Genomic DNA, 288358 nt, shown 5'->3' on the forward strand with positions numbered 1-288358 from the left:
AAATCATGGTGTCTTCTAGACTGATCAACATTCTCCTTATACTTCTAATTACTTTGTTCCAACCTCAACTTCGCTTCCTTATGCAAAGACTCCATAAAATTAGCAAATTCTTCTCCTACAACACTTTTCTTTTCTTCACTAGCAACATCTCTCAAATCTGATATACCTCTAGGATGCATTCTAATAACAATCTCAAAAGGTGTCTTCCCTGTACTCCTATTCACAAAATTATTATATGCAAATTCAGCTTGTGCCAATACTATCTCCCAATTACTTGGCTTATTCCCAACTAAACATCTCAGCAAATTACCCAGGCTTCTATTCACAACCTTTGTCTGTCCATCTGTCTATGAATGGAATGTAGAACTAAACTTCAACTCAGTACCCATCTTCTTCCACAAAGTCTTCCAAAAATAACCAACGAACTTACTATCTCTATCAGAAATAATACTTCTTGGTAATCCATGCAATCTCACAATCTCTTTAAAGAAAAGTTTAGCAACATGCTCAACATTTGATGTCTTCTTACATGGTATAAAATGAACCATCTTAGAAAATATGTCCACTACAACAAATATAGAATCATACCCCTTCACTATCTTAGGCAATCCAAGAACAAAATCCATACTGATATCACTCCAAGGTTTCTTAGGAATAGTAATAGGTGTATACAAACCAGTATTTTGACTTACTCCTTTTGCAATTTGACAAACTCCACAACTCTTTACAAATTTCTAAACATCCTTATACATTTGTGGCCAATAATACCTTTCTTTCAACAAACTCAATGTCTTATCAATTCCAAAATGTCCAGCTAATCCACCACTATGCTTTTCCTTAATCAGATTCAACCTCATAGAATTTCTAGGAATACACAACTGAATACCTTTGAACAACATACCTTTTTGAATGAAATACTCATCATACTTACTTATGTGATCTATCAGATTTGGTGCTCTGCACTCTCTCCACGCCTCAAAAAAATTAGGATCAACATCATAAAACTCTTTCATTTCATCAAAACCAAGAACTTCAACCTTCATTTTAGTCAACAAATAATGTCTTCTACTCAATGCATCAGTAACTCCACTCTTATGCTTAATAACAAATGTGGAACTTTGCAAGTAGTCAACCCACTTCATATGTCTCTGATTTAATTTATGTTAACTTCCCAAGTATTGTAAAGCTTTATGATCAGTATACAGTACAAACTCTTTAGGAATCAAATAATGTCTCCACTTCTTCAATGCTTGGACAATAGCATAAAACTCTTGATAATACACAGAATATTTCTTTTTAGCATCATTCAATTTTTCAGTAAATAAAGCAATGGGTTTACCTTCTTGACTTAATACAGCTCCTATTGCATTACCACTTGCATCACATTCAACTTGAAATACTTTGTTGAATTCAGGCAAAGCCAATATAGGTAATTCAGCAACCTTTTGTTTCAAAGTCTCAAAACCCTTATCAACTCCATGTGTCCACTTGAATTCCTTTTTATCTCCCCTCATTGTCTTAGCATAGCATATAAACTTTCTATAAAGACTAGCCAAACCATGAAATGATCTTACTTGACCCACATTCTCAAGTGTAGGCCATTCCAAAATTGCTTTAACCTTCCCTGGATCCATCTTCAACCCATCAGCTAAAATAAAAAATCCTAGATATACAATTTCCTCTTGCATGAAAGAACACTATTTTTAGATTAATTAGAAACTTTTCCTCTTTCAACCTCTATAATACTTGTCTAATATGCTCAAGATGTTCTTCCTTAGTCTTATTGAATATCAAAATATCATCCAAATAAACAATCATAAACCTACCTAAGAATATTTTTAGAACTTCATTCATCAACCTCATGAAAATACTAGGTGCATTAGTCAAACCAAAAGGCATAACCAACCATTCGTACAAACCATATTTTGTCTTGAAAGCAGTCTTCCATTCATCACCTTCTTTGATTCTGATATGATGATAGCCACTCTTCAAATCAATCTTGGTAAAATACTTTGCTCCACTCAAATAATCCATTATGTCATCCATCCTTGGCATAGGGAAACCTATATTTCACTATGATCTTGTTAATAGCTCTGGAATCAGTACACATTATCCATTCTCCATTCTTTTTAGGTGCCAATACAACAAGTACAACACATGGACTCAAGCTTTCTCTGATCAAACTTTTTTTCAGCAACTGATGCACTTGTTTGTTAAGTTCTTCATTCTTTGTAGGTGTCAATCTATATGGTGCTTTGTTTGGAAAACTAGCTCCAAGAATCAGATCCATACAATGACTTATACTTTTTACTGAAGGTAAACCATCAGGAATATCATCAGCAACAATATCTTTGTACTCAATAAGCAATTCTACAATTTCTTTTATCACTTTGTCATTACCAATTTCTGCTACTCGGTCATTACTACCAACACTTGGTCCTTTAGGAACTATGGAAAAACAAACTTGATTCTTCTTTACTTCCTTTTCAAATTGTTTTCCATTAACCATGCAAACTTTTATTGTAGTGCAACTAACCTCATCTAGACTTTCAATCAAAGGCAACAATATTTGCTTCTTCGCATTCACCCAAAGAGTATATTGATTCAATCTTCCATCATGTACAACATATCCATCATATTGCCAAGGTTAACCCAACAAAATATGACACCAATCCATGGGCATAATATCACACAAAATTTCATCAAAGTAATGTCCAATCTTGAACTTCATAAAGCATTGCTCACTTACCAATATCTTATGCTCATCTTTGATCTATGAAATATGATAAGGTTTGGGATGCTTCAGCCTCTACAATTGCAACTTTGTAACTAGCTCTTTTGATGCCAGATTTGTAGAACTTTCATTATCAATGATCACTTTGTAGCATTTTCCAGCCATCTTACATCTTGTCTTGAAAAGACTCCTCTTTAAAACAGGTTCCTCATCATTTCCCTTGTTATATAAGGTTCTTCTCACCATTAGATTTTCTCCAGCCTTAGGTCCACTGGTGAACCCTCATCATCTCCTTGAATCACAACATTTATGTTACCTTGCCCACTTTTAGAGGATCTACATTCAAAAGACCTATGTCCCTCTTTACCACATCTGAAACAATTACCATGAAATCCACCTCTAGAATAAGAATTACCTCTTCCTCGATAAGAATTAGTGCCTCCTCGATAAGAATTACCACTTTTCCATTTGGTCTTGCCTTTGTCATCATTCTTCCATTTAGATTTGCCTTTATCTTGTACAAAATTGTTAGATTTGCCACCTTCACCATAAGATCTACCTCTGCCTCTCTGGAATCTACCACCTCTACCTCTTTGTCTTTGTTCATGCTTCTTTGCTAAGATCTCCTCAACTTTCAAGGCTTATTGATATGCTTCTTCTACACTTTCCAACTTCACAAAATTTATTTCATCTTGTATTCCAGATCTCAATCCATTAAGGTACCTTGCAATTTTCTCAACATCATCATCCGCATGTCTAAATCCGATGTCCAACCTATAAAATTCCTTAGTATACTCTTTCACAGTCATGTCCTTTTGTTTCAAATTTTGCATCTTTCTCAGCAAGCTAACTTGGTAATTAGTAGGGAGGAATTTGTTCTTTACCTTATTCACCATCTTTGGCCAAGTTTTGATCTTCTCCTTTCCTCTCCTTTATCTATCAGTTTGCAAATGTTCCCACCATAGTGATGCATGAGCTTTCAACCTAGTGACTACAATATTCACCTTTCTATTATCAAGAGTTTTTTCATACTCAAAGAAATTCTCCATAACTGAGATCCAATCCAACACAACATTGGTGTTTAATTTTCCATCATAAGGAACAACTTCTACAATAGGCTTTAAATTTTCCCTAGACAACACTCACAACAATCTTTCCTCATCTTGATCTTCTTCAGGTTCTAGATTATGGTTTGGTGTTGTTGCTTCATCATCACTTAGATCATCAAGATGTGCTCCTCTCCTCTGGGTTGTCTCCATAGCATCTAATCTGGCTACAATTTGTCTAAACTAATCCAATATAGCATCATCAACATTTTTTCTACCATGAACCATCTTTACAAATTAGGTTCTTGCAAGATCATAACCCTTTGCAAGTTATAGGTCAAAACCACAGATCCGCAACCCTACAACCAAATCCGAATCAGGGTTCTACACGATCCAATCTCCACAAGGATGAACCTCAAGCTTTGATAAACTTTGCCCAACCAAGGTCCTAGTACAAACTACCTCACACTTTGACGATTTGCTTGCACACTCAGGAACAACGCGCTCTGATACCAATTGATGCAAGCAAGGGACGAATAACTAAGGCTATCCAAACTACCCTGCAAGAGTTAACCCAATAGAAGCAAACACAAGGAACAACAACCAAAGGAGGAAGAAGAGAGAAGTACTTTTATTGATTCATCAAAACATCTTCATACATGCCCATCTATAAGGCCTTCTGGGTTATGTCCAATTACAAATACATTCACATTCAAAGATCCAATTGCAAATTCACACTTTGAGTTCTACCCACACTTTTCCTACTCACCCCCTTTTCTCCTAAAGTCAAATCTAGACTTCTTTAAATACTAGCCAAAATGGCTTACAAAAGATTCTAGAACAAGGAAAGCCACAAGATGGCCCATAACGGATATTAACTACCTATACCAAAATTAAATGCAATCAAAGTAGGCCCAAATTGGAACTAGACACAGATAACTGGACAGATGAAGATTGGCACTCCGTATCCACACAAGCTTGGCATCCAAAGGAATCACTCGATAGCAACTATGAACTCGACATCCTCCAATGCTCGGCAACCAAAGGCACTTCACAACCAAAGCATTCACTCGGCATGTAAAGGATCCACTTGGCAACCAAAGGAACTTGGCAGCAACTAAGAAAGACTCGACATCTGAAGAGTTCACTTGGCAACCAAAAGAACTCGAAAACAACTAAGAACTCGACATACACTAGAAGAAAGAGCAAAAGTGTAGGATTGCAAGGAAACTCAGGATGCTTCTGCATCACACTCACTCTACTACCCCACAGATAAATTAATTTCTCTTTAAGGTCTCCTAGGATTAGACTATTGTCTATTAGAGGGTGCCCATCCCAGGAAACTTCCCAAAAAAGGGCTTCATCTCCCTTACCAACATCCCATGTAAGTATTTTCCCACAAGGTGATGACATTTAACCATGAAATTCTAGCTTTCTGATACTTTAGAAAGGGTCTTCATACTAGAAATTGAGATAGGGTCTTCTACCTTCAAGTATTTATTATACATAATCTTGGCCCATTTATGCTTTCTTTTCGTGTAGAGGCGCCATATTAATTTAGCCCCTAGACCTTCATTTTACCATTGTAAATTCTTAATTCCTAATCCTCCACATTCCTTAGGTTTGCAAATGTTGTTCCACTTTATGAAGGCCAGTTTTTTAGATTCCTTGCAATCATTCCATAATTTTTTTCTAAGTTTAGCCTCTAACTTATGAAGATGCTTGGGAAGAGGGAGGCAAGAGAGTAGATATGTAGGAATGGCCAACAACACCCAACTTATCTTGGTACTCTTATCGGCTTTCGTGAGCCACTTATCTTTCCAACAACCAATCCTGGCTTCCAATTTCTCCAGTATATTATACCAAACCTTACTAGACTTCACACCCTTCTCTAACTCAATGCCAAGGTACTTGCATGGGAAATAACCTATTTTATATCCCATAATGTGGCAGATTTGTTTTTCCACCTTAGGATCCATATTAATAAAATATATCTCTGATTTCGAAACATTCACTTTCTGGCTGGAAGCATTCATGTAACTCTCTATGATGGATTTTAAAGCAATTGCCTCTTTCACTATACTTTTGCTTGGTAGAATTGTGTCATCTGCATATTGTTGGTGAGTTATATTAGGGATATTCCTAGTGACAGTAGTACCTTTAATCTCCTATTTGTTATGAGCCCTAGTAATAATACCTTTAATCTTCCAAAGGCTTTAGCCATGATAATGTACAAAAATGGAGATAAGGGATCTCCTTGTCTTATACCCCTTGAAATATTAAAAAAAACCTTCAGGGGACTCATTAACAAGAACAAAATTTTTGGTAGAGGAGATGCATTTGAAGATAAGATTTATCCATTGATGGGAAAAATTGAATGCTTCTAGGGTTTTACAAAGGAATCACCAATCCACCATATCATAGGCTTTTTGAATGTCAAGCTTCATAAACATACATGCCTCTTTATTTTTTTGGGCCAAGTGAATAGTTTCTTGAATGGTAAGAATACCATCCAGAACATATCTACCAGAAATGAAATTTGTTTGTTCCTCAAAGATAATCTTTGGAAGGATTAGTTTTGGTCTGTTTGCTAGAATCTTTGAAAACAATTTATAAATGGTATTACAAAGCGCAATGGGCCTAAAGTCTCCCAAACTCTTAGGCTCTAAATTTTTGGGGATCAAAGTAAGAAAGGTATACTTAATTTCGAATAACAAGGATCCACCCTTCCTAGAGGCTTCAATTGCATTCTAGAGATCTATACCAATAATGTCCCGACATTTCTCATTAAAAAATGCCTAGGATCCATTTGGACCTGGTGATTTGTAAGGATTCATGTTAAAAACAACCGTTCTAACTTCTTCTAATGTTATTGGTTTATTCAATGCTTTATTGTCCTCTACTGTTACCAGTTTAGGGATCACTTCAAGCAAGTTGGTTTGAGCCTCTCTGTTTGACCCTTCATAATTATTTAATGTTTACTGAAAATGATCCACAAAAATTTCCGAAATATCATTTGGTTTATCAGTTGAGATACCCAATTGATTTCTAATACTTGATATTTTACTTTGGCTCTATTATAGAGGGTAGAGTTATGGAAAAAATTAGTTTTTCGATCTCCCTCTTCTAGCCACCTTTCTCAAGACTTTTGTCTCTAGAAAAATTCCTCTTTGGTTAGTATATCTTCTTGTTTTGCGAGCAATTCTTTTTCTAAAAGATAGCTATCATTATTCATTCCTTTCTTAATGATTTCTAAGTTTAATTCTTTTAATCTATCTTAGTTGTTCAGTTTTTCTTTAAAGATGTTGTTGAAGTGATCTTTACTCCATTTGAGAATCTCTTCTTTGAACGTCTTCATTTTATACACAAAAATAAACATCCTAGACCCTTCAAAAATACCTTGTGACCACCTTAATATTATCTAAAAGACCAGAATCTAAAAACCACATTTTTTCGCATTTAAAAGAGCTCCTAACAGGTTTGTGAGGCTTAGAAAATTTAGTTCTAACTAGGAAATGGTTGGAACCAGCAAATTGTAGAATCATGGATTTAATATTTAAATTATTAACATCTAGGTCTCCTTTAATGAAAAACCTATCTAATTTTTCTGCTATATATGTAAAATCCTTCCGCTTGTTATTCCATGTAAAATTTCCATTCTTAAATGGGATATCTATCATATTATGGAAGTCACACCATTTTAAAAAATCTTTAGAAGATTGAGGAATCTGTTGAGAACCTCCTATTTTTTCATTTAAGTTTAAAATAGTATTAAAATCTCCTCCTAGAAATATTAGATTATTCTGATGATTCTTCATGAATTGGCTGATTTCTTCCCATACTACTTTTTTCTCTATATTGCTAGTAGGACCATAAATGTTAATTAGAATAAACTTGAGGTTGGATTTCAAGCTTTTGACTGTACCACTAATCCAATTATTTTTCATACTTAAAATATCTAAGGTTACTTTTCTATGAATCCAAATAAAACCTAAACCCCCAGAAGCACCTACATATTCTTGCAAAGAAATATTCCAATTACCTAACTTCTTGCCTAATTTAATACCTTCTATCTTATTTACTTGTGTTTCCTGTAATAAAATAATTTCATATTCAAATAATTTTATATTTTGTTTTAGTAATCTTTTCTTACTAGGGGCATTTAAGCCCCTAGCATTCCATGTGGTGATCTTTATGGATCTTTGGGAAGGATCTTCACCTTTCCTCTGTTAAAAAGCTGATTGGTTTTTTGATGTTCGCGTGCCTGACCATCCACTTCTCTAAGTTCCTTGAGAGATTTTCTTCCTCTTCTGGGTTTTGTTCTACCAAAATTAGGGGATTTGACCCCTTCCTAGTTCATTATTATGCCCAACTATTATAGATTCTCTTGTGCACCTTTAACTATTTCTGTTTGATAGCTCTCCATAATCTCCTTTTCTTCATTAACCAACTCTTGTAGTATCAGTTTTGTTAAACTTTGGTGGTCCAAGGTAACTCTATCCTCATCCTCACATGACCTTTTGGCTACCAAGTCATCAGTGTCTTTGTTTGGCTTGTTTTCTTCTTCAAAAGATAAAAGGTCCCTTCTGAGATCTTCAAAAGAGTAATTATCTCCTCCCAACTGTAATACTTGCTGCAGAAGTTCTTCTTTCTATGAAATACTGCATTTGTCTTCATTTTTGAAGTCAAATACCTAGGTGAGTTCCTCTGAGAGCCTTTCTATATTTTTCTTATCATCCTCTTTTAAAGCTTCTACTTCAATGCCTTCATTCTCCTCCAGCTTCTTATTTAAAAAATCCTGGAAGTCTAGCATTGGGATATCTTTAGACCTATTTCTTTCTAAAATGCTTATTTTAAGATTGTCTTTGGGAGACTCTCTTTGGGGTGGGAGTCTGCCAGAATTTGGTTAACCGCTTCGGAGTCTTCTTGTCAAAATTTAAGATCACCAAAGATGGTTCTTCAGCCTACTGCCTTTGTGCCTTCAAATTGTCTTCAGTATGTTTAGTCTTACTGTTAACTGAGTCTCCTCCATGTATGGATGAGTATTACATAAATTTCATCAATATCTCTAAGTAAATTGTTTGTGCTCTTGTCACCCACCATGTTATTCTTTGATTCCAAATTCCTTTGTTCATTGATTGATTTCGTAGGACCTTTCCTTTCTTTAACTTTCTTTTCTTTCCTTCTAGATTTTTTGTTGTTAACTACTGTAATCTGTATTTTGGACTGCTTGTCTGATTTGGGGGACTTTTCTGAACTGTGGTTGCAATCTTTCTGCTCCACCATATCTAGTGAATGTAGTTTGTCTTTGCTCTTATCTGTGCTTATGGGTACTTCCAATTGGAGACTTCCTTTGTTGTTCTCTTGTGATATTAGAATTCTTTCCTTCTGATTTTCATTGATTCAAAGTGTTTGGCTATTGATATTTTCTCTTATAGCCTTATTTGACTTTTTAGCCAATTCATTGCTTAAGTGTCTTCTTGTGATTGCTAAAACATCTTCCTCGATTGAGCACTCCTCCTACTTCATTCTCTAATACCTTATTCTAATCACAGGGAAGGATGCATTAAGATTTGATGTAGCTTGTTGTATTTTGAAGGAAAATTTCCGCTCATCATCAAGCCTGATAATCTCTGTAACTTTGCCTTCATACCTTTGAAAGTTTAGTTTGTATACTAATCTATTGGTGATAATTTTGATTGGTTTGAGAATCATATTGTTTGCTTTACATTTGATTAAGAGTTTAATGTTATTACAACACTCAAAGGAGGCATCTAATCCAATCAAGTCTCCCATTGAGCGTCCTATCCTTTTGATAATACCTATTTGTTTTAACTCCGAGGGGATAGAGTTAATTGAAAACCAGGTAAGTATTAAAAATTCTAAGTTATCTTCATTACAATTAGGTATCCATTCAAAGAATTTAACTGCATGACCTTTGAAAAAACAATTAGAATTGTAAAGAAATTCTTTTTTCACAACCTCCTCACTACAATGAATATAAACTAATCTATCAATACAGTGAGATATACCTAACTGATAGCCATAGTAGTCCTCCAACTAGCCAATTAGATTATGCAACTCTACTTTAGGGCCATTCCAGAAAGCAAACAATCCGACCTCCTGGCATTTCTACCAACAATCTTTGCTTTCTTGGTTGCTTATAATTAAAACCTCATCTCTTTGCTCTTGTTATTTTTTATTTCAACCAATAAAAATCAATTATTTTTGAACATGATTATACAATTAATATTTTCTTAAGTATAGATGCATATTTCATACATTTATTTTATAAATTAAGAAAAAACAATTTAGAATGATTTCATTCACTAAAAACATTAAAACAATTTAGAATGATTTCATTCACTAAAAACATTGGGATCTTATACACGTGTCCCACACCTCTTTAAGATTTAAGATCATTTTTAAAGATATGACTAACATTTATGCATAGTGCCATAGTATTTTATTTTCTTTGCTTTTTATTATTATCATATAATAATCAAATAGTATTTTTAATATATTTGCTAATATAAAAATAATTTGTCATTTTTCTATTTTTTTAAAAGTTATTTTTTTTCCCCTTTTCTTATCCTATTTCTATTTCTAACTATTTCTTTAAAAAGTTTAAATTAATTATGAATAAAATTTTAATTTTGTTATAATTAAATTATTTATAACTTATAAGAAATATCTATTATTAATACACTTATATTTATTTAAAATTATAATAATAATATTTACATAGATTTATTATAAATGGAAATATATTTATATAAAATTAGGATTTAAATTATAATTGATATTTACGGTTATAATTAGATTAAGATTATTAATATTTAATTATATACAAACTAATATATTTAATTCTTATAATAATTGTAAGGTTTGAATCTAATGACACTTAGATTAACTGTTGTAAGAAAGCAATAAGCAGTTATCCAAACTTTGTAGTTAAGCACACTCGAGGTGGCGTAGTACTAGGATGGGTGACCTCTTGAGAAGTATCGGTGCTTCACCTTTATGAGCATCACCTAGATCTAATGAGTGCGAAGTATTCCATTTATTCTCATGAGAGAATGATACATGTGTGAATCACTATTCATGATATATGGGTCGATGAGTTTGACTCAAAAACCATTAGGTTTATTACATTAATTAGGTTAGTTTTTATGTTTAGATTAGATAAATAAAATCAATTCAATATATAGCTGCTGGGAAGTTATTCCCGTAAGTAGTTGTTGTAAGGGAAAATAAAACTATATAAAGATGCCCAGACATCAATGTAATTGATTCATTATTATTCAATATCATTATTCATATCATTCCAGTATAATATTTATATCTTTTCAATATCATTGTCAATTTCAATTATGTATGTTTCCGAATGTATCTAGAAAATCTAAATCAATAGTTTCTCTTTCATTTTATATTTTCAGTGTCACATTCTTTTGGGCCTGTTACAGTGGTATCAGAGCAGGTTAATCAATGGGGAGAAGAGTGCTTTTAATAGATTTTGGATGAACAGACCCTATTTATTGTGAATAAAATAGGAGGCTGGAGGAAATGGAGGTTGGAGGATTTTTATTATCTCGAGCTCGCTTCTCGCTTAGAGATGATTACTGCATGAGAAGCCACTATTTGTGTCCCTGAAGAAAAGAGGGGGCTTGGCTACATGATTGTCCTTCTATTGAGTGAGGGGGGGCAGGGTTTCAACAATGGCATTTGAGACACTTCAAGGAGATGTCGACTTTCAGAGGAAAGACGTCCAGACATATTAGTGGTGATTGTTTCTACGACACTTGAGGAGGTGTTAGACACACTCGGAGGAGATGTGGACTTTTGGAGGAAAGGCGTCTCATGTGCAACATAGAGGAGGCATCAGGCACACTCCATGGAGATGTGAAATTGTGGAGGAACTATGTCTCATTGTGTAAAGGAGGTGGAAACAATGTTATTGTGAGTTCAACTTCAAGATTTATAGTCTGAAGTTGGGATATGAGAGCAACTTCAGGATTAAGATTTGAAATATGAAGTTGCAGACTATTTACAAAGATTGGTGAAGGAGCTCAACTTCAGGATTAAGATTTGAAATCTGAAGTTGCAAACTACTTTTAAAGATTGCTAAAGGAGCTCAACTTCAAGATTAGGATTTGCAATCTGAAGTTGCAGACTACTTTCAAAGATGGAGCTTCATCAAAGTTTGTAATATTGATGAAGGCTTTTCAATTTTGTTAGATTAATGTAATAAGGGGGGTAATTTTGGACTTATTACATTAATTGGGTTAGGAATGTTGGACTTATTAAATTAATTAGGTTAGCAAGAATGATTGTTGAATTAATGTAATAAGGGGGGAATGTTAGGTTTATTACATTAATTAGGTTAGTTTTTGTGTTTAGATTAGATAAATAAAATCAGTTCAATATATAGTTGCTGAGAAGTTATTCTCGTAAGCAGTTGTTGTAAGGGAAAATAAAACTATATAAAGATGCCCAGATATCAATGTAATTGATTCATTATTATTCAATATCATTATTCATATCATTCCAGTATAATATTTATATCGTTTCAATATCATTGTCAGTTTCAATTATGTATGTTTCCGAATGTATCTAGAAAATCTAAATCAATAGTTTCTCTTTCATTTTATATTTTTAGTGTCACATTTTTTGGGCTTGTTACAAAAACTACATAGTTAAATCTTAATAGCAATATCACAATTTGACTTGTTGTGGAAAATATCTCCTACTTATCAAGTGATGAGCTTAAGGGTCTTTCTAATGAATGATTCGTAAATTAGGACACTTGGTGAAGGTTTTTCAAATGAGGTTGCAAGCAGAGTGTGTTTAACCATGGATGGAACTCAGTTGTTAAGTGCACTCGAGCTGGTACTAGGATGGGTGACCTCCCGGGAAGTCTAGGTGATATCAGCTCACAGGTGGATGGAACTTAGTTGTTAAGTGCACTTGAGCTGGTACTAGGATGGGTGACCTCCCGGGAAGTCTTGGTGCTTCACCTCTGTGAGCTGATATCACCTAGATCCAATGAGTGTTAAGTGTTCCATTTAGTCTCATGAGAGATGGATTCATGTGTGAATCAGTACTCATTATAAATGGGTCAATGAGTATGACTCAAAAACTACATAGTTAAATCCTAATAGTAATATCGCAATTTTTTGTTGTTGTTGGAAGGTTAAGGAACCCGATACGGCCCACACTTGCACTTCTTTAGCTTAGAACTAAGGACTGAGGGACATCCACGCTGTCAAAATCATCCAAGGCATGATCCTGAGCTTTGCACTCAGCAAGACGCTCTTTGTGAGCCAGTCAACTTTACCAATAGACCAAAGGCCTTTCAACACCAGTTAAAAAATTTGATTTCAGGAAAGTACTAAGAATGGCTGTAGATATGCTAGTTTAGTGAAGATTGGAGGTAGACGTGTAAGTCAAGATCGACGGGCGGGCTTATCAGAGTGAAGCATCCGTCATATACATCGCACTCACCACCGACCTTCGCGTTGTCCACGTGCAGGGAGATGGGATAGGTAGAAGCATCCATCACACATACAAAAAATAAGATGAAAAACGAATAAAATCTCCGCCAACCATCTCTTCATCCTTGTTCTCATTTCTTCGCGCCCTCCCATCTTCATTCCCGCCGGTCACTGATTCTGCGCCATATTTTTGTAAACAATGCCTTACTGCAAGGTGAGCAAATACCGACAAGACAAATTTAATGAAGGAATAGAGATTTTCTACGAGCAATACGGTCAGGGAAACATCAAGGTCCTCCTCATCATTGGTAATTATACTCATCCAATGTCACATAATTCTTTGTGTATTTATTTTTATTTTTATTGTTCTTCGAAAACTAGATTTAATGCATATGACTGCACGCAGTCCTCCGCAATGCCGTCCAGCATTCATGGGCTTTTAAATTAATAATGAATGGATTCTCGGTTCTTTGATCAGTAGTTTAAAGGAGAAAGGGCGTTTCGTTCGAATTTTTATACGCCCAGGCTTCCATATTGACCAATAACTTCGAAAACTGCCCGCATTGAAATCAAAGATTGCAGCTTCCACTTCATCCTAATTGACCTGAACCACATATTGATCATTTGGATTGGGACTTTTTTGTGTGTGTGGGTAATGTGTCCCCTTAGGTTAATTATTCTCGAGGGTCTTGATAATGAAGATGAGATAATCTTCGATTAATAAATTGTTGGAAGCCTACTCCTGTACCACATCTATCAGCCTGTTTTATCGCTGAGACATACCGCTTAATGTGGGGCTATGTTTGTCAGATTTGCAATCTGCAGCATTATTGCCATATGATACATGCTCATCATGCTCATCCCTGTGGTTAGTCCAGCAGATGAATACAATTCATGGCTTTCCGAGAATGATAAGCTTGCTGCTGGGACCAATTTACGAATCAGATTTATCATTATGGGAAGTGATCTAACAATGAATTAAATAGGAGATACATACTAGAGAATTGTTCAAATCACAAGCTTTCTCCCCTGAAATGATTTAAAGAAATTGCCAACTTGATGACGATTAGCATTTACTTTCAAATATTTGAGACTTAATTGAATTTTTTTTTGTTCATAATTTTATGTTTATTGGATAAGGAAACTTGTACAAGTCAACTCTTTCCTTGATTTTTAATACATAAAAAAATGTGAATTTGCAGGCCTGGCTGGTACACATGATTCTTGGGGTCCACAGATTAAAGGGCTAACTGGGGTTGACATTCTAAGCAAAGACGCATCTGACAACAATGATATTAGTGGAAATCAAAAGGAATATTCAAACAGACCCCTTATTCAGTATCCTCCAGAAATTCAGGATTTGTGGGTACATAACTTTGAAACAGTATACCCGGAGAATTCTATCCAGGTCTGCTCTTTTGATAACCGGGGTGTTGGGCAGAGCACTGTGCCCAAGCATAGATCTTATTATACGTAAGTTGTGTGCCATTTCTTTAAAGGCACTAGGAACTCAACTGTGAAACTAGACATAAAGTTAGGCATAAGAATATTAGTTAATTGTCATTTGCTTAAAGAGCAAAATGTTACCATTGCTGAAACCATATTTGACCTGCAGAATTGGGTTGTTTTCATGTTATTAAACTTATTATTCTAGCATTCTTTAACTCCAGTTCAAATGTCAAGACAATGAAATCTCCCAGGTTAGATAGTCATGTGTTCATACAGTTTAAGCTAAATATCCTTTTCTCTGTTCTCCAGCTACACATTCTAGAGGGTAGAATACATTTTAGTCATGGTATGCTATTTTAAAAGCCTGCTATCTTGGCTAGGTATCATAAGATGTTCTCTAAGGTTCTTGATGTCGATAACTTATTGCAAGATGGAGATACAAATATGATATTAATGACTATCAATTCAAGAGTTATTTTCCAGAAAGTAGAGGACACCGTTTTCTCAAAAAAGTAAAATTAAAGGAGATGACATAAAGATATTGTTCCTATTTCCAGAAAGTAGAGGACACCGCTTTCTCAAAAAAGTAAAGGAGATGACATAAAAATATTGTTCCTATTCCCACAATGCTCGAGTATTTCTGATGAAAGTAAAGTATTAGCTTTTCATAACTATATGCATTCATGTTTCTTGTGGGCAGAGCATTTTAATTTTAATGTTGAAGATAAGTTTTAGAGAGTGCAGTAGTGAACATGGACAATAAAGAAAATAAATGGGATTCAAGCAAGCTACCCTACTCCATTTATTACACTGATAGTCATTGTACTTCAATGATTATCTGTGTGCCTCTAAATTATCATCAATTTTCCCAGGTGTAGTGGCATGAGACTCAAACTCATAGGACAGGTCAGGGACCCATTGCTTCATTTGATGATGTGGAATCCATTGTACTTAATGAAGAAGTAATCAGAGTCTATATGGACTTGAAGAAGTGACGAGGAGGCCAATATGACATGCTAAGTAAAAATCATCAATGCCTTTCTGTTCCCAATGTTGTCTTCATAGAACATGAGGATCAGCACTCCTTTGAAGACTTCATAATGCTAAGATGATAATGCATACCAAGTTAAAAGACTATTGTTTCCAATTATACTAGTGGTGGCTTAGGACATGTGCTACAATACCTTGTCATTGAGTTTTCTTTGTCCAAGTAAAATCAATCGTTTGATTCTTAACTTCAAATTGATAAGGCATCATCTTTAAATCAATCAACTTTTATTGATTTGCTTGAATTATCTTTGAGATATTAATTGTCTATATGGGCTTTAGTAAAACTCTAATTCATTTAATGGGCTCCTAGATACATTTAATTCACACAAGGCTTGTCTTAGGCATGGCGGTAGAAATTGCAATTTCTTATCAATTGCCTAATTTGCCAAAATTTTCAACTTCAAAACAGTTATTTCCAAAAAATGCCAAGACCTTGGCTATATTTTGACATTTAAACTACCGAAAATTCAATTTTTTCAAACATTTACAACACCAAAAGTTGTAGAAAATGATAAATTTGCCAATTTTGATCCAAATTTTGACCCTTTTTTAGACATTAAAAGGGTGGCCAATCTTTTTTCCATAAATCCCAACCCTAAACCTTGTGTTTTTTTGTGATTTTTCCAGGTTATTAATTTTTTCCATTTTGGAAAACCTTATCCCCAACCAAATTTTCTATAGTTAAATCAGAATTTTTGAGAAAACTTTTCTTTTGGCTTGCTGATTTATTCTTAAGATTAATTTTTACTGCTATTTTTCTTATGAATCAAACAGTATGACACTATAGCAATTGAGAAAGAAACAAAATTCATCAACATCAAATCGATTTTAGGATTATAATTGAATTATATGGGTGCTTGTTTATTGGTTAAGTAGGATGAAATCCTGACTAAATCTGATTGAGAGTTAACTCTATTGATTGCAGGTGATTGATGGTTAACTCAGCATGAATTTGGTTAGCTTAGTCATCTAATTTCACATTGGGCTCAATTAGAGAGTGAACTAGGGTGCAAAGCTAGATGTTGACTAGGACTGACTTTTAATTTATCTACAAGAGTGGATATCATGACCTATCTTGTTATAAGCCCTGCAGCGGGTTTGCTCAAATCCAAAGGATTGTTTTATGGTCACACGAATCCTAGCTCTTTCCTTTTTGATAACTAGGCTCCTGATGTTGGCTAGGTGAGAGCATATGAAAACTAGAACTAGAATAAAGGAATTACTTAAAAGATACTGGAAGCTAGCCGGTCAAATTACGATATAAACAAAGTCATAGAGTTGGTCAATCAATAATGGCTGTGAAATGTAAATTTTGATCATGCCAAATTAGCTGAATGCATGTAGAATTGTGTCAGTACCAAAAGGGCAGACTAAATCACTCAATTCTGATACAATTGCCAAGATGGTAGAATGTATTAAAAATAAAGAGAGGATCTGGTAGATAACCAACCAAAGATTTATTATAATGAAGTACAAGGTTCTGTTAGTGAACCATCCAGGTTGTTCAATCGTTAAGCAATTATTGGTGGTAAGCCATTGAATATTACAATATTTGGAAGATTAGCAATTATTTCCTTTCAATATCTAAGTATCATGTCAAATAAGTATCCATAACTAAGCAAGGAGACATTTCATCATACACTTGGAAAACTAATTGAATGCAAGGCTCAGGAAGACGGAAAAATTAATAATAGTCTTTAAACTCAACTCTCTTGTGCATAAGATGCTTTAATATAACTGCTTGCAAACACAAACTTATGGTATAACTGAGCATAATGGTAAGGCCATAGAAATATTTCTACAACCATGATCAAGCAGTGGAATAATGATAAGGAGAAAAATTCCAGAGATAGTAGTTGGAAATTGAATAAGTTTCTGCAGTTTATGCTGATCCAAGCACTGAAACACTTAACAATGATACCTGTAACAATGGTACTCCATATACCAAGAGAGTACTACAGGTAGAAATTACGATATTTGAATGGTGTGACATACAGAAGTTGAATATAATTTTTTTGATAAAGCTCAAATTCTCTCCTCAAGCTCATGATCCTCACAAGAAGCTAACAACAGACTCAAAAATTATTGGCAAGTTCTGTTCATCTAGCCTTAAGGACTATGCAACAGTTTTGGCTTTAGGGACCCCTTTAATAGTCAACCAACTTGAAATGGTATGATAGTCTTTAGGAAAAGGGTTGACTGTTTTGTCTGATTCAGCAGCTTACAAGGCCCAAATATTATTTTTGCCTCTTGACAAGTAAAAACAGCTTCCTTTGTCTAAGCTGCAACCCTTTAGTGATGCAGATTAGACTTCCATCCTCTGCAAAATAATCTCTAAAAGGGCTTGCTCAGTTCCTGTATTTGAATTCCATAACCACACACAGCTGCTAAAAATAAACAAACACAAACATTTCTAATTGAAACAAGTGTAAATCTGAATCCATGCTCTTACTTTCTGATAGCATGAAAAAAACCAGCCTTAAGGAACAGTAACACAAAACTAAGAATTCGTTGTTATTAAAATCCCCATTTAGTATCTACAAAGCCAAGAAAAATCAAACTTTCTTGCCTTTGGATATTTCTTTGTTTCAAAAGGAGCCCAAAACTCTCCTCAAATAAAGAGAAAGGAAACCAAAAATAGGACCAATAAATAGACCAAGTTAACACACAAGTAACAGATGAAAAAGAAAACAACTGAAAGCAATGCAGGAGCCCCATCACTAGTCAGCTGTTACAAAGGACCTTTTCTATCTTGGGAGATACGGCAGGTTATAACTTCTATTATATAGTGCTGAAAAAGGGGGCATAAAATATTCAAAATTGTATCATTTTTTGCATCTGGTTATTTCAAAGGACCAGATCCTACTATCAAGGAGAAGTATACAGAATAAATCTATAGATTGATTACGATATGATTCGTGGCTTCAAGTCAGATATTTGTCCATGGATAGCAAGTATAACAGCAGAGGAATGTGTGTGGTACATATACCAACTGTTGTTTGATCCTAATGGATTCCATCTATATAGATGGTGGTCACATTAATTCCAAGACAAAGTTTTGTCGGTAATGCCTATAATTATCATTTCAATTCTATTAAATAAATGGAAGTTAATAAGCAAATTAGTTTAAAAAAATTATAATTAAACCAGAAAATTTTGCAAACTTAAAATAAAGGGGATTATTAACATATGCCTTTGGGGACAAGTGGGAGCCTCCAAGGTGGATTTAAATTGCTTGAGTTGTTTAAATAAGGGTTTGTTAGTATGTTCAAAATGAGCACCTTCAAGGAAACTTGTTCAGCAGTTTTCCAACTTATTGTGGTGCATCACTAAAAAACACTTACTTTAGTCTCCTATGTTGTTATGGCTAGCAATTATATTATCTTGGTGTTGTAAGCATTGAGATAAGGTGTCAACATGTGAGATTGCAGATCTTTGTGATGCCTGGTCAGTGAGAAATAATGTTCAAGAGAACTAGATTGTTAAATGTTTGGAGTTATGTCAAGATTTTTAATAATCTAAGAAAGTCAACAAGATATCCTTCTTTTGAAGACTTATGTACACCAGTTGATGCTGATTTTAAAGGATAGGTTTAGGAATGTCGAACACAGCATTGGAGTGTGTCTAACATCTGCCCTCGGCATTTGTGACATGTTTCAATAACATCTTGTAAGATCCTTAACGGGGAGGGTATTGATTTCCTAAATAGGTGCATCCTATGGGAGTAACAACCAGCTTAACTTGCCTCAAGTGCTAACAGAGTGAGGTTGCAGGTTCAGATCCCCTTGGATAAGGCTGGGGGGGGGGGAGATTGTTGGAATGTGTCTAGTGTCTCCCCTTGCGATTCACAACACATCTAATAACTTCCAATGAGATCCTTAACTAGGATGGTAGCGATTGACTAAATAAATAGGTGCATTTTTTGGGAGAAACAGCCAGCTCACCTCCCTTCGCACAGGCGCAGAGATCATGTTTGGATCCACAACAAATCAAATCCTATAGTGAGGTGTCAAACCTGAATTCAACTTTGCTAAGAAGCCAAAGTCCCAGTGGTCAACCATGGACGAGAAGTATATGAGTTGAAGGATTCAGGGCATGGTTTATAATTTGTGTTTCTGAGCTTAGAGTTCTGGGGTATCTAGTTCTCGTTAAAGGATTTTCCAATAGACACAGTTTTAGCTTGATATGATCTTTCCAATTTTCCATTATATAGTGAGTTAGACAAGAGGTGGTGGCTTATTATTAGTAAGTGGTTCTAGGATATTGTATGTAGCCTGTGTACTAAAGGGAAGCCTTATTTGTTAATGTCTGGTTTTGTAGTCAGACATATTTGTCTTTGGTATGTTATTTAGACATTTTCACATCTATCTAGGATGGTAAGATGTCAGATCACTGAAGACTCTTTAAGGGACAATAATAACATCGATTTTCACAGGTTTTGGCTTTAGCAACCATGGTTCGTGCTAAGTTATTGATACTTGGGAAATATATTTTTTTTGTGATGTGCATTCTATATTTTATGTGCAATCTAAAGTCATATTTCAATTTCAGATCTTTTAGGGGGTTAACATATGTCTGGCATCTGTGTAGCTAACAAGATTTAGAAGACAGTTTAATTACATATCCAACGATATTCAATGAATTGCAGAACAACTATTATGGCAAGGGATGCTTTGGCTTTATTAGATCATTTAGGATGGAAGAAGGCTCATGTCTTTGGTCATTCTATGGGTAAGCTGTGAGACAATCGATGCAATTTGTACAGTTTTCTTTATGGTAAATTTTTCAAAGCCATGTAGGTGTTATGATATTGGATAATGTATGATGAGATTTTTGAGAAGCTAGGAAAGAGAGTCTGTTCTTTGTTTAATAATGTTTGAGAGGCTTTGAGTTACATTTTTAACTTTTGTTGTTGCTTAAATATTTTTCTCTTGACCATATTGGTGGATTGTGCATCAAATGCTTGCTAGAGCAGGGGCTATGATAGCATGTAAATTGGCAGCGATTGAACCTGATAGAATTTCATCCTTGGCATTACTTAATGCAACTGGAGGAGGCTTTGAATGTTTTCCTAAGGTGATAATCAATAATCATGAAACTCCAAATGATAATTTTGTTGTAGGAGTGTATTCAGTTGGGACACCAAGAAATAAACCTAGAATTTGGTTACATTGTATTTGGATCGACAGAGTAATATCTCTGCCTCTATCTTTGATATGTTTTTTATTAGATTCCTTGATTCTACTAGGTCTAGATGGAACCATTCATCATGATAAACTTGGAATCTAGGTTATCAGTTTTTTGTACTTTGAGATATGCGATATATTTTATGATAACAGGGACAAAATTTCTTGTCAGGGGCATTAAAATCAACCAAGAAATGATAAATGAAATGAATTGCTTCCATACAATTATTAGATATTAATATATATATTTTAAAGGCAATTGAGCCTCGTTATGAGAGGAATCTATTGTGGAGAAAGCTTATTTTACTTTGTTATGTTCCTACGTTTATCATTTCCATTGTTTGTAGTTGCATTTTCTCTGAGATAATGGGAAACAAAATGAGATGCTAGCACAAACTATCACCGAATTTTTTTAATCAGAAACTGTAATTTGTATATTGCTCTAGAAAGATATTGATTATTGAAATCTTTATTTATCTTATCATTACAGATTGACCGCACCATGATATCCATAATATTACGTTTCTTGAAAGCAAGAACTCCAGAAGAAAGAGCCGATGTTGATTTAGATACTCACTATACAAAGGTAACATCTATACAATTGGGAGTGATTCAAATACAAGGTTTGGCAATCTTGATTTTATGATATTCGACATACTTTAATAAGTAGGAACTTGCGATGGCAAATAAAAATGATTGCACTTTTATTTGAAGCATTCTGAATATTGCAATTTTATTTATCTTTGTTGCTCAGTGATTGTAAATAGATATTAGCATTATCGGTATCTTTTGTGCTGAAGTGCAAAATATACGAAAGTTAAACCTGTTTTGTGCCCAGGCATGAAAGAAGAATGTTTTGTGATTAGAGTAAGGTCGTTGGTGATTCAAATCACAAATCTGAAATTAAAATTATATTTATGTCCATTCGTAACAGAAAGATAGTGTCAGTTCATGGGATTGATCAATCCTTAGTACAAGTAAGATAGCATCTATAGCATTCTCCCTAGATCACTTGCCAAACTACACGTGCATAATGGGCAACAATAAGTATAGAAATGAAAGTTTTCTAATGCAAAATTATTTTCATGCTTTAATGGCATATAAACAAATAATTGGAAATATGGGCCCTAGGATTGGAATGCCCTTAAAAGCAATCCACCTATAATGCTCTATCCACAATTTTATGTATTGTTATATTGGTTGCTAGAATTATTATGTTTTTTTTATAAAATTTTTATGCGTCGTATGTAACATTTGCCCCATCAGATCTAACATAAGTTCATTTTTTCCATTAGTCTCATTTGTGTAGTTCTAGTTTTCATTCTCTCCATCCATCTGTAATTACCCCATTTTTGAGTTGCATCAGAATTGACAGATTTAACCTATCATTGGTTCCTTGTAGGCTGATACTGGTGATTAGAGGACCTTGTAGATTCCGATTTATTTGGCTCTCGTGTGGCCAATTGTCAGTTTTGGCTTCGATTTGAGGGATTACTATTTATAGTAAGTCAACAAACAATTCCAATGAGCTCAGATGATGTGTATGAGTTATATGATGCTGTCAGATGTTACTTCTGATTTTTAGTTCAGGCTCCAAGATTCTCGGAGGTCTTTTTGGTCACCCAGTCAAGACCTTTCATCATCTTTTATTGTTGGGGTCACTCCTATGCTATTAGATTTTGGATTTTGGAGCTGTTAGGCCATTTTTCATAAGCTGGGTGCACCATTGGTTATAATTTAATTATATTTACTAGGGTTGCTATTTTAATTGAAATTGTTTAATGGGCATCTTAGTGTTATCGCTCATTGGAGTTAGGATGAGAAGTTTTAGATCACATGCACATGAAACAAGGACCTTGTGTCATTAATGAAAATGTCATTTTTGGAACAATGAGGGAGTTCAAATTAATGAAATGATTATTATTTGTCAATTTTTAAGTTATAACAAAGTTTGATGAGAAATGAAGCCTTTTAAGTGAAATATGTAAACATGAAGCCACTAGCCGTTTGGTGTGAAGGAAAAGCCATTTGAATTGAAATTTTATAAAAGCAAGCACTTGGAGATGGATATTCATTCTATGGCATTGTTTATTTTGTTAATTGAAGGGTTTGGTAACTAGTGAAGCTGAGAGAATTGTTAATTAGTCCAGCTTTTGCACTTAGAACTGGTCTCATAATACCAATGAATTCGGCTTGCAAATGCTGCTGAAAATCGAAGGAATTATTAAGGAGGAATTCTGAAATTGGATGCAGTTGGACATTGGGGTTTAATTTGCAAGAATCATTGCAATTAAGGCAGTGGTGAACATTGTTTTTGCAGATTGTGACTTGCAATAATGCTGGCGTGTGTGTTTGAAAAGGCTGTGATCATTTCTTAGGGCAGCATTAATCATTTTTGAACCTGCATTTTCTTTTTAGAGAGCTGAATACATATATATACTGACCAGTGTTTCAAATAAATGCCATTTCAAGGTGGCTTGGAGTTAGCATAGCTTATCAATGACAATAATCAGGCTCTCTGCATTAAGTGGGTGCATCATTAGTTGCATTGTAATTACTTGCAACAACGTATAGTCAATAAAGATGTTGAGTGCATTGTAATTGTTTCCTTGCAATTGTTTTAATTATTATGCATTTCTTCTTGAACAACAATCTGAAAAGCTAAAAAACAAAAAATTGCGAAAAACTTAAAAATACAAATAAAACAACAATTATCCAACAGGAGCCAGCAAGGCTCATTATGGTGGTATCAGTGAAGTTTTCTGCCATCTTGTGAGGTAGGAATTTATTATTATTATTTTGGTCCTAAAAGTTGAATAGCATGGTTATTTCAGGAAACAGTCATATGGCATAAGGAAAAACTCAGAGATGATTAAGAAAAAAAATAAAAGGATGGATGAATTGCTTTCAAATCTGGCAACCATAGGTAGTTGTGCACGGTATATGACCTTTTTGAAAGGGTTTGCATGACAAAACAAAAAGAAATAGAAACAAGAGGTCTCTATAGGTGGGACATCCAGAAATCTTTACAATGAACTTTCAGCAGTTAGTGACCAATCGGTACCTTATCCAGTGGAGATTAAATATCGGAGTTACATTAAGGAAAAGTGGGCACTCATAGTTCTAATTTTTATGACAACAGTCCTATGTTTGAGCCTATTGAGGGCGTTGATGACAGGGCAAGTGTGGAAGATGTTGTAGGTATCACGATGAGTTGTGACTTGCATGACGAGAGTGTTAGTTTTGAGGACTGCATAGAAAAAACAAGGTCTTCTACTTTTGATTTCTATGACAGCAATGACTTATATTTACAACAACATGTTATATCAAAGATTATATAGGTAGAGGATGTTGTTACTCCTGATTTGGGTACTTTTGATGTTATCTATAAGGATGACACATGCTGTGGTGAGTCTAGTGTGTCATATAAAACATTATTAAATGATTGAGAGATGTCACTGGTTGATCATAGGTACAAGGACTTGTAGTTACATGGGGAGTGGAAGCATGCGAGGAGATTGATATAGCAGTAGCTTCTACTTATTCAAACGAGTCATTTGTTGAGGTACCCAACAACAGTACCTTGGTTGTTGATGTGTGCAAGGGTGATAACATACATGTTGTTATGTGTTATGAGGTGAGTGATGCAGATACAGCGTCTTATTACACTGCAATTTGTGGTCTAGAGAGCTTACATGAGAGCCAGGGAATTTAGAGACACCTTTTGGCCGAACAATTGTGGGTGAGTGATAGTCAAATTACTACACCTATAGAGCATTATGATGTTGCCTATCAGAGGTGCTCTTGTGATAGATGAACATTGTAATAGAAGTCTTTCCCTTGTAGAGTTTAATGCCCTTCGAGAGGCAATCATTTTAATGAAACACAACTTTTACAGCTATTGGCCGATAGAGACTACCTTCCCGATAGAGACTACCTTCTCGAGTTGGGTTGCACTTGTTATGATGCCTTGTTGGGAAAGGAAGAGGAGGTAGTTGAGCTCACTCTTGAGCTTGAGGCAACTTCAGAGATATTGGAGAGCACCCAATTGGCTCTTTAGGATTTGCAGTGTTAGTTGGATGAGGTTACTGTGGAGTTGAGCAGAGTATAATGACAGTTGGTGATAACCATACATCTACGGATTTTGGTGATAGATGTGTTGGGGATGTCGCTACATCAAGCTCAGATATCGGTGTAAAAGAGGCAGTTGGGATTTGTACAGTGGATGAGTGCATCGGTCCATTGATAGGTGATGCAAGACAGCTTGTTGATAGCCATTATGATGTAGAGGTGGATTTGGTTGAGTTGTGTGATAGTTCACGACACCACTCCCTCTACTTCACTAGACACATGACGAGTATCAACTAGTTTGGAGGTCACTTGTGTTGATTTGTTTTCCTCTCTTGCAAGCAAATTAGTTACTTCATCTCATGTAGCTGATGGAAATAAATAGATGGTTGAGCCTCAAAGATAGATGGAGCAATTGAGGGTTTCAAGAGAAAAGGTTAATTCAACCTTGTCTTGTTTTGACTGCATAAATAAATATGTTGAATACCTACTTTAGAGAGCCGAGTTTAAGGAGAGGCAGTATGTTGTTGAGGTCGATACTCATATTAATGATTTGTATTGGAGGCACTTAAACCTAAGTATATCCTCTTGTTTATGTGGATAGGTTTGACAGGGCATCTACCCAATCAACTGTTCGGGGTGAGAGATTGGAGCCATCTTTTGATTCTTGAGTTGTCAATGATGAGCCATTGACAAAGGTCGATGCCTTTTAGCGTAACTACATAGTGAGGAGTGCGCATCATTTCCCTTTTGAACCATAGGTAGAGGATTTGATTACATGTTGGTTTTGGATTGGCTGCAGATTATACCACCCTTTATGGGATGGTACAATTGCTGCAAGTTTACAGGAGATTGCTTGTAGAATCAATACATCCATGGCGGTTTAGCAGAGGATGGATATCTTGGGTATGGTATGAACACTCGTGGCAGTTAGAGTTGGATTTCTTACTCACGGTTGATTGCTCGAGTGTACAGGGAGCTTTGGTCTATCTTGTGTTGATAGATATCCTTTCTTTTTGGTGATGGATGGATGCAAGCCTCTTATACTAGGATCTAGTTGGAGGCAGGTTTAGCAGTGCAGTGGGTCCTAGCGGATCACAACATGATGTTGGGATCTTGATAGCACAACTGAGGCCTTGGGTTATTTTCCTTGGCTGGCATGGGTTTAGGATTTGGGATCTTGGCATACTTTATTGAGCACTCTTCAGGCTGTTGTGGGATGCTTTACGTGCATCGAGATTAGGGTTTGATTAGATGCACAGTTCAGAGCGTAGAGTTTGTGCAAATGGCTTGTTGTCACTTTTATGAGGTGTGGTGCTTAGTAGTTGTGTTCGAGTGTGAGACATTTCTCAGTCTTCCTTTGGATTTCTAGTTTAGTGGAGTTTTCTTATAGTGGAGATTGCTTGGGAACAAGCAAAATCAGGGAGGGCAGACTATAATGTCCCCATTTGTGAGTTGCATTAGAGTTAATGGATTTAGCCTATCAATGGGTCCTTGAAAGCTGATGCTGGTGATTAGAGGACATTGTGGAGTAATATGGCTCTCTAGTGGCCAATTCTAAGTTTTGTTTCCAATCTGAGAAACTTATTGTTTATAGATAAGTCAGCAAATGGTTTCAATGAACTTAGATGATTTAGATAGTTATATGATGCTTTCAGATGCTACTTTTGACATTTGGTTTGGGCTCCAAAATTCTTGGAGGGAGTGTCCAGTTTTAGTAAGTCAACTAGTCAAGACCATTCATCATCTTTTATCATTGGGATCACTCTTGTGCTATCAGTTTTTTGATTTCTGTGCTGTTAGGTTATTTTTGCAAGTTGGTTACGCAATTGGTTATAATTAGTGTAACCTGGAGACTAAGCACCCCCCTCCCAAACCTTGAAGTACCTATCCCCGAGATGTCCCCGCACAGGGTACTTGAGTACCCAAGCATCCCCACCTCTGCCATTCTGCAACCATGCCGCCACAGGGATGTATACTTGAATTTCTATTTGATTTTTGATTTTTGAATGTTACTATTGGGTATGTAATACGTTACTATGTTGAATGTCAATGGCTCTAATTCATGTTGCAATTTTGCTATGTTCAAGTATTTTAATTTGGTATGTTCTAGTGAACTATGGAAACCCCATTTCATAACTAGCATTTCAAGTTCTATATGTATACTATACAACAGCCCTCTCTGGTCCGTCCTCCCCTTGCCGCTGTCCCCTTGCCGTACCCCCACCATCCTGAAAATGAGGCCCATTTTCCCTGCATCTTGGAAACTCGCCTTGGCGTCCTAGCGTCCCGAAGTACCCCCGTACTAGTGTAACACTGGTTATAATTTAATTATGTTTAATAGGGTTTCTATATTAGTTGAAATTGTTTAATAGAGACCTTAGTGTTATATAGCTCATTGGAATCAGGATGAGAAGTTTTAAATCATGGGCACATGAAACAAGGACCTTGTGTATTAGAATATCATTATATTAATGAAGCTGTCATTTTTGGAGCAATGGGGGAGTTTGAATTAATAAGGTGACTTTATGATTTGTCAACTTTTAAATTATAACATAAAGTTGCTTTATAAGCAATGAAGCTTTTTAAGTGAAAAGTGTAAACATGAAGCCACTAGCCATTTGGTGTGAAGGAAAAGCCGTTTGAATTGAAATATTATAAAAGAAGCTTTTGGAGATGGATATTCATTCTATGGCACTGTTTATTTTGTGCATTGAAGGGTTTGGTAAAAACTGAAGCTGAGAGAATTGTAAATTCTTCCAGCCTTTGAACTTTGAGTTGGTCTCATAGTACCAATGAATTGTTCCTCTAATTGCTGCTGAAAATTGAAGGAATTATCAAGGAGGAATTCTGAAATTGGTTGAAGTTTGACGTTGGGGTTTAGTTTGCAAGAATCACTGCAATTAAGGCAGTGCTTAACATTGTTTGTGCAGATCATGACTTGCAAGAATGCCAGCATGTGTGTTTGAGAAGGGTGCGATCATTTCTTATGGCAGTGTTAATAATTTTCTGAAACTGCATTTTCTTCTTAGAAAGCTGAATACATTTATACTGGCGAGAGTTTCAAATAATTGCCATTTCAAGGTGGCTGGTAGTTAGCAGAGCTTATCAATGGCAATAATCAGGTTTGCTGCATTAAGTGGATGCATCATTAGTTGGCATTGTAATTACTTGCAACAAGATATAGTCAATAAAGATGTTGATTGCATTGTAATTGTTTTAATTATTATGCATTTCTTCTTTCAAAAGTCTGAAAAGCAAAAAAAACATATATATCAAAAACAAAATATTGCAAAAAACTTTAAAAAACAAACAAAATGACTATTATCCAAGCAAAGGAGCCAGCAGGGCCCAATACACCCTGTCTCAAATTTTTAGGGAATCTCTGTCACTTTGTCCCTAGAAAACTGATGTTGAATTTTTCTAAGTTCTCTTTGATGATATTTATTGATTTCTAACTAAATTGTAGAGGAAGGACATCTCACAAGTTGGCAAGATCCAACATTGATACTGTTTGTAATATCCCACTTAGTTTTTAAAATTTTCTTAAATATAATATATCTAGGTTCACAATAATAGTCTGCATAAATAATTATAATTATGAAATTAGTCCAGAAATTGCAGTTTTAACAGTTTATTATCTAATTTCAGATATGATACTTATAATCTACTTCAAAGAATATTGAACTTATCCTTCATATCTACTTTAATTTGTACCAAATCTTTAGTGATCTATCTTCATAGGAATGTCTCAAAAATCTTCCTAAATAAAGGATTTAAATTCACCAACTCGGTAATAAAAACAAGTTTTTTTTGCCTTTTGTTTCTATTGGTATAAATCTATTTACACTTTACTTAAGTTTACTTAGGTTAATGCATTATTTTATTATTTATTTAGGTGAGACACTTAGGAGTTTGCGTACTCTTATGAGTTGTCATGTTGACAACACTGGAGTAAGCAACTCTAATTCAGCACATAGTGTCTACAACACTAGAGTTTGCATCATTAACTGAGTTGTCATGTAGACAACATAGTTATTCGCACTCCTAATTTAGCACATGGTGTCTACAACATATTTTTATGTGCTACACCTTTGTAGGCTTATCCTCACATCATCACACTTACTCCCATGCTTAATGGCGGATAACCCATATGTGGTGGACATGTGCCTGGTTGTATGACTTATTATGTTGCTGACTTCTATGCACTCTAGAAGCTTTCCAGAGGCCACAGGCACTCCTAGTGTACTTTCACATGGAATATTGAATGAATATTATATTGTCATTCAGATCATACTCTTTTTGGTCTATTGTTGTCCTTCTGTTTGAGTTCCTTGGTCTTGGGTGAATTTTCCCATAAGGCAAAATGTTACATGGTATTAGAGCTTGAGTAGATTCTCTTCACATAGTCATTCGAGACCGTTCATGCTTCAGCACCTTGGCCTGAATCCAGAGAATCAATAGAAATTGGGAGCGTCTAGAGCCAAATCGGACCTTGCCATTGCGTTCAAAATGTCGATTCTGTGAAAATCGGCAATAAAAGCTAAAGTTGATCGTGAGGCAATTTTTTTTTTGCAATATGGCACCCGAAGGCCCCGATTTGCAATTTGGGTATGGTCTTTTAATTGATCTGTTTATTTATTTCTAAGATTTGCAATTTTATTCTCTGCTATTTTTCTGCGATTTTGTGGAAATATTTGGAAATTTTTTCCGCCTAGCAGAGAATTTTTTTTTGCAGAACCTGATAGTGACACACTGACCTTGCAATTTGTGAGGAATATGCTGTGAGGAATATTTTGTTTTATTAGCAGCTTATTATATTTTTAGGCAAATTTTTTTAACAAATCCAGGCTGCTTCCTAAACATCTGGTGACCACACATACATTTTCCGGTAGATGGCTTAATCCATAACAATCGACCGAGCAACTTGAGAATCCGACGACTTTTTGTTATAAGTGTGCGGGCTCAATTATTTATTCCGCATTGCATGTAGTCTACCCACGAATGTGGGATTTTTATTAAAAATCCAGTTCTTGCTAAGTTGAATCTCCGGCGACGGAAGTTCTGCATGGGCACTGCTACCACAAAGACACGTGGCATCGGTTGATTGATCCGCTCGTCCACATGTCTTCCGCAGCTTTTGACACACAGCTGAATCACCGCCGCCCACCTCATCTGTAGCATACGTGGACATTGCACGTCAGAACGCCACCCTTTGCCACGGTGGACACCTAATTAGCACAGGTCTGCTACGTCCTCTGACACTTGCCTGCCGCGTTGTCATCCCAGTCAGCAATCCAACTTAGCAATCCACGTCAACCTTTGAATCGTACAACCAGTCAACAATTCCATATGCCAGGTCAGAAGACATGTGGATTTTTCATACAATTCTGTACACATCCGTATAGCTGACATCATCATGACATCATCCAAGGGTGGAGTTTTGCTGACGTCATCAAGTTCACGAGCTCAAATTTGATGACTGTTTGACGGTCATTTAGGGTTCAAAATTGAACTACTGCGAGGGCTGTATGACCGCTAAATTTAACCCCGTCTTTTGCTGATGCAACCCCTCTCTAGATTGATTTTTTATTTTGCAGTTCGACTTTGGGAGGCCATATCTCAGTCATCCAGACTCAAAATCAGGTGCGATTTTTTTGAAATTGAGTAGAATTTCCTAAACTTTTTAGTGGTGCAGTTTTTTTTGGTTTTGGTGCACGAATTTGTCAGAAATTGTGTCTTTTGGGGACTTTACCTGTCCAATCTTGCATTTTGCAACTTCAAATGCTCCGTACGGGCTCATCTGGACATGAATATAGGTTCCTTTTTTTTTTGAAAGTGCGTTATTTTTCGTCTAATTTTCAGATCCTGCAATCAGATTGCAAGGTTGTGTGGACATAAGTGTCACTTTCAGAATTAGGTCCTTTTCTGCATTGTAATACTTTAATATATCTTCAGAATTGTTGTATATTTGAGATACATTGTAATGTTTCAGTTTTGAACTCCATAAGGAGGTTGTAAAAGGCAAAATCAGAAGTCCACTAAGGCCAAAATTGGCAAGTGGCCATTGTAATCGCACTATATATAAAGTGCCCAAAGCATCTTTTTTGGGGGGGTTTCTTGATTTAGTGAAAAGGGGGGGTGTTCTTGGTGTTGTGTTCCTCTTTTTCTGCAGTTTTTTCTTTCTTTTCTGCATCATGGGAAATTTTAAGTTTCCAAAATTAACTCCACATAACTATGCTACATGGTTCATTAAAATGTGGTGTCATTTAATGCATAAAAGAGTTTCTCAATATGTAGATAGTACTCTTCCAAAATCAACAGGTGATCAAGTATCCGCCAGTGGTGATCAAGTATTTGCCAGTGAAATCATCAATTGACAAACAATGGATAGGAAAGCCTTAGGTGATATTTGTTTGGGGGTTGATGACAAGATCATATATCAGATCCATAAGTCTCATACATCCAAGGAAGCTTGGGATACCCTCCAAAACCTATATGGTAAAGTGTCTGAGGAAGATGTTTTCAAAATTGAAGATAAGCTTGTCTCCTTAGATCTTAAGTCATTTGATTCCATACAGGATTTCATCATTAAGGTGAATGAACTAAGGACAAAGCTTACTGATTGTGGGAGTCCTATTAAAGATGACAGATTGATCTATCTCATTCATAACAAGCTGCCATTTGAGTACTCCACATTTGTTTCTACTTATAACACCTCAAAGACTACATTAAGGTCTACCTATCAGAAAGTCTCTTTTGATGATTATGCTGATCTATTGGATAAAGAAGAAAAGAAGTTGAAATCAATGGGGATTCTCAATTCACCTAAGTCTAAGACATTGGTAGCAAATAATGAGGGTTCTCAAAATTCAGTTGGTCAATCTTCACATAAAGGAAAGGGCAAGAATAAGAAATGGAAGAATAACAAATCAGAGGATACAAAAAAGACAACACCACAATCAAATCAACAAGGCAAGTCTTCTTCGAATTCACATAAGAAGGGAGACAATAATAAGGACAAGAAAAAGTGTGCTTATTGCAAGAAATTGGGTCATGAAGAACATGAATGTTATCATAAAAAGATTGATGAGTTGATGACTATCATGAAGAAGCATAATGTTCCACTGCCTAATGCTTACAAGGAGAAAGGATCTTCTTCAGATTTAAAGGGCAAAGGGCAAGCACTCATGGGAAATTCAAATTCTTCAAAGGAATGGATTCTTGACTCAAGTGCCTCATATCATATGGGTTCTTCAAAGGAGGATTTTTCTTCAATGAAGCAATCAAAGGTACCGCACATCTTTGTGGGAGATGATACAAAAATGGAAGTTGAAGGAAAAGGAAATGTGGAAATGGAAAATGGAGAGTTTAAAGATGTTCTCTATGTTCCTAACCTAAGTTCTAATCTCCTCTCAATTTACCAAATCACTCACCTCGGAGATGGTCATAGAGTTGAGTTCCTTCTTGACTTAGTAAAGGTGCACAGTCTAAAAGATGATTTAGCGGTTGCAGTGGGGAAAGTTAATCATGAAAAAAGGTTGTATTCTTTCTCCCACTTTGTGCCCAAGTCTCCTCCACAAGCCTTGTTAACACAATCAAATTCACAAATGCAATTATGGCATGAATGGTATGGACATCTTACCTTTCGCTATTTACAACAACTTTGCTCACACAAAATGGTCAAAGGTCTACCTACAATCAACTTTTCCACAGGTGAATGTTCAATGGTTCAATGGATATGCATCTAGAGGAGAAGTTACATAAAGGGAAGTCTTTAAGAGCACCAATTGTTCTTTAGTTGGTTCACATGGTACTAGTAGGTCCTTTTGTAGTGACATTAGTCAGCCAGGGTCGCTGCATACTTTCATTGATGACTTTTCAAGGTATACTTGGGTCTACTTTCTTCATCACAAGAATGAAGCGTTGGACAAGTTTTTAGCCTTCAAGGAAAGCCATCAAGGTTCTAAGGATGGACAATGAAAGCAGATATGTGAACAAAATATTTAAAGACTCTTGCAAACTTGAGGGTGTTGATCTTCAGAATCCACCAACATTCATTCCGCACAAGACAGATGTTGCAGCACTGAGGATTCGAACTCTTAAGTCCATGGCACGTTGCATGATACAAGCCAAGTCTCTAGATCCATCACTTGAAGACGAAGCAATCGACAGTGCCAATCACATACTTAACAGGTCTCCTCATCCTGCCTTAGATGGCAAGACTCCTTTTGAGGTATGGTGTGGAAGAAAACGAATTGTGACACACTTCAGAGTCTTCAATTGTCCAGCATGGGCAAACATTTCTTCTAGGGGATGCAAGGCACCATCACCTTGGCCTTGTACTTTCATCAGATATGAAGACGATGTGAAGGCATACAGACTTATGGATCTTGAGACACATGAGATTTTTGTGGAGAAGGATGTATACTTGAGGAAAGTTCACATAGCTTATCCTCTAATCCTCTTCGCACATCATACATTGTGGAAACTGATAGTGACACCAGCAATAGTGCTTCAACAGATTTAGACACGTGGGGTTAATATTGATAGTTGCAGCGAGAGGTCACGACATCAGTATATTCCACATGCATATATTGCCACAGTGATAGGTCTAGCACATCAGGGTACACCAAGTCTTCCAACTCCAGCGTTAGAGGAGTCACACATAGCAAACTTGGAGGACATCATTGATGATATACATCTTCTCTTTGATGGAGAAGATCCTTCTTCAGTTGTTGCGAGGGCTCACTCTGACCCTCATGTCCATTCTCTACATGATCGATCCTCACAAGTTGATGTGATTGTGGATACTTATGTACAGCAGTTGCGGGAGGTCTCTTTATCATTCGAGGAGATAGTAGATTCTTTGGGACAGGTTCTACATTGATCCTTCATAGGGACAGTTGAATAGGTTTCAGAGGCATCAATGATCATCGGGATTCTTTCCACACACAGGGGAAGCATCTCACTTGTACCTATGGTATTATTTCTTCCAAAGGGGAGGAACACTATTCAACAGTCCTGGATCAGCTTCTACATTGGGGCGACTATCACTGATTGACACTCTTCATTGTGGGGGGGAGACTACCTTGTCTCTCTTCTTCTCTCTTGTGGGGGGGATCTTTTCGTTTTTTGGGATAGTGTTCTTCTCACATTTCTCTATTGTATATACTTGATGTATATCGTAATGGGGGGGGGGGGTCTTGATTACTCCATCCATCCATGCATCTAGTTTTTTCATCTCTCTTTTTGGGGGAGGGTTTTTCCCATGAGGTTTTCCCTCTTTCTCCGCTTTATGAGTGTTTGCATTTCATTATGTACATGGGTACCTAACATGGCCTAGTAGTTGGGACCCATCATGCATTGCATCCTAGATTTTGTGAACTTAAGCGCATTTCCCTAAGTTGCACTTAAGAGGGGGTGTTGGTGTAAATAAGTATTTACTATTTACACTTTACTTAAAGTTTACTTAGGTTAATACATTATTTTATTATTTATTTAGGTGAGACACTCAGGAGTTTGCATACTCTCATGAGTTGTCATGTTGACAATACTGGAGTAAGCAACTCTAATTCAGCACATCGTGTCTACAACACTGGAGTTTGCATCATTAACTGAGTTGTCATATAGACAACACAATTATTCACACTCCTAATTTAGCACATGGTGTCTACAACATATTTTTACGTGCAACACCTTTGTAGGCTTATCCTCACATCATCGCACTTGCTCCCGTGCTTGATGGAGGATAACCCATATTTGGTGGACATGTGCCTGGTTGTATGACTTATCATGTTGCTGACTTCTATGCACTCTAGAAGCTTTCCAGAGGCCTTTATATATGGACATTCCTAGTGTACTTTCACATGGAATATTGAATGAATATTATATTGTCATTCAGATCATACTCTCTTTGGTCTATTGCTGTGCTTGCATTTGAGTTCCTTGGTCTTGGGTGAATTCCGCCCTAAGGAAAATTCTTACAGTTTTTAAGCTAGAGGGTTTTGTCTTTGGAATTTTGAACCACAGTCTGCACTCCACAATGAGTAATAATTCAAATATAAATTTCTCCTTGCTTTTCTCTTATTAAATACCTTTCTTCTCTAATAGTCAGGACTCCACATGTCCTTTGATCTTCAATTATACTTCCCTTGGATAATTTAATTAGTTCTTCAGGTGGCAACCTTTTTACCTTGCAATGTCCATTTCTCGAAAAAAAGGCCATGATGAAAATTTGTTTTTATCTTATAGGCTGATTTTGTTTTGTAGTGGCTGTTTATAGCTGTGTCTCCTTTCAAACTTCCTTTAAATACTAAATACTTGAACATTGAGCATTGTATACTAAATTTTAAATTTTAAATACTAAATAAAATTTCAATTTGACAAATTGGAGATTTTTGTTATATCAAAAATATCATCAAGATGATGACAGTGGTCAACATGATATCAAAACAAGTGCAAAATGTCAAAATGTAGTGAAGGGAGACCTCTAATCACCCCCAAAGAAAAATTCCTCATTATTGGAACTACTGGACTCGTCACGGTCAAGCTTGCCAAACGAACACCAACTAGCCTTGCATCTGAAGCTACATCATTTGCATCGTCATCAATTTGTAATGGCTCCACTGGTTCTACATCCAATTGTGCTACTGGACTCTCTTTGTACACAAGTCTTGTGGTCAATGAGATACAAGACACTATTCGCAACCAATAGTTTCTTTGCTTTCCTAGAGGTAAGTTGTTCATTTTAAAAAAGTGGATTAAGCAATGACTAGACTAGTTCCTCTTTGCAGTTGAAGAACTACAAACCTGATTCAGGAGATGAATGGTTAGGGTGGTATAGTCTTTAAGTTCTATCTTTGCTGCATTCGAATAACCCCTAAGAGTGGGAAATTGTTGACTTAGTGTAAATTGTGTTAAAAATATTAGGATCATATCTATTCAACACACTTGAAGAACCTTGCCTTTGCATCATAATCTTAAATCAATGCACTTCTACCAGGCTTAGGCATGTATCACTTTTGATTCAATGCATATGCTGTCATATGCAAGGAAGTGTTAAACTCAAACCATTTGCGTTGAATGATTGGGAAAATGTGCTTATTGTAGAGTGCTAAAGTGGGGTACTTGTTATGGTAAATTGATGTTGTTGTTAAACAAAGGAGATGAAAGATCCTTATATAGATTTACAAAGACTATGTTTCTGTTATGAAACATTCTTGAACTAAAGACAAAAAAGACTACCTAATAAACTAAAGATTAACTAAGATGACTAGTAAAGAAACATTATAATATTCTAATACCCTCCCTTACTGGTCACTGTCTAACTGTTGTTTTTGGTTGCAAATTCTTCAAAACATTCTGCTACTGCTGAGACCCTTCCTTGATTTGCAAAATGTTAATGACCAAGAAGCCATAAAAGAAACAGAGAAGGGTGCCCCCTTCTTTAGAATGCTTTGCAAAAAGAGACGAGCCTGCCACTGACTCTACCACAGAGTTGAGTCTTCCTTAACCCTCCTAGAATCAACAAAACGTCTGACTAGAAATTATCACAAAACTCCAACCTGATGTTGGATAACGAAGCTTCTATTCCTTGGAGACAGAGAGAAACATTGAGAACATCTAGCATGATTTTGAGGAAAATTTGGTAAACCCTCCAAGCTTTGCAGATGAGTATGACGCCCCAAAAGAAATTGCAAGATACTATGATTTGAAGTTTACGAAACATCATTTTTGAGGACAAAAATCGACAAAACACCAACAAAAAACCAACACAAATTTTGAGGTGAAAAATTGACTAGAACCCAATATGATTTGAGGTGAGAAATCAATCAAAACCAAACAACATTTGAGACATGGATAATAGAATACAAAAATTCGTTTTTGGGGAAAACGCTAAAACCCAATAAATAATTTTTGAGGAAAAAATTATTTAACATGCATCAAAATTTATTCAAGGGATAAAATTATGAAAACCCATCAAAGAAACCTTCATGTGGCATAACATGAGACAATTTGCTCTCAAACTGAAAATTAACATCTTTTTGATGCCTTGAACAATCAGCTGCCCTAAGTATGGGCCCTCTGCACTTGTAACCATGATGTTGATGAGTGGACAATGCCTAATGCCCATCTACCCATCCATAACTCTCTTGCATCTTGACTCCACCCAAGAAAGTTGCCTTCGTCTTCTCCATCAGAACATTGATCTTGGAATAGTTCTTATCCAAGATCGCGGTACTCAATTTGTGGTCAATTGGTGGCACATATATTGGTCCTCCCCACATCACCACCAACATCATCTCCTAATAATGAGGAGATTGAGCTACATGCAATGGGATGCCATTGGCAAAAAAAGAACTTGCCAATGACATCATCTATGTCATCCTTGAGCTACACATTGAACACTTCATTTATGGGGTTACTTCGCATCTCGCGTTTCAACTTGCCGTCTCATGATTCAACCACAAACCTATGAATGGATGAAGGTCCCAACATTAATCATTTTCTCTGATGCAATGATAAGCACAAACATGTGGCTTTCTTTGTGACTGATGAATAGCCTAATCTTGTATTCTATGAGACAAAGTGGTAGATATTGGAATTACACCGACTCCAAGAACACCCCAAAGCTTGTTGAATTCAACTGTGTAATGGAAATTTCTAGATTTCCAAAAATTTACATAGATCTACTTGTTTTCCTCGAATAAAGAGGAATTGTGCATTAACTCTAGTAATAACACCAAACCATTCCAAACTACAAATGTTGCATCTTCGTGGAATAATTGGTGGAATCTAATATGATCATATTGTGGACGTGCCCTTCATATTTTGAGTAGTTAATGTTGTTGATTGATCTATTTGTTATGATTTTAATTGGCTTGAATTCATGCAAGTCTGGTTCCATATTAATTAGGAGCTTGATATCATTTGAGTTTTTATAATTAGCTTCAATACCTATCGATAGCCAAACCAATACGTTTTAATATTTGGATATGTATAAATTCTGCTGGTAATGTTTTTATTACTACCCTAGTAGGTATACATAATTCTTTAGCATTGTGTTTGCTAAAGTTTGGGGTCCATTTAATAAACCTTATACAATATCCTTTGTAAAAACAGACAAAGCTAGAAAGAAGTTGATCTCTAATTATTTTTTCTTTACAATGAATATATACTAATCGATTTGATAAGGAAGACATACTTACTTGTTCCGTGCAGAAGTCTTTCAACTATTTTGACAAATCTGGATTCATTGTTTCTAGACCATTCTAGTAAGGAAAAAGCCCCGTATCTTGACATTCAAACTATTTTCTCTCGCTATCCTTATCAGTAATAATGAGAACATTTTTCAGTATTTTTGTTGTTGGCTAGGGCTCACATTGAGTGGTCATTTACTCCTACAATTATTCTTTGAGGTTTGGGTTATCCTTTTAGCATACCAACATTTGGGGATTTTGTCCTAGTTGTTTCACTCAGTGTTACGGGACTCAGACTCGCCTTTGACTCGAAGAGTCAAAATTGGGCTCGGACTTGGACTCGGACTTGGTGACCGAACTTGGCTAGGACTCGACTAGGACTCAAAAAGTGAAAAAACCCATGAACTTCAAAGATTTTTAAGGATTTGAAGATTTTTTCATGCATCATTTAATCAATTAACATCAAATACACAATAATTGAGATAAATAGAAGCTACTTAACACTTATACACAATTTTGCATAGATCACATAAGTATAAAAGTGAATTTTTGAAGGAAAAAAATTGAATATAAAGTTATACATAATGTCACTATCAAATGTCTACAATATATGAAATCCATGGAATCAAAAGTTCAAAACATTTATCAAAATATCAGCTAGGGTGTAGAAGACTAAGGCTCATAGTAGCCTATGCCCTCCTATGATTACGCCTAAGATAAGTCATGGAAGACTCTAGAGCCATCGGGGGCATCCTCACCCTCATCCACACCCACATAATCTTTATCATTAGACTTGGATCCATCACTCCTAGCCTTAGGGTCATGCACTCGGTCTCCTTTTGCTGTAGCCTCTTCGATTGCCATCGCTACTGCCTCTACCTCCCAATCCACCTAATCAACCCCCTCCACGTCTTTATCACTGAAGATAAGATCAACAATCTTTGTGTTCCACTTTGCATGTGGATCAACAATCTCTAATACAATTGGTGATATATCCGTGCCCTGGATTTGTCTATGGAGAAGGTGAAGGTTGTAGTGAATAAACTACAAAGACAAGTTTATTCAATTTTTGCACAAACAATGGAAATGCAAGTATGTTTGTAGAAACCTCCTCCAATGCTTCCTGGGTATCCTCATCCTCATCCACACCCACATAATATTCATTATCAGACTTGAATCCATCACTCCTAGCCTCAGGGTCTTGCACTCAGTCTATTGGTTCCCAAAACCGGAGATTGGAAATCCAAGAGCTTGCCACTTCTCCGATAGGATTCCTCAATCAGTTATGGCCAACGAATGAGAATACTTCTCGATTTCCTTGCACTTCAGGCTCCGCTACACCTAGGCGGGTAGACCTTCTCCTCGAACCAGATCACTTGTTTCAAAGTTTTTCTAAAGCAGATTTAAGCTTTGCGAGTTCTTCGGCTGGCAAGGTTGTTGAACTCAATTAAACTGAAACCGAATGCTGAGTGTTTGAATTGATTGTTTTGTAAAATATTTGTAAGTAATGAATTTGATGCTTGTAGGAAGTTATAGGTTTTCTGACTTCAATAGTAAAAAGACTAGTGCCTCTACTCATCCAGGCAATAGAGTCAACTTCAGTGAATTTTCACGTACAACTTTAGAAAGTTCTTATGCACTTGAATTGTCAACAATTTAATAATCAAGATGTCGCAGACCAAACACTATGCAATCTTAAATTAGTCTAGATTGAATTTTAACTCCTCCAGTAGGGAGACACAGATATGGAAACAATTTGATATTTCACAATATCTATGATGATCACTTTGTCGACTTATCTAACATTTAAATTGTATACAAAATTCTAAAAAATAATTACAAAGGACGATTCATCTATAGTTTAAATCTCCATGCCATTTAGTAATAAACAAAAGACATTTTATTTTATTATAAAATTAAAATAATTGAATTTATATTATACAGTCATATTATAGCCCTTATTCTTCCATACAAGTAGATATAAAATACTCCTTGAGAATATGTTTTTCTTCAAATGTCCTATTTTTCAAATATCTTATTTATATGTTTGAATTTGAAAGTTGCATCTATTTAAAAGATAAAGACACACCTTTATAATTAATAGATCTTTTATAATTCCTATCAAACCTTTTAAAATGACACCTCTTCATAAATTTGATAAATTTAATGACCATAGTTTATTGTTTGAAATGAATTAACTTTATTCTTCATAGCACCCATGAGTTTCAAAGTTTAGTTTTGATTCTTGAGGGCTCACAAGGATCCACGGGTGACTTCCGACAGAGATCCTTCCAATATCGTGCAAACACACCATGTCGGAGAAACACCACGGTGTCTTCAATATGGAGATTGCATCTTGATTTATCCTTATTACTTGTCCCTGTCGTGCGGCAAACAACCATCCGTTCCTCTTCACCATTCCATAGATTGTCAAAACTCCAAATTTGCAACGCTTATTTCTGGATGTTTATGTTTCTTGGTGTCAGATGTGACTGCAAACATATCTAATTCCTATGAAGTTAGGCAATAGGACCATTACTTGAATGCGCTTGGTTTCATTTCCTCATGGTCTTAATGTCTTCAATCTATATATGGTTACGTGAGACAGTCCACATGATCCTTCTCTGACTTTCTTTTGTTCCTCTCCCGCCGTGGACTATCCCTTGTTTATATTGCCACGAAATTTGCACAGACCAATCAAGGAAACTTCAAGGTGTCGATTTTCCTCTTCTACAGTAAACAAGCCCAACCAAAACCTGTGAAGGACTTCCACATTCTTTTTGACCATTCGTATGATGAGAAATGACTTTTCACATCCATATTTTGGAAAGCGTTCACCAAATAGGATCATTCACAGAGATGACAATGTTCATTTTTCAAGGGCAAAAGGTTCATTGGATATTTATACTCTATCACAATTATTTTCAACATGTTGGTATTACACGATCTCTGCTTCATATCTGTCACTGATGCTGTATCAAGATTTCTGCCAGTACATATGAATTCATGTTATTCTCATCATATACTCTTTTGGCTCTTTCAAACTCAGAATTATCTTGTCACCTTTTATAAAGTAACTTTATGCTTTAGATGCTCAATGATACTAGGATAACATTGCCTTAATGTGTGCTGCTATTATAAGTTATAACACATAAACATAGTCAATCTGCTACCACGCATTGTTATCTTTTTATTCTTATAGATAAGGAAGTTGCCATTATTATTGGTTTTTCTTATACTCTCAACATCAACAACAATGTTTTATGAAAACTCCAACATCAAATCTCAAATGGAGGCTCAATTTTTTGCAAAAAATCAGAGCTCCATCAGTGGTTTTTGCTGAATAGAAGATCCCCATAGTCATGTATTTGATCAATTGCACAAACATCTTCTTGAATGCCCTTCTCTACACAGTCTGCTCCATACTTCAAATATTGTTTCTCTTCACAACAAGGCTTTGAGAATGGCTTATTTTCTAGAAGTACATTTTCTCTTTCACCAAGAGTTTGATCAGCTAGTATGCTTCGGAAGTTTTCAGCACCATGCTTCAATGCAATCTCTTCTTCACACATATCTGATTTTGTATCTCCTTTACATGTTTGAAACAACCCCTACTCATAGGATGAACTAGTACATGGCTCCTTTGCTAAATACACCTCCTCATTAATATCTCGAGTTTCATCGTCTTCAAAGCTGTCATCAGACCTTCTATCTTCATCATGGTGCTGATGGATTTGGCTGCATGGAAAGTCTTCCTCAAATAAAGGATTCAAGACCACAGAAATTCAGACCTATCTTCTATTACTTTTTCTTCGAACAATGGGTTCAAGAATATAGAGAATTCAGCCAAACTATCATGAGAGCTTTCCTCTGATCAGAAAATGTGTCATCAACAAGACTAATGTCTTCATCAACATTTTCTTCTAAAATTTCCTCTTGTTCATACACCATATGATGTTCTACTTCAACCTCACTATATGATTCCTCAGAATGATCATCTCTTTCATCAATACATCCTGAGTGTGCACCGATCCATCAACATGCTTACCTTGGTGGATTGAGAAAAAATTTGGACCATTTCTTTCAACATGTTTTTGAGATTCTAAAGCTAATAAGGCTGAAATTTCTTCCACACTTGAAGAATCATCTTCCTCACTTTCACATTTACTATCATCTGATATCATATAGGTATTATCATAATCGGATTCCTCCTCCAGATGTCCATAAGTTTCTTCTCCTTTCAAGTCTGGAACATCACTTGACCCATATGTTATTTCAGTCCTGCATTCATTCTCCTTTGCAGCCAATTAATTATCCATAAGCTTAAAAAAGATAAGAAACTGATGATCATATAAGAGGCCTAATTCACACATTCTGTTGAGAAGATCAAATGATGGAGGTTTGTATTCTGAAGGTATTTCTTGATAGGCATTAAACATCATCATGAAAAATTGTACTGCAGATTCTTCTTCTTGCTTTCTAAGTTAAAAAATGCATCCAAAAGAGATATATAACTCAGACTTTCATCCAATATTTGAAAGAGAAGTTTCAAATCAGGGTCATCTGGTGAGATTTCCAACTGACGAAATTTTCTTACAATTCCTTGTGTGGAGGCATGATGTCTGAAGGTACCTCCCGAAAAATATTTACCATCCTTATAAACAAGTGTGCCAATGTCTCGCCTTCATATCTTTCCAAATTGAAAAATGCATCTAAGGGGTGTATGTCTACTTCCTGTATGGTGTAAGATAAATATGCTTCCTGGTCATAGTACATATTCTCCATAGTACATGATCAAATTATTTCCTTCTAAGTCTTTTCCCTCATCAGAGCTACCAGTTGAAAATTGTATTGAATAGAGTCGCCACCTTTTTCGAGGAATGTATTGATTTCCCGGGTTCTTACTTCCAGTAGAGCATGTTTCTAAACAAACTGATATAACTACCTTCTGATTCTGGTCTTACAAAATCTGGAACTTTGGGTAACTGCACAACACTTGTTGCGAGCAACTCCCCCTAGTAGAGTTGTCAATCTGTTAGTGGACTCGGATGGGGCAAGTAAAAGTTGTCAAGATCTTTTGTAAATCAAAGTAGGTAAACTTCCAAAATATCTAATGGATAGTTCCCCAATAGAATCGCCAATCTATTGATTCCCAAAACTGTAGATTGGAAATCCAAGAGCCTGCCACTTCTTTGATAGGATTCCACAATCAGTTATGGCCAACAAATGGGAATACTTCTCGATTCCCATGCACTTTAGGCTCCACTATACCTAGGCAGGTAGACCTTCTTCTCGAACCTGATCACCTGGTTCAAAGTTTTTCTAAAGCGAATTAGCTTTGCAAGTTCTCTGGCTGGCAAGGTCCTTGAACTCAAGTAAAATGAAATTGAATGTTGAGTGTTTGAATTGAATGTTTTGTAAAATATTTGTAGATAATGGATTTGATGCTTGTAGGAAGGAAGTTATAGGTTTTTTGACTTCAATAATAAAAAGACCAGTGCCTCTGCTCATCCAGGCAATAGAGTCAACTTCAGTGAATTTTCACATACAACTTCATAAAGTTCTTATGCACTTGAACTGTCAACAATTTAATAATCAAGATGGGACGGACCAAATATTATGCAATCTTAAATTAGTCCAGATTGAATTTTAACTCCTCCGGTAGGGAGAGAAATTGGACACAGATACACAAACAATTTGATATTTCACAATATCTATGATGATCACATTTAAGATGCTAAATGACCATGTCCACTTATCTGACATTTAAATTGTATGCAAAATTCTTTACAAAGGACGATTCATCTATAGTTTAAATTTCCATGCCATTTAGTAATAAATAAAAGACATTTTATTTTATTATAAAAATAAAATAATTGAATTTATATTACAAAGTCATATTATAGCCTTTATTCCTCCATACAAGTAGATATAAAATACTCCTTGAGAATATGTTTTTCTTCGAATGTCCTATTTTCCAAATAAGAAGATATCTTATTTATATCTTTGAATTTAAAAGTTGCGCGTCTATTTAAAAGGAAAAGACACACCTTTATAATTAATAGATCTTTTATAATTCCTATCAAACCTTTTAAAATGACACCTCTTCATAAATTTGATAAATTTAATCAGCATAGTTTATTGTTTGAAATGAATTAGCTTTATTCTTCATAGCGCCCGTGAGTTTCAGAGTTTAGTTTTGATTCTTGAGGGCTCACAGGGATCCACGGGTGGCTTTTGGCAGAGATCTTTCCAATATTGTGCAAACACACCATGTCTAAGAAATGCCATGGTCTCTTCAATATGAAGATTGCATCTTGATCTATCCATCGTGCAGTAAACAACCACCCATTCCTTTTCATCATTCCACAGATTGTCAAAACTCCAAATTTGCAACGCTTATTTCTGGATGTTCTATGTTTCTTGGTGTTAGATGTGATTGCGAACATATCTAATTCCCGTGATGTTAGGCAATAGGACCATTACTTGAAGGTGCTTGGTTTCATTTCCGCATGGTCTTCATGTCTTCAATCTATATATGGTTATGCGAGACAGTCCACATGATCCTTCTTTGACTTTCTTTTGTTCCTCTCCTACCGTGGACTATAGATCCCTTGTTTATATTGCCACAAAATTTGCACAGACCAATCAAGGAAACTTCAAGGTGTCAATTTTCCTCTTCTACGATAAACAAGCCCAACCAAAACCTGTGAAGGATTTCCATATTCTTTTCAACCATTAGTATGATGAACAATGACTTTTCACATCTATATTCTGGAAAACATTCACCAAATAGGATCATTCACAGAGATGGCAATGTTCTTTTTTCAAGGGCAAAAGGTTCATTGGATATTTATACCCTATCACAATCATTTTCAACGTGTTGGTATCACACGATTTCTGCTTCATATCTGTCACTGATGCTGTATCAAGATTTCTGCCAATACATATGAATTCATGTTATTCTCATCATATACTCTTTTGGCTCTTTCAAAATCATAATTATCTTGTCACCTTTTATAAAGTAACTTTATGCTTTAGATGCTCAATGATACTAGGATATCATTGCCTTTATGTGTGCTGCTATTATAAGTTATAACACATACATAGTCAATCTGCTACCACACAATGTTATCTATTTATTCTTATAGGTAGGCAAGTTGTTATTATTATTGGTTTTTCTTATACTCTCAACATCAACAACAATGTTTTATGAAAAATCCAGCATCAAATCTCAAATGTTGGCTCAATTTTTTGCAAAAAATTAGAGCCCTATCATGGTCTCCTTGCACTGTAGCCTCCTTGATTGCTATCACTATTGCCTCTGCCTCCCAATCCACCTAATCAACCCACTCCATGTCTTCATCATTGAAGATTGCATCAACAATCTTTGTGTTCCACTTTGCATGTGGATCAACAATCTCTAATACAATCGGTGCCCCTGGATCTGTCTATGGAGAAGGCAAACGTTGTAGTCAACAAACTACAAAGACAAGATCATTCAATTTTTCATAAACAATGAAAATGCAAGTATGTTTGTAGAAGCCTCCTCCATTGCTTCCTTTGGCTCCCCTCAATACTCAAGTGCAAGCTACAAAGTTGCACAAACAATTAACAATCAAAATGGGAGAGCCAACCAGAGCCAACCGGTTTGCTAATTTCTCTCTCAAAACTCCAATACTCTTCTCTAACTCTTTTCTTTCTATCACAAGCATTAGCAAAGGATGGAATGACCTTTTTAGGTAAAATAGATGTTATAAACAAAACACAAATAATTCACTTAACCTTTTATTTTATTATTTTTTGCACTTTATGAGTCATGTTGCCAGAGAGAGTCTAGAGCTCAGGATTCTACAAGTCAAGAGAGTCCTTGGACTTGGCGAGTCCATGCTTGACTCTGTTGAGTACGAGTCCAGAGGCCATTTTCCTCGGAAATGTGGACTCTAGCTTGGACTTGCAAAGTCCCGTAACTATGGTTTCACTTACTTTGTTGTATGGTTGTTTTATATTAGTTTTTTGACCTTCATCTGACAATTTAGCATGTTGTCTGTGAGGTGAATTGTAAACGTTGCCCGCTTCACTCTTCTTTAGGGTTGCAAGGAATGACTCCTATTGCTCTTGAAAGGACCTTCTATTTGATATTTCTCTACTGCTACCTTCTGTTAAATCCTGATAACTTGATCATATTAATGTTCTGATTTTTTAGATTAGACAGATCTAAAATGCATGAAATTTACTTTATATATGGCCTCATGATATATATACATCTCCGTAGAGCAGATTGGCAATTTGCTAGGCATATTAATATGCCTTGTATTTGACTATTGTAGTTAATGAATAGTTAACTATTAGTTAATGCATAAAGAGCGCCAATTTATAGAGGAGTAAGTTGTTTCATGGAGGGCTGACCTAGAAGGGGTTGTGTGTTATGAAAAGACAAGACCTTTGGTTAATATATAACTAGGAGCAAGATTGTGGATAGAAGACACAATACAATCTTAAGTCTGCCCTTCTAGCAATCTGCTCCTTGGCGATTTAGTATAGAAGTAAAAGATAATTTCCAGAATTTATTGCAGACTTCCAGAACAATAACATTCAATCCATAATTGTAGTAGATTGATTTGTAGCAAGAATTTGCAGAAAACTTAACATGGCATCAGAGCCAAGTTGTCGAACCTACGCTCTGCAAATTGACAATCAGATTTGAAAATATCTAAGCAACATCAGTCTACCTTCAATGGCCAATGCAATTAGACCCGAAGACAAGTTTGATGGAAAAGAACACTTCGTTGCATGAAAATTCAGAAATATGATGACTCTTGAAGACAATGATGTAATTTAGTTTGTTGATAAGGAATCCAAGCAACTTGATGGTGATCCTCATAAAACTCTCTGGATAAAAGGAAATAGGAAAATCATGAATATCATATTACATGGAGTTAAAAATGAAATAGTACCTACGCTAATGAAACATCGGACTGCATTTAATATGATGAGTGCATTTTTAAATGCATATGAGGTTAACAATGCAACTAAAACCCTTGCATCAAAATCATATAAAAATAAGGAAGGGAGAATCTATGAATTCATACTTCCTAAGGGTGGCTACTGTAAGAGATGAACTTACAAGTATAGTAACCATAATTGAAGACAAAAAGCTATCATATATGGCTATAGATGGTTTACTGGATTCATGGGAAATATTCTCACAAGGAGTAAGTGCTAGAGACAAGCTCCCAGAGTTCAATAGACTTAAAGGAGACTGCCTTCAAGAAGAATCTAGGCAACTTAAGAAAGAATTGAAATCAAAAACTGGAGATGAAGAACTTCATGTTCTCAATACAATTTCCTACAAAGGAAAGAAGAAACACTCTAAGAACAAGAGGGACATATCTAAAGTCAAATGCTTTAAATGTGAGAAACTTGGAAATTATAAGTCAGACTGCTCTAAGAATACGAAACAAAAAGTAAATTTCATAGAGGTAACTAAGACGAAAGAAGACTATGATCCTGAAAATTATGCATTGTATTCAGTGCTATCAAATGAAGTATCAAGCAAAGCATGGGTAATTGATAGTGGATCATCTCGACACATTACAAGATACAAAGAAGTACTAGACTCAACATCGGAAGAAGTTAATGACGAAGTTAGCATAGGTGATAACTCCATTCATTCTGTCAAAGGAATTGGGAACTACACCTTGAAACTAAAGTCGGATATTTCTCGCATCTCAAAAGAGCTATGTACCAGGAATCAAGAGGAATCTAATCTCTGTTACAACACTTGAAGATGATGGATATAAGGTTGCATTCATGGACGGTAAAGTAATGACTTGGTCTAAGAACTCATTATTTAAGAAATCAAAGTTGATTGGTCAAAGAAAGGGTTACTTGTATGAATTAAATATAGAACCTATTGAAGCCTTATTCCATGAAGCTGCTGATATAAACAAAGTATGGCATAGAAGGTTAAGGAACCTAAACTTCAAAGCCTTATTGACCATGGAGAAGATGGTTACTAGTTTACCTAAATTAAATAAAGATCATTCAAGCATATGCAAAGGATGTACACTAGGTAAGAACACCAAAAGTCCATTTCAAAATAGCACTAGAAAAACTAACAATGTTTTAGAATTAGTTCACTTAGATTTATGTGAACCTATGCTTGTTCGTTCTCTCTTTATGGATGACTTCTCTAGGAAGACAAGGATTTACTTTTTGAAATGTAAAGAATCAGAAGAAATCTTTAAAAGATTTAAAGAATTCAAATTTAAAACTCTTAGGACTAGTAATGGAGGGGAATATACTTCAGATTTGTTTAAAGATTTTTGTAAAGAAGTAGGGATTAAGAGGGAGTGTACTGTTCCTTACAATCCTTAGCAAAATGGGGTAGTAGAAAGAAAGAATAGAACAATTGTGGAAGCTCCAAGAGCTATGCTACTTGACGAAAATTTAGGATTCTATCTTTGGGCAGAAGCCACATCTACTGCTGTCTATATTCAAAACAAATGCCCTCACTCCCACCTCGGAGACAAAACTCTTGAGGAAATCTTCTCTAATTTTAAATCAAATATCAGTTGTCTTAGAATATTTGGGTGTCTTGTTTGTAAATTCATATTCCTAAGGAGAAAAAGAACTAAACTTGAACATTCGTATTTTTGTTAGATGCAGTGAAACATCCAAAGCATATAGAATTTACATACCTGGTTAGAAAAACATTTAACTTAGTAGGGATGTAATTTTGAAGGAGATTAAGCATTCAAAAGAGCCCTAAGTTCTAAAGATCCTTCACATATACCTAGTTCTGAAGAAAATCATGAACCTGAGTTTTAGAGGGAGAACATTGAAGAAATTGAAGATGAAATTCAAAATCTTAATCTTGAGGAAACTCAAAATCCTAAGAAAAGACCACTTTGGGCCTCTAAGACTATAGAAGAAGCACAAGACTTCTCTGCACCAGAAGGAACCTTTAGAGAAAGCAAAAGACCCAAAAGATTCTCTAGCTATGCTGCAAACATGAGTGATTTATATAAATCAGAACCAACCAATGTTTCAAATGCTATGATAGAAGAATACCAATCCATCATTAAGAATGATGTTTGGAAATTGTTTCAAGGTCTGAGGGAAAATCTGTTGTTTCTTTTAAATGGATATCTAATATCAAGCATGCTACTATTAGTAGCATTGAAAAATATAAGGCCAAATTCGTAGCCCAAGGATTCTCTTAGAAGGAGGGAATTGATGATGAAGAAACCTTTGCTCCAGTTGCCAGATACACCTCTATAAGAGCAGTCCTACTATTGCAGCATCAAAGGGATGGAAAGTACACCAGATGGATGTGAAAACACCATTTCTGAATGGAAAGATTACTAAAGAGGTATATTTGGAACAACCTGAAGGATTTGAAACTCATGACCCTAAAGTTTTCGTTTTTAGGCTCAAAAAAGCTCTCTATGAGCTTAAATAGGCTCCAAGGGCGTGGTATGAAAGAATTGATAAGTATCTCACCAGTTTAGGATTCTCCAAGAATGAAGTTGATCCAAATCTCTATTATAGAGAAGGATAAAGATATGATAATTTTGTTACTATATTTTGATGATTTACTAATAGCAAGTGATGATCATCTTATAGATCAATGCAAGAAAGATCTAGTCAGAGAATTTGATATGAAAAATTTAGGACTCCTTCATTATTTCCTAGGACTGGAAGTATGGCAGAACTCTGACAACATCATACTTAATCAAGGAAAGTATACATTAGACATCTTGAAGAGATTTGTAATGTGGAACAGCAGACCTATGTCTTCTCCAATGGAAACTAATCTACACAAACTTAAGGAAGCAACAACAAAATCACCCTCCATAGGTTCTACTCTTTACAGACATATGATTGGGTCTCCTATGTACTTGGTAAATACAAGACTTGATATTTGCTATGTTGTTAATTCCTTAAGTTAGTTTATGTGTGAGCCAAAGGAGATTCACCTGGGTGCAGTCAAACACATTATGAGATACTTACAAGGCACTCTTAACCTTGGGCTCAAGTATGAGAAAGTTGACTTGGACTTAAATGGATATATAGACCCAAATTGGGTTGGAAGTGTTACTGATACGAAAGGCACTTCAGGATGCTGTTTCAGTTTAGGCTTAGCGATGATATCATGGATATGCAGAAAGCAGGCATTAGTAGCACAGAGTTCCACAAAAGCTGAATACATTGCAGTTGCAATGGCTTCTCGGGAAATAATTTGGCTTAGAAAGTTACTTGTGGGATTATTTGGTCAACCAATGAATCCCACTATCATTCATTGTGAACTTTTTGTGAATCCAACTTTCTGTGACAGATCCAAGCATATTGAAATTCCTTACTATTATGTAAGAGATATGGTAGACAGGAATACTATCAAGTTAAGATACATTTGTACTACAGATCAGACAACAGATATTCTTACCAAACCTCTCTCTCTCGAGTGAAGATAGATCACTTAAGAAAAAGACTTGGTATGGTTGAATTATAACTCTTTTGTATTCTTTGATAATTAATAAAATAATTGCGTTAAATTATTATTGTCAGGCTATTGACTATTACGGGCTTCACCATTTGTGTTTATTATCTAAAGAGGTGACAATCTTTGTGATAATAAATAGACATTATATGAGATGACGATCTCTGAGTTAATGCTCTATAACAATAGGGAACTACTGGCAGATCTAAATGAATTAAAGATCATATTATGTTATAGACATTTCTATGCCTATGAGTCACAATTTGGATAAAGGAAGAATTTAGTCACTCTTCGGATTTTATCCTGTGTACTGGCAAGTCTTGATTCAGGATCATATTGTGAAATAGGCTTGTCAGTGCCTATGAGTCACAGTTTGGATAAAGGAAGAATTTAATCATTCTTCGGATTTTATCCTGTGTATTGCATTACATGTAATACTGTTATCACAAGTATGAGTGATAATTCATATTACAGGTTTACTAATATGACAAAGTATCATGTGTACCATGATACTACATGCATGGAAGAATCAGATAGATATAGAGTACAAATCTATGCTTAACAATGTTGCTACATATATTTCTCTCATTTATATTATCAAGTATAGAGGGAGTGTTAAATCATGATAGCATGATCGTATTAATGTTCCGATTTTTCAGATTAGACAGATCCAAAATGCATGAAATTTCCTTTATATATGGCCTCACGATATATACATCTCCCCAGAATAGATCGGCGATTTGCTAGACATATTAATATGCCTTGCATTTGACTATTGTAGTTAATGAATAGTTAAGCCGATTTATGGAGGAGTAAGTTGTTTCATGGAGGGCCGACCTAGAAGGGGTTGTGTCTTATGAAAAGACAAGACCTTTGGTTAATATATAAGTAGAAGCAAGATTGTGGATAGAAGACACACAATACAATCTTAAGTCTGCTCTTCTAGCAATCTGCTCCTTGGTGATTTAGTACAAAAGTAAAAGATAATTTCCAGAATTTATTGCAGACTTTCAGAACAATAACATTCAGTCCAGAATTGTAGTAGATTGATTTACAGCAAGAATTTGCAGAAAACTTACACCTTCAATATTAGATCCTATTAAAACCCTATTTGATTTAGTGATATGGCTTGGATGCTGGTTGGCTTTAGCCTTAGGGTTGATGATAAATTTCTTATTGTAAATTTTTTCCTTGGTCACTGTGTTCCACTCTCCTCCAGTTTGTTTTCTTTCATGAAACAAATTAAGGTTCTTCTAGAATTGTACCTAATCCTTGTGGTCAATGTATTGTATCTTCCTTTGCCCCTTTGAATTTTGTGGAGGCTCAAAGGTGTGTAAAAAGCTGATCCTTCCTTGTGCGAGTATTTGGTTTTGGAAAAGTGTACTTTTTGTCTCTCAATGAGGTCCTTTCCTAGAGTTTGACACAGTCTACCACTATGATTATCATCTGGATATTGTTTCTTGCTTTTGTCCTTTCTTGCCAAAGATGTTTCCAAAGTATTTTGCAGGATGTCATATCTATTATATGTTGACACTGTATACTTTGTTTTTTCAAAGTATGAAGCCGAAAGGTTCACATTAGAGTAGGCTGATTGCAGAGCCATCTCGCTTTTCCCATTTTACTTTTATTATTTAAGGACAGGTCTGATTTGATTCCAAAGCCTTAAAAATCAAATTGGAAAAATTTCTTTATATCGTTGTTAGATGTACTATCTATATATAGTTGAATTAATATAGAAGGTTTCTTACTAATATGAACTTAAGATTAGATTTGCTGAGGTCCCCTACGAAATCACCTTAATTGATATTCTAAAGATTTTTAATTTAGGGGGCTGTAGAAATTTCTTGATTTCTAACTATTTATTTACCCTAGGTGTTTTAATGACCAATATTGATAATCGGAAATTATAAATTATTAACTTATATTATTTGCAGGTAATAATTAAAATAATTACTAAGTAGAACTAGGAAAAACACTTGATATCAAGAAAACTAAATAATTTGTACTAAGGAAAAGAATAGAGTTTATAGACACATATTGGATGATATGTGTCTGGTGTTAGCTATGTGGCAATGGGCCAACAAAGATTGACAGGAAGCTTGGGTTTGAGCGATGAACTTCAGATTGCAATGAAGGATTGTGAACTGCGCTGTATGTGCTTGGTGATTTGTCAAGATACTTACAAATTACTTATTGGCATTGAAAGTGATTTTTATGCGCAGGTAATTTGGATGTTGCAATTGCTTCTCCAATCTTTTTATTCTTTTGAATGCCTCAGGATTAATATGGAATCGATGACGATGATAGAATAATTCTTTGCTACTTAATTAATCTCCGTCCTTTCAAAATTGAAACACAATGTGCTCTGCACAAATTCAAAGTCCTAGATTTCTCTTGATTAATTAAATTTCTGGTTCTTCAAGATAAGATTTGTTGCTTCTTTGATAGATAGCTCGCACCTATGGAGATAGATCAATTCACTCCTAATATAGATAATAGAAGACAATATTCTTGGATGGATATGTAAATCTGATATCTTTTGCTTATTTTAGTAGTTGACTGGTGGATTATGAGCACAAGGTAAAGGTGTATACGTGTTGTGCAACACTATTCAACAGTCTGATACGTTAATCTTTGACAATGATATTTCTGCAATCAAAGAAGGAGAGTCTGCGATTTATTTACTTCTTATCTAGACTTATCTGATCTTTGCCTTAATTTAGCAAGTCGCTAGCATTCCTAGAAGATTGTGACTTGAGATGATATGCAATTAAAAGCAGTGCTAATTCCAGGCTATTTCTCTGTCAATATCGATGAGATTTGCTAGCCTTGGAGGTCTGTAATTCTATGATCAAGTTCTCTGCCAAAGTAGATAAAGTTTGCTCCCGATCCATAATATTTAGTTCATTTGTTTCTATTTTGAAACTTAGGTGTAAGCCATATATGTATTGTCATTTTGGAATAATTTTCAGGGCGAGATGATGATTCTATAAACTGATCCGTGATTTTTCAAAATGGAAAGAGAAGTCTTCAAAGTTTCTTGATCACCCTCTAGACTAAAATCCGGTGTTGTGATTTCAATTCTTACTAGTTCGTAATGAAATGTGATTGTTGCAGTCATCTGTTAGGTGTGTTGCCGCCTGAATGTTAGTTTGCAGATATCTGGGTATTCGATCTTCACTTTTCCTCGAGTACCAAGGCATAGAATTTATTCAGGTTGCTATATGTTGGTTTTTTGTTTCCTTGGACAAATGCAAGAACATCTGTAGATGTCAGATGGAAGTTAATTGAGGTGTAGAATTTATTTAGGTTGCTGTACGTAGGGGCTTTGCAACGGATTGAACTGCTCATCAGACTACTGTGCACAAGAGTTTTCTGGTAATTGGTCCATTTATGCTAGTTTCCCTGATCACATCAAACCAGGTGTATGCCTGAAAGTAAACAGTACAAAGTATATTGCATTATAGAATTATAATTGAGGGGTAGAATGAAGGTGATAGGTCTAGGATTTGAAAACCTTTATCTAGTTGAAATAGAGTTAAAACTGTGTAATTTCTGAGCTGGTTGACTTCTCTGAAAGGCAGCATGAAGCATCATACACTTGCTTGCGAGCATAGGCATGTGAGAAGGTTGACTGTCATCTGTAGAATACTGAGGTCTTTCTTTCAGTGTGTTTGGTGCCATTAAGAAGAGATTCCTGAGGTGTGAAGACCACTCTATCTGCAACGTGTCAGTGGAGGCAATTTTGGCAACATGACATGAATCTGGTTGAGTGATGGATGTTTTGAAGCATACTGAAGTAATCCGTTTGCTATGTGATCCTTAAGGTCAGAATGTAAATGATGTTTCATATGTTTTCCTGCACCAGAAGATTGTCCAATTAAGATATCTTTATTTATTATACTTGTCGAAGAATGGTCTCCATGAATTTAAATTATACAATACATTTGGTTCTATGTTAAGGATGATTAAATCAGTTCCAAACAAAACATTCCCTACACATGCATGTAAATTGTTTGTCATAATTGTTTCATGAAAGGAATGCAAAAAAATTTCAAAACAAAAATTTGGTGTGAGTTGTTACACAAGGTTGACAATACATTCTTCTTTGACTAATTGTACACTATATTGTGTAGTTTGATACATCCTAGAAGGATTCATTGAGCACGAAATACTGCTTGGCACTCTTAATTGACAATTTTGGGATACTTAAAGCTTGCTCTGTCAACGATGATTTCATATGAGGGAAGTGAGAAATCAGTGTGGTACTTTGATGGGGTACTTTGATTGTGACGCGAACAATCAACCGCCCTAAGTATGGGACCTCTGCACTTGTGACTGTGATGTTGATGAGTGGACAATGCCTAATGTCCATCTACCCATCCATAACTATGTTGCATCTAGACTCCACCCAAGAAAGATGCCTTTGTCTCCTTGATCAGAACATTGATCTTGGAATTGTTCTTATCCAAGATCGTGGTACTCAATTTTTGGTCACTTGGTGGCACATATGTTGGTCCTCCCACATCACCACCAATATCATCTCCTAATCATGAGGAGACTAAGCTACATTAAATGGGATGCCATTGGCAAAAAAGAACTTGCCAATGGCATCATCTATCTCATCCTTGAGCTATACATTGAACACTTCAGCTATGGGGTTACTTTGCATCTTGTGTTTCCCCTTGCCCTCTCATGATTCAACCACAAACCTGTGAATGGATGAAGGTCCTAACATTAATCATCCTCTCTGATGCAATGATGAACAAAAACATATGGCTTGCTCAGTGACTGATGAATAGCCTGAACTTGTATTCTATGAGACAAAGTAGTAGATAATGGAACTGTACTGATTCCAAGAATACCCCAAAGCTTGTTGAACTCAACTGTGTAATGGACATTTCTAAATTTCCAAAAATTTACACAGATCTACCTCTTTTCCTCGAATAGAGAGGAAGTGTGCACGAACTCTAGTAATAATGCAAAACCATTCCATACTACAAATGTTGCATCTTCATTTGCTTGTGTCACCACCTGTTGCCGTTGGGGTCATTATTCTTGTTGCAAACTATTTGAGATGATATTTGGGACTATAAGAATCCCTTGCAAACTTTGCCAAAAGCTGGGAGGGGGAATTTGTAGCAATTGGTGCACTTGCCATGGAAATAGTTTGGCCTTCCCTGTTAGTCCCATGCTCACCCTCCTCAACCTTATGCTCAGGTTGATATCTTGATTCACTTCCACCGCGATAATGAATGTCTATCTCGTTCTTACTCGTTTCATGATTATGAGAGCTCATTTTGACACTGCTTTTTTCACAAAATGAAATAAATTCAATAAGCACATAGTTTTACTTTTAACCCACTTTGAAAAAAAACTCAACAAATTTCAAAGTCAAAAACAAAATTTAGGACTTTTGAATCTCGAGGCAAAATGAAGAATGATTCTTCATTTCGTCCTGAAGATTCTAAATTAAGTTTGATTTATAAAATAAAACAAGAAAAAACAACAAAAACAAATGCAAACCAGAAAATAAAACAAACACTAACTCTACCTTGTGCTTGAAGACTTCAAGTTGTAGAATCTTCCTCCTTTTCTTCTTGCTTCCTGTCACTCCTCTTTCACTCACACTCACTCTTTTCACTTCTCCAATCACTCCTCTTCTTTTCACTGTTCTCTATTTGCTGTGGCAAACAATGAGAAATAAAATTGGGATTACTAGCTTGGATGGGCCTTGATGGGACACGCCATAAATTAGGGTCTGAATGGAAGCCTACAAACAAATAAAATCCTTTTTGGGCTGTCTGACACTGTGGAACATGCAGACGTTGAGGAGCTCACAAGAAATATTGAGAGTTGGCGCGGGGGGGTGGGGGGTGCGGCGGGGGTGGTGGGGTTGGGTTAGTTATTATTTTAAAACACTTTGAGAACAATTTGCAAAATGTGATCAAGAATAAAAGGAAGATAACCAACAAGACATGAACAAAATATTTCTTGTGGAAACCTTTTGGGTAAAGAACATGGGACATTGAATAGATTTCTTTAACATAAATGGGCACCAACCCAGATAACGAAAAGTTTACTGAGAGCACTAATTATCTGAAGAATACACCTTGCAAGATGAAGCATGCACACCACTTGAAAGTGGCACCAACCTCAAACTCTTCTACAAATAAAATTGTTCTGTACCTATCTAAACACCTATTGCAGAAGACCTTTGTAAGTTTACTATGGTATGAGCACCCTTTCATGTCTCAATATAGATTCGAGCTGGAAATATAAATGTTTGCATATCACTACAACCACGTCCAATCAGATGGAAAACTTCTACATATCAATTTGTCTAGTATTATGTGCACACAGATACTTTCAGATCTTTCAGATTTTTCTGAGATCTTAGATAATACAACACAGAAAAAATCTTCGGTATGGCTTGACATTCCTTTTCATGAAAATTTTGAATCCTCTCTATATACTTTCTTTCGCATGGCAATAGCCTCCGTAGAAAAACACAATACTCACGCAAACCACACATGCACCTTCACACACATGATTCTCTATTTTCAAATGCATTGAAAAGAACTGCTTTATATATATAATCATTACAGGATTCCATGTATTTAACCCCACGATGACCACCTGCAATTAAAACATGCCCAGTTCTGATTTTTAGGCCTGACTCCACCACACTGTTGTTTTCTTACGATGCTTACTCTCTTCAATAACACATCCAGCTCATATGTACTGCCTTTTCACTGTGTCCCCCCAATGAATATTTTCTATAAGCCATGCGAGCAAGAAAAGAATAACTCACACCACTCCTGTGCCAGCAACGCACACAATACCACTGGCCAGTTAAGGAAATGAATAGCCAACGCACTATAGCGTATATGCCCATCAGGTCATTTATTAAATTATTGGAATGTGGGGGGTCTGGGGCCAGAAACACGTTCTCTTGTTCCACTGATTTTATAGTATTGTTCTCCAAAAAAGGAGGAAAATATCTAAATATAATCAAACCCATTTGTGGATTGACTAATGATGATGTTAAATATTAAAAACATATGTAGACATGTTAACGTCCTATATCTGAATGTGATGATGGTTTGATATTTGTAATGATCTAATTGAATTATGCATTAACAATCCACCTTATGAAATTAAGTGCGAAAGGGATGTCTTTAAAAACTATGACATAGCTATTACGGAAGTAATTGGTAAAATACTTTCTTATTATTAACAAAGACCGAGAGTTTTATATATACAAAGGAATAAAACGATGTTTCCTTAGGAAACGATCGTAAAGAATAGAAATATTCTATCTTGGCTAAAAGAAAGCTAACAAATAAATACAACTAACTAAATATTAGAAACATTCTAATATTTACAATAGATTACAAATAGATTACCATTAACTAGTAATAGACGCTTATCTATTATTGTAATACCCTCCCTTAATGATTAATCTATATGCAACACCAAGCTGTCCTCTAAATTTGACAAACTTATCAGGACAAAGAGGCTTGGTGAGAATGTCTGTAGTCTGATCCGTGGTACGAACATACTGCAAATCTATTGTCTTGTCTTCAACCAAATGTCGTATGTAGTGACAGTGAACATCCACATGCTTCGTTCATTCATGGAAGATTGGATTTCTTGCTATCAGCAAACAAAATAGTCGGTCTTGCTGGTGACATTTGCATATCCCCAAGCATCAGATGAAGCCAAACAACTACACTACTTGCCTTGACTGTCCCTCTATATTCGACCTTTGTAGAGGAGAGAGAAATTGCCTGTTGCTTCTTATTGGTCCATGTGACGACCCCGTATCCCAAACTGAACACTTATCCAGAAGTTTACTTTTTATCGTCAACAGAGCCTACCCAATCTGAATCTGTGAACCCACGAAGTTTAGGATTAGAACTTCGAGACTAAAGAAATCCATAATCAGAAGTGCCCTTCGCATAACGAAGCACACGCTTTGCTGCCATCCAATGATCAACCTTGGGAGTTGTCATAAAGCATGAGATGTAGTTGACTACGAAGCTAATATCAGGCCTAGCAGCATAGAGTTATATGAGGTTGCCTACTAGTTGCCTATATGTAGTATCATCAACGGGAGGAGAATCAGACTTGGCTGATAACTTGAGACCTTTTTTCATGGGTGTAGATGCAGGCTTGCAATCCTGCATATAGAATTTTTCTAACAAAGCCCTGGCATATTTGGATTGAGAGATAAATATAGCAGAAGATTGTTTCCAAACTTCAACACCTAGGCAATAATGCATGAGCCCAAGGTCAGTCATATCAAAGAACTGGCATAGATTTTGCTTGATGTTATTCTTTAGTAGGCTCTGATGTTGAAATGTTGTGGCCTCTTTCCACTCTGGAATTCCTTTAGCCTCAGAATATGTTTGAGGTCCAAACACACTATGAATGTTAGCCATGAGAGAAAAGTTAACAGACACTGTAGGTTTGCTCTTTTTCCAAGCAGTTCTCTCCCATCAATGAGCTCATTATCACGAAGATCAGCAAGTGTCTTAGCCCACCACTTTGGCTGGAGAGGAGAACAACCAACATTAGTATTAGGAGATGCTTGGTGATCAGGTTCCTCATTAGAAGAATCTGGATCAAACTCACGTGAAGCATCAAAAAATCGAGGTGATCCTACAGGAGAAGCTAGAGGTGTATGTACAGGGATCGTTGGTATAGTTGGAGCTACACGAGCTACTGGAGCCCTCCCATTAGGTGGACGTAATGGAAGCTCGACTCACAAATCGTGAGCCTTCATAGGCTGGTCTGCTGGATCAGGAATAGGAAAAACAAGCATGAATGGTCCTCATTGCTTATCAAAGACTACCACACGATTGTACAGGAGACTAGATGTTTCAGTGTCAATCCAGCGGTAGGCTTTGTGAAGACTACTATATCCAATAAGCATTAGTTTTTGACTCTTGGCATCCAACTTGGTGCATGATGCATCAGGGATCCAAACAAAAAGCAAGGGAGCCAAAAACCTTCAAGTGAATGATTCTGGGCTTGTGAGCTAACCAAGCCTCTTCTAGAGTCTTACCTTTGATCACTACAGTGGGTGACCGGTTCAAAAGTGTTAACTGCTTTTGCCTGAAACTTTTTCGGAACATGTGTGTTCGAGCATGGATCAAGCCATTTTGGTGATTGTTTTGTTTCGACGTTTAACTGCACTGTTTTGTTGTGGTGTGTGGGGTGTGGTTAAGTGGCATTTGATGCCATGAGTATCTAAAAAGCTAGAGAATTGATTAGAACAAATTGCCCCCCCCCATTGCTTGTAGATTTTCTAGACTCTTTTTCAACTAAAGGTTTAAACTTCTGAAATACTGAAAATGCATCTGATTTCTTTTTATGAAAATACACCCACATTTCTCTATTGAAATCATCAACAAATGACAAGAATACCTGGACCCAAGAACAAGAGTGGCCAAAGGGCCGCAAATATCGGCATGAACAATCCGAAGTACTTGAGAAGCTCGCCATGAATTGCTACTGGTGAAAGGTGTGCAATGCTGCTTCCCAGCTTGGCATGCATCACACACTCCAAGCCGTGGAGTCTAAATCTCTAGCAAACTGAGGAAAATCTCTTCTTGAGCAAAAGCAAGGCAGAAAAATCGAGGTACCTAGAAAAAATCAGACGACACCTAGTTGAGCTCTCAAAAAAGCCACCCAAGAATCTGAAATTAGAAAATTTCGAGCTCAAAATTTAGGGTTTCGAAGAAAACCCTAGTTGGCAGCCATAGAGGCAAAAAGTTTAGGAAAAAATGCCAATTTTCTCGTAAAATCGTTGGGTTTTAAAAAAAAAAAGGTTGTGCATGGACCAAGTTGTAGAATAGGGCACAACCGACACCAAAGAAGGATGTAATAGGTGCATGATAGTGAAGAATGATTGCAGAAATAATGTTTTTAAAAACGGCTTAAAAAATGAGCTCCTGTAAATGCCCAATGATTTGACCATGACTCGCATTTGGAATCCTTTTAAATCACACAAAGAGGCATTGAAAATCAAAGACGAAATGATTGGAAATTGCGTTCAGTAGAAACTTTGGAATAGAGCAGAAAATTTCTCCTAGGATAAATGCAAATGTACAAAAACAGTTAGCCCTAAACCTAGCTCATGATTTACATTTAGATCTCTCCAAATAAAAAGCCCCAGTTTGAAGCAAAATATATCAGACAAATAATTTTGAAAAATAACTATTGATAATTTCCGAAAATAAATTATTACTTTTGAATTTAAAAAAAAAAACCTTTCTCTAATACCATATTATGAAAGTAATTGGTAAAATACTTGCTTATTATTAACAAAGACCGAGAGGTCTATATATACAAAAGAATGAAGCGATGTTTCCTTAGGAAACGATCATAAAGAATAGAAATATTCTATTCTAGCTAAAAGAAAGCTAAAGAAAGCTAATAGATAACTACAACTAACTAAATATTAGAAACATTATAATATTTACAATAGATTACAAATAGATTACCCTTAACTAATAATAGACGCTTATCTATTATTTTAATAATAGCAACATGTCATGTGAAATGTGTAATTTAAATTAAATTTGTCAATTGAAATTTAAATTTGACGACTTTAATCCATGGTTCATTTCCACGCTTTTAAGGATTGACTTGGATCATCAATCCCTGTAAATGACTCAAAGGGATAAGTGTTGATCAAGCTCATTTTTAAATTTCTCAAGATTGACTTGGGTTTTAGTGTCACATCCTTGTAACGATTCAAATGGATAGGTGTTGATCAATCTAGTGAGGCCAAAGCAATTTTGTCTTGCCTCTTGAAAAAAAGATAATGCACATTTCTTTGAATTTCTACATGTAACAATGGTTTATTTTTTGATGTCCCATGTGAATGAATATGATGATTCATTTATATTCATCATTTTAATAGAATGAGATAAATTTTATTATGATTTATAAAATTGGAAATGTATTAAATGAACATGATGTATCATCATGTTTATTTCATTGTCGTTGAAAAAAATTGACTTGGTTCATGCCTATATATTTGCATTAATGTTTCTTTCATTTGTTAATTCTAAATATTTATTACATACTCTTGATTATTATTTGAATTTTTATGGGAATAGCTATTTTTTTCCACTTACGGGAGGTAGTATTCTGCTTGTCACCAATCCTTATCCATGGTTACTTTCCTTCATTACATTTTATTAACATCTCTCAGATGGGTGAGAGGGTTATTATGTGGTGTAGAAGTGCATTTTATGAATATCTTTGTGACAGATGTAGATTTGAATGATCTGAACATCTCATCGATTAGATGGGTAAGAGGGTTATTATGTGGTGTAGAAGTGCATTTTATGAATGTCTTTGTGACAGATGTAGATTTGAATGATCTGGACATCTCATTGATTTCAGTGTGCAAACATGTGTTTCCAAGTTTCCTACTGAAATGGTTTTCATTATTCTCTTGCAATCATTCTGACTTAATATTTTATGTTTACTAGCAATAATTTGTTGCTCATTTATACGGTTTTTCGTTTACATGTAGGAGTTTCTTGAAGCTTATGTTGGAAATGTGAAAAGAAGGGAAATTTTATACCAGGTAACTCTTTTGGTTCCATATTAGCTAGTAAGATAAATTGTTGGTACTAATTACTTCAGTTATGGAGTCAAACAAATTGTTTTTGCATCTGTTGACTAAACAATGCTATCATCAGCAATATGGGCAGTGACATCTTTACTATTTGATTTAAATTGTTTCTGTTCCATTTTCTTTTTCAGCATTTATTCTTTCCTCCTCAGTGTGTGGTAGGCAATTGTGTTAAATCATTGGATTCTGCAATGCAGCTAATGCAATGTTTATTTTGTATTTGTGATCTCTGATGCACAATGATGGAAATTCTTAAGTGGCAGCCTGGAATTTACAAAAGAAAGCATTAAGAATTGTAACAAGCAAAAAATATTGATTTGACTGTGCATATCATTTCAAGTTTCCAGAAACATAAAACCATATACACTGGTAATTGTTAATTGGTTTCTTTTTAACCAACCCCATGTTTCATTCACACCATCCTAATCAATTATGAGAAATTATCCCATGCCTGGAAATAAGAGCCTACTTTTTGGTTAACAATTTTCATCAAAGATGAACTGAAGCACACACACCAATTAAATTGGACATAATCTTTAATTTCTGCATTGAGAAGTGGCTTTATGTTTCTTTTGATGTAGGAGATATAATTTTAATGTTGTGGCATTAACCTTAACAGATGATTTATCATTTATGTCCTGTCTAAAAATATGTATCTTTGACAGATGATTTATCATTTATGTTCTGTCTGAAAGTATGTATTTTTCTTTTAGAATATGTTATTTTCCTTTGCCAAAGGCACTTCTAGATTTTCCTATTAACGAAACATCCTTGTTTTAGTGTTACATTCATTGCTCCGGATGCCTCTTTCCCTAATATGCCGCAGACATCTATAGCTTTCCTAATGCCTCAGGGATAATTGGATGCATGTTGTACTTTCCCAATCCTGGGGTACAATACCCAGGGAACATTGATTCATATTTATCAGGGTAGTGTATTAATGTTGTGTGGGTAGCAGCGTATGCATTTCTTATCACCTTGATCTGTTCTTGAATCTTGCCCAATCTCTTTCATGCATTAAGTTGTTGGCTTCAAAATGAAAATATTCAATAAACTTTCGCTTTCCTATTTGAGTTGTCAGGATCAGTTTGTATTCTAATTGCAATAATGCTCTCTTGAGTTAATTGATTTCTGGGTTAAAGAATACGATGTGTTCTTTGTGTTTGAATTAGTTAATAATGTAAGTTCCATACTATATGTTAAAACCTAAAAATGATTTGTAATGGTCATACTAATGTGTTGAGTGTTAAATGGGCATGTTATTGGCCGGTCCCTAGCTGTTGATGACACACACTTACACCATCCATCATGTTTGAAGCCTACTGTAGGAAGCTTTATTTACATGCTTAATAATTGACTCCGATACTGTTTCAAGGGTTTAATTTGTTGATTTAGTTGAACAAAATGGTGTTTGGGTTTGTTTTGGGTTCATCCATATAAAAACATATAAAAATAGTAAATATCTACATATTTGTGGCCTAAATCAGAAATATCAAAGGCATATGCATATTTGATATTTCCGAAATATTTTGTGTTGAGAAATAGCTATCAACCTTATACAATAATGATAAAATTAATATAATATAATGATAAATCATAAATGAGCTCAAACCAGTTGGTTTCTCTTCTATAATATGTCCGATCACTTCTGGTATTTATACTGGAACCTTTGAATATGATAAGGAGTAATGTTGAAGTCTCAGTCACCTCCTGTGCAAATAGAAAAGCCACAGCCAGCCCATAATTGTGTTCCCATAGTGTCTTTGCAAATTCCTGATAGTGGGAATTATCTTTACCAAATGAAGAAGACCCTTGGAAGTTGTCATGGTTACAGTAACAGGATTCTATGCAAATGTGCAAACTATAGAGATGAAAGCCTGACCAAGCTTTCCCTGCAATAACAACAGTCAATTAGAAGATATCCAACAGTCACAATATCATTTCTCCATGAGGAATCAAATAAAGTTCCTTTGAATCAGGATTCAGTCTCTGTGACTATCCCAGTCTCTTCCTCTGGTAAAATCAATATACTTCCGAGATATATTAAATGTGAATAGCTGATCCCATCAATGATATACACAATGACATAGGCAAAGGAAGAATATATAATATGCAATAGATTCCATGCCTCCAAAATCCAGAGCTTCCAATAACTGATCGCCTCTGAATAAGAGAAGTCAACCTTCTGCGAATACTTTTTCCAAAAATGCATAAAAAGAGATGGATAACCTGTATGATGCTCCCATGGGCACATAGGACAGGGATTACACTGTTTGTTGAAAATGTTAGTTCTCAGGTACTCAGCCTGAGAACTCAATATTTGAGAAACTGTCAAATCAATGATAATGAAATAATATTCAAATCCTGATTAACTCCAATCCCAATAACATTATCACAATGTTATTTTTCCCTGTACAAGCAGTTACGTCGTTTATATCTTATAGTGTCTAAGGAATCAAATTGTAAAGCTACTTAATCATTTAACATCATGTTTATAGTTTCCTTCTCAAATCATTATATTAACTGATTAATTTTATCCCACTTTATAGCTTCAATTATTGAGAGGGAACATTATATTCTGCTGGTTGGTGTTGAGTTCCTCTTATTTGGGTATCATGTTTGTTTTCTTTTCTTTTATGAATGAAAGAACATTTGTAGCTGTGTGATGGAAGTTAATTGAGGTGTAGGATTTTTTTTTTTTTTTATAGGTACAAGGCCATGAGGCCCAAGATTGTGTTTACATTTAAAAAACCATCTCAATTGGGCCCCAAAGATCAGAGATGGATAGGTATCCTTAATGTATTTATAACATTGCTCTTGATCTGATGTGTTGATGCTGGCAACATGTCTTGGAGATCTATGCAAACTAGAGATCTACGCAGTTAATGCTGGCCAAAAAGTTAATCTAGATAAAAGCAAGGTGTTCTTCTTCAATACAGAGCTTGATATCTAGAGGAGGGTGCTTAATATCCTCGGATGCAATACGAACTTCCTTCCTAATACTTATCTGGGGCTCCCGTTGATTGTTAAAGAGGTAAGTAATCAATTTTGGAATACTATTCTTGAAAAGATACTGAAGAAGTTAATTGGGTGGAAGGGTAAACTCTTGAGTATTGTGGGGAAGCTCCAACTTCTGGCGTCCTCCCTTCAGGGAATCCTTGTTTACTTCCTCTCCTTGTTCAAAATCACTTAGGCTATGGCAGAGAAACAAGAGAGAATCCAAAGAAACTTGTCGTGGTCAAGGGGGGAGGAAAAGAACCGACTGAATCTGGTGAGTTGGGATACCGTGTGTAAAATTAAGAGGAAAGGAGGATTAGGAGTCAAAAAGATTGCTGACTTGAATAATGCTCTCCTTACTAAGGTCGGATGGAAACTGGCGAAGGATGAGGCTAGTTGGTGTAAGATCCTCAAAGCAAAGTAATTGGGGAATATGAAATATGTCTATAGTATCTAGGAGAATGATCTTCCTACAAGGTCCAAGATGTGGGTTAACATCATCAAAAATAGAAGTTTGCTTAGGGAAGGTGTGAGATGGCTGGTGGGAGAGGGTAGCCAAGTTAGATTCTGGGAGGATGCTTGGTTGGATTGTAAATCACTTGTACGTTTGAAATTTGGTGTCCTCAGAGATTTTCTCCAATCAATGATGGGAAATATGGTGAAGGATTACATTGGGGTTGGCAGGAGGTGGAGGAAGATACAATTGCCTTTGAGATATTTGGATGGGAGGAGCCTAGTGGAGGATCTTGAAGAGTTGCTTAAAGGATACAAAATTCCAGGGATGGCTCAGGAGAATACTTTCATATGGAAGGCAACTTCGTTAGAGGATTTCTTAGTTGGTTCAACTTATAGGATGATATTTGAGAAGGATATGACACCTAATTGTTGGCAGAAGATCTGGCTTAGTCAATTGATTCCAAAAAGTCAACATCTTCTGGTGGGTCACCATGCATGGGAAGATTCTAACTATTGACCAGCTTAGAAAAAGGGGCTTTCAATTACCTAATAGATACTATCTCTATAAAGAGGAGGAAGAAAGTATCCCCACCTTTTCCTGGATTGTAGCTTTTCAAAAAATATTTGGGGAAGGATTCTCCAGAAGTTGGAGATGGAGTGGGTTCTTATAGGGGGATAGAAAAATTTGTTGAGAATTGGCAAAGCCCGTTCCACCACCCTCTTCTTATCCAAATGTGGAACGTGATCCCCCCATGTTTGTTGGGGTACTTGGAAGGAGAGGAATAATAAGCTCTTCGGAAATGAAGAAAGAAGTGAGGAGATTGTAATTAGATTGATTGTCAAGCTGATAGTGGATATAATGCAGAATTGCAATTGGCAGAAATTGTTGTCACTCCCCATGCTGGGTGAATAGAGGATTGCCAGGAAATAGAATCTTGAGGAAGGATTCATGGAAATAGATAATTCAAAGCAGCTAGCAAGAGCAAGGACGAGATGGTGCCCCCCAAAGGATAGCTAGGTTAAACTAAACTTTGATGGAGCTGCGAGAGGGGATGGGTTGACAGGAGGGGGTTATGGTAAGGGATATCAATGGTAGAATGTTGTTGACCTATGCTGGTAATTTAAGAAAGGCTTTGAATAATGTTGCAGGAGCTATGACTCTCCTTTGGGGCTTGAAACTGATAATTGGTGTGGGATGGGAGAATGTGATTATTGAAGGAGACTCGAAGGTTATCATAGATATGATGAAAGGTAATATGCAAGCGGGTTGGGCGATCAAAAGGGTGATTGAAGAAGTGTGGCATTTATTAACGATTCTGAAGCGATATGACCTGCGAAATATTTACCGGGAGGGGAATGCGATGGCAAATGCGATGACGACGATGGGTCAGAGGATGCATGGCTTATGTTGTTGGAGAGAAATTGGGGCATTACCAATTTTGGTAATACCTTTGATGAATAAAGACAACCACTCATGATTGGGTCTACATGGAATGGTGACAACTCAGTGCTGAGTTGACTGATGGGGCTGAGTCATTGTAGATAGATGGCAAGAAGTTATGGAAAGTGTACTCCTAATAATAAAGACGTGAGGTTCAAGAGGGAAAGAAAATTGAAATATGATTCGAGTATATTTTTTATGATTTTTCTTATTACGAATTTGTAATGGACGCTGAGTAATAATTCAAATTTCAAATGACATTGGCTTCTCGTTGATGATGAGACAGAGCGGAATAGGGGAAGTGGCAGTTGGCACATGGTCACAGGATTGAGAAATGACACGAGTATTCATGACATTAAAGGCATTTATGGGTATTATTTTGTGCAACTTCTTTTTTTGCATAAGTGTGACTGTGATTTCAAAATTCGCTCCTAGCCTAGAATTCTAAAGGGTACGAGAAGTGTGAAGGATATTGAAATGGGGGGAGACCTGTTGTGAATTGAACCCTCGATGATTGAGGATAGTGTTCGAAAACCCCTTACTTGGTACATGTTAAAGGAGGGGGGATTGGTCCCGTTCATGGAGGCAATGAATGGTTTGACGATAGTTGTTCGCTTCAATTTGTGAATTCCTGGGAGGATAGAAGGGTGACGGTGAACGACAGGTGTTTGAGGAAGTTATTGCTATGGTGAAGGGCCTTGCGCTAAAGGGTAGGAAATGGCAGAAAGTGACGAGGATTGCAGGCGAGGCTAGCCTGAACTGCTTCTTTCAGGAGGGAGAAGAACCCATACGCCATTGTGGAGGGTTTCTAAGGGAAAAGCTTCCGGAGCCCTAGAACGAGGTGTGTCTGGTGTTGATGAAGGATCACTTTTGAAGGGAGGTATGGAGTGTGCTATTATTACCATTTTCCCCTCCTAAACCATTTTAGACATCGTGATAGCCTTTCCATTCCTTTCTTTTTATTACATGAGTTAGTTGACATTGTTTCAGATGTTAAAGAAAAAATGAAAAGGGGTGTTAATTACACTATCCTTCACCAGGGTTTGATGTCCTGCCTATACCATTTTCATTTGGCCCTGTTGCCACCTAGAATTGTTGAGGTTGATATCCCTGCTCTTCATAACCCTCGCCCTCATCATGTCCCTCTGATGAGAATTATTGGCCCTAGGGCTCCTACCCCCCAACCCTCTCCTAGTGGGTCCCCTAAGGAGAGAAAGAAGACCCCACTTGGGAAAAGGGTGAAATTGGAGAAAGGGAAGGAGGACCTAGTGGATTCGAAAGAGGATAGAGGGGGTAGAAGGTGGTCTGGGAGACTAGCAAAATGAAATGCTAAAAGGAAGCTGAGAACCACTACCTCACAGGAAGAGTCAGATTCGGATGAAATGACCCCCCTAAGCAAAGGATGAAACAACAGACGCCGAATTACAGAGTGGAAAAGGAGGACGATACGGATATCGAGGTGGATATTTCGGATTCCTCTGTGTTGGGTTTGGGAGGGGAGGAAAAGGAGAGTAAGGAGGTGACTCACGTCTCTGTGTCACTTACATCGGGTACGGTGGACCTCATGCAAGATCAATTCCCAGAGACAATGGATAAGGCTCCCTCTCCTACAATGGTGTCCTCCTCAGCTAGGGTGATTCCTAAAGAAAATTATTTTTGACTTCTTGATTTTGCAGGTTAATAGCATGGACATGGAGAAGGGCAAGTCGGGTGGCAATCTGGAGGAAACTATGGAATCCCTAAAATTGGAGGTTAAGCAACTGAGTGAGAAAATATAGGTCCTGGAGGAAAGGTCTCTTGTCAAAGTTCACCATCAAGGTGACCCATGTGGCAACCACTACCCTTGCATTTGTCGAAGGAGAACCAGGATGAGGATCTGAATTAGGAGGACTCCAAGATGCTGTTCGGGTTCCTGGCGGAGGACTAGGCGAATATCCTTCTCAAAGGGTGGGTTGATGGAAAGCCTAATTAGTTTCTTCCTCCTTTTTGGTTATGTGTTTTTGGTGTTATTGGTGGATCTCGGAGTTGTTCAATTTTAAGGCATTGTTGCCTTTGTTTGAAAACTTTACTTCAAAGTAGTACGGTTATAGGTTATCTTAGTAGGATGCCTGGTAGTTATTATGCTTTTCCGTATGCTGTTTTGGTGTGTTAAGCTATGTTAGAGGGTGATTTTTTGGTTGGTAATCTGCTGGTTATTGGCCAACTTGTCTTTTTGTAAGGGCCAGCCCCTTTGTTTTGGCTGCTTAATATTTCAAAAACATTGCTCTTGATATTTCCTTGTGAATATAACCTGGAAAATAAACTTGGCTATGATCAAGTTGTTAGAATGAAAAGAAGTGTGCTTCATAATAAAAAATGAAACTTATCTCCTACAATTTCAAAATCAAATGGTATATAAAGAAAAGCTTTGAATAATCAAAAATATGTCGCCTATAAACATTAAACTTTCTTAATATAAGCTAAATTTAACATGTTTAATTTGACAATAAAAGCTCTAAACCAATTTTGCTTCAACAACAAGTGTCTAACTCATATTAGTTTGCCTTATTAGAATCTCTTATGAATCTGCTCCTTTGTTAGCGAGATAATCTGCTTCTCTATAACCTTCCCTATAAATATGTTTTATGATTGTTTCTTCATTTTGATCAATGATGGCTGGGGCATATTTGAAACAACCAGTTTTCTCGGGTCTAAATTAACATCTAACAAACTCAAGGAATACAGTTATAATTTCAATTTCATAGGAAGGCAGTTACATCATTCATGTTCATGTTCATGTGAATATGAGATACCGTTAAAATTAGTTCGACAAAATTTCTTAACTAAATACTTGAAATACCATTAAATGAAATTACTTCTGAAATTGAAAACCATATACCTCGGATAACTGAGTTCGAATCAAACTAGGGATGCTTCTGCAACCACCCGGGTTAGTCCACAAATACACTATAACAATTCAAAAGAGAACTATCATCTAAAAACCACTATCTTAAAATCAATTTAAACACTTCTATTATTTTAAATTAGGGCATTGTTTACCTTCGGTTCGATTAGGGCTTCTAATACCACTATCTTATATAGGGCTTCCAATACCACGGATTCATTTTAGGGCTTCTGCAACCACATATTCAATTTAGCGCTTCAGCGACGATGAATTTCAATTTAGGGCTTCTACGACGATAGATTTCAATTTAGGGCTTCCGTGACGACGGATTCAATTTAGGGCTTCCGCGACCACGGATTCAACTAGGGCTTCGGATTTCTTTTCCTTTCGATTACTTATCTGTGATAGTTTCTCAAGATTAGATAAATACTTATATTCAATATTCATATAAATGAAAGTACATTGATGACAACAATGAAATACTTCAATTTAATCTTACCTCCTTATAAATAAAAATGATAATACCTATTTCCGATAAACAATTGAATGCATGGCTTATCTCTGTCTGACGCTTATCTTAACATCTTGAGAGAGGTGAAACATTGTCAGGGGCTTAACCACCCAACCTTGGACCAAATCTTATCCCCACATGATCTCTAAGGAGAAAGGCCCTCCCTACCTAGAATTGACAGGGACCATCTTACCATCCATTGAACTTTGAGATATAAACACGCCATACGACTTGGCAGCAGGAGATCAGGCATATGGATGAGCTATTATTAATTCATATTAAATGATATATATATATATATAAATGTGATAACTGATATTACTGGTTCTTATTGTTGATGAATCTTTCCTCACACCTCCTCACCCTCATCAGGCCTCCAAGCCAGTGATTTCCAGGTGCTTGTTTAATATTAATAATTTCACTCTTGCAGGGTATGAATGATTGTAATACATTCTGAACTGAATTAGTTATTCACAGTTTTCATTGCATATTCATATCTTTTATACATGTTTAATACTCTCTTATGAATAGAGAAACATCTATGATTTAAGATAGTTTCCAAGAACTAGAATTCTTTTACTGACCTCCCCGATTCAGTCTGCAATTATATTAATGAAAAAGAGACACATTGAACATTCTTGATTCAACAGTTGCATTAGAAAGAAAACACGACTAGCCATTCTAAATTCGGCAACATTCTTACTTGTCTCCTACGCTTATATCTTCAACCAATTTTCAATATCTATATCCTTGAAAACAAATTCTCAATACACACAGATACAACAGATGAACTCATAATATATCCAACTTGCAAACTAGAAAAGAATAACTCATTGCACTCACAAACCATCTTGAATGCTCACAAAATATTCTCTACCACAACACTAATAGATTATACTAAAGATACCAATATTTCTCTGTATCAATCATTAATTTAAATATGAACTTTGCCTATGAAGGAAAGACCATCCAAGTACGATTTACAATACCACGATTACATGTTTCTTTTTTTAGTGTTTACACTGCTGATCGATAAACAATTTACCTATCAGTATAAAATATGTATCTGATGATGGTAAAAATAATTAGCTTATAAAACATATAATACGTATCTACTGATAGTAAAAATAATTAGCTTATAAAACAAGTTGCAGAGATACTAGAAAATAATCAAGTATAATTTTTTGCAGATAGCACAAAACCATCTAGACTTTTTAAGATACTAATAAATTGTGGATGTTACAATATCATTGACTCCACGCCATACAGAAGGTCTTCAATACAATTTTAGTAACAACACATCAAACACGGAAATTTTGAGACTTAGACAACAACATCTTCTCGTACATTTTCAATTTCTCATTGAAATCAATAGAGTTTAAAAATCATATAGGTACCTTAAATAGACCCAACAAAATGAAGACTCAAGCTAGCACAAAGAAGAAAAAGAACCTACGCAAACCTTTGCAACATATGGAAAAAGAGATAATAACATTCCAAATCTTACGTGACTCTTGCTCTGCAGTCGAATTTGCTTTTACAAGATTCAGTCGTCTCCTTCAGATCTCCACGGAAAAGCTTACGGCTTACAGTTGAGTTTACTATATCTTAGCTCAGTTGTTTCCTTTAGAATTCCACAGGAACAGTCGACGATAGAAATGCAAAGACGTGATATCTTGGATGTAAGGCACTGTGACTGAGTGAGGTGATAGATGTTTTGCAGAATGAATGGAAGACGGACATCATTGTCCCCATAGACGACAAGGCCAGCATATTTATTAAATTAAACCTGACCTTACGACTTCCTGCCATTACAAGATCTCAATTTCGATTTGCATTCCATCGGTTGGAAAAGAAATAAGAAAAGGAAGATATACTAAATTGAAGGTGAAAGATGAAAGGTTTTATTTATTAATATTATTTAATGTTTAAATGGATGAGTAAGTGGTAACATTAAAGAATATTGAATTAGAAATAATAGAGTTGGAAGGTGAAAATAACTCAAATATTATTATAATTCGAAAATTATTAAAAACTTATAAGTACTTTAAAACATCATTTTATTAGATTATTAAAATATAAAGATGCCAAAACATTTTTATATTGAAATGCACATATATAAATTATTATTAAAAAATAATATGATGAAGATAATTTAAAATCCTTTAAGAATATGTTTATATTTAAACTTAATTAATTAATTAAAATTAATTATTAACAACTCATGCAGTTCCAGAGATGTGTCCTGTTTCAAATTGCTAGGTCGTCTACCTGTCTGTCCAATGATGTTGATGCTTTGCCTAATTCTTTTCTGACAATGCTTCCAACCCTCTTCGACATTCTCCCTGCAAGGAATTTCTTGGTAATTAAATTATAAATTATAAATAATCATATCAGTTAACCTTTCATCTTAATTTCATGAATTTGCAATTAACGATGAACTACCATGTCATCTTCACTTGAAATCATAATGACCATTTTACCATTTCGGCAGATTATATCAAATTAAACTACCAACTGACTTCATGTGAACCTCAACGTCCATATTTCAAGCTAGGTAAAAAATTGGGATGTAACAATATTCAATTTTAGAGTTAAGGGTCTAGTTTGGGTCTTTCTTTTTCTTAATATATATTTAGGATAAATTACGAGTCTCCTTCGATAACTAATTTGTTAGTACTTCTCTTTACTTAGAGTTAAGCCTTTTATCAGGGCGTCTAATTCGGCTAAGTTATTAGACATTGCTCCTAAAGTTTTGGTGCATTTAGTTTGGCATGATCCGCTATATGAACATATAATACATTCTAAGTTGGACCTGGATTACCTCTAGAGGCCCCATCAAAATTTAACTTTGACCGTCCTGCAGGAGGAGCTTCCATTTACATTCTTTCCTAGTGATCATGTTGGATTTTGTGTATATTATTGGTGGATTAATTAGTTTAAACCAATTTTTATGCATATTTGCATCCTAGTCTGAAAAAGAATCTTTCTGCTTATATGAGTTTATGAGATTATTGTTAGCTACCTCAATAATACAAGCCTCCAATTTATTAAAAACGGATGTTAGATCCATCTTTTCATTACAAAAAAATTCTTTTATTCCTTTCTTTCCATAACTCCCATAGGAGTTTGGAAGGGGATGTTTTCCATAAATTACTATAAACCTTAGAACAACCATGTTTCAACCAAATTTTAAATTTTTTTAATAGGTTATCAAGGAATGTGGTTTGCCAATTCAATTTCTTACATAACCAATACCAACAATTCTTAGCAAAGAGATAATCATAAAGCGAGTGTTCAGATGTTTCGAATTCTTTTTCGCAAAGTGGGCATCTAGATGGTCCTTCAAAACCTATCATTGTGAATCTATTTGTTGTTAGAATACTTTTTTGAATAGCTGCTCAAAGGAAGATACTTGGTTTCGAAAGACATGCCAGATCCCTGTTAGAGTATATAGTCCACCAATATAACTAAGAGTGGGGGGTGGGGGGTGGGGGGGTGGGTTGAATCAGTTATACAACTAATATCACAATTATCATCCTTATTAAACTTTAAGCATATGAGCAATATAATAAAAAATCATAAGATATTCATGCACAATTAACACTAGATATGTTCAGGGGAACCCTTGATCAAAGGGAAAACCCCAGTGGAGATGATACCCACAAGATGATGTACTAATATAAATATTCCTTGTTAGAGGATGGACCTTGTTAGGAGTCTATAACAACATTTAGTACATATCAGTCCCTGTTAGGAGACTTTGAATCCTTGTTAGGAGATTCCAACCCTGTTAACAGTTGTGGAAGATAGTTGGATCCACTGGCCGAATAGCTTCAAGGTTAAGACCGATGAACCCACTGTCCAAATGAGCTTTGTATTATTCCTTGCAGAAAAATAGAAATGAAATGTCCTTGCTTCCTCTTCCTCTATCTTGTCAACCAGACTTTTTCTCCTTTAGATCTTGTAACTAGAGCACAAAACTCACATCCAATAATCCCTTGGACCATTTACTCGCATTCAGTAAAAACTTTGCTCCTTTTCACACTTCGCATGTATTTCAATCATACAATCATAATACAAACAAGGAAAACATTTTTCCTTTATACCTTATTTTCAAAATAATTTCTTGAGTCGGCCTTGAGGCTTTTCCAATTAATTATAATAAGATAATTAATTAATTACAATTACAGTAGCACTCTCGGCTCACAGTCTACACAAGTTCTCACGCATGCGAGATTAGGGCATGTGCATCCGTTGACTTTATCATCCGACTATCATAAGTCACTGGCTGACCGCTCATCTGTTCATTACATCTTAGATGAAACATATCAAACAAACATCATAACGCTACTTTCCAAGCACTCTGTTTCTATACTACTCAATAAATCAGGCATATCTTTTGTACGTCTTCGACTTAGGCTCTACGCATTGGACCACGTCATCAAGACTCAGTATGGAACATGTCCATGATTGAACATTACCAGACAAATAAACCATTGTCGATACAACTAGGATCTTTGTCTGCTACTCTGTCAGTCTTCATAGGCTTACTGCTATGTTGACATCAATGACAAATACAGTCACGAATGCAACATGTCAATACTCTCCAATGCTTAGGATGCTCCCCCAAAGTAATATCATTAGCATTCATGCTAACAATCTCTCCCTTTGGCATTGATGGCAACATAGATGAAAAACATCCAAGTTCCAAGAATACCATAATAGTACTCTGCTGCTGCTACTGTCATCTTTTCAAATCCTCTTCATCAATTAAATCTGAAATCCTCTTGCTGCATATCTCCCCCATAGAGATATTCCTCCTTTACATGAATCTTTTTAAATCTCCCTAATAAAGTAGAGATTTCCATGCATTCTCCTCATACATACTTAGGAGATGTTTTTCATGCATATTCTTCCCCATTGACATCAATAACAAAGACCTTATTATGTCAATTATCTGCTCCAAGTCTTCAACCAACTCAAGTGTCCAAAGACACTGTTCTGTAATATGCCTTGTGAATTCGAACCTCAAATTGCTGATTTGTACGTCAAGTAAAATTGTCAAACACTTGTATCAGACTGATTATGCTTGCTTGAAATGATATCAAAGGGAATCTAAAAGCCTGTAATTGATTACTACTATATCTAAGAAAAGAACTAGATGCATATGCAATTCTCTTTTGGCTTTTCAAATGCATATAGAGGAATTCTAAATGAAAAAATGTGCACTTACAGCTAATTGGTATTTTGTCAAACACTTGGCATGCATATTTGGCATTCTATCAAACACTTGGTATATGAATTCAATGCTTAACATAATATTCCAAGGCTCTTGGCTTTGCAACCCCAAAAAACTGAGTAGAAATGACATTATAAATCTGATATAAAATGTGCATGTACAACTACTTATGACAGCCACCTTTACAATGCTAGATGACAAATTTAAATGATGCAAATTGATTGTAGAACCTGATATACAAATCGCTTAATGAAGGAGATGAAATTGCAATCATAATCAAACCAAGTACTGTAGCGCAGGTACTGTTCACGGCACTATAGCAGCCAACAATAAATGTATTCTCCAATTTAAGCACAAATAGAATTCTAGAATGAAGCTCTCCTGAATGCCAAATTCAGTGGATATTTCACCACCTAAAATGGTTGCAACATTGAAGAATTGACGCTCTCCAATGACTAACTAAAATCAGAAAGTTTCTTCTCCCAAGTTTATATCAAATGCAATTGACAATAATTGGATGCCTAACAATGAAGCTCTCGCCTCTATTTATTCTTTTCCTTTACCCTTCTAGAAGGAAATAATTTTTTTTTTTAATTGCACTCTCTAGAAGCTTCCCCCTTTCCAATACAATAATTAGTTTTGCTTTTAGAAAATACACTCTCTAGAAGCTTCCCTCTTTCCAATACAATAATTAGTTGCGCTTCTAGAAAATTAAATTAATTAAATATGAAGTCACCTTTAGATTTATTTATTTATTGACTTTAATTTAATTTATTTCTCCTTATTTCTCCATTTAGCCTTCAGAGAACGAAAAACTAAGAACTCCATTGAGGATTTAAAAGATGGGGGACATTATGGTCCGCCCTCCTTGAAATTGCTTGTCCTCAAGCAATCCAGCAACACAATGAATTCCAACCTCCCCCTAGATTCCAAATGAAGTAGTATGTGATACCTTTGTCAACTTTGAACCAACTGCATACCACTAACATCATCAGGACCAATAACATAACCTGCAATATAGCACTCAAAACCTGTGCTAATGATGTAGGAGTTAGAATATCACCATAAGAAAACCCCACAAGAAATATTTTCATCCTAGTCCCCACCCATATAATATATACTCAACTGGAATCTTGATCAACAATCCCTTGAAGAGATGTAGCTGTAGGAGAACCATATGCACTCATGCCAACTGTATCAACAATAGGTGTAGCCACATCAAAATTTGTGGACAAAAGAACATTACCAATTGCCGCAACACAAACTTAATCTTTACAGATGGTGAAAACTAAGCCCAACTCCACTCAGGTGAGTGATCAACATTAACTTCAAACAACGGATTGTCATAAGAGAATGTTGCATCCATGTTGAACATAGGATTGTCCATGAAGTGAACATCAACACTTTGTTGATCGATAGTATAACATGACTCTGTCACTATATCACTCACCTCATCAACAATAACAAATGTGTTATCATTAGAGCACCATGCATACTGCTAAACTCCTCTTTGGATGACTCAATCGACACCGAAGTGGCTGTTGATATGACAGTATCCTTGCATGCTCCTTACTCTTACAAGCTAGAATTGTCGTTGCACCAAAAGATCGATCTGTTAATGCCTGATACAACTAGACTTATACAACACAGGAGGTGGTTAAGCCATGTCACGAATCTCGAAGGGGAAGGTTGGCGGTTAGTCCAACAGTTCCCCTCTTAGCGTTACTTGAGGAGATTCGAACTTGTAACCAAGCTCTGATACCACTTGTTACAAGCTAGAATTGTAGTTGCACCAAAGATCGACCTATTAATGCCCAATACAACCATTAGACTTATAGAACACAAGAGGCGGTTAAGCCATTTCACGAATCCCGAAGGGGAAGGCTAGTGGTTAGTCCAACACCTACGTCCACTATCACTGCATCGCCATTAAATACATGATCCAGGAAACTCATGCCAATAGCTTCATCATCTGACTTAACCTGACATGAATTATCATCACATTTCGCTCTTCACAAAAATGATACCATGCTCTGCTCAAATATCAGATTCAAAATCAGTTGGGTCATTTGTTTGTGATTTTGATTCATCTCATTCTCTAGCACATCCAACTGTTTCACAATACCTTGTATCTCAGAATCTCCATCCCTTGGTGGAGAAGTATGCCCTCTACGGGTATAATGACTACCAAACCTTTTGTTACTATCCATAATGCTGAAAACCAAGTTCTCTACACATGGGTCAAAAGAAAAGTGATGAGCACTCCACACAGTGTAATGCCAATAAAAACTCCCAATCTCATCATCATCAAATTGAGAATTAGAAGATGACTCCACTCTTTGACTTCGAACTATTGGTCGGGCAAGATCCTGGAGAACCCTCTTAGCAAACCCAACCATCCCTATTGGGAAGCATTGTAGCCAAGGTCTCTACAATCTTCCTCACCAATCGTTGTATAGCACGAGAGCCCCGAATGAGAGTACCCTCAAATATACTGTATGAAACCTCCCGCAAATCAAAGCTCTCAAGCAAATAATCCATGAATGACTCAGTACTATAGAAATTATATGTGGAAGCATCAATCTGTTCCCCCACAATCCACAACTGATCCTTCTAAAAATGTGACAATGCCAACATTCCAATGCTACCAGCCGTATGAAAAGAAGAAATAGATTCACTTCCAGTAGAAGGAAGCAAATCACCGTGAGAGCCCGTCTCGTCTCCGCTGATGCTCTCACCTCCTCTATATATAGTACACTCATATCTTGGACGAATGTGTTCGCTACATCATCACGTCCCTCATACACTACCGTAGAAGCAAACTCATCACCAACCACAATATGTACTGAGTAGGGTCTGGGCCTGGTGTCAATTGGACTCGTTCTAACTCCATGGTAACCTTATCCAGTTGTGATTGTGACTCCTGAAGAGCCAACTGAGTATACTGAAGAGAGTCCACAATCACCTCAACCTCCTGGATGAGCTTAGCTACCTCCTCCTCTTTCCCTAACAACATCTCATAGGAGGTGCTACCCCACTCTAGAAGGTAATCCCTGTCAGCAACTAATTGCGAGTAACTATGCTTCAAGATCCTAACAACCTCTCGAAGCACATGAACCTCTGCTCGAGAAAGAGTACTATCACCATGCTCATCAAACATAGGAGCACCCCAACTAGATGTAGGTAACATTTGACGGATAACATCATAATGCTCAAGAGCTAAAGAAATGTTACTATCACTCACTTTCAGTTGACAAGTCACATGATGCCTCTGTAATCCTTGACTCCTATGCAAGCTCTCTGTCTCACTAACTGCACTGAGATAGGAAACTAAATCAAAACTCTCCACCAAAAGATTGCTCATACGGGTGCTATCTTCCTTACACAATCTTGCATCGGACATAGAATTGCCATGTACCTCAACAAACTCCTCATCCAAAGAAATGGAAGCCCTTGACGTATCAATCTCCTCGCATGTCTCAGCTTCCATCTAAATAGTAAGATCCTGTAAACATGATCTTGGGACTCATCCAAAACCTCCTCGGAGTTGTCACCCAATATCTGACAAGGGGTGTCATACCCAGCACATCTCATAGCATCATCAAATGGATCATCAGATGTGTCCATACTATCTGCAGTGACATCTCTTGATAAAGCCTCAACTGCGGACTCTTGACTCTGCACACATGATGCAGTGTCAAGCTGCGAATCAGTAATACTAGAGCATAAACCCACATCTACTGACTTCACTAAAACACCCACATCACCAACATCATAGTTGAGTGACTCCACGTGCCTTTGTCCCACCCGAGGAAGCAACTGCCTCCTACACTGTAGCAACACAATGAGATCTCACATACAAATCTCCAATAATAATCCTGTCCTTGAGAGAGCCAAAAGTATCAGTGGTAACAACTGCATCAACTGTCTCTGCACTAACTATAACAATAGCTCTAGGAGCCTTAACCTGTTGAAGCTCGGTGCTACTAAGTCCATTGTCAACGCTATAGATAGGACTAGCAGGTGCCGTACTAATTATAGGTACATCTGCATTAGGGACTTCTGTTAGGGAAAACTCAAGCTTCCTTCCCTGCAACCTCGATGTTGGCCTTCTAAAGGCGGAAACCATATACCTCGCTTCCCTTTCAATTGTCTCTTCATCCGACAAGCTCTCTGTCAATCTCTGTTGATGAAGCTTAAGTCTCTCTATATTCTCTTACAAATCTTCGCGCTAACTTCGTCATTACTCCATTGACTTTTAGAACTACCAGTCCTCGTATGTCTGTCCATGGCTAGAAAATCATTGAGTGCTGGTCACTCCAAATGTAACAGAAAATCTGACAATAATATAAATTTCCTACCCCACAGGATGCCAGGAAACCACTTTGATACCACTGTAATATCCCTTGTCAATTCAAACCTCAACTTGTTGATTTGTAGGTTAAGGAAAATTGTCAAACACTTCCAATATGATCTCTATGCTTGCTGTTTCTGAGTTTCAGACTGATTATGCTTGCTTGAAATGATATCAAAGGGAATCTAAAAACCTGTAATTGATTACTAAATGCATATGCAATTCTCTTTTGGCTTTCAAATGCACATAGATGAATTCTAAATGAAAAATGTGCACTTACAACCAATTGGTATTTTGTCAAACACTCGGCATGCATACTTGGTATTTTATCAAACACTTGGTATATGAATTTAATGCTTAACATAATATTCCAAGGCTCTTGGCTTTGCAACCCCAAAAAACTGACTAGAAATGATATTATAAATATGATTTAAAATGTGCATCTACAACTACTTATGACAACCACCTTTACAATGCCAAGTGACTAATTTAAATAATGCAAATTGATTGTAGAACCTGATATACAAATTGCCCAATGAAGGAATTGAAATTGCAATCATAATCAAGCCAAGTATTGTAGCGTGGGTACTGTACTTTTCACGGCACTATAGCAGCTAACAATAAATGTATTTTCCAATTTAAGCACAAATAGAACTCCAAAATGAAGCTCTCCTAAATGCCAAATTCAGTGGATATTTCACCACTTGAAATGGTTGCAACATTGAGGAATTGATGCTCTCCAATGGCTAACTGAAATCAGAAACCCTTAGTTTCTTCTCCCAAGTTTATATCAAATGCAATTGACAATAATCAGATGCCTAACAATGAAGCTCTTGCCTCTATTTATTGTTTTCCTTCACCCTTCTAGAAGGAAATAAAATATTATTTAATTGCACTCTCTAGGAGCTTCCCCTTTTCCAATACAATAATTAGTTGTGCTTCTAGAAAATGCACTCTCTAGAAGCTCCTCTCTTTCCAATACAATTAGTTGTGCTTTTAGAAAATTAAATTAATTAAATATGTAGTCACCTTTAGATTTATTCATTTATTGACTTTAATTTAATTTATTTATCGTTATTTCTCCACTTAGCCTTCGGAGAATGAAAAGCTAAGAACTCCATTGAGGATCTAAAAGATGGGGGGCATTACACTATTCAATACCAATTATCAAGAGTCTATTAATGACTCAACTCTCAATAGACTTGATGGAGCTCTAAATTTTTGCCTCCATTTATGAGATTATGGAATGGGTCCTTTTTATGTCTTGATGAAGCAACAATGTGCAAAGAAAGCAAGTTAGATACTGAGTTCCTTATCAAACACCTATATGAGTACCATACATGGAAAATGTAATAGGGACATTTCACTGTCTTAAAAGTCTCAAGCAGGTTCTGATTGTTCATGTATTTGATGATTCTTCCAATACCAAAATATTCAATGATCTTATTTAGCAGCAGTGAGGAAATGGATCATTACAAAGCATAAGACCAAATATACACAAGTGGGAGTATGAGGTCATGGAGGTACCAAGTTTTCAAAGCCATGTACTTGATCATTTTTGACTCTGCACCCATAACTGATGCAGATTATAGTCATATTGGGTAGATTCAATCATCATATCAGGTTCAGCAATGTGTATGACCTCTGAGTTAATTTTGGATTGTATTAGGGAGTGTATGAATTTCAATTATCATTTTGAAGTGCCTAAGTGAAGAAGGTGTCAGCAGTTTGCTGTTTGTGCTCATAATTTTGGTCTTGATTTAGAAAATTCTTTCAAAGTATCATATTTACACACAGATGTTTTCCAAGCCTTGAATTGATACAGGTCGTAGGCCTATTGTTAATCATATGAAGGATATAGCAGAAAGAAATCGTTGAATATCTCCAGGCTTCTAGTGTCCATGCTAGCATGAGTAAATAGAATTAATTCTGAGAGATTTGAAGGATTTCCAGTTACATATCAGGAGCAAGAGACATTGGAAACTAATACTTATTATTATGGAGCAGCAAAACTTAAAACGATTTGCTTAGGAAAGGAGTTCTAAATCATTCCTCCTTGTTTAATTTTGACTTCCCTTTCTTTGTTTGCAAGAAGTGTTAACGTTGTATAGAGCACTTGGGGTGGATGGAGTATGTTGACGAAGATCATGTATTGGCATCTGAAGTTGTGCTATTCCCGTGGAGCCCTTTCATTTAGAATTACGGTGCATACCAAAGGAGAAGCTCATGCGGGTTTGGAGTTTGGAGTCTGCAAGCATAATACAGTCATTCTAGAGGGCTGAATATATGTAACGGATGGAATGATAGAATCCAGTGTCGGATGTATCTGAAGAAAGCATTGATATTCAAAGAGATGGAGATATACAGTGGAAGAGAAGAGCAATACAGACGTGCTCTTGGCAAATACGGGTGTTCTCAGCACTTACGTGATACATCACATAAGCTTAGCACAGGGTTTTATTATATATATAAAATTATATTAAGGAAGTTTTATATCTTAATTCCTTCACTTTATCGGGTAGTTTTAAGGATTAGGTGCCCGAGTGGTTGTGTTCTTTCACTCGCACCTTTTCATAGTCTATAAATGTATGGTCAATTCATTCTTGAAAAACAATCAATATATGTCATATTCATTTTAAAATTTTTACATATACAATATGCACTTGATATATTTTATTTTTTCAACGGTAAATAAATGAAGTTTTGAACTAAGCTTGTGGATTTTGGATTGCCAAGCAAATTTATATGTGATTCCAGAATTGAAGCGCAATAGATAGATCATCTCTAAGGAGTGTCTTTATTGCGATTTTATTTCTGCCATAATTATTATTTTATATTTTAGAGTTTTAAATGTTTATTAAGTTGTGTCCTTTATAAATGTTTTTTATTAATTTCTATAAATATTTTAATATTCGGATAAGTGGACTGGGTCATTATTGCATTTTAAATTTGATAAACATAAATATTGTGAAATATTTAATTATTTTCGTATTTATGTCTAGTTTGTCTCCGCAGGAGTTAAAGTGCATCCTAGACTAGTTTAAAATTGCATTCATGTAGTTGATCCGTCGTGTTTGAATTATTAAAATTGTTTATAATATATTGAACTTTATCAAGTTCTACATTTCAACTAATAACATCGACTCTGATTGCCCATTTAATTTAGTACTGGTAAACTCTTGATTCATAATTTGTATGCTGGCAACTATTTCATTTCTTTCCATTGAGGAATTATTATATTCATTTGTTGTGTTCATTCTTTATTTAAAACATTATCACATTTATTTATTAATTCATAATTTTCAAGTTTAAAGTTTTTCTATAATTCTTGCCATTAGGAAAACTTCCAATACATTTGCATTCTAATCAATCTGCTATAAGTGTCTTGGATTTAAGTGTTGTTGTCCAGGATCAGGTACGCCCGCCTTGATTTTGCAGAGCTGGAAGCGCAGGGTATTTTGATGACGTCGATCAATCCCGTCAAGTTGGCCTTAACCGGTTGGATATCCTAGCATCAAGCAGGCAAGGCTCGTAGGATTCCAATCTATTCCGATCCCATTCGTTTTCCGAAGTAAGTTAAGTGATATCTTATTTGGTATGCGTCAATATGCAAGGGGTTAAATATTTTCTTCCCATAGCTTGCTAAGCCCTTTCAATAATAGGGTCAATTGAGGTTAGGCCCTACTATATGAAAGGGTGCCTATAGATAGTACGACAAGTAAAAAAAGGTAGTGCTTGTCGGTTTTGGTAACCAACACATTAGCGACTCCACTGGGGAGAGTTGCAAAACAAACCCTAAGAGTTTTCAATTGTAGACTAGTAAGAGTTACGCTCTATTTAATTTGTTAAAGTATTTTGATATATTTAAAATTCTAAATTGATAAGTTTTTTACAATGCATTTAATTTCCTTAAAGATTTTAATCTCTCGAAATTATTTTATAAATCTTAAATTGCTTTGTGAAGATTTGATCTTGTAGAAGCATTGTACGTTTTTCTTTAAGCTTTTTCTACAGATTCGATCTTTGGTGAGGTTATACTCTACTGGAAGGAAGAACTCAGATTTTTGAAGATTATTCATTTACTCCATTTAGAGGTGGCGACTCTATTATATTTTGATTGCTACTTTAACAAAAGGGGTGCCTGAATCATTAGTGACTCTGCTGAGGGAGATGACTCAAAAGAAAGTGCTATACAATTTTTGCAAATGTATTGATTGTTTCAGAGAAAGCCTTTTGTTCTAGATGGCATTAGGCCATTGGATTTTGGTAGTTTTGATTATAAACCTAGCAAGTTATCTCCAAAGCTTTCACAACTGGTACCAAAGTTCCATGAAGAATGGAATGAATCGGCAATTCGACATTTGGATGCATTCTACATATTTATAGAAGATTATGAGATTTGTGCGGAAGATCAAGTGATGAAATTGTTTGCCGGAACATTAAAGAACGATGTGAGACAAGCATATGAATCATTACCCACACAATGTATCTCATCTTGGACAGAATTTGAAGGATGGTTCCTATCTGAATTTGATGATGCAAGCCATGAAGAAGAGATGTGTTATGAACAATATGAAGACCAAAGCTGCAACATGGAAGAGGATCTTGACATGTCTCCACTTGATGCCTTTTTCAATGTGGAAAGGTATGAGGGCGAGACTTTGGCAAATTTGTTTTTGAGGGTGATGAACAATTATCATGAGATTTCGTCAAACTTCAAACCTCCTTACATGGAATTTCTAAACAAAATTGTTAAGTTGAGAATCTAGCCAAAGGACCCTGACGTAAAACTTGTTCTTCAGATATGGGATCAAGCTATTAAAGATGAAGCAAAAGATACTAAAGTAATACAAGAACATAATGACATTTCAAATTCAAATGTAGAAGAGATCGAAGAAGAATCTGATCATGATGAGACTGGTAAGGAATTAAATTGTGAAGGAAATGGAGAGGATTCTCTCAGTGTGGATGAGATTTCGATCTTGTTAGATAAAGAATATCAAAAATATGTTGAAAAGGGTGGTCAAATTTTTCTTCCCGTGCACAAAGAAAATCAGATTAAGGAGATAATAGATGTGTCCTATGAAATATTCAATGAACAAGAATGTTCAGCCATCTCTACAAACCTGTATTACTTTCACGAGATGGAAACCAATGAACCCCAAGGGGCATACAACTCTCAAAAGGATGACATGTTTGTTGAAGATGAGTATAGTGGTCCAAGTATAGAAAGAGATATGTTTGGATACAATTTCAAAAAATGTTTAGATCCTATATATGATAAACTAGCAGAAGGGAATGAAGAATATAGCCCTTATACATTTCTAGATTTTGAAGACAATGTGAACATACGTGAAGAAGAAGAAAATGTATTCGAGAAGGACTTCCAAATCATTTCAGACACCCTATGCAGTGAAACAATAAAAAATCCTGACATAATATTTTGTGAAAATAAAGTAGAACAGTATGTGATATATGAGCATGAGAAAGTTTCAGATGAAGGTTCTCATGAAAATATTCCTGAGGTTGCTTTCTTGAGTCCATTATTTGAAGAAGAGTTTTTATATCAAATATATCAGCACTATGATAACATGCCTAAGGATGATTCTGAAAATAATGAAAATCATAGCATATGTGGAGAAATATATTCAGAGGAAGAGTCATTTTCCAATCCATTTTATGATCAATATTTGCATTTAAAAGGTGAAGATGAGATGGAATCGAATGTACATAATAAGGAGGACGTGTTGGAAGTTAGTCCTGAAAAAATTTCAAATATCTCAATTGATCAGATTCTTGACAAAACGGAAGTAATAATGTTTGAATGCGGGTTATATTCAAAATCTTCTTGTGAAGAGAATTGTTCGGAATGTGGGGCATATTGTGTGCAAAAGGAAAATCAGGCAAACGTGACTTGTTCTAATGAAAGTGTGATTGATTACATACATACGAACCTTCCATTCAGCAAAGATCACAATAAACTTAACGACTTCTCAACAGAAAAACAAAGGTCAAATATCAAAGATTGCATTGATGAATTACAATCAGTAAGTATGGCATTTGATACAGTTATGAAGTATATGCAGCGTACTAAGGTAAGTATCCCTGAAGATCCTATGATAATACTTGTTTCTAAGTGAAATGTTTATAAGTTTTCATTATAATTCATTTAAAGATTTTACTTCTTTGTGTACTGATCAAATAAATAAAGCAAGAGATCAGGTGTTAGAAATTTATTTCTTTTCAAGTGACCTTGTTGATAAAGCAATGGTAAGATTTAAGTGGAGACAAATGATGAATGAAATGCACATGTTATGTAATGATTGTTTTCTAACACTTGTTAATGGATCATATTTTGTTAAGGAATAGTATATTACCATATTCAGTAGGTTCAAAGTGGTACACAATCAAAATCGGGTGTTTGGTAGAGGAAAGAAGTATTGTTCACCTTTTTAGGGAGCCTAGGGCCACCGAATATCACTGTGCATCATGTTTAGCATGGATGTTCGGTTTGCTCATCCAGAGAAAGTTGGAATCTCACTATGCCTGTAAGGGGCATATGTACCCAACTAGAGCCACTGATGGAGCTCTAAATTTTTGCCTCCATTTATGAGATTATGGAATGGGTCCTTTTTATGTCTTGATGAAGCAACAATGTGCAAAGAAAGCAAGTTAGATACTGATTTCTAGATCAACCACCTATATGAGTACCATACATGGAAAATGTAATAGGGACACTCATTTCACTGTCTTTAAAGTCTCAAGCTGGTTCTGATTGTTCATGTATTTGATGATTCTTCCAATATCAAAATATTCAATGATCTTATTTAGCAGCAGTGAGGAAATGGATCATGGAGGTAGCAAGTTTTCAAAGCCATGTACTTAATCATTTTTGACTTTGCACCCATAACTGATGTAGATTATAGTCATATTGGGTAGATTCAATCATCATATCAGGTTCAGCAATGTGTATGACCTTTGAGTTAATTTTGGATTGTATTAGGGAGTATATGAATTTCAATTATCATTTTGAAGTGCCTAAGTGAAGAAGGTGCTAGTAGTTTTCCGTTTGTGCTCATAATTTTGGTCTTGATTTAGAAAATTCTTTCAAAGTATCATATTTACACAGATGTTTTCCAAGCCTTGAATTGATACAGGTCACAGGCCTATTGTTAATCATATGAAGGATATAGCAGAAAGAAATCGTTGAATATCTCCAAGCTTCTAGTGTCGACGCTAGCATGAGTAAATAGAATTAATTTTGAGAGGTTCGAAGGATTTCTAGTTAGATATCAAGAGCAAGAGACATTTGAAACTAATACTTATTATTATGGAGCAACAAAGACTTGGAACGATTTGCTTAGGAAAGGAGTTCTAAATCATTCCTCCTTGTTTATTTCTGGCTTTCCTTTCTTTGTTTGCAGGAAGCGTAAACGTTGTATAGAGCACTAGGGGTGGATGGAGTATGTTGATGAAGATCATTTATTGGCATTTGAAGTCGTGCTATTCCCTTGGAGCCCTTTCATTTAGAATTACGGTGCATACCAGAGGAGAAGCTCATGCGGGTCTAGAGTGTGGAGTTTGCAAGCATAATATAGTCATTTTGGAGGGCTAAATATATGTAACGAATGGAATGATAGAATCTAGTGTTGGATGCATCTGAAGAAAGCATTGATATTCGAAGAGATCTGGAGATATACAGCAGAAGAGTAGAGCAATAAAGACACGCTCTTGGCAAATATGGGTGTTCTCAGCACTTACGTGATACATCACCTAAGCTTAGCGTAGGGTTTTATTATATATATAAAATTATATTAAGGAAGTTTTATATCTTAATTCCTTCACTTTATCGAGTAGTTTTAAGGATTAGGTGCCTGAGTGGTTGTGTTCTTTCACTCGCACCTTTTCATAGTCTATAAATGTATGGTCAATTCATTCTTGAAAAACAATCAATATAAGTCATATTCATTTTAAAATTTTTACATATACTATATGCAATTGATATATTTTATTTTCTCAATGGTAAATAAATGAAGTTTTGAACTAAGTCTGTGGATTGTGGATTGCCGAGCAAATTTATATGTGATTTTGGAATTAAAGCGCAATAGATAAATTATCTGTAAGAAGTACCTTTATTGCGATTTTATTTCCGGCATAATTATTTATTTTATATTTTAGAGTTTTAAATGATTATTAAGTTGTGTCCTTTATAAATGTTTTCTATTAATTTCTATAAATATTTTATTATTCGGATAAGTGGACTGGGTCTTCATTGCATTTTAAATTTGATAAACATAAATATTATGAAATATTTAATTATTTTTGTATTTGTCTAGTTTGTCTCCGCAGGAGTTAAAGTGCATCCTAGACTAATTTAAAATTGCATTCATGTACGTGATCGGTCGCATCTAAATTATTAAAATTGTTTATAATATATTGAACTTTATAAAGTTGTACGTTTCAACTAATAATATCCACTCCGATTGCCCATTTAATTAAGCACTGGTCTTTTACTCTTGATTCATAATCCATATGCTGGCAACTGCTTCATTTCTTTCCATTGAGAAATTATTATATTCATTTGTTTTGCTCATTCTTTATTTAAAACATTATCACATTTATTTATTATTTCATAAATTTTAAGTTTAAAGTTTTTCTATAATTCTTGCCATTAGGAAAACTTCCAATACATTCGCGTTCTAATCAATCTGCTATAAGCGCCTTGGATCTAAGTGTTGTTGTCCAGAATCATTACACCTGCCTCGGTTTTGCAGAGCCGGAAGCGCAGGGGATATCAATCACGTCAATCAATCCCGTCAAGTTGGCCTTAACCGGTTGGATATCCTAGCATCGAGCAGGCAAGGCTCATAGGATTCCAATCTGTGGTTTTGGTAACCAACAGATGGAGGGCTGAATATATGTAACGGATGGAATGATCGAATCTAGCGTCGAATGCATCTGAAGAAAGCGTTGATATTCGAAGAGATCTGGAGATATACAATGGAAGAGAAGAGTGATATAGATGTGCTCTTGGCAAATATGGGTGTTCTCAGCACTTATGTGATACATCACAGAAGCTTAGCGCAAGGTTTTATTATACATATAAAATTATATTAAGGAAGTTTTATATCTTAATTCCTTCACTTTATCGGGTAGTTCTAAGGATTAGGTGCCCAAGTGGTTGTGTTCTTTCACTCGCACCTTTTTATAGTCTATAAATGTATGGTCAATTCATTCTTGAAAAACAATCAATATAAGTCATATTCATTTTTAAATTTTTACATATACTATATGCACTTGATATATTTTATTTTCTCAATGGTTAAATGAAGTTTTGAACTAGGCCTATGGATTCTGGATTGCTGAGCAAATTTATATGTGATTCCAGAATTGAAGCGCAATAGATAGATCATCTGTAAAGAGTGTCTTTATTGTGATTTTATTTTTTGGCATAATTATTTATTTTATATTTTGGAGTTTTAAATTATTATTAAGTTGTGTCCTTTATAAATGTTTTTTATTAATTTGTATAAATATTTTAATATTCAGATAAGTGGATTGGGTCATTATTGCATTTTAAATTTGATAAACATAAATGTTGTGAAATATTTAATTATTTTCGTATTTATGTCTAGTTTGTCTTCGTAGGAGTTAAAGTGCATCCTAGACTAGTTTAAAATGCATTCATGTACTTGATCCGTCGCGTTAGAATTATTAAAATTGTTTGTAATATATTGAACTTTATAAAGTTTTACGTTTTAACTAATAATATTGACTTTGATTGCCCATTTAATTAAGCATTGGTCTTTTACCCTTGATTCATAATCCATATGTTGGCAACTGTTTCATTTCTTTCCATTGAGGAATTATTATATTCATTTGTTGTGTTCATTCTTTATTTAAAACATTATCACATTTATTTATTAATTCATAATTTTCAAGTTTAAAGTTTTTCTATAATTGTTGCTGTTAGGAAAACCTCCAATACATTTGCGTTCTAAACAATTTGCTATAACGATCTTGGATCTAAGTGTTGTTGTGTAGGATCAGGTACACCTGCCTCGGTTTTGCAGAGCCGGAAGCGCAGGGGATTTCGATCACGTCAATCAATCCCGTCAAGTTGGCCTTAACCGGTTGGATATCCCAGCATCGAGCAGGCAAGGCTCATAGGATTCCAACCTGCAGTTTTAGTAACCAACAAATGGAGGGCTGATATATGTAATAGATGGAATGATAGAATCCAACGTCGAATGCATCTGAAGAAAGCAGTTATCTTCGAAGAGATCTGTAGATATACAACGGAAGAGAAGAGTAATATAGATGTGCTCTTGGCAAATACGAGTGTTCTCAACACTTACATGATACGTCATATAATCTTAGCGTAGGGTTTTATTATATATATAAAATTATATTAAGGAAGTTTTATATCTTAATTCCTTCACTTTATTGGGTAGTTTAAAGGATTAGGTGCCCGAGTGGTTGTGTTCTTTCACTCGCACCTTTTGTTAGTCTATAAATGTATGGTCAATTCATTCTTGAAAAAATTCAATATTATTCATTCATTTTTAAATTTTTACATATACTATATGCACTTGATATATTTTATTTTCTCAATGGTAAATAAATGAAGTTTTTAACTAAGGCTGTGGATTCTGGATTGCCGAGCAAATTTATATGTGATTCCGAAATTGAAGTGCAATAGATAGATCATCTGTAAGGAGTGTTTTTATTGTGATTTTATTTCTAGCATAATTATTTATTTTATATTTTGGAGTTTTAAATGATAATTAAGTTGTGTCCTTTATAAATATTTTTTATTAATTTCTATAAATATTTTAATATTTGGATAAGTGGACTAGGTCATTATTGCATTTTAAATTTGATAAACATAAATATTGTGAAATATTTAAATATTTTCGTATTTATTTCTAGTTTGTCTCTGCAGGAGTTAAAGGGCATCCTAGACTAGTTTAAAATTGTATTCATATACTTGATCCGTTGCATCTAAATTATTAAAATTGTTTATAATATATTGAACTTTATAAAGTGGTACGTTTCAACTAATAATATCGACTCTGATTGCCGATTTAATTAAGCACTGGTCTTTTACTTTGGATTCATAATCCATATGCTGGCAACTGTTTCATTTCTTTCCATTGAGGAATCATTATATTCATTTGTTGTGTTCATTCTTTATTTAAAACATTATCACATTTATTATTAATTCATGATTTTCAAGTTTAAAGTTTTTCTATAATTTTTGCCTTTAGGTAAACTTCCAATACATTCGCGTTCTAATCAATCTGCTATAAGCGTCTTGGATCTAAGTGTTGTTGTCTAGGATCAGATACACTTGCCTCGGTTTTGCAGAGCCAAAAGCGCAGGGGATTTCGATCACGTCGATCAATCCCGTCAAGTTGGCCTTAATCGGTTGGATATCCCAGCATCGGGCAGGCAAGGCTCGTAGGATTCCAATCTGCGGTTTTGGTAACCAACAGATGGAGTGCTGAATATATGTAACGGATGGAATGATAGAATCCAATGTCGAATGCATCTGAAGAAAGCATTGATATTCGAAGAGATCTGGAGATATAAAGTGGATGATAAGAGTAATATAGATGTGCTCTTGGCAAATACGGGTGTTCTCAGCACTTACGTGATATATCACATAAGCTTAGCGCAGGGTTTTATTATATATATAAAATTATATTAATGAAGTTTTATATCTTAATTCCTTCACTTTATCGGGTAGTTTTAAGGATTAGGTGCTCGAGTGGTTGTGTTCTTTCACTCGCACCTTTTTATAATCTATAAATGTATGGTCAATTCATTCTTGAAAAACAATTAATATAAGTCATTCATTTTTAAATTTTTACATATACTATATGTACTTGATATATTTTATTTTCTCAATGGTAAATAAATGAAGTTTTGAACTAAGGCTGTGGATTCTGGATTGCTGAGGAAATTTATATGTGATTCCGGAATTGAAGCGCAATAGATAGATCATCTGTAAGGAGTGTCTTTATTGCGATTTTATTTCTGGCAGAATTATTTATTTTATATTTTGGAGTTTTAAATGATTATTAAGTTGTGTCCTTTATAAATGTATCTTATTAATTTCTATAAATATTTTAATATTCGGATAAGTGGATTGGGTCATTATTGCATTTTAAATTTGATAAACATAAATATTGTGAAATATTTAATTATTTTTGTATTTATGTCTAGTTTGTCTCCGTAGGAGTTAAAGTGCGTTCTAGACTAGTTTAAAAATTGCATTCATGTACTTGATCGGTCGTGTCTGAATTATTAAAATTGTTTACAATATATTGAACTTTATAAAGTTTTACGTTTTAACTAATAATATTGACTCTGATTGCCCATTTAATTAAGCATTGGTTCTTTACTCTTGATTCATAATCCATATGATGGCAACTGTTTCATTTCTTTCCATTGAGAAATTATTATATTCATTTGTTGTGTTCATTCTTTATTTAAAACATTATCAGATTTATTTATTAATTCATAATTTTCAAGTTTAAAGTTTTTCTATAATTCTTGCTGTTAGGAAAACTCCCAATACATTCGCGTTCTAATCAATCTGCTATAAGCATCTTGGATCTAAGTGTTGTTGTCTAGGATTAGGTACACCCGCCTTGGTTTTGCAGAGCCGGAAGCGCAGGGGATTTCAATTACGTCAATCAATCCCGTTAAGTTGGCCTTAACCGATTGGATATCCCAGCATCGAGCAGGCAAGGCTCGTAGGATTCTAATCTGCGGTTTTTGTAACCAACAAGACTCCCACATACAGGAAGCATTAGTGTTCAGTCTAGTCTAACAATAGTGCTCTGTACCACTGGACTGATGCATTTACTGCATCATCTTTTTGAAGTAGGTAGGGGCATAACCCCAAGCATACCTCTCAAGTACTCAAATGTATCTTTAGCTAAAGGCTTCGTAAAGATCTCTACAATCTAATCTTTAGTGCTCACATACTCCAACCTAATCTCTTTTTTTGTGTTACCTTCTCTCTCAAGATATGATACTTAATGGATATATGCTTAGGCTTAGAATACAATACAAGATTCTGAGACATACTTACTGTACTTGTGTTATCACAATATATGATATCAGGTTCTGTAAACTGAATCCGAACATCCTTCAACATCTGCTTCATCCACATAACTTGATTACAGTTATTTGCTCCTGCTACATACTCTGCCTCAGTTATATTCTTCGAAATGCAATCTTGTTTCTTGCTCAGCCAAGAAACTAATCTCCCTCCAAGAAAGAATGCTCCACCACTGGTGTTCTTTCTATCATCCATATTGCCTATCCAATCCGCATGAGTATATGCACATAAATTGAAATCACTTGATCTATCATACCATATTCCATAATAAGATGTTCCATTCAAATATTTGAATATCCTCTTTACTGCTGCATAATGATACTGTTTAGGATCAGCTTGAAATCTAGCTACAATGCCAACTGCATTTGCTATATCTGGTTTGGTGTGAGTCAGATATTGCAATCCTCCAATCATGGATCTGTATTTCTTCTGCTCAACTATAGGTGTCTCATTCTTGCTAGATAACTTGTGACTAGGTATCATAAGTGTACCAACAGGCTTGCAACTCTCCAATCTTCAACAAGTCTTTCAAATACTTAGCTTGTGAAATAAAGATACCATCACTGTTCTGCACAATCTGCAATCCAAAGAAAAACTTCATTTCTTCTATCATACTCATTTCAAATTCATTCTTCATTTCCACAGCAAATTTTATCACTTGCTTCATCATTACCTCCAAATATTATGTCATCAACAAATATTACTATGATGAACAAACCATTATCAATTTCTCTCAAATGCAAATTACCATCTGTCATACCTTTAACAAATCCAAGCTTTGTCAAATACTTATCCAACCTTGCATACTAGGTTCTAGGTGTTTGCTTCAAACCATATAGGGCTTTCTTCAGTTTGCACCATCTCTTTGTCTTCTATTAGAGGAAAACCTTCAAGTTGCTCAATGTATACCTCTTTTTCAAGTTCTCCATTCAAGAAAGCTGATTTAACATCCATCTGGTATACTTTGAACTTCTTATTCGTTGCATAAGCCAAGAACATTCTTACTGCTTCCATTCTGGCTACAGAGGCATAAGTCTTTTCGTAGTCTATGCTTTTTTCTTGCGAGTAACCTTTGCATACAAGTCTGGCCTTGTTTCTCACAACTTCACCTTGTTCATTCATCTTATTTCTGAATACCCATTTGGTTCCTATCATATTCTTGTCTTTGGGTCTAGGAACTAACTCCCATGTCTCATTTTTCACAATCTGATCTAGTTCTTCCTTCATTGCTTGAATCCAATGATCATCTTTAAATGCTTCATCTGTATTCTTAGGTTCAACTTGAGAAATCAAACATAATTCCTCATCAACTTTGTTCCTTGTCCTGACACCTTTGTCTTTACTTCCCAATTATCTGATGGTGATTCTTTGTCATGTTCCTGTTAGAGGTAGGAGTTGTTATCTCAGCTCTTATCTCATTACCTTGTTCAGACCTTTGTTCTCTTCTTTGCTCAGTTAGCACATCATTCTGCAGAGGACTTCAACATCCTTCCTAACAATTCCGGAATTATCTTCTTCTTCATCAGAATTATAATCTACCATCTTTTCTTTAATTCCAAACTTTTCATTAATCTTTGCATTTGCGCATTCAACTATAGTCTTGGTTCTGTGATTAAAACATCTATATGCCTTACTTTTCAATGAATAGTCAAGAAACATACCTACATCACTTCTTGGATCAAACTTACAAATGTGATCATCTCTCTTAATGTAACATTTGCTTCCAAATATTTTGAAATATTTAACTGATGGTGAATGTCCAAACTATAATTCATAAGGGGTCTTGCTCATACCTTTTTTGATTTGTACCCTATTCATAGTGTACACTGCTTCTCTCCAAAATGTTTTGGATACATCATTCTCAAACAACATCGGTCTTGCTGCCTCTAAAACTCATATGTTCCTTCTTTTTGCAATCTCATTTTGCTTAGAAGTCTTGGGTGAAGATAATTGTCTTTAGATTCTATTCTCTTCACAAAACATGTTAAACTCTCTAGAGGTGAATTCTCCTCCTCTATCTGATCTCAAATACTTAATCTTAACACCAAATTCATTCTCAACTCTGTTTTCAAATATCTTAAACTTTTCAAAAGCTTTAGATTTTTCTTTAAGAAATGCTACCCACATCATCCTAGTGAAATCATCAACAAAAATCATGAAATGCCTTTCACCATAGAATCCTCTTGTTTTGGTAGGACCACTCAAATCTATGTGAACAATTTTCAGCTTCTTTGTCGTAGTAAATTTCTTGCTAGGTAAAGATACTTTCTTCTACTTGGCCAAAATGCACTCTTTGCAAACAATATATGTAGGCTTTGTTATCTTAGGCAAGTCTCTAACTGCAAACGTGCTACTAATTTTTACAATATTATCAAAGTTTATATGACAAAATATCCTATGCCATAACCAATTGCTGTCAACTTTAGCAACCAAACATGTCATTTCAGTGGGATTCAACTGAAATACATTACGTTTGGACTTGGTTCCAGTTCCAATCATCTTACCATCCTTATCCTTGATAATGCAAGTCTTTTTTGTAAATTGCAACTAATACCCTTTGTCCACCAACTGTTCAACACTCAACAAATTATGCTTCAATCCATCAACAAAATAAACGTTGTTAGTGTTAGTTCTTCCATCTAAAGTAATGGATCCAATTCCTGTAATATGATAGGTTGCATTGTTACCAACTTTAAAATACCTCCATCATAGTTTCTGAATTTAACAAACTTATTCATAGCACTAGTCATGTGATGTGAACAACCATTATCAATTATCCAATCTGATTTCTTTTCAACTCGGGAAACTAGAGCCTTTTCTTCTCTAATCTCTCTATTAAGGTCATCTTCCTTAATAGCCACAAAACCTAGCTCATCATCACTTTCACGTTGAGCTCTTTCATCATATTCCTCATCTTCATTATTAGCATACAAACAATTTTTATCTCTCCTAGGCTTGAAGTTTCCCTTATACTTTATCTCTCTTTTAGGACATTTAGATGCATAATGACCAAACTCATTACATGTCCAACATTTAAAGATATTCTTATGATCTTTTTCTCTTCACACAAGAAGTGATATACCTTCTTCAATCTTCTTGTCTTCATCAGATCTAGTTCTGCTGCTACTAGCAAAATCTTCATGTGTGCTTGCACTTCTAGAAAGGCTTGGCTGAATATTAAGGGCACTGAAGGTTGTCTCTACTCTTGTTAATTCTCCAATTTGTCTCAGATCTGCTTCTGTCTTCCAAGCAATGTTTCTATGATAAGTAGGAGATAATTTCCACAGCTAGTCAAATTGTGATATGAATATCAGGATTTAACTGTGTGATTTTGAGTCAAACTCGATGACCCATATTTCATGAGTAGTGATTCAACATGAATCCATCTCTCATGAGAATAAATGGAACACTTAGCACTCATTGGATCTAGGTGATGCTCACAGGGGTGAAGCACCGGAACTTCTCGGGAGGTCACCCATCCCAGTACTACTCCAGCCTGAGCGCGCTTAACTACAAAGTTTCCTCCTTAGTTAAACCCAAAGCTTGCAACCCCATTTGCAAAACCTTCACCAAGTGTTGTGCCTTATGAACCATTCATTAGAAAGCCCCTTAAGCTCATCAATTGATAAGTAGGAGATAATTTCCACAGCTAATCAAATTGTGATATGAATATCAGGATTTAACTGTGTGATTTTGAGTCAAACTCGATGACCCATATTTCATGAGTAGTGATTCAACATGAATCCATCTCTCATGAGAATAAATGGAACACTTAGCACTCATTGGATCTAGGTGATGCTCACAGGGGTGAAGCACCGGGACTTCCCGGGAGGTCACCCATCCCAGTACTACTCCAGCCTGAGCGCGCTTAACTACGGAGTTTCCTCCTTAGTTAAACCCAAAGCTTGCAACCCCATTTGCAAAACCTTCACCAAGTGTTGTGCCTTATGAACCATTCATTAGAAAGCCCCTTAAGCTCATCAATTGATAAGTAGGAGATAATTTCCACAGCTAGTCAAATTGTGATATGAATATCAGGATTTTGACTCAAAATCACACAGTTAAATCCTGATATTCATATCACAATTTGACTAGCTGTGGAAATTATCTCCTACTTATCAATTGATGAGCTTAAGGGGCTTTCTAATGAATGGTTCATAAGGCACAACACTTGGTGAAGGTTTTGCAAATGGGGTTGCAAGCTTTGGGTTTAACTAAGGAGGAAACTCTGTAGTTAAGCGCGCTCAGGCTGGAGTAGTACTGGGATGGGTGACCTCCCGGGAAGTCCCGGTGTTTCACCCCTGTGAGCATCACCTAGATCCAATGAGTGCTAAGTGTTCCATTTATTGTCATGAGAGATGGATTCATGTTGAATCATTACTCATGAAATATGGGTCATCGAGTTTGACTCAAAATCACACAGTTAAATCCTGATATTCATATCACAATTTGACTAGCTGTGGAAATTATCTCCTACTTATCAATTGATGAGCTTAAGGGGCTTTCTAATGAATGGTTCATAAGGCACAACACTTGGTGAAGGTTTTGCAAATGGGGTTGCAAGCTTTGGGTTTAACTAAGGAGGAAACTCCGTAGTTAAGCGCGCTCAGGCTGGAGTAGTACTGGGATGGGTGACCTCCCGGGAAGTCCCGGTGCTTCACCCCTGTGAGCATCACCTAGATCCAATGAGTGCTAAGTGTTCCATTTATTCTCATGAGAGATGGATTCATGTTGAATCACTACTCATGAAATATGGGTCATCGAGTTTGACTCAAAATCACACAGTTAAATCCTGATATTCATATCACAATGTTTCTATGGTAAATTCTTTTGTGCAAGGTATTAGTAATTGAATCATCTGAGCTACTTGAATGGTGGTGTTCGAGTCTTCAAGATCTTCCATACAACCTCATCTTCTTCCTTGGTTCCACCATGTGACTTGATTCCTTCAACAATCTCTGATATCCTACCAATATAGTCGGCCTTGAGGCTTTCCCAATTAATTATAATAAGATAATTAATTACAATTACAATAGCACTCTCGGCTCACATTCTACACAACTTCTCACACATGCAATACTAGAGCTTGTGCATCCATTGATGTCAGCATCCGACTGTCATAAGTCACTGGCTGACTGCACATCTTTTCATTACATCTCAGATGAAAGATATCAGACAAACATCAAATTGCTGCTTTCCAAGCACTTTTTTTCTGTACTGCTCTTAGTAAATCAAGCATATCTTAGTTTCAAGGAAAAACCACCACAACCGAGCAAGTCGACCTATTGAAACCTAGGCAAATAAGATTTTTGACCCAACTTCTGATTAGGACATCATAGGAAGGGTCAATATGAGCCTCATGATTTGAGGATGCATATTACCATACCATGGAGATAGAAAGTGAAGTTGAGGAAAAGTGAAGTTGATGTTTCTTCCAGTGATAGTGAAGTGAGGTTGAGTTAAGCTCTTTGTAATATTGTATGGACATGATGAAGATGATGGTAGAGCTAAATGACACAAGAGAAGAAAGACACCTTTGGTGTACAAACTATAAAGTAGGTCATTTGCAAAATTTGTCATGTTGTAGGCTACCTAGTCTAGGATTGGCCACAATTCTTTTTTAAAAAGTGCTTAAGTAATTTATTCTCTAGGGGAGCTAGAATACCACTTACGAGATAATAGTGCATGTTATATTTCATCTACAAGTGTGTCACTTTGCAAGTATTAAAACCAAAGACATGATAGATGCCAAAACATGGGTGGAAGTGGAAGTTGAGTATGATGGTCAATGTTGACCGATTGTATAGTACCAAAGGTATAATAAGTGCGATCATTTTGCAAGAGATTGCCTCACTAATTAAATTATATGAGGACTTATTTGCCAATGGTGTGGCGCAAAGGACCATAAGGATGGTAATTGTCCAAAAAGGTCAATGTTGATAAGATTGTTGTACAAGGTTTGGATAAGGAAATGACAGTTATAAAGATCCCAAACAAAATGAGCTGAATGACTAGATAAACCTATGAAGTAGAAAATATTGATTGAAATGGCGTTAGCAAGGAGCAAAACCAATGTCAATAAGGCCACTATTGGAAAAGTATTGCTATCACCTCACCCGTAATGGTGGTGAATTTCACACAATATTTTTGAGAGAATGTGGCTATCACTACTAATGATGATGATATGGAGCATACACACTCACACTTAGTTGTCACATGGCTCAACATTGGGTGAGGAATATCAATTGAAACAAATATATAATTGTGGAACATCCTCATGTAGGTGATCAAATAATATGCCCAATTGCCCCATGATGAACTTAGTCAATTGACCTATAGTTATGCACATTCAAATGCAAGGGAGTAAACTTACCAATTTCTTCTTTGATGGTGAATTAGATGTAAATATTATTCTAGAAGAGACTTGGAGAAGTCTTCGGAAGCTCCCAAGCCAAGCACCAACTTTCTAGTTGGTATGATGACATCAATACTATATAAAGCTGCCAGGAGTTCTCATGGCTAAAAGGTAATCATCAAATTCATCCATTGATTTCAAGGTAACTGCAAATGGCATAAAGTTGTTGGAGACATCCACCAGTTCCAAGAATACGACATTATTTTTGCAAGCAACCAAGAAATTAATAGTGTAACATGGGGACGTGTCCCCCCACCAAAACCGAGCCACACCCGAGGTGGGGGGTCAGCGTCTCGACATCTTGGGCGGTGCCACTCAGAGCGCCACGTCCCCTTTAAGTGCGGGGTGACGCTGGTACATCTCCCTTGGCAACAAGATGGGGGACAGTAAAAACTTTAATATGAAGATTGATATATATTACAAATTTAAAATTATATAATTTGACACTCTTTCATTTGCTAATGTTCAATGTTCATTGTTTGTCATTTGATCATGAATCATGATGTTCCAATTCAAAACTTCAATGCAATGTTCAATGTTTAAGTTTTTTACATCTTTATATCTTATATTGTATAATTGTAGTACATCTTTTCATAACTAGCATTCTAAGTACCATATGTATAGTATATACACTGTTGCTCCCCCCCACCCCCCCACCGTCCCCCCATCGTCTCCCCACCATCCCCAAATCAAGGCCCCTTTGTCCCCTCGTCTCGGAAACTTGTCCCACCCTCCCGCCGTCCCCCCCCGTCCCGCAAGACGGTGTAACTATGGAAATTATTAATGGTGAGGTTTTTGCCATTTGTCCACTCATTGGAAATAATAGTGCAGCCATAGTTTTTCTAGTCCCTTCTTTGCTCCTTCACCACTTCTCTTCCCCTATCAATTGCATTCACAAGTAACCTATTACTACAAAGTGAAATTAAGTACACAGTTTTGACTAAAAAAGCAGCTTAAATTGTATTAGTACAAAGTGAAATTAAGTCCACAATTTCAACTAAAAAATTAGCTTAAATCCAACAAAAATTAGCAACTGCTATAAATGAAATTAAAAGAAGATAAAATTTGTTTAAATTTTGAAACTCAACATTAGTTAATCATATAATTTTGCTTCTGGATTCAACTGTACAGTAGAATCCAAGATAAAAATTATATGATTAACTATGGACTGGAAATTTGATCTCTTCTATGAGCATGAGCTATTGAAAGTAAAACATTTAAAACAACCGGGTTAGCCTCCCACTCAAGTCTTGGTGAGGTGCCTTTTGCTAAAACTGTCAATATAGTAACCAAATTATGCCGGTAAATATTGTCCACCATTTTGAAATTGATGCTATTGAAGTTCCAAAAATCAACACATGCAATGTCTGTATGCTCATGTGCCTCCCTATTTCCACCTAGTTGCCTCTATTAATGGTTGTGCTCCAGGTATGTTTCTATGCATGAAATAATCACTTGTAGACAACAACATTGACAGTGGTGCTCTATTAGAAGTTGCTGATGTGGTGGGTAAGGTTGTGGTGAATTTTTAGATATATAGGCTGCAAAGAGAGCCCACTATGCTCTGAAGTGTTTCTTCTTTAGCTTCATGGTTGATTCGAGCACCTTGAGATTTTTCTATGGATGCTTCCATGGTTAGTTTTGCCCTCTCCCATTGCTAGTTGCAAGTATGACATTCATTTTGAAAGATCCCAGACTTGATCGTAAAGGAAATTTCTTATTTTTGTTTTCTTTCTTGTATTTCAGCGATTGAGTGAGGATGTCTAATTTTTTTGTCTTTTTTTTGTAGTTTATATGAATAATAGGAGATGAAAAATGCATAAACTTGACAAATTCTGAAGTCAAATGAATTGCAAATACGAAAGCATATGCTAAAGGAAATAATCTGATCTTATTTCTGCTAAACACGAGACTACGTATTCATACTAGGGCTGTATGATGGACAACATCTTTGTAATGAATTTATCCTGCAGTATCTGGTGTGTCATCTCTGCTGCCCAATTTGCTGCTGCCGCCCAGAAATTCATTGATTTTTGCTTTAACTGTTGCTACTAAACCCTAATGCCAAGCTAGAATGGATATAGTTTCTGCCTGAAGCTATATGACTAGTGTAGAAATAACTAGAATGCCATGAATTTGTTGCCAACATTCTTATCTGCAATTCTGATTAGTACAATCTGTTCTTACAGATCTGGTTCATGGATTTTCTCCTCAAAACTTGATCCTTTCTTATAATAACACTAGGAGAGCAGGGGTTTCGTCCAACTCCCTGTTCTTCCAAGAGTTTTCATTCTTGGATCTTCAATTGCTGCTCAAACCCTCCTCGGAACTCAAACTTCAATATGCTGATGTGAAAATAATAACCTGGATGCTTGAAAATGGTTGCCACACTCTCTTTTTATTTCTTTTCCCTCTTTCTTTATTATGTTCAACCTTTAGAGTTCCCAGCCATTTATTTTAATTTACTTAATTATAATATATTCCTCCTCTTAGACTGTTGAACCTCTAGAGGCATTATTCATCACCAGAATGTGGCCACCTTATAACTTGTTATTAACCCTGCCTAGGAAAATGTGCCATAGGCCACTATATTATATTTTATTATAATTATAAAGTGACTTGACTGAATTGCTTTTTTGAATTGCTAATAGGATATTTTATTAATATTAAAGGTATTAATTTGAAATGCAAAATCAGGGATTATCGTTATAACCATTGTATAAGCTTTCCCAAACTGCCTAACAGCTCCCCATTAACAGGATTAACTATAAACTTGTACAAAACTTTTTAATTTACAGCCCATATTATCTAAAAGTGGGCATGCAACTATTACATACTATCAACTTCTACCATTCTTAACCTACTACCTCTAAGCATTCCAGTAATATCAGAGCCCTTTATTGACAAAACAAGTGACATCCACACAAAAACCATATACATCCAACCAGGGCATACCCAGGAGCAGACAGATTGAATTTCAAATAGAAAGACAAAAAACTGAAACTTCTCCATTGGGGCTGCAGCCTCACATTTTGCTTTGTTTTGGTCCTGTTTTTTGCCTCCCTTTCCCTCTTTTGTTTCACCACTTTTCGTGCTTGATTGTAATCCTTTAGTATCTCCCACCCTTTATGGGCCTCATCCAGATGGTGCTCCATATTTTTATTTACACTCCAAACTAGAAGGGCTGGTAATCCTGCTCCCATTTACCCACCACACACTAATCACCCTCAATGGCATGAAATCCTTTTCCTAGTTCAACAACAATGACAATGGGGATGAAACCCCCAACCATTCCAGCTTCACGAAAGCTCTCAAAACCCACACAGCCTCCTCCTTGGAGCCCACCTCTAAAGCCCACGACAACGTCATGGAGGCAATATCAATATTTGATCTATACCTCTACTCCGTATTTAGATATAGCTTACCTAAAAGAAGATCAATAATTTGTCAGTTAGAACTTGATGTTGTGATTAGAAAAATTCTCTTCAGTTGCTACCTAGTAATTTCCCTGTTGGTTCCCAAAACCACAAATTGGAAATCCAAGAGCTTGCCAATTCTCCAACATGATTCCGCAATCAGTTCTAGCCAATGAACAAGAATCACCTTGATTCCCTTGGAGTTTAGGCTTCGCTACACCTAGGCGGGTAAACCTTCACCTCAAATGCTAACTGCATGGTTCAAGGCTTTTCTATAGTGAATTTAAGCCTTCTGAATTCTTCGGCTAGCAGAATCCTCAAGCTCGATCAAATAAACTTGAATGCTTGTTTGAAATAATTGAATGTTTTGTATTTGGTTCTTAACAATTGGTTTGATGCTTGTAAGAAGGAAGATATAGATTTTATGACTTTAAATATAAACCCAATATTTAGGCAACAGAGTCAACTACAACGAGATATTTATGGACAACATTATAAAGTTCTACACACTTATATTGTCAACAATTTAATAATCAAGATGCGACATATCAAATATATATGCAATCTTAAATTAGTCCAGATTGAACTTTTACTCCTATGGTAGGGAGACAAACTGGACGAGATATGGAAACAATTCAATATTTCACTATATTTATGATATCATTTAAGATGCTAAATGACCGTGTCCACTTTTGTGACATTTAAATTGTTTACAAAATTTAAAGATTATTATAAGGATGAATCAACTGCAATTTAAATCTCCTTGCCTTTTAAATAATCAAAAAGCTAAAAGGCTCCTATTTATCATTAAAATATAATCAATAAATTTACATTAAAAATTCATCTTTTCACTCCTTAAACCTCCTTATGAGTGAAAATAAAATATTTCCTCTTCAAATGTTGTTTGTCGAATATGGTCTTGTTTTTTTTTTTTGGATCTATCCCTCCAAATGAATCATATATATATATATTCTAAATGGAAACAACTTTTAAATTTTTAATACATCCTTTCGTTAGGAATACTCAATTATTTGATTAGTCACACTTTTTGCAGTTAATATTATTATGTCTCTTCTTATTAACATGACTTTTCTCCTTTTATGGAACTATGCCATTGAATGTCTTTAGTTTAATGAAATAGATGGAATTTTTAATAATTTCTTTCCTTATTCATTGGGCTTTGTTGACCTGTCGATTTGACAAATGGAAATTTAATTCCAAAATGGCATTTCTTTGTCTATCCTGGCTTCAAGTTCTCGACAATCACAATATTTCCTTTGCATTCACCTATTCCTCTATCTTCAAACGTAGGTTGTGATTTTGAGAAGCCCTTCGACGGAGCAGACAATTCCAGGTGTATATTCTTCTTCGGCTCTTCGTTTTATCCTCCGCATATGCCAAACTTGCATTGATACTGAAGATCTAATCATTTTTAATAAATGATCTCATTCGTTATCGATGTAAATGATTTGTTTTCCCCTCAATATGTTGGTGCGGTTATTATAGGTTGCTGATACTTCAAAACTTGTTGTCTATTAATCATCCTAATGATCTCTATGCCATGGTTTATCGCACATGATAATTCCATCATTATGATTTCTGGATAATGGCACAATCACATCCAATTTGTGCACGATGCTGTCAGTTACTTGGAACAGTTATTTCTTCTCTTTCTCATTCATACGTATAAACTTTTGAAGATAAAGTGACTAGGAAAGCACTACAAATGTCTTGATTGATGATGCCTTTACAGTTTATTAATTTTTGTATACTGGAAAGTATTTTTATAAACAAACTATGCTCATTTTTCTGGCAATGATGAATGCTGTGTCAACTTAGTTAGCATTTGTATGCTTCTGTGGTAGTAAAATCTGGAGAAGAGCTTATAATGTCTTTACTAAACACACATGATACTATCTTATCCAGTTCCTCTTTAAATGCTGGTGGTTAATATATCTGTAGGCTGTAAGACAGCCTTGCAAATTAAATCTACAAACTTGGACAATTAAGTTTTTCCAATCTGCAGACATTTGTTATGATGCAATCAATTGTGTATAATAGTTGAACTTCTATACACATGTTCAAACTATTGTGAGTCCCCTACCTTAATTGTTTGTGCTTGCAATATCAGAGGTCAGTAAACCAGTACATTCACAAAGATTCTTTAAGTTTCTACAGTAGGAAAGGTACCGCCCAAAATCACAAAGTTGAAGACTAGCTTAGATCCATCGTCTTCAAACATTGGAGCTTCAAAAAGATCTTGGCAAACTCCTCAGTTTGCTGCATTCAATCAAAATCATCTTCTGTAAAGCATCAAGCTCACAGAGAATGGCTAACTCTATGACTTTACACTTCTACCATCCTTTACATTATATTCTATTGATCTTTGACATTAATGGTCTTCCCTTTTCAAATCTCCAACATTATAAATAGAGGCCAGGATTTTTGCCAAAAAGTAAGGCTCCAACAATGGCTCTTGTTGGGGACGTATGACCCTTGTGGGCATAATGAGACTCCAGCTATCTCTGTAGGAGCAGACCGAGCATCCATGCTTAACATAATGCATTGTGAAATTGGGTGGCCCGAGGCCCCCCCAAAAATGAACATTGATTCTTTCCTCTATCAAAAACCTGATTTTGATCATATGACACTTTGAACCTTGCTGAATTAGATACATCATTCCCATAGACAACATTTATTGCTTTATTAACAAAGTCCGACTTTTGTTCAGCCTTTAAGAAGTCATCAGGTGCACCGTGGTCTTTGCTGAATACTAGCGTTTAGATCAATCTCCTTTGCTTGATTATTCTCTTGTGTACAATTCGCTTCAGCTCCATACTTAGAATGCTCGTGCATAGCTGATTTCTTCTCATCTTCTGAACACATTTCCTCACTCATATCTTGAGTTCCATCATCTTCAAACTTATCATCAGGCTTGCTGTCCTCATCATGATGCTGATGGAATTGATTGCATTTAAACACTTATTCAAATAATAGATTCATGAACATAGAGAAATCAGACATGTGTGTGTGTATTATATCCATTCCCTGCTCTGGCCAAAAAAAAACATCCTTGAAATTTGATTCTCTGCCACCCTGTCCCAGAAACTCCGGGTAACATAGAGTATAATACATACTAGTGTCTTGCCTAGACGATTTTTGCATCAGGTCAATAGCTTTCAAAATTATCTTCTTTACTGTTAAAGCATTCATTCTGTTTCTCAATGTGGTCCATTTGTTGCGTGTTATTATCGTTGCTTCCGGGTTGAAGCTTGGATTTCTTCTTTCCGTATCTCAAGGCATCAAAGAAGCTCCATTGTTTGATGATGTGCAGGTTGCTTGAAGTTGATTTAATCCTTCCAAAATTTAAAATATTGGCATAATGATGGAAAGCCTTTAACATAACATTATTTTATATTGATTAACAAGATACAATACACTTCTAGTAAGCGTATTTCTTTCTTTTGGGTTTTTTGTTTTGTTTTCTCTTTCAAATGGATCAATTTCCTTGTGTGTCAGTCTCACCATTGCAACTATCCTTTTCATTGGTTATAGTTGACCCATTCAAATTTCAACATTTAGGCATGTAGCATTTCATTAGGCAATTTGCACACGAGTCTCTTGTGTCCACCGGATGGAAATTTTAATGATTTAGAACTTGGTCATTCTATTTGACCTTTATTTTGGGGTGTTGCTTATGTTGGGCATTATGTTCAGGTAAGTTGAACCCGTAATCTGCCCCGTAGGGTGCCATTTGAAACCACCCACAATAATATATTGATGGGGCCCACATTGAGTTAATACCACCAATCCATCCCCACTTTATCAGTTATCTGCCCCTTAGTATTAGTAGGGTGAAGGTGAGGTAGAGGGGGGTGAAATGGTGATTGAGAATGATTTTAAGATATCTATAATTTTATAAACCATTGTGTTTTTTATCAGCTCAAGCTATGAACTTGCTTTGATGAAAAATATTTGGTTTTTAAGATATTTTAAGCAATCAAAAGTTTTTTTTGGGTAAACATTTGACTCTTTCCTCGCATGCATGCAGGAAAAATATTTCCTTGCAAGGATTTTTTTTTTTTTTTTTTTTTTTCAACTTTAGTAGATATAGGTCATGCAAAGAAATGGACAAGCCAGAGATTATCCTATCAAGATTCTGCTTCATTTCGTAGTTTCAAGTCATTCCATGACTGCCTTCTTGATCAGGTGGAAAATATTCCGCTTCAATTCTTTTTTTGCAGTACTTGCAAGGTTTTTTCTTCTTGAACATATTGATAAAAATGCTCTATTAATTGCATGCAGGTGTATGTGAGAAATATATCGAAAAGTGGCATGCAGATCAAACATGGCTTTGATGGGCATGCAAATGCATGTTGGACCCACAAGGTGACACCCAATGAATATGAGATAATGCAAACATCTGGGACCCTTATTGCAGTTATCCATGGCAGGTTGTTGAGTCTGACCTATTTTTATCTAATACCCTTATTTTCTTTTATATTATTCTCTTTTTCAACTGATACACTGATTAATCCTCATTCAAAAATAAAAAAATTTAAACATTGTATCTCTTCATTGTGGCTCTTTAACTACTTAAATGACTAAAGGATAAAATATAGCTGAAAAGTTAATCCTAAACATCTCACCAAAAATCTTAATCATTAAGCTATATCATCATAAATGGCAAGTTGGCACATTGCATGGTTCCCGACATTCAGAAAAGTTCTCAGTGCCACCTCATCATGACATCCTTCTTGGCCAACAAAGTGACACAATCTAACTTAGATATATATGTGCTCCATAATCACTTGTGTGTGATTGTATTGTTTCCCATGCAGTCATCCATACCTCACTATGAGACTCTCCTGACCTCATTCTGTAGGAGATCTTTAGTGGGTCTCAAACAATAAGTATTATGTCAATGAACATGAAATCTCATCTACATATACTGAGTTTCCATGTTATACTATCCCTATTTGTTAAATACTTCAACTTATATGCTATAAGAAGCAATCTTGAAGTGTTCTGTTCTTCAACTTTAATTCTCTCAAAATCTGTATACATTATTAATAATATCAGTTTGGCATTTACAATCTTGTTCTGGTATGCAAGGTTAGAATGCTGAGCAAGCAGAATAACATTCAAATGGCTCACTATTCTAGGAAGATTTAAAAGTAGATGAGCTATAGAGGCTTTAAATGCTTGATCGTTTTGTTAAATAAGATATTAAGGGATCTATAATCCAATCCCACAGTATAACCATGGCATCAAATCAGCAAGCCTCTGTGCAACAGTGGGTATGACTATGTCTCAAACCCCCAGTCCGTTGGGAATTTCTCAAGGAAGCGTTGTCTTTATTTCTCGAATGATTAAAGTGGTGTCTTAGTATCCTCTTACACATCACAAATAGAAATGTCAGTGATAACACTGTCAAATTAGTCTAGGGCAGTTTTTAACCTTGGATTACTCAGTTAATTTGCATAGCTTAGCTAACTTATACCTAACCTTAATAGTTTTCATGCAATTTTTTAACCATTAGTTATAAATGAAATAATAAACAGCAGTCGTTACTAGCGTCATCAATTTCCAATAGCTAAAGATAAGAATGTTTACCAAAGAGTGAAGGTTATGTCTTCAACTTGTTTCTATGATCTCTAGAGTCTAGATAACCCTAAAGGATATTTTTGTTAACTTAATAGCATTTTAACTTGCACAATTCCAAACACTATATGACTATTATATCAAGTACATACACACCATTGATAGATCATAGATGACCATTGCAAGGAAGTCATCAAGGAACATTGACTTTAATTCATTACCCACAGTCAGTAATAATTAACTTCATCTTCTAACCATGCTTCATCATCTTGTCATCACAATCCATTTTTCAGCATTTCACCCATTCGCACCATGCAAGAATACAGTCATGTCACAAGAAAGAGAACATCTGACATTCACATACCATACTATTATGCCAGCTTAACTTGACCAAGTTAACATTAATAAAGTAAGGAATTTGAAGGTTCACTTAACCTGACAAGAGCATCAATCAGTGCCAGCTGTACCATAAATATAGTGACAGAATACAATGGCTGAGAAGGATACAATAAGAACTACCATCATCATCTTAAGGAGATCCAGTAAGTCCATTGTAATGTACCCCCTGACCTATGAGCTAAAAATTACATGTCTTAATTAAATGCTAAAAACCCTCTTTGGCAATGTATTAAAAATAATAATATTTCTCAGTCATAAAATTACATAATGAAATGAGGAAACAAATATATAAGTTTTAACGTGATAGGGAACAAAATTTAAAATAAGATTTCAAAGAGACAAGGCAGTTACATCTGGAAGTGATGATATCAGAGGGTTGGGGAATCATTCTCGGGGAACTAGAGAAAAATCAGTTGTAAGAATTTGCAAAGTGATAGGAATTGTTTCGACTTCTGGAGGATGCTGATTAGTCTTTATCAGAAGGTTGATATCTTTAGAGCTGGAAGATTTGTTAATCTACAAGAGTTTTACTAGGGAACCGAATCTTCAATGGACAGTTTCATTGCAGGGAAAAAACAGGGAAATTGGAAAAACACAATGATACTAATACAAATTGCATTGGAAGGGGACTGCCAAATCCCCCATGCAAACGGAATATCTGAAAATTGTTAATGCAAAGATTGGAGTTGTCGAGAAGGTTGTTGTATATGTGATGAAGGGTGGTCCCCTTAATACCACTAACACACAACAATAACAGAGTAACAACATAATATTCCTCAAGACAGCCCGAACAACACCTAGAACTACCCTAGACAACACTCAGACCTTCCTTATATAGGCAACTTTCCATTTCCCAGGAAGGTCGTAGACACTTAGCCCTAACCTTTGAGGCCAACTAAACCCCAAATAACTATTATTTAAATATTTATTACACAGGGTCGGCTCAAAGCAATTACAAATTATAATTTTAGGTACCCCAACTTCTGGAGGCCATAACTTTTGCAAATCAACTCCAATTGGCTACTATAAGTACTTTTCGGAAATGAGAGCTCCTAATCTATAGGGTCCTTATTGCATAAGCACTGATAGTTGGGGCGCAACCTCATTCTTGTGTCGTTTAGACCTTCAAAACTGAGCTCAATGATTTTGTACCCAAAAACCTCAATAACTCCTGCAATACATATGGTATGACTATGAAGCTCCACTAGTGAGCTAATATGACTAAGATGAACCTCCACCTGTGAAATTAGAACATTCCAAGTTCGTATGACCCACTTACTAAAAATAGTAATCTTCACAAAGAGTAACTCTTCACTGAAATAGTCCTTATTGAAAAAATAGGAACAAAAATATTATTTGGGTGATACAAGATTTCCCTTACACCCAGGATGCTGTATGAGACACCCGAGGTAGTTTGAGAAGTGACCCTATCATGTCTTAGATGTTTAGAGGAAAATCAAGATGGTTAACCTCCTCCCTTGTTAGGCATGATGAGTCTTCCATAGGTCTCCTCTTCCATTGACCAAATATTCTTCATATGTTTTATTCCTTATACTTTTTCCAACACGACTGTCCAATATCTCCTTAATCTCCCTTGTAGTTGAAGTAGTTGTTGGAATACTCCACTGTGCTTTTGTGACCTTATCTTCATCGCCTCCTTCATGATGATTTGTCAAACTTGAAATGTATACTGGTGAAATATTTAGTTCAGTGGGCAACTCAACTTCATAGGCATTCTCTGAATCATGCTTGTTTAGTATCTTACATGACCCATACTTCTTCATTTTCAACTTATTATATGTACCTACTAGAAGTCTCTCCTTCCTCAAATGAACCATGACTTCATCTCCAATCTAAAATTCCATATGCCTCCTTTTCTCATCTTCTTTAGCCTTGTACTATGTATTCATCTTTGTGATGTGCTTCCTCACCTCCTCATGGATGTTCTTCAAGTGTTCTGCAAAATCCTCAGCTTCAACACTACTTAGCTCTCTTTTATCTAGCTTCCTCAATTTAGAAGCATTTATGAGACTACCCCCATATACAACTTGGAATGATGATTTACTAGTACTCCCGTTGACAGAGTTATTGTATACAAATTCTGCCTTTAGTAAAATCAATCCCATCCTTTTGGCTTGTCTCCAACCAAATATCTCAACAAATTTCCCAAACTCCTATTCACCACCTCTGTTTATACATCAATCTATGGATAATGTGATGAGCTGAACTTCAAATCCGTCTTCAACGTCTTCCACAATGTGCGCCAGAAATAACCAACGAGCTTAATATCTCAATATGAAACTATGCTCTTTGGTAGACCATATAGTCTCACCACTTCTTTGAAAAACAATTCATGCCACATGAACATCATCACTAGTCTTCTTGTAGGGAATGAAATGTGCCATCTTTGAAAACCTATGAATCACCACAAAAATTGAATCATGCCCTCGTTGAGTCCTTGGTAAACCAAGAACAAAATCCATGCTGCCATCCTTGACCAAGGATTTTTAGAGGACACTATGTACATGTTTGATCACCCACCACTCAACTTGATAGACCAACTAATACCACGTTTCTACTATGAGTTGACTAGCTTTACTAATTTTCAAATTTTCATTAATTCATCATATTCTGATACAACTTTCTAACTTGTAGGTTTATTAAGTTGTCCATGTCAGATGGACTACCCCTCTCATCTCAACCATCCTTGGCTATCCTTCCTTTCAGTTTGCTTTATAAATATTTTTCTATGTAGGATAAATTCTTGATGTATTCATATTTAGAGAAAATCAGAAAAGACCATGTACAATCTCCCATAATCTCAGAGACGTATGCATTAACGTCACTGTATTTGGAGTATAGGCGTTCCATCGTTTTATTTGACATAAATGAGTAGGTAAGTAGAAATCAAGCATTGTAAATCAAAGGCCTTTATTGGCCCAATGTGATCTAGGGACAACTGGTATAACACTCCCAATCCTTTTCGTATCACATAGCAAAAAATAAGCATGGTCCAATTGGACCATCAAATGAAGCTATGACTATAATCCTATGTTTTTTATCAAGGAAATAACATAAATCAATTTAAGAAGATAAACGACTTGATACAAGAGCTTTGGAATGTCAATCACTTGATTAAGTCGTCGATCAGTAAACTCAATGAGAACACTTAACTGGTAATACAGTTCTGAATTTGTGCTAGCTGATAATATATTTTCCTAGAAATCATATGGTTGCAAATAGGTAATAATATTTCATAGACTACGAGAGCAAAAGTATGATCATCTGCCTTAGAGAGATATATAGAATGATGTTCGGCCAACGTAGGCACAAAATGGCAAAAGGTGGAGTCAAGTTTGTATGAAGAAAACAAGGTGGCAGAGACATGCATATATGAAGGTTACAATCTTGATGTCATTTTGGAAGAAATATGAAAGGCCCAAAAATAAAAAGATTATAAAGACCAATGGACTTTTTCCTGAATGGATATTAAATTTTTCACTCACTATTATATATAACTCATAATGATACATATATTTGTAAGTGATATTTTGGCGCTATATATATGTATACATATACATGTTATATTAAGAGTATGAGTATATATATGCGCATATACATACGAACATATATATACGTAAAAGTATACATAAGTGCTATGGTGTTATCCATATAATACTTTCGGCAACAGGCAATGCAGAACATCTAGATTCCAATTTAAGGTAATAATCTTTAAAAAAAATTTATTTACATCTTTATAATTTAGATGACCTAGGCAACTCATAGTGGACACTTGGCATTATTTAGTTAGCCCTAGTCTATTTTACCCTGTTTAAGGTGGTTTAGGCAAATACTTGTTGTTTTTCTAGGATCATTTCTGCAAATGTAGTAACATTGCAAATGTGATTGATGTCTTTCAAATGCAGATTTGAAGACTCATAAATATGAGAGGAGACATGTCTTTATAGTTAATAAATAACCATATGTATAACTCATCTTTAAGCATATATGTAATATATTATTATATTATTATTATATAATAATATATAATATATATTTTATTACACATATAATATATATAAGATATTTACCTTAAAGATGATTTAGCATCAACAAGGTGTTTCATGATAAAATCAATCCGATAGAAGCTACAACCTTAACACTCCCTCTTAGCTAGGGAGGATTTATAGAACACATTATGCTCTAAAGAATAAGAAGAGATATCATCTTAGTATGATATTCAATTCACTATGAGACTAAATTTCTTACCTTTCATAACACACAATTGAAGCAATTTCCATTACTTTAAAAATACCACCTTAGGTGTGGTCTATAGTAGCAACTATGGTGTCCAACAAGATTCGGCCCAAAGAACCATAACATGTTCATTATTGTGGTGTCCGACAAAATCCAGCCCAAAGAACCATGATAACAAGTCTACCATTTATAAGATCCTCATCTTATAATGGTTAGCTTCTGTTTATATATGTCAATGAAAGATTGCCACCTTTCATTACATATCATATGTGAAATATTACCCACCATGAACCCAGTCAGAGGGTCGTACAAAGGTTTTCACCTCAATTCTATCTCATAGAGAAGAATACATTACAATAAATTTTACTTATAACTTCTCTTGATAGAGAAGATATCATTCACAAAGGATTGCTCCTCAAAATTCTTCTTCGGAACAATGATCTTGGGAAGTCTAGTTACTCCTTTAGAGGCTCTCTTCCCCCAAGGATTCTTGTCAGACTCACTCTGAATCTGATATTGATTTTTTGATCTTCTGGTGATAAGTCATTACTTCCTCATGACATACATAGGAGTAGGCCCATCAACATCATGCAATCACACACCTATTTTTAGACTCCCTTTGAGTATTTATCTTCTAAGCTCATGCATTGCCTTTGAAGAAGCGTCATACTCCCTTTTAATGTAGAAAGATACTCATAATCTCAATCATTAAAGATATTCACTTCAAGATCCTCACTTTATTTTGATCGTCAAATGACTAATGAATTCTCCTTTACACAATATTTGATAGCATGTGTAAGGTACCAATCTTCTTTTCTCATAAGAACATCCTCAGAGGAGTACTTATCTGCCCATGAGGGTCATGAAACATCTCCTTACTAAAGATGGTTCAAGTGGGAGTGAAACATAGGTTATTATTCCCCCCACAATGTAAAATTCTCACTCTTATATCTTTGAACACTTTTGCATCACATCAATTTGGTGACTTCTTTCTAAGTTACAACTTGCTCTTTTCATCCATAGAAGCTCCAAACATTTATTAAGCTTAATAGTAGAAGCAAACATGTCCTTCCATTTTCTTAAACTCATCCTTGATTCTTAATCTCCCTCTTTTTCTTGCAAGAACATTCTCAGAAGAAAGATCAAGGCAAAATATCTCCAACATAATTATATTTCTCATTAATATTATCAGGATTCACATTGTAACTCATATTAATTGTAACTCAAACAAATATAAAATTTAAATGAATATTTAAATATATACATATACTTAATATATGTATTTTAATCTACACTTTCAATATATTATTTCCTTAAAGAGAAAGTACAAATGATATTTTGCATACCTTATCGGCCCCATTAATGACCTTAGTATTAATTATTACCATTCATATTCTATTTGCAAGAACAAATATCTAACATTCTAATAAATATTGGATTTGCAACAATAAATATACATCCCATTACCTATTTATATGAGGCATACCTTTGAATTCGGTGACCATTTAATCTTACCTTTGCCCAATGCTGATGTGAGCCCTTTATTCTCTTCCTCAAAATCTGAGCTATTAGCTTCATCTTCTCACTTTTATTTGTATCATCATTTCTATGAACTGTGCACAAATTTATCTTCAAGCACATTATTCACTGTTGGAAGTACAAATTCACATTAGTTTTCACAATCATCGATTAAATCAATTATTCCACTAGTCAATATTGGTTTGGTCAACAATATAGATTGCCGCCTTTCTTCATATTTTCTCCATGGTGCTTAGAATGGGCACTTGCAAGGAATAATCTAGTTTGCAGTTGAGTAGTTATAAAGGCTTTGATAAAAGAAATTATGTTTCCTTAGAATGAAATCATCCTCCTTTGAAACTCTCACGTGGCTTCCTAATATGTGCCATGAATTACAGAATAATGTCACACAGAACCCATGATTTTCAGCAGAGAATAATAATGCCCAGCAGGGGTGACAAGAATAGCGAAAAATTGCACCAATAATGATGTCCCCAATCCAATGTACAGATCGCCCTTCAATGGCATCTTAAACATATGTCATTTGGTAATTAAAGCGCCCAGAAATTTACACCGAACACCAACCTTCCAGCTGCCCGACTTGTGGTGTCTAATTTGCAGATAATGAAGATGACTGAATTTTAGAGTGTTGGTCACCCAGTTCGCAGAGTTTATGGATGCTAATTGTAGAACAATAATCACAAAACAAGTTCTCCATTACAATGTCTTCCACCAACAGTGATCACAGTATAAGAAGCCACATAATTCAGAATACAAAAATCTTTGTATATGCTGTGATTTCAAAATCTTTGAATATTTACTGCAGTTGAACTTATTTCAGAAAATTTCAAATAATTATCACATACAAGTTTGCAGATTGGCTTTGATACCATGTTGCTTTTCGAGGATCGTTTTTGCAAATGTAGTAAAATTGCCAATGTGATTGATGTCTTCCAAATGCAGATTTGAAGACTCATAAATATGAGAGGAGGAGACATGTCTTTATAGTTTATCATCTTTAGTTAATAAATAACCATATGTATAACTCATCTTTAAGTACATGTGTAATATTATTATGTTAACTATATATTTAATATATTATTATATTATTATATAATAATTTATAGTGTATTACATATATATATAAGATATTTATCTTAAAGATGATTTACCATCAACAAGGTATCTCATGATAAAATCAATCTGACAGAAGCTACAACCTTAATAATAATATTTGACAAACTTGGTGGCAGGTTGGTGCTCGTGCCCTTTTCCCTCTTTGTCAATGCTTTTCCCCCTTCATTGGGCACCTCCAAGTAAAAATAACATGGTGAAAGTACACTTCCCAAACATTTTAATGCAGTTAATATAATCATATCAAATAACCATATTAACCAACCATTTCCAGTTTACATGAAATCATAACAAATAACCAATGTAATCAGCCATTTCCAATTTACATGTAATCTCAACTGCTATACAGAGCATTTTAATTTTAAACAAAAATATGGGATGTAACACTAGTCCTTTGAAAGTTTCTTGTGTAGACAAGATAACTAGAGTAGATGGTTAAGGAAAAACTGACTAGGACTGGACTCATTTGGTGTTCAAGTTATATTTGTTTTGGTGAAATTTCCACCAACTCAGGTTTGTCCTAAATACCTTAGGTACTATATGGATTAGCTACCCTGAGCTTTTTGTTAGGGGAACAAGTGTATGTCATGGCTCCATCGTTCGATGTTGTCTGGTGTAAGATGCTCATTGAGATGAAATTCGTTCAAGGATAATCTTTGTATTCTTGGTGTGTTGACTAACAATTGGTGAACATATAGGGAATCAACTAGAAGTTCGACTACCAAAGTCCATTCTTAGACGTGGTCAGGTATTGCCAAAACGTAAACTATTTCCTAAAATAAAGACATATATATATATATATATATATATATGAACAATTCGTGCCAACGTCAAACCAACGAGCTTCCACTTTCATTGTGTGGACTAGGTGAACAATGTATTCTAAGTAGCAATGTCTTTTGAAAAATTAAAGACATTTCCGAAACATAGGTTTGAACTTCTAGTTATTTGAGTGGTTCAGTATTAGTGAGCTGGCACAAGGTGCTTCCACTAGCCTTGCTCTTTGTTTTATGCTTCTAGAACAATTTGGATTTGATTAGAACTAGTTACAAAATCTATGTTTAAACTATTGGATTCAAGATAATTAAAGTTATCTTTTTTGTTATTCCCAATTATTCTTGAAGTTAGAGTATGTAAAGTTTCTGCAAATTCTTTTAAATTTGGATCAGACTTTCGATTGCTGAGAATAATCTTCTTAATATTTTGAATGTTATGAAAATGTTTGAGTAAGTTAACACCTTGTTTAATGCAGATCCAATACTTCTAAAATCAATCTTGATTGAAGAAGAGTAATTCTGATTTATAATTCGGTGGATGAAGATACTTGAAGAAGCAGACTTAAGTTTTGTGTGTGTCCTTCAAACTGCCTCAGCACCCATCTAAATATCTAAACCAAGAGACTTAATCCTCAAAGGACATGTCCTTATACTTGGTCAGCTATCATAAACTTCTCAAAATTGGCGACTTTATAAGACTTAGTTTAAGATTAAACACTAACTAACATATAATATTAGTTTAGTATTAATGCAAGAAAGTCTGAAAAATCGCCACCTTATAAAGGAAATACTAAGAGTATTTAGAGCCATTCGTAGACATCTAGACTTAGAAGAATAAGTGCGACCTGCACTTATAGACTTGGAGATTATCATGTTACATTCTTAACACTCCCTCTTAACTTGATAGTCTCACAGAGAGATATTATATCTAGCAACATCAAATACAGATGAATAAGCAAGAATTAATACTCTATATCTATCTAAATCTTCTTAGTATGTGATATCTTAGAACACAACACAATGTCATATTACTCAATCTGTGATATGACAAATCACTGCTACTAGTGATAAGTTATAGATAAATCTGAAGAGTAATTTAATTTCTTCATTTATCCAAGTTGTGATTCATAGAAACTGGTATTTCTATATCACAACAAGATCCTGAGTTTACGATCTACCAGAATACAAGATAAACCTGGAGAATACTAAAATTCTTCCTTTATCCAAATTATGACTCATAGACATAGCAATGTTTATATCACAATATGATCTCGAACTCATCTAGATCTTACAGTAGAACTCTACTGTTTAGCACATTATCTACGAGATCATCACCTCTCATAATGTTTTATACGAGTATTCATTTTTTCTAGGGATCGTCACCTCTTAAAATATTGAATACAAATGAATACAAATGGTGGAGCCCATAACAGTCAATATCCTGACAAAATAACATTATTTTATTAATAATCAAAAGAGTACAAATGGATTACAACTCAACCATACCAAGTTTCCTCCCGAAATGTTCTATCTTTACTCTAGATAGAGGTTTGGTGAGTATGTTTGCTGTCTGATCCGCAGTGCAAATGTATTCCAATTTTATAGAATTCCTATCAACCATATCTCTTACATAATGGTAAGGAATTTCAATATGCTTGGACCTGTCATGGAAAACTGGATTCACTGAGAGCTTGACAGAACTTTGATTATCACAATGAATAATCGTAGGACTCATGGCTTGCCCAAATAATCCCACAAGTAATGTCCTCAACCATATTGCTTCTCGGGAGGCCATCACTGCTGCAATGTATTCAGCCTCTGTGGAGCTTTGAGCTATTGAAGACTGCTTTCTACATATCCATGAAATCATAGCTGATCCTAGACTGAAACAGCATCCTGAAGTGTTTTTCTTGTCTTTAACACTTCCACCCTAATCTGAATCGGTGACTCCATGCAAATCTAAAGCAACTTTCTCATATTTGAGTCCATAATTAAGAGTGCCTTGTAAGTACCTCATAATGTGTTTAACAACAACTAGGTGAATCTCTTTAGGTTTCACATATTAACTAACTTAAGGCATTAAGAGCATAGCAACTATCAGGTCTTGTATTTACTAGGTATATAAATGACCCAATCATTTGTCTGTAGAGAGTAGAATCTATTGGAGGTGATTCTGCAGCTGCTTCTTTAAGTTTATGTAAATTAGTCTCCATTAGAGAAGACAGACTTGCAATTACACATTCCAAATCTCTTCAAGATATCTGATGTGTACTTTCCTTGATTAAGTATGATACTGTTAGGATTCTGTCGTACTTCCAATCCTAGGAACTAATGGAGAAGCCCCAAGTCTTTCATCTTGAATTCTCTTGTGATTAATAAATCATCAACATACAATATTAGAATTACCATATCATCTTTATCTCTTTTATAATATAAGTTTGGATCAGCTTCATTCTTGGAGAATCCTAAGCTGGTGAGATATTTATCGATCCTTTCATACCAGGCCCTGGGAGCCTGTTTAAGCCCATAGAGAGCTTTCTTGAGCCTGCAAACAAATGTGTTAGGATCATGGGTTTCAAATCCTTCCGGTTGCTCCAGATAGACTTCTGAAATCTTTCCATTTAGAAATCTTGTCTTTACATCCATCTGATGTACCTTCCATCCCTTTGATGCGGCAATTGCTAAAACTGCTCGTACAGAGGTATATCTGGCAACAGGAGCAAAGGTTTCTTCATAGTCAATCCCTTCTTTCTGAGAAAATCCTCTGCTTACAAATCTGACTTTATATTTCTCAATACTACCATTAGCAGCATGCTTTATTTTAAATATCCATTTGGAAGAAACAACAGATTTTCCTTTTGGTCTTGGAACAATTTCCCAAACATCATTTTTCATAATTGATTGGTATTCTTCTGTCATAGCTTCTTTCCAGGCTGGATGTTTAATAGCATCAAAAGGATTGGTTGGCTCTGTTTTGGACAAATCAATCATATTTGTTGTATAACCAGAGAATTTTTTAGGTCTTTTACTTTCTCTGACCGTTCCTGAAGGTGCAGCAAAGTTTTGAGCTGCTTCAATTGTTTTTATGGCCCAAAGTGGTCTTTTCTTTGAATTTTCTTCAAGGTTCATATTTTCATCTTTGACTTCTTCAAAGTTCTCCCTCTGGGATTCAGATTCACTAATTCTTTTAGAACTTGATAAAGGAGAAGATTCATCGGAACTTATGGCTCTTTTGAATGCAAGATCTTCCTCAAAGATTACATCTCTACTAAGTTCAATAGTTTTCTATCCAGGTATGAAAATTCTATATGCTTTAGAAGTTTCATTATACCCTACAAAGATACCTTTCCTCCCAGATGTTTCTAATTTGGTTCTCTTTTCTTTTGGAACATGAATGTATACGGGACATCCAAAAATTCTGAGATGACTTATATTAAGTTTTACTTTAGTAAATACTTCTTCAGGGGTTTTATCTTTAAGATAGGAGTGAGGGCTTCTGTTTTGAATATATACAACAGTACAAGAGGCTTCTGCCCAAAAATAGTATTCTAGATTTTGGTCAAAAATCATAGCCCTAGCAACTTCTATAATTGTCCTATTCTTTCTTTCAGCTACCCCGTTTTTTTCTGGGTTATAAGGAACAGTGTACTCCCTTTTGATCCTTGATTCTTTACAAAACCTTTTAAACAAGTCTAAGGTATATTCTCCTCCGTTATCTGTTCTAAGGGTTTTCATTTTATGTCTTGAAAAAATTTCAGTTAATGCTTTGAATTCTTTAAATCTTTGTAGGATTTTTTTTGATTCCTTGCATTTTAAAAAATAAATCCATGTTTTCCTAGAAAAGTCATCTATGAACAAGATATAATACCAGAATCCTCTAAGAGAGTAGGTCCACATAAATCTGAATGAATTAATTCTAGTACATTATTTGTTTTCCTAGTACTATCATGAAAGGGACTTCTAGTACTTTTACCTAAAGCACACCCTTTACAAATACTAGGGTGATCTTTATTTAATTTGGGTAATCTGGTAACCATCTTTTCCATAGTTGATAAAGTTTTAAAGTTTAGATGCCCTAATCTTCTATGCCATATTTCGTTTGAATCCTCAGCTTCGTGAACTAGGGCTTGAATGAATCAACTAGGTTTTGTATTCAATTCATACAAATATCCCTTTCTTTGACCAATTAACTTTTCTTTCTTAATGAAAGAGTTCTTAGCCCAAATTAATACTTTGCCATCCACAAATGCAACATTGTGTCCATCATCTTCAAGTGTTGTAATTGAGATTAGGTTTCTTTTAATCCCTGGTACATAGAGTGCACCTTTAAGAAGAAGAGTATTTCCTGTTTTTAGTTTCAAAGTACAACTTCCAATTCCTTCAATTGAGTGCAGAGTTATCACCAATAGTAACTTCATCGTTAACTTTCTCTGATAAAGAATCTAGAGTTTCTTTGTATCCTGTTATATGTCTGGAAGATCCACTATCAATTACCCATGCCTTATTTGAGATTTCATTTGATAGAGAGGAATACAAAACAGGGTTCTCAGGATCGTAAGTATCTTCTTCTCTAATGACATTAGTACAATTTGCCTGTTGTTTGGAATTTTCAAGACAATTAAATCTATAGTGTCCAAATTTTTCACATTTGAAACACTTTATATTAGACGGATCTTTGTTGGGCTTTCCATTCTTTTGATTTCCCCTTTTCTTCTTGAAATGCTTCTTCTTGCCCTTATAGGAGTTTGCATTAAGAACGTGAAGTTCTTCATCTTCTACTTTTGGTTTTTCTCCTTTCTTTAGTTTTCTAGAGTCTTTTTGAAGACAATCATTCTTGAGTCTGTTAAAGTTCGGAAGCTGATCTCTAGCACTTATTCCTTGTGCAAATGTTTCCCATGAATCTGACAATCCATCCATGGCCATGAGCGTTAGTTCGGTGTCATTAATGATGGTTCCTATGCTTGATAATTCATCTCTAATGCCGACAACTCTTAGGAAATAAGAGTTTATCGATTCTCCTTTCTTTATCTGGATGTGACTCAGTTGCCTTTTTAGTGCAAGAACCCTAGTTGCATTGTTTACTTCATATGCATTCCGTAATGCATTCATCATATCGTAGGCAATTTGATGTTTTGTAAGTATAGGTACGATATCATTTTTAACTCCATCCAAGATGATTTGAATAGCTTTTCTATTTCCATTGGTCCATATGGATTTGTGAGGCTCAACTGGGGGTTGTTTGGATGCTCTATCAACGAACTGTTTTACATTGTTCTCTTCAAGAATCATTAAGATTCTGAATTTCCAGGCTTCAAAGTGTTCCTTCCCATCAAACCTGTCCTCGAGCCTGATTGTATATGCCATTGAAGATAGGAGAAAAATTACTAGGTATATGTAAAGTCTGATGACTGAATTTGCAAAGCCCTGGATTTAATAACTTGGCTCTGATACAGTGTAAAGTTTCTGCGAATTCTTTTAAATTTGGATCAGACTTTCGATTGCTAAGAATAATCTTCTTAATATTCTGAATGTTATGAAAATGTTTGAGGAAGTTAACACCTTGTTTAATGCAGATCCAATACTTCTAAAATTGGTCTTGATTGAAGAAGAGTAATTCTGATTTATAATTTGCTGGATGAAGATACTTGAAGAAGAAGACTTAAGTTTTGTGTGTGTCTTTCAAACTGCATCAGCACCCATCTAAATATCTAAACCAAGAGACTTAATCCTCAAAGGACATGTCCTTATACTTGGTCGGCTATCATAACCTTCTCAAAATCGGCGACTTTATAAGACTTAGTTTAAGATTAAACACTAACAAACATATAATATTAGTTTAGTATTAATGCAAGCAAGTCTGAAAAATCGCCACCTTATAAAGGAAATACTAAGAGTATTTAAAGCCATTCGTAGACATCTAGACTTAGAAGAATAAGTGCGACCTGCACTTATAGACTTGGAGATTATCATGTTACATTCTTAACAGAGTAAGGAATTGAATTTTAAATTTGTTGAATGGCTTGCATAAGATTATCTTCTTTTCTTGATGTCCAATGCATTTGAGCTAATCAATAAATCTCAAATATAAGCAGAGCTTAAGTTAAACGAAAATAGAAAAAATAAATTATTTCTTTATATTTGTGTCAACAAGGGATACCATATTACATCCATCCTAATCCACCAAGTCTTTTTCAAGTTGATAGTAAACTTCATTTGTTACCGATGTAGTACATCTAACATAACTATAGCGAGCTTGAAGGCCACCTTGTTCACAACTTGAATGCAAATAGAGTCTGCACCATTACACCATATGACCCAGTAAGCCTATAGTGCTTCAAATAAATTGTGCACTTTCTAAACCTGCTTGCACCATCCTCAGAGCATCTTGCAACCTTTGTGCACATGCTCGCTCATCTCAAATCCTCGCACCATTCTCCTCTGCTCGTGATCTTTCCACTTGCAGCTCAGCTTCCAAAGATTGCACTTGTGCCCATTCTGTGTTCAACGCCACTTGGAGTCATTTGTCTTTAGTTTGTGCTCCATCCTCACGAGCTCTATACATAAAACCTAAGAAAAATGCGACTTCTTGTTATGCATTCTCCACCCAGACTCTCTACGTGACCAACACTCTCTGCAATTCTACCACTTCACTTTTTGCTTGTGTAACACCCTCAGCCTTCGACTTTGGCTCGATTGCACCTAATGCACTCAACTCCTCACTTGTTGATCCTTGTATCGGGATTTCGTGGCTAATCAACTGTCTCGTTGCATTCATCACCTCACCCACACTAACATCCTTAGTCGCCCTCTACACTTTTCGTGCGGTTTTCCCAAGACTTTCTGTAACGCTTGGAGGACTACTTTCCACTCGCATCACAAGATCACCACCCAGTTCCTCTTGCAATGCTTGCTGCACTAAACTCTTGAGCCCCTAGGCTGCATCTACACCATCCTAATCTGACTCGACTCACCATGCTCACGAACCAGTGCCTAGACCTCAGGATGATACATCAGTTCACTTGACATATGATGGGCACGCTTTGCCCCCTGTCCTTGCCTCACCCACCCTCCATGACTAACATCCTGCATCTCCACCTCTTGCTGTGACTAGTTTGGTGAGCCAACCATGCTAACAACCTCATGCTTACTTCACTTCTCTAACAATGGAATCTCCCAACAACTGTGATACCTATCTCTTCCCCATGCCTCAATTTACGTTCACATGCTCATCTATTTATGGCCATTACTATTTGCATTATACTTCATTAGCATTGCCATGCATTCACTCTACGCAACCTGCTGCACCAATACCAAGTACACTCGCTGCTTTACTCTAACTCTACTGTGGTATGATACATCTACTCATTCCCCATCGACACATACCTTCCAACACAATCACCATGCATCCCGTTGCAAAATCACCACTGTTACACTCCACGGCTTGTTACAAGAATCATACAATGACTTTACTCCACAAGGAATTAAACAAACTTGACATTATTGCACACAATTGTCGGAATGATTGTCCGCAAATATTGGCTTCGTCACTGTTATGTGGTTCTATTACCTCGATGATGTATTGACTAGAGGGACTGGGATGAAACCATGACATTTTATTTGCCTTCTTTCACTGTTTTGATCCAGTGATCCTTTGATTTTATGCATTATTGGTGTCCACTTATAAGTGCCTTCTCTCAACTAGAAAGCCACGTGTACCTCAACCAATTTTGCATAGCATTTTAGGTCAGGTTGCTTATCTAACATGTGTCTATATGCATGCGTGTTGAGCTTGTCTATCTATTTTCTTTTACTGTAGCAAAACTTTTGTTTATGGGTACCATATTTTTTTTATACATTATTCATTTTCTTTGGCAATGATCAACATGATAGAGTATTCATATTACCATAGCTGAGCTAGTGGTGATTGTACTATATCCTTTTTTTATATAGGTGCTCAATGATGACATTTAATTCGCATCTCTTTACAAAATTGTGACAGTTAGCTGCATTTATGTAGATTACATTTCGTATAGGGTTCCTTAAAACAAATGGTTGGCACATAAATAGGGAATAAATAGGAATTCTTACACAGCATCATCCAACAGATTGGTAACAAAACTGAGACATGGCAGCAAATGACCGACAACATCACCATCACAGTGAGCTTTCGACATTCAAGTCATTATGCTTTGTTTCTTATTAGATAAGAAACATGAAAAGGCCTTCTTAGCCTAAGAAGAAAAAAAAAGAATAGCAAGGAAGGCACCTTGACCATTTTATGTTAGTTAAGATGCATTTTATGTTATTTTCATGCAATCTTGATAAATAGATGGTGAATAAATGTTGATGAAGAAGAGTAATAATCTCATGCCTCGATTATTGGACTGGTTAGGTTGAGACATAAGAAATTGGAGATATTTTATTATTGCATTTAAAATAAACCTTTAAAAAATGTAACATGTGTGAATGTGAATTTCATTAGAAAGAACGAAAGAATAAATCATATTATTGTCTTAAATGACCTAGATTAGGTTGAAGTATTTGGAACATACACCAGGTATAATAGCAATGAATTGAGGAAAAAGATGCCCTAGGTTTGAAGCTAATACAATAAAGCAAGGACAATACAAAAAATTAAGAAAAAGACAAATGAAGGTTATACATTAGAAGTGGTAACCCAGAAACTAGTATAAGAATAAGTTGAAGTGCATAGAGAAGACTGCACAAAGTAGTGGAAAGAAATGGAGATTATGTAGGCGGGGAATCAAAAACCTTAGGGTGCAAGTATTTCATGAGGCATTGAAGGAATGATCAATATAATCATCAATTACCATATGGCACTAATGCAAAATTGAAGAATTTTTGTTGGGGATAATCTAAGACTTAAGAGGTTTAGCGTGGACAATTTTGGAATGCATTTAATTCTACACAAAAGCTTTTGTAACAGTTAAAGTTGAATAATTTTTGGTAGAATAAAAAAATTGTAATGTGAGTATGCCCTTGAGATTTGTGCATGAAAGAGGGTGCTAAGGGGTCATTACTATTGAGATGTTAGAGTGACATGATCAATAGAATGTCCCCATGCAGAGGTATGACCTTTTTATAGCTTCTATGTTGTCATTCATTGGGATGCCATGTTGTATAAGGTAGTTGAACTATGCTAGTTGATACTTTTTCTTGCTTTAGATTGTTAATACTCTTGCCAAAAGATTGGGTGGGGTGGGTACTCTTATTTACGTGAAAGTATTTTACATTTAATATTCTCTATAACATAATGAATGATCTTGATGTGGTTCAGGATGTGATGTTGTAGATGTGGATGCAAGGTTGATTGAATCCATATGTGAAGATGATTGCTAGGGTTCATGCTTGAAGGTACCATTAGTGATGGGGCAATGATTAATTTTTTAGATAGTGACCTTCAAATATGTTACAATATTAAAGGGTCAGAAATTAATTGAAGTGAAAGGGTACAACTTGCATCACATGGATCCATGGACAACCCAAAATATTATTACAAGGAAGATCAAGATTAATGACATGTAATAAGATTTGTTGAATGATATGCCTCACTTGAAGCGATAGGTGTAATGTTCTTGTTGTCTCTCATTTTGCATGTCATTAGCTTTGATGGTTAATTGAAGGAAAAGGGTACAACTTGCATCACATAGATCCATGGACGACCCAAAATAATATTACAAGGAAGATCAAGTTTTGTTAAATGATATGCCTCACTTGAACTGATAGGTGTAATGTTCCTATTGTCTTTCATTCTACACATCATAAATTGTGATGGTATTTTGTTAGGATTTAATTTTTCCCAAGTATCAAGGTTGTCAAATCAAGTTTAGGTCACAATTATTTTAATTTATAGAGGAAGTGGGATGGATATGGAAGACATATCACTTTGGCTAAATTTAAGATGGTGATTTGAGGATAGATGTAACATGAGAGCAAGGAATTGTGATAGGTTAATATCATTTGGGACTTATGACTCTTGGAGGGCTTGGTACAATTTCATACATTAGTAAGTGTAATGTCCTTGAATTTTGTGGTTCTCCAAATATTTTTGTTTCCTTATACTATGTTGGCTTAGGCTTCTTGTCATCAAATGGTTTGGTAGATGAAAATACATTATGTCTCCACTCACCAAATTATGAATAAGTACCTCTAATAGGTCATCAAGAGGTGCATCTTATTTGTTTTATGTCTTGTTTTGATCATGGGAATTGTAAAATTAGAAGTGTTTGGGACAACTTAAATATGTTTTGAGATGGCAGTGCCATTACAAACTACATGTTCAATTCAACTAAACAATTTGGGTTTATTTAATTTATTTTTGATCCTTTGAAAAGATTTCAAAAGCTATTTAGCTATGAGGTTTTCTTCAAATTTCACATCCATTTCAATAATTTAATCAAATGTAGTAACATAATTGGATTTGTAAGTGAATTTGTTTTCGATTAAGGTTAAAACAGGTTTTGAGGGGACCCAAAACTCCATACAAGATTACATCACAAAGATAAAACTATTGATAACCACTACAAAACCAAGTTTTGTAGGGACCTGAAATCCTAGTCCAAACAACATCAATATATAAAAAAGATCAAAGCCCAAGTAGGGCAAAACAAAGTGACCTGTTGAAAGAAACAAAATAGCAGCAGCAAAAACCAGTTTCCAGCACCCAAAACCAGCACACAACAAACAAAAAGGACCACAAACAACTAAAGGGCACTAGAGTAGCTCTTTTACGGCATTAGCCAAACTCTTACCAATGTTTGCAGCGTCTTCAACAGAATCTTTCCCATGCATAGTAGGATACACCATTCTGGCCTTCTATAATGTTCTTGATTTTAATAAAATACTTAAAATAATTAATGGTCCCAAAGTTTAAATAATATTATAAATAGACCTTTAATTATTTAATAACAGGGCCAGTTTTTATTAATTATCCGTAGGTGTTTGCCGTGTCGGCATACTTTGTAATCTCTTAGGAGTTTTGTCCAAAGGGGTATTTATGCATGGCGTGTAGGAAGTTGTTAATATGTGATTTGGGTTATTTCTTTGTATTGCGAATCCCTGTCAAAGTTCTATATTTGTTCACTATTTCGGAAGTGGAAGATCTTCCCTACTCCCTATTCTAATGTCGGGGGATTCAACCCTCACCCTATTCTGTCTCTGGATTACTTTGCTTCAGATTTGGCACATCTAGAGCGCTATCTTTGTCTGAGAATATACATTTCTTAACTTGATTGCAATTGTTGGTATTGGCAATTATCTGTGCAGTTGGCATTTGTTTGTGTGAGTGGTGAATGTATTGTTATTACTTCCATCTGCACTAGGGGTTGACATCATTAACGACTATGCACTCCAAGTCCAGTGCAACCATCCATTTCCTTCCCTGTATGGCCATCCAGTTCTTCCTCATACAGTCATCCACTTCCTTCTCCATATGGCCACCAATCTCCCCACCTTGCATTAGTCTCCACCACCTCGTACGCTAGCCTTACAACTCCGTACAGACTCCTAGTTCAACTGTATGTCTTGTTCATTTAACCTTGCCTCCATTCAATATAGTCACAAGCAAAGTGGCCGTTGCACAAGTTTATGGGTGTAATAGGAATAAATTGGGTTGCATGTTAGAATATGGAACATTAGAGTGGTGTTAGAGCTAGTGGTCATGCCAACCTGTCAGGTATCGAGTTCAAATCATGGCGCTGAGTTATGGATTGGATAATGTGTTGAGAGAGCTAAGAAGAAGTCAACAAAAGCTCCACAAGCGGGCGAAAGAAACACTCAACCTCTTGACATGCACAAGGCCATCGAGGGCGGAGCAACAAGAAATGCAAACTTCCCCATTGGTTGAGACACTGAAGAAAATCAAGCAAGATTGGTTATTTGGTGGATGACAGAGACATATCTATGAAGGATTATATAGAATTGCGAATGAAGTATCTATCATTTCAGCACAATAAACTCTTCAACAATGGTTTGAAGTGAGAGATTGATAAGTGGCTACAGGATCAAGTCATACAGGCACAAGAAGAAAATGAAGAGTCACATGAGGATTTGCAAGAATCTATTGCTATGCCTATGTAATGTCCCCCATCTTTTGGGCCCTCAATGGAGTTCTTAGCTTTTCATTCTCCGAAGGCTAAATGGAGAAATAAGGAGAAATAAATTAAATTAAAGTCAACAAATAAATAAATCTAGATTTGACTTTAATTAATTTAATTTTCTAGAAGCACAACTAATTATTGTATTGGAAAGGGGGAAGCTTCTAGAGAGTGCATTTTATAGATGTACAACTAATTATTGCATTGGAAAGGGGGAAGCTTTTAGAGAGTGCAATTAAATAATATTTTATTTCCTTCTAGAAGGGTGAAGGAAAAGAATAAATAGAGGTGAGAGCTTCATTGTTAGGCATCTAATTATTGTCAATTGCATTAGATATGAACTTGGGAGAAGAAACTAAAGGTTTCTGATTTCAGTTAGCCATTGGAGAGCGTCAATTCTTTAGTGTTGCAACCATTCAAGGTGGTGAAATATCCATTGAATTTGGCATTCAGGAGAGCTTCATTCAGGAGTTCTATTTGTGCTTAAAGTTAAGGAATGACCGAAGGGTTTGAAGAATATTGAAGGACTATCGAGTGCAGACGTGAAGATTTGTCTTTGTCAGCCATTAGTAATCATTTTTTCCCTTGCTATTACAGTACGCGTGAATAGTGCCACGCTACAGTACCCATGCTACAATATTTATGCTTGATTTAGATTGCAACTTTCATCTCCATCTATTGGGCATCACTATTATCAGGTTCCTCTTGCAACTATTAGTAGTTAGCATTGTAATCTTAGGCATATAATTTTGCTATTGTAAGTGATAACTCAGAATCAGATTTGGCACTATTGTAGTCATTATTGTAAGCTCATTTGTCTTGGCAAATTCATAGCAACATTGTACATGGGAATGAATTCAATAAAGGAGATATATGTTGCATACCATTTGTTTGACGAAATGTCCATCTAATAGCATATATGATCAGCATAATAGTTGTGTGTCAATTGTTTGTCAAAATGTCAGTTGGCTGTAGCTATGCATTCCATATCTAGTTTCCATGTATATGCATTGAAAATACTAAAAAGTATTACACTTGCATGTTAGTTCATTGTAAGAGGTATTGTAATAACATTTGTGAACATTCTGAATTTCTTAGTATCATTCAAACTATATCAAACAATTTGAAACACAAAAAATCAAAAAAGAGAAAGGTAGCATACAAGCATTTGACAATATTCCTTGCGCTAAAATCAGTTAGTTTGGGCAAGGGATATTACATTGGTATCAAAGCTTGCTTGCAAAGTGTTTGATAAAATGTCAAACAAGTGAACTTGAGAAGGATTTGGTGTTTCACAAAGTTATAACCGGATGGGGTTATTATAGTGGTATTAGAGCAGTTTCTTGCCATCACATAGGGTAGGAAATTTATGTTATTGTCAAATTTGTTGTTGCATTTGGAGTGAGCAGCACTAGCATTTTCTAGTCATGGATAGACATAGGAGGACTGACAGTTCTAGAAGACAGTGGAGTAATGAGGAAGTTGGCGCGAAGATGAATGGTTTGCAAGAGAGTATGGAGAAACTTAAGCTTCCTTGAGCTAAAATCAGTCAGTTTGGGCAAGGGATATTATATTGGTATCAGAGCTTTGTTGCAAAGTGTTTGACAAAATGTCAAATAACTGAATTTGAGAAGGATTTGGTGTTTCACAAAGTTATAACCAGTTGGGGTTATTACAGTGGTATCAGAGTGGTTTCCTGCCATCCTGTGTGGTAGGAAATTTATATTATTGTCAGATTTGCTATTGCATTTGGAGTGACCAGCACTAGCATTTTCTAGTCATGGATAGACATAGGAAGACTGACAATTCTAGAAGTCGGTGGAGTAATGAGGAAGTTAGTGTGAAGATGAATGGTTTGCATGAGAGTATGGAGAAACTTAAGCTTCATCAATAGAGATTGATAGAGAGCTTGTCGAATTCTGCCTTTAGAAGGCTGACATCGAGGTTGTAGGGAAGGAAGTTTGAGTTTTCCTTGACAGGAGTCCTTGATGCAGATGTACCAATATTTAGTATGACACTTGCTAGTCCTATCTGTAGTGTTGACGATGGACTTATTTCATAGGGACATGTGGTTGTGTTAGTGGCAGCAGAGGATAGTGGCACTGAGCTTCTGTAGGTTGAGGTTCTCAGAGCTATTGCTATAGATAGTTGATGTAGTTGTTACCACTGATACTTTTGGCTCTCTCGAGGACAAGATTATTATTGGAGATTTGTATGTGAGATCTGATGGTGTTGCTACAGTACAGGAGGCAGTTACTTCCTCAGGTGGGATTGAGGCACGCATAGAGTCACCCAGTTGTGATGTTGGTGATAGTCAAGAATCCGTAGTTGAGGCTTTGTTAGGAGATGTTGACGCAGATAGTATGGACACATCTGATGATACATTTGATGATGCTATGAGATGTACTGAGTATGACACCCCTTGTCAGATATTGGGTGATGACTCTAAGAAGGTTTTGGATGGGTCCAAGGATCGATGCTTACAGGATCTTACCATTGAGGTGGAAGCTGAGACATGCGAGGAGATTGATACGACAAGGGCTTCCATTTCTTCAGATGAGGAGTTGGTTGAGGTACATGGCAGTTGTATGTCGGATGCAGAATTGTGCAAGGAAGATAGCACATGTATGAGCGATCTTGTGGTGGAGTGTTCTAATTCAGATTCCTATCTTAGTGCGGTTAGTGAGACAGAGAGCTTGCATAGGAGTTAGGGATTACTGAGTCATCATTTGACTTATCAACGTAAGATGAGTGATAGTAACATTTCTTTAGCTCTTGAGCATTATGATGCTATCCATTAGATGATAGCTACATCTGGTCAGGGTGCTCCTATGTCTGATGAGCATGGTGATAGTACTCTTTCTCTAGTAGAGGTCCATGCGTTTCGAGATGTTGTTAGGATCTTGCAGCATAGTTACTCTCAGTTAGTTGCTGACAGGGATTACCTTTTGGAATGGGGTAGCACTTGCTATTAGATGTTTTTAGGGAAAGAGAAGGAGGTGGCTGAGCTCATCTGGGAGCTCGAGGTGACTGTGGACTCTCTTCAGTATTCGCAGTTGGATCTTCAGGAGTCACTGTCACTGTTGGATAAGGTTACCATGGAGTTAGAACAGGTACAGTCGACACTAGCCCCAGACCCTGCTAAGTTACATATTGTGGTTGGTGGTGAGTTTACTCATATGGTTGAGGATGAGGGACGTGATGATGTAGCAAACACATTCATCCAAGATATGAGTGTAGTATGTACAGAGGAGGTGAGAACATCAGTGGAGACGAGCTCTCATGGTGATTTGCTTCCTGCTACTAGAAGTGAATCTATTTCTTTTTTTCATAGAGCTAGCAGCATTGGACAGTTGGCATTGTCACATTTTCAAAAGGATCAGCTATGGATGGCGGGGGAGTAGATTGATGCTTCCACATATAATTTCTACTGTACAGAGTCATTCATGGAGTATTTGATTGAGAGCTCAAATTTGCAAGAGGTTTCATACAATATATCTGAGGGTACTATCATTCAAGGCTCTAATGCTATACAATGATTGGTGAGGAAGATTGTAGAGACCTTGGCTACAATGCTTCCCAATAGGGATGTGGTAGTTGGGTTTGTTGAGAGTGTTGCCCAGGATCCTGCCTGCCTAATAGTTTGGAGTCAGAGAGTGGAGCCATCTTCTGATTCCTAGCTTGATAATGAGACTGGGAGTTTTTATCGGCATTACACTATAAGGAGTGCTCATCACTTTTCTTTTGACTCACAGGTAGAGGACTTGGTTTTCAGTATTATGGACGGTGACAAAAGCTTTAGTATTCATTATACCTGCAGAGGGCATACTTCTTCGCCAAGGGATGGAAATTTTGAGATACAGAGTATTGTGAAATAGTTGGATGTGCTACAGAATGAGATGAATCAAAATTACAAACGAATGACCCAACTGATTTCGAATCTGATATTTGAGCAGAGCATGATATCATTTTTGTGAAGAGTGAAATGTGATGATAATTCATGTCAGGTCAAGTCAGATGATGCAGTTGTTGGCATGAGTTCCCCAGATCATGTATTTGATGGCGATGCAGTGATAGTTGGAGTAGGAGCATGTGAGGATACTGCCATATTAGCAGCCACTTCTGTGTCGGTCAAGCCATCCAACGAGGTGTTTAGTAGTATGCATGCGGTTGTATATGTGTGCTCTCATTACAATACACTTGTTATTGCTGATGAGGTGAGTGATATATTGACAGAGTCATGTTATACTATCGATCAACAAAGTGTTGATGTTCACTTCATGGATAGTACCATGTTTGACATGGATGCAACATTGTCTTATGACAATCTGATGTTTGAGGTTGATGTTTATCACTCACTTGACCAGTTGGGCTCAGTTTTCACCATCTGTAAAGATTCAGTTTTGTGTTGCGGCAGTTGGTAATGTTTCTGTGTCCATAGATTTTGACGTGGCTACACCTATTGTTGATACAATTGGCACGAGTGCATATGGTTCTCTTGTAGCTATGTCTCTTCAAGGGATTGTTGATCAGGATTCTTGTCTAGTGTATATTATATGGGTGGGGACCAGGATGAAGATATTTCTTGTGGGGTTTTCTTATGGTGATATTCTAACTCCTACATCATTAGCACATGTTTTGAGTGCTATACTGTAGGTTATGTTGTTGGTCCAGATGATGTTAATGGTATGTAGTTGGTTCAGTGTTGATAGGGGTGTCACATACTACATCATTTGGGATCCGGGTGTTATATGGGTGGGGACCAGGATGAAGATATTTCTTGTGGGGTTTTCTTATGGTGATATTCTAACTCCTATATCATTAGCAAAGGTTTTGAGTGCTATACTGCAGGTTATGTTGTTGGTCCGGATGATGTTAGTGGTATGCAGTTGGTTCAATGTTGACAGGGGTGTCACATACTACTTCATTTGGGATCCAGGTGCGGGTTAGAGCTCATTGTGTTGCTGAATTGCTTAAGGACAAGCAATTTTAGGGAGGGCGGACTGTAATGTCCCCTATCTTTTGAGCCCCCAATGGAGTTCTTAGCTTTTCATTCTCCAAAGGCTAAATGGAAAAATAAGGAGAAATAAATTAAATTAAAGTCAACAAATAAATAAATCTAGATGTAACTTTATTTTTAATTGATTTAATTTTCTAGAAGCACAACTAATTATTGTATTGGAAAGGGGGAAGCTTCTAGAGAGTGCATTTTCTAGAAGTACAACTAATTATCGCATTGGAAAGGGGGAAGCTTCTAGAGAGTGCAATCAAATAATATTTTATTTCCTTCTAGAAAGGTGAAGGAAAAAGAATAAATAGAGGCGAGAGCTTCATTGTTAGGCATCCAATTATTGTCAATTGCATTAGATATGAACTTGGGAGAAGAAACTAAGGGTTTCTGATTTCACTTAGCCATTGGAGAGTGTCAATTCTTTAGTGTTGCAACCATTCGAGGTGGTGAAATATCCACTAAATTTGGCATTCAGGAGAGCTTAATTCAGGATATTTGTGCGAAGGGTTTGAAGAATATTGAAGGACTATTGAGTGCAGACCTACAGATTCGTCTTTGGCAACCATTAGTAATCATTTTTTCCCTTGTTGCTACAGTACCTGTGAATAGTGCCACGCTACAATATTTATTCTTGATTCCGATTGCAACTTCATCTCCATCTATTGGGCATCATTATTATCAGGTTCCTCTTGCAACTATTAGTAGTTAGCAATGTAATCTTAGGCATATAATTTTGCTATTGTAAGTGATAACTCAGAATCAGATTTGGCATTGTTGTAGTCATTTTTGTAAGCCCATTTGTCTTGGCAAATTCATAGCAACATTGTACATGGGAATGAATTCAATAAAGGAGATATATGTTGCATACCATTTGTTTGACGAAATGTCCATTTAATAGCATATATGATCAACATAATAGTTGTATGCCAATTGTTTGTCAAAATGTCAGTTAAGGAATGAGCGAAGGGTTTGAAGAATATTGAAGGACTATTGAAGAATTAGTTAAGGAATGAGCGAAGGGTTTGAAGAATATTGAAGGACTATTGAGTGCAAACCTACAGATTCGTCTTTGGCAACCATTAGTAATCATTTTTTCCCTTGTTGCTACAGTACCTGTGAATAGTGCCACGCTACAATATTTATGCTTGATTCCGATTGCAACTTCATCTCCATCTATTGGGCATCATTATTATCAGCTTCATCTTGCAACTATTAGTAGTTAGCAATGTAATCTTAGGCATATAATTTTGCTATTGTAAGTGATAACTCAGAATCAGATTTGGCATTGTTGTAGTCATTTTTGTAAGCCCATTTGTCTTGGCAAATTCATAGCAACATTGTACATGGGAATGAATTCAATAAAGGAGATATATGTTGCATACCATTTGTTTGACGAAATGTCCATTTAATAGCATATATGATCAACATAATAGTTGTATGCCAATTGTTTGTCAAAATGTCAGTTGGCTGTAGCTATGCATTCCATATCTAGTTTCCATGTATATGCATTGAAAATACTAAAAAGTACTGCACTTGCATGTTAATTCATTGTAAGAGGTATTGTTATAACATTTGCAAACATTCTAAATTTCTTAGTATCATTCAAACTATATCAAACAATCTGAAACACAAAAATTCAAAAAAGAGAAAGGCAACCTACAAGTGTTTGACAATATTCCTTGAGCTAAAATCAGTCAGTTTGGGCAAGGGATATTACATTGGTATTAGAGCTTGTTTGCAAAGTGTTTGACAAAATGTCAAGCAATTGAGTTTGATAAGGATTTGGTGTTTCAGAAAGTTATAACTGGTTGGGGTTATTACAGCCTACTACAAGTGGAGAGCACCTGAAACTTTAGGATGACAAAATCGGTGAAGAAGACGCCTCCACTAATTTCATCAAACCAACACTCATGGATCAACATGAAAATTTGGGCCCTATCAATGATCCTTTGAATTAGAAAGCTCTATCAATAGCTGTTCAACTTCATAGAGATGCTACCAATGATTCCTTGTAAGAGCAACCTCAGTTAGTTGAATATGGAGTTTATCCTTCCATTGTGCCTAAGTCATATATGACTACAATTTCAGGGCCTCCTCATAAAAACAATAAGATTTGCATGGGCTGCGAGATTCATAAGGCGTTAGATGATTACATGAAGATTGTGGATCTTGACATCAATGTAGTTTATGACTGGCATTTCTGGGATCTTGGTGATTCCGCATGACAACATAGCACAATAGAAATTTGGCAAGGATGTTTATATTAGAATGGAGCAGCAAAAGCTAGAGTCACTCTTCACCAGTATGATGGTAGCACCAACAAATATGGGTACAATGATGGTGGTGGAGTGCAATGCACTTGGATCTATGTTGATGCAAGACGATCCACATGAAAGTGGCAAGATTCACCTGATTGATGAGTTTTAGTGGATATTGGTGTGTGTGATTCCATGAAGGTTTTGGATTGGAGCTTTGATGTGTTTTATGATTGGCTTCCATGGGATCCTGGTGGTTTTGGGCACAACATGGCTTATATTATATTGGTGTTGCAGAGGCTTGGTGGTGGTCTACTCATCTCAATTGAATTCAATTATGCTTATTTGATCTTGAAGAAGCATGGAGCTTTTGGCTAATATAGCTATCAACGTTTGCACATGGTTGTAGGTCCTAGAGTTTGCGGATTGCTTGAGGACAAGCAATCTTTGGGTGATGAGGATTTGTAATGTTCCCAATATTAATAAAATGCTTTAAATAATTAATGGTCCCTAAATTTAAATAATATTATAATGGACCTTTAATTATTTAATAATGGGGACAATTTTTATTAATTATCAGTAGGTGTTTGCTACATCAACATACTTTGTAGACTTTTGGGAGTTTTGTCAAAAGGGGTATTTATGTGCGACATGTAAGAAGTTGTTAGTATGCAATTTGGATTGTTTTTTTGTACTACAAATACCTATTGGAGTTTTATCGTGTTCGTCATTTTGGAAGTGGAAGATTTCCCTACTTGGCTTTTTCGATTTCAGTGGGATTCAATCCTCACCCTATTCCATCTTTGGATTACTTTTCTTTAGATTTGGCACATCTGGACCGCCATCTTTGTTTAAGAATATACATTTTCTAAATTGATTGCAATTATTGGTACTAGCAGTTATCTATACAACTGGCATTTATCTATGCGAGTGGTGAATGTCTTGTTATTACTTCCATCTGCACTAGCGCTTGACATCATTAACATCTACGTACTCCCAATCCAATACGGCCATCCATTTCCTTCCTTGTATGGCCATCCATTTCCTTCTCCGTACAGTTATCCAGTTCCTTACCCGTATGACCATCTAGTTCCTTCCCCGTACAACCACCTACTTTCCCCTACAACCATCTTTTTTCCACTGTACGACCACAAATCTCCCCACTGCACGTTACTCTCCACCACCCTATATGCCACCTTTACAGCTTCGTATGGACTCCCACTTCAACTGTACATCCTGTTTATTGACTGTTCGGGCATGAACCTTGCTTCCATTCAATAAAGTTACAAGCAAATTGGTTGTCGCACAAGTTTTTGGGTGTAATAGGAATAAATTGCGTTGCCAAATAGAATACAGAGCATTACATCTTGGTATTGAGCCTTGTACATTTACTTGGGTCCCCACTAAGAGAAACAACAATAGGAGAATCTTTGGTCTCTAACTCCTTTGAAGAACCTTTACCCATACTGGTAGCGGCCACAAGGAAACTAGAAGTGACATCTTGAATATTTTTCTCAGTGGCTTTGATTAATTGTCTCAACTTCCCCTCATACTCCAATAGCCTATTGGGAATGTCACCAACTTTAGCTTCCAGGACCTTCCTCTTGGTAATGTTAGTATCCAATTTACGCTGCAAGCCATTAACCATCTTCTTTAGAGTCTTCAGCTCATTGTAAATCCAGGTGTCAACACCTAGGAGGTATCTTCAACTTGGCCTTGTTAAGAAATTCCAAGGAGTTATCCTCGTCATTTTGCAAATCGTGGAGACTTTCTGCCTTAAACTGATTATCATTGAAATTCTCAACATCAACACCATTGTCTTTAGGAATGTTTGTACTAGGAGGGAAAATAGTAACACCTCCGACTTTCAAAGGACAACTAGTCTCAACCACAGTATTCACATTTTGATTACCAAACCCCATTTATCCCTTCAAGGTTACCTTTCCCATAAGCATCCTTGTCCCTAGTAGCCCCAGCCCACCCACACTGGCATCAATTGGGCCTTTATCCTTCTTATCATTATCAACCCTTGAAATATTCCTCCCCTCAACCCTACATATTCAGCATTATCTGTGTAAACGGGACCAAAAGTCTCACTCCTTTTATTCTTGTCATCTTGAACATCAACAGGTTTAGATGACCCAACAGGAGTGTCCTTCATTTCTGACTCACTCCTCGAGCTCGAACTATCCCTCTGACAATTCTTCATAGAGGTATCCTCAAGACTAATAGGATAACCATCCTTCTTGGAACTACAACTCTCGCTATCTATCCGTTGGCACATCTTGCTTCTCATTCCGGTGAGAAACAACCTTCCTCTCAAATGAGTCTCTATTCCTTGCGACTTTATCTATATCCCTATAACAGGACCCTTCTTACCTTTCTTCTTGGGACCCACCCCAATGGCTTTTCCTTTTTCTTTTCGTTTCCCTTTCGTAGAAGAAGCAGAAGCAATCGGGGTTCTAACCTTGTAGTAGTCCTCTATGAGCAGATTCATACCTTAATGCAAAACGAGTTTGTTGTCTTTTGTACGGTGTGCATTATAGTTGTTTAACAAAGACTCCGCCAGTTAGAAAGGAAAGAAAATCCTCGTCTTATTACGAAAAGGATTGAGAAAAACAAAATGATAATTGTATTCCCTATGACAATGACCATCTTGGATGAACTAAACCCTAACACAAAAAATACCTCCTGGCAAATCTCCTTAATTTGGTCTAGATCAAAGAAATCCCCAACCTTAACCAGGTTTTCCTCTTCATCCTCTGTTTTAGGAAACCTCTTTAGAGTGGCTTCCGATATCTTCTACTTGAATAAATTCATGCTAGAGTTGGGTAAACCAATGATTTCCGCTATCAATTCAGCTTTAATATGAACTTTACACCATAAACAATAACTTTGTCACCATCCCAATTCTTAAAGAATTCCTCCGTGATGTGGGGCTTGAAACCATGGAGTCTCTCCAAATAACTTGTAATCTTCCCTTTTTTCAACTGCTCCCAAACAAGCTCCTTCTCCTTCCAAGAATTGCAGCCATTAGGCTCCTGTTTCTTGGGCTCACCCCCCATGATCAAAGTCCTCCACAAAAGCTTCAAACTTTGGTAATGGCAGACGAGGAAACCAAAAAAACCACCACAGCCAAATAAGATACCCAAAACCCACAAAGAACTCTTTCTACATACGGCATACAAAATGACTGATAATCTGTGCAAAATAAAACATATAATAATGACTTGGCACATTATCAAGAAAAGTAACTTTGTTTGATGAGTATCGAAGCTCTTGATAAAAATGCAATAATCATGACAAATTCCTCCCAACAATTGCATTCGTCCTATCATAATTAATGATCATCTTTATTTCTGGATGTAAGCTCATATCATCTGTCCAAGTAGTAATATTATCAGTCTGGATTGCCAAGTTGGCAAGCCATCCGCCACTTGGTTAGTTTCCCTATAACTATGGGAGATATAAACTTTATTGAACTTAATAACTTTCTGATTTCAAGAACAAGGGGCTTAATAGTCTAGGAAGCAACATTTTCATTATTTAAAATATTGACTACATATTAAGAGAGTGTCCCTCTAGCCATAAGTTAGACCATCCAGCTTCCATGACCAACTTAACAGTATGAAGGGCACCAATAGCTTCAGCTTGGTGGCTATAAATGATACCAAGAGGAACAACAGTAGCCCCAGTCACCCTCCCATTCTAGTACTACTCTTAGATTACCTCCACAATCCGCCTTACTTAGAGCCCCATCAAAGTTGGCTTTCACCCAATCAAAAGGTGGTGAAGCCAAACAACATCATCCCTGTCAGAACCATGTGATGGAGCTCTAGTTTGCAGAAAAATTAAGGCCTCCATTTGTGAGATTTTTCAGATTATAGTGAATAATCAGATAAGGTGTTGTAACCAAATTTAATGCTGAGCGGCTCAGATTGTTCAAAAGTTTATGACCAGAGGAAGCTTATATTTATATTGGAATCCATGATTAAATTATATGAAGTGATAATACAAGGTGAATAGTGCTTGAGGATTCAATAAGAACAAATATAGCTTTGTGATAAATTTTGGTAATTGATTGAGCAGTGATTTAAAATCAAGCAATATATATCATATTTAGCACCAGAGAATCAGAGATAAGATACTGTAAAAGTGGGAAACTTGTTTCAGATTATGGAGGTATGAACATGTTCACCGTATCAGTCTTCGCTGGAAAAGCATTACCTGATAGCATTCAACTCTACGACCTCAAATACTGGTGAAGGTAGGGAAAGACAATATTGCAGGGTGCAAACATGTTAGAACATTTGTGTAAATAATGTGCTCATGGACACAGTAAACTTAAGGAGCATTTCAAAGACAACTGGCAACCATAAAGACCACTGAAAATAGATAAATTTCTGACATATAGAGGACATATCGAGTGAGTGTTGAAGGATTAAACAAGGAGGCATAATATACATTTTCAGAATCTCATAACTATCCTAGTTCATGGATAGTAAACATGGTTATGTACAGCAGTATTTGAAAAAGAAAATGGTGTCCTGTGTTTGTATGTGTTTGTTCAGAGAAAGGAGATTATTATAGTCTCAATCCATGATTGAGTGTTAGATATTCATCAAAAGGGATTGAGAGTGTTCCCCTTTTTTGGCACTAAATAGTTTGTTTGGAGATCATTGCATGAAGTCTTACAGCATTTCATACTTATTGATAATAATCTGATTGATTGTTGTGTGTCCATAGCAGGTCTTTGCAAACACATAAGGATGAGAAGATGCTTGCTTGCTATGTGCCCAGAGATATCACCAAACTTGATATGTGAAACAAAACATTACAAACATGGAGTTTTACCATGGGAGCAAGGAGTTCGAACCAAGTCATCACATTGATGAGGATGTATGGAGGAGGAAGATTGCAGGTGTTTGAATAATGAAAGGACTTGAATGAAGCCAAGGTTGACTCGAAACTCATCCATGATCATCATTTCTCTTGGGAGTCTAAGGTGCACTTGACCACACCGTTTTCTTAGATATATTGCACGATTGGAAGCTTGTGAATAGAGGAGTTATCGTATCCAAACGGACGAGGAGGGGCATGTGCATCTGCCACGTTATAAGAAAAAATGCCAATCAAATATTCGCTTGGAAATGTTTAATATCCAAGTAGCATTGAACAGAAAAAGAACCTAGACGGAAATAATATGGTTAAAAGGTACAAGGAGGAGCATTTTCTTATGTTAATAGGGAGCGTAAGACGTGCACATTACATAAAACATGTTTTGGCCACCGCTTCAGAGTAGCACATAATCATAACTGCGACTTATCCCAAAATAAAATTGTATATTAAATATTGGTTGGCTATTAGTTTCGGAAAGGTGCAAAGGTTAAATTAATGCCCTTTCATCCTTTATAAATAGGAGATTGTAAATCAAGATAGATACAATTCATATTCATATTAAATTTTTACATTTCTTATGCATTTTGATATATTATATTCTTTCATTAGTAAAGGAATGAGCGATTGAATAAAGCTCGTGGATTTGAATTATTGGGTGAATTTTATCTGATTTTGGAATCAAAATGCATTGGATGGATCATCCATAAGGAGTGTCTCTATGTGCAATTTTTATTTGTGGCACAATCTGTAAGCGTATTTATTTAATTTAATTTGCATGAAGCTTTAGAGTTAAATTATTATATAGTTTCGTCCTTTATAATTATTATTTTAATTTTATAAATAGTTTATATGATAGATAACTGGATAGGGTCAATTATAGCATTTTAAAATTGAACATCATAGATATTGAGAAATATTTTATTGTTTCCGAATCTATGTCTGGTTTGTCTCTAAACCACAGGAGTTACAATACATTCTAGATTGTTTTAAAATTGCATCCATATATTTGATCTGTTGCATCTTGATTACTAAATTGTTTATAATTAATGTGCGTAGAATTTTATAAAGTTGTATGTTCTAAACTTATAATACTGACTCTATTGCCCTTCGGCACCGGTCTTTATAGTTTCCATAATTCAAAATATATATGTTGGCAATTATTTCATATCTTTCCTTTGAAGAGTTAATATATTCATTTGTTGCATTAATCTATACTTATTCTTATTTTAAAAACATTCATACAATCATTTACTTTTATTTTTAATTCGTAATTTGCAAATTTTAAGTTTTCTATAATTCTGGCCATTTAGAAAACTTTCATTGTATTCATGTTCTAACCAATCTCCTTTAAACATCTTGGATTTAAGGTTGTTGACCAGGATCAGGTACACCTGTCTTGGTTTTGCAGAGCTAGAAGCGTAGGGGATTTGAATCGCATTGATCAATTCCGTCAAGTTGGCCATAATTGGTTGGATATCCCAGCATCGAGTTGGCAAGACTCATAGGATTCCAATCTGTGGTTTTGGGAACCAACACCATGTTTAGAGTGTCAATTAAGTGCATGATTGTTAATATTAAATCCTATCTTAGACCCAAAATAAACCAAGAAATTTTCTTTAATAGCTCTAATAATTTGTTTACCAACAATCCAATGGGGAGATTCATTGCTCGTGAAGATTCTATTGTTTCTCTCCTTCCACAAACTCGGGCAGAAATGAGGCAGGGAGAACTTTTAAAGGGGCTTCAATGCCTTTACTCGGGCATTTCCATCTATTAAAACAATCAACAGTCACTCTGTGACTAAATCCAAGAAATTGACCAATACTCAAGAATGCCTTTCTAGACCTATTAATAGGCTATACTGACAATGGATGAAAAGATGATCAATAGACTCGTTATCTATTTTGCATAGACAACACCTATTCATAAGATTTAACCCCTTTTTTGAAGATTATCAATAGTCAATATTTTATTTTGCAAAGCATTCCAAAAGAAAATCTTTATCTTGGGAGTCAAGCTACGAAGCACCTTAAGAAGCCTTAAAGTAAGCACCTTAGAGATAATCTTATAAACAAAATTACAAAGACTAGTAGGCCTGAAGGCATCCAGAGTATTAGCCCTTGCTTTCTTGGGAATCAAGGAGAGAAAAGTATAATTAATTTCTTTAACATCCTATGAGCCCCAAAGAATTCTTTTACCGCATCATTTTCAACCACCTCCCATAAAGCTTGAAAGAAGAACATGGGAAATCCATCCGGGCCCGGAGCTTTATCCCCTTCAAAATAAAAAACAACTCTTCTATACAATGTTGATCCCTCCACTTTTATCTTCCACCAACTTTTAAACTCATTCAGGAAGTTCAAATGCACCACATCTCTTCTCAAACTTGAAGAGAAAATTCCTTCTACTAGCATAAGAATCAAACACAAAAACTAGCGGAAAGCGAGATCTGAAGACACTTTGGGAGTGAAAGATAGTGAGTAGGAAAACTTTTGAATCTAGTCACGAGAAACCATAACCCTATCCAAATGTGCCTGAATGCACTCCGCTCCAACTATTTTATTGCTTTAGGAGAAATTAAGACCTCAAAGGTCCATATAAATTAGAGCTTCTTGACTGACAAAGTCCATAAGATCAAGATAACCATCTAACTGACATGGGTTTTCCCCCATTTTCTCAGTATCATAAGCGCTACATTAAAGTCTCCCATAAGCAGCCAACTATTATTATCTCCTACCCGCTCTTCTCGAATTCGGTAACCTTTTCCAAAAGCAATTCCTCTCTCCTAGTGTTGGGCACATAAATATTAACTAGAATCCAACTAAAATCAAGTTAAATGTGAGAAAATCTCACAACAGTCATGTTCTTATTAGCAGTTAACTGTTGGTCATTCAAAAATGTTTAATTCCAGAGGATTAAAGTACCTCTAGAAGCCCCCTTAGAACTATTCACAACTACACCACAGTTCTTAAAAAGTTTTATTCTTTCGGTTTTTTCCTTAACCATTTTTTCTTTTTCAAGACCATAATGTCCAGTTTGTGATCACAGACCAGATTTATAACTACATCAACTTTATGGTGGCTATTCAACCCCCTTATATTACATGTTGTAAACTTCATTTTCTTTTTGGTGTCCATGGCCTCACAGGTGTTCCATGGCCCACATGCTTACAATGTACTTGTAGTTTGCCAATCCATGAAGATTCAATTAATAATGTATCCTTTTCTATTGCCAACTTGGTCGTCATCACTTTTCATGTTATTGTTTTTATGGTGAAAGTAATTGATTTGGATGATTGATGTAAGATAGATCAATGGCCTCAATTCTATTTTGGGCCTAATTTTAAATGTTATAACATAAAGTCCGATTCGTCCTGAAATCAGGACATGTGTCCCAAAGCACAAAATATAAAATAGTTGGCTACACAAGGGTAGTTGGAGACATGTGTTGGTAAAATGGTAGGCGATGCTCAACCCAAGGGAAAATATTATTTTATTTTAAGGGCGAAATTACTTTGTCCAATAAGAAAACATTAGGGAAAGGTTGGCAAAAATTTTAAAATAACTGTGTTCTAAATGTAGATTACATTGGCAATTGGACTAGGATTTGGGACCAATTATGTGTAAACTAATGAGTGATTGGCCAAGGATTTGGACCCAAATTATTTAATATCTTGTCGACGTGGTTGATCCCATATGTAGGTTTTATTCGCCAAATGATGATTTCCTGAAGAGATGGAATCGCCAATTGGCGAAGATTCACCACTTAAAAAATCACTGTACATGTTGCATATTTTTAAAATATGTAATGAGGTTTGGAGAGTGCGTTTTTGCAGTACTTGCATTGTTTTACAATTCTAAAACATGCAAATGCACTCCAAGAGTGCGATTCACACTTCCAACCAATGGATTTTATATGTAATGTGTCTTGGATAATCCAATTTTGCATTCAAAGCTCATGTGATCACCTTCCAAGACCCCGTTTTTGCACTCCAAAGCCAAAAATGTCCAAATGCATGGCATGTATTACATAGTTTTAAAATATGTGATGAGGTCTTGAGAGTGCAACTTGCACTTCCAGCCATCATATGAATACATTTTAAACATGTAAATGCATCCATAGACCTCGATTTTGCATTCCAACACATGCAAATGCATTTGAGGAATCCGTTTTTGCTTTCCTAAGACAAAAACACTTAAAAAAATTCAATTTGTTGGCCACGTCTTAGCTAAAAATGCCTAGAAAATTGTGTTTTTCATCCACCCTTTTTCTTTTGGATCCATGTTTTATCATTTGGGGAAATTGTTTTTGCATTCACAAGTCAAAAATGATCAATATATATGCATTTGTGAGCCACGTTTTTGCAAAAAGGACCCAGATTTTTGTATGAAAATGGCACATTTTGTTAAAACACCCAAAAATGACATTCCTAGCCCATACATTTGGATCAATAAGGGTCGTTTTTGAGTTTTGATGCATGCTATTGTCGTTGGAGATCACATTTTTGTATTCCATTGCTAAAAACGTTTCATGTTGTTGTATCTTGAGACCACGTTTTTGATAAAAACGGGATTTACTTGGAGTTTTTGGCAAAAACGGTTTGCATTCAAGTGATCTTTGACCACATTTTGGCATTTTCATTTGCAAAACGTCCATTCAATGCTCATCAACATTCATCATTACAATATTGAAAGAGTCAAAATAAGTTGTTTGTGGATTCAAATTTGGAGGAGAATTTGTCTTCGAATCTATTAATCCTCCATATTTGGCTCATTAATCTCCATGTAAGTAGACAAGTTCAACCTTGCTTATTAATTCATGCTTAGCTTGCTATTTTTTTGCATATTTTAGCTTGATGTTGCACACTTGTTCAAAGATATGCCATGAAAAATGCATTTTGCCTTTAAATATGACAAGAACTTTCATTTTCACATATTTGGATTTTCCTCAAACTCCAAATTCGATTCTGCACTTGAAAGCAACTTTCTTGTTGACATGTTTAAGTCTAAGACCAAAGGCATGTGTTTGTTTGTTTGCTTTCTTGTGTCTCTTCTTTTGGAAGAAGTTACAAGTTCTTTCCCATGAACTTAAGTGTATTTCACTTCACTCCATTTTTCACCTTTTCATGCAAGTGCATCATTTCATTCCATGTCCATCATTACATGCCATATCACATTGCATGTCATTCTACATCCACACTTACATGTAATCTCATTCTTCATTCCCACTTACACGCATTTCCATCCTCTGAAGCCATTTGCATGCCACAATTACATGTAAATCACTTTACCTGTAATCACATCCCTATATGCTTAGCTTGCATACTTGGCCATTTACACGAAAATCCATCTTTGCCCACATGCAATCCACCATTGAGAGTCTGATTTTGGCCCTTTCCATCTAAATACATATGGTTTCTTGTTCATTTCCAGCCATCATATGTGTTTTATAAGTGCCTAATCCATACTTCGAATACCAATCCTCATGGATTAATCATTGTAACTCAAATCCAAAGGTTTTCATGGATCTTATCTCTTTGGAAGTTGTCTTCATCTTCATGTTGTAGGGCACACTTCAAGATATGTAAGAATTTCTTCAAAGAACAGAGATATCCCGTCAAGAAGACATGCTTTGATTCTCAAAAAGCAGTAATTCATTTGATCTTCATTTTCCCAGTGGTTGTCTAAGAACCTGAGTTTGTGTGGGAATGCACTAAGCACTTTGCTTCAAAAAAGAAAAAAAGCAAAAAAGTAGTTGCAGATGCTGATGGAAAAATTTGTTCTAATTTTACATTTGAACATCATCAAGAAGATTTTCAAAGTGTTAGGGACTCTAGTTTGTGCTGATCTACAAAGGAGAATTCATGACAAATTGAACAAGAAAAAGTTTGATCACATCAAGTTTTCAAATGACAACAGACAATTCATCAAATAGAGTCAGAGGCTATCAAAAGACACAACACCATGATTATCAAGGTGAATGTAGCAGCACAAATACATGAACTCCTAATCCTGTTATCATCCACGACTGCATCATCAACTACAAGGCCTTTGCCAACAATTTACAGTATTCATTCATTTAGAATCAACAGTATTAACTTTCTTCTTTTTCTTTCATGTTTGTAGATTGGAGAGGATGTATTGCATGAAATTGTATAATTGCATGTAATTCGATTTACATGTCCTTATGACATGTAATCCAATAATTTTTCTCATTCAGTTAGAAAAGGCCAAAGTTGGCTCAGTTGCTCCCACTTTTTCCTCCATCTTTTTCTCAACTCCTTTGCCTATATAAAGGAGTGCCCTCTCATTGTAAAAATTATCTTTTGTTGTATGCAAGAAAGCTCTACCAAACTTGTGCAAGCATAACTTTGATTATGTAGTACCAATATGGGAGAAAAGTGAGTAAAAGAAGCAATTGGATTCAAAGCTTTGACTGGAAGCAATTGTGATATAGCAAATTAGAAGCTTTGACTGTAATTTGTGCCTATTGTCTTTAATTCATGTTAATTTTGTGTGTTAAATAATAGAGCATAGTGAATTAAGAAGCAATTGGAGCTGAAGCTTTGACTTGGAGCGATTGTGGTCATACATAGATTAAGAGCTTTGATTGTATAGCTTGTATTGCTTTCTCAAATTCACAAAAAAATAATTAGAATTTTCTACTTCTAGAAGCCCTTGTGCCCCAATGGTAGAGGTTATTCTTATAGAATAGGTTTTAGACTTAGAGCCAAATTGGTATGCTTTCAATTAGCCTTTGAGTTGGTGTGAGTTTATCGGTATCACCATTTCCAGCTATCAGATAGAAGTGTAGTTAGAGATTTCATCTTGTCCATTACTCGTTCTATGGGTAAGTGTATTCTTTCTTGAAAGATAAGAGGAAAGAATATTGGTAACACCCCTCATAAATCTCTCAACTTCTTGCTTACCTTGAGTTGATCCAAGGAATGGTGAGAAGGGGATCCTTCGCTTTAAGGTAAGAAAGACTGTCTCATACGTTGTGGCTGTTCTACCTATTTTGCCACCGGATTTTTACAAAATTGTCAGTTGCAAAATATCCACCCAACATTGTCAAACATTCAAGGGGAGTAGCTTGGTCCATCTCATAAATCTCCCCTTCTAGGTTATTAGTCCTTGCCTTTTTAAGAGATAGACTAGGAGACAAGGCCACATCAAGCTGAATGGCCTTCTCACCTAGATTATCAATAATCGAATGTGAATCCACAGGCTGTTGTTTCATTATTCCTTTCCTTTCCGTAATCCTAATACATAGCAAGGGGTAGGGTTGGCTTTCCCTAAACATCCTTAATCTCCAGATCTCAAGCAACTCTTTACCTAACAAATGGTTATTTATGCATCATGAGGCTTTTATTTTGATCTTCTTTTTGAATCAATTCTTGCACCTCTTTCGGCTTTCAGACCAACTTTTGGCCTCCTCCAACTTTTTCTTTCTTCTTTATATTTGAAGCCTCCTTAGCCTCCAACTTAGGGTTTTTGAGGACACTTCTTCGCCCAATGGCCCACTTTTTTGCAATAAAAGCAAGCATTGGGAAGATTTCCAAATTCAACTTCCTGAGTCCATTTTCCTAGTTTAGACATGATGTCAATCTTCTTCGGGAGAGCTTTCATCTAATTAACTTTAACACATAACCGAGCATACCCTAATCTAGATCTTGTAGCAGTCATTGCATCCATAGCCAATAATTCCCCAAGTGAAGTAGCTAGACCCCTTAAAACATCCTCATTCCAAAATGCCAATGATAGTCCCAGAAGTCTAACCCAAGCAAGGGTCAAGATAGAAAAGAAATTAGATAAATCCAATTTTGGTTCACATTTTTTCAAAGAGAGTACTATTCCCAAATGACCAAGGACCCCCCACATAAGACCATATCCCTATCATCCATGCAAGTAAACACAAAAGATAGACAATCTTTTGACAAGCACCACATCCACTTGACCATGAAGGGCCCATTTCCTTTTGACCATTGATCAAATATTTTCAATATTTGGCCTCATCCCCACAAACTTTTCAATCAAAGTCAAATCCAATGATGAGATCGAATGGTCCACAATGAGGTCTAGGACAGATTTGGAACTCACCCTTTTCCCAACACAACATAGAAGCGATAGGCGAAAATGACAACTTACCCGTAGGTTTTTTCCCCAAAAAAAGAGGACCATGGGGTCATATCCTCAGCCACTTTTCCCTATTTATCAACATCACGTTGATGGCACAGATCTTGAAAGTCTCGATTGCCCTGTTCCGCATGTGAAGGCTTTTCGTTAACCCCCTTTACCCGGCGAGTCTCTAGAACCTTCCTCGTCCTCAGAAGATGTTGTAGATTCCTCCGAGCCTCCTGCGCCAGCAACCTGTAGAACACCCCAATTGCAAGTTGAATCTCCATGATTGTTATCTGCAGATCAATTCCCACCCAACACCTCCATTAAAAAATTGACTTAAATACTTATGGTATGTTATTGTAAGTGAATTTTGTTAGTGTAGGTTTGCAATAAAGATATTGAACAATTGTTTTTCAAGTGTTGGCCAAGGGAATTGACTTGCTAGGCCTCTTTATTGTTGTAAGAACGAAGAGAAGCTCTCCATTACGTTGTTTGGCATTACAAAGGTTCATCATGATGAAGTCCAAATAAACCTACAAGATCAATCTAGCAAAATCTTGCAAAACCAAGATTAAACAAGGGATCATTTTCCTACAATGGTTGCTAGAGTTCTATATACAAACCTAGAATAAAATAGAGAAAGCAAATTTAAATAAAACTAATCCAATTCCAAATTGTGATGACCCTTACTCGGAGGTTGTCGATAATCAATGTTTAACATCTATTATTATGCAAATTTCATAAATAATGATATATGCTTTGTAATACTTCTTGCAATAAACACATTTTAACCATGATTTCTTGTTTCCCTTCCTATACCTATCATTAGGAGAGCGTGGATTTACTTTTTGTAGGTCGCTTGACACCAGTATACTCTCCAATTTTACTGTGTCTCTCCCTACACAAAACCATCTATCAACTCCTAGGAGTATAGTGAGAGAATAAGAATAATTAGTTAAAACCATCTTAATTCCTTTATATTCATATAATGCAATTCTAGTTTATACTTCATATTACAAATTATGCTTTATATATTTATTTACTATGCACATAGCTATATATTTACATCTTCATGCATATATCATATAATCCTATCAATCATAGTTAAGCATAAAATATATCATAACCAATAAATGTACTATGGTTGGTATTCCCTTTATATTTTTTCCATTTTATGCATTACGCCATGTCTTGGTTTATAGCATGATTAGACTGCACAACATGTATGAGGACCTCTTTATGCATCCTCTCCCTTGATTGTTTTGACCAAGGTAATGGGTCTTACCATGTCAATGTGAAATGAGCGTTGGTCTTCCCAACATGGCATCATTGCCAACTCAGCATTTACGTTTGTTCTTTTACACTTTTTCAGCGGGACCAAAGTTTGTCTATATCCCCTGACCTTTGATCCCGTCCTTTATTCGTGCCACGTTATATGTGTTTTTTCCTGATGGTCCCCTCTATGTACTTATTATAATACCACCCCCTCTTAACCAGTCGTGTCCCTTGGCACAATACAAGGTGACGTTGGTTACTTAGTATGCTTAGAAATTTAGTATTCGAATATTCGGTTATTAACATTAGTTATATAGTATTATTGAAGTATTTTATTATTATTATTACATTACTTATTTAGAAGTAACATTATTGATGATTATTCTATTTGTATATCAATATTTATCTATATTATCTTTAGATGGTAAATTTATTATTAATTGATTTTCCCGATTAGTCATTATAGATCAATTACAATTAGAGATGTTAATCATGATTTGATATTAAATTAGAGTAATACTTAAAACAATGTATATGACTTTGTTTATCTCAACTAGGGGTCATTATCTATTATCTATAATAAGGGCTCATGACACGACTCAATGACCTCAATATTAACTAAATAATGAAAACATGGTAATATACAATGTTACCATATATGAACTCCATTGTTGTAAATATTCAGCTTTCTTTTTAGTCATCATGTACTCATTGCTTCTTGTGCTATCTTGTTTAGGAAGAGTCCAGCTCATTTTGATTTCCTATATAATAGTAGGATGATTACTTAAACCAACAAGTTGTTTTATTGACTAGGAATCTTGTTTCTTCATTCTTATTGGTGATCATAGGGTGGTCGTTTATTACGAGAGTCTAGTAAATGCTAAATCTTATGATTTGTTGGGGTGAGGTTATCCCTCCCCACTGCAATAGACCAAGGGCTGAATGAAGGGGATAAATGATGGGTAAACCAACCCAAGAAGTTTCTACATGATGAGAGTTCATGGTTTTGTCTTCCCCCCTTGCTACTGGCTTTGTATGCTTGGTGTTTAGCTTGGCTGAAGATAGATGGCTTTGGGCTGTCTGGTTACTTGTTGGCTCCGGCTATTGGGTTAGTTTTTGGCTATGGTGATGTGGTTGGTTGTGCTGCTGGCTCTATGGATAGGTGGTTATACGAACATCATTTCAATTTAAATAGTAGTGAATCTATTAGCAAGAGCAAAGCCACCAACTTGCTAGGATCCAACTCCAGATGCAAAAGTAGGGGCAAGGCCGGTTAAAACAGAGGTAGAGCTAGTTCACCCAAGAGCAAAGTTATCTAAAGTGAAGTCTAAGGAAGTTGACGGGGTTTAGGAATCATCACCCTTCGCTTGGCGTGGGTGGGTGAATGCTATAATTTTGTTCCCCTTGTTCATGACTTTTAGAGGGCCCTATCCCACACTTTTTCCAAGTAGAATTGGATTCTCCCACCTGGAAAGAAAGTTAGGTCTCCATTGTTGTAAGTGGATTTGCTCAATGGGTTGGAATTTGATTGCTAAAATATTTGCTTTGAAATCCCTGCAGCATGTGCCTATTGAAGGTGGTGGATTCATTTTGGGGAAACTTGCGCCTCCATTAAAGGTTTGTGAGGATTTGTTTGGAAAATTGAAGGTGAAGAATAATTATGATGATTTTCCTTGGATCATGGAGAAGATGAAAGGTTCTTTAAAACTATTTTGGATAAAGGGATGAGTTTCAATCTGCAAAAAAAGTAGTAGTCATAAATAATTAGCTGCTAACAAGAATGAGAAAGAAAAGCAATTAGTGGGCCATATCATTAAAAAAATGATGGAGGGAATATAAATTAATATTAATTAATTTAGTTGTCCATATGAGATAAAACATGACATTATTTAATTTACGTACAAGATTGTATTAGACTACTTAAATAATATTTATTTAAATAGCTTTTTATGAACTGGATCAATTAAATAATATATTTGTTTAATCAGTAGTGGATTAGACTGTAAGAACCCCTATTGGGACAAGTATAAACAGATATAATATACATGCATACATTCACCACAGCATATATATTAGACCATATATTGGCCTCTATTTCCTGGTAGAATTCAGATATAATGTTTTGTAAAGCAATATTTAACACAGAGATAAGTTATGATATAATTTGCAGTCACATGATGCTCACCAGCAATATAGTGCGATTTGTAACCTTTAATGAGCACCAATTATAAATAATAATTCAGTTAATTCCTTTCTGATTCTTTCGATGATTGAATGAGTGATGGAGATTGCCTTCTTATACCTTGACTTTGGATTCTTGGAATGACTAGTTTTGTTGGAAGAGGCATGGCTCATGCCTGTCCGTAATCACCTTCTTCATTAATTACTCCACTTCATGACAAACATGGTTATCAACTACACTTGCATCTTTGCTAAATGCATCCTTTCATGACTAATATTGATTAGATTTTAGTAACCACTGCCTCCATACATAACCAGTGCCTTCTCATCACAATTGCTGACCTTAAGTTATTATAGTTTGTATAATTGCTCTCTGTAATAACAACTCGTGGTTAATAACTAGTCATTCTTCAATATTTTTGACTATGACTTTATGTTTGTAATCTCTCAAGTCACTATTCTAGCCTTGAACGATGGTGATATATATTAGTGTTGGCAAAATCGCTCCTTTCATGCTTTTTATGTTTATTCCCATCACGATTGATGTTCTCTTTTCTACCATCGGTACTTGCCAGGGTTATCTGATTTTGCCCCTTTATCATAGTCAATCATAACATGTAATCCTGTATCACTATTCTTAAAACTTTGACCAACCTCATTGTATTAGCTACTTGCTACTTGTATGCATGATGTTCTCAGATCATTAGTTGTCTCGAAATTAAACTTTATATGTTCATTTCTATACTCTGATGATTATACATTGATGTTATTGAATCTATTGATCAATACTCAGTCCCATTCGTGCATTTATTTGCTGATGTGGAAGCCTTCTCTTATAAGTCTGTGATTGCAGAAACAGAATCAGGGTGCCCAATTTCGATAATCTCTAATTCTGGATGTTTATCATTGCTGAGGTCTGTTTATTACTTCATTGTGATAATGACCTCAATCCATTGATACAACAATGGTATCTTAGCAGATTGTATTTCTTCCTTATGCTTCTGTCTTCAATACTTTGATGATGGATTATGTTATCATCTTTGACTATGAGAAGAGTGGATGACATGACATCAGACTTCCTCGAAACAACCATACTTGAACTGTCCATCCTTCTGCAATTTTGTCTCGCCCAAAGACATCACAAAATGAGTTACAGGGTTGATGATGTGAAAAGGATGGGGACATCATAGTTAAGGTTTCAAATGGGGGACATGACAGACTAATCAAGTACAATGATGAAAATGTTAGTATGGAATTTGTTTGTGTAGGATGGTTTTTGGTGCTAGTATGCTTCTGGGAACAATTGTGTATCAATTTTTTAAACATCAGCATTTTGGGTCCTACTCCATGATCCACTATCAGGAAGAGAGAGAGCTCAAGGATACAAAAAATGATTTTTAGGGTCTACAGTTGACAACATTTAATGAGACACTACATCATTCTTTTTACGTAGTTGATTTCTTCACTATGGTGGCTGTTATATCCTTTACCATGGTATCTTCTTTATAGTATGCTTCTGGGAACAATTTTGTATCAATTTTTTAAACATCAGCATTTCGGGTCCTACTCCATGATCCACTATCAGGAAGAGAGAGAGCTCAAGGATACAAAAAATAATTTTTAGTGTCTGCTATTGTTGACAACATTTAATGAGACACTGCATCATTCTTTTTATGTAGTTGATATCTTCACTATGGTAGCTGTTATATCCTTTACCATGGTATCTTCTTTATTACATCTATTTGACTAGGTTCTTCTACTGATGTTATAGGGATGATATTATTGCCCAAGTGACACATGGAAGGAAGATTGCAAAAAAATTACATCCAGTAGCAAGGATGATGGAGCTTCATGGGGGACATCTAGTCAGCCATGAAAAACCTGAAGAGGTATATCTAGTTCGTCAATTGTTGGTCTTGACTTCTTGCAGACAGATGTGATTTTTAGGCTCTACAGATTATATCTTTATACTATTGTTTACGCATAAAAAAGGCAAGGAACACCAGAAAAACTAACAAAGAAGCAGCTAAAAAGGAAGAAACCAAACCCAAACTTTCTAGTGTTGATTGTTTCTCTATTATTGCCTTAAATGCATGAGAAACTTTTTGGAAGTACCAGGTTCTGATCAACCCTTGCACTTATTAAAATTATCAATGAATTTAGAGATGAATACTATTTTTCTGCTAATTTTTCATGCTCTTAACTTTAATACTATTAAAAATATACTAATTCAAAGGTGTTGAGTTTATGCTGTCCATGTTAACATTCAGTGAAGACTTTTGAATTTTAACTGTGTTTATCTTTTTAATCTACGTTATACTCTATGATCCATCATCAGCATAGTAAGCTAGAGGAGAAATTGACTAAATAGCGGACCAAGGCCAACTAAACAGCAAAGGGGTAGTGCGTGGGATTAGGGGAGTGATGCAAAAAATATGAGAAAAGAAAGGAGAGAAATGAGAGGAGAGGAAAAGAAGAAGAAAAAATAATGTATGCCTATTGTGTAAAATGAAAAAAAAAAAAACTCAAAGTGTTGCAACTAAATTAAATAAATATAAATTCTACAAAAATGTAATAACCCCAATGGGTTATCCAACCTCAACCTTGCAAACATTCGTATTTTTGACAAGTTTTTGATGAGTTTTTTTCTCAGAATGTATTTAGGTGTTTTTGCTTACTTCTTTGTTGATGAACAAATGATTTTTAATGCAAAGTATTTTGAGACAATGGACTCTTAAGTTAATTCAGAATTTTGATCTTCATAACGGATAACACCAGTACCAAATTCTAAATGATTTTTAATGCAAAGTATTTTGAGACAATGGACTCTTAAATTAATTCAGAGTTTTGATCTTCATAACGGATAACACCAATACCAAATTCTAATTATTTATTGCAACCAAATTAGTGAAGAGCATATTAGGAGTCCCCATACTAACCTAGAAATTTACTTTTAATTTGATTGAAGTGGTGAAATTGGCAATACGGGAGTACCTAGATGGTGACATACCTCCAATGATCCAATGAGGTTTATTTGCATTAACTATAATTATAAAAAATAATTTTTTGAAGAAATAGATAGATCCACTACAGTCTCCTTTTGGCGTGCAGACAAGGTCACCAATTTTGACAAGTTTTCCAACCTAAACCGCAACCTCAACCTCGAAAACATTTGTATTTTGGACAAGTTTTTGATGAGTTTTTTTTCTTAGGATGGATTTTAGGCGTTTTTGCTTACTTCTTGTTCCATCTATAATGTTAAAGACAAGTCTCTAGTGCCTTTTCTTGATAATGTTGTAAATTAATAATGAGAGGCTTGAGTCCTTATTCTTGAATGTTGAGAAATGTTTGTGTTCCAAACATGTGTAGCTGATTTTTATGTTTTTTTGTGTATAAGGTGAATCAAGCTCTTATTAAGCTCATTGAGGCATCGGAATTAAACATGAGTCCCCAAGAGTGGGTGAACTTGCCTCAACATGAAAATGGTAATGAGGCAGATGTCGTAAAATATTGACGAGTTATTATGGTTGGCTTTTAATAGTTACAGAGTAGATGAGTGTTGGCATGTTAGATTGGTTATCATTGATATTCTAGTTACCTTGGCAGGGGTGGAAGTTGAAGATGTATCAACTCAATATCAAGCAGTCAAAAAAGACAAGTCCCCTTCCTCTACAAACTTTTATAGCATTTGGAGACATTTGAAGATGATGTTATTTCATATTTTAGGATTATTTATGATATTGTGGAATTTTGTCCAACAATTTTATATATGCTTCAGAAAGGAGAAAGTTGATCCATGTCATGCTCTTGTAGATGTTCATGAACAATGTTCCCCGAGAAGCAAACAACCAAGTGTATTTGTGTCGCAGTTTTAGCTAGGTGGAAGTTGCCCAAGAAGCTCCCACGTGTTCTTTATTTTTTAAAATTAAATTTCACCTTTGAGCCTGTAATTGTTTGTTTTAGTGATGTTCTAAGATGATCTTTATTTAAAAGATTCTAATTTCATCTCTTATCTTTTAATTCTATGTTCTTGGACCTTATTAATTTGTCCTAAAATGTTCTTTATTTAGAAGATTCAAATTTCATCTCTAACCTTTTAATTCTATGTTGTTTGGATCTTGTTAATTGAAGTTATTAATTTATTTTATTTGTGTTCCCATCTAATTCATTAATGCTAAATATCTTGGAGTTTCCTCTAAGCAATTGTGAAAATGATCTGTATACACCCTTTCATGTTTGATTTTTGTTGTTGTTGTAGTTAACTTCCTTTAAACAAATGTAAATAGGATATTGTTTGATACGATGCACAATATTTTTTTTCTTTAAATGATAATTTCTTGTGTGTATACTCTAGCTTTCGCCCTTATGTCCATCAGGGTCCATACATATGCATGGTATTTAATTAAATGACAAGTATTTTATTGACACTTATGATAGATAGACTATGTAAATAAAACTCTATTATGGATACCGAAGTGTGGGAATTCAATTGGTGAGGATGATAGTATATTCTTTTAGTTATGCCTATGATTACAAGACTTTATTGATCTCTGACTTCTTTGGCTGATTTTTTTTTTTCCATTAGCCCAATTGCTTGTTGGCTAGCCAATAGCCTCTTTATAACATCTTGATCACTAAACTATATTCATCTCAATGAAGATACATTTCTCCCACCTTGAACAACTAACTTAGTTCAGCATATAGAAAAGTAAAAGCCAAGCAAGCTTATGAGTGGCAATGTTACACCTTGCCATCTCCACTTGCCTAGACATGACACCTAGGAGTGACTGGGATCTTCATTTGCATGCATGCATCGGGAGGGGAGAGGCACCAATAGGGTGTAGGGCCATATTCTATACATAACATGGGTGTTTAGGTGGGAGGAGTCCCTTACTATAATTGTATTGGATTTTCCTTGGGTGGGAAACTATAGTTGTATTGGAGGTTCTTGGAATCTAACCATTGAAGCTTTAAGAGCAAGGGGGGACTATATTCAACAAACTAAACTCTAGCCCCTACATGTTGGAAAGATGGGTTCACTGGGGGCTATGTTGTCATTAGGTACGTAGGTGAAGTCATCAGGTGGGTAGGAATTCTAGTGCTCGAATCGTACCATCCTAAGTCTACTCAATCAAAGCATTACAATCTTTGATGCAAAATCAAATTGCAAAAAAAAAAACATAAAAAACCACGCAGTATTTTAAGCAATTAAAGCTTTTTATTTACTCCATTTGCACTCCTTTCCAATTCATGTCTCTTATTATTTTGGTTTTCACCATTCGTAATAGTTGAATTATGTAGGAAATCCAAGCAGGTTGTGTGGAGGAAATGCGAGCAAAGGCACGTGTTTTGAACTAAAATATTAGAGATACTAGCATGTAAAATACAAATCACGTTAGCACTATTTTCTTTATTTCATTAGTCATTTTTGGCATGTTTGCACAAGGAGGGTATCATTTCCAGTCATAGGCCATAGTAGCATTTTGTAATCAAGTTTAAAGAGTTTAGAAACACAAAAACTATAGAATGGGAGATTTTTTTGCTTCAAGAGGTCACGTGTTTTCTTAATCAGGTTGTATCTCTAGAGCAAGGATATGTTTTGTTGAACATCTAGGTCACATGATTAGAAGGCCAAATCTTTGCAAAGTTTATGGGACTTGCTGATGTTAACTCGTCTTGGTTTTGTAGCTATGATTAGCCATATACTGAGCTTTAACTCAAGAAGTAGACAAAGCCAAGTTCACCCCTTATGACTATGGTCAACTAATTCCCCTTTCTTGTTGAAGGAGGCTTCTAGAGTAGATGAATGTTTACTTGATATGTTGTAATCTAAAAGTGATGAGATAGAGATATCTAGATATCGTCTAGTGGTTACCATAATTTTTATAAAAAAACATATTTAGAGATTAGATAATATGAGAATAAAGTATGCATGTTATTTTTATAGTAAATGCATTCATTGTTTACTTTGTTTTGATCTAACAGGTATCCTAAGTAATAAAAGATATTATAGCTATGGAATTAAAACTTGATGAATTAGAGTTCCCATTCATGTATATAATGTGCAAACAATATGAAACTTGGGATATGGATTGCATGCCCATAGATTTCAAATGGTGAAATTACAACAATATAATGTTATATGAAAGTTACCTGAAAGAAGATATATCTACAAGAGTGGGGAGCAAGTAGTTCCATCAAATATAGTATCAACAATATTGTACATTATACTTTGATTGAGGTGGTCTACATATTTATTAGGTTGGAGAAACAAGCTAAACTTTGTTGATAGTGTGTTATGATAATTAAGGTATGCAAAAAGAAAGGAACAAATGGTTGGACATGGTATGAAGAATAAAAATGTTATTTACAAGAGTACTCTAGAATATGTGAATATTATTATTTTGCTAAGAAAAAAATATTGTATATATTACAAAAAAAATCCAGATGGTTTTGGAAGATGAAATATGCCATCTTCACAACTTCATGTCGGCAGACATATTACTCTTAAATACTTTCATTATATCAGATTGGGCTAACCTGAATTAAAAAGAAATAAATACCTAACTAAAACTAGTGGCTATGTCATGATGCAATGGGCCTCTTTTCGCATAGGATCCATATATTCAAGTCACCTCTTCTTGGGACTCTTAGATGGGTGATATGTATTTAGTTCTATGAAGAAACAATACCATTTGCAATGATACAACATATCTCATTTAGAATGCCCATCACTATTGATGTTAGACTTGTTTCCATTCTAAATGTTGTCTTGAAGTTGAGACCAACGACCACCAAGAAAAAATATCTCTTGCTAGTCTTGTAAATATGTAAATGTTCAGTTCAGTGAACACTTTTCTCTGTTCCCACTCGAAGTTGCAAGAGTTTGTGAACCACAGCCACGTATCTATTGCCTGCACTATTCGACACTTTCCTGTGCATGCTCGCACAACTTGAACCCCCCCTCCTCCAACACACACACACACACACATAAATATATGTGTGTGTGTGTGTGTGTAGTGTGTGAATACACACACACACACACATAAATATACATGTATATATGTGTGTGTATATATATATACATATATATTTATGTGTGTGTGTGTGTGTTTTAGATCGACAAACGTTGTCTATTATGTTGCCATGTTCTTTGATCCCCACATTGTAGATGTAACATGCTCTCACACCCACCCAACTTTATTTCTTGCGCCCTCTCTAATAATTCCCCTAATAAACTAATTAGGGAAGGACCACCTTTTCTATTAGTCTACAAGACATCAAGATGGAGGGTGAAAGGACTTTCAGAATTCCAATCCCCTCTTGGTGGTGTGGAGCTTTACTATTCCTTTATCGATTGCACAACATGATCTTAAATTGGTATTGCAGTTAATGCTTAAGTTTATGGGTTGGTGAAGATTTTACCCCACGAGTCATGTATATACCAATGTTACAAGACTTGGACTCGGCAAGCCAAGATTGGGCTCATACGCAAACTCATCAAATAAACAATCCAAGAAATTCAAAGATTAAGGATTTAAAAGCTTTTTTTTCATGCATCATTTGGTAAATTAATATCAAATACACAATAATTGAGATAAATGGAAACTACTTTGCTCAATACACAATTTTGCATAGGTCACATAAAGTGTAAATGCAAATTTCTAAAGGAAATTAGTTAAAGTTATACAAAATAACATAATAGAAATATAGTGTCAGTGTCAAATGTCTACAATATTCATGAAAAAAAGACTCGTAATAAAGTTTGTCTTCCTACGTGTGCACCTAAGATAGGTCGTGAAGGACACTAGAACCATCCTCACTCCTTGTGTTTGAGGTTGAACCACAGTGTCCTGCACTACGTCGTCTTGTGCTAGAGCTGCCTCGACTACCATTTCTATTGCCTTTGCCTCTCAATCCACCTGATCAACCTACTCAAAATCTTCATCACTTAAGATAGGATCACCAATCTTTGTGTTGCACCCTGCTTAAGGTCCCTTGTCTAATACAATAGGCGATGTATCGATGCCCAAGCTTTGTTTGTGATGAAAGCAAATGTTGTAGTGAACAAAATAGATGATCATTCAACATATTCAGTGACAACCTATTGTGCAACTTGGAGTGTATATGTCGGATCAAACTCCAATTCTGAAGCACTAAATGACTGGTGCAAGATACAAATTGCAATCCTCTGTAGATTTGACACCTTAGTACCAAACATCTTCCACCATTCATCTGAAATGAGAAAAATATAAATCAATTCTATAACAACTTCGACTTTATCAATCTAAACTAATAATAGAATTACAAATTAGAATTTAGAATCATAGGTTGTTACTAGGCATCAACTCTCTTCAATTTTTCTTGCATAACTCTCGTGCAAATAGATCTCCTTGTACTTTCTTATACATTTCTATCTCACGGAGTATAATTAGTCCAATTGTTTCTTTGGGTTACACTCGCTCTTTATAACATCATAGAGGTCACTCCACACCTCGTTATCACCCTTGAAAGTGGGGCAAAATTGGTATGTTGGATTAAGGAAGTGGGCAACTGCATGTATAGGCTTATGAAGTAGCTTGTGCCACATCGCCTATCGATGACATTCTATATATATAGAAGCATATTTGTCTTGATTCCCTACATAAAAAACTCGAATGACCTTTTTCACCCTATCCATGCCCTCATAACTGTATCCCATTAAGGGCTTCACTCCATCAACAATCCATAGGAAAACAATAAGAGGCTATTTTACTTATAGTTATTGTGAAAGGTCAAACATTAAGCTTTATCTTTTAACTTCTGTTTTTAAAAGTGAACAATGAATAATGAGCATAAAAAATTGTTTGCCAAAAATGATGAAATGGAAATGAGGATGAAAAGAAAATTACCTCCACATGTTCCTTGATCGATTACGAAAAGTCACTCTCTTAAAAAACTTGATTAGTTGTCTCAATTGTTATGTTGCTCCTCTGCATATGATGATCTTGTCCACTCCTCACATATAAGCATGTCTTCCAAATTGACCTTTGACTTGAGCAAGGATTGTAACGCGAGACAATTTGTTGCAAATCTAGTGACCCTTGGATGAGACAACTCTTTTTGCTTTGTGTGTTGCTTCAAAAGGTTGAGGACCCAAGCAATGGTTAGATACGAATTTACAAATATTTCTTCCTTGTTCTACACATGTTTTTATCTAAAGAATCAAGATTCTCCAACATGAGATCAATGTAATGAGCAACACAAGGGGTCCAAAACAAGTGGTAGTGCCTCTACATAAGAAGTTTACCTGCATTAACATTTTTTGTTGCATTATCTATAATTGTTTACACCACATTCTCCTCACCCACTTCTTCAAGACTTCCTTCATTACCTCATAATGATACTCTGCATTTTTTGTTTTCTTTGAGGCATCAATCGATTCCAAAAACATTATGGCGCCTAAGAAACAATTAAAAAAATTAGTACAATGATCAAGACCTTTTGGTTCATCATGTTATTGCTCTAGTTTTGCATACAACTACACTAATTTTAGTAAAAGGTGCTTTAGATGCACACAGTTCTAAGTATGCTTGATATGAAAGATTTTGGTTTTAGTTTTCCTTGCAATGGTCCAAGATAGGGTCGTAATTGCGATATTTTGGCCTGGGATGCTTTTTATTTAGCAGTTTTATGGGTGTTGAATACCACTGGATGGCTTACTTTCTATTGGCATTGGAAGCAATTAAGTTCAATGATCAATTTACTGTTAGGTTACTAACTTCTAACTTTCTAAGTACAATATCGAATAACCTGATGAGGAGACAAGAAAATTCAGCAGTGTTCTATTTCTTTTGTAAGTCCAAACATTGGTTCTGATGGTACAACCCTTCATCCTCCATACTTTATTCTAATCCTCAATTTCAACTTTTACACTAGCCATTTGTCGAGTCAAAATTGGACATTTTAGCTTCTCATGATTAGGGGCTTTGAATCTTGGACCTCAAATAGTAACATCTATCACAATTTTCCAATAAGGAGACCTAAATCAAATTAAATAAACAAATAAGTATACTTATTAATTAAGTTAATATTAGTAATGGAACTAAGACATACAATTTCTCAAGTCTTTAAAGCAAGAGAAGTAAGACATACAAATAAAATAATTGGGCATGATTGTGCACTTGGAGTTTTGCGTGGAACAAAATTGGAATATAGTGTGGATTTTTGCCTACAAATTAGAGGCCCAATGCTCACACTTGAGGAACCAGTAGTACTAGTAGGTGGAACTAGGGAAAGATAACTTAAGAGCCCCTCTCCACTTCTAGCTAACCATGTCATCTCTTCATGTTGCTTCTTTCTTAATTCTTTCTTCTCTTGAGATGCCTCTAAAAGAGCTTGCAAATCATGTATGATATCTTGGGGTACTGCTTTGCATGCATTACACCTTGGTATATGTGCAAGGTGTTATTTCAATATGTTTTTTATTAAGGAAAACAAGTTTTGAAGGGGGCCTGAAACCATTTACAGATCAAATAATTGTCAATGAAGCCCAAACAAAAAATACAACTTTCTAAAGGTGAAATAGGTCACCCACCAAAAACAAGGTGACCAGGGTGGCCTCACAGATAACACAGTACACTACTACCACCTTAACAGGTTTTGTATGGGATCATAAAACCCATGGTTCCAAATCTTGAACCTTGTCAAACTACAAAGAAACAACAAGCCAAAAAGGCCAAGAGAGCCAAACAAATTAGGACAATCTCAAATAGAACAAGTGAGCAGTAGGTTAAGAAAAGCGAGCCTCAAGATTTACATTTCGGTCCTGTCTTTTGAGAGCGTAAAGACATATCAAATGGTGGATTGGAGGCCTGACCTTTTTTTCTTTTACTGTTGTGCACCCATCCTCCACCAACCCAGCAACCTTCTACCATGCAAAGTCATCCACACCACAAACCGCCCTCAAAACCCTCACAGTAGGAGAAAAAAAAACCACCAGCACTCAAAATCTGGACCACAACAGTAGAAGGGACAACTACGACCTAAGATAGAGCCACAAGCAGGGCAACAATCGTATCAACAATTGCAGAATCCAAGGGAGGGACAACTGTATTGGTCACTGTCATAGGAGTAACAATTAAATCATTAGAAGCAGCAACAAAATCCTCCACCAAAGAATCCTGAGAAGAAACACCTAGCCCCTCCCCAATAGAGGGAGCTTTCTAAACTATGTAGTGATCATCTGAAACCCCCTTCCGCCAAGAAGGTGACTTCTTCGATCTAATCTTTTCAAAGGAGCAACATGCAGCGAGGTAGTCAGTCTTATGGCATTTCCTACATCTGAAGGAAATTCCCTCATAATCAAGAAGTTGAATCCAAGAGCCATTAGGAGAGGCTAGCTTAATCATTCCTAAGCGCTGTCAATCTCCACAAGGATACGAGCATACATTGTCTGAAACACATTGGAAGACATGGTATCAACCAACAAAAAATCCCCAAGGGCCTCCCCCACAACCTCCAAGACAAAATCCAACCATAAGTGAAGGGAAAGCTTAGGCAACCTTACCCATAGAGGAATCTTGATAAAGGATTCAATCGACTGATCAAAATCCACATACCAAGGTTTGGCCATCAAGGGGGACCTCTCCTCCCAAGAGAAACCACGTTGAAGGGTGGCATTTCAATCATCGATAGTAGCAAAATTCACAATGAAAAAGCCCCTTGCCACAGGGAAAATCTGGACTAAATCTGAGATGATAGGCTCCCAAAAATTGGAAATCCAAGCATGTAGATCTGACAAAGAGGGCCAAAAACCCCTAAAACAAAAAATGGAAGTTGTAAAGGAGAAGTTTAGACTCTAGATTGATCATAATAGGGTTACAACAACAGACACAACAGCACAAGGCCGAGATGCACAACCTAACCACCCTCATAGGTTGCCACATTTGCATAAGAAATGGCCAAACCACCGACAGCTCCTGGGGAATGAATAGCCTGCCCAACATGAACCACAAGAGAAGCCCTAGCCTGAAATGCTGCAAAGCGGACACCCCCCGCCATAGGCAAAGGGCAAAACCTTGCCCCAAAGGTCGCCTGAGAAAGGATAGGAGAAGACCGACATTCACATCCAGCAATATCTTCACCAAAGGAAGAAGCCTAATCATATGAAGTAGGAGTAGAAGTGGAAGCAGGAGTAGACGCGAGTGCCATTTTAAAAAAAAATTATGTTTATTTCCTATAATGCCTCCACCATTCTATGTTACAATACCATGCCAACATGTAACAACTCCTTTTTTTTGCTAGGAATAACATGTTTCCAAGTCTTATACCTTGATACTGCAACAGGGTCATTACCAGGGTTAAATTTAGGCCTAGATCCACTACCCTCGGGTTGAGACATGATGTTGCTACTGCAATATATTATATAAAAAACAGCATCTATAATAATCAAATTTACAAACACTAGGGAATCTTACTTTTTAAGTTTTTGTCAACATGAAATATAACAAATCTAACAAATGGAAATTAAAAAATGATTTATGAATGTAAAAAATTTACAAAATAACACAAAGAACTATAATTTGCCTCTTCAAATTTTCTCTTAAAATGAAAATTCAACTCAAGCTTGTAGAAGCCTACTCCACATGCTTCTTTTATACCTCTAGAGACCACCAACCTCTCATTTCATAGATACAAGTTACAAAGTGCCACAAACAATCAACAACTAATATATGAGAGAGCCAACTGCCCAAAACTCCAATACTCTTCTCTCTTGCCTTTTTTCTCTCTTGTTTGTGTTTACACTTGATAGAATGAACTTTTTAGGTCTGAGACATGCAATACATTTGAAAAAAAAAAAGAAGAAAAGAATAAATATTTTTTTTTGTTGAACTTTTTATGTTGGATGACAACAAAGCTAGACCAGTGGGACAACCGAGTCTAGTAAATCCATGGAAACTCACCCAAGACTTGACTAAGTCCAAGGCAGGAGACCACCAACCTCTAGAACACTACCTCACCTGAGGACTCACATAGTCCTTGAAGGGCTCACATAGTCATGTAATGTTGGTAAATACATCTACCCCAACTTTCAGAGGGTTGTCAATGTGCACTTGGTTTAATGGAAAAGTCTACGTAGTAGGCATCTAAATGGTATATCTTTAATAAATAAAGAATATTTTGAACTACAAATTTTGAAAGAATAGGGAATATAATGCAGTTGAGTTATTATTGTACCCAAAGAATCTAAAATAAAGAAAGATCCTTGTTGAAGGTACAAGTCATAAAATAATAACTAGTATAATTACTAAGGCTAAAGAGCATTTTTTTAAAAAATCATTTGAGTCATATAACATAGAATCCTTTGAATCATATAAGCATGGCTATATCATAGGACCAAGAGAATATATACCATACTCATTGGCCTTAGGTGGAATCTGCCATCCATCCTTCACAAGGTAGTGTCATACTTTATTTTAATATTTTGCCTTTTTTATTCATGCCATCTTATTTTATTGAAATTTATTTGAATACATCCCAACATTCAAATCATGTAGAGTTTGGAGGGAAAGCTACAATATGGTGCCCAAAGCAATCCTCTCTACCCTAGGCTCAAGAGAAGATATGTTGGCTCTCTTGCCATTTTGTGGCCTTCTACCATCCGCCCTTCACAAAGTGGTGCACGAGGTAGTCTATATCAGTTCCCTCCTCTTATATTCATTCCTTCAATTACTTTGTTTTGATTATTGTTATTTGGTGAATAAACTAAAAATGGATATTACTACTTACATCTAATGTTGCATATTAATATGTAAGAAATTGTACATTTAAACATGACATTGCAACATATGCTAGGAATACATATTTAAACATATACTACTCAAAAATTAATAATAAAGTATGATTTGATCCTAATTGTTGATATAAGTTTAGTAGTTCTTTTTTATTTTATTGTCTTGTAATTCAGATTAGTATTGTCTAACAATCCCACAACTACCTTCTTACAAAAATTAGTTCACCTTCAAATACACCTATTCTACCTTCCAAATTTATTCAACAATGTATTCAAATGCTAGTTGTGATGTCCACTTCTTTCTTGTGATTTTGTGGAAGATTGGTTGGGCTAGTTTTCTCATCTTGATATACAAGTAAAATATTAAAAAGGGATGCTTTTCCAATCATGACCATTTGTGGAGGAATTGAGAAAATAAATTAATATTTAACAGGTTCAACATTTCTAAATTTACTTCATTTTATTAAAAAAATAATAATATAAAGTACCTTTGAGAAAATATAAGTGTGTTTTGGTTTCTTGTCTTGTAATTTAGATTAGTATTATTTAATAATCCTACATCTTACTGCCTTCTTGCACAAACCAATTCACCTTCAAATATGCCTATTCTACCTTTCAAATATATTCAACAATGTATTCATATGCTATTGTGATGTCCACTTATTTCTTGTGAATTTGTGGAAGATTACTTGGCCTAGTTTTCTCATCCTGATAGACTAGTAAAATATTATAATGGGATACTTTTCTAATCATGACCATTTGTGGAGGAATAGAAAATAAAATAATATTTAATAGGCTTGAAAATGCTAAAGTTTGCAATTTTTTTGTTCAAGATATTGGTTTGGTGCATGAACCTTTACAAAAAAAAAGGTCAGAAGGTAGGAGAATAAATTAAGGAGAAGGAAGGCAACAAAGATCCCAAGGATAGGGACCTATAGGGTAGTGAGGTTGGACCTAGAGGGGCAGGGGGTTTCTAAATAGTGTGATGCCAACAAAGTATAACTTTGGGTGGGGGGAAAGGAAAACTAGTTAAAGAATGAAATTTATGGGGAAGATAAGGAAAAACATGTGGGTCATTCTTGGTTGTCCCTCTTTGGAATAGAGCCAAATGGAAACTCTCGCTCTCCTCGGGTCAATGTCATCTCTGACCCAACAATTGGTATGTTTGCCAATTTTGTCCTTGATCTTGTAATAGATCATTTGATATCTTCTATGACACTCTCTTTGATAGTTTTTATCTTTGTTAGCCAACTTTATGGGTCTAAGAGCCAATATAGATGTGGTGCACACTTTTACCAAAAAGAAATGGCATTTGAAGGGGCAAATTAAAATAATGACTATGCTTTTCTAATAATGAAGATCTATCAAATATTATGCGAAGGACCTTGGTTTATTGGGAAGCATCTTTGGCTCTTCAAAAATAAACCCCAAACTTTGGAATTGAATGATGTTATCTTTTCTTCCACTCTTGTGTGGGTTAGGCTCCCAAGGTTACCCTTGGAATATTGGAATGAGGATCTGTTTAAGGACTCGACCTGTTCTTTTGGTGAGCTATTGTCCATTAATTTAATGACAACATCCAAAACTAGATTTTTTTGCAAAAATGTGTTTGATGTAGCCAGTTGAATTTGAGACCCTTCCATTTGCTTGCTTTGTTTGCAAGAAGACGCGTTGTTGGGCCAAAAAGTGCACCTGGAGAATGTGATCAAGGAGAAGATTTCAAAGAAGGAAAAACAATCTAAACCCTTTGAACAAAGTTTTTTTTGGAAAGAGAACAAATCCTTTAGGGTCCATTTGGTTCGTGGAATTGTAGAAATTGAGATTTCTACAAATCTCAATTTAGCCAAATCAAGGTTTTGCAAAGCTTCAATCCTATTTTTGGTATTTTACTTGAACTATTTGTTTCACTCAGAAGATGAGTGTGAAGATACATTTTTATGCATAAGCTTGCAGTTGAAGGAAGACTCTAAAAAGTAGTCCAATCTATTATTTTTACACTCCTCAAAAAACATAAGTAGATTTTGATTTCTAATTCCTACTCACTACTAGGAAGTCAGAAAACCTAGCTTTGAGACAAAATTAGAAATCCGGTATTCTAATTCCATTTTTCCAATTTTGAAACAAATGCAAAATTTCTCAAATCCATATTTTGAAAAAGCCAATTCCTGTCATCTTCCACAAACCAAACATACCTATAAATTTTAGGAATCTATCATTGGGAAAGACAACCACAAAGTAGCTATGAATCCACCCCCAAATAACAAAACTCAAGATAAGAATCTGGGGGATGATTCCCATGAGCCTTTACCCTATAACACCTCACCATCTATAGAATCTTAGATGGATGGGGTTATTGGCAATCAGGAGCCCAAGTGCTTTTCACATGTAGATTCTATAAGGCTAATGGGGATAATAAATCCTTGGAGATAGGGGAGACTCTTGAAACTATGGGATCAATAAATAAGGAGAATACTAAATGATGCATTCCCTTAAGAGTAGAGGATTCTTTACTTGAGGAGAGCCACAATTATGTAGGGAACAAAAGATGAGCAAGGCCAACAAATAATGAAAATGGAGGGTTTATGACCTTGTATAGTTTTGGGGTTTGAGTTCTCTTTGAACACTTTTGATTTTGGAAATCAACCACTCTTAATCTTGAGGGGATGAGACATTGCTTGGGAACAATATAAGGGAAGACAAATAAAATAAATGAATTATAGAAAATGGTGTTAATAATGTATTTCCCAAGACAAAAGAAGAGAGTAAGAAAGGGAAAAAAGGTATACATTGTTCTTCAACCTCAGGAAAATTTGGAGGGGAGAGCCAATATTTTGCATCCTCAACCTAGTGCAGTATAACTAGTAGGAATAGAGTTAAGGTGGGTGGGCATTGGAACTCCTAAAAGTGTTTCAAGTTCAACAAAGAAACAAATCAAAGAACAAGAGAGAAGACCAAATATAGTTGATGACAAATAGTTAATCAGCTAGAAGGTACATTCTTCACCTAAAAAATGAAAATATTCTCATGGAATGTATGAGGGATTATTAACACTCACAAGAAGAGTGTTTATAGGAATATTGGTAGAGATCATAAATTGGATATTATTCTAATATAGGAGACCAAGATGTCAAGTGACAAAGTTGAAAAATTAAAGATTTTAAAAGTTGTAGAGTTCCTGGTTGTAGTTCAGAGGGAGCCTCTAAGGGATAGTTGTTTTTTTGGAACCTTAAGCACACTATGGGAGAATTGATGCATGCTCGAGATAATATGGTTAACATTAGGTTTCACAATATTAGAGATGGTTTTACTTGGACTTTGTCTAGCATTTATGCCTCTAATACAAGGAGTGTGTGAGTCGTATTTTGGAATAGGTTTGATGCTTTTTGGAAATATTTTACATCAAGTGGTTGGATCATAATGGGAACCTTTAATACTTTCCTTCAAAACATTAAAAAATTGAGAGGATCCCAAGTCGAGATTGATAGTAAGTTAGAAATGATGGAAACAATTAATAATTGGGTCTTAATGGATGTTGATCTTTAAGGTGACTTTTTCACTTGGAGGACTAGAATAATCGGGAGCGAGATGATTCAGGTGTACATAGATAGAGTGTTGGTCTCACTTGACTGGTTAATCAGGTATTGTTGGTCTCTCTCTTTTCTCTTCTAAATCACTTTCCTATCTCTTTATTTCTAGATCCAAGTAGTGGTAAGATATACTTTCTCTTTAGATTTTAGAAATGTTGCTCTCACATGGTAATCTAGAAAAATATATATATATAAAGAATTGGTTGAATTAAAAAATTGATTGGACTATGATGTTTATAGTGGCTAAAAATTTGAGACAAGTAAAGGATAAAGTGAGAAGACAAAACAAAGAGGTTTTTAGGGACCATTTTACTTCAAAGGAATATATTCAAATAGAGTTAAGTGATAATCAAGACAAAATTCATTTCAAAGGTTATACCAAGGAAGCTATGGCTAAAGAGAATGAAATCCTAGTTAAATACAATGATATCAATGCAAAGGAATAGGTGTTCTAGAAAGAGAGATCTTGAGTACTTTGTAGGTGATAGATATACTAGATCTTTGTACATGTTTGTCCTCAAACAAAAAGTGGCTAATAGAATCTTGCATAAATGTTGATAGGAGAAAATTGGATAAAGAGGACAAAATTTGACAAGATAATGTTCCCTTCTTCTTTGATGTGATGTCTATTGATGCCAATCTCAACCACTCTGATTGAAGATCATAACAAGTTCCTTTGTGCTATCCCATCAAGGAGATAAAGAGAGTTGCCTTTTCTTTTGAAGGGGAGAAATCCCATAGCTTTGGCGAATTCCCTATTCTTTTCTTCAATAGTTTTAACAAATTGTTGAAAATGTTATTTTTTACGCAATCACAAAATTATTTGGTTCTAAATGTTTATTGAAGGAGATCAATGCTAGTTTAATTGTTCTTATTTATTGAAAAACAAGTTTTGATACTATGGAAAACTTCATACCTATTAGCCTCTACAATTATTTCTAGAATTTTTTTTTTCTAAGTGCATATGTCCAAAATCCTATCTTTTCTTCATTAGCTTATCTCCCTATAGAAAAATGGTTTGGTTCTTGACAGATAAATTGTAGTTTCCATCATCATGGTCCATGAAAATATCCAAATCATTGGGTTGCTCAAAGAATCAAGAATTTCTAATCAAGTTAGATCTATCCAAGGCTTATGATTGTGTTGATTGGTCCTTTCTATTCAACATCCTTTAGGCTTTTGGGTTTAGTGCGATGGTGATTCAACTTATTAAACAATTCATCTATTCTCAGTCCTCAATTGTCCTTATCAAGGATACCCCCTTCAATTTTTTCAAGCCTTCTAGAGATTTAAGGAAGGGAGATCCTATTTCTCCAATTTTATTTTTTATAATGGATGAAATCCTTGGAAAGTTAGTGCAAAAGTAAATCCATCGAGGTGTTATTCAAATTGTCAAACTCTCCTTATCTTTGACTTGCTTACGTGAATAATTTTTTGATGAAACTATTATGATGGGATCCTCTACAATGAAAGGAGCAAACAAGTATAGGAATACCTTAACACTTATAGCGAGGCCATTTGATAATTAATTAATAGGAACAAAAGTTTTCTCTATTTTACTAATAGCCTTGTAGAGAGACAAAGGAAGATATCTAATATCTTGGGATGTACATTTTATGAACTCTCATCTTCCTATTTGATTCTCCCACTTGGATAGAAACCACAAGATTTTTTTTAGGGATCCTTGATTGACATGTTCAAAAATAAACTTTCTAGATGGAAGGGCTCATTACTAAGTTAAAAAACTAGAATTCAATTGCTAAAATATTCCCTTTAGACTCTATCTGTAATGTCCCGCTCGGAGATCCTTGGGACAAGGATAAATAAAAGCCAATACATTTTTTAACAAATTAATAAGCATGGATTCAAACAACATCTACATGCAATCGATCAAAAGATTGCAATGAAAGACATAACCAAACAATTCAGACATCCAATGAATCTCCAAGCGTCACTGCTCACCAACGCATCCAATACCAACTATGAAAGTTTACGCAAACAAGAAACCATTAATATCTAACCTGTCAAAACCTAAGAAGGGGCGCAACCCAAGAGGGTATCCAAAACACCCTTCAATTCTCAACCAACAACTCAAGAGATACCTATTTTTTTCCTGAGCAGGTTTTGGCATAGAATTTAGGCGATATTTTTCCAGCATCGTACAAAACTATACAATACTACTGGGCGATACTTTCCAGTATCGCGCGATAAACCTTACTGCCACTATGTAATACTTTACCAGTGTCGCACGATGTATCACATGATATTTCTTTCTATAGTTGTGTGATACTTTTCCAATATCACCCAATACTAAGCTTCTATAAACAACCCAACAAATAGTCAGAAGAGGAAAAGAGTTAGAACCTCCACACTAGGGAGTGTCTGATCCATAATAGTCAAGGAATAAACACTCGAAAGGATCAGGAAGATCACATAATTTTAACATCTCAACTATAATATCTAATCCAAGAATCTAATGTAATCATGCAAAAAGCAACATCGTAGTGAACATACATGTGCATAAATCAACTAACTCAAGAAACAAAACACCAACAAGAGCCACCGAACTTAAAACAACCCTGCTAATTTCCTCCCATCCATAATTGCATCATGAGATCTCAAAGGCCCTAGCCATCCCCCGAGCATGAATCTCAAATTGCCAACTAGATAGTTGGAGTTGTATCATGAGATCATTCTTACCAATAACCCACAAATAACATCATAAGAACAAATAAATCCAACATGCTAATCTACCAATAGCATTCTAATCCAAAGTAGTGGTAAGAAACCTCATCTAACAATATGATACAACATCATGATAAAGGAATGCATCAAGTAACATACTAATCATCATCTAAACATGATATCAACACATCCAAAGTAAAACATAAATCACAAGAGATCTTACTTTGAATACATTGAAGTGCCAAGTGAATATCCAACACCGGCCTCTAATTGGAAATAGACCATCTTTGTATACTAGTCCTTAGTAGTGGTATAGGTAGCTACACCTCCCAACCACGTGGAACTTGTAGACCCACTCCCATTATGTTGATGGAGATAATGATCTGACCACAATCACAAAAGACAATCACCCATGGATAACACAAACCAATCAATAACTTGATACCAAATGTCTATATGATCCAGAAGATAATGTAGTACAATAGGTAATTGGTTGGACCCACTAAGAAGGATAACTATGTAGGGACTCTAGTGGAGTGTCATTACTTGCCATCGAGTAGCACAAGTACTTTGTCCCTTCGATCAACTCCCTTCGGAGGCTAGACTCAAAATGTATCTTCAATCAACTCTTGCAGGAAGCTAGATATTGTGCCTTCAATCAAAATCTTCAAGAGGCTAGACACACACACCTTCATTCAACTCCCTCAAGAGGCCAAGTGTTCTTTAATCTTATCTTTCATTAAGTTTATTTCTTTTCCATTTGTTAATTTTTGTTATCACTTGTTCAAAACCTCTTCACGTTACCTTGTCGGCCACTTTCGAGCTGGGGTATACAAGAGAAGCCACTACACATGTCTACTCTACATACCCATGGTCATCATATGATGAGTGCTCACAGGAAATGCAATTTCCCAACCCAACCCCCAAATGAACATAACTCAACCGACAAGCAACCAGGAGATCAAGACTTGCAAGACCTGACAAGTGCATACTCACATGCTTGTGTGTGGGCACACCAACTATACAATAATCATTAACAATAAGGGTTGGATGAGAAACATATAAAACACAAGTATAAAAATCACTCAACCGACTTATATCCAGGAGTACGGATTCAACACAAATCCCAATGTAATAATAATATATATAGGTTTGGATAGATATCCCTATAGATAATCTGGATCCACAACCAACTATAGTGCCAAGAAAACCTAAGAAAGTAGGGCGGCATGCAAATTGAGGTGAAAACCAAAAATGCCCAAAAGCCTCAAAATTAAAACTCATTATGTCATTATGTACAAAAGTCACAAATATCAATTAAAATTTGGGTTAGAGTCTATATGCAAAAATGGCCAACATAGCGGCCCGAAACCCCAAACCCCCAAGTCCAAAAAGCTACAAACGCTCGTACCCATCCAATCGGGTATAGCCAGCATGTAAAAATGGAGGGAAACACTAATTCTCTACCTCTAAACAATTTACTACCAGAAAAAAACTCCAAAATGGAGCAAAAATAATCAAATGGGAGAGCCCTACCTTGCAGCCAAAAGGGCTAAAATAGGAACACATGCAATAAAATAATCACTTGGGGGCCACCACCAAAAATATTGACAAATGAAGGTCTCCCCAAGCTGAATTCAATGAGCTCAACCTCGCAATGATCCCACACTCGTAGCTCCTACAATAGAATAAAATAGTAAATCCTTCAGAGAGGGTTTTGGGATTTGCTCTCCAAATTCCTATTTCGCAAGTGAGAAGTGAGGAAATTCCCTTTTGGGATATATATTCACTATTAAAAGTGAAAATAATATTAGGAAATTAACTATCCACTAAAACAACCCTTCCTCAACCTAAACAAAATCGGGCAATTCCAATTAAATGGAATTCAACTATGACAAAACTGTCGGGAATTGAAATAATTAAATCAAATATAAAAATCCCACAAACTATTAAATCATAGTATTCCTAAAAACTTTTGCAGCAAATGTGAACCTCTAAATGAACAGACATGCTCACAGGTCTAATCACATAATGCAAATGAGTCTGGATTTATTAAATCACTAGAGGGTTTAATTAATCAATTAAATAGGATACGTCGACCATATAGGGATGACATTGGCTAGGTAAGAATAGTCAAAGCACTAACTCTGTGTGCCACTGCCAGGGATATAAATCTTACACACTAAACAACACGATCAAGTGTAATTGCATATAATAATATAGTCGAAGCGATAATGCATTAATCACATTAAAATAATCTATTTAAATCACTCACTCAATCACAAAACATCTCAAAGCATGAATGAAATAACCATAGCATCAAATCAAGGTATCCAGAATCCAATAAGTCTATCATATAATCATAAATAGAGTATATGTCCAAATACAAAATAACCAGATATCATCACAAAACATCATGTCACTTCAATAAGCATCATCATGTCGATATGATCAAACTGAACATCATAGCATCTAACATCTATGATACTAGTAAATCAAAATATAGTATCTGACCATTAGGTCATCTCAAATGTCCTCAAACACAATTATCAAAATATCTCTCGAATCCAAAATATATCAAGGTACAAAATGTAAACATGGGAGGCACTACATCCTCCCCCACTAGGCATAAGCTTATTCCTGGAAAACCTACAAACGGATAAGGGTACAAATCTTTCAAGCGTGTAGCATCCTCCCAAGTAGCCAAGGTCTCATCATTTTAGGTCCCATACACTCTTCCTAGCTCTATGTCTTGGCCCTTGAGGTTCTACCTGACAATTGTCAACCATCGTAAAAGCTCTATGAGATCTACTTGCATCCCCTATTGTGAGTGACTCTATTGGGGATGCCTATCTCGAGGATAGTTCTCCTCTTCTACTCAAGTGATCGTTGAGTCCTGACCACTTTGATGGTTTTGTGACTAGCGTTTGTCAAATCATCGATGCCCACTAACGGTGTTGACTGGGTACGAGTTTTTCCCGTGACCTGTGTCTGAGGGGGTGGTACATTGTCCTGTAAATCATGTGCTATGGCTTTGAGATCCTGATCTAACACTAAGTCCCCTAGCCACATTTCTCTCAACAATCCTTGCCTTCTTAGTGGCAAATGCAAGTGTCTTGCACTGATTAAGACAAACAAAATTCCCAATGATATAGTCTTTAAAACCCTTGACAAAATGTTGGGTGAGGAGCACCTCATCGTAATGGTAGTTGAAGTATTGTCTTAGCCCAAAGAACTACCTCTAATACTAATCCACTAATATGTTCCCCTGTCTAAGTTCATGGAACTCATTGGCACAAGCCTCTCGATACTATGGAGATAGGAATTTCTCCCTAAACCTCTCTTTTCAAAGATCTCCTAGCTGAGATCTGGTGTACTAATTTGGAGCTTCTCGCTCTCCATATCCCACCACATGAATCCATGTTCTCTCCACTATGTAACAACATAATGGGCCTTCATATTGCTTTCATATGGATTCAAGGAGAAGAAACACCCCCCATATGTAGTAACCATGTCTCGGCCTTAAGACCTCCTCCTAGGCCATCAAACAGTGGTGGTTTAGACATCTGAAGGTTCCACATCATATCCAGTCGGATGAAACCTCCATCATCCTGACCATGACCTCTCATATGGTTACCTCTACCACCAAGTTGTCTGTGAGAATGATCGTGTTCATGCCCACACTCTTCTCCACCTCCATGCTCTAACATGTGGGAGTCTCCATGGTGAGATTCCTCTTCTTGGCTATGGTCTTGTTGGTTTTCCTCAACTTGAGGTTCCAACTAAGCTATAATCTCCTGTAACAAAGGAAACAGTGCCTTGACATCACCCTGATTATTATCACCTTGTCCTCCCCCAACTTCTCGACATTCCTCCTCATGGTGTTCTTCTTCATTAATATTCTATCAATTATTCCTTCGACCGCTAGGTCTACATGCAAGAGGCATCACTAAAGGAGCAACAAGATGAGGGTCAGAGTCATATGCAACAACCATAAGTATCACAAGCATAACTAAAATAAGATACCCTAATACATAATCAAAACAATATCATAGTGGGAGCATAACACAAAGATCCCAATGTTGCAACATGGGCTCTAATACCAGATGTAATTCCTTGCTTGAAGATCCTTGGAACAAGGATAAATAAAAGCCAATTCAATTTTTTTTTAAAGTAATAAGCATGGATTCAAACAACATCGACATGCAATTGATCAAAAGATCACAATGGATAACTTAACCAAGTAATCCATACGTCCAACGAATCTCCAAGTGTCACTACTTACCAATGTGTCCAATATCATTAATGAAAGTTTATGCAAAAAAGAAACCATTAATCTCTGACCTATCAAGACCTAGGAAGGGGTCCAACCCAAGAGGGTATCCAAAACACCCTTTGACTCTCAACCAACAATTATGAAGTTACCTATTGTTTTCTCGAGTAGGTTTTTGCATAGAGTTTAAACGATATTTCTCCAGTATCATACGACACTATACAATACTATTGGGTGATACTTTTCTAGTATGGTGTGATACTTCTTATAACTACCGTGCGATACTTTCTAGTATTGTGTGATAAACCTTAATACTAACGTGTGATACTTTACCAGTGTTGTACGATAAAACCTACTATTGTTGTGTGATATTTTCTAGTATCGCACGATATTTATTTCTATAGTTGTGTGATACTTTTCCAATATCACCCAATCCTGAACTTTTGCCACCTAGGATTGCAAAGAAACAACCCTATGAATAGTTAGAAGGGGAAAAGATTTAGAATCTCCACACTGGGGAGTACTGAATCCACTATAGTCAAGGAATAAACACTCAAAAGCATCAGAAAGATCGCATAATTCTAACATCTCAACTATAACATATAATCCAAGCATCTAATGTAATCATGTGGAAAGCAATAATGCAGTGAACATACATGTGCATAAAGCAACTAACTCAAGAAGGAAATCACCAAAAAGAGCCATGGAATTGAAAACAACCATGCTTGTTTCCTCCCATCCATAATAGCATCATGAAACCTCAAAGGCCCTAGCCATCCCTCGTGTATGAATCTCAAATTCCCAACTAGATAGTTGGAGTTGTATCATGAGATCATTCTTACCAATAACCCACAAATAACATCATAAGATCAAATACATCCAACATGCTAAGCTACCAATAACATCACTAATCCAAAGCAGTGATAATAAATCTCATCTAACAATATGATACAATATGATGATAAAGGAATACATCAAGTAACATACTAATCATCATCTAAACATGATATCAATGCATCCAAAGTAAACATAAATCACAAGAGAACATTACTTCAAATACATCGAAGTACCAAGTGATCAACTCCCTCGGGAGGTTGGACACACACACCTTCGATCAAATCCCTTGGAGGCTAGGTGCTCCTTAATCTTATCTTTCATTAAGTTTATTTCTTTTTCATTTATTAATTTTGGTTATCAATTTTTAAAACCCTCTTCACGTTACCTTTTCGGCCACTTCTAGGCTAGGGTACATGAGAGAAGCCACTCCACATGTCTACCCTACATACCCATGGTCATCACATGATGAGTGCCTGCAGGAAATCCAGTTTCCCAACCCAACCTCCAAATGAACATAACTCAACTGACAAGCAACCAAGAGCTCAAGACTTGCAAGACCCAACAAGTGCATGCTTGTGCGCTCATGTGTGGGCACACAACTACACGATGATCATAAACAACAAGGGCTATATGAGAAACATATAAAACACAAGTATAACAAATCACCCAATCGGCTTATATCTGGGAGTATGGATTTAGTAAGAATCCCAATGCAATAAATTATATCTAGGGTTGGATAGATATCCCTACAGATAATCTGGATCCACAACCAACTATAGTGCCAAGAAAACCCAAGAAAGCGGGGTGACACACAAATTGAGGCGAAAACCAAAAATGCCCATAAACCTCGAAATCAAAACCCATTATGTCATTGGGTACAAAAGTAAAAAATATCAAATAAAATTTGGGTTCAAAGTCTGTGTGTGAAAATGGCCAACATAACGGCCTAAAACCCCAAACCCTCAAGTCCAAAAAGCTACAAACACTCGTACCTATCCAATTGGGTAGAACTAGCATGCAAAAATGGAGGGGAACACTAGTTCTCTACCTCCAACCAAAAGGGCTAAAACAAGCACACAATAAAATAATCATTCTATGACCACCATCGAAAATCTTGGCAAACGAAGGTCTCCCTGAGCCAGATCCAATGAAATCAACCTCACAAAGATCCCACACCCATAGCTTCTACAGTGAATGAGAGGATTTTGGAATTTGCTCTCCAAATTCCAATTTTGCAAGTGAGAAGTGAGGAAATAATTCCCTTTTGGGATATATATTCACCTTTAAAAGTGGAATATAATATTAAAAGATTAACTGGCCCACTAAAACAACCTATCCTCAACCCAGACAAATCGAGCAATTCTAATTAAATGGAATTCAACTCCGAAAAACTTGTCAGGAATTGAAATAATTTAATCAAATATAAAATTCCCACAAACTATTAAATCTAAATATTCCTAGTAACTTTCATAACAAGTGTGAACCTCTAAATGTACAAACATGCTCATGGGTCTAATCACATAATGCAAATGAGTCCAGATTTATTAAATCACTGGAGAGTTTAATTAATCAATTAAATAGGATACATCGACCATATAGGGACGATATTGGCTAGATAAGAATAACTTAATCACTAACTCCATGTGTCATTGCTAGGGATATAAATCCTTTACACTAAACAACACGATCAAGTGTAATTGCATATAATAATATAGCCAAAGCAATAATGCATTAATCACATTAATAAACATTTATTTTAATCACATTAAAATAATCTATTTAAATAACGTAAATAACTGTAGCATCAAATCAAGGTATCTAGAATCCAATAAGTCCATCATATATGTTCGAATACAAAATAACCAGTTATCATCACAGAGCACCATATATGTTCGAATATAACAAGGTATAGAATACAAACACGGAAGGCACTACACTATCGGTGTATGCCCTTAGTATTTTTTTAAAAATTGTCAAAGCTTGTGAAAACCATTAAATGCATTTAGAAATAGTGTTCTTTTGATCTTGAGAATGGCTTGTTATAAGATTATAGCTAAGTTTGAGTGAATGGTTGATTGACTCAATCATCTGTAACCTCATAATGTCTTGTTAAGAGATTATGGATTATTCTCATTGAATAGTTAAATGATTCAGAAATCTATAAGCTCATAATAGCTTATTATGAGATTATAGTTGATTCTGAGTGAAGGGTTGACTGATTTGGTGATCTACAACCTTAAAATGGCTTGTTATGAGATTTCAAGTAATTCTAAGTGAAGGGTTGACTGATTCGGTGATTTACAGACTTGGGATGGCTTGTTATGAGGTTGTGGTTGATTCTGATTGAACGGTTGACCGATTCAGTGACCTGCAACCTCTAAGTGGCTAGTTATAAGATTGTAGTTGATTTTGCGTAAAGTGTTGATCGATTCAGTGATCTATACCTTGGAATGGCTTGTTATGAGATTGTGATGATTTTTATTGAATGGTTGACTAATTTGGTGATTTTTCACCCTTTAATGGCTTGTTATGATATTGTAGATAATTGTAAGTGAAAGGTTGATCAATTTGACAATTTATAGCCACAGAATGGCTTGTTATGAGATTGCAGCGCATTCTAAGTGAAGGGTTGACCGATTCAGTGATTTGTAACCTCAAAATGGCTTGTTATGAGATTGTAGTTGATTTTGAGAGAAGGGTTGATTGATTTAGTGAAATGTACCCTCAATATGACTTGTTATGAAATTTTTGGCAAACTTTGATTGAACTCTTGATTAATTAAGAGATCAAAAATCTCAAAATAACTTATTATGAGATTGTATTTGATTTTGAGTGAAGGGTTCAACCACTCTACAATCTGTAACCTTAGAATGGCTTCTTATGAGATTGTAGTTGATTTTGAGTGAAGGGTTAACCGATTTGGTGATCTGCAACCTCAAAATGGCTTGTTATGAGACATTGGCTGATTTTGAATGTCATGGTTGACTGATTTGATGATATATAATCTTAGAATGGCCTTTTTTGAGATTCTAGATGATTCAGAGTAAAGGGTTGACCAATTCGATGATCTTGAATCTCAGAATGGCTTGGTATGAGATTTTATCTAATTCTTATTGAACATTGTATCTTTTGAGTCAAACTCATTGACCCATGTTTCATGAGTAGTGACATGAATCCATCTCTCATGATAATAAATATAATGCTTAGCACTCATTGGATCTAGGTGATGCTCATAGAAGTGAAGCATTGAGACTTCCTGGGAGGTCACCCATCCTAGTATTACTCTAGCTTGAATATGCTTAACTATGGAGTTTCCTCCATGGTTAAACCCACTCTTCTTGCAACCCCATTTGCAAAACCTTCACCAAGTGTTGTGCCTTATCAACCATTCATTAGAAAGCCCCTTAAGCTCATCAATTGATAAGTAGGAGGTATTCTCCAAAGTAAGTCAAATTGTGATATTGTTATTAGGATTTAACTATGTTGTTTTGGAGTCAAACTCATTGACCCATGTGTCATGAGTAGTGATTCACATGAATCCATCTCATGATATTAAATGGAACACTTAGCACTCATTGGATCTAGGTGAATTTTCATATAAGGCACAAAGACTTGGTGAAAGTTTTGCAAATGGGGTTGCAAGAAGAGATGGTTTAACCATGGAGGAAACTTCGTAGTTAAGTGCACTCAAGTTGGAGTAGTACTAGGATGGGTGACCTCCCGAGAAGTTCAGGTGCTTCACCTCTGCGAGCATCACCTAAATCCAATGAGTGCTAAGTGTTCCATTTATTATCATGAGAGATGGGTTCATGTGATTCACCACTCATGAAACATAGGTTATAGCTATATCACATTTTGACTTGCTTTGGAAAATACCTCCTAATTATCAATTGATGATCTTAAGGGGCTTTCTAATGAATGGTTCATAAGGCACAACACTTGGTGAAGGTTTTGCAAATTCTCCATAGTTAAGTGTGCTCAAGCTAGAGTATTACTAGTATGGATGACCTCCAAGGAAGTCTCGGTGCTTCACCTCTATGAGCATCACCTAGATCCAATGAGTGTTAAGTGCTCCATTTATTATCATAAGAGATGGATTCATGTGAATCACTACTCATGAATCACGGGTCAATGAATTTGACTCAAAAATTACACAGTTAAATCCTGTTAGCAATATCACAATTTCACATGCTTTGGAAAATAGCTCCTACTTATCTTATTGAATAATTGACCAATTCGATAATTTGGAACCTCAAAATGGCTTGTTTTGAGATTGCAGCCAATTTAAAGTGAAGGATTGACTAATTTGATAGTCTTTAAGATTGTAGCATATCCTGAGTGAATGGTTAACCGATTCGGGGATTTGTAACCTCAAAGTGGCTTGTCATAAGATTATAGCTGATTTAGAGTGAAGATTTGACCAATTTGGCAACCTGTAACCTTAAAATAGCTTATTATGATATTGTAGCTAATTTTGATAAGAGGTTTGACTGATTTAGGGAATTAGAACAAATCACTTATTATGAGATTGTGGTTTATTCTAATTGTGCAATTGATCGATTAGACAATTTGTAACTTTAGAATGGATTGTTATGAGATTCTAGTTGGTTTTGATTGTGAGGTTGACTAAATCAACAATTTATAACTTCATAATGGTTTGTTATGTGATTGGAGCTAATTCTATGTGAAGATTTGTTTGATTTGGTAATTTGAAACCTTAGAATGGTTTGTTAAAAGATTGTACCTAATTATTATTGAATGGTTGACTGATTCGATGATCTATAACCTCAGAATGGATTGTGATGAGATTATAGTTTTTTTGAGTGAAGGATTGACTTAGTCAATGATTTGTAACCTCAAAATGGTTTGTTAAAAGATTGTAGTAGATTTTGAGTGAATGGTTTATTGATTTTGTGATCTATAACCTCAAAATGGCTTGTTATTAGATTGTAGTTGATTTAAAGTTAAGGTTTGACCAAATTGGCAACATATAACCTTAGAATGACTTATTATGATATTGTACATGATTTTGAGTAAAGAGTTGACTACTTCTGAGAACTATCAGATTTCCACAATCCATTAGTATTACTATTCAAAATTTGATGATAAAAATCATTCACACAATCAAATCTAGAAACTGAATAGTAATACTTCTAGGAACTCAAACCTAAGAATGGCTTGTTATGAGATTGTGGCTGATTAAGATTGAATGATTGGCCATTTTGATGATCTATATTCTCAGAATGGCTTGTTAAGAGATTCTAGTTGGTTTTGAGTGTAGAGTTGACTAATTCAACAATTTGTAACTTTAGAATGGCTTGTTATGATATTAGACCTAATTTTGAGTGAAGGGTTGATTGATTCGGTGATCTATATCCTCAAAATGGTTTATTATAAGATTGTAGTTGATTATGATTGAATGGTAGACCGATTTAATGATTTGTAGCCTTGGAATGGCTTGGTATGAGATTACAATTGATTTTGATTCAAGGGTTGACTTATTCAACAATTTGTAACCTTAGAATGGCTTGTTATGACATTGTTGCTTTTTTGAGTGAAGGGTTGACCAATTTGATTATCTATAACTTCATATTGACTTTTTATAAGATTGCAGCTTAGAATGAGTGAATGGTTGACCAATTTGATGATTTGTAACCTTAGAATAGCTTGTTATGAGATTATGGATGACTCTAATTATATAGTTGATCGATTCAATCATTTGGAACCTCATAATAGCTTATTATTAGATTATACCTGATTTTAAGTGAAGGGTTGATTGATTTGGTGATCTACAACCTTAGAATGGCTTGTTATGGGATTTTAGTTGATTTTGAGTGACTTATTCAGTGATTTGCAACCTTAGAATGACTTATTATGAGATTATAGCTCATTCTAATTGAAGAGTTGACTGATTTGATGATTTGTAAGCTTAGAATAGATTTTTATAAGATTGTAACCAATTTTGCATGAAGGGTTGACCTATTCGGTGATCGACAACCTTTGAATGGATTGTTATGAGATTATGACTGATTTTGATTGATTGGTTGATCAATTCATCAATTTGTCACCTCATAATAGCTTCTTATGATATTGTAGCCAATTTTGAGTTAAGGGTTGATCGATTTGATGATTTATAGCCTCCTAATGGCTTGTTATGAGATTGTGGCTAATTTTGAGTGAAGGGTTGACCAATTCAATGATCTGTAACCTCAGAATGGCTTGTTATGAGATTTTAGCTTAGTTTGAGTAAAGGGTTGACGAATTTGGTGATTTGTACCCTCGAAATTACTTTTTATGAGATTCTTATTGACTCTAATTGAACAATTGATTAATTTGGCTATCTACAATCTTAGAATAACTATTTATTAAATTGTAGTTGATTTTGTGTGAAGGGTTGACTAGTTCAATAGTCTATAACCTTAGAATAGCTTCTTATGATATTGTAGTTGATTTTGAGTGAAGGGTTGACAAATTTGATGATCTACAACCTCAACATAGCTTATTATGAGATATTTGTTGATTTCAATTATACAATTGACTGATTCAATGATTTGTAACCTTAAAATGACATTTTATGATATTCTAGCTGATTCAATGTGAAGCACCAACATTGGAAAAATGTTCCCAAACATTGCAATCTATCCCAACAACTTTCATCAAATTATAATCTAAAACTTTTGTAACCAGCAATGTAGAATACCTTTTAATAACAATGATTGAATTAGAATCCAAAAAGCTTTGGTTGGAATACTTCTACTCTCATGGCCATCTTGATAACTTGAAGCATAGATCTATTGGAATGCACCATTTCCAAGCATTTACCAACCTAAAGCAAGTGGCTCTGTGATATGTGTATTGAACACTAATGTTAGGACTGCTTCATGCTCTGTTACAACATGCATATTAGTTGCATTAGGCACATTTGCATATGTTTCTTTAATTACATGTTTAAGAATATTTATATGCATATAATTATCCATGATTGAGCACATGTTTTCATATTCATGCTCTAGCTCAAGCTTGCTTAGTTGAGCCTAAATATAGGTTGGTCTAATTTGGGCACTAATGTGTACATTGTGCATATCATGCACTTCTAGTTTGGCTATCTTAGCTCTAGTTAGCTATTTTTAGTAAATTTTAGCTTTTGGATATTTTTAGCACACTTGGTTTTTGTAAAGTAAGTCATTCATTTATTGTAGTTTATCCATATCCAATTGAATTTTTTTTTTTGCAATCAATACAAAATTTTACAATGTTATAGAGCATATTATCTTTGCTTGAACTCTTTTATGTGATTGGTGTTTTTCTTGCAGATGATTCCTAGCTCTTGTGTTTGTTTCATCAACTCCTACATGCTCGATCAAGGAATCACCAACATGATGGGGTTGTGTCTCAACATCATTGATCTCCTTGAGCTCCTCATACATAGCTAAAGGCCCAATTAAATCTAAATCATCCATGTCTCTATCTCTACATATAGGCATAACACTAGTGGTTGATCTTCAAGATGTGTGCTCAACTCTCCTAACTATGTCCATGACTTGAGCCTTTGAATGGCTCTCCAAAAATCACTCATGATCTTCATAATTCAAGTTGCATGTTTACTTAATAATTTCATAATCATGTCTATTCTCAACCCCATGCAAATCTAAAAGCTCCTCGTGCTGGACCAACACGAGAGGTTCTCTGTTCAATCCATCCTCTAATGTTTTGGCATTCTTAGAAGGTTGGATTTTAGCTATAGGTGATGATGCTTGAGCCAAGTTAAATTATTTATAAAGATCATAAATTTAAAAAAAAAATTATTCTTTTAAGGGCCATTTGAGATTCAAAAAATCATGGGTAACCTTAACCCCATTAGTAATCTTGTCTACCTCCTCCTATTAGCACATCAAGAGAGATTTCACAAGGCATGAAAAGCTGATCTCTATTGGAAAGTAGTCGTGGCTAATAGGTCTTTGTTAGCACTAGCGCTTCTCTAAATGCCTGTAAATCTAAAAAGGGAAGTTCTCCACCAAGGTTCATATTTATTCCTAAAGACCTCCAACAACATCATGTAATGTCCTCTTGTTTGCGCTAGCATTAATGGTGCCTAGTTGGTCTATCTTTCTATACAGATAGGCTAACAACATGTGATTTAGGATGCCAACCAGTCACAAGAGTTTTGGTTTCAATTGAGGAGATTTTTAAATGGGAAATCCTAAGGTTAAAGTCACTTTATTTTATTGAGTTGAAGTATAAAGTATATTATTGTTTAAAGTCACTTCAGGACAAAATGACTTAAGTGACTAAAAGACAAAATAGTCTTTTATCTCACATTGCTAAGAGGTTTGTTTCTTCCCACACTTCAAGGTTATAAAAGAAAGATTTACATTGGGATTGACACAATGAATATGGGATTTATATAGTGCTACAAATGGTTTCTTTAATGTGACTAGTAACTCTGAGGATGAAAACCCTTGAGTTGTGTGAGGAAGTTGGACAAAATTCTAGCCCCTCATTTGGGTTAACATATAGTTCTGGCAGAAATTAGCAAAAAGGAAGGTGACATTGTTTCAGGCATTGGAAGTAAGTTATCTATCATATTATACAACAGAATAGAAACTAGTTGCATCATTTTTTATCCATACTTTACATCAACAACTAGTGCCCACTAAAGAAGTGAATAATTGGCCAAACAAGAATTTTGTAAGTGTGGACAATGTGTGTGGCAGTCCTATAGGCAGTTGGAGGGTGATCTATAGTAGAGCAAGGAGGATACCAGGGTGTAGATCACAATCTGGGTTGTCAATCATATGCTCAGCCAATACATGACACCTTGTCTCTCACTAGTGAAGACCATTTGCAAGGAGAGTATAGTTTGTAGATGAAGCCTAACAACCATATTGGAGTTCCACAGTTGCAATAGGAGTCATGAAACCTTGGCTACCTATAGTAGTAGTATCTCATCTCCTACGTCAAGAGGAAGATGATCTCAAGGAGCGATCTAGCAGTGGAAGAGTAACTTGCAATAGTTCATGCATATCAGATCACATGGATAGTCCATCTTCAACGAGTAACTCTAGCAGGAACAACTGGCATGAGTAGCTTCAGAATCCAACCTTCTAGAGAGTAAATCAAAGATGAGTAGCCCAACCTACTAATAACTATCAGATCCAAGTTATTTAACTCCCATGTTTGTGTTCACAATATCAAGTGAGTGGGATTTAACATAATAACTATGCATGAATTCATTCTAAAATTATTTCTCTATAACCAAAGATAGATAAAACATGTTAAGAATCTGTTATACTTGGAGATTAATATAAATACAATTATGTTATTGTCTGAGATTTTCATATTGAATGCAAATTTCATAGTCATATTGTTAAGTATATCTTGAAGTCAAATGATACACAGTAGCATCAGGTTTATTGCCAAGGTTCATGCCAACTGTTTGATAAAATACCTCTAAGCCAAGGTCTAACTTATTGTTCAAACTAAGTTGGGATATTACAGTGGTATCAGAGCCATAGGTTATGCCATCTTCCAGGTTGGAATAAACAGGAAAAATGACAACAAGGTATGAAGAAGAATAGGTAGAGTCTTCAGATCATATTGACATTGAAGAGAATTATTTAGTTGATGAAGAGTTAAATTTTGGAGCAGGTGAATAGGTTAAATAGGCTACATAGATTGAAAAGATTGAACAATTTGAACAAGTAAATGATATTCAAATGGCATGTAATGAAACTAAACTGGATTGAGAAGTAAGAGAAACATTGTGGGCTATTAGAGATGGGCAGAATAACATAGCTAATGCACTTCAGCAACTTGCAGTTAATATACAACAATTAGCCCCTATTAATAGGAGAACTCCAAGCCATCATAGTGGAGGTAGTAGTGTAGCAGGATCACCCCGAGTTTTTAGGGCCCTCACATGAAACACAAACAGGCCTTTGATGCATGTGTTTAATGCAGAGGAAGAGGTAGCACCATCAGCAGCACCAAACTTACTGCCACAGAATGTTATGGTGATGTATGATGAATGGAATTTGTTTCCTAATCCAATTAAACAAAATATGTCCTTATTCTAATACCTAAATTAGAAAAGTGAATCAGACAAACAACAACAGGATAGGAGACCTAGAGCACCAAAGGGAGATTTAAAACATGCTATGAACAAACTATCTCTCCCCACTTTTGATGGCAGTAGTAAGACATCTATGAGAGCTTGCATTCATAAGCTAGACACTTACCTAACACTTAAAACCTACATTAGAGATACAAGGCATCAGATTTTCCATGATGCACCTAGAGGGAGCAACATATGATTGGTGGCACCATGGGTTGGTTATCAAGGATCATGGTCTCATTACGTCCTATGAGACTTTCAACTCTAAGTTGATTACTCACTTTGACAAGAAGGATATAGAGGTCTATTATAAGGATTTGGCACAATATGACAAGGTGGATCTCTAAATGAGTTTCAATTGATCTTGGTGATGGTTTTAGACATATCAGAACAATGTAGGGTAATGTTGTTCATCAAGGGTTTATAGGATGATATAGAGGTTTGGTTAAGGTGCTTAAACCAAAAACTTTGGATGATGCTATTAAGATCGCACATGATCTAGAGTCATCCTCTTCGATATTACAGCCTCCTAAGAAAATATATAAGGGGACCACTTCATTCCAAATGAACAAAAACTAGCATAAGGCTACACCTCCCAAGATGGACTTTGAGACACAAAATGAACTTAGGAGGAAGAAGCTATGCTTCACTTGTAGAGAGCCATGGACATCGAATCGTAGATGCCTTGGCAAAGGCAAGATACATTATGTAGAAGTACTTTCGGAGGAGGAGGATGAGTAGCAGGAGGACAGTGATGTTGATGGCAGTGATGAGGAGGAGAATGAGGATTGACCACCTAGAGAGAGGAAGAAGGAAGGCACCCAGGGACAACCTCCTATCATAGCATCACTTTCTAGCAATCCCACGTACACCCCTTCCGTTTGAAAGGAATTATTACAAGACAATGTATTATATGTCTCTTGGATATAGGTGCCTCACATAACTTCATAAGCTCATGATGGGTTTACCAAGAGGAAGTTACAGATTGATGATATACCGAGTTTGAGGTTAGAGTGACAGGAGGTAAGAGATTGAGATGCACAGGGAAGGTGAAAGGACTTTTGATTCATTTTGATGATTTTCTTCTTGAGGTAGATTTTTATGTGGTTGATTTAGATGGGTTAGATGCCATGTTGGGTAGACAGTGGTTGCAGACTATTGGCAGGTACACAATTGATCATGATAAGATGCAACTAGAATTCTTATAAGATGATAGACATGTGATTCTCAAGGCTATGCTAGAGGGAGAACCTAGGTTGATTTCAGCCCATAGGATGGTGGCAATCATGAGGCATGATGACATGGAGTGGGCAGCCAAGTGTTTTAGTTCTTTTAAGGCTACCTTAGACTCAAGACAACAGATTCATGTTGGCATTCAGTCGATGCTTGATAAGCACAAGAGGGCTTTTGAGGTCATACTGCTAGGCATTCCCCCAAATAAAGGGTTTGAGCATATCATTGAGTTGGAGGAGGGTGCCAAACCCATCATCATAACACCTTATCATCATCCCAGGCATTATAAGGAGATAGAAAAGACAATTAAGGAACTTCTAGACATGGGTCACATCAGGCCTAGTTCCAACCCCTTTGTTTCTTCAATTGTATTGGTGAAGAAGGATGGCACTCTACACATGTGTATTGATTATTGTGCTCTCAACAAGAGGACCATCAAGAACAGATACCTGATTCCTCGCATTGATGAGCTACTGGATGAGTTACATGGGGCAGTTTACTTCTCAAAGATAGAACTCAGATTAGTGTACCATCTGATACAGGTTCACAAGGAGGATGTGCATAAGACAACCTTCCATTTTCACTATGGTCACTAAAAGTTCTTGGTTATTCCATTTGGACTCACTAATGTGCTAGCTACATTTCAATCATGTATGAACCTAATCTTTTGAAAGTAGTTGCATAAGAGCATATTAGCATTTTTTGATGACATTGATTTCCAGTAGTACTTGGGAGGAAAACTTGCAGCATCATGGAGGAGCACTCATTGTTTGCTAAGGATTCCAAGTGTGAGTTTGGGTTGACTAAGATTCTTTACCTTAGTCATGTGATTAGAGCAGATGATGTAAAGGTACATCAAGAAAAGATTCAAAAAATTCTAAATTGGCCACCACCGAGGAACCTATTAGACTTGAGAGGATTCATGGATCTATGCTCTTACTACAAGAGGTTCGCTAGAGGTTTCTCTTAGATAGTGGCTCCCCTTACCGAGCTCACATGGAAAAGGGGCTTTCAAATGGACAATTGAGGCAGAGGAGACCTTTGATAGGCTCAAACAGGTGATGAGCACATGCCCAATCTTGGTACTACCCGATTTCTCTCGATCATTTGTTCTTGAGTGTAATGCTTTAGGGAGTGGTATTGGCACAGTTCTATGCAAGATAGGCATCTGATTACTTATGAGAGTAGGAAGCTCAAGGATGGGGAGTAATTGTACTCCACCTATGATAAGGAGATGTTGGCTATTGTGCATGCTTTAGCCAAGTTTAGACAGTACCTAGTGGGGGGGGGGGGAATTCACAGTTAGGACGAATCACAATAGTTTGTACTATTTCCTAGAATTAGAGGATCCTAATGAGAGACAAAAAAAGTGGGTTAGCAATATTCAAGCCTATGATTTTGACATTGAGTACGTCAAATGTAAGAACAATGTAGTTGCTGACGCACTTTCCAGGGGACCCTTAGTAGTGGAATGTTGTGCTATTTCTAAGATTTCAATAGATTGAAAGTCTCAATTGTTGGTTGTGTATTTTAAGAATACTCAAGCATGTCAGATTATGGATGGACAACTTCAGGATAGTAGGTACAAGGTAATAGATGATGTGATTTTCTATAAGGATTGTATCTACCTCGTACCATGATCTAAACTCAAAAGTAAGATTATGGAAACTCTACATGATGCACCATTAGCAGGACACCTAAGATTCTTCAAAATGTATAGATAGGTTAAGGAAGGATTTTCATAGAAGAGCCTCAAGGACGATGTCCTCCAACATATCAGAGAGTGTCAGACTTGTCAGCAGAACAAGTTAGAGCATGAGTTTCTAACCGAGTTATTACAACCTCTCCCCATTCTAGTGTAGAAATGTGAGAGTATTTCCATGGATTTTATTACATGGTTGCCTAGGGTGCAGGGCAAGGATTCTATTTTTGTGGTGGTGGATAGATTAACAAAGTTTGCTCACTTCTTCCCCATAGCAGTAGATTGGTCAGCCTTAGGTAGCTGAATTATTCTTTCCAGAGGTTTTTCATTTACATGGTCCCCCTCACACCATTGTGAGTGACAGGGATAGCAAGTTCCATAGCACATTCTCGCAGGAATTGTTCAGATTGACTGATGCAGAGTTGACACCCAACACAAGTTATCACCCCCAGACAGATGGACAAACTAAGATAGTTAACAAATGGGTGGAAGGTTATATCCGGAGCTATGTAGCAGGATAACAGAGAGCTTGGATTAAGTGGTTGTATATATGAGAGTATTGTTACAACTCCTACCACATGCCCATTCAGATGTATCCATTTCGTGCTCTATATGGCAGTGAGCCCTTGTCATTCGTAGACTTAGCTTTGTAGGATAGAAGGGCACCACTAGCAGGGGATTGGATACAGAATCTGTTTAGAAGAAAGATCTATTTGGGAGAACATTCTATGGGCCCAAAATTAGCAGAAGATGTATGCAAATCGTTGACGGAATGAGTGGAGTTTTGAGTTGGGTGACATGGTTTATCTCTATCTCCAACCATATAGACAAAGTTTTTTGAAGAAGAGTGGGTCTCAAAAACTTTAGCCTAGAATTTTTGGTCTATATAACATTACTAGGAAGGTTGGTGAGGTCACCTATGAGCTGGAATTACCTGATGACAATAGAATTTATAATGTGTTCTATGTTTCATGTCTCAAGAAAGCCATTGGCCAGCATACAATACCTTCCATAGAGTTTCCCCCTCTTGATAAGGAAGGGAAGCTTGTATTAGTTCTAGCAGGGTGATAAAGGTTAGAGAAAGGAAATCGCGGAACAAGTCCATCAAGGAATAACTGATTCGCTGGAAGGATTTACCTTATGAGGATGCCACTTGAGAAAGCAAGTCAATCCTATAGCATCCGACATTGAGAGTGCTTAAGGGTGAGCAATCCAACGAAGGGAGGACTATAATGTCTCCCTTTGATCATGCTTACAAACTCACTGATATGGACTACAATCAGCAATAGTTTTGTCCTCTTAACTTCCTACATGTTGTATGACTGATGTAGACTTGTTGTGCTCAACAAAACCTTTGATCTATGAGAATTTATATGAATATTTGAATTCAATTGCTTCCTCAAAAATTATCAAAAACTTTTCAATGCCAATAATTCTCAAAATTGCATTCACAATATTTTCAAAGATATACTTGACCTTACATTCAGATTTTATTGGTAGGTTGATATATGCAAAGTGAACCTCTAGGGAAGTAAAAGCAACATTATAAGCTCTATTCAAATGATATGGAACTATTATTCGATTTCATCTATTGGTTGAACTGGGTGATTTAAGGAGAAAAGAATAATTTTAAATGCCATAGGAATCCTAAAATTGTCACAACTAAATAAAAAGATAGAATGAATATGTGATAGGAGAATCAAACCCAGATATTTTCTTATTGGAAAGGGAAATTAGGTCTTCTTGTAAAATTATTTTTGTGGTGATAAAAGAAACTTTCTCAACCACTTCCTTGTGATTGATTTTCCTTTCATGATCTATTGAAAAAGTAATAAATATGAGACAAGCTAAATGATTAGCATAAATGAACTCTTCCTCTCTCATGCACTTTATAGACCAAAATACAAAAAGGAAACATTATTGATAGGTAGTGCATGAATAGTAATTTCCCATGCCAACTTCTACATGTTGTCTTACAGTAGTGGTAGCCAGATTTACAAGCATGTCCTGTAAGGCATTAATTCATGGGTGATAAAGCTTTCTTAGTCTTACATCTAGCTAATTAAATTCATTGTAGAAATTTTGTTGTTTAATAGAAGGGAAACTAAATGTTGGATAATTTGTGAGGAAATGATATACTTCAATACACATTTTCTTAAAAAATATCATCAAGAAAAAAAGATCATTATGCAAACATTATTATAGTATATACACAATATAACATAATGCTACGGCTACAACTAAGATTTGGCAAATAACACCAATGGTGTGGTTGTACTGAAGGCTAGGATCTAGGCCCTCAAGTTGGTGATACAATTAAATTTTAAAACTGAAATAAGTACAAATGGAAGGAGATCACAATTGAGCTTAGGTTCTATATACAAGAAATTTGTATTCTGTCAGCTTGAACAAAAGATGCAATCTCAATAGAGTTTGAACTTGGGTTATCATCACGACTTTCTAAGGTCCACTAGACACAAGAAGTGTTAGATTTCATATATGAGAGGTTTTTATTTAGTCACTTGAACATGAGAAGCATATTAAACCAAGCTTGAACTTCAATTGTCAGCATGGCATGGTCCATAGGACTGAGGTTCTAGGCTATTGATTATAAGTAGGTATTGTGAAATAAGTTAGTGGGATAGTATTTCTCTGTCAGAGAGAAAAAAAAAGGATAAAGAAATAAGTAAAACCACTAACTAGGAAACAAAAGTATCTCATAGAAGAAGAGAAAGAAGATTGATGCGCCTACCTTAAGCTTGATTCTCTACTCAGATACCCAATCTGAAACAAACACTCTTCTAAGTATTACAGAGGAATTTATGGAGTTGTTGGACTCATTTGTGGAATAATTGCTACCCCAAACTAGAGGATCTACCTTGTTGTGAGATTGCATGGAGATTTCCTACTAGTCAAGACTTTGATTCTCCAATGTATAAAATGACAACAAATTTATATTGGATTGTGAGTGGGGCTCATCCACATCCTTAACTGAGATAGATGAGATCTTTAGGATCAATTGAGTAACTGATTAATTAAGCACTTGGTCTAGTTAAAAAGGTAACTAAAATAAGATTTAGAGTTCTTAGAAAAATCTTTTGCTAACATTTTTCCAACAATTTCAGTCCATTATTCCTCCTTTCCCAACAACTAAGAGGAAGTATTTGGAGAAAGCATAGATTTTAGACAAGCCATGATGATCATCCCTTGATCATGTGGTTTGGAGCTTAACATCTAAAGCAATTTTTTGACAAGTTGATGTAAAAAACACATCTAGCAAAACAACAACCACCCACTTCAATTCCAAGGGTTTGCTAAAAATCCATTGTTAAATCAACCTTAATATAGACCCTATTGAGCTCAAGAAAAGTAAAGTTTGTCTTGCTCCAATAAACCAAACAACCAAGGGATTTAACTAACTAGCCTATGAAAGCCTAACAAAGGATATGAATATATGAAAACTTCATCCATACTGAGACATTTAAATAGGTATGTATAATCAGAAGCTTAAAAAACTGTAAGTCCAACATGAAAAGTAAAAACTGCAAAGGGTATATATTCTCAAGTTCAACAAACCACCGCAACGTAAAACATCTTGGTCACATTGGAAATTAATGAAAGAAAAAAAATGAAGGTGTTTGTTATGGTTATGATGCCAGCAACTTCCATGCCATGAGGCTCTCCAACACTAAATCCAAACTTTACACATGCACTTAGATGGGCGACGCCTGGCATAAATTATAAGACCCCACCAAAGTAAAATTCTCATGCTACTGCTAGATAGATCAATAGCATATGAAAGACTAAAACTAAAATTATAAAAGCATTGGCAGGTGGTTTGGAAGAATTTCCATTGTTGCCTCATGGTATCTTAAACATAGATTTCTAGCTACTGTGGGTGTGATTCTTCTCTCTAGCATTTGTAACAAATGTTAGACATTGCTATATTGTAGCCAAGATGAATGACGAGGCCACACAATGGAAAACAACTATAAGAGCAGTTAATGTGCTTTTAATCATCTATAATAATGATCCACTTCTCAATGGAATTTAATTGATATTAATACACAAGGTCATTTTGGCAATTCAATAGAGATGTGTGATAAATGGCACCTTTATTTTTATCTTAAAATTGAGATTTGGTCAATGACAAACCTTTATGTTTATCTCAGAGAGAGTGTGAACATCATATGACATGTTAATATATATTGATTGCAACCTCCCTATATAGGCCTACGTCCCTTCAGAAGGTGTTCATCATAGCATCCTTGTTCCCTGTGTCTGCCTCATTGAACCCAAGCTTTGGGGTGTCAATTGTTAAAACAGCCGCTTTGAAGCCTCCATGCTTTGCACATTGTACTATTTCAGCTGAGATATTTGTGTTCTTATATATCTGTTAAAAAGAAAAACATAAGAGTAAAATTACAACTTCAAATTCGGGTGTTAATGCTCCTTTATTAAAATTAAATGTGAAGTACAAATCTTGTAATATCAAGATCTAGTGAACCCTATAGATTGTTTGAAGTTCTTATACATAGAGTTGAAGAAAATGAACAAAATTACCAGTGGTTGCAATCTGCTTAACAGTGCAACTAGAGGAAAATGAAACAAAATGTTGAGTAATGATGTCAATGTTTTGAAAACAAGAAATACAGTATATAACAACCATCCTAGATTATTAAGGAAATACTAACACTCTAATTATATAGTATGTGTGCTATGTTGTTCAAAAACTAAACCTAGATGACAAACTTCTCTGCAAGTTACTAGACCATCAAACATAAAATCAACAAAAGCAACTCATAAACTAGTATGTTGATTTTACCATAATTATACCAGCATCTGTTGCAGCCCTTGTTGCTACTAGCTCCCTTATTAGAAACAAGTTATGAACAAGTTTTTTTGGCTAAGTGTTATCAACCAAAAGTGAAAAAAATCATTAAGAAATTGATTCTAGAAAAAAATACCTTTTGGAGCAAATGCTTTTACAATAGTTTCTCTGGTATGTAACAATACTCACTACCCCAAACAATGTGTCTCGTCCATGGCTTCCTATTAGGTGACCAATCTTCACAATCTCACTAATGTAGCTCTCTAAGTGAGCCTAAGCCTGCAGAGGGCGAGGAAGGCTCGAGACTTCATGAGGAGTCTTCAGAAGAATGCCTTGAATCAAAAAGAGTGTGTGGCATGGAGAGATTGGTTTCTGCTCTTTAGAGATACAATACACTATCTAAGGTTTTGCATGAGCAAGGGTCCAATCAGTACAAACTACCTCGTTTGACTCAGTGTTTCTCTCACAAAGCAACAAACCTACTTGAACAGATTTTAGTGCCACCAATTCCATCAGAGCTCTCATGTCATCCAAGGTTGTGAACTTGTTTGAACTTGTTAGCAATTCGCTCTCCGTGTACAAGTTCTTTAACTCATCTACCAATAACACAAATAGCCAACGCCTGTTGTCTGTAGGTATTAATGGAGATGGAAATTTTTGTAGATAGTAATGGAGATGGAGACAATTACATGAGGCCATCGAAAATAAAAATGGAATTGAGCAATCCACAAGCTATCATCATTTTTTTCGTACAACATCTTTGTTCAAATAATTTACATAGAAACTACAACTAGCACTTGCACTAGGGCAGGGTGTAAGTAAATAAGCGATAGGAATTTCACGATGTAAAGGATGTCGTTTGAGATTGTGGGTCTGTTGTATGATCTTTGATGATAGAACGAAGGTCCATGATGTGTGCATTGTTGAGTATTGATAAGAGCATGTCCAACCAACAATGTGCACAATTCAGCTGTTAAGTTACCGACAGAGATGATTAACAAGTGTCGTCAAGATATACATGAGCTCATTTATAGTGATGAAGCAACAAAACACATTTTCGTATTCAACAAGCAGGAGAAAATTAGCTCATTACTAGATTGTCAATGAAAGAGGGACAAGATATATGCAATAGAAAAGAAATTTTCAAATACAGTCATTTAGGTTGTTCATGTAGAACTTAATCTTTGAAATCAAATATCATAAATTTAATGCACATGCTAAGTACCCTCTTAAAATTTGAGAAATGTGGTTTTACAAATTAACATTCATCCCAAGGACATGTCATAGTAATCATAAATTTGAGTTATCAATTTCAAGAAGGAAACAAATAGTAAAGATATTAAAGATCTATTCTAGACTTATTACTAAATATTATGTCTATAAAAAGTGACAGAGTCAAGGAAAATGAGTATTCATTTGAAACAAGACATCATTTGAACAAATCTTCTGATTCTTTTTCTTGCATGCTTTGAGATTACAACTAGCACACAATTGTACCAATATGTGCATGTCATTTTATTGTGATATAGAAAAGACACCATCTTTGCATGTAATGATTCCCAACAAAACAAGAAATAATAATATGTTTGTTTGTTTTTTAAAATATTAAAACTTATTTAAAACTACCTTGATCTTTTAAAGTATAGAACTTTGAACTTTGAAAACTATTGGATTGGGTCACTTGAAACTTGGACGAGAATACAACTCTTCCTCTTGCAAAATGAAACAATCAACATAAGCTCCAGATTAAAATTCTTTCGGCAGAAATAAAATTCTTTCGGGAAAAATGAGCAAAAGAGTAAGAATGCCAAATAAAACTTCCAACGTTGATCAAGCCCTTAAATCCAGTGTGTAGTACAATAATCTACCAAATATTGTTCTTGAGATGGAATTCTATAAAGGATTCTTCCTTTGTCAGAGCCATAATACGAGGGGACTGATTGTTGTCTGCAATCAAGGAAAAAGGTTGCCCATCCTAATACAAGAAGATTGCCAGTTTGCTTGAAGTGCACCAATGTAACACAAACATGGTAACTAATAAGCATGAATATTCACATTCTTCTTTAAACACAACTTATTTTGGTAAAGAAGATTGTATGAAACTCTGAATAGTTTTAAACCCATGAGTCATCCACTTCAAGAATACCTACATCAGTAACCTTAAGTACATGGTTGGTAGCTATAGATGAGATGTTGGATATTCAGATTACTTTTCCAAGGAGTTAGTTGCACCTTTGACCTTCCTTTGACCTCTATTTTTGGGAAACTTAGAACTTAGACAGCTGTGAAGAATTATAGAATGGATTAAACATTCACACACTTTCAATAAAAATAATATAGATATCAAAGATAGCTAAATAGGTAAATAAGCTACTAGTCCATGTTATATTTATAGAATGGGTTGAACATTCACTCACTTTCATAGAAACAATATAGACATCAGAGATTGCTAAATAGGTAAATAAATATATGAGGAATAACAGTAAATGAACATTCATACACTAGTAGAATTTGGGCAAATAAATGACCATGTAACTAAAACATTTAGTCTCGTGACTAAATTTGCAATTCATAAGCGAGTAAATAAATGACTAATTTGGTCATTGGGTAAAATTACAAGGTTAAATAAACTAAAATGACTAAATAATTAGTCACTTAGATAAAGACTAAATGAATGATTATTAATTTTTTACACTAATTATAATTTTAGGATAAATGATGTATATGTTGTGAAACAATCAAATCACTCCTGCCCTCTTTTAATGTATCTTTAGGAAAATGAAGTAACAAAAGGAACTCATTAAAATGATATTTGACTACTACTTTTAGGCACACATTGTCATGTTGATCATCCATTGAATTTTGAACTGTGTACACAAGAAATTATAAAAGATTTGTATATCAATTGATTGTTCCATAACATAAAACCCAAAACATATTGTTTCCTATTGCATATTAATAATATCTAATTAAGTAAACATGGGCACTACTAGCATTTATAATTAATGGTATTTAGAAATAAATTGGCATTTCTTTTAAATAGGGGCACTACTAGTTTTCCATTTCTTTCAAAATCTAACTATAGTTCTCTCAATAATACTTTTAGTGTTAAGAAGTACTATATTTATGCTTGTAATTAAGGACTCTTACCAATAGTCTTTAAGAATTAATAAATCCTTATGCTGTAAGTTTACATCTAAAGTAGATGGAAACAAAATGATGCTTGAATTATGTCACAAAAAGTTGTAAATATTTCATAGCTATTAATGAAGTTTTCTCTAAAAAATCATAAATATTTACATAATAAACTGATAAATAAACATGAAACTTGTGAATACATGAAATTATTATAGAATTAATTTTATGTATAATGTGTATCCAAAAAACAATGTAACATTTACTTCATTTTATCTTATATCATAAGTTCAAAGTTACAATAAAATTATTTCTATTTTATAATGCAATTTTAATTTTCTTTATTTTATGAATTACTTAAAAAATATTAATCTAAATATTTTTCATTTATAAATTTTAATTCTTTATAATTATAGAACTCAACTAAATAATAGACGTTGACTCCTACATTTGAAATTAAAATAGCAGGTCAATCTTAAACATGCTAACTACATATTTTACTTGATTTTAATTTGATTGAATTTATAATCACATTATATTTTCACTATATTTTATCTCAAAACCATTATCCTATAGACATGAACTTTGACACTTAGATCCTTCATTAAATAGCATATTGAAAACTATTTAATAAATATGAGTTAAACATACACCATACTCTACATCGAAAAATAAAGTTCCCTATCGGGAATGTTATTTTTATTTTCCCTAAACAATTAAAAAATACAGTCATATTCGTCCACAAGTTACACCATATGTTCAAACCCTAATTTTGAGCTCATATCAATTTTACAACTTTCTAGAAGAGTCAATTTGTGCCAATGCCAGGACTATACCAAGGTTTTCAAGATGATTTTTGATGGAAAATTTTTGTTCTAGATTCTTTGGCTATTTCCTGCAGACCTTCTTTTCATAGGTTAGCTTCTTTGTTTTATGTAGACTCGGTCTTTCATCTTTCATACCTTCTTTATTTGTTTTTTGAATCGATTATGCATGAGATTGAAGAGCTTTGTCTATTCGCGGGATGTTTATGTTTCAAGAAAGCATTGCATTCTTTATACATTATAAAATTTGTGTTTTTCCTATCACATGTCGATGTCATGTTGATGTCAGAACTTGGCTACGATTTTTTCGTGGAAATCATGAATTTATTTCAGCTTTTAGCTTTGTCCTTTGATTAAAATAGGTAGATTTTAACTACACATTTCTAGAGTTTTTTTCAATATATCTTGGTTCTAGAATTATATGGATCATGACTATTGCTTTCATTAAGGGTTATTTCTTTCATATTTCTATGTGTTCAAGCTCTCTTCGTTCAAAAAATAATGAGCAAGCCTTTATTTGTTCTTTCCTATTTAAAACCCCTTTGTTGTAGCTTTCACCTCTATGATTCTGATACTAGTTGTGACTAAAAGAAAATGACACAAGGAAAATTTAAACATTTACTCTCTAGAAGAGTTTTGCATCAAGTGAAAGACATGGCTTTCAATTATACAGGGGATGATTTTCTTGCAAACCCCTTCTACATATCCTTGTTTATTCTAGATCCCTTTATATAGACACAAGAGTTTTGATTGTTTCTCTTTTATATGAAACCTTATGTAAATCCATTACAACAAGAATCATCAACAGTGGGCAGATTGCATCATCACCAAATAGTAACCTAACATCTCCTGATATTCAACTATTTAGAGAATCAATAGCAAGTAAAATTCCACCAAACTAGTTGGCTTCTCCTTTGTCCTTCACGAAAGGAGTTGAACTTTTCATATCTACAAGTGATGGATATGTAGTATCAGGAGGAGACACTCCATATGATAGTGATCAAGCTTCAACAAGCACTAAACCAAATTAGAACAACTTACTTTTCAATCACTCTACTACAAAAGGTCCAATTGTTGAGTCACTACCAAGTCAAATGATTAGAATGCCTTACAAAACAAACAAGTTGAAGTCATTATGTCAGACATCATAACTGAGTCTGCAAGAAAATAGTGGTAAGGATGTAATGACAATAATTGTGAGACCCCATGTAGCTAATGAAATTGATTTATGTCCTTCACAGGATGAGTCCCCTAAAAGGTTCTAAACAATTTTGAGTGTGCAAACAAATCTAGAAGTGATGTATTGCTAATAAAAGGGGACTCCTTAGGTGAATGGTGAATCTTAGATATCACAATTTTCTTTTTTTCTTCCTTGATATGTACTATAAACTCTATCCTATATTTGAGCTTCAGTGATCTCTTGTCTTGTAAAAACAACACTAGTCTAGTTAGAGCACTTGAGATTGAAAAATTATTTCCCCACGATGTTATAATTGGTGGTCAAAATATCCTTTTTAAGTAATTATTCCTAGCTCTTGGTTGCCTAAAGAATTTGTTTTAATTTAAATATGCATTTGGATCATTTGGGCTACTAGGCAATTGCTTCATCTATTTTGAATTACATCTTTTGGCATTGTCATAGTCAAGGAAAAGTAATACCTAAATAATAACAAATTGAGCAACTTTTTTTTGATTGGCATGCAAGGGGTTGTTTCTGTCACAAGTCTCGTGTTCTACGTGTTCTTCATTCATATTCTTCATATAGGCCTCATTAATTTGGATGCCACATTGAAGCATACCAAAGTTGTGATACAACTTTAATTGTTCCAGACCTTTCTCTCATTTTCTAAGTACAACAAAGTATTCTCAAGAAACTTGATATGCATATTAAGAGTAGTATCTCTTATCAAGCATTTCCTATCATTTCCTATGATACATAAGAAGATTGCTTTATATGTTATTTAATATTCTTTATTCTATTGAAGATGGGAGCCAAAGATGTTACATTTCTTATAGTAGTCAAAGTACACCTTCTCAACAAGTTTATAGTCAAGCTCAATCATAACATCCTAAATTTAGTTTTTTTTTCGAACTTAGATATTCCACATAGTTGGACTAAGAAACATGTTAGGTGAATGATTGTCCCGGTTATACCTTTTTGAGTCCATCTTGGCATGTTTTACTCAATTCAGTGACATTTGAAGATCATTCAAAAAAAAAAATTTTAAAAATGATTCTCAACCTCCAAAAAATGATCTTTTTAAAAATAAAAAAAATTCATTCCAACCAATGATAATAAAATGCTTGTCATAATAATTAAATATAATCTGCTTAAAAATATTAATTTTAAGACAACTTTATTTAATTAATTAAATTATATCATTTCCACTCACTAAGGCTCTAAATAGGATATTGCACACCATTTCCATGCATTGACAAATATTCCAAAATATTAATTGGAGGGTCATGGTAGAAGGGGAAGATCGTTTCTATTGTAGGTGGGAAAATAATGCGGTAGGTTAAAGAATTTGCAAACCTATGAGCATGCCAATGATTTAACAACTATTTTTAAATTCTTATGCCATACCATTTCATTTGACTACATCTTTCTATTTCAAAGTAATTACAAAAGATGCAATGACATGGACCCTTGTACAATCCCTAAATAACATAAATTGTATCCCTCTCTTTATAAACAACATCAAAGGCAAACATAACAATGGAATATATGAGACAAACATGGATGAGAAATGCTTATTCCATTGACGAATGGGTAGATTTTTATTCAAAATTTCCCACTCTAATATCATTATTTCATGTCCTATTGATTGATTCTTTCTTAGAGGTGTTGATTCATGTAGGAACATAAGAATGTTAATTACTAATTTGGCCTTCCAATGTAGCACACAAAAGAGGTTGGACCTTTAAATGTTGTGCAAATTGTGATGGATTCAACTTTGTTTGTAAGTTAGTTTATTTGATGTTTGAAGGCCTTACAAAAAAATTTACTGAATCCCAAAATAAGTTTGTTTGTTGTATCATGACTATAAGAAATAACTCAAGAATAAGTTGATGACTTCTCAAAGATAAATTATATTATTAGTTTATTTCATCCATTGCCTACAACAAATAATATGGCCATTTAAAGTATAACCTTAAACCCATCAATCTTCTATATGTTCTAACTTTTCTTAGGAACCAAATCTGCACTTAGTAGTTGGCCCCACTCTCAATCAACATTGTTATGTTGTGATGATGCAAACTCATGCTACTATCAAATCATGGTTCCTGGGTGCTTCAAAAAGAGTAGAAAGAGTGCTTCTAGGGTGTTTTATTTTCCCCATCCAATCTATTCACTTCGTTAGTTCCTATCATCTACTTATTGTTGTAATGACTTGGATTGACATACCTCTTAGATTGCTTTGTTCAGTTCATGATGGGCACTGAGTCTTTAATATGAATCTCTCGTTGACAAGCTTACACACCTGCATAACATTTTGAAAAGTATTTTGATTGTCTTCCTTGATATATTTTCCTCTTCCATATATATTTTGCTAGTGCTTAATAAATTTATATTCCTTTGTCAATGAATTCTATTCTTATTCAATGTTCCTCACTATGACATAAGGTTTTCTCAAACTTATTAATAATGTCGTTGGGTTTTATAGTTGTTCAATTCTAATTATTTTCCATGGATGTGGATGTTCTTTTGTATCTTGATACTATGCAATGATTGGATGTTGACTGGTATTTTATTTTTTGACAATATATGTTGTTGTCTGCCTGGCGATAAGGGCGAGCCATTCGTCCATATTTAGACCTATAATAGTCATCTTGATTTCTTTTTTCAAGTTATTTTGTGTGGGGTTTCCTACTTGTGTCCATTTCTTATTTTTTTGGTGCCTCGACATGAGTGATTACTCACTCAAAGCTTTGTAACAACAATATTAAGAACAATAAAAAAGTATATCAGAATATATGACAATGAAGTACCATCATTTACATGCTCATATTTATCATCTTCACACACACACACACACACACACACACACACAATCAATCTGATTTATATGGTCAACTCTATCATGCCTAGGTGAAGATAGTCTATTACCAAAAATAGTTTCACTAGCTAGAACAAACTGAACTGATATAGAATTATTAGACAAAATAGTAATCTCATGATGATGATTGAGTTATCTTTGATACAAGTTTGCCTAAATCTTTACTCAAGGACCAACAAATGGAACAGACTACGGCATAGGTATATCAACCCAATGAGAATCAACATCATCAACTAGAATTCTATTGCAACAACAATAAAATCAACATAATCTTCAACAAACCCCTCACAAATCAAATTTCCATTAGGGACTTTAGTTTGTTTAGTTCTCTCTTAGTCCTCCTAGTAGTGTGCAAAGCATCAAACAAGATCATCTCAGCTATAATCCATTTAGATTTGGTCATTTTGGAAACACTAACATAATCTAGGGAGTCACTATATGTGTTGAAAAAAAACATTCTTAAATTCTTTCATCATGAATGCAACATTTAAATATGAACCAAAATTTTCTTTTCAACTTCAATGATAACAAAACCCTTGTAAAGCATTAAGCTGGATTAATTTAATGCATGAGAAAAAAATAAAGAGTCTTGATATACCAATAAGAATGACACACAACATAAACCTCAATATACAGTTTTGAAGAAGAAGGTTGAAGTTTATATGTCACAAATATTGCAACCTTTATGCACAACGAAACAACTAAAAAACTCCTCTATATCAAAATTGATGAGCAATAGATACTCTAATATCCTTGCTATACGGTAGCCTTTGCAAGAAATTTTTATTTGAAGAACTGTGCAACGCCACACACATCTCATGAGAAAGTAATAAAGAATGAATGATAAGAAAATGCCAAGCTCGAATAGGAACGAACAAAACTTCCAACTGATATCGTTTACATAGATAAGAAGATGAGCCCATCGATGAGAGTAGACGAAAAAAGAAACCAACTCAATCGAACCATAACTAACGAAAACATAATAAATACACAATCATATATTATATTTTTAGCTCAAAATGGTAGTTGTTGAGTGTCATGTCATGCTCTGTCAAGTCTTATGAATAAAGAAAACATGTTGTCACATTATCAAGGCAACAAAAATGAATGCCTTGCAGGAGGAGCTCCATAACACACTGGCGAAAATAAGCAAGAAGTAGAGAGGTATGTGATAGTTATGAGCAACAAAGATGCATATAGTTCAAGAACATACATCACAAATATTTAAAGGTAATCAATTTGATCTCTATTGCACCTAGATTTTTGAACATGAGATCAACATCAATTGGATTTATGTGCACGTAATATTTCTGTTCAAGCATATAAGTCCTTGTATTATCACAACCAAATATAATTAGAAAATATAGCATGTGAAAAAAACCCCAAAAAGCCACTTCAAGCATATACAAATAGACTATTTAACTCACATTCTGATAATATTGTCTTACAGTATTATCCAGTCTACCTTTCAAGTTCAATTGAAACTGGTTCCATTTTGGCATTGTATCATTTTTAGTTAGAAACATAATATGTTATTTTTGGCTTAATGTCTTTACACATTGTATATTGAATTAAAATGACTAAATGCCACAGAGAAGTGAGTTGCATTAACACTTAATTTATCATAAAAAAATTCTCCCTTGTGGTATGGTTGAGCCTTATACATAGGCATATTAATCATGATAGCCACATGAATATCAAACTTTAAACAAAAATGTGTAAGGGAGTTTCTTTAATGTTTAAAGAAGTTTAATAAAATGGTATCAACCTTCTATTCATTAACCAAATGTGCCAATTCTATTGGAATCCATATGTAAACTCATATGCAAGAAAATCAACATCTTAATACCTGTAATTTAACAACTTTTTCATCATCTAGAGACTCCTCACTCTCTCTAGATTGCTCCAACAATTGATCCAAATCTGTCTAATGTGATTCACAATTTTAGTGTCCAGCATTGAAGAATTCATCATCTACACCACTAAATAGTGAAAATATTGAAGAACCAGCTATAGGAATTAGCAACATTAAGAACAAGGTTTTGGGCATTAAAATGGCCTATTGTTGTTACATCCCAAATTTTGACCTAGTTTTATAATTTCTCGTAGCCATTGGATTTAACAAATTTTTCTTTCATGATCATGTGAAGTAGGTCGTTATTTATATCTGTTATATTAACTATTAATGAAGATGGCGTTAACCATTATTTTTTATATGATGTTTAGCAGTTGCTTGATTTTGGAATTATGGTTAACAATTTAAAGTCTTTTAAATGTTTATATGAAAATTATTATGGAACTATTGTTATGGTGGAAGTGTTTCATGGGTGATTGCAGGAGAAGATGAAGGGGGGAAGCATTGCTAAATGAGATCATCATAATGGGATACTTGCTTAGTCCAGTCAACAAGATTGACAGATATGACCTTAAACTTCTTTGGTAAGGACCTAACGACTTGAATTTATGATACATCTGTAGGAACCACATGGGCTATTAAATAAATAATTCAAGAAACATAAAATAATTTAATTAAAATATAATACGTACCTCAAAAGATTTTAAATGATCTTTTACCATATATTATAATATATATCTATGTACATACACATAGATATAAAAATGAAGTGAAACCATCACAATATTTTTTTATAATAAAATGATGCCACCTCAGCAATATATTTACATGCACATATATAAATATAAATCATAATAATTTTTAAATTATAACCTCGCAACTCTTTTTCCATCTTTTATTCTTTTCATTTTTTTGAAACTGATTGAACACTTGGCATTTTTATTTGAAAAATATTCTTTAAGTTACAGTAGCCAAAGAGTCTTTTAAAACCTTTTTATATCATGAGTTGGGAGAGACAAAGTCACAAGAGCACACCTTCCCATTTCTTTCCCTTTTAATATTGCATTCTTCCTTACTTATTGTGGCTCCATTCACAATCGATATTCTGCTACAAATCTATCAGATATCTGCAAGACCATTGAAAACCTTTTTCATAGTAGCGTCATTCTAATACTCGTTGTCATATATGCTCTTTTCTTGTTGAGGATATAAGTATTTATACACTGTGGTTACGTCTACAAGCAACCGAAGAAGAGTTGATTACAAATCGATTTGCAAGACTTCAAACAATTCTAAATTTATATCAAGTCATGTGATAATCATTTCCAATTAATGTTTTTCCAATGTTTTTACAAATCGATTTCCATAACTGCAACTGTAGATTATCCTCATTTAGAACTAAATATCTCTAGGGAGTTGCTTACCAATAAGCATAGTGAAGTGTCTATAACATGGAATCATAAGTTATCTTTGTCAATAGACCTTGGGATCAGATGATAGTTATTTCTGCTAAATTTTTTTTAAAATATAGTTATATATATTTTTTAAATATAGTTATGAAATCACAGATTGTGAAATGCTAGAAGTATATAATCTTCATGAATCAATAAGAGTCAATTACTCTAAATTTTTGAACACCTAGGACTCACCGATTGTTTAGCCATGGAAAAGGTGAAGAGGTGAGATGAAATTTGCAAGGATAAAGAAAGTGAAATCAGACTTGATACATTAAATTCAATTAAATAAATATTACTTAATAGCCCATGCTCGTCCCTAATAATCTTTCCTGTTATCAAGTCGAGTGGTGGAGTGGTGGTGATTGGGTCATTGTACCCATCAGAAAATCTTGACCAAGGTAGTTTAAAGGCATGTTTGTCATCTAATGGTCACTTGATGTCAGTGGTGCCAATTATGCAAACATGGCCATCCATAACTATGAGGACATTCTAAACACTGGGATGCTTAGGTGGCTAGACTAAGAATATCCCAAGCCCGATCCCAAAGTAGGGAGGGCCTTTCTAATTCAATAGATTGTATGGAGATAAGTATGGTCTAAGGTTGGGAGGTTAAGCCTAAGTCAAAGCTTCTCCTCTTACCAAAAGTTGAGGATTGCACAACTAGCTAAAGACTTACCGGATGATACTTGTATGCTTCCTTTCTTCTTTCATGATAAGCATTTACTTCCTTGTATGTAGAAAAGATAGTTAATTGTTAATCTAGTTATTTCAGTTGATCATAGATACAATTATTTTTAGTTAATTGCTAATTTAGTTATTTAAGTTGATCATAGATACAGTTATTTTTAGTTAATCATTAATTTAGTTATTTCAGTTGATCATAGATACAATTATTTTCAGTTAATCATTAACCTAGTTATTTCAGATAATCATAGATACAGTTACTTTCAATTAATCGTTAAACAAGTTCTTTCAATTGATCATTGAAATGGTTACCTCAATTGAACATGGTTATTTCACTTGATTGTTGATAGTTAAAATAGTTAATGTCATATGAAAAGGAATTCAGTTATCTATTCAATGAATCTCTTTATAAACTGTCTTTGTTTTTGTTATAAAAAAACTGTTTGTTACAATTGTACTTTATGCTCACGCGAGTCTTCAAGGGGACACATTTGGTCTTTGGAGATGATCAATCCACAATCTAGGTTCATTCCAAATCATAGTAGAGGTACCTATTACTTTAATTGTACATGTATGGTTATTTTTGAAGGTCTAGAGAGTTCTCATGATGCTGTGTTTATCTCCAAGTTTCTTACATTAGGTCCAATTGCCATTTTATATTTCATTTTGTAGATATTAGCTGCAATTACCATTTTATATTTCATTTTGCAGATATTATGCCTTGTTTAAAACAATAAATGAACTAAGCAGCCTCATTTGGTGAATGCAATTTCCATTTTTCATTTCATTTGTTGTCTATGATCTACAAATTTCATTATATATCTAGCTCCAAAACAACACACAAAATACAAAATATTCATATATTAAAACCAAAAAGTTTCTAGGCGGATAGAGATTGAACCAACGGGGCTCATCACACATCTTGATTTTTTTACAAGTGCTTTATCATTAAAAGATTAAAACAATACATGTATAGATTTTTATTAAAAAAATTGTCGCTACACTACATGGCTTATTTTTGTATGAAAAAATGATAGATTATTTAAATCTAAATGTTCTTGTTCTCTTTAACTTTAAACTTTGAAGTTTTAGTTTGCATTTACACAAGAAATAATTTTGAAAGTCTAATTTGTCTGTCCAAGATATACCCTCTTAAACTATACACACATTTTGAAAATGGTCTACCTGTACCTGTCCTTGCCATGTATTTGAGCTGATTCTTATAATTTCTAGTCATATTTTAACTTGTTATCATCCAAAACTAAAATATTACTTTATTAAACATACACATTTACCAAATAGAAAGCATTACAACTCATCTATTCCTAAGTACTAAAGTTGTCTTTTATTATTTTCCTTAGAGAGAATTTCAAGGGATTGATCAACAAGCAACCACTTTTTCAATTTCAAGGGTAGAACATCTCTAAAAGTACTTATGCTAAATGTTTCGGATTTAGATTACTCAGCATGTTAAACTTCTGATGTTTTGGTGCTTTGCCTATGGCCTCTATCATCAAGTTACCTTAAAGTTGATGCTGGAACATGTGACCTGAAATGTCAGACTTAAAACATGATACACAGTCTAATCAAGAAACATTTAGCAAAGAAAAGCATTGTGTACAAACCACTCTTAAAGAATCAATTTTATCTTTCATTTTTTTCCTAATATTTGAATTGATTGAGTTGGAAAATACTTGACATTAGGAAGGACTTTAAGCCATGCTTTCTTTCAAGAGGTTAAACTTGTTAATGCTATTTCTTTGGTCATCCAAGTTATGGTTTTGTAGGGATGTTAATGTGTTCATCAAGTTCAAAATTGTTTAATAAAGGCAATGCTTCCCAGGCTTTATATGGGTCATTTTATTACACATTTATAAAAAGATTTCTCTTTCAGAGTCTTTTTATGCTACTACATGTTGTTATTTATTATACTCTTTGAAACACCTGGTTTTGAGCTATGTTTATTAGGTTCACTATAAAAACTTGACAATTCCAAGGCCCAACAATTCTAAATGTTCTAGCATGGCTTTAATGAAATAACAACAATGGAAGCACACCCAAAATCAGCCATGCCATAGACCCTCTAAATCTTTATTTCTTCCCCACACTAAAAATCCCAAATGAGTATGGTAGTTGAGATTAGTATTCAATAGAGTTCAAACGTTCTCCAAATTTGTGCCTCAAAGAATCTTGCTTCACCTCAAATATTAAACATGCTTGACTGTAATTTTTATTCATTTGTCCAAATGTGAGAATGAGAAAAAAGGTTAAAAGGGCATAAAATGATATATGCAAATCACTATTTTATTAATGGATTCATAGCCATATATTGACCCTATTGTATCTTGTTGCAAATAGGTGCAATCATATTTGCCATTTTAATTATTCATTTAATTAACAGGGGTATAACTTTGCAAGATTCCATGTTGTTTTCAGACCTCTATTGCGCCAAATTAAATCTGTCTTAAGGTTGATTGTGAAAAGAGGGTAAGATTTATGCATTCATAATAGATATAGGAAAGTATATGATTACTAATTTTAGATGTTTTCCAAATGGAATAGGTAATGTTTTGATAAGTAGGTCCAATTCATTATAACAAATTGTTAGTGAACAAATTGTCTTTTTCTATAAAATTCAATAATTCAATCTACGCCCAAGGTGGAAAATCAATAATGCTCACAACAATTGGGTAAACGTTATGTTAACCATTTCCCTCTGAATTTTTATAGGTACAACTCCCTTTACAAAATATTATTAATGAATATGAATTAATTAAAGAATAACAAAATGCACGCTTTTGCCAAAAAGTGCTTAATGATCTCTTACGTACTCTTAGGTACAAAGGTAAAGTTCACAAACTTAGAAAATGAAAAACTAACCAAAAAGCACACAATTTTCCACAATAGAGCAAGATTTAAGAACAAATTGAATCCTACAGTAACATAAACTAATTTCTACTAATAAAGAACATATACAACAATTAGAAGAAACAACAACAGATATCATCCATGATCAATAATCACAATCCTCAAAGTAACTGCAAATGATTTAGCTCAAACTCCAAGTTTCAAAACTATGACAAAACACTGATAGATCTATATATTCAAGTAAATTTCCCAAGCACAAAGTCTTTAAAGAAATAGCATTTGCATATATCACTACCTTCTGTCTATTACTATTTCTGCAAAAAAGCTTCTAACAATACTAAGCTACGAGTGTTTTTCTATATAACTAACCCTTTCCTAGTTTAATGCTCCAACATTTATAGTCTTTTACAAACCCAAAAATGCTGCCATCAAAACCCAGTCATTCAATTACAAACAGTCATAGACGAAAACAACTTAAAATAGTTTTGAAATTTTAAAAATCCAATAGATAACTGTATAAAAACAAAAAGAACAATATATGATTAAATAAACTACTAAAAATTGGAGATCTGGCTAATTTTGATCACATGACCAATGGTAGTTTATTGCCAGACATTTATTTGGCAACCAAATTTATGGCTAAACTATTTTAATCATTGATTTGGTCATTTATTGTTGTTACGTGGTAGTATATTTGATAGTTTATTTGGTATATTTGGTAATTTATTTGGTATTTGATTTGGTAGTTTATTTGGTAGTATATTTGGCAATTTATTTTATAGTATATGTGGTAATATATTTGATAGTTTATTTGGAAGTTTATTTAATCATTAATATAATCATATTAGGGCATGATGGAATTGAACCACCATCCTCCTTGTAAAGTAGGTGCTCTTCCATTGAGGTAGTGCCTTTTAACTAATAAACATATCATGTATCCTATGTTACCCCTCCAACCTTCTAATGGAGCCAAATAAGATGAAGCAAAGAACATAAGAGGTGTTGTAGCTAAAGGATGGAGTACAATCCTTATTTATTTGAGACTAATTATTAACCTAAAAAATTCACTAGTTGGGTTCAAAGAACATTATCTCAATAAGAGACATAATGTGCCAAAGTTCATGTCACTGGTGTAAGGCTTTTAGAGTTAAGCTGAAGTGAAAGATTAAAGAACTTGAAAGAATAAGGAGGTAAAACACCTTTTTAATATACAATTGTTACCTAATATTTAATAGTTATGGAACATGGAAGTGATGATTAGAAAAGGTATTAAGATAACCAAGTGTTGTTTAGAAGGCATGACAATAATCAAGCTACCATAAGGTGTGATCTTTATTTAGGAAATTAGTTATTATAAGGCACCACTCCTTAAATAAACATCTCCCTCCTTAAAGTCGCCATTCTCAAAATATGTTGAGGCATAAGAAGAGATTAAGAGGAAGGATAGAAGAGAGGAGATGAAACAAGATATTTGACACTTGATTGAAGGATCAATAATGAATTGGATCATGGATGAAGATAACCAAAATTTTGCAGCCGCACTCATAAATATGTATTCTAAATCTAAGAACATAGATTATGCATGTCAATTATTTTAAAGAACAGTATAATGGAATGAAGTTTCATGAAACATAGTTATTGATGGGCATATTAAGAATGGACTTCTAGTAAGGTCTTAGTATTGTTTTGCCAAATACAAGTTGTAGACCTCAAGTTGGACATTATTTCCATTTTGAGTAGACTAGTAGCAAGTGCTAGATTAGGATCTTTTCTACAAGGAAACAGAGGAATAGTTTTATCAAAAAGTCTTTGTATTAATAAAATAAAACCTAGTTTAATTTATTGTTGCTCCACTTACATTTCTTCATTAATCGCCTCCAAAAATATTATATATCTCTTTGAAAGTTTATATATTACTTTGAGCATTCACTTATTTGCTATGAATATAATTTTATATATGATTCCATTTATATTTTTTATTTTGTTATATGGTCTGTCATCTCTTTTATAAAGCATGAAGGGAATCCACAAACAAGCTTTCGACCAACACAAACCATCATAATAATAATCTAATTCATAATTGAAAATCAATGCATTCTTTCAAAACTATAAATTTCAAAATGCATCGCAAAATCAAAATAAAATAATGAGATCCATAGATTAACTTGAAAATTAAAAAACATCTCACAAAAATCATCTTTATAAATTAAAATATAGCTTTGGGAGAGTTAGGGTAAGAGATACTTATTAAAAATTATCCATGTCTTTATTGGTAGGATGAAAATATTTTCTCTTCTTCAATAATTAATTCTTATTCTCAAAAATATTTACTATATTGCAACTCTCAAATCAAACCAATAATTAGTATAATCACATATTTTCTTCAAAGTGAAATAGCTTAATGTTCACTAATTCGTTGAAAATGTTTTACCTTGTGACTCATAATTTCCTCTTTGTATTTAATTTTCATAAAATGTTTTTTCTCAAATACTACTTTGTAATGTTTTTTCATGATATGGTGATTACTTTAAGAAAATATTTACACCACCATTTGACAATGATTTCTCCATTATGTTTTACTTTGGAGTGAACATATAGCCTTTCCAATTACTTTCATACTTGCAATATTTATTAGTAGAGAAGATTGGAAAGAACCAGAACCCTTTCATACTTGCAATATTTATTAGTAGAGAAGATTGGAAAGAACCAGAACTTTACAACAAAAAAACTAAAGAAAGTGAAATATTAATACCAATCGCTATTTTGTAATCAACTCTAATTAGATTTAGGGTTTTATTATTTTTTCTTCATATTAAAGAAACAACCAAAACTTTGAATGACGAAGTGGTGACTTCAATCTCCAGGAATCTCTTTTAAATCAATAATGAAGTCACAATATGCACCTCTTCTTTCCATATTAGAAAAAGCTATTGACGTCAACATCTCAATTTGATTTTCCTTCATCAATTTATAGAATTCATCTAAGCACATTCCTGATAACTTCTCAAATATAATCTGATTCTTTTTATGGTTTAGTTGAATTTTAAAAACGAATCTTATCAAAATCGAAGCCTGGGACTACGAAACTTCATCAACATCAATGAGCATCTAGCCGAGCGAAACCCTACAAGATCTCGTGTGCTACATTAGAGGTTTCTGTTATTGACATTAATCATCATTTCTTTCGCCGTCATATCCTTTTAAACTATGACTGGATCTCAAGAGTGATTGACAACTAATCAATACCCCAAAGGCCAAACCTTCTAGCCATAAAGAAGACTTTATAGATTGGATTTTCATGAACAATATCCACTAATCATAATTCTTAGTCATAAGATTGAGTGTAGTTTTTAGCAGCAAGCATAAGTCTTTGGTCAAGAAAAATCGCAGACTATGATCAGCATTGCATTATTCTAAGCAGTGTATTTTATGAGTATAAACCCTGACGCTTTTTCCAATATTGTCAATTCAACATTTGAATACTTTTTTTTTTTAAAACTGAATGAATACAGCTTACAATCAATAAAATACAGCAAGAAAACTACAAGTAGGAACATTTGAATGAATACTTGTTTAATGTTCATTTAGGCCAAAATAGTTTTCGCAAAGACAATATGTACAATGATATTGAATCATTTGTTTATGTTTATGGTTTACATTTCCCCATCATCCATCTAGTGCTTAAATAAAACTCTATGTGTCTTTATCAAGAACAATGCAACAAGACTCTTGAGATTCTCTTTGAGCAATCAGCAGCCCGCTTGTATTGGGCAAATAATTCTGCCTCCTCAAAAAACTACGTTTCTACAACGTCCAGTTTTAAAAGCAAGGGTATTCATTTATTAACTCTTCACATATCCAAATTCTTCCTTGTTTATTTGAGACTACATGCATGCCTTAAATTGTGCATCTACAATATTATAGGTGTGGCTTTTTATTTGTTCGCTCTCTTAAATTATAATTGCTGAAAACCAATTCGGCAAACATTGATTTGAAAAATAAAAGGCTTGCTGATATCTCAAATAAGATTGAATTTAATTTAATAACTACGTGCAATAAATTTAATTGATGTGGGCTGCAAATAAAATTACATCTAACCTTGATAAATGTGCTCACAATTTAGATGACTACTAATACCTCTCTGGTAATTCCATTTGCCTTTCATTTAAAACAGAAAAAATGCAGCCCGTAATTAGCAAATCTGGGTTGTTTTTCAGCTTGCTAGTGCTAAAAAATCATCAATAACTTCGTAAATATGGCTTCCAAGGTGTAGGGAATGGTTCGGACAACCATTTTAAGGCTAAATCACCATTTAGCAACAATTTTGAACTCCAACACAATGCATGAACTGTCTTATACGAGATTCAACTTCTGTTGCTAGTCTTATGTTGAATACTTTATTTTTGTGACTGATTATCATTGAGGAAGATTCTCTTTATATTACCATTCTTCCTTTGCCTTTAATTCAAGCTATTTATTATTTTTGTGTCCTCACTGCCCATCTCCTAAACTTGTTGTTACCAACTAATCATAATATCCCATTTCTGTATAGAAAGCATGGAGATTATAAGAGACTGGCTATCAAGATCAAAGCATAGCGCTACGGTGGGGGTCTTTTCTTTCCCTCATCACCCGCTTTGATAAACTCAAATGATTTTGGAGTACTGGATGCTTGGATGTTTTGTGGTATCAACAAAATATATTGTAAGCCATGTCAATTTATAAGAAATCAATTTCACATCATGCCAATGAAATATCTGTGTTAGCCCCAATTTTGAGTCGCCATTGTGAATTTTCATTTTCTCCAGCGACTCCAAAAATCCATGTCAGCAAGTTCCTCATACTTCCTTTTGTTTGAGCGTCATCTTATCTTGCATCCGAAAGTCGAGTCTTGTGATGTCTTTTCATGAGTCTTTCCTTTGAACCTCTTTGAAAATCTTTGAACTCTGGTTCAAAGTAGTTCAAAGTAGTTTAACCAAAGTTTTGAGGCTGACTCTTGATTTTGGTGGGACCCATCAAGTGCAGCGAAGATGTTTGTCCGAACCACTTCAAACTTCTTTGAACCTTGGTTCAAAGCAGTCCAAAGTAGTTCTACTACTAAGGATTTATGCACACAAGTATAAATGATTCTTGAAAAAGCGATAGTTCTTAAAATGTCAGATACGGTGTCACAGTAATGATTAAAGTGTTCATGTCAATTCATCATTACTTGATGTGAATGGTGAGTTGTGATGAAAGTGCAGATCTTTCACTTTGAGGCCAAATTGATTGTCAGAGGTTTGTAATTATTGCAAGGGCATTCCTTTAAGGTGATCATTTAATAAAGAAGTTCCATCACAGTTTTAAGCGTGTGTGCTAAGCCACAGCGATCTCATCATAAATACCTCATTATGAGGCAATACTTTCACCCGTGTGTTATCTTACCTTTAAAAGTACCAAGTTTACCACTTGATTATTTTATCCTACCCCGAGGTGAATTGAAGGTGGAGCAACAATGAAAGAAGGAAAAAAAATTTGTTTTCTTTCAATGGGTTACAAGTGAGAATGTGAAAAATCTCTTATCTCTTCTTTTGTGTTGTTATTTTGAGAAACAAGAGCAATGTTGGGGTGTTTCTTTCCTTTTGATTAAAATGAGGTCCATTTTGCATTTTTTTGGGAATGTTTCTAGTCTTGAATGTAAGAGGCCCATAATTTCTGACACTAACCTAATGGGAATCAAGGTTGAGCAGTTACAAGAGAATTTTCTTGTTTAAGTTGATAAGGTTAAAGGATGTTTAGATGTTCTAATGAGTGGTTTGCTTGAAGCTGTCACTTTTGCTGCTTTTGACCCTACCTAGTCCCTCGTTCAGTACCAAGAGAACCTTGCAAAGTGTCACAACCTCATGGCTCGAAAGTGGATGGAATCAAATTATAAAGGATGTTCAAGGCTACCAAAAATAGTTACCAAAGACCACATGAAACCTCATATCCATGACCTAATGGTTCTAAGGGGTCTACTGATGTCTTACTTTTTGAGGACCGCTACATAGATATTATCCTAACTACGAACAATTTCTAGATTGGGCAGAGTTGATAGCTAGCTCACTAAGGAATCAACTTAAACTCTTTAAGATCTCAATAGAAGAATTCTATATGTCCTCTTACTTGACTTATTGCATTGCATGTGTCAATAATAGTACCTTCATTCCTCATGAACCTTGGAGTGAGGATATAATTGTCTATCAATATTGCCCCTTGTTACAGAAGGACAAAGAGTTAGAGGAATTCAGAAAAGTACATGATGTTTTGATAGGGAATGTGCATCTATGTCTCAGAAAAACCTCAATGCTGAGGATATCCCCACAAGTCCAAAAGCTAATCTGAACTGATGGGAGCTTTTACATCCAATTTCCAAGGTTCACATACCTGCGTTTGGGGGGATTTGAAGAAGAGCCTGTGAAATTACCTTAGTATGCCTTAGACTGCTTTGTTATAGCAGAGATATGCAGACAATTGTTTTTTGTAATTAAAGATAATCTTCCTCAAGAAAAATGGTAGTCTATTTTCCCTATCAGACTCAGCTCTCTACCCTGTAGTACCATTAATGCTTTCGTAATCGGAAGTAACCTTCTCAGTTTTAACCTTGAATTTTATCAAGGGAGGAGGGATTTTGACAGTAAAAGTTTTTCAACATCGGTTCTCAGAATAAAGAGTCAATCTCAATTAGTTCCTCACCTGGAGGATTTGTGGAAAAATTGTGGCAACAAGCATGAAGTGGTTAAAAGAGATCATTTGAGGTTGACGCTCCCTCATATTACCTCGTTAAAGCTAAAGTTCAAATTGGAAGGAATGAGTGAAGATGAGTCAAAAATCATTGAACTAGGCTAGAAGGAAGCAAATGAGCAAATTCAAGATTGGAGCAAAGTCGAAGAGGATGATATAAATCTCAAGACTAGATCCATTTTATCCTGTATAGACAACTGGTTGAGGAGGAAGAGTATAAGATCAATCAGCGAGAAACAAATTGCAAAATCCCCAAAGGTAATTTCTTTCTCTAAACCATTAACCTCTGACATCTCATTTTCATCTCATGCTGCAAGTGACACTTCAACTCCTAAGAACCAAAAAGAAGCGACATCCCCTAAGTGACTCACGGCTTACAAGACCATGTCTAAAACCAGTCTGCAATGCTCACTCGAGAGAAAGTTCAAAGAGAGACTACCATGGCTCAGGAACAGAACAAAGGGGAAGAACTTACTCTATCAGACAATCAAGATGGCGATGTGGAATTAATAGAAGCCCCAAATGTAGTGCAGTCTGGTTTCATGACTCCTCCCAAAAGCAACCAAGGAGTAGCAACCACTTTCACCATTCCATCCTGGCTATCAAACTTAGTGAATAAAAAATGTAGTCTCCAACCTATGTCCATACCTGTTAAAGACATAATCACAAAGTACGCAGCTCACGTCTCTAAAAATAAGAAGGTGAAGAGCGACGCAAGGTTAATCAAAAATCCTATAACTAGTGAAGTTACAACTAAAGTGGCTACCTACAAGTAGAAGGAAGGCTCTAAAGAAATTGATGCCGAAGATTTTAAGGTTACTAACATCAATTTGGGGGCTATCTCCAAGGACATCGAGAATCATTTCTTCAAGTTTTCCGGAAACCATATGTTGACTTAGTCCGAAAAGAGCAGTAAAGAAAAGGGCTAAAGAAACTAATAATCACCATGGCTGAGTATATAGAATCCTTGATGAATGTTGCTGCTCTCCCGCTAATACAAATGCCACAATATTTTGATCCTAACTCATTAGACAGTCAACAACAAGTTAGGCAAATGCAGATAGGAAAGTTACTCTTAGAGGCAATGAGTGAATAGGTAGAGTCCATTGTGAAGGAAGTAAATCTATCCTAGACTTTACCACTACATATGTGGAGGGAGAAGTATTGTTGGGCAAAGTTCAGACCCTCATTCCAGTATGGGAGGCAAATCAAAGCCGGTGCCAAGCAATCGTGTTTCAGGTACACAAAGTGGAAAGGTATGGTGTGTTGAAGTTCCTAAGTGAAAACCCCATGAAGGTCGTGGACTCCTACATGTTATTCATCCTAAATAGAAACATGAATTGGAAGGATTCTATCTACAAGGTAGCCATAGAAGAAATGTGAGCAGTCGAACTTGAAGTCATTGGGATGCACAAGAAGAAACTAAAAGATATGCAGATCATAAACCCCATAGGTATCTTACAATTTGATGATGCTAGCATGGATTCTGATACCTTAACCAAAAGTTTCAGTGACACTATGTCCGGGATCAAAGATAGCGACACTCCTACTTATCGAGACTTCACCATCATAGCTAACATTGAATTAATGTTGTATCTGATAAAGAGCTTATGCCAAGGAAGAGTTGAAGGATCAGGGAACTAAGGTGGCAAAAAGATGTGTGTAGATCAAAGTTGCCCAATCTGAAGAACCCTCATTCTCATGCAATACATGAATTACAAGCGCCTTCAAGAGCTGGAAGTTAGTCAAGCAAACCATGGTGGATGGAGAGAAGCCCAACAAGGAAATTTAGTTATGGACAATTATCTATTGAATTTTAAATTTTAAAAACTATTTTAAGATGTTTTTGTCTATAACGGTTTGTAACCAAAAGGTTGGGTCTTGATGGAGGCGTTTCAGGTTTGTAAAAGACTATAAATTTTGGAGCATTAAACTAGGACAGGGTTAACTTTTAGTTATATAGAAAAACACTTGTAGCTTAATATTGTTAAAAGCTTTTTTGTGGAAATAGTAATAGACAGAAGGTAGTCCTATATGCAAATGTTATTTCTTTAAAGACTTTGTGCTTGGGAAATTTACTTGAATATATAGATCTATCAGTATTTTGTCATGGTTTGAAACTTGGAGTTAGAGCTAAATCATTTGCATTTACTTTGAGGATTGTGATGATTGATCGTGGATGATATCTATTGTTGTTTCTTCTTATTGTTGTATCTGTTCTTTATTAGTAGAAATCAGTTTATGTTACTATAGGATTCAATTTGTTATTAAATCTTGCTCTATTGTGGAAAGATTGTGTGCTTTTCAATTGCTTGTTCAATTTCTAAATTCAAAAACTTTACCTCCATACCTATACGTGAGAAATCCTTAAGCACTTTCTAGCAAAAGTGTGCATTTTGTTATTCTTTAGTTAATTTGAATTCATTGATAATCTTTTGTAAAGGGAGTTGTAAATGTAAAAATTCAGAGGGAAACAATTAGCATAACATTTACCCAATTGTTGTGAGCATCATTGATTTTCCACCTTGGGTGTAGATTGAATTATTGAATTTTATAGGGAAAGATAATTTGTTCACTAACAATCAAACATTAATCATTCCATTTGGAAAACATCTAAAATGAGTAACTGTATACTTTCCTGTATCTATTATGAATGCATAAATCTTACCCTCTTTTCACAATCAACCTCAAGACAGATTTAATTTGACACAACAGAGGTCTAAAAATAGGATGGAATCCTGCAAAGTTACACCCCTGTTAATTAAATGAATAATTAAAATGGCAAATATGACTACAACTATTTGCAACAAGATACAATAGGGTCAGTATATGGCTATGAATCCATTTATAAAATAGTGATTTGCATATATCATTTTATGCCCTTTTAACAAATGGACAAATGGACAAAAATTATAGTCAAGCATGTTTAATATCTGAGGTGAAGCAAGATTCTTTGAGGCACGAATTGGGAGAACGTTTCAACTCTACTAAATACTAATTCCAGCTACCATACTCATTTGGGATTTTTAGTATGGGAGGAAATAAAGATTTAGAGGGGCTATGGCATGGCTGATTTTTGGTGTGCTTCCTTCGTTGTTATTTCATCAAAGCCATGCTAGAACATTTAGAATCGCTGGCCCTTGGAATTGTCAAGCTTTTGCAGTGAGCCTAATAAACATAGCTCAAAACCAGGTGTTTCAATGAGCATAATAAATAACAACATGTGGTAGCATAAAAAGACTCCAAAAGAGAAATCTTTGTATTAAATGTGTAATAAAATGATACCAAAAATAAAGTGACCCATTTAAAGCTCGCGAAGCATTGCCTTTATTAAGCAACTCTGAACTTGATTAACACATTAACATCCCTACAAAACCATAACTTGGATGACCAAAGAAATAGCATTGACAAGTTTAACCTCTTGAAAGAAGGCATGGCTTAAAGTCCTTCCTAATGTAAAGTATTTTCCAACTCAATCAATTCAAATATTAGAAAAAAAATGAAAGATGAAAATTGATTATTTAAGAGTGGTTTGTTCACAATGCTTTTCTTTGCTAAATGTTTCTTGATTAGACTGTGTATCATGTTTAAAGTCTGACATTTCAGGTCAAATGTTCCAGTATCAACTTTAAGGTAACTTGATGATGGAGCCCATAGGGAGAGCACCAAAACATCAGAAGTTTAACATGCTGAGTAATTTAAATCTGAAACATTTAGCATAAGTACTTTTAGGGATGCTCCACCCTTGAAACTGAAAAAGTGGCTACTTGTTGATCAATCCCTTGAAATTCTCTCTAAGGAAAATAATAAAAGACATCTTTAGTACTTAGGAATAGATGAGTTGTAATACTTTCTATTTGGCACATCTGTATGTTTAATAAAGTAATATTTTAGTTTTGGATGATAACAAGTTAAAATATGACTAGAAACTATAAGAATCAGCTCAAATACATGGAAAGGACAGGTACAGGTACACCATTTTCAAAATGTGTACCGTTTAAGAGGATACTTGTATATCTTGGACAGACAAATTAGACTTTCAAATAGTTTCTTGTGTAAATCCAAACTAAAACTTCATAGTTTAAAGTTAAAGAGAACAAGAACATTTAGATTTAAAGAATCTATCATTTTTTCATACAAAAATAAGCCATGTAGTGCAGTGACAATTTTTTTAAAAACAATTTATACATGTATTGTTTTAATATTTTAATGATAAAGCACTTGTAGAAAAATCAAGATGTGTGATGAGCCCTGCTGGCTCAATCTCTATCCACCTAGAAACTTTCTGGTTTTAATATATGAATATCTTGTATTTTGTGTGTTGTTTTGGAGCTAGATATATAATGCAATTTATAGATCATAGACAACACATGAAATGAAAAATGGAAATTGCATTCACCGAATGAGGCTGCTTAGTTCATTTATTGTTTTAAACAAGGCATAATATCTGCAAAAAATGAAATATAAAATGGTAATTGCAGCTAATATCTACAAAATGAAATATAAAATGGTAATTGGAGCTAATGTAAGAAACCTGGAGATAAACACACCATCATGAGAACTCTCTAGACCTTCAAAAATAACCATACATGTACAATTAAAGTAATAGGTAACTCTACTATGATTTGAAATGAGCCTAAATTGTGGATTGATCAGCTCCAAAGACCAAATGTGTCCCCTTGAAGACTCACGTGAGCTTGGCATAAAGCACAATAGGCCATTTTAATGCCCAAAATCTTGTTCTTAATGTTGCTAATTCTTATAGCTGGTTCTTCAATATTTTCACTATTTAGTGATGCAGCTGATGAATTCTTCAATGCTGGACACTAAAATTGTGAATCATATCAGACAGATTTGGATCAATCGTTGGAGCAATCTAGAGAGAGTGAGGAGTCTCTAGATGATGAAAAAGCTGTTGAATTACAGGTATTAAAATGTTGATTTTCTTGCATATGAGTTTACAAATGGATTCCAATAGGATTGGCACATTTGGTTAATGAATAGAAGACTGGTACCATTTTATTAAACTTCTTTAAACTTTAAAGAAACTCCCTTACACATTTTTGTTTAAAGTTTGATATTCATGTGGCTATCATGATTAATATGCCTATGTATAAGGCTCAGCCATACCATGTGGGAGAATAATTTTATGATAAATTAAGTGTTAATGCAACTCACTTCTCTGTGGCATTTAGTCATTTTAATTAAATATACAATGTGCAAAGACATTAAGCCAAAAATAACATATTATGTTTCTAACTGAAAATGATACAATGCCAAAAATGGAACCAATTTCAGCTGAACTTGAAAGGTAGACTGGATAATACTGTAAGACAATATTATCAGAATGTGAGTTAAATAGTCTATTTGTATATGCTTGAAGTGGTTTTTAGGGGGGTTTTCACATGCTATATTCTAATTATATTTAGTTGTGATAATACAAGGACTTATATGTTTGAATAGAAGATATTGTGTGCACATAATTCCAATGGATGTGTTGATCTTGTGAGTTGAAAAATCTAGGCGCAATAGAGATCAAATTGATTACCTTTAAATATTGGTGATGTATGTTCTTGAACTATATGCATCTCTGCTGCTCATAACTATCACATACCTCTCTACATCTTGCTTATTTTTGCCAATGTGTTATGGAGCTCCTCCTGCCGGGCGTTCATTTTTGTTGCCTTGATGATGTGACAACATGTTTTCTTTATTCATAAGAGTTGACAGTCAGCATGACATGGCACCCAACGACTACCATTATAAGCTCACAATATAATATATGATTGTGTATTTATTATGTTTTTGTTAGTTATGGTTCGATTGAGCTGGGTTTTTTTTTTCCTACTCTCGCTGATGGGCTCATCTTCTTTTCTATGTAAACGATATCAGTTGGAAGTTTTGTTCGTTCCTATTCGAGCTTGGCATTTTTTTGATCATTCATTCTTTATTACTTTCTCATGAGACGTGTGGCGTTGCATAGTTCTTCAAATAAAAAGTTTTTGCGAAGGCTACCGTATAGCAAGGATATCAGAGTATCTATTGCTCATCAAAAATTTGTTCGTTCCTATTCGAGCTTGGCATTTTTTTTATCATTCATTCTTTATTACTTTCTCATGAGACGTGTGTGGCGTTGCATAGTTCTTCAAATAAAAAGTTTTTGCAAAGGCTACCATATAGCAAGGATATCAGAGTATCTATTGCTCATCAATTTTGATATAGAGGAGTTTTTTAGTTGTTTTGTTTTGCATAAAGATTGCAATATTTGTGACATATAAACTTCAACCTTCTTCTTCAGAACTGTATGTTGAGGTTTATGTTTTTGTGTCATTCTTATTGATATATCAAGACTCTTTTTTTTCTCATGCATTAAATTAATCCAGCTCAGTGCTTTACAAGGGTTTTGATATCATTGAAGTTGAAAAGAAAATTTTGGTTCATATTTAAATGTTGCATTCATTATGAAAGAATTTAAGAATGTTTATGTTCGACACATTATAGTGACTTCCTAGATTATGTTAGTGCTTCCAAAATGACCAAATCTAATGGATTACAGCTGAGATGATATCTTGTTTGATGCTTTGCACACTAGCAGGAGGACTGAGAGAGAACTAACCAAACTAAAGTCCCTAATGGAAATTTGATTTGTGAGGAACCTATTGCTGAAGATTATGTTGATTTTATTATTGTTGCAATAGAATTCCAGTTGATGGTGTTGATTCTCATTGGGTTGATATACCTATGCTGCAATCTGTTGCATTTGCTGGTCCTTGAGTAAAGATTTAGGCAAACTTGTATCAGAGATAACTCAATCATCATCATGAGATTTACTAGTTTGTCTAGCAATTCTATATCAGTTCAGTTTGTTCTAGCCGGTGAAACTATTTTTTGGTAATAGACTATCTTCACCTAGGCATGATAGAGTTGACCATATAAATCAGATTGATTATATATATATATATATATATAGATGCGTATTTGAAGATGATATATATGAACATGTAAACGATGGTACTTCATTGTCATATATTCTGATATACTTTTTTATTGTTCTTAATACTGTTGTTACAAAGCTTTGAGTGAGTAATCACTCATGCTGAGGCACCAAAAAAAAAGAAATGGACACAAGTAGGAAACCCCACACAAGATACCTTGAAAATAGAGATAAAGATAACTATTGCAGGTTTGAATATGGACAAATGTCTTGCCCTTATTGCTAGGCAGGCAGCAACATATATTGTTAAAAAATAAAATACCAGTCAACATCCAATCATTGCATAGTATCAAGATACAAAAGAAAAACCACATCCATGGAAAATAATTAGAATTGAACAACTATAAAACCCAATGACATTATTAATAAGTTTGAGAAAACCTTATATCACAGTGAACAACATTGAATAAGAATAGAATTCATTGAAAGAGGAATATAAATTTATTAAGCACTAGCAAAATATATATGGAGGAAGACAATCAAAATACTTTTCAAAACATTATGGAGGTGTCTAAGCTTGTCAACGGGAGATTCATATTAAAGACCCAATGCCCATCATCAATTGAACAAAGCAATCTGAGAAGTATGTCAGTCCAAGTCATTACAACAATAAGCAGATGATAGGAACTAATGAAGTGAATAGATTGGACGGGAAAAATAAAAAACCCTAGAAGCACTCTTTCTACTCTTTTTAAAGCACCCAGGAACCATGATTTGATAGTAGAATGAGTTTGCATCATCACAACATAACAATGTTGATTGATAGTGGGGCCAACTGCTAAGTGCAGATTTGGTTCCTAAGAAAGGTTATCCAGAGTGAATATATTGCATTTTTAAGCTTATCCACATGAATTAAAGTTTATCCACATGAAACCCCCATCTCCAATCCTTCTGGTTCCACAAATATAAAGATGAAAACCGTCTCCCCTCTAAGTCTGAAAATCTGGAGAGATACACTTTTAATGGAATTTCGAAAAACCCGTGAAATCTTTTCCGACACCATTCAACAAAACTGCCCCTAAAATTCACTAGAGAAAGATTGTACTTCATTTAACCTTTGCAAAGCAGCCTGGTTTGGGAAATTACCTGGTATGCGGTGTAAGAGCCAAACCCGCTCTAATTTTGTGTCACCAGCTCTCAGCTCCCTCGTTCCTGAAACAAACACAACAAGATTTTGATCTACATAACCACCAACTGTTATCTTGTGCATGGTCATCTCTATGTCCACAGTTTGGACACCTACAGAGTTTTATGACAGAATTATCAGCTAAAGTTTGAATCAAAAGAAAAGCATAGAGATTTTGGATGAGAGTTGTGCTTTCAATTTACAAAGGGCTTAACGAACAGTTCTCTCACAACCCTTGCAATGCAATCTCACCTGCAATTCAACAACCTGCCCACAAAGTAAAATCAAACAAATTGCCATTTTTTCCTAAAATATATCATACCAATGTAATTTACTAATGCAATGTATTATAGAGATGGTTTTTTCAGTTTATACTGTTATCTATTAAAGAAAGTATTAAGATGGGGGAAAAGAATGAGAAACTGATAACCATTTTTCTTATCAAGCTAATATGGAATATAACAACCCTAATATTTTTCAAATCGTACTAAGCAAATAGCATTCCTTTACATAAGGAATCATGTTGAGGTAATGGAAGCAATGAATCTGTTGAAGAGTGTTGGTAAACAAATTTGTCATCACATAAAATATTTACAAAGTGACTCAAAGACGCCCAGACTTGAAGACAAAATAGGACCAACAATTGGATCGCATTGCAATGAAATCATGCAAGCGTCCTCTGAATTTTGTAGGGTACAGCTCTCCAATTGAATATACAATGAATGAATTAAAAGATACTTTTAACCAAAAAGCGAAGGCTTCCCACACTATTCTTGGATGGGGGGCAAATTATTGTAACTGAATTAGAAAGGAAAGACTTAGCATACAAAGATGGAAGCATACAATCTTCTCACCCGCACATGCACTCTGAAAGAAAGAGAAAGATTAAACAAACGGGAACATTACCTGCATTAAATGAATACGGTAGTAGAACTTAATTCCATTACTCAATCCCAATTCACAACTAAACCAAGAATGAGAACAATCTGATGTACACAATCTTCAAAATGATAGAATCTCTGATCACACCATCAAAAACTGCCCCTACTTATTATACATTCTACGTTTCCCTTCCAATAAAACACAGTCTACTTATTTCAGAAAAAGCAAAACCCTTCAATACACTTTTACCTGCCTATTTATTTCTTCTTCACTGACGTTTCCAATTATAATAATTGATTCTTAAAACTACTTTTTGAATATCCCCATCTCCTCACATCCTCGGGAAATTTCTCATTCTTCCTTTATCCGTTTACCTTTACAAAATAAACCTTATTACAAGCTTACATTAATTGGCAGATTTTTTGCCCTTGGGCGAATTACAAACCCCACCTGCATGGAATTGTACTTGGAAGATTTTTCACCCTTGGGTGAATTACAAACCCCACCCGTGTGGAATTTTCACCCTTGGGCGAATTACAATCCCCACCCGCATGGAATTGCAACCTTTGAGAATTATTTTCATGAGACCCCACAATCTGATGATGTCGAAATATGTGAAATAGTTTCCAAGGATTTTTAATCAATGTTTCAACACTCCCATTTGGCTACGTCTAAATTGGACAGATATATTAAACTAATTGACAAATGTTAATTAGTGGTTATTCCACGTTTCTCTCTTATTTCATCTCTCATGAATAACCCAAATTGATTCTTTCTCTATTTCAGGATTGATGGTCTTCATCTTGTCAAACATTTCGCACCCAAATTTTGTTTCACATATGAACCCGTGGCTTTGATGATGGGATTCTTGGATGGGATATGAATACAACCGGGCTTCAAATGAGCTCTGATGTGTTATGCTGCCAAATCAATCTACAAATGAAGATGAGGAAAAAGAAACACCCTGTTAATCATCTCGAGTTTTTACTTCACTATGCCTAACATTAAGATGATGTTTCCATCTATTGCAACTACACATCTGCTACATAGGAAACATACATTCTGCCTATAATATTCTGACCACAACAATGGGGCTACCTTGATATTCTTCAAAGGTATAGGTATGATGAGCACACAGTTTGAAAGGATTATCAAAAAAAAAGGAGCCGTGCCTAACTAATTCCTGTCGGCACATCAATGGGGCTTCACTATGCTCGTGACTTGAGATTCGTTTCGATGCCTTTCAATAGGGATGTGTGCTATTTGGTTTCATAATTCCCACATTCTTGATTTCTCGCTTTACTCATCATGCTCAACCATTCTATCAAGGCACATGATGGATCTCTATGCTTTGCCGACCCTTTCATTTGAATTGATGTGTATTGTGAGCTTACATCTTAGAAACCCAATGCCTAATTAGGTTGAGATGGTCTCTTTTCTCCTTTGTTGTGAACTCGGAGTCTTCATGTGTGTATGTAGGTGTCGACCAAGGATGTTCTTCATGGCATGTTTCTCACAAGTTCATAATCCAACCTTGAAGCTATTGGTAGTGTTGACCTCACTTATTGGAATGGAAATCTCTAAGGGATTTATTGGGTCTTTCATGGCATTTGTGATGGGCAAAAATGCATTATCTCCATGACGTCTCTTGTGTGATTCTCCCATGCATGTGTTAATGTCGAGCACCTCTTCTTTTGACTATGGTATTCTATCAAACAATTCACGATGTGTGGACATTTTCTGTCTTTAGATGTAACCGTGGGCCCTCCTCGTTCTTTTCACCTTCTCCTTGACGTGAGATGAGGCTCAAGTTCCTTCAATGAAATATGTGGGTATCTGCCATCTAATGTTATACATCCTTTGATCGAACATTATTCTTTGACACTGTGAATGACTCCATACGAACCTCTCGATGATTGCTATGAGGATTCTAACTTGAGGTTTAACTATGAGTGTATCTCCTTCGAAGAAGATACATACTTGGGTTGCTATATGGTGAAGACAAGTGCAACATCATTCATACCTCCCGTGTTTAACCAAACATCTGGGGTTTTTGGTCCTTTTGTTAAATGGTTGGTATGAGTCCTCTATAACCGAATGCATTGGCTTTGAGCATTTTATCACACTATCTGCTACCATTTCTTCGTTCCAAACTCAACACAAAATGTGCTCAGGTAGGCAACCTGTTAAACAGTTCATGTGCTTTGCTAATGTCGACCTCCATGCAATTCATGATGGTCAAACTACTTCCATTGATGCCCTAAACTCAAATTTGGAGTCACTCAACCTTTGTACTAAACTGGTGAACTTCAAATTTGAACAATGCATTTTGAGCTTTCAAACCTTGAATTTTTGAATCAATCGAACTTGAGGGATTTGTGAACCCTTTGTGTTCTTAAATCTGCACCTTGAACTTCTAACTCGAGAATCTCGAAGATGAACTTTGGGTCTGCTTCTTGACTTTGAACTACACTCATGAACTTCTGAATTTGACCAATTGGGCCAAGAGAACCATCTAAACCGTTTGAACCATTTGAACTACTTGAACTACTTGAACCAGTTAAACCTCTGAACTGTTGAACTAGTTCAAATCGTATGAAGTTTACAAAGGATAGCCAAGAACCTTGGGCTTTTGAGCATTTTGATTCTTTATCATGAAACTTCATTGAGCATTTTGATTCTTTATCATGAAACTTCATTTGAGACTTGCTTTACACAACATTTTCAACATAGACTCTTTACACAACATTTTCAACATAGACTAGAGGAGATTTCAAGAGAACCAAGAAGAAGATCATCAAAAGGATGAGATTTTCAAGTTTAAAATTGGGGTTCAAAACGCCAACTAACAAAGAGTAAGCATGTGGACATATATTGTGAAGCAATATAAATATTGCTTGTCATAGCCTTGAAGGCTATGTTGTCGCCTTCCTACCTGGTAATATTTTCAATTCAGTCAATAAATATATTATCACAACTAACATTATTCCATATAAAGTAAAATCTATAACATGCGTATGCTGCATGCAATAAAACAGATTTAGCCTGTTTTGTTTGGCATGTGCTAAGGTCAATTAAGGATTACTATATATATATATATAAAAGCCTTTCTGAAGATTCTTTATTGAATTAACCGTTTACATTTATTCTGAGAACCTCAAGTAGCTTGGCCCCAACTTTAATTTTATTGTTAACCATGGTTTCTGTAATCTTATAGTTCAACTACACCAATTGACCAGAGTCCAGACCTAGCAATTTTCCTGTTTCTGTTTATATCCGCAGTATCTAATGTCATGCTTTGATTAAGTACTAAAGCAGCCTGGATTGGGAAATTACCTGATATGCAGTGTAAGAGCCAAACCCACTGTAATTTGTATCCCCAGCTCTCAACTCCCTCGTTCCTGAAACGAACACAAGAAGTAACGTCAAAATGACCGTGCACCTCAAGTGGCACTCAAATAGAATACAAAACCAGGATTGGAATACCCGTTCGATCCATTGCAGCATGAACCACTGTTGGGGATACAGTGCATTTGGACTGCGATAAAGACTTCAACCCTGTGTCATCCAGCACCCATATCATGACACTTTCGGGGCGAACGAACACTGGCTACTCCATGTGGCTCCGCAATAGGAAGAAACCAGGTCATTGGCGTGTGATTGCCGGGCAGCCGATGGAAGTAAAGACACCAAAATTAGTAGGCATCAATCTGTGTGTGAATCCACCATGGAAGCAATTTTATTAATATAATGAATTCAAGTATCATTAAGATAGTAATCTGAGTAGCCAATGTGAATTAATCAATATTTTGTCAAACATTTAGTTTTAAAAATTGTTCAGTACCAGATTTACAAATATGAGCTTTAAATTATAGAGCGAAAATGGCAGGAAAAGAGCGAAAGACGATTTTGGAAAAAAAGCAGAGATACCAAAGCAAATCAAATAATGCGGATTTGAAACTGTATTACAAAGCACTAAACAAAGGACATCAAACGGCAGTCGTAAACAATCCAAACCCTAACAACAGAGCAGAAAACCATAGACATCAAGTAAACATTAGCCAGATCAATCACAGAAATACGCAAGGGCAAGAAGAAACAAGAGTTAATGGGAATCGCATTGATACAATCAATCAGTTTCAAATTCTAACAGATAATAAGGCTAGACAAATTAACTCTTTCAAGGAAACTGTCGAGGCATATGATAACAGAAGGCTTGAGATCTTAAACAAAGGAAAAAACAAAGAATGTCCACCGAAGGCAGAGGAAGGATGGCAAATCATTCAAAGGAAGAAGAAGATATCAAAACAACGCCAGAACCACCAGTCGCTGCAGAAAAAGCAAAATTGGCAAAATCAAAAAAAAGACCTAAGATTTAAGATCCAAAATAGAGGAGATGGAGTCGGCACAGAATGTAAAAAGCAAAAGAAGGAGGGTAATACAATACCACCAACACTTTATATATCTGAAGCTAACCGTACGGCATTAGGGCAGCGGCAAATTTTAAAGGAAAAAATGGAACTTGAGCCTTCGAAGGACAAATCGTATATCCCTCCACATAAGAGGAACATGGAATCTCCGAAACAAAACCAGCTGCTAGATAAAAGCTTTGCCGATACTCAGATCATTAGTGACATATTCACAGAAGAAAGTTGGCAAGAATGTGAAGAAAGGGGGCTTTATGTAGTATGGAATGGCTAGCGAATATATCCCAAACCTAAAAAGGAGAATAGAAAAATACTATCAGGACCAGGTAAGTATAAGTTTCTTTGCAAAAAGCTCATTATTTATTCTTTGTAAATCAATGCGGACTAGGAATTTATTAGCCAAATTGGCAAATTGTTTTTATAAAGGTTTTTTAGTTAAATTTTTACTATGGGAACCTAACTGGTTTGAAGGTAAACCTAATAAAACTGCTTACTGGTTAAAATGCAAAAATTTCCCTCCGAAAATTAAACATATTAAAACCCTAACAAGAATCGGGAATTTCTTAGGTAAGCTAATTGGTATAGAATCTGATTATTACAAAGAAAGTACCATCAAATTCTTGATAGAATCAGATTATAAGCCAACAAAACCTATAATCAAAAAATTAATTACAAATAGATCAATTTATAACCTAGAATTTTTAACCTGTGAGAGAGAATGTTCTGGCATAATCATTTCGAGCACCGAAATTGGATTTAAAGCTACAAACATTAAAGACATGCTCAGCGGTATCAATCAGAGAAAATGATGTAATAATGGAGTAGCAAATTGGAAATTATACAGAAAATCAGTAATAGACGAACAGTGTATAGAGGAGCCTAAGGACTCTCAGGAAGGGATAACAAATAATGATCACGAAGAACACGAGACAATAGAACGAGATATTTTACCAGCTATTAATCAATGCACTAAATGCAGAAATAATGTTGAGGAATTGGAGACTAATAAGAACAAACTCAAGGCACTAAAATATGAAATTGCAATCACCCAGAGCGATATTGAAGATTTGTTAATCATCACAGAACAAATGCACAAAGAACATTGCAAAACGGGGGAGAATTCTCAGACTTTAAACCCCCTAACCCATAAAGAGAACAGTCAGAAACCATTGGATATTGAGGACCTTCAAGTAGAAACGGAAGAATACATAGAATCTCTAAAAAGCACAGATACTCCTATTCAGAAATCAGCTAAAATCCCAACAGCGGATGATGAACAATGGAACAATATTACAATTCGCAAAAGAATAAGAAAAAGAGTTACAAATTTTGGCAAACCCCAATGGATGGCTCAGATTTATTTGAAGAAGTTGGGAAAAGTCAAACCACGGGCATGGAAATGCAAGCAACAATGGAATTACCTGAAGTTACTGAGATTTTAAAAGAAGCAGGCCTATCAGAAAGAGAGGTCAACGAAATAAAAGGACTTAAATCCAATATACATGAGAAGGAAGGAATGAATAATACCGGAACCAATAATAGTCCTAACCAGGCAAGAAAAGAAGAAATAGAAGATATAGAAGAAGGAGATTGGAACTATGAGACAAAAGAGGATGATTTAACTGATTTTCTTATTAATGATCTACTAATGGATGAACCAGAAAGCAATGAAGATGAAAACAAACAAATCACTTCTGAGTTGCTAGGAATAGCTACCAATGAAGAAGGATGTAAACAATCTAAATGTGGAAAAATTAAAAAAAGAAGGGGGAGAAAGTCTCTTAAAAAATTAAGAGAAGTAGCAGGACAAGCCAAAGAACAGCAAAAAAATCAATGATTTATTAAATGTAGGGAAGGGGAAGAGCCTTCCCAGTGTACAATGAAGATCACTTCCTGGAATGCTAGAGGGTTAAATGCCCCTAGCAAAAAAAGGCTATTAAAACAAAATTTAATAGCTTTTGAGTCAGAAATTATAATCATTCAGAAAACTAAATTAGATATTGCAAAAAGTATTAAACTGGGGAAAAGATTAAATCAATGGCAGTTAGACTTCAAAGAATCTCTAGGAACTTCAGGAGGACTAGGAATAATTTGGAATCCTCGGAAGGTCAATCTCACTATAATAAACAAAAATTCTAATTGGATAAGCAGTAGAGTGACAAGTCTCAAAAACAATGTAAAATTTGTACTATTTAACATCTATGGTCCCATCTCTTCTAGGGACAAAGCTACAGTATGACAAGAGATCAGTGGTTTTCTCGCTAATCATCCAGATATGACAGTATTTCTAGGAGGAGACTTCAATGCAATAATGAGGATGGAAGAAAAGTATGGTGGAAAGCAAATGTTATCACAGATAAACAGGGACTTTAAAAGCTGGGCAGAAAAAAAATATGTTCACAGATATACCAACTAAAAATGGAATATTCACATGGAATAACAGAAGAAAAGACTTCAATTACATCGCAGAGAGATTAGACAGATTCCTAGTTAAAGGAGATTTAAGCAGCCTGGGCTTAGATATTATGGCAGAAATTCTCCCAATATCAAGATCTGATCACTTTCCTATTACTCTTAATATCTTAGAACCCAACAAACCAATAAGAAATGCCTTTAAATGTGAAAAAATGTGGTTTCTAGATCCAAATTTTATGACTCAAATTAAGAATTGGGGGAAAACAGATAAACCGTCAGGATCAAAAATGTTTTGCTTGACAACAAAAATGAAAAACCTAAAAAACAAAATAAAAGAATGGAATAAAGAGCACTTCCAAAATATTTTCTCAACAAAACTTGAAATAGAAGAAGAATTAAAAAACCTCAATAATGAAGTAATTAGGGAAGGCATGGACAATAATAAATACATAAAAGAAAAAGAATTAATGATTAAACAAGAAGAAATATTAGCAAAAGAAGAAATCTTCTGGCGCCAAAAATCAAGAGAGAAATGGCTAAAAGCAGGGGACAGAAATACAAAATACTTTCATAATAGTACTCTCCATAATCGTAATCTTAGACTCATAACTCATATTAAAAACTCTGAAGGTAACCTAACCTCGGAACCTCCTAAGATCTCTGAGGAAATAATAAAGTATTTTCAAGATTGTCTCAATAATTATGAAATATCTCATATCACTGCCCAGCAGGAAATGCTCAGAAATATCCCCAAAATTATCTCAGATGAAGACAACAAATTCTTAAATAAACCATTTACGTTAGAGGAAATAAGGACAGCCCTCTTCAGCATGAACCCAGATAAATCCCCTGGTCTGGATGGATTCCAAGCATTTTTTATCAAAAATGCTGGGATATCGTTGGGGAAGAGCTTTGGGCTGCCATAGAAGCGACTAGAAATGGGGGACATATACTCAAAGAAATTAATCATACTTTCTTGACATTAATTCCCAAAAATAGTAATACTGAAACCCCAGGGGACTACAGACCGATAGCTCTCTGTAATACTATATACAAAATCCTATCAAAAGCCCTAGCCGCTCGGCTCAAGACTCTGTTATCTAAAATTATATCGAAAGAACAAATAGGCTTTATGCCTGGAAAATCCACAATTGATGGAATATCTATTATACAAGAAACAATTCACTCAGCAAAGACTAACAAAGAAACTTGCATGTTCCTCAAACTAGATATTCAAAAAGCATATGATAAAGTAGACTGGCGATTTTTATGCAAGACTGTGGAGAAATTTGGATTCTCAAAAAGATGGATAAACCTCATCTACCAGTGTATAGCTACACCAAAATTTTCAATACTCGTCAATGGTACCCCTGAAGGTTTCTTCAGTGCTTCAAGAGGCATACGACAGGGTGACCCAATTTCACCCTTTCTTTTTATAATGATGGCTGAAACCTTGGGTAGAACTATCAAACAAGCTCAAATCCTATCCAAATTTCAAAGCATTCCGATAACAGAAAATGTTGAAAATATAACTCGTGAGCAATTTGTAGACGACATTATTATGGCTGGACTTAGCACTATCAATGAAGCAAAAAACTACAAAACCATCTTAGATAATTACACCAAAGCATCACGACAAAAAATTAATGCTGAAAAATCAGAAATTTTCTTTATGAACACAGAAAATAACCAGGAAGAACAAATATGCAATTTACTAGGGTATAAAATAGGAAAATTTCCTTGTAAATACCTAGGAATATACATAGGAGAAGGTAAAAATCAAAATCCAAGCTGGCAAGACGTCCTCTCTAAAATAAATAAACACACAGACAGCTGGAATGGGAAATGGCTAACAAAAGCCGATAGAACTACCAAAATTAAAGCAGTCCTATCAGCACTTCCGACATATCAGTTATCCTGTCTTCAAATTCCTAAAAATATCAGTAAAAAAATTGAAGCCAAACTCAGAAACTTCTTTTGGAACGGGACTGAAAATAAAAAGAAAGCGGCTCTAATTAAATGGGAACATATATGCTGAACAAAGAAGATGGGAGGATTAGGCATAAAAAACTTAGAATGGCAAAACGAAGCATTAGGGGCTAAACTGGCATGGCGCATGTTTCAGGACAAGGATAGTAAATGGTCCAAAATCCTATACAATAAATACCTAAATCCTGATGATCCAACATCCTTATTTAGAATTAATAACCCTCCCCGAGGACCAGAATTTTGGAATTTTCTGACAAAATGTCGTCATACCATCTCTAAATATGCAACTTGGGACATTGGAAATGGCAGTAATGCCCTCTTTTGGGAAGATTCCTAGAATAGGCTTCCTCGTCTTGAAACATATAACATTTCCAATCAAACAGTGAACCTCCTCAAAGAGAGATGGGGGACAAAAGTAAAAGATTATTTGGATCATGATCCAGCCAGTGAGGATACTCCGTGGAAATGGAAACCCCTATCCAATACTAACATATCAATTATCGATCAATCCAAGCTAGAAGGTATCCTCCAAGACCGGAAAATCCATCTTACTAACAGAGAAGATAAATTAAGATGGGCTCTATCTAATGACGGAACATATAAAGTTAAAGAAGGATACAATGCGATCCTCAACTCCCAAAGATGGGAGGAAATCAACATCCCTATGAACCTCTGTTGGGATCCTGCCATTTTGCCCAAAGCAGGAATCTTCCTATGGGCGGCTTTCCAAAATCGTATTCTCACCGCTGATAGAATAATTAAAATGGGTTTCCAAGATCCCTCTAGATGTTCTCTGTGCAACAACAATAATGAAACAATAAATCATTTACTCTTCCAATGCAGCTTCTCCAATGAATGCTAGCATAGGATCAAGAGAAAACTCAGCTGGACATCGCCACTTCCTGAGACCTGGAAGGATCATATCAATGGATGGCCTAAAAGCAGAGAGATCAGCATTCATGATAAAATCTGGAATGTCACTCCTGCAATTGTAACTTGGGAATTATGGAAAGAGAGAAACAGAAGAATTTTCAATAACATTGGAATGACAATCCCTCAATTAGTCAATAAAATGGAAATAGCCATAACTGAAGTCTTAAATAATCACCTTAGAGTTACTCCTAAACAGGAAGGCACATTTACAACTTGGGATGCAGAAATCAAAAAACACTGGCCTCAGTTAATTAATCTCCCATTAGTTTACAATTCGAAGAATACATTAGCACGCAAAGAATGCAAATGGAAACCGCCCCTCAAGGATGGAAAAAACTTAATTTTGATGGAGCCTCCCGCGGAAACCCAAGGGTATCTGGATTAGGGTTTATCCTAAGAGACCATTTGGGACAATGGATTGTCAAAAAAGCAAAACCCCTAGGTATTACAACCAATAACTTGGCAGAATTAGAAGCAGTAAACGAAGGACTTTCATTCTGCAATAAATACAAAATTAAAAAATTAATAATCGAAGGAGATTCCCAAATCATCCTAAATGCCCTTAGGAAAAGATACACTCCGAATTGGAAAATCAATTCTAAATTAGAAGAAGTAAATAAAAAATTAGACAGAATAGAAGAAGTTATCATTCAACATATCTACCGTGAAGGAAATTGTGAGGCGGATAAGTTGGGAAATGAAGGAGCGAATGGCAACGACATCCTTTTACTCAATCAAACAATAAACTAACAAATTAATATTTTTTAGGAATCCCATCAGAAATACTCAACTTCAGGACATATAAACATAGATTCAGATAAATTCTATTTAGATAAGTTATTATATTTATAACGGGCTATATTAAATTTAATTAGATCCTCTCGTCCTTATGTTAAGAGACTAAAACCACAAATTAGTCCTTAACCACTCGAATAAGAACTAGAAAGGTAGGGATAACATAGTGTCTTCGGAACTTTTAACTTAAGATTAAAATCTGGCTTTAGGTTTCGATATTAACCCCACGAATAACTTTGAACACTTCAAACCTCTAAACCAATAGAACTGAAGTAGGCTGCCGAATTCTTAGAAAGATCGAAGGGAACTTTCTAGAACCTCTAGAAGCTCCTCAAATTCTCTAGAACCTTCGGCGTCTATACTTAGCTTTATCTGCATCTCCTGTCTCTTTCTACCTCACCTCAGTCAGAACAATGGAAACTTTCATCAGCCTGTATCATGTTAATGAAAACCGAACTATGGCATTCAGGGGGAACATTACACCGGAACGATGGACTCGGATCCTTAATCCAATTGATAATATGACAAGAATTGCGGTTAGCAAGGCAATTGGTGAAAGCGTTTTCAGGTATGAATACACATGGAGAACAAACAGTGATATTATAGGATCATTTATAGGCTGCATGATAAGGGCAAAAATTGATAAATGGGTTACTATTCGTCTTTGTTATAATATTTTCAATCCTGTATGGCTAGTAGGGTTGGAAGAGGCAATTATGAGTATCGATAACAAAAATAGAATTCCTCTTCCTGAGCTTTACATGGCCCTACCCCCAGGAATTCTTGATACCACCTTACACCCCACTCGACCTGTAATCCTTATCCGCGACCCTCCCACCTTCAACAAAGAATGGGCAAATATGGAAACTAGCATCCACTTTCTGCTGCGATGGAGAGGAATCCTTGAAGATAATAGCCAGGAATGGCTTCTAAACTATCTCAAATCCACCAAAGCTTACATAGAACCGGGTTCAGATTTTGATAATCTTCCTTCACTCTCCTTTTGCACGCCCCAATTTGGACAAATCTAGCAAAGTCAGAACAGCTTATGTGTTTCCCCCCAACTTCCAGATGGAAGACTCAATAGATATTTCAGAAATTATCATGGTGTTCAAAGAGAAAATTGTAGAAGCAGAGTAAATTTGTTTGCACTCAATATGAAGCTCTCAGAACAGGCTAAATGAGAGCAAATTTTGATTAAAATATAGCAGGTCTCTCTTAAGTATCAGCTCTTTGAAACTTTGTAGTATTTAGGTTGTTGTAAGTAGGGTTTAAATATATGTATATGGATAAATTTGTACAGGTAAACAGTATATGCTAGAGATGATAAACTCATAGAAAATTCTCTCTTTTTGTGGCTTCCCTCTCTGCACCATATTATAGTAAAACAATATTATGGGATACATAAATAACAGCAGGATTAATTGATTAATCTTATGATTAAGCTGAACCATTGAGGCATATATTGACCAAGCTGGTTTTTATCTCTTTTCCTGTATAAGCTTTTTTTTCACTCCTATTCACCTTCATGATGACAGTAATGGCTGGAAGATTTATATGAGGATAAAGATGCTAAATCTGTGAAAATTCACTCATAGCTTATTATAGCCCTTCTATGTCTTTATTTGTTATTAACATATAGGATTTTCAACACTTAGATTCTACTTAAGATGGTTTTTAATGTATAACAAATGGTAAGGATTGGGTAATAACTTTACAGTCTAGAAAGAGGGACATATGTTATTATATGTGGGACATTGATATATATATGTTAGCATGAGTAAGCATGTATATATGAGTGTCAACATAGATAAAAGGAAGTTCTGTTAAATATAGGATGTGAAGTATTACAAATTTCCACCATAAATATCCCCTCTTTCGTTGATCCAGTGACATCTAAATGGATCTCAATCCGAAGCTTGAAAGATGAAATAATTCACATAAAAATATTAAAATGTTCCAATATCAAATGATTGTGATATTAGCATGAGATACTAATCTAAAACTTATATGGAATTCTAACAATACTAACTCCCTCTCTTTGGAAGCATCTCTTGTTTGATTTTGTTGTGAAGCAAACAAGTTAAAAGCAAGTTACTCAGCGATTGTCAAAGATATTTTCCCTGGTTCTCGCCCTTTATAACAGCAGCCCATGAAATCCATTGGAAACTACCAGTTGTAAATTGTATGATAAATGATTCATAGTGATAATTGTAAAAGTGATATTAAAACATGATGTAATTGCTGGGGTATGCCCCTAAGATACATATAAAATAAAGGACATTTGTCCCGAGCAAGATTCTTCCCCGTTCTTTCCTACCAATGCCTGCTTGAACAGTGGATTTGTTAAAAAGCTTATATTAATAAATAAAATCAAGGCTTTTGCAGTTTATTGATTAAAAAAAATAAAAATTAAAAAAATGTGAATTAATCAATGAATACGAATTAATATCTGGAAAAATTAGCGGTGAACCAACGAATGCGAATTAATTAGAAGCAAGATCAGGGAAGGCAGATTGATCAGAAATGATGCAAGTAAGAATTAAGAGTTTTAAATAAATCTGGTAAAATACATTGCGCCGAAAAAATTCTGCAAGCACCCGCACATCCGTCACATTAAAGCCCAACATTTGTGCGTAAAACTCAATCTGCTTGCATCATAAGCGATCCACATAGACTCCTCATTCGGTGATTTTCAAGCCCCAAATGCCCATATCACGAGATCTCTCACATCGCAGTCAAAACAAGATGACCTATATTCCATTGGCTTTTGTTCATTCTAGTTTCCATTGGTCATATCAATGGTCACATTTGGCATTTTTTACCTCCAATTGTATGATCTTCTTTGTTTGAAAATCAATCCGGACTTTCCTTGTCTGCACATTGCATGCAACCAGGCCCAGCCCGATCTTCGCCGACTACAAGATCAGACATCCACTCCCATTAGTGTCCCAAGCTCAACATTCTAGTAAAAGTTGAGAAATACCTAGTGATGGCTCTTCTAAATAATTTGGCACATTAGAGATAATCAGGGTATAGAATACAACGATAGAAAAGAAATTGGGTATATGAGTTATATGAACAATATAACAAAAATGGCTTTGTAAGTGAACTTCTCCGCTCAACGATCGAAAAATACGAACCATACCGCTTCTACAAGCAGAGTCGATTCTCTCCAGAATAACCGCCAAATTTTCAGACAATACTCTCATATTTGGAGAACAAAGTATGACGTTCCCTTTTATTGTACACAGCTTAAGCCGCATAGAGAGATGGAACAAGAAGAGAGTTGGATCCAGGTTAGAGGCCATCGATCCAGAATGAATAATGATAGATTGTCTGCAGATGGTAGGCAATTTCTTCCACCAAAGCCACATATTCTCCAAAATAGTAAGGCAGGGTTTCATTGGAGGGGCTTGGGCTCTATTTTTGTGGAGCGGGTGGCTCTATATAATATTTTAGAGAGGGCTAAAGCTTTAATTAGAATCTTGTCCAATAGGAGCTATAGATTTTTAGCCCTCTCAATTTGAGTGGGTGAAAATGTGTCATGTCCCCTTTTTAGCGACATAATTTTAATAGGAGATTTGCCTATCATCGACTATCGTAGGCAAATGATTATGGGAAGAGGGTCATTCTTGTCTTCCGATAATTACAATTTTGCTCTCGAAGAATAATAATTAAGTAAGTGGGGCCTACTCGCTCTAATATTAAATTAAGGTTGTACTTCAACTTTATAAAGTTATCATAAAAGATGATTCCGGAAAACTTCCAAAAACTTCTCAGCGAAGTGAATAAATAGAGGATATGAGGCTCCCAGTTAAGCAAGCGGTTTTGTGGATTCGATTTCTCTTTAATTGGAGCAATTTGTAGTCATTGGTCTGCAGATTTCCCATAGGTCTTCGGGAACGAAAACTCCTTTAGATCTGCATAACTGAGGAGGTGAAATATCCCCCGAAGGGTTGCACATCGGAGGTGGCACGGCAGTCATTTCATCAGGGCTAAATTCCTAGCCAAAGGGCCAATTCTGAAAGATACATGCATTGAAAGACAGGTAACAACGAAGAATTTGGTTAAGGGCAACATCCGAATAGAAGTAATTTGAGTTAATATCCAGTTGCGACAGGAGGACAAATTCGATATCCTATTTGATAGATCCACATTCAAATACACCCTTGTCAAAGATTGGCGGGCTGAAGGCACAACCATTAGCTTGCGTCGAGGCGTTTAACGTCTCTCACCACAGGAGGAGATTATTCAATATCGGGTTTGAGAAGCGGCAGTTACTACGCATTTCGTGGGACTGTACATGAATATCTGCAGCCGAAAGCGACATTGAAAGATAGGAGACCAGGGCGCGATCTTCCTGAATACTAGACGGATTCCGCTCTAACTGTCGAACTCCAACCACGGGTCGCGAATCATATTCCCAATACCCAGCGACATTGTTAGTTTGGATGAGGGCAGAATCGGGACTCAGCTTGTGTGTTCCGAGTATTAATATAGCAAACCTATCAGACGACATCAAAACGAATAACAGATCAGGTAGGCTCAGACTTGGCAGTGACTCCGCAGCTAATCGGAAGGAGTAAGGTTTTACTGCTCATGCAAGGAACTTCCTTAGGTTTTCCTCTAATATCACTCTATTCGTAGCTTGAACAAATATATATGCATTGTCACTGTTATTCCTCTAATAACCATTAATTTTGAAGGAAGATTCGAAATATTGCATTTGAAATTTTCTAACAATTGTGCACCCAGTGTTTTACAAATTTGTCATAGTTCAGTTTTGGTATTTCAATAGCTTTCAGTCAAAGGACATAACAAAATGGGGTGGGGCTAGATTTAACCCCACTTGTTTAAGGATGATTTTGCCATTTGTAAATTCTACTCTTCATTTTTTCACCAAAAATGAAATAATTGTACTAGGTAAACAAATTTATGAAGACACATACATACATATATATATATATATATATATATATATATATATATATATATATATATATATATATATATATATATATATATATATATATATATATATATATATATATATATATATATTTATTTATTTATAAGACCGCTTTTTTTAAAAAAATATGCATAAAAAAATTTAGCAACACCCACTCTACTTTTAATGAAGTAGGTGTCCATAGGACCCCAACCTAAGCGTTTCACAAACTCTTATGGCTTTGTTGAGGAAAGAGGAAAGGCAAAATATAGCCCTCAGGTATTTAAGCTATCAGGTAGTGTGTTACTTAAAATGTCTCTAATACACTTGCAAATGTACGTGTAACTTTGGCAATCTCCTCTCCGTCTTGGAATTGACATTAATAGTCTATCTCGGGATGTACCATATGCACACAATACCTTGAAAGTCTGGCTCCCAATTTTATGATAGGTCTTATTTTTAAAAATTATTAGTTTTAATTAAGTTGCACCTATATTTGAAATAATAAAAAGTTAAGATTACCAAAATGTAGAATTAAAATATACTTTTAAGAAATATATTTATATGTAAGAAATTATTATTTCTTCATTTTTTTAATTATTATTTTAATTTTTTATTTCGTTATATCTATTGATTTAAAATTTAAATCTCATAATTTAAATGAAAAAAATTATTTAAATTTAAATTTTTAATACATAGATATTTATTCTTTCATATATTTATTATAAATTAGTTTAAATATTAAATTTATTAATCAAACAATATTATTATTATTATTATCTTTAATTGTTCCTTTGTCTATTTATCTATAATTTAAACTTTATTTATTCTCTCAACTAATCATTCATCTCCTCTAGCTCTCCACATTCATGATCCAAAAATATAACACACAATTTAATACAAAATATGCATCTCTCAACTTATATATATATATATATATATATATATATATATATATATATATATATATATATATATATATATATATATATATATATATAACATAAAGAAATATAGTTATAAGCAATATCAAAATAGTAAAATGTTAGTAATTCAAATAAATATTTATTATAAAATATTAAGAAGTAAAAAGAGTAGGAAGCAATTATAATAATTAAATAATAGTTTTTAATTAGAAATTAACGAAGTTATGTTGTTCAATTATTTTATTTATATTTATCTTGATAGATAACTTTAATAATTTCTAGAGTTTTTTGTGTTGATAATTTAAAAAAGAATTTTGATAAAGTTGTTTATAAATTATTACTTACAAATATATATATTTTTTTAAAAATTACTATTTAAAATGTTTGTTAAATTTCTATAACTTTATAAGGGTAAGTGCACCAAGTTGTGGTGCTAAAAGGCGGTATAAGTGGACACTTTTTTTTTTTTTTCTGAAATCAGCAATTTCTGAACTTCAACAAGAATTTGAAGATAGTTACACTCAAAATTTTAAGATATGACAAAAATAAAAGTAGTAGTCCTTTGAATCTAGTTTTTAAACTATTGATTTTTTTTTCAAAATGGTTTAGTTTTAGGTCCTCAAAAAAGGGGGCCACAGAAAGTGACTGTTTATTCCAAAAAAATATAACACACTACAAAGTGTGGCCCCCCTAAAATTTTAACTTTAAAAAAAAAAAAATTTCTTTAGTCGCTATGGTCAAAAGTTACCTAACACTATGTAGTTTATCCCAGATTTTTCAAGTAATTTTATAATATGTATTTTTTACTAAATTTTTTAATTAGACACATCCCAAAAATGTGAAATATCTGTGTGCTCCCTCTAGAAATGATTGAAAACTAATATAAAATCAAAACTTTTTCTTTTTTGAAGTGTGTAGAATGGAGTCTAGTTTTTAAAAAACTAAGTTGTTGCAAAAGTCAATGAATGAGCTAAATCTATAGCCCAATTAGTACATGTTGATTTTTGACAAAAAATAGACATACATTCAAAAGAAATTATAGATGAAAGGCTTGAAATAGTTCAAATAAAAAGTAAATTATATAGTTATATAGCTAACACAGAGACCTACAATGTAACTTGATTTTATCCATGCTCAACCACAAGGAAACTTGAAGAAGAGCACATAAGAAAAATCAATCATTTTTTGTATGTTTGCAGCAAAACATGTCTCAGACCAGTTTATAGACTCCAAACCTTTGGGTTGGATCTCCAAGGCAAAATCAAACCTTAGGCTTGGTAGAATGCAAACCTTTGAATAGTGTGTGCGCCCTGTAGCGCACATGCACTATTTAAAGCTTTTTAAGTATAAGTCTTAATAGTGTGTGTGCGTTTTAGTGTGCATGCACTATTGAGACCTAAATAGTGCATAGCAAGGGAAGGAGAGAGGCAAAGTGAGAGTGAGAGAGAGGAGAGAGGGGGGATGGGTGTGTGTGTGTGTGTGAGAGAGAGAGAGAGAGAGAGATAGAGAGAGAAGGGGATGGGAGAGGGGAGAGAGAGATAGGGGTGGCAGAAAGAGTACAGGATGGGAGAGAGAGATTAAGAGTAGGGGATGAGAGAGAGGAAGTGTGAGAGAGAATATGTGTGGCAAAGAGAGAGTATAGGTGGGAGAGAGAGATTGAGAGTAGGGGATGGAAAAGAGAGAGTAGGTGGTGGGAGAGAGAGAGAGAGAGAGAGAGAGAGAGGATGGGATGGGAGAGACAGATTGATAGTAGGGGATGGGGGAGAGAGAGAGTAGGTAGTGGGAGACAGAGTGGGAGAGGGAGAGTGAGAGAGAGAGAGAGGAGGAGGATGGGAGTGTGTGTGTGTGTGAGAGAGAGAGAGAGTAGGGGATGGGAGAGGGGAGAGAAGGGGGGGATGGGAGTGTGTGTGTGTGAAAGAGAGAGAGTAGCCAGAGAGAGAGAGAGAGAGTAGGCAGTGGGAGAGGGAGTGGGAGAGAGAGAGAGAGAGGGGGATGGGAGTGTGTATAAGAGAGAGAGTAGGGCATGAGAGAGTGTGAAAGAGAATAGGGGTGGTAGAGAGAGAGTAGGGGATGAGAGAGAGTGAGAGAGAGAGTAAGTGGTGGGAGAGGGAGTGGAAGAAGGAGAGAGGGGGGATGGGAGTGTGTGTGAGAGATCTAGAGAAAGAGAGAGGGTGGGGGGATGAGAGCTTGTGTCTGTGAAAGAGAGAGAGTAGGGGATGGGAGAGGGGAGAGAGAGAGAGAGAGAGAGAGAGAGAGAGAGAGAGAGAGAGAGAGAGAAGGTGGTGGGAGAGGGAGTGGGAGAGGGAGAGAGAGGGGGTGGGAGTGTAAGAGAGAGAGAGAGTAGGGGATGGGAGAGTAGGGGGTGGTAGAGAGAGTACGGGTATGGGAGAGAGAGTGAGAGTAAGGAATGGGAGAGAGTGTGAGAGAGAGTAGGGGGTGGCAGAGAGAGAGTAGAGGATGGGAGAGAGAGTGAGAATAGGGGATGGGACAGAGAGAGTAGGCAGTGGGAGAGGGAGTGGGAGTGTGGGAGTGGGAGAGGGAGAGAGAGAGAGAGAGGAGGATGAGAGTGTGCGAGTGAGAGAGAGAGAGTAGTGGATGGGAGAGGGGAGAGAGAGTAGGAGATGGGAGAGGAGAGAGAGAGAGGGGGGATGGGAGTGTTTGTGTGAGAGAGATTCTCTCTCTATAAATAATATCAATAGTACCTTCCTCTGCCACTGCTAAGCTGACCGAATGCAGGTGAGGCCATTAGAACTTAGGTGCTCGCCTGAATGGAATGAAGGTGAAGCGAAATAAAGTTTGGAGGGTGGGTCGCTCCAATAAGTAAGTGAAGGAGAGTAGGGGATGCGAGAGAGAGAGAGAGAGTAGGTAGTGGGAGAGGGTGTGGGAGAGGGAGTGGGAGAGAAGGGGGATGGGAATGTGTGTAAGAGAGTAGGAGATAGGAGAGTGTGAGAATGTGAGAGAGTAGGGGATGGCAAAGAGAGAGAGAGAGAGTAGAGAGGGAGAGAGAGTAGGCAATAGGAGAGGGAGAGAGAGGGGGGATGGGAATGTGTGTAAGAGAGAAGGGGATCGGAGAGAGAGTGAGAGAGAGTAGGGGTGGCAGAGAGAGTATGAGATGGGAGAGAGAGAGTGAGAGTAGGGCATGGGAGAGAGAGAGAGTAAAGAGGGAGAGAGAGAGTGAGAGAGATAGTAGGCGATGGGAGAGGGAGTGGGAGAGGGGGGATGAGAGTGTATGAGATCTAGAGAGTAGGGGATGGGAGAGGAGAGATGGGGGGTGGGAGTGTGTGTGTGTGTGTGTGTGTGTGTGTGTGTGTGTGTGTGTGTGTGAAAGAGAGAGAGTAGGGGATGGGAGAGGGGAGAGAGAGAGTAGGTGGTGGGAGAGGGAGTGGGAGAGGGGGGATGGGAGTGTGCGTAAGAGAGAGAATAGGGGATGGGAGAGAGTGTGAGAGTGTGAGAGAGAGTAGGGGGTGGCAGAGAGAGAGAACATGATGGGAGAGAGTGAGAGTAGGGGATGGGAGAGAGAGAGAGAGAGTAGGTGGTGGGAGAGGGAGTGGGAGAGGGAGAGCGAGAGAGAGAGGGGGATGAGAGTGTGTGAGTGAGAGAGAGAGGAGGGGATGAGAGTGTGTGAGTGAGAGAGAGAGAGAGAGTGAGTAGGGGATGGGAGAGAGAGAGTAGGCGGTGGGAGAGGGAGTAGGAGAGGGAGAGCGAGAGAGAGTAGGGGATGCGAGAGGAGAGAGAGAGTAGGGGATGGGAGAGGAGAGAGAGTAAGAGAGAGTAGGGTATGGGGGAGGAGAGAGAGTGAGAGAGAGTAGGGGATGGGAGAGGAGAGAGAGTAGGGGATGGGAGAGGGGAGAGAGAGAGTAGGGGATGGGAGAGAGAGAGAGAGAGTAGATGGTGGGAGAGGGAGAGCGAAAGAGAGTAGGGGATGTGAGAGGAGAGAGAGCGAGAGAAAGAGTAGGGGATAGGAGAGGAGAGAGAAAGCAAGAGAGTAGGGGTGGGAGAGGAGAGAGAGTGAGAAAATAGGGATGGGAGAGGAGAGAGAGTGAGAGAGTAGGGGATGGGAGAGAGTGAGTGAGAGAGAGTAAGCGATGGGAGAGGGAGTAGGAGAGGGAGAGCGAGAGAGAGTAGGGGATGGGAGAGGAGAGAGAGAGTAGGGGATGTAGGATTGTGGGATAGGGAGAGATTTATTTTCACATAGTGCGTATGCACTATGTGAAATCACCAAAAAATGGTCATAAAGCAAGTTTGGGTTCCTGCTGATCCATATTCTACTTTTTGCCTATTGTGCATTCTATTGCTTTGACAAAAAACACGAGTTTCAAGCTATTGGAAGTTAGCAAACACTATTTGAAGACTTTTTGAAGCTAGCAAACACTAAATTCAATCATTGGATATGTTATTTGAAGGCTTTTTTAATATTGTTTCTATAGAAAAGGTTAGTGCAATCCTTTTTAAATATTGTTTGTTGATATATAGAGACAAATTTGATTGTAATTTGACATGTTTAATATATACTGAATTTATTGAAATTTGTATGTTTGAATGAATTGTTATTTGGAAATGGTTAGAAATTTGGAAAGTTATTTGATATATATTGTGTATTCTTGAAATAATTGTAATTTTTATATGTATTTGAATGATTTGTAATTTACAAATTGTAAGTAATTTAGATATTTGAATAATTTGACATATAGAAATCATCATCATGCCAAGGAAGAAACCAAAAACTCAAACAAAGGAAGAGAGGGAGGCATATTTGGCAATTAAAAGAGATAAAATGAAACTACTGCGTGAACAAAGAAAACTGCAAAGCAATAATAAAGAATTGACTTTCGAAGAGGAACAAGAACCACCAATACAAAGAAACAAAGGGGAAGAATTGGAAAGACAAAAAGAACGAATGAGACTATTATGCTCAAGAAGACAATTGAATTGTGAAGCTACACCATCTTCCAATGTTGTAGTCATATCATTCTCTCATGTTGAAGAGACACTAATTTGTAGATCCGACAATGTACACACTCCATCATGTCATGTTGAAGGCACAACATCAACATATTAAGTAGGTGATATTCCATCTTTTGCACCTTATTGCCAAGGCACATCATCTTCGGTTCAAGGTATGCAAAACACTCAACCTTATATTGATGTTCAAATGTTGAGGAAATGTAAGAGATTATAACACCTTATAGAATTAGTTTTAGAATACCAAAATATTTGGTTGATATTAATACTAACATTTTGAAATCAATGCTTGACAAGATTAGCAAGCGTACTTGTTAAAGAAAAGTTAATTATATGTGGCAATTATTTTTTGAAGAATTAAATATCACAGGTCAATGTCATGTTGAAGGCACAACATCAACATATCAAGTAGGTGATATTCCATCTTTTGCATCTTATTGCCAAAGGCACATCATCTTTGATTCAAGGTACACAAAACACTCAACCTTATGTTGATGTTCAAAATGTTGAAGGGATTATAAGACCAAGAATTCGTTTTAGAATACCAAAATATTTGATTGATATTGATACTAACATTTTGAAATCAATGCTTGACAAGATTAGCAAGCGTACTTGTCAAAGAAAAGTTAATCATATGTGGAGATTATTCTTTGAAGAATTAAATATTATAGGTCAATGCCAATTATTTGTTGAAATGATGACAAATTTAAAATTTAGGTCTATCATGAAGATTCTTGGGCTAAGAACGATGGATGATTCAAATGGAAAAAGCATTTTAAAGAATCTGATGAGTGCTTATGACAAAGTGGGTTCTAAGTCACACACCAAAGATAATAATATCACAAGATGAGTATTTACATCGACAATAGTAAGTACCCAAATGAAGAAAGCTCGACTCATGAGAAAGACAAACAAAACATTGAAAATTGGTAGAGGTATTCTAAGGAGAGTCATGCTAAGGCATGAGAGATTGAAAGATCCAACAAAAAATGAGTTATGGACATTTAGCAATAGACTATTGCGAAAGGATAAAGAAATTAGTGAAGCTTTGATATCATTGATCGAAGATTTTTGGAAAAATAACACACGTGTTTTCCCTAATCAAAGAGATGTTGTAAGAAGGAGGATTGGTAGCCAAAACCCACATGTGAAACATTTTTTGGACTCAACTTAGACACAATTTTTTTGCAAATTTTATTGGTATGTATCCTCAAATTTGAACAAGTCAAAGATTTTTTGAAATGGGTAAACCTTTTTATTTGAAGATAAATCACACACACACAACTTGTTGTTGTAGGATACATATTGAATTTTCTAACCATTTTGATATTTTTAGGCATATATGTGTGTTTTTGCATTCTAAATTTATTTTGCGAGATTGTGACATGAATGAGCCACCAAGATCTTCAAGGGAATTCATATCCAATATTTTATGTGAAATAGGGGACAACCAACAATTTTACAAGACATCATGCTTGGATGGTACATGCTTATTTTGTAGTTCTTTGCAACTTTTATCAACTTTTGAACATATGGATAGTATACATGCAACTGGAAATGAAATAGTAGATTACGAAAAATTTAAGACAGTGGCATATGCTTTAAAAGATGGAAAACAAGGTAAAAGATGTGATTTAATCATTGAAAAGATTCCAGTGTATGAGTTCATAAATATTTTTTGTGAAAAGATTATTTACGAATATGCAAGGCATACAGATAGAGCTTGATGGCTAGATTTGCAATTCAAGTTGTGCAAGGATACATTTCCATTGGATACCATTGTTTCGGTTGTAGACTTTGCAAAGAACTACACACTACAACCACAAAATGAGGTGCAAGCAAAGTATTATACTTCTCAACAAGTTTCTATATTTGTTCACATAACATTCATGCATCCACCTACAAGTACAGAGGATGACTAGAAGATTTTGAGGGAGTACCATTTTTACATCAGCGATGATCGATCACATTCTATGGAGTTTGTACATGGTTGTTTTCAACTATTTTATGGAGATTTGATTAATAGGGGCATACCATATCATAAGCACATTATTTAGCCAGATAATTGGGCATTTCAATTCAAAAATGCACGAATGTTCTATTAGTTGAGCAAGATGTACAGGTTGTGTAGAATTCAATATATGTGGAATTTCACAGAGGCTGGTCATGGAAAGGGAGAGCACGATGGTGCAGGCACATGCATCAAAAGAGCCTTAGCTCATGAAGAACTAAAGTACAAAGATAGAGCAATATTGACAGATGCAAAATCCATCGTCCAGTGGTGTAATGCTAGAATGGGTCCAGGTAAGAAAGTTGAGTCTACGGTTCGTAGACTTTTTTGGTTGATAGATAATACTAACATTGCACCATATGAGGATTTTTGCACACTAACAAGATCAAGTGAGTTGCACTCTTTTAGAAGCTTTGATGCAGGTTCATGGAGTATCCACACACGAAAAATAGCATGCTATTGTCCATCATGTGTAGAGAAAAATTGGGATGATTGTGAGTCGACTGAATGGGTGGACAAATAGGATGTACGGGTTTTGGACTCAACTAACACCTATTGTCCCCCACAAGCACTGGAAATGGTAGAGATGGATTCGTCTATTGACTTTGACCACTTGTCTAATCTAGTGCAACCTAGTAATATATATATATATATAATTTCAATGTGTAACTTTATAACTTTTACCTAAGTATTTTCTGAATTAATGACCACATTTTGTACATTTGTCACTATAGGCCATGTTTTTGTTGTTATTGCACCTAAAGATAATGAAGAAGGGATAGATTATTATTTGCGTTGTGTTTAAGCCAAACAAAAATTGGATCACTCGGTTATAGATGGTGAATGTTTAGAGTACCATATCGGTGTAGTGGTTGTAACTGACACATGGCTTAGATGATATTCTATGAAGAACCCTAACTTGATGTTATTCGAGGATTGGCAAACAAAGAGGAAGATTCTTCATTATTCGAACCTTGTTGTCACATGAAATGTCCACTTGATAAAATATGGTGGAAAACCACATAATAAGATTCTTTGGAAATTTCGCAAGTCAAACTACGAGGCAATACTTGAGACATTAAAATGTAGAGTAGATCCAGTTGGTTCATTAGCTTGAATAGGGAGAGAGGGAGAGAGAGAAAGAGTAGTCAATTGGATCCTTGGTGTCATTATAAGCCAGGATACCAAATTGAACTAAAGATCAAATTTGAGGAATTTGAGTTATTTTATATGCAATAAAAATTTTGTAGGTCTTTAGATAGATTTAAATGCCTTGGGGTCTTTGGGAAAAGATTTAGGTGTCTAGGAGGTTATTAAAGCAATAATGTCAATGTTGTCATGCAAAAAAAATGCAAAATGACAACTTTTCTTGCTAAATAATTGAAAAGGAAGTTGAACGTTGGCATAACCATTTGAATGATGGTTATGACCATTGGAGACAAGGAATACATGTTTAAAAATGTTGTACATGGAGAGGACAACATAGTTGTATGGACTGGTGAGGATTTATATGAATAAAACTCTAATTTTCTACATTTTTCTCTATTTTTTTGAGTTGTATGGACGTGTAGAGATTGGTGAATGAGATCAACTATCATGGTTGGATAGCCTAATGAACTAGGTCTCATTTTCATTTGGTTTGAAGGTTATATCTTTTCATTTTCTTAAGTTATTGCAATTTTTGTGAAGGTTGCTTATTTGGGCCTGAATTCAAGGGTTTTGGCAAACATGTGCCTCTGACTTGCAAACCCAAAGTTGGAATATAATGCCTCTTTGGGGGATGCAAGTTAGGGGAGTGTACTTTGATATGGTAGAGTTTCAAACCTGGAGGAATTGGTTTGATATTTTCACCAGTCGGCCCTAGGCTAAACATCCCTATGTGTTCAACCAGGAATTGAAGAAGAAGTGGCATTTAGGCTTCCAAACTGATTGTCTGAACCTAGGTGAAGGGTGAAATGGAGTAGTACGAAGGAGAGGAAGAGTTCCATGGTGTTGAGTTGATTCTATGAAATCATCTGCAAGCACTTGCTTTGGAAACCCAGCCTAATTAGGCCTATTAGGTCTATGGATTAAAGTGGAGTTTGGGTATGCTGGAATGGAGTCAGCCCTTGATCATTTGGAGTCTTCAAGAACTAGGTAAAAGGTATTTGAAAAGGTGATAATTTGGCCTTGACCTTTGGAAATTTTGGAAGTTTGCTAAGGAAAACTAAATTTTGACCTACTAGGATTTCTAGGCCTAATTTAGGGATATTGATCCTTTGAAGGTGTTGGGGCCTTGAAAGTGCATGAATCCTAGTGGTTTAGTCCTAGAAATGCTAAATCAAGTCTAAGTTTGAAGTCTTGAAACCTTTTTACTTGTTTTACTTTAATTGGCCTAGTTGAGGGCAAGTGTCCCTAAAGCCATATTTTGATCCAAGTTTGCCAAGAGCCCTAGGAAAAGGAAAGGACCTTAGGAGAGTGGAGCCCACTTGGATAAGTAAAGGTCATCATTTGGCAAAGACTGGTAACTAAGACATCATCTTGAAGTGTGTTTGGGTACCCTTAGAGGTTTAAGAACCAAATGGCAAAAGTAGGTTGTGTGCTCTACATCAATAAGGGTCATTAGACCTAGGTGTGATAGCTAGGGTGTAGGAAGTCACAATGTATTTGAAAGAGTCACTAATTGGCCTAAAAGTCGAGGCATACCTTGCCATAGGGCAATGAGAAACTTAAGGGATAAGTCTCTAGCTTAGGGAAGGGTCCCTAGCATGGAATTGCTAAGGGATAGCCCATTTAACAAGTTGGAAGTGTTAGAAAGTATTTAGCATGTAGTAGAAGTTTGAATTATATAGGCGAGGATAGAAAAGAGTAAAGAACATATGAAGTAAGTGAATTGAACAATGCACATATTGTTTCATCTTAAATAATGAAGTATATTAAGATCTAACTTTCTTTAAAAGGGTTCAAAGGTAGATTGAAGGTCATCATCAACATTATTTTTGTTTAACATAACCTTCAATATGTTGCTCTTGATTTTTGCTTGGTAAGAATTAAGTATAAATCTACACAAAAATCCATTTGCATTATGGCTCATGTCTCTTAGTGGTGTAGGAGCGCTCTCACATGGAATTATGAAATAAGGGTGTTTGGGCCTCTTAGGTTCACCTTTAACCCTTTTGTGTGTGGCCCATTAGCAATTTTGGGTATATTATGAACTCGTTGCCCAATGAGGTCACAAGGGCACAATTTATGTAATTTGAATGCATATACTTATAATCTAGCGTCTATTAGTTGTGTTGGGTCAATCTAGACTCATTTGAATGGTTAAAATGCCTTTTAGGCACTAAAATGTAAAAAATGCATTAAAAGTGCAAAAGTTGCTATGCAACTTTGCGACTTTTTGCATAACTAAGCAAAAATGCTTGTAATCTTTCCTCCAATAGTCACAACCTTTCAAATATGGTTGGGTCAGTTGGTAAATACCTTCATATAGCCCTTTCAAGTGGGTGGAAGGTACAATGTATGTTATTGGCATTGAAATCAATTTTTTTTTAAACCGTGTTTTTTGCATTCTGGGGTTTTTTTTTGCATGGTACAGTTGTGTATGGATTCTTAGGATCTGTGCTTGGTATGGTTGGATATATATTTGAATCACCTTTCTAATGCAATTGGTTTGAGGTCTTTAAACGCTATACAACTCAAGTTATTCCTATTTTAGTTCTAACAACCATAAATTCAAGGGTTTCAAGGGTTTTGATTGAAATTAAGATATAGTGTGAGATTCCACCGTAGGAAAATTATGACCTTTGGTGGGATCCTTGTATTTTTAATGCACTTTAAGATGCTTTTTTTTTTAGGTGATAAGATGCAGTGAGAAGGAAGAAACATGATGCCCTAGATACATATACCCTTGTATGCATCAATACACAAACCTATTATCCCAGAATTTTAATGCCTCAAAACTCCATATTATGGTTTGTAACTTGGTAATCAGCATATTTGGACCATTCCTCAATATCTCCAATTGGTCTCATGTTTTTAGCACATGTTTAAATGGTACCTCCTTTGTAAATGTGGCCTAATTAGCCCTTGTGTCTAAATGTTGTCCCCATGGGTTTTGACAATTTTCTTGCTAATGGGATCTCTCCACTTTGGAATCTAATAGTACATAAAAAATAGGAAGTAATCCTGGTGTTAGTCTTTTCTTTTCATGTTAAGTGTACAAGTTGCAGACCTAAGTCTCATTCCTTGGGCTACTAGGAATCCAAGAGGTTAATGAAGGAACGATGTCCTTCTCTCAGTTTGGGGTCTTCAATTCCAGTTGATATGCCTATTCTAATGTAAGAAAATCATTTCTTGAGTCTGAGTTCTTGGTTCCATGTCTAGTGTAGGTTTCTTGTATTAAGCAATATTTGTTGTCAAGGTGCAAGTGTGGGGTCTCGAGCCTTGTTTGTGTTGTCAAACCTTGTTAGGTTGTTCTTGTAGGTTGTACTCTCCCAATATACCTTGTTAGTACCCTACCACTTGCATCACTTAGGCCCTTTTTTTATGTCTTTGAATGCCCTTGCATTATCCTCATAGTTACTAGTGTATGGGTCGATATTTGAATCTCAACATGTGAATAGTTTGTCTTAGTTCTCATATGTAGTCAAGGTTCTTGACATCAATTACAAGTCATAACTTACATGCATTAACAAAATGAAATTGGGTCTCACAAACTTGATTGAAATTTTTCTCATGCCTAAGTGGTTGGCAGGCCTTAAGACCCAACCAATAAGTCATCCTTTGATAGGCACATATTGTAATCAAGTCTCTAGGAATCAACTGCAAGCTCTTTAAGCATCTTCACATGTCATTGGGTTAAGTCTTGCATCCCTATAATCTAGTCTTGAAGACCTAATTTCATATCACCCTCTTAACACAATCATAGTTAAATATTTGAGACTTGACTACATATCAACGTGCATTGAACTTACAACTTGTAATGTAGCTCTAGGACCCAATTACATATTGTATCTCTTCTACACTTGCAATTAAGTCTTTAGGGTATGATTACATATCTTCTTTATAGACACTTTTAGGAAAAGTGATGTAGAGCAAGATGGGCACTTCCAAGTTCTATGAGAAAATACTTCAAACAATGTGTTTTCCCAAAGGTTTCTGAATGCAACCTTAAGGCTTAAGTTTCCCAAATCAGGTAAATGACTTATCCAAAGACTTCTTAGTAATATAATAGTTTTTAATACTCTAATACACCTCAAATATCTAGTTTACCAAATAGCAAGAGCCTATCTCTAAGGTAAACCAATCGTCCTAGCCTACTAGGCCTCCAAGCCCCAATTAGCCCTCAAATGTTGTCCTCTTGCAGTTTTCTCCATATATTTCCATAACATAAAGAAAATAAATTGAAGATTAAGATACCCATTTTTCTTCTCTATAACATATAAAAAGATGAGATATGGTTGTTTTGGACCAAGTCTCTGTTGTTACGCATAGGCCACTTTTTAGGCATAAAAACCCCTCCATTTACAAAGGAACTATATGGAATAATTATCCCCCAACCATAAAACTTGGTAAAGTATCTTAATATGATCCTAAAGTGAGGATTTTTCAATTGGATTGAACCCATCAACTCTCTATATGTGCTTTTTATGAAACCCTCACTAAACAAGGCCAAAAACTAGGGCCTCTTCAAATTTGACCAAAAAATCACTTTCAAGACCTATTAGTTGATCCTACACCATGTTTATGATGATTAATTTAAATTTTTTTACATAAAATCATGACCTCCTTTAGGAAAATCTCCTGATGCTATACCTATGGCATCAAATTTAATGCATTTTCATGCACCCAAGCATTCCAAACTTGTCCAGTTGGATGATCATTTGCATCTTTTGACTATTCCTTGTATTAGTATGCATAATTACATATGATACATGTTAATAATACATCCCCAAGTCATAGTTAGAATAGAAAGGGGATGGTTACATCATTTTGATTGAAGGAAACTAGTGCAAGGCACCAAGGCAAATGGATAGTGGTCCTAGTTTTGGATTTGGAACATTAATAAGAATGTTGTAATAAGACCAAAATGTAAGGCCAATTGGGCTCTAGGTGCCATTATAAGCTAGAGTATCAAATTGTACCAATGGGTCAAAAATAAGAAATTTTGGTGGTTTTTAAATACAAATAGGATTTTTGTGATCCTTAGAAGGTTTTAATGGTCCTTAGGGTCATTTGGTCAAGTCCTAGGTGTATAGGAAATTAGTTGTCAAAAATTGCAAAAATTGTCAAGCAAAATTACAAAAATGCTAACAACTTTGCAATATGGTTGCAAAAATGGTTGTATGTTGGTATAACCATTTGAAATATGGTTATGACCATTGAATACATAGAGGACATGTTTAAGTATGTTGTACATGGAGAGGACAACATGGTGGTACAAACTAGTGAACATTTGTATGAATAAAACTTTGATTTTTCTACCATTTTCATTATTTTTCTGTGTTGTACATAACTGTATGGATTGGGAGAAGGGATCAGTTGACATGGTTGGATAGCTTGATGAACTAGCTTCATTTGCTTTTGGTTTGAAGGATTTATCTTTCCATTTGTTTAAGTTATTGCATTTTTTTGTTCAAGTTGCTTGTTTGTGGCTAAATTCGAGGATTTTGGCAAACATGTGCCTCTAACTTGCAATCCCACAGTTGGAATTTAATGCCACTTGGAGGGATGCAAGTTAGGGGAGTGTACTTTGATATGGTAGAGTTTCAAGCCTAGAGGAGAAGGTTTCATATTTTTACCAGTTGGCCCTAGGCTGAAAATCCCTATGTGTTCAACCCAGATTTGTAGAAGTGGTGATTAGACTTCCAAACCAACTGATCTGACCCAGGAAAAGTGTGAAATGGAGATGTGGCATGGGGAGGAAGCGTTTCATGTAGTTGTGCTGGTTCTATGAACTCATATCCTAACACTTGCTTTGGAAAGCTAGCCTAATTAGGCATATTAAGTCTGTGAACCAAGTGGGAGTTAGGACATGTTGGAGTAGGTTCAACCCAGGATATTTTGGAGTCTTCAAGAACCTAGTAAAGGGTATTTAAAAAGGTAATTTTTTTGATACCTCATTTGGAAGTTAGCCATAGAAAACTGAAAATTGACCTACTAGGATTTCTAGGCTTGATTTTGGGAATTTGGTCTTTTGGGGGTGTTAGAACCCTAAAAGTGCATGAATCTCTGTGGTATGAGCCTAGTGATGTTGATCCTAGCCTAAGTTTGGAGTTTGGAAACTAGATTTCACATTTTGCCTTATTTGGCCTAGTTGAGGGCTAGTGTACCAAAATCTATAATTGACCCAAGTTTGCTAAGAGCCCTAGAGAAGGGGAAAGACCTTAGAAAAGTGGATTCCACTTGGAGAGATAGTGGTCAGCATTGGGTAAAGGCTGGTAAGCCTGATTATCATCTTGCAATGGGTTGGGTACTACTAGGCACTTAAGATGCTTTTGGTGAAAGAAGGTTGTAAGCTCTGCATCAGAAACAACGTGAAAATGACTATCTACAACACTTCGTCTAAATAAATGAAAACTTCAAATCAGACCTACGTGTGGTAATATGGGTATTAGATGCCATTTATTGCAAACTTGCAAACATGAAGAGTTTTATTGTTGCATTTCACCAATCTCACTATGTCCATGGTCATTGTTCTCTTTTCATTCATGTTTGGGGGTATGTTCCTGGTGTAGAGCACCAAGGTACTTGGTTTATATTTTGGTTTTCATTTTTTTCTTACCTACTTAGGCTAGAATAAACAACCCTTGGATGAGAAGTCCATGGTTGTCAAAGAAAAACACCATTTTATATGCTTAAGGCATTTTATTCAATTTATAAGCAAAAGTTTCTCATTAGGAAAATTTAGAATTTTTAATATTTTTGGTTAAGAAATCCTAGGACTAAGTTGTTTTTAGTTGGTTTTAGGTATTTTGGAATCTTTTCCAAGTCCTAGAAGTGGAATCAAGTGAAAAATGTAAAAATTGCACTTTTTGTGCAAAGTTGCATTGTTGAAAGTTGTACAAGTTGTTCAAATTTGCAACTTAGTGGGAAAAGGGTTATAACTATTAAAATATTGGTTCTAACCATTAAAATATATATAAGAGATATATATACCTCATTTGTGAGGTCTAGAGGGCATTAATATACAGATTGGAAGAAGTTGCAAAGAAAGAAATTCAATTTTTGAGTCATTTTTACTGTTGTTTACATGTTGCACAAAATGTACAGACTTTCAAACCAAATGTGATGGATTTTTGAGATAGAGCTTTGAATCAACTTTATTTTTCTTCTGATCTCATCATAATCAACTTTTTTTTTCTTTTGATCTCATCATTCTACATATTTTCTAACTCAAGTTATTGCATTTTTAGTGAAACTAGGTTTTTAGGACAACGCCTCTAATTGCAATTTTCTTGGTTGAAATTTCATGTCCACTTGGGAAATGGTAGTTAGTAGGGTCCTTTTTAAGATTCCATGGTTTCAAGACTAGAGGATGTGTTTTGTGATTTTTCCAATCAAGCCCTAGGTCAAGTACCATGAAGGATTTGACCTCTTGTAGCATGTTGATTTGTGAATGGTAGGAGTTTGGAAATTGGTGAAGGGCTGAGCATTTGGAAATAAGTTATTTTAGTATTGCTGAACCTTCTTGAGCATTTAGTTTATTTCCATGACCTCGTTTCCTACTAGTCACTTTGTAAACCAGTCATCTACTTGACTGGGACATGTTTGGGAACTGACAATCTCCATTTAAGCTAAAGTCTCCATTTAAAGGTGGCAATGAGATTTTTGTTGTTCTGTTAAGATCATTAATATATTTCAATGAGAACTTTGAGGGATCATGCCCAACTTGAGTATCCTAGCTTCCCAAGTCCTGTAAATGCAAAGTTGCAATGTTGCTCAAAAAGTTGCTTGAGCAACTTTTGCAATTTTTGCAAAAAAGTTGCAAATGGAAGTTTGGGAAGTTGTAACTATCCATGATTAGGCATATGAGCATGGGAAACATTTTTTTGAAGGTTAGAAGGTTTCCAGTGAGATTTGCATTTTGAAACAACTTTTACAACTTTTGTAATTTTGCACAAAAAGTGCAACTAAGTTCACTAGATTTCACTTCTAGGATGTGGAAAAGGTTCCAAACTATTAAAAAAAAACTAAAAACACATAATCCTAGTCTATCTTGACCAAAAACTCAAAAAGACTCAATTTGGCCTAATTAGCAACTTTTGCTCATATTTTGCACAAAGTGGCCTACGCATACATATCTTGCTCATATCTCTCTCACCGTTCGTCATGGGATCGAACTATCTATTCCGTTAGCTCTGGGTGGTTGAGTAAACCCTAGCCCCAGACTCATCCTATCCTGTTGAGCACTCGAATGTCCTTGGGCATGCCGAACCAAAACATCCCTAAGGGTCATTAAATGCCATAGGGCAACAATCTTTGACGGGGCATATCTCAAAGCTTGTGCAAGGTATGGATGTTATTCTAGGTGCTATAGGACTGTGTTGCAAAGAACTACAATAACCTCTCTCACTTTTTGGAGATCTTACTCCATTTTGATTTTGCGATGCCATCTCGGGTGATGTTGAAACTTGTAGTGTTGGCTAATACAAAGTTGCCAATGCCAAATCTCCCTCACCATTCATTGTGGGATCAAATTGTCTATTCCATTAGCTCAAGGTGGCTGGGTAAACCCTAGCCCCAAGCTCATCCAGTCATGTTGAGCACTCGAATGTTCTTGGGCATGCCGAACCGAAACGTCCCTAAGGTGACGTCACCAAATGCCATAGGGCAGGGATCTTTGATGGGGCATATCTCAAAGCTTGTGTGAGCTATGAATGCAATTCCAAGTGTTATAGGACTATTTTGTGGAGACCTACAATAATCTCTCTCACTTTTTGGAGATCTTACTCTATTTCGATTTTGCGATGCCATCTCGGGTGATGCTGAAACTTGTAGTGTTGGCTAGTACAAAATTTTCAATTGTGAAATTTCTTTCACTATTCATCATGGGATCAAACTATCTATTCCATTAGCTTTGAGTGGCTGGTTAAACCCTAGCCCCAAGCTTATCTCGTCTCGTTGAGCGCTTGAATGTTCTCAGGCATGCCAAACCAAAACGTCCCTAAGGGTCACTAAATGTCATAGGGCAACGATCTTTGACTGGGCATATCTTGGAGCTCGTATGAGGTATGGATGCGATTCTAGGTGCTATAAGACTATGTTGTGAAGACCTATAATAACCTCTCTCACTTTTTGGAGATCTTACTCTATTTTGATTTTTTGATGCCATCTTGCGTGATGTTGAAACTCATAGTGTTGGCTAGTACAAAGTTTCCAACTGCCAAATCTCCCTCATCTTTTGTCGTGGGATCAAACTATCTATTTTGTTAATGGGTGGTTAGGTAAACCCTAGCCCCAAGCTCATCCCATCCCATTAAGCGCTTGAACATTCTCGAGCACGTCAAATCGAAATGTCCCTAAGGGTCACTAAATGCCATAGGGCAATGATCTTGGACATGATGTATCTCAGAGCTCGTACGAGGTATGGATGTGATTCCAAGTGCTATAGGACCATATTGCGAAGACCTGCAATAAACTCTCACTTTTTGGAGATCTTACTCCATTTTGATTTTGCGACACCATCTCAAGTGATGTTGAAACTCGTAGTATTGACCAGTACAAAGTTGCCAACTACCAAATCTCCCTCACCGTTCATTGTGGGATTGAACTTTCTATTCTAGCCCCAAGTTCATCCTATCTCATTAAGTGCTTGAACATTCTAGGGAACGCCAAACCGAAACATCCCTATGGATCATTAAATACCATAGGGCAGTGATCTTTGATGAGGCATATCTCGGAGCTTGTGCTAGGTATGGATGTGATTCTAGGTGCTATAGGACCGTGTTGCAGAGACCTACAATAACCTCTTTCACTTTTTAGTGGTAAACACTAGCCCCAAGCTCATCCCATCCTATTAAGTGCTTGAATGTTCTTGGGCACGCCAAACCGAATCATCCCTAAGAGTCACTAAATGCCATAGGGCAACGATCTTTGACTGTGATAACTAGATATGTCATCTCATCCAATGATGGAGAGTTGTGATAAAAGGTAAAGGGTCATACACATCATTTTGAACATGTTATTTTTTTATGGTAATAAGGTAATCCTTGTTTGTAAGGTCAAGGAACTTGAGGTCACCTATAAACCCAAATTGCCTTAGTCCTAACGATTTTTCTTTTTTTGTTGTTTTTGTTAATAACTTGACTCAATAAGTTTTTTGAGGGTCATTACACCTTATATAGCTACATGTTATCACTAAATGGGGTTAGTGGAAGATGTTAATGATCTTCTTGGTTGTCTTAATAGTCATTTCATGAGTTTGAAACATAACCACTTCCCTTTGTGAAGAGTTGTCTGAAAATCAACAAATTACATGTTGTTGCAAAGAAAAATATAGTCATAGGATGTTGGAAGATTGTTTTCACCCATAGCATGTTGAAGAATCTCTTGGAAGGTGGTGCAAGAGCACCCTTTCAAGGCTCCCATCATATCATTTTTGGTGTGATGAACTTCTCTAAAGAAGTATGTGAATATAGTAAGGGAATTTAGTGCATGCTTGTATGTCCAAGCTAGGATAGGTCTTAAAGTTTCCTCTTTGGTCTTTGTTGAGAATGGTACCTTGACTTTGGGTTGGTATCCTTCTTAGCTCTTTGTTGGGGGAAGGTCATTTTAGGAGTTTTTATTGTATTTTAGGCATGGGTGTGCATTAAAAGAACCTTCCAAGGTGGGCTACTTCTTTAGAAGACCAAAGTGCATAAACAATGCAATGTTATGTAAATCTGCCACCTTATGGAAGGGATGTTATTATGAGCTTGGGGATTCTTAGGTGAAGCAAGATAGTGAAATTTTCACTCCCAAGGATTTTTTGGGAAGGCATACCATGGTCTTGAAGTCTAAGTCAAAACAAGACTACCCTAGCAATAAAAATTGCCCAAAATTGCTTCCAATTTTTAAAAGTTGCTGAGCAACTTTTTCCAATTGTTGCTAAAAGACCTACTTTGTAAAGAAGCTTTGAGAGAGCCCTAAAACCTATCTCTAGCTCAAGGAGCAACCTATTTATGCTTGGAGGAACCCTAATCAAGGGTTGGCAACTCATCTCTTGTACGAATTTGTACTATTCGAATGTATGCAGTAGACTATGACTATTTTAACACAAATTTTACTGGTTTTTAATCTTGTTTGGGGGAAAATCACGTGGCTATTATCATTTTTTTGCAAGTTGTAGTTGTCTTATTGTTTGTTTTCCATTTTCCATGCATTATTTATACTTTGTGATCAAGTTTTGAAAGGTTTTGTAAATTTCTTCAAAGATACATGTCTGCTGCCAATTTTGGAGTTGAATATCATGAAAGGGCTATAAGTTTTGTCTCCATCGTGGAAATTTCATGGTCTTCTAGATTTCAAGGCTACAAACCCTAGTTCATTATATTATGCAAGAAAGGGCCTTGAAAGTGAGTGCAAAGAATTCTTTGACCAAGCCCTAGGCGAGCTAGGCAATGACCGACTAGGGACTATCAACAAAGAAAGACCTCTCAAGAGAAAAGCTTGAAGAATGAAGACTTGATTTATAAGGGATTGAAGAGGGGTATGAGGAGTTTCTAACTTGTGTAGGAGGAGTCTTGATGAAGTGTGGAAGGTGTCTTAAAAGTGGGGACAACAGGCGGCTAAGAAAACCCTACCAAACCCTCAATTTTGCCATTTTTGTTGTACGACTTGTAGGCACCCTGAGACCCTAAAAATCCTTGAGCATGGGTGCTATGTATCAATTTTTCTTAAGGCCTAAGGTGTTGAAACTCTAAGAAAAAGGAGCTATTGGCCCTAGAAATATGGGTGGAGGCCTAATTAGGGGCTCTCCTTGTAGCCCTTTTGTGAAGAAATCTTGAAATTAGGTACAAACCCATTGTTGTTATCCATTCAAGCATAGTACAAGTGTTCCAATAACACCTTAGGACATCATGGAAACCTTGGTTGGACTAGGGAGTGTTGTGGTACCCTAGTAGACCTATAAAACCTTTGGAGGGATAGTGTTCCTAGAAGAGTAAGGGAGTGATGCTGCAAGTTTGGATTAGTTAACCTAGTGAGGAGGTCGGGCAAGGTTAGGGGATGTTCTAAGAAGCTAGAGATTCGATAGACCACGTAGGTGTAGAAAAAACACCAAGATCCTATTATTGGATGAGAAGCATAGACTAGCTAGTCTATCCTAACCTACCCCATCAGAAGGATGGAATAGATGATTGACTAAAGTTTGTCAGATAGTTATTAGGTGTTTCTTGAAGTAGCTAAGATGTTAGTTTGAAGCAAGAAGTTGATTATGATCCATTTCTCAAATTTGTTTATTTTTTCCTTATTGCTTCCTAAGTCTTGACTAGGGACAGTGATCAAGTAGTTTTTTAATGTTGGGTAGAAGTTTGTTCAATATTGTAACCAAGTTGGAAAGAGTCTTTGAAGACAGTTATGAAGGTGGGAAAAGTAGTTTTCCTTAAAAGTGTTCTTGCTGGGAATCCACTAACTTTTGGTGTGAGCACTCTGCATCATTTTGGATGCAATTTACATTAAAATGAAATGTACTTAAAATGTAAACAATAAAAACAAGATATATATTATGATAACCAATAATGTCATACATGAACAAACATATAATATACAAGGTTGCACAGGGACAAGGGTACTTGGGGTACTTAACGTACGGGTCCGGGTATAACTATTTTTTATAATAGCTGAGGGGGGGTACTTGGGTATGTCAAACTTTATTTTTAATTATACTTTTATATTTATAGAAAGCCTAAATTTATGAGTCATGATAATGATTTTTCAAATCAAGAACAGTGATAAAGTTTGCAAATGTAATGTATTGTTTTCAGATTCAGATTTGTTATATGTTTGTAATAATAATTATGATAAATGTTTTTAGATGCATAACATAGAAGGCATACTTTAAACATGAACAAGAAGATCATAAATCATATGACATTGACATATTGCAAATGATAAATTTCTAGCTTTAAGACTAATAAAGTTTATTGTTGATCAATATTGTATCAAAGTTTCAAATTGATTAGGTATTGAATTAGGCTTGATAAATAAATAATAGAGAAGGAAAACTTTAAACATGAACAAGATCATAAATCATATGACGATGACATATTAGAAATGATAAACTTATGCTTGAATAGTGATAAAGTTTATTGTTAGTCAATATTCTATCAAAGTTTCGAACTAATTAGGTATTGAATTAAGCTTGATAAACAACGAGCTAATACACAAACAAAAAATCAAAAAAAAAATCAGAAATCTCAATCAAGGTCCTTAGCTATGATGCTCTCCATCGAGTACCTGGTACTTGGGTAGGTGGGTACAAGTACCCATGCAACCTCATAATATATTATGATAACCAATAATGTCATACATGAACAAACATATAATATATTATGATAACCAATAATGTCATACATGAACAAACATATAATATAAAATGATAACCAATAATGTCAGACATTAACAAACACATAATATATTATGATAACCAATTATGTCATACATGAACAAACATATTGGTGAAAGAGCATCCGCATAAAATATTTTGGACATGATTTCTACACAAGCCGACTTGAGGAATTTATCTCAATTTTTTCATTAGGATAAGATCTTTTCTTGGGATTTGTTTAGACCATTGTGCACTCATTCTGCCCTATTCTATATTGATCTAGAGTATTTTGTAAGTTCTTCTTCTTATTTTGTAATAATCTAGAATGTTTTGTAGACCATCTTAGCAAGTATAAATAGAGTTTTTAGGTTTAGATTTAGGTTGAGGTCAAGCTTTTGGATATAAAATTATGGGAAGAAGAAATCTGTAGGAGAGAAAGTGTATATACTATTCATTTGATGAATTAATTAGAAGAATATTATTCTCTATCTCTTTCCAGTGCTAGTTCCCTTTGTTTTTTCTTTCGTTAAGTTTATCTCTGTAGCATTTTTTTGGTATCAAAGCTTGGGGAAAGCTCCTAAGGCACTTGGGAAAAGCTTTCAGCTTCTAAGGTGAATTGGATTTTGTGATAGGTTGAGGAAAGAACCTATAAGTGTGGCCAAAAGACTAGGTTGAGTGGAGAGAACCTAGATAGGAGACAATGGTCACAAGAGGAGATTTATCTCATGATCAGAGGAAACTATTCGATGCATGGGTTTCATATTGGGATTTTTAGAACAAAAAGAAGCAAGAAGCAAGGAAAAGAGTGGAAGAGAAAAGGAAGAGAAGAGAAGAGGAAGCTAGAATAGATCAAGAGATAAAAGAATGAAAGAAATTCCTAATGCAGGAACTGAGAAAGCATGAAGAAAATTCAATGCAACTAAAAGAGGAATTAAAAAAAAATATGGAAAAAGAAAATACAGATCTAGAGCATCAACCAATTCAGATTACATAAGCCTATACTGAGACATTGGAAGAGAAGAGTTGTCCATTGAAAGAACAACCTGATCACATTGATGCTGATATACCAGATGAATAGATCAATGCTGGCATACCAAATGAACACAGTGATGGAGAGATATACAAGGTGAGCAACAACATGTTTTTGATGAAACTTATGATACAAAAGTTCTTGAAGATAGAAAAGAGGTTGAAATGGTTGATGAGCATTGTGATGAAACAATTCATAAAGAGCTGGATGTGATGGTCCTTAATGCAACCAAGAAATGGCATTTGAAGTTAAGAAAGAAGGTGGTCTGGCTTATCAAAAGGATACTAGTAGCAAGGAAGAAGACTTGTGATGAAGCTAAGAGGATAGAGGAGGCTCCAATAGTGATGAATTTTTCGCCAAGCATGGAGATATTGCAGCATAAAGACATCACAACAAAGGATGCAACAGTTTCTATAGTAACCCAAATTGGTGAAGTCATATTTTATGAGGTTCCATCTAATCCATTCATTGTAGGTTTGCAGGAGTTCTATCTGAATATGGCAAAAGTTTGCATACATATGATAGTTGATTTAGATACTGGTCAAGAGTACAAACAACAAATACCAAAGAATTGGAAAACATGAAAAAGGAAGGCCAATCCAAATGACTTGGATTCTATTGTCCCCAGGAGTATGGTGCAAGAGCACCCACATAAAATATTTTGGACATGATTTCTACACAAGCTGACTTGAGGAATTTATCCTGATTTCGTCATTAGGATAAGATCTTTTTGTAGGATTCGTTTAGACCATTGTGGGGTTATTCTTCCCTATTCTATATTGATCTCTATAGAGTATTTTGTAAGTTGTTTTTCCTATTTTGTAATAATCTAGAATGTTCTGTAGACTATCTTAGCAAGTATAAATAAAGTTTTTAGGTTTAGGTTTAGGTTGAGGTCAAGTTTTTGGATATTAAATTATGAGAAGAAGAAATCTGTAGGAGAGCAAGTGTATATATTGTTCATTTGATGAATTAATTAGAAGAATATTATTATCTATCTCTTTCTAGTGTTGGTTCCTTTTGTTTTTGCTTCCATTGAGTTTATCTCTGCATTACATATCATATATTAACCAATGATGTCATAAGTCTAATAATGTCATGCATCAAATATATGTCATACATCAAATATAAAATGTCATATATATATATATATATATATATATATATATATATATATATATATATATATATATATATATATATATATATATATAGAATATTTTCACTGACATAAAATCCAACATATATGTCCACTGATGCCTATACATGTGTGTCTATCAACTATAACTTCTCCTTCCCATAAGAGGAAGGAAACAAATCTCTAGAGGTATTACCGCCATCAAATAGTCACTCTGCAAGTCCACCTCAAAGGCTTGCGGACGATCGGGTGTAACAAGACCCTACAACAATTCAATCAATATAATCACTTATAAATAACATCAGAAATTTTGATACTAACTATTATAAACAACAATTAAAATCAAGAAAATTATTTCATACCTTAGTCAATGGCTCTGAACTAGCCATAACTATAACCACTCCATGATTGATGGACTATCGAAGATGAGGAGTCTTAGATGTCAAGAGCTGCATGTCATACCATGTTACATGTAACATGAAACATGAACCAAGTATAATCAAATGAATTAAATTAACATGAAACAAATGTACCTCTACAAAGCTTGTATCACGCCTAGGCTCGGAGTCCCTAGTGAATGTCAATGGTCTAGTAGAGAATTGATGCACATGCATAAAAATAGTTGTCAATCCTGCATATGATTATTTAATAAATATATGATTTAATTGAAATGATTAAATTGATACATACCTATGGACTCATCGACGGGACAAAAAATGGGGCTGGGGGATCTCTACTAGGGCCGCCAACACTCTGACCTCGAATTTTGAACAATGTCAATACATGCTAATTAATTCATCATTCACTATACATATGAAATGTGATCAAATTAGTTTATTATAATTTTAATTTACCTATGTGTCAATGCCAAATGTCTCATTCAAGAACTGATCAGTGACTAGCCCATCATCCATACTATCTCCAGCATGACTGACAAATGTGCATAAAGATTTGCATGATGTGCACAGAAGGCTCCTCCTCAACTAATGGACTTGTGCAATGAATGAGGGTCTGCATCAAACCATTAATGGCCCCTAGAGTGTTGGCCTCTACATGTTCCTTCACAACTGAAGGAATAGTCACATGCTCACTCTATGGCTTGACAATAGGTGCCCTAACTATGTTAGGGTCACGACGTGCCTTTGGCCTCTCAAATGATGACCCCCCACCTCTACCGTGAGATTCTAATATATCAAAATAATTGGGGATCTCCCCAAGGACAAATTCACAATACAATTTCCTTAAGAAATACATTGGGACCTTGTGATTATTGTAGGGAGGGGCATCGAAGACCATCCACCATCTATCCCAAAAATTATTTCTAATACCATCATGTATGCACCAATGGATGGGGAATCATTTAGTTGTCTCTCTAACAATATTTTATTCACCAGGCTTTCTAAACAATGCACAAATGCTACCTTTTGGTATATTTTTTTTTAACATGTTGATATGATAATTTGTTTGCATAATATTTTTTTTGTTCCTCCCTCTTAACACACTAAATATCTAACTGACCACTAACAGAAGATACATGAGTCATAATAACGTCAAGGGAGGATGCCAATTGTGCTTTCATTGGATTGGTGTGTCCACAAGCTTTCAACCTACCAATGAGTGCTTGTAATTCATTTTTCCCTCTTTCTATTTCATTTATTATATTGTCTTGTGTGCCAGGAGGAGGTCTTCCAATCAGTGCAGGTTGCAAAATTTCTTGTTCTTGTTGTGGAGGGTTTTGATTCTCATCTTGTGGAGGGTTTGGTTTGGATCTTATTGAGGGTTTTAGTTTTGATCTTGTTGGGGATTTACTAGTTCATTATTCACATTTTCTGATAAGAAACCAATTGCAATCTAAATAAATAAACAAATTTAAAGAAAAATTGAAATAAACCTACAAAACAATGCAAAAACATATAAAACAATGCAAAAACAAGGGTAGAAAACATACGACGTGATCTCAATCTTGAACTTTGACTATGAGGAGGCATTTTAAGGAGGTGGGTGGTGAAAATCTTCAATTCCTTCAACTCGTGTACGCGATGTGAGGAGGAAATCTTGCAAAATGAACTTAAAATGAAATGGGCTATGGGTTTGCAACCCATTTATAATTTTTTTTTGTTTTAGATATCGTGTATGCACTATAGTGCATGTGCACTATAATGTGTGAGTGCTTTTCAAAACTAGAAAAAAAGGTGTCATCTTTTTGGCACCACAACTTGGTGCACTTACCCATAAATTAAATGAATTACATTTACTTCATATCCATTAAGTTTCCTTCTAATAAATCCCTTTGTTATTATTAAATAAAATGAATGTATTCCATCATTTCATAAATTCTAAGAATGTGCATTCTGAGATGGAGTGTAACGCCCTACCAAGGGATCAAAAAGAACTAACCTAAAGTTTTACTAAGTTTGCCAAACTAAAAAGAACAACATGTATAACAATCATAAAGTAGTGGAAGCAATAACATACAATCATGCATAAGCAAATATAACAGATTACATTCCTTAAGGATCCCAAGACATTGAGTTACATTTAAATTTAAATAATACTAAGTCCAATAACACATCCACATAAAAGAATAACTAAAAGTTCAAGTCCATTTAAATAATATACATTTGTTTTGAATGCCACTTGGCAATAAAATTCAAAATGCACAATCATCCACTGGACATATCACAGGGTATGAGAGGGTAAAAGAATATACATTTATAAAATAGATTACATCATCCCTTTTGGATCCATGAAACAAAGTACAATACAATAAGTAAAATCATCCACCATATAAATATAACCATCCATCATTATACACAAAGATAGAAACAAAAGGAAATGTAGACAAGGAACTCTAGCCACCGCATCAACGAATGGATCTCAATAGTAAAAGTAAAAAGCACTACCACCTGACCATGTGGTAACCCAAAAAGGTCCACTTTCACCATGCTGAGGAGATAGTCTCAAGTCCCAAACAAGATATTGATCCCAAAATCAAAAGTAATATCTAAGTCAAGAAAACCCTAAAAGTAATCTAACTCAAAGGGATAACTCGACATCTAGACCCAAAGGCAAACAAAGACACATAAGAAATTATTACTACTAGTGGGCAAGTGTCATTGCACGAACCAACTCTAGGGTTACTCAACTCATCTTTTAATCCTTCGGCCCTCTAGTGACTCTATGTGGTGCTAGTATCCTTTCGTACTAACAAGGCATACTAACGATGTAAAGTCGTAGCCAAGCCTCATCTCTACTCCCATCCTAGTTTGTACTAGCACTCGAGACATGGCCGAGGAAAAACAAAACTCTTATTAGTTTTTCACTTATCAACTACTTATAATGGGTTACCCTGGCAGCCACTTTGGGCCTCGGCCTCCATTACAAGCCACTTCCCAACTTAACATACATATTACTTACCTAGGCTCATAAAAGTACAAATCAAAGAATCATAATTTTCACCTTAGTCCTATACAAGTGACTGGAAAGCATCAAAAGATAATTCACAATAACACCTCAGTTCTTTATAAGCAACTGGAAAGCATCCCAAAAATAACTGATTGAAGACTCAAAGGTTAAGTTGAATATGTCATACCATTCATCTTAGTTTCACATAAGACCACTGAAAGCAATAATGAACAATATATCCACACTCATCATAGAGCATACAAGACACATTACCATGGTCGAGTTTAAAAGATCATAATCAAATTATCACAATATCACAAATACAGAATTCTCGAACCTATGGTAAACATTCTAAAACTGGTCAACACTCTAGTCAACCCAACCCAAAACATAGACAACATACAAATAACAATCTAGTTTCATAGTTTGGATTGATTTTGAAAATACATAGTTTTGATGTATCAGTAAGGTTAAGTTTTTGTTTCTATGCAGATTTTCAAATATATGAAATTCACAGTTTATCCTTACAACTAAACCTAATTCTCTCTTTTTTTAAACAAGTTGCACAATTTATCCTTAATTTATGAAGTCACAATTAACCCCATTAAATATCACATGATAACTTAAAATGATTATCTATCAAATTATTAAATTAATAAATATTGATTATTGAATAAAATACTCACAATTCTATTAAAAATCAATTTATTAAATAATAATAAAATAAATATAGTTCACTAATTGATACTCATCAATAATAATCTAAATTACTAAATTAATAATTATTAATCAATTAATAATTAAAATTTTTAATAAATTCTTTAATAATTAATATTTATTAATTATTAATTAATTTAATAAGTATTAATAACAACTATTAATAAATTTTATTAATAAATAATAATTAAAATTTAAATAAAATTAAATTAAAAAATAACTTTTAAAAATATTCACATTGCAGTTAAGGCTCATTGGCTATCGTGCGATCGCAGACTGTCTACTGTCGCATGCAACAATATTTAATATTGCTATTGAGATGGTAATATAGACTACACCGCAAGCAATAATAAAGCTCGGGGGGAGGGGGGGGGAGGGAATAAAATGGGAGGTGGGGAATTGGGAAACCTGCCTCCTCCAACCCATTTTATTTTGTTTTTATTATTTTTACTTTGTTTTATATACTTTGTAATATAAAAATGTTTTCAAAACAAGCCCCACCATATATATATGATGTTTTTTAATAAACATAGTAAATTCAATTTGATAGGAAAACCCAGATCAACCGGCCAAATTCATAATCTAAAATTTTCATTACTTTCAAAACCCTTCCCAATTTAATTTACAATTTTGAATCTACAGAACGAGAGTTTTACTAATATTTTAATCCTCGCATATATAGAAGAAAGCCACATGCATACTAGTAATTTCAAAAAAAAATATTGAAAGATTTGTCATAATAAAATTCAGATAAACAATTCACAGTCACGAAGAAGATAGGAATATTAAATTACATAATTAACTGGGTGAACAAAACACAAGGATCTACTTGGTTTTGATGCTAATTTGCAAACACCCAAAGATTGTGAGAGAAATCTCTTCTCTCTAAACCTTCTCTCTAGAAATTCTCTTTTTCAAAATTCTCGGTCTCCTCCCTGGAAAATGAGCACTCAATTGTTGATAAGGAGTTCTCTCCTAAATTTGGGGCGTTGATTGTGCAATCACTCGGGGGAACTCCTTGATCACAACCCTTTAACTCTTTATTAAATTTTCTTTTATATTTTCTTGCACACTTTTTGCAATATAAAATATCTTAATCAAATTTACTTGTTTTCTCTTTTTAATTAATTTATTATATTTTAATCTCATGCATAAGCTTTATACAATTTAATTAAAATAAACTTTATTAAATAATTGCTTACTCTCTCTTATTAATTTTCAAAGTGTTTTTAATATAATATTTACTAACTTAAGTAATAATAATATTTAGCATTTGTCTAAAAATAATTTCCTAAATATTATTATTAGTATTTGATCGATAAATGACCAAGGCCTTCATTATATTCATTAATAAAATTGAAAAATTACAACAATGTTTCTCCATTCAAACAAGCACTGGTAGGAAAGAACGAAGAAGAAAACCTCCAATCTAGCTTAGGACCAAAGTCTTATATTGTTACATCATAAAAGGGGCATACCCTAGTTAGCTTGCTTCGTATTTTATGATTACTAAAGCAAAGATAATAATACAACTTAATACATTCATCAGGAACAGAAAAGCCACTGAGACTAATTAATATAAGTCGTTCCATCCATTGGAGTTTAAGCTCCTTTCGTTACTATGTAGAGCACTCAACTTTGCCTTCTTGACTTAACATGCAAATTGGTTAGTTATTGAAATCCATACATCTTATTCATCAATGGATACCTTGGAAAAATAGCTATTATTTTATCTATTTGTAATTTGTGCTATTTCCTACAATACTAAAAAAGGCATAATAATGATGATTTTTATATCTTTACTAACACAATTCTTAAAACATCAAAAAATTTCACATTAAATGCCTTCCAAACTAAGCCTTTAACCTAGTATTTAAAGATGATTCTTAGCTACTCTCTACTATTCTATGCTCTGCTAGTTCAATTTACTCATTAAAATTCCATTAATAAATGAATTCCAAAATGAAAGCCTAAAGAGTTAAACTTAGTCTACCAAAATGACACACTCAGGACCTTTAGCTAGTCTCAACTGAGTCATCTGAACTTGAATTTAATCTGAATACATTACTGCTAAGTACCAATCGGCCCCTCTAAACTCAACATCTCAAACCCAAAAGCCATTCTTAAATTGAACTGGCAAAGATACTTAATCCTATCCTAAGGGATACATTCATTTCTGTCTAAATGGTTTGATGAACGTAATGATTAGTAATAATTCTGCAATTATCTTAATACATAGAATACCATGAAATAACTCAGTAATTACCTTTACCTTTTGAATTATTGCTCTATTCTTCTATACTACAATGAAACTTACTAGCTTATTTTAATGAATACTTTCTCTTCTTTGTAAACTAAATCCATACTGTTATTACTACGATTATCAAAAACATTAAAATGTAAAATTATGATAGAAGCTAAAATCTATCTTATCAAGTTGAGAAACAAGATGCTAGCTCAGTGAAATGATATGAGTAATCATTTAAGGGCATAACATACTTCACTAAATAAACTGTGAAGCCTAACTATCTATGAAGGCCTGATTATAATCTGATGATCATAATTTGATATTACTAAAAGCAACCCAAGAGAGATAGAATGCCATAATACCTTCACATAGGTCTATGAACCTTGGGGAGTGAAAAAAGTTTGTTAAAGCCCCTCTACTGCCACTCCTAGTCTACAATTTAGCTTGATTAATTATCCTAATTAAAGCTGATAGAACTATTAGGAGACCTTACTAAGACCATAGAACTAGAGGAACCATAAATACAAGTTAAAAGTTTTAAAGATACTCTCTAAAAACCAATATATTATCACCATCTACTCCTCTATTAGCCAAGAAATGTGCCTTATGATTACCTTCTTGAAAGATGTGGTAGATCTTGACATCTTCAAACTTATCCAATAGATTTAAAACTTCTTCTAATTTTGAATTGAGGACCCAATTTGGGGTAACTCTATTTCTTATTGCATTTAATACAATTTGGTAATTAAATAAATATTATTACGCTCTCAAGCTAGACTATAATTTTCTCTTAAAATTTAATTTTTTTTATTTAATTAATTTTTCAATTAATTAAATATGAAATTATCTTAATAATTTTTTATTAAATTAAATCATTAATTAATCTTATAATTTGACTTAATTAACAAAACAAATCACAAAAGACTTACAAGACAAAATATGCAAACCCATCATAAAATACCACATACAATATCAAACTCAAGGGTTATAATCACGAATTTATGTCATACGATGAATTCGAAAGGGTAATCATCACAGATATTTGTCCTAATTTTCTAGGACAATTGGTTTATAGGTTAGGATTTGGACTTAAGAATTTATCTCCCCTCTCTTACCATTGAGTTATTGCAATAGGGTACACTCATCCTGGCAATTTAGGGAAGTCGATACCCAGTACCTGCAACCTACATAAAATCCACACATGTACAAACACATATATACTAAGCTAAATAGGCAATGGTAGGAAGTGGTGCATCATGTAGACCCGACTAGTAGGTGACTATGACTCCCTTAACCACATCAAAAATGTCATACATAAATAAAACATACACGTACACCATACACATGCAATATAGGGTAAGTATCCATAAGAAAACATGTATAATAATCCATCTAACTAACATTATCAAATAATTGAAATCACTGTAATAATCATCGTCAAGGTATAATCATGCATACATGAAGTAGCTAGTACCAAGTGGTCTCATCATAAAATCAACTGAGTATGAAACAATATTTGATAATCTGAAAGATAATGCTATTAATCATCAAGCATAAACTAGCCTAAAAGAGTTCGGCCCTAAAATTAGAAAAGTTAATTAGGGGTAGGCACTATATGGAGAACAAGGCTGCTAGACATATAAGTATATTTTATTGCACATATATTAGACGAAGTAAGTAATGACACTGACTGATAACTAGTGCAAATATTTGACTATTTAGCTAGTGCCTAGATGTAGGACACCAAAATTGGAACGTTAATAATAACCACCTCCCTTGATTCTCTAGATGCATTTTAACACAAAATTTGAATTCAAAATATTCTTAATCGGGCTTTTCTTGATTTGCAAATTGGAATATAAAAGAAAATTACGTCTGTCAGTTTTTTCAAACTGAACACAAATTTGATATTGGGCTATGATGTTTTCATGATATTTTATTTTTGAAAACTTATAATGAAAATGATGATAGGGTTCTTTAAGTTTTGTTAAATAATTTAAAATGTTAATAATAATAAGAATATATAAATCATAAGTTTTGGGTTTGACAAAAAAAAATAAAAAATTATAAAAACTATTTTTCTTAAATAATTGGCTAATAGATTTAGAATCTTGTAAATCTATTTTAACTAATAATATATTATATATAAAAATTGTATGTTATATGAAAATACAAAGATAATTTACATCTAATTTATAAGTGAAATATGTTAATTAATATTTTATTTTATTTTTTTAATCTAAACATAAATATTCAATATGGATTCATTTTTTAAATAAATTTTAACTTTGTAGCACTAAAATTTGTAATAATTTTTCACCATAAAAAATAAATAAAAATATTTATATTATTTTATATCTATTAAATTAAAAAAATTGTGATTTTTTCAAAATGTTAATTTTGTGTATGATTAACTTCTTTGATCCTATCATGGCATGGAATAATTGCCTAGGCCTCTATCCTTATATAGTGATTAATCTTGATTTCTAACATCCAATCAAATTTCATATTACACTCACTTCATTTTTAACACTATACTTTTTGAGAGAGATGCAAGTTTTTTAAACTTAAAAATTAATTAAAAATAACTTTTTGTGATTTCATTGGATCAGTGGTAATAGAATGTTAGACAAGCTACAAGGCTCAGTGGATGCTACGAGGCAAGAGAAGGCACTAATATTAAAATCTAGGGACATTGGTATATGCATTGTTCTAGAGTGTAAGAGGCTTCTATGAATATCGGGAAGCAACAAAGGGTGCAGAGTCCTATACAATTTTCAATAGGTGGTTGTTACTACTTAAAATGTGTTGGCAAAGAATGGATTTTCTATGTTATCCATGGATTTTCTTTTTCATGGGCCAATCCATATGTGTTCATTGTTAGAATGAATAATGGTTGCAGGAAAATGTACCAAAGGGTTTCTCAATGAGACATCTTCTTCCCTTGTAACTGTAACCAAAATTTTAACTACTAGTAAGAATTCCACTAATAATGACAAGGCTAATAAGAAGAAGCCCATCTCCAGCTCATCTCGTGCAAGGCTCTAAGTTCATACCTTTTTTTTTCAATTTTTATCATGTTGCTAGTGATTTTCTTTAGCACATCTACTCTGCATATCCTTTGCTTTGGGTATTTTTGATCCACCCATTTGTAGACTATAGTTTGGGGATTTATTGGGGATGAGCATTTCATCATAGGGCTAATCCATCTTCACTAGGTTGTTAGCTTATGACTTGCAACATTCGACATTAGAGGGAGGGATCAAAGCTTATGCACTCATAATTGTTCTTTTTGTCACTACAACTTTTTGTGTTATTTCAGCTTCCTTGTTTGCCATGTATGGTATGCCAACATGTCAAAGACTATTGAAGGAAAATGTGGATGAGAATGTGTCAATATCATTCAAAAAGTTTGGTTACAAAGACTTGTGGATTCACAACAAATAATTTCAAGCATAAGTTGTATAACAAAATTTGGTTATGTGTTCAAAGGAACACTGTTAGACAACATGGTTATTGCAATTAAGAGAATAGAGGGTTTAGGGTGATCTCTCTGTGACAAACTATTGTAGATCCAATATCAATGCAAGTCAGAGCAAACAACAAAATTTGGCTTGTCTTTAATGCAAAATTTGTGTTGGAAGATTGTGTATGCACAAAATAAGTAGATATGACATTGTATAACTCTGTAATGTTAGATCATTAGGCTTAAAATGTGAGTGTTGCTCAAACACCTAGAGCAATGTCATGTCTAGCTAGAAGGTCAATTAGGTGATGGTCACTAATGGAGGCTACTTGCAGATGTTGATTGCTACAATATCAATGTCAACTCAATGCTCAAAAAATGTGTGCATGAGAGGGATCAAATGTAATACAAATCTTATGTGTTCTACATTGGAGATAATACCAAATCGAGGTTCTAAAAATGTAGCAAAAATTGAAAAAGTAAAACCAAAATGTTAAAGTGTCGAGCTATATGTCAGATGGATTGCCAATGTAGAATGTTGAATGTCTAGTTGTTGCCTTGTGAAACCTGAGAATGTGGTTGGTTAGGTCAAAGATATGCATGAGAGCATAGAGATATTCTAGTACTAATTGGGGGTTTGTGAGTGCAAACTACACAATATAAATGAGATTTAAATTGCTTTGAATCTGCAATGTGGGAGTTACAAATATTGGAGTCTAGTAAGTCAAGTTGAGAGCTTACTACTTAGGCTCATGTTAACTAATCATTCAATCTTCTACTTGATTGCGTACTTGAAGAATGATGGGCTGATTGTAGAGCTAGGGAAATGCAACAAAGACAATTATGGATGTCATTTTTTTCAACTAGGGGCAACAAGTGTTCATTGTGTTGTTGTCCAAACATTTAAGTCATCAGAGGCTCGAGCTTGATGTTTCAACACTTCTCAAAGTGATCGGATCAGATTTGCAACAAGAAGGGTGAACCACAAAATTCAACTTTCCCACATGTGTAAGACTTAAATCTCATTATTTTTTTGAATACAATGTACTCCCTTTTAAAACATAGTGATATGGTATGTTATATGTAAGGCAGATTGTGATGGTACTTGGCAATCCATCTTTCAAAAAATCTTCTAATACATGGTATTAGAGTCAATGGAGTGGTTCATTAGTTAGTCATGGGAGAGCATCATTTGTCTTACATTTTGGGAAATGCATTGGTTGTAAATGACTCCTCTCCAATAGCTTCTAAAGGCAAAGGAAAGAAGCAACACAAGAATCCTAAGAAACATGACAAAGGTGATGGTTCTCCTCCACAACATAATTATGAATCCAATTCTTGATGCGATGACCAATCTTGCTTCCTCCCCAAGCTCTTGGAGAGTCTCCTTAGGTCATACACTTGACCAAACTAAGGATTCCATCCACCCTAGGCTCCTTAGGATTCTAATCACTAGATCCTAACCATTCAATTGGTTCACATGAATTAGGTAGAACACACTTGCTTACCAATTATTCAACCACCAAAGCAACCCCAAGCCTAAAAATGACTCCTAAAAGGATGGTTGGACTCCTAGGAGCTCTTTAGACTTCCCTCAAGATCCAAAATCAAGATCAAGACTAAAACCCTAATTGAGTTCCAACCTACAAGCAAAAATGTATTAAAATGCTTATAAAAAGGCTACAAGAATTAGCCCTCCAAATGCACTAAAATCAAGATAACTTGCAAAACTCCTTAAAAAGGGGTCAAACAAACCACCATTCTAAGTACCCTTTCTAGAGACCTTACAAATTTTGGGGGTCTAGTGTTTCCAAATTGTCTGTACTGTACAGGCACAATTTAAGCCTAAAATCAAGGGTTTTGAGAGTTTTACTATCTGTCACCAAACAAGAAGACTTTTCTCTTCACAAACCTCATTCCAAAGGCTTCCATCTAACTTGGGGCTTCACTACTCTCTCCTTCAACACCTTCCATTCTTAGGTTGAAGTATCCATACATTCAACCACTCCTATCAGCTCTGTAATAGACTATGATCCCTAACCAAGTTGCTATGACATGCCTGGGGCATCACTGCAATAGTAGCTCTTCAGCACACTAGGGCCCCATCTCCACTATACAGAATGTACATTTAGTTGTGTTCTAAATCCCAAGAGATTGTATTATGCCTACAGTGGGAAATGGCCCCATGACTCCATTTGTGCTACCAGTCTGGTTGAGGACAACAGATTGGTGAAAACCAAAATATTTAATTTAAGCATACAAAACCTTCCAAAACAAAAAAGTAACTATAAAAAATTTCTTACTGACACTTCCAATGCAAAAAATTCTTGAATCTAATCCATACGTATACCAAGAACACTCAAAACTATAAATTGCTATTAGAATATTGCTTGCTTAATCAGTACAATGACAAAAGTACTTTGTCTAACCCCTTGGATAGGTTGAGAATGGCCTTATAAAAGGCTTCCCATAAGCACTCCCAACTATTTCAAACCATTGAAAATCTCTAACTAAAAAGTTTCTCTATGCAAGAAAAGTTGTCAAAAAAATTTCAATGACAACATTAACAATTTTTACAATTTTTAACATTTGACTCTCAAACTTGCTCTCCTTGATGCCAAACCATGCCAAAGGCATTAAATAGTTACAAAACACATAATAATGTCCCTCAAATACATATTTGACCTTTCTAGCCTTCAAAACTCAAAAATTATCTATATAGCCAAATTATCAATGTTGAGTCTCTGAACAACTTAGCCTACACAAACTCACCTTAGGACTACACTAAGCCCTATTATTAATCTAGTGGTGTGGCTAGTACCACTACAAGCCAAAACCTCATAGGGAGCCATAGGTCTTCCTTAGCCCACCTAGGTGCCCCTGCACCAATTCCTCTCCAAGAGAGGAATCATCTAGAAGAAAGAGAGATAAATGTGCTTATTGTAAAAATCTAGGACATGATGATCATAAATCTTTCCACAAAAAATATTGATGAGTTCACCATCTTCTTCAAAAGAACAATCTCCATTTTCCCTCATCGGTGTCTACTCCTACAAATATGGAACTTCTACATCTATATCATCATCAAACGATAAGGTAAAGGAAAAACACTATAAAGGTAAAGGAAAAACAATCATATTTGATTCCTAGTAGGAGACTTTGATTCCATGTGAGGATATTCTAAGCCTTTTAAGAGGTTTTCCAACCCTATTAGGAGTTTATAGGAAGTTAGTTGAACCCATTGTCCAAAATACTTCAAGACTATCTTCACTAAATAACCTTCAGGATAACATAACTAGGTATACAAACTGATAAAAAATAACTCCTTTTCTAATACTATTCCTTTGAAGCTCATAGTACATCAAAAACAACAATCTCTTCTTTAACTTTGCATAATTCACATCCAAATCTCACACAACATAATATCACATACATATGACTCATTGTCACATTACCAACCCAAGAAAATCATCTCTCCTTTATATCAAGTCCTAAAACAAATACATATCATATGGACTTGATTGAACATCTCATGGATTACGATAGATTGATTAAAATACACATAGTAGGCCTCCTTATAAAGGAATAGAAATAAGAGACAATGATACAGAGAAGATAACCTTGTCACCTACACAAGGTGGAATCACATATCCACCAAAGATGGATCATCCTTTATTATGCAATGAAGTATGTGCAATGATGAGGGTAATACTATGATATGTGCATTGATGGTGGAATGAGATAATGACTATCACCACCTAGAGTGGAATTCTTTGACACCATGTGCTTAACTAAGGTGCAAACTTCTAGGTGTCTCAATGACAAAGTTCTATGCAATGCATTATCCTAAGTAAGCTTTTAGTAAGTTTAATTAGTGGATATTTAATTACACTAATACACCCCCTTAATTGTAACTTAAGGGGATGCACTTAAACTCACAATTCATGACGGGTCCCAACTACTATGCCATTTTAGGTACCCATGTACAATATGTAATGCAATACATCAAATGAAATTACTCATTAATAGACAAAAGGATAGAAATAGAGAAAAATAAAATGGAAAAGAATAGGCTTGATGAGAAATAGATAACAAAGGAAAATAGGAAAGAAACATAGATTGAGGTAATCCAAACTCCTACACAATTAGTTGATAAAGGCAAGGAAAGTGTTAATACTTCTATATTGATACTATAAACTTTGTTAGCTAACTCTGGAGAAGACATTAATAAGTTGATGAAAGAATACATGGACCAAAAGAGTTATATGCAACTATTAGCATTTACATTTACAAAAGAAATGGAGAAGAAAAGAAGGATGACCAAGAACACTCAAAAGGTATTGGACCATGCATTATAAAGACTCCCAAAATATTTTCCATTTCAAATTCAATTTGCAGAATAAGAAAAGGAGAAGAAATTAGAAAAAGTTATTGAAGAATTTGATGCACACTTAACCACACTTGAGGAAATTGCTAAGGTAAAGGCATAAATATATCATGACGCAAAGTTATTCAATCAAGTATTTGAGAATGTGAAAAATGATTTAACTATAATAGACACTTGCACCAATGATTTAAGGAAATGCATTACATAAGGCAATCTAGTATATGTTAAATGTGCAAGAGCACATAATTGTCTAAATGAATGTTGATGATATTCCTATAGGGGAGTATCCTAGTAGCGTTGTCATGATTCAATGATTATATGTTGCATTCATGAAAAAGTTTATCATTGATGTCAACATACATGTTATCCTATAAGGACTAGCAAAGTAGTAGACAAAGTTTGATTCAACATAGTTTGAGGATTGAAGATGAGACTATGTGCACTTGAAGTGATGATCCATAGAGCATCTAGATAATACAGTTGAGTGTACCTAAATGTAAAGGCTAGATTGAGTTCTGGAAGGTTTGGTGAAGGTAGCTTTTAGATATCATTTTTGGAAACCAAGTATTGTTGTTTAGATTGTATCTCCTAACAGAGATGGAATTTGGTTAAGCACACTGAAAGGGAGGTTGAAGACATGTTGAATATGGTCTGGTACAGTGAGAAAAGTCAAAAGTTGAACGTGTAAATATTTATGAAGATTGTGAGCCAACAATTTTTTTGTAATTGTGAAAAGATGTAATATTGTAATGTAACACGTAATGTAATATCTTAAGTTGGTCCTATAATATTATTATAAATTGAGAAATCCTCATGGCTACCTCAATAACACATTTTAGGACTTGGTATAAAGGAAAGATGTTTTCCTTGGATGTAAAGTGTGACATGCGGTCATATCTATTTGATGTATTGTGTGATCCTGCATGTGAATATCTTTCATATCATAGAAGAGTTTGGTGCAATTGAGGCATGATGAGCTTACAAATAGACTATATCTAAAAAGAGAATTTGTTGTTGCATAGTTGTTTATGTACACTTGTATTATTCAGTGAGCATAATACTAAAGTGTTTTGGGCAGTGGGTCATTTTGTCTTCTTATCAAATCTTAACAGGGTTGGCACAACTCCTAATGGGGTTGGAATCTCCTAACATGAATTCAAAGTCTCCTAACAGGGACTCATATGTATTGAATGTATTTCACTAACTCCTAATAGGGTGCATCCTTTCACAAGGAACATTTATATTATCGTCTTATGGGCGTCATTCTCATTGGGGTTTCCTCTTTGATCAAGGGTTTCCCTAGTTAATAGGTTTTGTGTTATTGTGTACGGTTTTCTTCCTATGGTTGTTGCATTTATTGTTTACATGTTTTAGAATTAATAAAGATATTAAGAGTTTTTTTAATCTGATAACTGATCCCCCCCGCCAAGTTATCTTGATGGACATTACTTTCTAACAATAATCACTTTTTAGATATTATAAAGGATGTCAAGGTAAAGAAGACAAAGATAGAAAAGTTGACAAAAGAAATAAATAACAATGATGTAAATATTGTTGAAATAGTTTAGAAAGTGAGCAAGGCATATGGTGAGTTAACTTATTTAGAGCATGATAGAGATAAAATAATTAGGAGATTCACTCTACTTAGAGATCATTTATCTCCAAAAATTGATTTGTTAAAGAAGTAATTGGACACACTTCTAAGTGCAAAGATATCATATGAAAATTTTACATTTTTTGACTGTAAATTATTCTTGGGATACAAAATTTCCATCGTTGAAGGCAAGGTTTGTAGATTGTATGACTATTTTGACAAGTAGCCTAGTTTGAGTAAGGAGGAGAAAGAACAAAGTTTGCTATGTACAAATTACAAGTTTTGGCTCACCTTTGTTTTTGAATTAAAAAGCAACCAAAATAAGGGTGCTAGCCCTGAAAACAAACAAACTAGTCCACAACTAGTAGATTACCACCAACCAAAATCACCCCCTACCACTTTCAACACAAAAACATTGTTTGGATGACTACTGCCTGTACTAAAACTACTAAAACTAAGAAAGCATAAAATCAAAGGCACAATCGCCTTAAACCCAACAAATTTTGACAACTAGAAAATTAAAAAAATAGAGAGCTAGGAGGAAAAGGCCCTAAGGCTTCTTGGCATCCTTCCCCCTTAGGAGGATTTTTTGTGCAGTCTTCAACAAAGAAGTCAAACAACATTCTAGAGTCCTCATTGGTCAGACCACCCTCCTTGCCCTTTAGCAGATGTAACATGGTAGCAGCAACATGCATCACCTTGACAATGAATTTAGTCAAGAGACATATTCTTTCCTCCAAGGCATAGATTCTTTTCCATAGCTCATTGCCAACCATCTTCTGGACCCCCTCAGTGACCTCCTCCTTGTCGCATTGGTAGCCATCCACCTTCTCCTTAGTGATATCCTACACAATTGGGGGATTAGGTATTATATTATCCTTGGTAGAAACCCTAGCAAGAGAGGAAATCATAATAGGGGAGGTCACTCTATGAACAATATCAGGTAACTAGTCCCGAGTTAAGTCCACACATCCCATCCCTATGGAGGCCAAAATATGCATCATCTCTTTCCCCCCTTTAATCACACCTCTAGAGCTAGACCTTGAGGAATCATAAACCTCCACTTCCTCCTCCTCCATATTCCCCGCACCAAAATTTGCAGCCTTTTGTTTAATCCTTTGTTTAGGGTGGCCCGTCTCCTTAGAATCTGAATCCTCCTCATGCGAGACCCCATACCTTAGCTTCCTTTTTGCATTGGATTTTGGAATCTACCCCGATCTCCTCCTACCACCTCTCCCCTCATCTTCTGAGTCCTCTAGTTCCTTCTCTTTGCCTTTTTCTGACTTCACTTTTTTACTCGGGGGGAGAGATTCATCTCTATAGGGGACCCATTAGGTGAAGTCTATGGGGTAGGGTCTCTAGGGCTCGTGATCATAAGGGTGATTTTTTAGGGGTAGGGGTTGGGGGGAGTAGGGATATTAATCTCAACAATCCTAGGGGGACCAACACAAGGTGGAATTGATAGAGACAGAACATCACCCCTTGATGCAGAATGGTATAATTAACCCCCTTCCTCATTTTTTCCTTAACATTAGCAATTGTATCAACCAAATCATGTAATAGAAAAAATGAAATATAAACGAAATCATGGTGCTAAAAATGGTTCAGAAGGGGGAAATGCTAATAATAGCAAACACTATACCTCCCTTCAAGCATTAAATACTTTATCAACACCAGACATACTTTATTCCAAGGCTCCAAAAGCTTCTCCCTCATAAACCCTCCTATATGGAAATAAGGTTCCTCACCCTCCAAGAAGAAACTATTCAAACTTGCTTCATTAGCCACCCTTGTCACTTTTTTCCATTTCCTTCCCCTCATAGCAAGAGCCATCACCAAAGAGATAACTTCCTCTGAAATATGAAATGAGATATCATTAATTGTGACTTTTCTATCCTCCCAAGAATTAATGAACTGTAGGGAAAAAATTTCATCATATCCATTCAACACCTCCATGAACAGGATAAATCCTTCCTCCTTCAACATATACCAAACCAATGGTTTCCTAGCACTGTCCTCTATCATAGAAGGTTCAATTCATAGAAGATCACCCCCCATCTCTGCAATTTTCCCTAAGAGTCTCTCCTTCGCCCAAACCCAAATGCAATTACTAAGAATGCACTCACACTTAGGTGCAAAAATAGTGGGCCTTAAGCATTCATGAAGGCCTTTATTGTTAATAATAGTTGCATCCCATCTAGGCATATTTGTCACATGTCGACCACCTTTATCCCTACTCTAGTATTTTCCATCATTCTCAATAAGCACAAACCTTTTAAAATTTGAACTTTTACTCATCACAAAGTACAAGGACACACACAAAAAAATCATTAAAAATACACTCATCTCAAACTTCAATATTCTTTCCATTTCGGTCCATGCAAATTTATGATGACAAGTACCTTTTCTGTCACTCCTTGCCATTTGTGGACATAATGACTATATCCCTTTTGCTGACTTAGCAATGAGTCACTATAATTCTAAAGATCCTCTAGCTAGACTTAGTCATGCTTAATTTCTTTAAATACTAAATCTCTTACCAAGTTTGGCAAGGCTTTAAATTCCCTCGGACACCATAGGTCCTTCACATTTAGACCTAACATCGCCATTCCATTAGCCACCCCATTTCCCTCTCGAAAAATATGATGCAATTCAAATCTTTTAAAATTAATTAATAAGTGTTTGATGTCTTCTATAATTCTTTTAATTTCCCAACCTTCATTCACAATGCCTTTTATAGTTTCAATAATAATTTTTGAGTCACCTTCAATCTCAATGGTTTCTCATCCAATACTTATCACCATTTTTAGACCCCAAAATAGAGCTTCCACAATATTGTTGGAAACTTTCCCCAGATGTCTAACATAGGCCAAAAACATCATGCCCTCACTGTCTCTAACTATACCTCCACTAATTGATCCCTCCTTTCTAGTAGTACCATCAAAGTTGAGCTTAACCTACTTCTCTTTCTAGGGTTTCTATCATGTCCTTTTTCCTTGCTAGCAAATTGGAATTATCAATCTCCATGAGCTCATCTTCCAGACTCCAGCTCTTAGCAATCCTAATTTTCATCTGATTAGGGGGATCACCAGTTTCCTCCACTTGTAGCTCTTCATATTTTTGATTGGAAGTTTGTAAATCATGTCCACAACAACCTCCTCACTTCTCTCTTCATTCCTGAATGCCCTATTATTTCTCTCCTTCCAAAAACCCCTGTAGACATGGGGGGGATTACCTTCCACATTTGGGCAAGGAGGGGGTGGGTAAAAGGGCCTTGCCATATCTCAAAAAATTACTCAATTCCCCTATTAAACACCTAATTCAAATCTAATTTTTGTAATAGCCCCCCCATACATTAGAAGCATTTATATGTGTAATATTCTCCTCTACTTTCTTGCACAAATAACATCTATTGGATAATTGGAATCCCCTTTTCGTGAGATTATCAATAGTGACAATTTTCCCATGACTGGTGGTCCACTAGAAAATGTTGATCTTTGGGATCAAATGGTTGAACTAGATATTCCCCTAGTAATTAGGCTCTAAAACATTTTCAAACATTAATTTGTAAGTAGACCTGACAGAGAACTCCCCCGTCGAGGTAGCCTTCCATATAAAAGTATCATTCTGGATCACTCCTGGGATTCTATAACCTTCAAGTAGGCCATTTAGCTCCTCAATCAACTCCCCACCATTGAAGGTGTTCTATTGCAATTCAACCTTTTTCCACTTCCTCCCTAGGCCAATAAAATTGACAACCTTTTTCTCCACCTGCTCCTATAGGTTATCCCAAAGGGACCCATACTTTGTTTTGGTAAGAGGTTTGTCAACAAGCCACAAATCCTCCCAGAAATTAACTTGATTGCCATCACCCACCAGCCACCTCACACCTTCCCTCAAAAGACTTTTATTTCTCAGTATATCACCCCAAACCTTAGATCCCATTGGAAGATCATTTCTCTAGATGCAGTGAGAAAAATTCAAATTTCCTAGATACTCGGATTTCAAAATTTTACACCAGTTGGTTCCTCCTTCATCAAATTCCACCCCACCTTCATGATAAGCACATTATTCAAATCAAATATCCTTCTAATTCCTAAATCTCCTCTACTCTTAGGTTTACAAACCATGTCCTAGCTAACCAAGCTTAACCTATTCTTCTCACTTTCTCCTGACCAAAGGAAACTTCTTTGGATTTTCTCCAATTTATCTGCCATGCCCTAAGTGATTTTGAGTAGAGAGAGGAAATACACAAGAATTCCTTGAAGGGATAAAATCAAAAGCTAAAGCTTACCCGCACTACTCAGGGTTTTACCTTTCTACCCAATCAACTTCTTTTCCATTTTTTCTAGAATGATATTCCAAAAGTTATTGCTTTATCTTTTATAATCAAAGGGAGCCCCAAATACATATTAGGGAGCAAGGTAGTACTACACCCCATGATATTTAAGATCCTCCACTGAATATTTGGAAAAGTGTTAAAGAAGAACACCTTGCTTTTATCCAAATTAATTTTTTGTCTTGTATTAACCGCATAAACTTCCAGGACAAATTTTTGAGCCTTAGCTTCCCCCATAGAGGATTCCCCACTTAGGAAAGTGTCATCTGGAAACTATTGTAACACTTCTAGTGGAAGCGTGGAAGCAAGCTTAATTCCTTTAATCTCCCCCCCTTCCATCTTCCTTAGGAAAGCCCTACCCAACACTTCTGCCACCATAATAAATAGGTAAGGAGAGATAGGGTCCCCCTATCTCAGTCCTCTCTCCCCACCAAAGTTCTCCCAAGGCGAACCATTCACTAGCACCGAATAATTAATAGTCTCTATCATTGATTTAACCATCCTTATAACCTTCTGACTAAAACCAATTTTAACCATAACATCATACAAGAAGGTTCAATTAATCCTATCATAAGCTTTTGAGATATTGAAAGTTTCAAAGCCATACTCGGATTACCACTCTTCTCCATAGAGTGAAGCACCTCATCAGTAGTTATGGCCACATCAAGGATTTGACACCCCAAAACAAACCCATTCTGGGTTTTCCCAATAAATTTATGCAGCAACAGTTTTAGCCTATTCATCATAATTTTAGAAAAAATATTATAAGTAGTATTACAAAGGCTAATCGACCTGAAATCTAAGAGAGCCCCTAGGTCCTTGACCTTAGGGATCAGGAAAATAAGCATTTTATTTAGTTTCTTGAGAAGCTTCCTAGTTCTAAAAAAAGTCATAGGCAACCCAGAGCAGATCTATTTTAATCATCTCCTCAAAGTGTTGGAAAAAAGTCAGGGGGAAACCATCAGGGCCTAGGGATTTATAGGCTTTCATAGAGAAAATAGCTCTGCAAACTTCCTCCTTAATGACCAACTATGTCAGTTCCTCATTCTCCTCCATTGAGATCACTGTGGGTATGTAATTAATCAACCATCATCTATCCTCCTCCTTGACATTTATATGCCCTTCTTTATAAAAGTACTTGAAGTAAGCAGTAGCCCAACTACCTATCTCTTTAGCTTTTGCAAGCTTCAAATTATCATCATCTTTGATAGTATCAATAGTGTTTCTCCTTTTATGGATGGATACCGACCTATGAAAAAAAGAAGTATTCCTATCCCCCTACTTGAGCCATAAACCCTTGATCTTTTCTTCCAGAAGGTCTCCTTAGTCTTAAAGATATCCCCAAAGTATTTTTTTTGCCAAGGTTGAACATTCCTTCTAATACTGTCTAGTTTAGCAGAGAGTTTGTACATTGTAGTTCCTTCCACATTAATCCCCCACCACCCAAGCACTAATGGCAGGACAAGATTGCCACATTATTTTATATTGAAAAGGTCTTGCCCCCCCCCTAAAATACCTCTTTCCAATTTAAAAAGATGGGAGCATGATCCGAGACTGTCCTGGGTAATCCTGTGAGAGAGGAAGAAGTCAAAGACAATAATTTTATCAAGTTTTACTTGGATAAGGTCAAATCTCTTCCTATT

At 35.2% G+C, this 288358-nt stretch overlaps 2 protein-coding genes across 9 annotated transcripts; one reads left to right on the top strand and one right to left on the bottom strand.

Annotated features, from left to right (window-relative positions):
- Positions 1-13401: 13401 nt before the first annotated feature.
- Positions 13402-156829, top strand: LOC149567651 (alpha/beta-Hydrolases superfamily protein). The gene is made up of 10 exons (XM_089820901.1): positions 13402-13582; positions 14477-14747; positions 20422-20504; positions 20749-20849; positions 21450-21545; positions 62292-62345; positions 107550-107698; positions 154561-154678; positions 156187-156274; positions 156396-156829. Exons 1-10 carry the CDS (start codon positions 13474-13476, stop codon positions 156662-156664), a joined length of 1338 nt encoding a protein of 445 aa, XP_089677027.1. The 5' UTR covers positions 13402-13473; the 3' UTR covers positions 156665-156829.
- A 63358-nt stretch (positions 156830-220187) lies between these two features.
- LOC149567652 (uncharacterized) lies at positions 220188-240493 on the bottom strand. Of its 8 annotated transcripts, XR_016362455.1 has the most exons (5): positions 229960-230510; positions 229810-229874; positions 225795-225858; positions 225552-225617; positions 224972-225408 (listed from the first exon to the last, which is right to left on the bottom strand). XR_016362455.1 is itself a non-coding variant. In XM_089820906.1 (4 exons), the coding sequence occupies exons 1-4, from the start codon at positions 230004-230006 to the stop codon at positions 220596-220598; spliced, it is 222 nt and encodes a 73-aa protein (XP_089677032.1). In that variant the 5' UTR covers positions 230007-230510; the 3' UTR covers positions 220188-220595. The 8 variants fall into 8 exon arrangements, 5 of the variants coding, with proteins under 5 accessions (XP_089677032.1, XP_089677028.1, XP_089677033.1 ...); XM_089820906.1 differs by lacking the exons at positions 224972-225408; positions 225795-225858 and adding an exon at positions 220188-220639; XR_016362454.1 differs by having other exon boundaries at positions 229810-230530.
- Between the last annotated feature and the right edge of the window lie 47865 nt (positions 240494-288358).

This window comes from Cupressus sempervirens, chromosome 3 (genome assembly GCF_028749045.1).
Source record: "Cupressus sempervirens isolate cs-2001-9-10 chromosome 3, ASM2874904v1, whole genome shotgun sequence".
In the NCBI taxonomy this organism is placed as follows: domain Eukaryota; kingdom Viridiplantae; phylum Streptophyta; class Pinopsida; order Cupressales; family Cupressaceae; genus Cupressus; species Cupressus sempervirens.

Coding starts and splice junctions, on each gene's coding strand:
- LOC149567651 (XM_089820901.1), top strand. CDS start 13,474: ATGCCTTACTGCAAGGTGAGCAAATACCGACAAGACAAATTTAATGAA. Junction 20,850..21,449: donor GCTTTGAATGTTTTCCTAAG/GTGATAATCAAT, acceptor TTATCATTACAG/ATTGACCGCACCATGATATC. Junction 154,679..156,186: donor GCCATGAAAAACCTGAAGAG/GTATATCTAGTT, acceptor TTTGTGTATAAG/GTGAATCAAGCTCTTATTAA.
- LOC149567652 (XM_089820902.1), bottom strand. CDS start 240,439: ATGAAACCCTGCCTTACTATTTTGGAGAATATGTGGCTTTGGTGGAAG. Junction 225,618..240,180: donor CGACTCTGCTTGTAGAAGCG/GTATGGTTCGTA, acceptor TGTTTGTTTCAG/GAACGAGGGAGCTGAGAGCT. Junction 220,640..225,551: donor GCTCTTACACCGCATACCAG/GTAATTTCCCAA, acceptor TATGTTTATTAG/GCTCACTGCAAAAGCTTGAC.